This window comes from Tinamus guttatus, unplaced genomic scaffold (genome assembly GCF_059628265.1).
Source record: "Tinamus guttatus ecotype Peru unplaced genomic scaffold, ASM5962826v1 Tinamus_guttatus_pri_ptg000226l, whole genome shotgun sequence".
Classification (NCBI taxonomy): Eukaryota; Metazoa; Chordata; class Aves; order Tinamiformes; family Tinamidae; genus Tinamus; species Tinamus guttatus.
In genome coordinates this window covers 1,621,428-1,874,537 of record NW_028288760.1, presented here as the reverse complement: position 1 = coordinate 1,874,537, position 253,110 = coordinate 1,621,428, and the positions used below count along the sequence as shown (strand labels likewise).

The 253,110-nt window shown below is 47.8% G+C and overlaps 10 protein-coding genes across 20 annotated transcripts; 4 read left to right on the top strand and 6 right to left on the bottom strand.

Moving 5' to 3' along the window:
- The first annotated feature begins 4,572 nt into the window (after window positions 1–4,572).
- On the top strand, window positions 4,573–42,510 carry RALGDS (ral guanine nucleotide dissociation stimulator). Of its 4 annotated transcripts, none has more exons than XM_088525306.1 (18): window positions 4,573–4,612; window positions 34,273–34,383; window positions 35,457–35,650; window positions 36,126–36,200; window positions 36,654–36,847; window positions 37,225–37,346; window positions 37,531–37,746; window positions 38,005–38,108; window positions 38,466–38,550; window positions 39,763–39,840; window positions 39,940–40,026; window positions 40,334–40,366; window positions 40,605–40,726; window positions 40,853–40,948; window positions 41,081–41,282; window positions 41,506–41,832; window positions 42,036–42,150; window positions 42,305–42,510. In XM_088525306.1, exons 1-18 carry the CDS (start codon window positions 4,595–4,597, stop codon window positions 42,478–42,480), a joined length of 2,355 nt encoding a protein of 784 aa, XP_088381432.1. In that variant the 5' UTR covers window positions 4,573–4,594; the 3' UTR covers window positions 42,481–42,510. The 4 variants fall into 4 exon arrangements, with proteins under 4 accessions (XP_088381432.1, XP_088381430.1, XP_088381431.1 ...); XM_088525304.1 differs by lacking the exon at window positions 4,573–4,612 and adding an exon at window positions 10,541–10,655; XM_088525305.1 differs by lacking the exon at window positions 4,573–4,612 and adding an exon at window positions 21,358–21,544 and having other exon boundaries at window positions 41,587–41,832.
- Window positions 42,511–44,933: 2,423 nt separating this feature from the next.
- CEL (carboxyl ester lipase) lies at window positions 44,934–51,192 on the bottom strand. The gene is made up of 11 exons (XM_010212456.2): window positions 51,120–51,192; window positions 50,467–50,617; window positions 50,001–50,123; window positions 49,566–49,763; window positions 49,126–49,256; window positions 48,536–48,643; window positions 48,100–48,217; window positions 47,018–47,204; window positions 46,248–46,451; window positions 45,632–45,829; window positions 44,934–45,135 (listed from the first exon to the last, which is right to left on the bottom strand). Exons 1-11 carry the CDS (start codon window positions 51,183–51,185, stop codon window positions 44,943–44,945), a joined length of 1,677 nt encoding a protein of 558 aa, XP_010210758.2. The 5' UTR covers window positions 51,186–51,192; the 3' UTR covers window positions 44,934–44,942.
- A 625-nt stretch (window positions 51,193–51,817) lies between these two features.
- GTF3C5 (general transcription factor IIIC subunit 5) lies at window positions 51,818–59,487 on the bottom strand. The gene is made up of 11 exons (XM_088525181.1): window positions 59,317–59,487; window positions 58,701–58,929; window positions 58,400–58,598; window positions 57,215–57,410; window positions 56,223–56,327; window positions 55,960–56,074; window positions 55,239–55,319; window positions 54,443–54,540; window positions 53,745–53,827; window positions 53,316–53,458; window positions 51,818–52,630 (listed from the first exon to the last, which is right to left on the bottom strand). Exons 1-11 carry the CDS (start codon window positions 59,485–59,487, stop codon window positions 52,473–52,475), a joined length of 1,578 nt encoding a protein of 525 aa, XP_088381307.1. The 3' UTR covers window positions 51,818–52,472.
- A 10,005-nt stretch (window positions 59,488–69,492) lies between these two features.
- Window positions 69,493–77,785, bottom strand: GFI1B (growth factor independent 1B transcriptional repressor). Of its 2 annotated transcripts, XM_010212450.2 has the most exons (7): window positions 77,522–77,785; window positions 72,924–73,052; window positions 71,443–71,589; window positions 70,781–71,043; window positions 70,485–70,622; window positions 69,881–70,046; window positions 69,493–69,671 (listed from the first exon to the last, which is right to left on the bottom strand). In XM_010212450.2, the coding sequence occupies exons 2-7, from the start codon at window positions 73,036–73,038 to the stop codon at window positions 69,493–69,495; spliced, it is 1,008 nt and encodes a 335-aa protein (XP_010210752.2). In that variant the 5' UTR covers window positions 73,039–73,052; window positions 77,522–77,785. The 2 variants fall into 2 exon arrangements, with proteins under 2 accessions (XP_010210752.2, XP_088381427.1); XM_088525301.1 differs by lacking the exon at window positions 71,443–71,589.
- A 9,213-nt stretch (window positions 77,786–86,998) lies between these two features.
- On the top strand, window positions 86,999–104,961 carry TSC1 (TSC complex subunit 1). Of its 3 annotated transcripts, none has more exons than XM_088525300.1 (22): window positions 86,999–87,123; window positions 88,070–88,243; window positions 89,134–89,237; window positions 89,755–89,907; window positions 91,705–91,849; window positions 92,457–92,611; window positions 92,918–92,991; window positions 94,481–94,659; window positions 95,067–95,176; window positions 95,425–95,548; window positions 95,924–96,039; window positions 96,348–96,420; window positions 96,625–96,723; window positions 97,468–98,038; window positions 98,737–98,780; window positions 99,550–99,716; window positions 100,204–100,386; window positions 100,784–100,894; window positions 101,394–101,516; window positions 102,514–102,698; window positions 102,825–102,983; window positions 103,707–104,961. In XM_088525300.1, exons 2-22 carry the CDS (start codon window positions 88,138–88,140, stop codon window positions 104,200–104,202), a joined length of 3,477 nt encoding a protein of 1,158 aa, XP_088381426.1. In that variant the 5' UTR covers window positions 86,999–87,123; window positions 88,070–88,137; the 3' UTR covers window positions 104,203–104,961. The 3 variants fall into 3 exon arrangements, with proteins under 3 accessions (XP_088381426.1, XP_088381425.1, XP_088381424.1); XM_088525299.1 differs by having other exon boundaries at window positions 87,000–87,123; window positions 95,927–96,039; window positions 102,511–102,698; XM_088525298.1 differs by having other exon boundaries at window positions 87,000–87,123; window positions 102,511–102,698.
- Window positions 104,962–110,323: 5,362 nt separating this feature from the next.
- SPACA9 (sperm acrosome associated 9) lies at window positions 110,324–114,473 on the bottom strand. 2 transcript variants are annotated; one of them, XM_088525310.1, is made up of 4 exons: window positions 114,431–114,473; window positions 113,582–113,737; window positions 111,665–111,867; window positions 110,324–111,073 (listed from the first exon to the last, which is right to left on the bottom strand). In XM_088525310.1, the coding sequence occupies exons 2-4, from the start codon at window positions 113,723–113,725 to the stop codon at window positions 110,689–110,691; spliced, it is 732 nt and encodes a 243-aa protein (XP_088381436.1). In that variant the 5' UTR covers window positions 113,726–113,737; window positions 114,431–114,473; the 3' UTR covers window positions 110,324–110,688. The 2 variants fall into 2 exon arrangements, with proteins under 2 accessions (XP_088381436.1, XP_010225694.2); XM_010227392.2 differs by lacking the exon at window positions 114,431–114,473 and having other exon boundaries at window positions 113,582–113,829.
- Window positions 114,303–175,617, top strand: AK8 (adenylate kinase 8). 2 transcript variants are annotated; one of them, XM_088525308.1, is made up of 13 exons: window positions 114,303–114,463; window positions 116,717–116,801; window positions 120,909–120,958; window positions 121,624–121,737; window positions 126,770–126,838; window positions 132,146–132,227; window positions 133,744–133,815; window positions 134,149–134,349; window positions 135,887–136,018; window positions 138,879–138,968; window positions 151,494–151,635; window positions 173,206–173,286; window positions 174,941–175,617. In XM_088525308.1, exons 1-13 carry the CDS (start codon window positions 114,323–114,325, stop codon window positions 175,173–175,175), a joined length of 1,494 nt encoding a protein of 497 aa, XP_088381434.1. In that variant the 5' UTR covers window positions 114,303–114,322; the 3' UTR covers window positions 175,176–175,617. The 2 variants fall into 2 exon arrangements, with proteins under 2 accessions (XP_088381434.1, XP_088381435.1); XM_088525309.1 differs by lacking the exon at window positions 116,717–116,801.
- A 6,648-nt stretch (window positions 175,618–182,265) lies between these two features.
- On the bottom strand, window positions 182,266–191,055 carry GTF3C4 (general transcription factor IIIC subunit 4). The gene is made up of 6 exons (XM_088525438.1): window positions 190,741–191,055; window positions 187,925–189,745; window positions 185,917–186,047; window positions 184,922–185,010; window positions 184,374–184,814; window positions 182,266–182,369 (listed from the first exon to the last, which is right to left on the bottom strand). The coding sequence occupies exons 1-5, from the start codon at window positions 191,053–191,055 to the stop codon at window positions 184,750–184,752; spliced, it is 2,421 nt and encodes an 806-aa protein (XP_088381564.1). The 3' UTR covers window positions 182,266–182,369; window positions 184,374–184,749.
- Window positions 191,056–191,281: 226 nt separating this feature from the next.
- On the top strand, window positions 191,282–236,425 carry DDX31 (DEAD-box helicase 31). 3 transcript variants are annotated; one of them, XM_088525296.1, is made up of 20 exons: window positions 191,282–191,337; window positions 191,796–192,046; window positions 192,229–192,304; window positions 192,870–192,913; window positions 193,349–193,419; window positions 194,000–194,064; window positions 194,463–194,507; window positions 196,019–196,060; window positions 197,849–197,913; window positions 198,659–198,778; window positions 199,173–199,279; window positions 199,661–199,896; window positions 200,270–200,446; window positions 202,377–202,436; window positions 208,234–208,284; window positions 210,149–210,288; window positions 215,789–215,870; window positions 221,206–221,317; window positions 225,781–225,961; window positions 235,940–236,425. In XM_088525296.1, the coding sequence occupies exons 1-20, from the start codon at window positions 191,287–191,289 to the stop codon at window positions 236,097–236,099; spliced, it is 2,136 nt and encodes a 711-aa protein (XP_088381422.1). In that variant the 5' UTR covers window positions 191,282–191,286; the 3' UTR covers window positions 236,100–236,425. The 3 variants fall into 3 exon arrangements, with proteins under 3 accessions (XP_088381422.1, XP_088381421.1, XP_088381423.1); XM_088525295.1 differs by having other exon boundaries at window positions 191,793–192,046; XM_088525297.1 differs by lacking the exons at window positions 225,781–225,961; window positions 235,940–236,425 and adding an exon at window positions 221,867–222,058 and having other exon boundaries at window positions 191,793–192,046.
- Window positions 236,426–241,966: 5,541 nt separating this feature from the next.
- Window positions 241,967–247,501, bottom strand: BARHL1 (BarH like homeobox 1). Its single transcript, XM_088525461.1, has 3 exons — window positions 246,942–247,501; window positions 243,456–243,678; window positions 241,967–242,261 (listed from the first exon to the last, which is right to left on the bottom strand). Exons 1-3 carry the CDS (start codon window positions 247,390–247,392, stop codon window positions 241,967–241,969), a joined length of 969 nt encoding a protein of 322 aa, XP_088381587.1. The 5' UTR covers window positions 247,393–247,501.
- Between the last annotated feature and the right edge of the window lie 5,609 nt (window positions 247,502–253,110).

The window sequence follows — 253,110 nt, the reverse complement described above, 5'->3', positions numbered from 1 at the left end:
TGGTTCATGTGTCTCCAGGAATCATGAATTCTTTTCTAACACAGCAAGCGTGGTATTGAGAGGTCCGTTTGCTTATCTTTGTTAAGTCCTTTCCAGCTTTTCCAAGCTCTGTGAAATAAATGGGCAAGAGCTGTCAGGGAGAGCTGGTTTGCTTGGAGGCAACCAGTGTGACTTCCTGTTAGGAGGAAACGCTCCAGTGAGACTGTGCTTGCTCTGGAGCTGCCCGTGGGCCGCGGTCACCATCACGAGTGGAGTGGGAAGCTGCAGCAGGCGCTGGGCAGCCTTCAGAGCCTGCCAGCCCTTCCCGCCGCGGACCCAGCGGGCCCCGGCCGCGGCGGAACCGCTGCCCCTGCCGCCGGTGTCTCTACAACTGCCAGCTCCTCCACGGAGTTCGTGTGCTGCCTCCCTCGCTGCGTCTCCATCACCATCTCCACGACTTCCTTCCGTGCCTGCCACCAAGGAGCAGTGCGGATCTGGGCCGCGCTCGTGTGATGTGAGCGGGCAGGGAGACCCCCGGAGCAGCCGCACGCAGAGCAGCAGCGCTGTGAGGGCTGAGCTGCCTGTTTCTAAGGGAACCGTTTAAAAATAAACTCACTGGCAGAAAGAAAGTAAATGGAAAAGAGGTGCCTGGCTGTCCTGTCTCCTCCCTATGAGAGGAGGTTGCTGTATGGCAGCATGTTGAACATTCAGAGCTTTAAGGCCCCTGTGCTGAGGGCAGAGGATTTAACAGACCGTGCCAGTCCTGTGCAAGTCAGCCCGGAATGGTACTTGCTGGTGTCAGTGTGGATGTTGCATCTCCCAGAAAGCAAATTAGAAAAGCTTTAACAGTACCAGTTATAAAAATAAAATACACAAAATACCTTCAGCTGAAAGCCCCTCCTGTATTGGGTCTGTTGCTTCATGCTTTAGCTAGCAAAGGATTGAGCTGGTTATGTTTTCTGCAGCCTATTTTTAGTGCCGTGGTGCTGGAGGAAAGCGCCCCTCGGATATGTCAAACACAGAACTGAAATCCTTGGGAAGATGCCTGTATTTGGTAACCAGGCACCTCATTTAGGCCAAAAGGCTGAAGGAAGAAGGTGCTCATCTAAATATTTCCAAAATGCTACCTATTATTTCTTACTGGTAGCATCCACAGCCAATAAAAACATCAGGAGATATAGAAAATGCAAATCCGGTGGTTTATTTCCTTTATTTCCTTCTGCTCTAAGTTGGTTAGATTGCCAGACGTGTTGTTTCTCCGCAGGTAATTGTAGCATTCACTGAAGTCTCCGTGAGAGGAACTTTTCCACCACAAATGGTGCGAGATAAAGGGTGATTCTGGAGACCTGTTCTGAGAAACCTTTCCTGAAGGGTTTGGTCCCTGCTCGGCTTCCTGGCTGAGTTCAAGACCAAGCGATGGCCCCGGGACGGACGAGGCAGCGGCCTCGTTTGTGCCGTGACAAAACCCCTCTGTCTTCCAGGCAGGCCTGCAGCTTCTGCAGAGGGGCAGATCTTCTGTGGTGTGTTACGTGACACAGTTCTGCTCAGCGGGGCTGTGACGTGAGACTACCTAGAAAATCCCTGTGTTTCCACAGAGCAGGTGAATGTGACCACAGAAAAACACTCCCCAGGGCAACGTGGGAGACAATCCCCAAATCTGCTCGTGTTCTCCTCTAATTAATGAAAGCCAGGACTTCCTTCATCCATCCGACTCATCCTCTTCCCCCAACGCCAGGACAAGAATCTACCACGTGGATGCGGGAGCATCGCAAGGGTCTACTTTGAGCCAAATTCCCCCAATCTCCATTGCCCTGTGGGGAAACTGAGGCACCGAGCCGCGAGCAGCCGCCTGGTGCTCTTGCATGCCAGTCTGCCTCCGCTCTCTGCAGCGCTCTCTTCCACGTCATCCTGCCGAGGGAATTTAGACCTGGATTAGCAACCACTTTGTACTGCGGGAAACGTGAATCAGCGCATGTAAATAATTCCTCAGCTGCTTCGCACCGCCTGAGGAGCCAGTCATCCATTTGCAAGGTATTTCTGACACAGCCCTGTTTATCCTTAACCCAGCATCGGCTCGGGCGCTTGCTGCCTTCCCAAGGGCCCTTTGTTCTGTCCGTCCCCTTCCACTCGCCTGGAACAGGCTCATCATTCATCGTCCATCTAATTGAAGAGCCCCTCTGACAGGCTCTTTCTTTCCTCATCCCTGGTGACTTGCACGGTGCACTCAGCCACAAAGGAAAAACTGCTCTGGGGTGCAAAAAAACAGAACTTGCAGCCCTGAAGATGATGCTCTCAGACGACAGGCCATGATTCGATGGCTCTCCCTGCTGCTGGGACAAGATTTGTTTGCAGTGAGACGGACTAGCAGCTTTTTCACTCCTGTATGGGTTTCCCTTAACCGAGCTGCAGGTGCTGTTGCCTGACATTTATCAGACATGTTTCTGACCACTTAAATGAACAGTAATATCTGCAAAAGGACTGGCCTGGATAGACCTATCCCTGGTCAGACCTATCCCTGGTCAGAAGGCAGAGAAACGAGATGATATTTGAGCAGACGTGGATGAGAGAGATAACATCATGTATATTTATATATATATACACTGTACCCGCCCAACTCCCTCCCTAATCTGAGGGCTAGAGTCCTTCTGTGTCAGCTTAGCTTTTCATGGGCTATATTTAGATTAAACATAGATCCACCAAATGTCACCATTTCAAGCTAAACTAGTTTCAAGCCCCGTGAGCAGAAAGGCAGTTTTACACGGGGAATCCGCTGCTGTCTCCCCATCCAGCACTCCCCTTGCTGCTACAGCTTGAGCTCAATTTAAGAAGGTCAGGTGACTGCAAGCGACTTCTTTTAAAGGATTTCCTTCTGTTTTTTTGTCGTGAGCTTTCCCCGAAGCAAATGACATCGTTAGAAACCTTTGGAAGTGCGTGTTTTTCTCACTGTACAGCAGCGACACTGTTACTATAATTAGAGTAGGGCTGCTCTGTAGCAGCATCTAGTGCCAGCAGGAGCATCGCAGCCCTTCTTGGTGCTGGGCTGCCTTCCTCAGCCTGAGCTACTGGTTCTGCTGGCGCCACCACAGAGAAGCTAAACGTGATGGACCGCGATTTGTCACCAGTTCCCGCTGTGACTCTGACAGAATCAGTGCTTTGCTGCGGTTCCCCTGGCTGTGAGCCTGCAAACGGGGGTGTTGTGAGGATGAGCCGGCCTGCGGAGCTGCCTTGTGCACAGAGCTCCTGAAAGGTGGTAGGTCAGTGGGATCCCATCCTCTGGGAGCCATGCGGCCCCGGAGCGGGATGGAACCGAGTCCCAGGCAGGAGAAAACCTGATCTCTGACCAACCCAGGGACATATCCCGTGTGGAGCGGCTGCAGCGTGCCAGTCTGCGGCTGCGGCACTGCTGCATCCTCGGGATCCATGAGCTTCCGTGCAAAACTGAAGGCGGGATTTGCACGGAGAGGATGGGTGACAAGCACTGCCACCCCGTAGGGCTTCGCAAGGAGATGTGCGGGCCCATGCGCCGGCTTTGAAGCCTCTGGAAGACGTCGTCAGCACTCCAGGGATGTCCTAACCTCTTTGCTGGCGTCTCCTGCTGCCAGCCCAGAGCCCCGTGACACAAATATTGACAACGCGGCCGTGCAGCAGCGACCAGCGTCACCCTCGTGCTGCTCGGGGCAGTTCTGAACGACCAGCGCGCTCTGCACCCGGCTGCCTCTGCTGCTGGTGGCCTTGGGGACAAGGAGCTCTGGCTGTGGTGGCTCTCAGGTGCCCTGCGCTCATCCCCAGCAGCAGGGAGCCCACCCGGCCCCGCGTCCCGGCCTGTCTGCGTCTCCCGCCACCGCTCCGCACTGACGCTCGTCATCATCCTCGTAAATAAGAGCTCCGAGCCGCTCGCCTGGAAACGCAGCCCGGCCGTCTCCATGGCGACCCTGCTCGCGGCCCTCCTCCTCCTCCTCCTCACCAGATTGATGGTGCGTGGCGGCTTCCAGCCGCTTTCCCCTCCGCTCTCCCGCTCCGTTTGCGTTGGGATGAGCGGGCCTGGAGGCTGCGCGTGCAGGGAGGGCCGCGCCGTGAGCTCCGCTGGCAGCCGAGCCGCTTCTCCGGGCCCTGGGGCTCTCCCTTATTTACAGCTCCCAAACAGCGCGGTGCTGCCAGCGCCTGTGACAACCTGTGCCCCAAAGCGTCGGAGCACCCCAGTGTCCCCACGCCAGACCCACCTGCCCTAACGCACACGGAGCGACGTGCAACCGGGTGCCCAGTAGGCGTTAAATGTGCATGGGGGGCAGCTGCAGAAACGGGGGGCACCTGAGCAAGCCCCGTAGGGGAATAAAGGTGCCCCCAGGGCCGCACGAGCCCCCGGGCCGGTCCCCGTCGCCCCCGCGCCCGCTGCGCCGCCACCTGCGCGGCCGTTGGAGAGGGGGGCGGAGCCGGCGGCGGCCCCCGCCCCTCCCGGTAGCGGCGGAGGCGGCGCGTCCCGTCCCGCCGCCCCCGGCTCTCCCGGGCGCGCGGAGCCCCGGCCGCGCTGCGCGCTCCGCCGCGGCCGCCGACACCGGCTGCGCCCCATGGCCCGGGCGGCGCGGAGCGGCGCGGGGAGGACCATGCGCGGGGCGCCATGATGATCGACAGCCAGGTGAGCCCCGCGGCGGCCGCTCGGCGAGGGAAAGGGGCCGCCTCGGGGGGCGGCGGGAAGGGGCCGCCTCGGGGCCGCCTCAGGGGGCGGCGGCGGCGGGAAGGGGCCGCCTCGGGCCCCACTCTCTGCGCGGAGCCGGCGGGATCTTCCCGGGCGCCCCCGAGCCCCCCCTGCGCCTCCAGGCCCCAGCCCAGCTCCCCGCGCTCGGGGCCGCTGTCCCCCCCGCTCCCCCGGGGACGGGGCCCGCGTGGGGCGTCCCGAGGGGACACGCGCTGCTGGATCCCGCCAGCCCCCACCGGGAATAGGGGAAGCGCGGTCCTGTGATGGAGAAGTGAGTTGGGATCTGCTTTTGGACTGGAAAATGTGCGTGACGGGGCCTGCGTCCACCCCAAGGGGTTCACTCAGCCCGGGTCTCCTTCGTTGTGACCCGACCGTGTAAACAGGAGCAGACTGAGCTCTGCCGGGCAGGAGCTCCTCCGTGCCGGGCTGTGCCTTGTCCCGTTGGAAACCGAAACACCGGGATCTGGAGCCCTGCTGGGGTTCGGGGCGTCACCTTGAACAAGGTCGCCCTGTTGCCTCACGCGTGGCCAGGGGGGAATAACCCAGGAGAGCAGCTGCAGGTGCAAAGCTGCCTAGGAAAAAAGATACCCGGGAGCCGCATCTCCCGTCTGCAGCTCTGTGAAGGGCTGCACACACTACGCGTCAGGGTCTGGGCGCTCGCGTCCCCTTCCCTGCCCGTGGTTACGTTGTCCCTGCTCTATCCAGGGCAAACCGAGGCTTGCGGGGACGTTTGCTGGGACTCGCAGGCCGGAAGCCCTGGCCGCCTTCATGCTGCTCCGAGGTGCAGGACATGGGTCCGGGCGCTCCTCTAGCTATGAGGAATTTCCAGCTGCGCCCACAGCCGCACCCGGCCGGTCCTTGCGGCCGCGTCTCGGCTGCCTCGTAAATGTTTCCATCCCTGGTTGCCAGGGGAAAGACCCACACAAACAACCGGGAAAACCGGGTGCCGCCGAGTCAACACGCTGAGCAACCCCGGAGGGTTCCCCGCCGCTCTGCCTCGGCGCCGCGGGTGCCCCGCGACACGTGAACGCGGCGGCTCGTGCGAGTTTCGCACCGATGAGTTGCTTGTAGAGCCAAAACCTGCACGTGAGCCCCGCGGGCGCCGGTGTTAACCCTCGCTGGTGCAGCGAGTGCGCAGGGAGCTTGTGAGCGCCGGGCCTGCGGGAGCCGCTGGGAGGATGCGGCTCCCGGAGCCGCTGGGCTGCCCCATCGGAGCTCCCGAGCTCGCCGGACACAACCGGCTCCCGAGGAGCAGCGACTGCCACAGGCTCCGCAGGGAACCTTGGCCGTGCTGCGCGTGACGCCGATGGCTCATCCAGCAGCTCGGCGCAGGTTCTCCCCTTCGGGGCCGGTTTGCGAGGGCCCTTTGTAGGGAGGGAAAGGAGGAGGTGCTTTTCTGGACTCTGCTTTTTCCAGCATCTTTGGGAAAGTAGCGTTTTCCTGCTCCTTCACAGCATTCCCATCCCCTGTGCAGTGCGTGGCTGTGGGACCTAGACAAACAGGGCTCCTGCCACAGCATAAAAGCAGCCCGCGCTCTCCACCGGTGCCGGACGAAGCCTCAGAGCCCGTTCCCATCCCTATAGCGACGTGCGCTCGCCCAGGGTGCCGGGCGCTCGCCGGGCCACGTCCGCACGGGAGCTGCTTCCCCTGCCTGGACCGCAGCCGTTCGGAGAGCAGAGCTGCCAACGGGCAGCTGCCCCCGGCCGCGGGGCCAGCGGCGCCTGCAGGGACACGAGCCTGAAACTGGCTCCCCGGGGGTGACACTGACCTTTCAGCTGCCCCCTCTCCAGGAGCCTCCCTGGGATATCTGCGTGACAAAGGATTTCCTTCCAAAGGAGCCACTCGTGACCCTCTGAGGCCTGTTGGTAATCGGGGCCATTCTCTCTTCCCTTAGCGAGGCTGCAGGATGCGCCGTGCGCACGGGGGCACCCGGGCAAGGGGGATTCCTGCTCTCTTTCCAGGTGCGCCTGCTGCTTCCGCAAGCTCCCTGCTCCCCCGTGCTGCCGTCCCGTGTTTTTCCGCCGCCGCGGCGCCCGGCGGCCAGGCCGTGCGGCAGATGGCACTGTTGTTTGCTCCGTGAGTTGGCGGCTCCTTTCCCGGCTCCGTGAGGGCCGGCGGCAGCGAGCGGAGTGTGGCTGGAGCGGGGATCGGCGCTTGGAGCCACAGCCGGAATTAATACGGAGCGGCTCCATGGCAGGTTCAGTGCCAAAGCCACTGCGTCCCTCCTGCCCAAGGGAGCTGCCATTCAACGCTGCCTTTCCTGGGTGTTCCTGCTTTCCCTAGAGCTCCGTCGGTAACGGACAGTGCATGTCCCTGCTGCTGGAGCCCGGAGAGGCTCCTTTCCGTGGCGGAGCCGCCGCTGTAGCCGCGTTTCAATGCGTGGTTGACAACAGCGTGGCCCTGACCGCGTCTGGGGGCAGCCAGGTTCTCCGCTTGGGATCCCGGCATCTTTTCCCAAACGGTTTTCCCTGCTGTGGCTCAAAGACTACGTTTGTCTGCATCAAAGGCAGCATCACGGGCTCCCAGGATGGAGCTCCTGCTGCTGGGAGCCTGGTGGGAATCTTGTCCTCCCTGAGGATTTACAGAGCTGTGCCAAGCACGGAGCCAGCTCCGGCTGGTAGCATCTCCTGCCCTTGGAGCAGGGGTGCTGCAACACCCCATCCCTTACTGCCTTTTCGGAGGGAGATTCAGGAATGGAGAGCGTGAGGTGGAGCCAGCTCCTGGTCTATCCCCAAGCTTGGGATGGGACCTGGAGAAGCTAATGGAGGCGTTAGACAGGAGCCAGAGCTCTGGCATGTCAAGGCATCCTGGATAAGGCTCCGTGCTTCCCTCTCGCTCTTTTCTGGACTCCCTGGGCAGCAGGAGCCGGGCTGTGTGGGATCTGCCGGAGCCGGCGCTCCCTCGCGCATGGTGCCTCTTCCCGCAGGAGAGGCCGGATCCCTCGTGTTCAACAGGAGCACGAGGCTCCTCGGCTGGGCTCCCAGTTGCTGCAAAGGGCCCCGTTTTCCTTGGCAAGGGCCGAAAGCCCCAGCAGGCTCCAAAACCTCCAGTTTGGCATTTCCATGGAGACGAGGCCGGTGTTTCCGCTGGCTCCGCTGTCCTCGGCGGCTCCGCAGCAGCAAGAGGCTGCGCTGGGCACCGGGCACCATCCCTGTCCTCACGTGTCACTTAGCGGTGTCTCCTTCAGGGATCTTCCCCCTCTCACATGGAAACGCTGTTGGGTCCAGGGTCCTTGAAGCGGGTGGGAAAAAAAGGGCTTTTACATCCTGCACAAGCGAGAGGATTTTCACGTTGGCTGTCACCGTGAGCCAGACAGACGGATCCCATCTGCAAGGGGCTGGCGAGAGGAAACACCATGAGATGTGTCCCTTTTTCCCTGGGAAGTGGCAGAGTGGTCACACGCTCCCGTGAGGTGGGGAGGTGTTTGACAAAGCAGCATCTTTCAGTGGGACTCTGTAAGCGTGAGCAGGACAGCGTTCTGGGGGGGATTAGGTGATGTCCTCCAGGACTGCAAGAACCAGGTTCTGCAGGCTTGCACCTGGGGGCACCCGTGAGGCCTCCCCGATCCCGTGAGGACGGGCCAGGGATCTGCAACCAGAGCTGGTGTTTCCTGCTCGGATGCAGCACGTGGGAGTCGCGCCGGCTTTTGGGACCTCCCCAAATCCACAGAAGCCAGGCACTGCTGGGGGCTTTGCAAGCCGCGCTGCTCGAAAGGGTGTTTGGCTCCTGTGTTTCCCTGAGGAACAGGCACCCGCTTGCTCGTGTCCTTCCATGGTTGCCCTGGGCATCCCCGTGCCTCTTCAGACCTCTCCGTGCCGGTCTCGGCTTTCTGTGGGCACCACGTGTCCTCCTTGGGATGCCCTCGCACTGGCATCTCGGCGGTTCCTCGTGCAGGTTTCCTCTCCCCACCACTGACAAGTACCAAAGGGGAAGAGCCATGGGATTTTCCATTCGCCCTTCCCTCCCTGTGCTGCTCGGTTTCCTCCTCACCTTTCCAGCGGCTCCACGCAGGGAAAACAGCCCTGGCGGTTTTGGTGCTGTTCGTGTCGAGGGCGGCAGTCGCATGGGGCTCGTGTTTGGGCTTGCAGACGGTACCGAGGGCTGCAGCCTCCTCCGGAAAACAAACACACCGGGATCTCTTGCTGGGGGTTCTTTCATTTCGTGGGAGCTTTCCCAGAAGGATTCTCCTCCTCTTCGTGGTGGGAAGTCCCCGGGCTCTGGCAGAGCCTGGCCTCATGCCAGGAGCACTCAGCGACATCCACGGTCCCTCCCTCGCAGGACAGACCGGCAGGGACAGGGTGGGACTTCCGTGGAAGACTCCTGTTCCCATGGGAAGACCAGCACCTGGGCAGGGTAGTCGGTGGCTTTCTGAGCACCGCTCTCCTCCAGGTCTGGACTGCAGCTCCTCCTCTGGGTGTTGGTGCAATCGCTGACGCGGGCGCTTGCTCATCGGGAGGCGTGAGGCCGGCCTGGCTGAGCCCGGCTTGTTCCTGGGAAGCTTCTTGCGGAGGCGCCGGGGATGGCAGCCCAAAACGTGCGACCGTCATCCCTGGGAATGGGGATCGTTCTGAGTCACGGGTCATAACATGCGGCCCCACGCCCGGCTCCCGTTGGGCTCAGGACTGCAGGAACGTCCCGGGGACCAACCCTGCCAGCGCCGCTCGCGTCACGTTTTGGAAGCTCGTGAAGTGTGACTTCTACCCTCCACATCTTGTTTGCCTGCCCTTCTCCACCCGGGAGCCTTCTCTCCTCTGCTGGTTGCCACTTTTGCCCGGTTTCTAGTTAAAAAAAGTATTTGTGGTTGGTTTGTCCCTGCCTGGTCTTGCTCCAGGCTCGTCCCTTAGCTCCAGTGGCCGCATTCCCACATTTTCCCTGCAAAGGACTCAATGCCATGGCCTGGCTCTTGCTGCCATCCTGCGCCCAGACCCGAGCGCTTTGGGAAATCGGGATCCCTGCAGCATCGCCGACCCTCTCCCATTCCCCGGCTCTGCTGGGCCCAGCGAGAAGGGGCTGTTGCATGGCAGGAGCTCCTGGTTTTGAGGGTCATGGAAGCTTTTTATTGCCTGGGAGCTGGAGTTTAACATCCCACCTCTGTTTGGGGCTCAGCCTTGGTGTCCCCCACCACGATGCTCCTCTTCCGCCTCTTCCGCGGAGTGTCATTTGGGGCATTTTCCTCCTCTTACCTCAGCTGGGTCTGGTGAGGTGGGAAATGAGCAGATGAGGGGTAGACCCTGTCCTGCGGGGACATGGATGCAGGTGATGTCCCTGTGCCCCTCATATCAGCCCTCTCCCACCACCGCGGGTGCAAATCCTGCAGAATGATGCATCTTGCACCAAAATTCCCCTCCTTTTGCCCCCGGCTGCCCCCAGGTCACAGGAATTGACCTGTGAGCAAAACATCCCCCCGTGTCCGTGCCCGCAGCAGCACCGGGAGCCTCCTGGGCGCTCACAGCATGTGAATTATTCAAGCCCCGCTGCGGCGCGGGTTGCACAGGGGGGTGTTTGCCCTGGCGCTGCAAAGCCGGGCGGGAAGGCAGGAAACGGGGAGGCTCCGGCTGGGAACGTTCGTGCTCCGTCTTGCCCGCTCGTGCTTCCCGCTCCGCCGCGGCCCGGGGGCGAGCGGGGCCCGGCTGCGCAGGGAGGCAGCGCGCGGGGCGGCGAGGAGGGGAGCCGGGCGCCGCGCACGCGCCGGCTCGCGCGCAGCCTCGCGGTGCGGCTCCTCGCCGCGCTTTGATTTGCGAGGAAGGAAACAAGACGCCTCGGAGCAGCGGAGCGAGATGCGCCGAGAAACCTGAGCGGCGGGAGCCGCCTTCTCCGCGTGCCGCCGCGCGCGGAGCCGCCGCCTCGGAGCAGCGGCAGGATGAGCAGCCCCTCCGCGCCGGGGAAGATGGAGGCGAAACCTTTGTTCAACGTGCAGAAGGCGCTGGTGCAGCCCGTGCAGATGTGCATGCTGGACATCCCCCTGAGCGTGCAGGATGACGACGTGAGTGCCGGGCGCGCGGGCCGCGGCGCGACGGGCAGCGCGGGGGAAGTTGTGGCCAAGTGGAGGGCGCCACGGGCCGGCGCTGCCTCCTGGGCGCCGCGTCCCGCTGCCCAGCGGTGCTGGTGCCATAGGGAGCCTTGGCTGCCCCATGCGTGGGGAAGGGGAAGGGGCAGGGGTGGCCGCGAGGCTGAGCTCGCGCCCGTGCCCATCTCGGTCTCGCAGCTCCCGCCGCTTCGCCTGGGCTCTGCTGCAGCAACGTGGGGTTTGCTCCACCAGGCAAAAATCCCCGAATCTGGAGGCATGTTTGGGTGAGGGCAGCCCCAGTGGGGGCTCCTGCTGCCACCGCAGCTCTGCCCCTCGCAGAAATGCCCCGTGAATGGGGCCAAGCAATAACCCAGGAGAGGGGCGATGCCCCACGGGGCTTGCGGGTGGTGCCCGGGCTGGGTGCTGAGCACCCCAGTGCTGCCGGGGGCTTGGATATGATCCACGTTTGGTTGAAATCTGGGGCAAAACCCTCTTTCAGAGCAGGGAGAGCCCCTGTTCTTGCTGTGCATGTTCAGCGCTTGCGCCGTCACTGCAGGGGACTGAAATGTGCATTTTCTTGATGGTGGGCAGTCGATGTATCACACTGAATGCTGCCTTATTTTCTACCTTATCTGTGCATTTAACGAGCTGAAATGACAACCCGGAGCCGAGCTCACGTCCCTGGAGGAGCGGGATTCGCGCAGGGGGTGTGTCGGGTCCTGGCTCCGCAGGCGGCCGGGCGGCACCGCAGGGAACAGCGGCTTCCCGGGAGCCTCCCTGTGCTGAGCAGCCTGGCTGGGACCTCTCCCCGGCCCCGCGGCCGCAGTATCGGGTACCTGAGCCCTGCTTCCCTTTTCCTGCTGCCTCCTAGCACCTTTATAGGGGTGCTGGGAATTTCCTGGCTCCCGAGGACCTAGTCCAGGCATCAGTGGCTGCTTTATTCTCCTTTATTTTGATTTAAGGAGCAGATTTATTCTGCTGCAAGACACCCGTTCCTTGGCAGTGGAATCTGCTGCTGGGTTTCCCTGCAGCTCCAGGGGTGGCACCAAGGGGACCTCAGGCTTTGCCTGACGCAGACGGAGGTTTCCCGGCGAGCCAAGGCCCAGGTGGGTGTCCGTGCTCGCCTGGGAGCGGGTGGGAGCGCCCTGCGCTTGCTCCCTGTCCCGCTGCCTTTGTTGCAGGAGGGAGAACTGATTTTTCATGGTTGTGCTCTGTATTAGGGATTGGTTTGGGGGTGTTTTTGGATGCTCCTATGAACCTTTCAGGATCTGTTTGGTCCCAGCGGGCACCGATGCCGTTGGTTGGCAACCTGGCGCATTGGGACGTCCCATCAGCAGGACGTCCCCAACCCTCGCGTCACTGCTGGGGTGTTTGCTCCTTCGTGCAGGGTGCAGAGGGTCAGGGTGTCCTATGGAAAGTTGGAGCGCTGTGGGATTGCCCTGGGAATTCAGGCTTCCTCCAGCATCCCCGTGAGCATCCACTGGGAATGGCCAGTGTTGCGGTGCCGGGAAGCGCTCGCTCCCCTTGTCCCCCTGGAAAGCAGCGGAGCAGCTGCCCGGCCGCCCCGCAGAGCTGCCGCCTCCTCCTGGCCGTGGGCAGGGGAAAGTCCAGGGGGAAGCCCGGAGCGACGGGGAACTCCACGTTCCGCACTGGAAGCTTTCGCTGCCGGTGGGCGAGAGCTCTTCCCCTCGCCCACGCCAGCCCCTTCTGACCTCCGAGCCACCACTCTTGCCAGGACCTCACCTGGCTGCGGGTGGAAGGAACGTGCTGCCGTTTCCCCCTGCGGAAACCAGGAGGCTCCGGAGCTGCCTGTTCCCGCAGCATTGGGTTGGGAAGGGCGCAGGCACCCGATGCACGGAGCCCTGTGGGTGCTGGTGTCCCAAGGAAGCTCTACCAGGAGAGGAGGGTCTCCGTTTCCTAGAGCAGAAATGGGTCTAAGGAGGGAGAAGCCTCATAGGGGGTCAAGTTGTCCCACTGGAAGCGGGACACAGCGCTCGAGCCGCTCCGCAGGGATAACACGGACCGTCCATAGGGAAAGGGCTGGGGCCATGGCAAGGCGGGCAGGCTCCCAGGCTGAGTCACCCTCTTGGCTGCGGCTCCTCTCGCTCCTTCTTGAGAAACTTGGGACAAGTCGACGTGTCTGCAGCTCGGCCTGGCCGATCCCGCCTTTCCCTGGGCCCGGCGCCCTGAGCAGCGGCGTTGGGTGCTGCTTTGCTGCCCATCGGGACCGGCTGCGTCTCCGGAGCGGTCAGAAGCCTTTCCGTAATCCAGATCCTGTTTGTTTTTATGGGAAAGAAGCTAGGAGAGTGTGACCATCTCCCTTGGGAAGCTGCTGGGCAAACCCCAGCCGTGGTCAAAGGGCAGAGCTGCAGAGGGAGGACGTGGTGGGGAGAGAGCTGGAGGCGCCCGGAAGGAGCGGGAATGGCTGCAGGGTGGACGTGGGAGAATGTGGATGCCAGCTTGGATAGGGACATTGCCAAGGCATGGAGGGGATAATGAGGAAGCTGTGGGAGCTGAAGGGCAGCGTGGTGCACAAGTAGCCGCTCCCAAGCCCCTCCGGGGATCCCGTCCATCGCTCCTTGGTCATCCCTGTGGGAAGGTCTTGCTTTCCAAACAGGCTTTCCTTGCGCCCCGCTGCCCTCCCTCCATGGGGCCTTCCCGGGGACGTGGGCCTCCCAGGGAGAACCGGGAACGCAGATGCTCCCGGGATTGGGCTGCTCCTTCAGGTTTCCACGAGCATTTGCAAATGTCCAGGGCAGAGTGGGACCCCGTTAGGGAGCATCTTGCCAGCAGCTGGTGATGGGCTGAAGGTGACAGTCACCTGCCGTGTCCGTGCGCATGGGACACCGCGTGTGTCGCGCAAAGGGCTCCGTTGGTGCTGCCGTCGCTCCCTCCGTTTCTCAATCCACCCGAAGCAATTGCCACATTTCCCAGGGCACCGCTCTTGCTCTTGCGGGTTGGGATTTCCAGAGCTTTGCTAATAAGAGCGCAACAGTTTCCATATCTGGGAGATGGGGAAATCAATGTGGCAGGGGATGTAACGGCTCTTTGTGGCATCTCGGGCAGCTCCCTGATGTGATGGAGCTTTGTGGCGTCCGGCTTTGGCGGTTTAATTGGCAATATCTGCTCTGGGGAGCCGGAGCCGCAGGGAGGGCCGTGGCAGCGAGTCCTGCGGAGCCGCACGGGGGTCCCTGTCGTGTCCCTCCTGCCTGGCAGGACACCCTGGGGCTGTCGGGTGTCACCGGGTGTCCCCTGCGGGTGCCCACAGTGCCCCGCGCGCGAGCGTGGCCCCGGATGCGGCTCCGCACAAGAGCAGGAAGGGCGCAGGAATGGGCAGGTGGGGACAGAGGTGACAGAGCACGACAGATCCGAGCGGATCCGTGGGCACAGGCCGCCTTTCCGATGCTCCGGGCGGTCTCTCCCTGCGCCACCCCGCCGGTGCAGCAGCCCCACTTCAAAGCGCTTAGCAAATATTTTCCACTCCAGTGGGCTAATTAGTTAAATTACATTTCACATGCTAATTTATTCCTCTAATATTATTTTTTTCCCCCCGCGTGCTGGAATCTAGGAGAAGATAAAAGCTTGGTTTGACCTCAGCACTGGGCACGGAGGAGCAGGAGATGGGAAGGAGCGATTCGCTCCCAGGTTTGCCGCAGCATCCGGCTATTCCCTGCCGTGCTCCGGATCCTGGTGGAGCCCAGGGGCTTCAGCCGCCTGCGACCCGGCCACCTTGAGCGTGACTTGTCCTCTGGGCAGGAGGGAAGACTTTCCCCGTCAGCGGTTAATGAGCTGCTAATTTCCAGCTTAGCTCTTGCTGTCTGTCTTGCTGGTGTCATCTCGTGCAAATGTGGGCTAATGAATCCAGCCTGGGTGGGGATGCTCTTTCCCCTGCTGCCAGGAGGGGGAAGGAACCTGCTGGCAACGCTCTGTCGGCTGCATCTGGAGCTGGCACCGTCCCCAAGGAGGAACCTGATCCGCTGCTCCGTGAGGACCCGTCGCCCTATTTATAGGAGGCTGGGGGAGCCCCTGCCCCGTGCGGGAGGTGGCAGCGGGAAGTGACCTTTGGAAGCAGGCTGGGATGAGCCTTCCTGGCCACGCGTGCGGTGGGCAACGCGCGCGGCCGCAGCGGGCGTCTCCGGGCCGCGAGCAGGTGGGTTTTGCTCGCGAGCCCCTCGCTCTGCTCGTGGGACCTGCTGGGGTTCGGCCCTGCAGAGGGCTGAGCTCCGGCTTGAGGAACGTCCCGGTGCCTCAACCCGGGGCCGAGCCGGCAGGGAGCCGGAGCGGGCGCCCGCGTGAGCCGAGAGCTGCAGTGAGCCCCGCCGTGAAGCGAAGCCTCCTCGTGTTTGTGTCGAGGGCTGCTGCTTCTCCGCTCCGTAGATGTTATCGGGAGGGAGGAGCCGCGCAGCGGAGCCGGGGCTGCTTCCTGGCCGTGGCTGCAGTGGAGAACAGCCTCCATCCCAGCCCCTGGCACCATTCCCTGCCTCCCGCCCCCTGCGTGAATCATCGCTCTGTGTCTTCAGAGACAGCTAGAAACTAGGGGAATAGCTGCCCAGATTGGATTCCTCGCTCGTCTCCAAGGATATAAACGCAGGAGCGCTGTGAAGGCTTGGGATTCCCTGGCCTCGAGCAGTCGGAGGCTTCGTGTCCATGCGTGCGGCTGCCCGGCCCTTCCCAGCTCCGCTGGAGCCGGGATCTCGGTGCCAGCAGCCGGAGCGGGATGCGCCGGAGCAGCTCCTGGTGCTGCCAGAGAGCAGTGATGGGTGCAATTAAAGCTGTGCTAATTCTCCGTGTATCACAAATGGGGAAGGAGCTGACGTCTCTGGTAATCGTTTGGTCGATCTGCTGGTGATGTGTGTTTACAAATGGCCTGGCTGCAGCCGTGCTCAATAGCATGAGCTGCAGAGCAGAAATTAGGGGGGAAAAAAGAGAGGAAAATACCGTGTGTCAGGTTCTCCCCTGGTGTACATGAAGGCGAAGCTGTTGACCTTGGTGGTGTTATCCCCTAGCGCTGGCTAAGGACGTGACTTGATGCCCAGGGTTACATCCCAGCGCTTTCCCCATCATTTGCCTTCCTACCTTCCCATCCTGCGGCACGCGCTTCCCTGGCTCCGCCATCGGCGGTAACGTGAGAGCTGTGGGACCTGCCTGGCCCTCCGCTCCCGACCCGCTTCCGACCCAGTGGAGCAGTTTGTGCCGCTCGGAATGTGCAGGAGGAAGAGGAGGAGGAGGAGACGTGGGGCTGCAGCCAGCGCCGCGCTCCTGGGGAGAAACCGGCTCCCTCTCTGCACCCAGGGAGCCCATATGGACCCATCGGTGCCACTTCCAGCCGCGCATCTTCAGCACTAACGGTGCTCAGAGAAGTGACTGCAGCAGCCCTCGGGAGACGCTGCTGCGGCGCTGTCGGTGCTCCCGCCGTGAGCCCTGCTGTAACGCCTGGGATGGGCGTCCGCTGGCTCGGGGTTGGCTCCAACTTGTGGTATTTTGTGTTTTTAACTCCCGGCTCTGCAGTCACGAGCGTGGAGTCGCCCCAGCTCTGGGCTCCTCGGTGCCAACGTGGGGCCCTGGCGGCACCTCTGCGAGCCCAGGGTGAGACGTTTCCTCCGTCTTCGGTGTCTGATGTGGCTCAGGAGGTTTATGCCTTGTTCTCTGGAGTCACGTGGACTGTTGCAAACACCTCCCGGGTCGCTGCTTCTCGCCCGGCTTCTTCGGCCGGTGCTCGGGAGGCTGCAGCTGGGCCCCTGCGCCTCTCCAGGGCTCCTCTTGGCAGCCTGGGAGTCCCTGATCCCGCTTTGTTGACAGTCGCCATCTGCCCCAAACCCTCCACGCTCTCGGCCCGGGTGACAGCTGCAGGATGAGGCCCTGGAGCGGGAGCCGTCGGAGCTGGACGCGGTCTCGGCAGTGGGGAAGAGCCGCAGAGCGCTGGCCCTTTTCCCCCAAATTTGGCAGAGGCCTCGTGGATAATTAAGTCAATGCAGAAATGATGCAACTAGATGGTTGAGCAGAGAGGGAGGAAAAAAAAAATATGTAAAGGCCCCCAAACATCTGTTGGATGAGTTAATGTATTATTAGACACCAGAAAATCCACGTGGGAGCTGCTTCTTACAAACACGCTAACCACAAAAACATTTTCATTCTCAGTTCGTACGGTTTTAGGCACCGAGAGCGCCGCGAGATGCACCGCGTCAGAAGCGAGCGGCGCTGCTCGTGGGGTGACCTTTTTAATCTAAAGAAAACTGAAATTCTTCGGCACTCAATGTGATTCCTGGAGCCAAGGATTTAAGGAAAAAAACAGCATAAATCATGAAACTGGAGGTAAAAGCCAGGGAGGTCGGCGGCGCTGGCTCGCTTGCGGTGGTGTTTGGAGCAGCGCTGCTCCTCTGTGCCAAAACCAGCACGGAAAGGTTTGCTGGCCGTGCAGCGACGCGCCGGAACAGCTTCCCTTTCCCAAACAATGCCGAGCGGAAAGCTTTAAAGTGCCCAGGACCAAGAGGGAAATCATTTATTTTTTTTTCCAACATCCTTTGTTCGAGTGGCTAACAATACCTGGGAATGCTAAAAGACTTTGGCAATTCTTATTGACTCCTCGTCGCCGTCACTGTTGTCTTCGGCCTGGCCAAGGCGACTTTCCCTTTCCAGCTCCCGCCGGGCTCTTCCTGCCTTCCCTGCGGCAGACGTCACGAGGATGCACGTGCTCAGGCTACACAAGTGGAATGTTTTTGCAAACCTGGTGCAGGCAGAGGTGAGTTTGGCCCCAAATGACCTGCCTAGGGCCATGCCAATAAGTCGATGTGGAGGAAACCTGGCAGTGCTGGTGCTGCTCCGGTCCCTGCGGCCGCATCTCTTGGTGCTTCTCTCCAATCCCAGCTCTTTGCTTGGAATGATGTTGCTTTTCCCATCCCCAGAGCCTGGCACTGGGGTTTCACTCCTCACTCCAGCTCCCGGGGGCTTTCACCTGCCTTACTGCTGTGCCCGGGTTTTGCTCAGTCCTTGCCCTGATGCTTGTCCAGTTGAAGCAGATGTGGGGCCGTTGCTGGGACATCCCTTTCCGTATCCCGCATTAACATTGTTCCTGTGGGTTTCTTATTTTAAGCCGCCTCGGTTATTTTCTCATGGTATTGATGCTATACATGCTGTGCGCCGTCCTGCTGCTTCACTTACTGCCGGGAGCTGATCCTTAAAACTATTCCATGTTGCTTCCGCACTGAATAACCCCTGTATTAAACCCAGCTTGTGTGTTGCTCTGTTTTATCCAGCAGCATGGAGCTATCCGCATGGATCTGGCCTGGCAGCTTCGCAGCCTGCAGCCCCTCTTGGCTCCACGCTTAAACTGGGCTTTGGAATAAGCAGCGCTTGGCCACGGGTGACATCTGGTACCTGCCTTGGGGGCCAAGAGGGACAGCAGGAGCCTCACGGGTGACCCAGGGCCATTGCAGGGATGAACCATCCTCTGCCTTGAGTCGCATCCCGCCCTTCTTGGCCAGGAAGGACGGGAGCAGGGCTGGGAAGCGTGTCGGGGCCGGAGGTGGCCGCGTGCAGCGGCGCCCGGCTCCGCGGCCGTCTCCCACGGGGATTTCTCGCTCGATCGGGAGCTGGCGCCTCTTGTTTCCGAGATTCTCCTTTTACGCGATTCAGCTAAATGTGCCGTTCTGGCCGGTTGCTGTCGCTGGAAAAATGTACTCCCTGCCCTTGAATGTGCCTGGGAGAGGTGACCAGAGCCTCACCTCAGAGCAGAGATACTGTGTTATTGCTATACACTATTGTGCTATTGCTATACAATAATACAGCATCTTTAGGGGCTGCACCCATGCCCTTCTCCACTTGCCAACTTTTGCGGCCTCCACCTTCCTCCTTTTTTTTTTTTAATCCGCAATTTTTCTTTTTCCTCCGCTTGTGCAGAAGACCCTTACACGCAGGAGTAGCAACGTCTTACAGTAGCTTCCTGAGCACCTGGGAGAATCAAATGGCTCTACACCGATTGCTAAGCAACGGAGAGAAATGCTTTTCCTGTTTTTTTTCTTTTTGGTTACAGTCACCTTACGTGGTGCTTGCTGAAAGAGCCGACAAAAGGTGCTGGTTGTGACGGGAGCAGCAGGAACGGGCCTGGCCCTGGTGCGGCTGCAGCCTTTGGGCCTCAGCAGCCCTGCCAAACTGCTGCAGTTCTGCAGCACGTGGGGAGGAAAAACGGCACCGTCCAGAGCACACGGAGCTTCCTGGGAGGGGGGAGAAGCTGAGATCGGGACTGGCCTTTGCTGTGGAGCACCAAAACGAGCTGGGTCTTTCGTTGTCCCCCTGAAGCGGCACGCTGGGGACAAACACCAGGGCTGGTGGCCAAGTGGTGCACCACAAGCACCAAAGATGGTGGCATCCACCAGGCAAAGTGCATGGTGGAAGGAGGGGAAGGGAAGGACATTCCTGTGACCTTGTTATCCGCAAGGCTCGTGCCGTAACTGCCAGCAGGGCCGAACCTGGGCAGCCCACCACCAAACCTGGGGAAAACCTGCTCTGATCGAGAGTCTGGGCGCAGATTACGCTAACTGGAGCACGGATGTGATTTTCCCCTTGTAGGCAAAGAGGTTTTTTTCAAAGGTATTTTCCAAGGTTTTTTTCCTGGCCCTGGAATGGAAGAAGAGGTCGTGCTGGCTGATTGTTTTTGTTATTAGCTTTTCTGTAATCAAGTCTTTCAGCTGAGCAGAGCCTTGGCAGGGCAGGGGCAGTGGAAATGAAAATTCTTCGCATCAAAAGCTGGATGTCCAAGAAGTTTTGCTTTAGGTGTCGGTGTGAGCAACCCCCGGCAGCCTGAGCAGCAGCTAGTAATCCCCGCAGCTCCCGGTGCTTGTCCCCGGAGCGCCTTTCCAAGCAGCAGCGAGAAGGGCTTCCCCGGCCCCACAATGGGAGGAAACGCCGGCACCTCCCTCGCGGCGCTGCGGTGATTTCCGCAGCCCGGCGCAGAGCCCGCACGAGCTGTGACCCAAACAGCACCCAGGTTGGTGACTTGGATCTGCCTTCACTTGTGTCCCCCTGGAAGCTGGTCTGGCTGGATGAAGGGGCATTCCTCACGGCCCTGTCCCCTGGAGGTGGCAGTGACCGTGAAATGTCCCCATGTCCCAGAGGGGGGGACAGAGCAGCGGAGGGCGCAGAGCTCTGTGGTTCCGGGTGCTCTGGCCCTGTGGGGTTGTGTCTGTTCAGCCCGTGGTGACCCCAGAGCGAGGGCTCCCGCAGCACCCGCGCTTGCCTGCATTTCTGTGCCCTGTGGAGTCGATGGGACACTCGCAGCTGACGTCAATGCAAAACGCTCAGCATGTTGTGAAGAGCTTTTTCTGCATTGCCAAGCTGAATACGATGCTTCTTTTTTTTAATGAGTCCCACAGTCATTAGTTTTTCTCATAAAGCTGTTGCTCCTGCAGTTGTGTGTGCATAAAGTAATGGTGCTTTTTAGATATTTTCTACACCATCGTGGTTGTGCAAGAGAAACCTGAAAACGGGATCCTGTGTTCCCTTTTGGCTCTGTGCCGAAGAGCAAATAAGAAGCCCTGAGAAGTTATTTGCGTTAATGTCGCGATTTTGAGGAGGTTGCCGCGTGTTTGGGGTTGGCCGCGGGCAGCAAACATCCTGACCGCGGGTCCTGACCCCACTTGGAGTGTTTGGCTTTTTGGACCCAGGAGAGGGGAAAGGAAATGGGCTATTTTTAAACCCTTGCATACGGCTTCCTGCCTTATATGATTTATTATCCATTATCAGAAGCGTTTCTCCCCTGAGCTAGTCTTTAGTGGTCAACAAAGGGAGCAGGGAAAATCACCCGTTACGTTGGAGCTGCATCTTGCAGCAGAGGTCACACAAAACCTGGGTGTTTTGTTAGTTTGGCCACCTGCAAATGGTCAGGGCTTTTATATGTTATGTGCACGGGGGTAGAGCCAAGCCGGCCCCGTTGTGGGCTGCAATTTCCTTGCGCTGAACCTAGAGGGAAGGCGGCCTCTGTCCCAAAGGCCTCCGAGTCCAGGCAGGGAGCTGGTTTTGTGGGGAAATGGGGCGGTTTTTGCACTCCTGAATACACAAGGCGGGCTCGGTTCCTTGCGCATCCTGTCGTGGTGCCTGTGTCCCAGCGAGGCCGGGGGGACTGACCCTGCGGCTGGATCCGGGCTGAGCACGCGGGCCCCAGCGCCCGGGGTTGTTCCAGCTGGGCCGGAGCGGAGGCGTCGGGCCCGGTTTTGGTGCTGTCAGCAGCAGCTGCCGGCCCCGCGCGGGGGTTTCTCGTAACACGCGAGGAGGAGGAGGAGGAGGAGGAAGGCCGGGCGTCGCAGCGTGGGGGAGCGCGGGATGACGATGGCTCTGCCCGTTTCTGCCTCCAACAACGCGGCCGCGTCGCAGCGTTTGGGCATCTGCCGGCGGCTCCGGAGCCTCCGCCGAGCGGCACCCGCCACCCTCGCGCTCTGCCCCCGGGCATGTCCCTCCCGCTGCCCCTGCGACCCCCGAACCGCCCCGCGGGCAGCGGCGGCCGCTGGAGCCAGGGAAGCGGCGGGGGGGGACCCGAGGGGGCCGAGCTGGGCCGGGCCGGGCCGCTCCCCCGCGGGCGGAGGCGGAGGAAGAGGAGGAGGCGGAGGAAGAGGCGGAGGCGGCGCCGCTCCAGCAGCGCTCGGCGGCCCCCGCGCTGCCACCGCGGCCGGTGTCGCTGCCCGGCTGGGGGGCTGCCCATGGTGAGCCGCCCCCGCGCCGCCCCGCGCCATGTCCCGCCGCCCGCCGCGATGTTCGAGGGCGGCCGGCGGGCGCGGAGCCTCTGGGGCGGCGTGAGGCTGGAGGTGGGCGGCGAGCGCGGCCCCGTGGTGCTCAGCAGCTTCACGCAGCTCGACCCGGACCTGCCGCCGCTGGAGGTGAGCGCGGGGACCCCCCGCCCCGGGCCCGGCGCTCGGCCCCGAGCGCGCCCGGCGGTACCGGGGGCTGCGCGCGCCCTGGGGTTGTTTCGTTTGCCGGGTCGCGACGGGCCCGGCTGGGTCCCCTCCCCGCACGTTGCCCTGTCGGGAGCCGCGGGGGGGAAAGGGGGGCGCTCTGCATGGGGGAGGGCGGCAGGTTGCTAAAATCGGGGCTTTTTAATGTCTTATTTGAGGCTCCCGCTTGCAGCTGCAGGTCGGGGCTGAGATTGAGGCCGCTGGTAAAGCTGGTCCGAAGGAGCCACCCAAGCGTCCTCTGGGGAGCCTGTGGGCACCGAGAGGGCTCTGCCAGAGGATGCAAAGTGTCCGGGATCCTCTGGGTCCGGCGCTGGGTGCTTCAGTGCTGGACCGGCCTCCGGGCTCTTGTTCCAAGCAGTTTGTCGATTCCGAGTGGGAAATGGGACACGGGCACCCGGGATACTCTGACTCAGCGCCATGGGTTTTTTCCTGGCAATCCTCTGAGCGCCAGGAATGTCATCGGTGCTGAGCAAACCTGGTGTTGGGAGACGTGCAAGAAAGTTCTGGTGTCGGGAGCCGGTGCTTTGAGGAGCCCCGCGCGGCCACGCAGGGGTTAACGCAGCGCGGCCGGGCAGCAAGTCTGGTTTTGTTGGGATCTGGAGCCAGCTGCAGATGTGCTTCTCCGCTCCGGCTACTTCTCGCTGCGGCGCGGGGGGAATCACTGCTAAACCCTTCTGAGTTCCTGCACAGATATCCGGGCAGCAGAGCCAGCGTTTTAATGGGCGCTTTAATCTTTCCCCCGCTGCAAACTGCTCTGCCCGCTGCCCTGCAGTGGAAAGTCCTGGTCAGCCTCGGACGGGAAGGAATTATGTGAGGCCGCGGCCGCGCGGGCTCCCCCGCGGCTCTGCCGCGTTCATGGAAGCGCCATCGCGGCCGTCCCCCCTCTCCTGGGGGTGGGCGTGCGGATGTTGCTCGCGGCTCCTCATCTGGATCTTGTTATGTCTGGCAGGAAGTCCAGCCTCTCCATCCCGCGGCGCTCCGGGAGGCTGCCTGGGCCGCGCGCTTGGCAGCGAGCGGGAGGAGCGGGGGGGACGCGGCCCGTTGTGCTCCTCGGCCCCGGGGAAGGGGCTGCTCCGCACGGGCCCCTTCGCTCCCTGCACGGAGGAGGTCGGGGGGCTGGAGGCATCTTGAGAGGTGGGGGCTGCAAAAGGGCTTGGAGCTGGGAGAGAGCAGCTTTGGAGCCTCTGCTGATCCGAGGGACCGGTGGAGCAGGTCTGCAAAGGAGACCCCGTTGACAGCCCCGTTGGAGCTTGGAGATGCTCCGAAAGCTGCTGTCCCCGTCGCGCTCCCACCCGGGGCCGCGGCGACGCGCGCTGCCGTGCAGGGCGCGGGGGGAAGGCGCTCTGAAAGGGGCGCGTTGTTGTCACGGCCCCCTGGCACCGGCCTCGCGGGCTGTAATCCCGGGCTAAAGCTGCTCTGCAAGGTTTCCCTGGGAGAAGGAGGCAGGTTGGATAAGAAAACCCCCGTGGCCGGTCACGGTCAGCATTTTCCTGACCTCCATTCCCAGCCCAGGGTGCTGAACCCACATCCCAGGCGAGAGCCGGGGCTGAGGCTGCCTCATCCTCGCCAGGGCTCGGCTGTGTGGGAGCAGCGTCTCCACCAGCATCTGCTTCTGCAGGGAGCACCGGGCCAAGGCGGCTCTGCCTCCCGCCTGGAGCCCGTCCCTTGGGACGGAGCAGTTTCTGGTGGAGCCCTGCCAGCCTACGTGGTTGGCAGCCCGGTCCCGCCAGGACCAGGGAATCCCTGGAAAGCTGCCCGTCGGGTTATGGGGAATACGTGTCGCCTCGTCCTCGGTGTCCCAGCTGGGGCCTGCAGAGGGTCGGTCCCCGCGTCCCGCAGCGGTGCTGCCGGTGCCACCCCCGGCCTGGGCGCGCGGAGCCGCGTGCTGCTCTTGCACCCAGAGCCCTTCATGATCACGCGACGATTTTAACAGCGCTGAACAGACCGTTTCTACTCCAACGATTGTCTAACGCGAGCGCCTGAGCCGCTTTGCAAACCTTCTGCTTTGACCTTTCTGGTTCGAATCCAACTCAAACTGGTGACAAGTGGCAGCTGTTCTGGTCCAGCATCCACAGAGTGAGTTTGGGGGTTCTTGCTGGGCTATGAACACGACTGTGGATGACACAGGCAGAAACTGCCATGCAACTTGCTGAGCTCTGGACGAGTGGCCAGGGCTGACGCATAGCGGAGAAGTCCGTATTGTTGCTATTCTGGCCGGATTTGTTTTCTGAACAATTAAGAGACTCTCAGTTGCTAAACACATCCTTGAAAGCTTGAATTACTCAGCCCAGATGCTTTGGAGGTCAGTGCTTATTCTTCGTAGCTGGGAATGAGGCGAAGGAGGGACAAAGATACCTTTTAAAAGCCATTTTCTCGGCGCTTCCTACGGCGCGCCGGGAGGAAGAGCCTTTTCTCTCAGCACGCTCTCCTCGGCATGAGACACCCCTTGCCATTCGCGAGATGAGCATCATCTGTTGGTATTTCTGGGGTGGGGATCTACCTTGTGGCTCCCTTCCAGGAGCCCTGGAGCCGGCCGGGGGGCCGCAGCGGGCCCAGATGCTGATTGCTGGTGGCTGCTGCGGAGCGGGAACGGCAGCGGGGGGAGGGATGTTTTGTTATTACTTGATATCGTTTGAGAGAAGCCGGAGAGAGGTCTCTAAGTGTGTTTGTACAAGGATCGCGTTACTCAGCGCCTGCCGCGCCGCGTTTCTGGAGGGCCGGGAAACCTGCCGGGGCCGAGAACTCCCAGAGGTTTGAGAGGATTTAGCAGCAGGCCGGCAGCCCTGGAAAGTGAAATCTGTTTATCCGCGTGAAGAGGGACACCCCCAGCCAGGCCTTTCCCCCCGGGAATGCCACTGGGAGAGGAAGGAGGTCCCGTGTGGGCACACGGGTGCTCCGGGCTCCCCCTTTCAGCCATTTAACCTTCAGCCCCTGGGGGAGATTATGGGGCAGGGGGCAACGAAACGCAGCCTGGGGGTTGCCTCCCTCCTGGGCACCCGTCGTTGTGCCAAGTTGGGGTTTTCTGTTGGAAAACCAGAGTCAAATCGCATCTGCCTGGGGTTGTGTCTCGCTGTGGTGGTGCTGGGGCAGGTTCGGCTGTAGCCCCCGGCAATTGGAGGCGGGAGAGGAGCCCGTTCCTCGGAGCCGCCGTGGTGGGTTCGGATGCAGAAGGGGCTCTGCCACCAGCAGCTTCTCCGTCGCCCTTTGCAGCTCTCAGTGCAGCCGCCGTGTCCCCCCGGGGCCCTGTAATTGAAGGAGCAGGGAGCTTATTTAGGTCACCCGAGACCACATGTGAAGCCTGGGCATCCCCTGCTTGCGCTTCCTCTCGGCCCGTTACCTCCCGAGCGGCTGCTTATCGAGCGTCCGCCTTCCTCGTGTTTCCATATACATTTGCAGGGCTGTTTCGGTTCTCAAATATTTCTCCATCTCCCACGGACCCAGCAAGAGGGGGGAAAAAATGTCGTTGCTAAGGAACGGGATTTAGCTACAAAGCCAGCCGAACCGCGCAGAGGGGGGCAGTTTTACCAGCAGTTTTGGCCAGGGGGGCTGCGGGGGGCGGAATTCCAGCGCCCGCGTTGGGCATCCGGGACCTCGCTCCCACGGCGCGGCACCTGCAAGGCCCGGGAGCCGGGATTTGAGGTGCGAAGGGACGGAGGAGCCACGGCGCTCGCCCTCCCTTATTGATCACACTTGTTTATCGGCTGCTGTTAGCCCGCGCGGGGCTGGGTTAGGCCCAACGGGAGCGTCCGCGGCCTGGCCCAAGTCTCGTGGGACCCGAGAGCGTCGCCGCGTTGGGTGACGGTCCCTGCGCGAGGGCCGTGGTGCCAGCGCAGAGCCTGGGGACTGGCAGTGGGGACGAGTTCGGCTGTTCTGCTGCTTAAATTATGAGTACGGCCTGTAGCTGTCCCAATCTGCGGGGAGAAACGGGTCCTCCCTGTGTTTGCCTCGGGCCCAGGTCCAGGCACCGTCGGAGCCGCAGCCCGCGGAGTGCTCTGCAGGAACGAGAGCTTTGGGCTTCGCTCCCGAGCTCAGGGAAGAGAGAGCCCCGGAGGGCAGCCCGGCACCGAGCCCGACCCGCTCCCTCGTGCTCAACTGGTTCAGCCCAGGGGGGCATAGAAAAGAGGGGAAAGGAGGTCCAAGCCTGAGGTCTGGGTGGAGATTTCAGTGCCCTCGGTCCCCTCCTCCCCAGAGTGGGAGATGGGGGACAGAATGAGGGGACAGGGGGAGATGCATGAGGCACCGCAAGGCCCTTAGCACTGCTGGGCCGCCACGAGCGTGCGCTGGCCGTTAGCGTGGACATGAGCAAAGCTGCCTCTGCAGCTCCTTCGCAAAAGGACTCGGTGCCTCCCGTTCTCCCCGCGCTTGGAGCTGGTTCTCACGGAGCAGCCGGATGGTTCTCCCAGTGCAGCTGCAGGGCCGGGGGCCACCAACGCTGCCGCCTCCCCGCGACGGAGCCCGGTTCCTCTTTGTGCGATTTGGGTATTACTGATCGTGGTGCCATGCAAATACCCGCCGAGGACCGGAGCTGCCTCCTGGGGCTCTGCTTGTGCAGGTGTCACTCAGCACCGCAACAGCAGCACCCAGCGTCCCCGGGCTCGGTAGTTATGTGACCTCGGAGCGGCGGGACGGCGCACGCGGCGCCTGCTCGCCGTGCAGAGCTCGGCAGCAGCGCGTTCCTCTCGCGGCTCCTCGGTGTCCGCAGGAGACGCGTTCCCGGGAGCTCGCCGGCCGCGGTGGCTCTCGGCGCTCCGGGGCCGCCCGTGTCGGCAGCACGAGCTGAGCTGCCAGACACCCGGCTGCCTTCTCCGAGCTGACGGGAGAAAAAAAAATGTTTTGACTTGCGAACAGAGCAGATTGCACAGGAAAGGCGGCGGAGGCGACGTGCTCGGGAATGCGGAGGCCGTGTTTTTAGAGCCGCTCTTCTCGCTGCTCCCCGCGCGCTAACGCGGAGCGGCTGAGACCAGGGCCTGCCGCAAACGCGGCCTCGGCGCTCGCGCTACCCAGCTCAGCAGAGCTTCTCCCTGGGGCGAAACCGCGGGCGTTTCCCTGCTCCTTGGGGCTCCATGGGGATGCCAAAGCCCCGAGTCCGCCCCGGTTCCGGCCCAATGTTGGTGAGGTTTGGCTCCGTGTGCTAAGCAAAGCTGTTGTTGCTAGTTTACGCTCGATTTTTTAAAATATATGTTCTGGAATGGATGTTTGGGTCAAGCTTTATTTGTGCTGGAGAGATCCCTCCCGGCTGCGGCGTGGCGGCGTTGGGGCTCGTCTCCGCACGCCCATTCCGCAGACGCCGTGTTTTGCTGGGATAAGCCCTGCCGCAGCAGCGGGGCGGCCCGGTCCGTGCTGCCGCGTGACTCACAGCATCGCAATGGCTCAGCACGGCGCTCCTGCGGGGAATCCCATGGGATCATCCCTCGCAGCAGTGCTTCCTGCCGATTTTGCCGCGTCCCTCCACCGCGCTCGGCTGCAGGAGGACGGCGCCGTCCCGGGCCGGATCGCGTTACCCGCGCGGGCCGGGCGCCTCCGCCCGCTTCGGAGCGCGTCCGAACGGCAGCGTGTGGCACTCGGGTCCTGTGGGCACTGCAGAGCGGCTCGTGGGTGCAGGAGTGGGCGCACAGGGACGCAGCCGCTCACCCGTGCGTCGCTGCCCACGGAGCAGTGCCGGCAGCGGGAGGGAACAGCCACCTGCGAGGGCAGCCGCCCCGCACCAAGATCCTGATCTCTGGTGTCCCCAGGCCGAGACCGCCGCATCGCACCAGGTGTCAGTGCGTGATCAAGGACCTGTTTCTCAAGTGGCAGGGGAAAATCCCGCGCCCCCAAAATTCTGGGCTCCGTGGGGAGCCGGAGCAGCTCCGTGGGCAGCCGCCCGCTCTCTCCCCTGCCTCCCGCAGGGTTTTGGCTGCCCTCACTGAGGGGCTGTCTGGAAACACTTGGTGCAGGCTGGTGATGTCCCCGTGTCCCCGGGACACCCTGCCATTGCTCTCCAGCATCCGCACGTGCAGCCGCTTCACGGCAACTCGATGCTGTTGTTGATTCCTCCCAAAGGTGCCAAGCAAACGTCAGCTCTCCTGTAGCTTCAGCTGCAGAAATCTGGCAGCTCCGCTCCTCCAACCGCCCCTTGCAACCCCCAGGTGTTACCTGATGAATCCTGTCTCTACCCCCTAGTTTGGCACCTAGCACCTTGTTGGCACCTGTTTAAGTAATGCCATGAGGAGGAGATTTCCCTGATTGCAGGGGAGATTTCCCTAATTGCGAGATAGGAGCACTTGTTTCTCCAGCTCCACAGCCTGGAGGCACCTGGGGAAGGGAACAGACCGTGAGGAGCCTCTTGCCCGCGGACGTCCCCGGAGCCTTTCCTAGCGCGGAAGCCAAGGCGACGGCTGGGAAATCCGCAGCTGGGAGCGCGGGGCGGCCGTGTCAGGAGGCCCCTGGGACGAGCCGGGCCCGGGAAGCGGGAAAGGCACCAAACGGAGGCGCCCGCGTCACGGGGGCCCGGCCGGGACGAACAAAGGCCGCATTGATCCGTCCCCGCGCTGCCCTCCGCCTTTCCCGGCCTCAGCTCCTCCCGGGTCACCCCGCGGCCGTCGCGGAGGCTGGACCAGGGCTTTGCCGCGGGCCTGCAGCAAGAGCCCCCGCTCTGCCTGCGCTTAAACCTTCCGGGGCAAAGCCGGGTTTGCCCGGGATGCGCCCGGGTGCAGACAGTGCCTTGTGGTCACCGCGGTGGCAGCTCGTGGCCGGGGGACTTTTCCTCCCTTTCCCACTCCGACGGGCAGCGTGTGCCGGGGCTGCGCTCCTCGGAATGGCGCGAGTGCCGCGGGTGACGAGGAGCCGGCACGTTGTCGATGCTCTTTAATTTGCCAGAGTGACACGTGGGCTAAAAGCAGAGAGAGGAGCGTGGCAGGGGGATGTTTCCTCAGGGCTGGGTCTCTCTGAGGATATAAAGGCTGGATGTGGGGAGGGATGAGCTTACCCGCTGGCAAGTGCCAGGGACAGGCATCGCCCTGGTGCAGCAACAAGCACCTCTCTGGCCCATTTGTTCATGCAGATCGCCAGAAACGCATGGGTTACCCTGGGATAAGCAAGGCAGGAATTTCACGGGCGAGCATCCAAATTGGGTGTGGGGTCGGGCAGCTCCGAGCACTGACCCGTGCGCGTCCCTTTCCCAACACGTGGTCTGGTTCCCGCTGTGACGATGCGGGGTCCAGGCCTGCGATCAGCAGAGTAATGATAAATTGGCTGTGTTCGGACTGCGGGCTCCTGGGGAGCTGCCTTTGCACGTGAGCAGGGCGGCTGCGCTGCGTGTGGCTTCGGAGCTACTGCACCGGGAGGAACAAAAAGAAATTTTAATTTTTGCACTTGTGACATTTCTTATATATTTCTTCTTTCTCCTTCTTAGTGAAAACTGAGCTGACTTGCAACGAGCCACTCGATCTCGATTTACGGCGCAGCATGTATTAATTTTTTATGTGCCAGTTGTCACCAACCGTGTCCTCCTGGTTTCACTTCCAGTAATTACCCTCCGGGCTGCAGGGGAGTTTGTAGCAGAGCAAGTGCTGTTTAGCCGAGGGCCAGCTGCGGCCCTCGCAGCCCGGCGGGTGCTGCAGGCGCTGAGCGCGGGCGCCGCGGAAGCGCACGCTGGAGTTATCACGAACACGGAGCCAAGAAACGTGGAGCAAGAGCTAGAACTGCTGTGTCGGCTGGATCCTTTTTCCATGAACTTAGAGAGGAAGCAAAACCTGCTGCCCTCGAGCTTTCTGCTGCGCTTGGGGGGCCTGCGCAGGGAGCCTTTCCTGGCACGTCCCCTTCCAGGAAGCCTTGGGGACGTCCCGCTCTGCGGCAGCCCTTGGGCTGCTTTTTCACTTAGGATGCAAAACATGGGAAGTGCTGATGGGCTCCGTGTGCAGGAACACGGGATTGGGAGTAGATTGGTCATGTTTGGTGTCTTCGCTGTCACATGCAGGTGTCATTGTGTCTGCCCCAAGGAGCCGCCTGAGCGCTGCGGCTCCCTTCGGAGTTGGTGGGGTCCGAGTGGACACCAAGCACTTCGGAATATCTTTGACTCACAGTTTTCGGAGTGCAAAGTCAGTGGAAAAGCTTTCCTGCGTGGTGCAGCTCCCGCCTTTCCGTGGAAGCGAACCCAGCCCGAGCCGGGGGCGAGCTCAGGGACGTGCCCTGCCCGCTGGCTGCAGCTAAGAGCTTTAGTCCCTAATCCCCTGCACGGCCCCTGGCTCCGGAGCGCGGGCCAGGACTCTGGAACCGCTCCGTGCTCGCCTGGGCGAGGAGGCCGCGGCGCCTCCGACCTCCCCGCGCTGCGGGCGCAGGAATCGCGGAGCAGGATCAGCACGTTGGGAAGGGCAGCCCCGAGCACCAACACGGGGGTGCAGACCTCGCAAGGGGCAGCATGGGCTGATGCGTCGCATCCCGGCGTGCGGAGCGGCCCGTGGAGCTGGGATCCAGCTGGAGGCGGAGCGGAGCTGCGGAGCCAAGCAGCTGATGGGCGAGAATAGGCTCCCGGCTGTCGCTGCAGCCTGGCAAAAACACCCCTGTTTCACAGCGGATTTAAGTTTAGCTTCTGGCCCTTTTTCTCTTCTTTTCCTGCTTCTCCCTTTAGAGGTATTTTTTTAATGGGCCCTTGGAATCGGTCCTGCTCTGCAAGGGCTCTGGGGCAGGAAGGAAGGCAGAGGCTGTTGGGGGGGGGAAAAAAAAGAAAGAAGAGCCAATGTGTAAATGGGTCCGTGCGTGTGTGCGACGACCGGGCTCCGAGTCCTGCGCGCCCCAGAAGCAGGAGATGAGCCCGGGGTCGGGAGCGCGTGGGTCTGTCCCGCCGGCCCTGTGCTCAGCCCGGTGCCGACCTTGGGCAACCCCGGAGCCGAGCGCGGCCGCCCCGCGGGGCTCCTGCCTGGAAGTTCCTGCCAGGAAGAGGGTTGTGCTGCGTGTGCCGGGCTGGGGAGAGCAGGACACAGGGAACTTCTGCTTTTGTGGCCGTTATCTCGAGTTCACAGAACTGACGTTGTTTTCCTTTCGTGAGATAGGGGCAGCTTTGACTTTCTTTTCTTGTTTCCTCTTGAATGATGTGGCACGTTCTGGCTTACATAAGAAAACCCAAAATTGCTGCTGCATTGCCCGGGTTTGGGGTTTGCTCCTGCGAAACGAAAGTGAACGCTGGGCTGGGGCAGCCCTTGGAGGAAGCAGCATTTCGTGAGGGAGATCTCCATCATTTCTGCAAAAGCCCCTTTCAGACCATCGCTTGGAAAGCGTGTCTTGCAGAAGGGCCTCGACCACGTTAAGGACCAGAGCCCCACGTTCTGTTCCAGGCTTTCCCAGCCAGCTCTCAGCAAAACCCTTCAAGCTTGTGCAAACGCAGAGCTTAAATGAGAAGCTGCCGCCGATCTCGCTGAGTGCCGGCTCTGCCCGGTCTTGTTCCTTCTGCAGACGCCGATTCCCAGCAGACGCCGGTTCCCAGGCCGGGATGTGCCCCGGGCAGGGCCGGGCTCCGTGCGCTCTCCCGCCTGGCAGCGCTGCCGCCGAGAAGCAGCGCGGGCCTTGGGAGCCGCGGTCCCGAAGTACCCCGTGCTTGCTTACGTGCATTTGTAAAACAGGCAGTTTGCACTCCTAGAACGTAACAGTGCTACACACATCTTAATCTTGCAAGCAGCTGTTGTCCAGGGAGCATCGGGAAAAGCACTTAAGCAGCTCTGTCTCTTCCATGGATGCTGAAATTAATACCTTTCTGCTATGCCACTTTGTTATTTTGTGCCTTTGGAGACTGAAGTGCTGACCCAGGGACACGTGGGCCCCGAGCTCCAAAGACCTGGTGAGTGTTAGGTATTTGTGCACAGTGAAGGCGTCGCGCTCGCGTTAATCCTGCCAAACGTGGGGCTTTCTCATGTGCCTCCAGCTTCCCCTTCTGTGGGAGTTCTGAGGCTCATTTTCTAGGGTGCCCAGTGTCCCAGGGTGCCCTCCCGTATGGGTTGGGGGGAGGACTGAGTGCTCCGAGCTGCTGCTTTCATCCCAGCTCCGCTCTTGGCAGCGGTTAGCGGTTCACCCGCATCACCCGGCGCCGTCCTCAGGGTTTCAGGTTGAACCATGACGAAGGAGGGGTCGCGGGTAGGATCCTGCCCATGATTGTGCTGCCCGGGGCCTGGCCCCCGTTCCCTTTCATTTTGGGGCAGAAAACTCCAACAGAAAACCACAGTGGGCAGCCGGAACCAGGACCCGCTGCAGCCAAATTGACCAAATTACAGCTCTTCTAGGACCATTTTGACGACGTTTGCCTTGAGTTGCATGGCTGGGAGCCCTACTGGGGAGGGCTGGGAGTGCCAGACTGAGGATCTCAGAGTTCTTGGCTCTTGTCGTATGAATAAACCGTCGTTGGAGGCCCTGTCTCCCTCCTGGTCCTGCTTCCTGCACCCACTGGTGTGCGAGGAGGAAAACCCGCTGCCAGTGCAGGTGCCGACCTGGTGCTCGCGGCCTCTGCCCTGCTGCTTTTGGTTTCTTTGGTTCATAACCGACACGTGCAGAATGCACAATCAGCGTCTCGGAAAAACAGCAGCAGGAAAGAGGAAGCTCCTGCAGAATATAAATAACCAAATTTTAAAAAGTACCAGTGTAGCAGCTCGCTGCTCCTTGGCATGAGCTTAGCCAGGGCTGCCGGGAAGCCGCGTCCGCCTTGTGCGGTTTGCAAAGGGGGAACTTTGGGGGATATCACCCAAGTCAGCAGGAAAAAAATGAATGAATTTGACAGTCTTGAATATAGGAAGGAAATGAAATTTGCTTCTACGCGCATTAAAATGAGGTGTATCCTCCACACGTGACACAGAGCACGAGTGAAACCCGCTGCTCGGTTATGGCAATACTTTCCACTGTGGTCGCTCAGCAGCTGCCAGTGATTCATTGATCGATCCTGGGACATTCTGTACTCTCAGTGTGATTTATTTATTAATTTTAATTGCATCCCAGCAAACATCCGACTTGTTTTATTTGATGCTTTTTATCTAGAGTTGGAAGCTGCTTATCCAGATCTCTGCTCTGAGTGACGCTGTACCAGGCTGTGGTCCTGCTAAATCTAGAGCTTTCCTCCAGCCAAAAGCCAACGTAATGGGAAGCTCCAGAGGGGAATGATTTGGAGATTTTAGATTTAGATCTTAGATTTTCCTGGCAGACAGAGAGGCCAGGAGAGCTGGTGCAGAGCCCTGCTCATAGTGATCTCCTTTCTCTATCACGTACGGCCTTGGGCAGGGTGTCTGCAGCCCTGAGAAGCATCTCAGCAACATTGGCTGAAATGGGCTGCAGGTCGGTGGCACCTCTGTGTCGGGCTCTGCTGGCAGGCTGGTCGGCGGCAGGCTCAGCGTGTGGCAGAGCAGCCTCCGTGTTTGCTTTTGTGGGTGGCACAGGGTGGCTGAAGGTGCCAGGGGGAGAGAAGCCCCCTTGGTTTCGCCCCTTAGCACCCAGCTCGCCTTCCACGCTGCAGTGCTGGAGCCTGCCTGCGCCTGGGGTTGAGAGAGACGTCGGAGCCCGGCGCGCTGCTCCCTTGCCGAGGCAGGACGGAGACGTGTCTCCATATCCTGCTGTCTGGGAAGGCCCAGGGCCACGTGATGCTGGTGGGTGAACGAGTTTTCACACTCGAAGCCCAGGCCTGGAAGCAAATTGATGCCATAGCTCAATGCAAAGCGTGGTAGCTGTTCCGGGGGCTGCCGGTCGTCGCTGCTCCGTGGGGATTTCCATGCCCGGGCTGCAGGAAGCGCCGGGCTGCCCGGCTGGCACCGTGCGCGCGCGGGAGGGACTTGGCCTCCCGCTGCTGAACCCCCTCACTGCTTTTCCAGGCATTTTCCCATATGGCCAGCAGTGGGTTTAGCAGCCACCTCCCACCGCGCCGTGGGGTGGGGAGGGAGGGATCCCCGCAGGGTTTAAAGGGATCCGCTCAAATCCGCTTAGGGAGAGAGCCCTGACTCAGCAGCGCGGTGGGAGGGGGCCGGGCATGGCAGCGGGCAGGAAAACCGAATTATCCTCGCGGGGCTCCCGGCCAGCCGGAGGCAGGAGAGCAGCCGGCAAAGCCCGGCTCCTGCCTTGGGATCTGCCTGTGGAAGGATCCCCTCTTTCCTAACCACGTTTTAGGAAGTCTGGAAGCAGAAAGCTGGGCCCAGTGGCCAGGGCGGGCTGCGACCACCCGGCACCGCTCTTGGGTCTCTTCCCGGCGCTCCAGCTTCCCCAACTCGAGTCTGTTCCTCGTGGATGGGCCGCTCGCTGCTCACAGGCAGCTCGGGGCCTGGTTATTACCTGTTACATAAGGTGTGATTAGGCCATGAGCCTAAGCTGCCCCGGGGCAGATTCCGGAGGGGACCGTCCGCCCCGGCGCACGGCGTCGCCTCGGGAAGCGCGGGAGCAGCGTGTCCCTGGCCGGGCACAGCTCCGGGGTGCTTTGCAGAAGGGCTGGGACACCCCAAGGCGGGAATGAGGGAAGCCCGGAGCTTGCAAGGGGCCCGGAGCTGCAGTGTGGGGGCACCCGAAGGGCTGGTGCCTCCTGGTCCGTGTCGGAGCGGCCCCTCTGCCTCCCGCTGTCCCCTCTGCCCTGCCGGGGCGCCTCACCCCAGCCCGCAGCAGCATCTCCCGTGCGTTTTTCCTCCTCGTCTCACGGTGTGCTGTGTTGTCCCGTGCAGAGCTCCACACAGGAGATCGGAGAAGAGCTGGAGGATGGCGTGATCTACAGCATCTCGCTCCGGAAAGTGCAGCTCCATCACACGGCCAACAAAGGGCAGCGCTGGCTGGGGGTAAGCGGCGCCCAGACCCTTCCCTGCCGGAGACGCAGTGCAGGCTTTGCACGAGCCCACATCCTGCCCTTGCTGCAAGAAGGGTTAAAAATTGGTCCCTTGTCCTCTTTGTCCCTCTCGCTGCTGCTAAAGAGCCTGTTCTGGCTGCGACTCTTCACATGGCTCCTGTTTGCAGACAAAGCTGCTGCCTGCGGCCGCAGCGGAGCCAAGCAAGGGGCCCTGGGGCCGGGCCCTCTCGGAGCGCCGCGTTTCGGCCCGCTCGGCTGCCTCGCGGTGCCGCCGCTCCCGGCGCTCCCAGGCCTGGCTGTCTGCGGGCAGACACGGAGCAGAGGTGACACGAGACAAGGCCACGCGGTTCATGGAGAGTGCAGGGAGGAGCTGCCGTGTGGGCTGCGGATCTGCTCTGCCCTTCCACATGTGCATCAGCTTTTCTTTCCCTCCTGCATTTTTTCCCCCTTTTTTCCCCCCTTTCTGCATTTCCTGAACTGAAGGAATATTTGCACTGGGCAAGGCAGCAGCCAGGGCTAAAGAGGAGCTGATGTTCTCCCTCCCAGAGCACCCCATACATATACCGTGTGGTTTTGGCCCCTCTTTAGTGCCAAAATTGCCTTGTAAACAGAAGGGAGTCCGTGCACCGTGCAGCAGGTCAGGTCTTCTCCGCGTGGGCCCGTGGGAGCGTTGCTTATCCTCACGGGAGCTTCAGTTCCCCTTGGACGTGGGGATTGATGCAGCAGGGCCGTGCTGCAGTGGAGCGCGTCCCCCAGCCGCGGGGCCACCTGCGGTGCTGCCAGCGCCGCCTCCGCCTCGCTGCGGTCACCAAGCAGAAGTGCGGGGCTCGCAGCTGCTGGGAAGGGACTTTCAGCCACCCCGAGGCCTTTCCTGGGGCTTTCCGAGCGCTCGAGCCTTCTAGGCTGGTCGCTTGGTGTCCGAGGGGACCTGGCCTCCCTTTCAGAGCGACGGCTGCTCGTGCTGCCGCGGGGCAGAGCAGCACCGGGCACGTCACGAGAGCGCCGGCGTCGTGACGCTCGTCACAGCCGCGTCCAGCCCGCTGACTCCTGCTCCTGTCCCGGCAGTTTGAGAACGAGTCTGCCTTGAACCTCTACGAGACGTGCAAGGTGCGGACCATCAAAGCTGGCACCTTGGAGAAGCTGGTGGAGTACCTGGTCTCGGCCTTCAAGGGCAATGACTCTACCTACGTCACCATCTTCCTGTGCACTTACCGGGCCTTCGCCACCACCAAGCAAGTGCTGGACCTGCTGCTTAACAGGTGAGGCTGCTGCTCGCCCCCAAACGCGCTGCTGGGGGCTTGGCACCTTGGCAGGGGAGCTCCTGTGGCCTTGGCTGCTGACCAGCCATGGGTCGTTGCCCGTTTGGGATCTGGCCGTTCTCTTAGCCCCACCAAAATAAAGGTTTTCAGGAGAGAGCTCTGCCAGAGCCTGCCTTGCCATTGCTCATCCGGCCATCTGTGATCCAAGCTGTCTTGCTGCCCCCGTCCCCTGCACGTGCTCCGTCTCCTTGTATATTCCTGCCCAGCACATGTGCCCGTCCGGAGCAGCGGGACGGTGTTTGCAGGAGCATGGGGCTGGGGCACCCTGGTGGGATGGGGAGAGCAGGACGGCATCGGGGAGGTTCATCCTGAACAAAGCCCTGCCAGAGCCGCTGGGTGACAAGGAGGGACCGGACCCGGAGCTGAGAGGCAGCAGGCTCAAACACTCAGTGTCTCCTCATTGTGCTCCCACCAGGTATGGCAAACTGCACGTGCAGCCGAACGGGGACCACGCCAGGCATGCTGTGGATGAGAGGACGGAGCTCAAGAAGTGAGTAGGACCTTGCTGTGGGTAGGGGCTGCATCTCTTTCTCTTGGCTTGCAAAGGCTGGCGTGGAGCCTTCCTCAGGAGGCCAAAACCTCACGGACGCTGGAGATGGGCTCCTCGCTGCGAGGCCAGGGCCTGGGTGCTGGGAGCAGAGATGTCACTGAAACCAGTTGCTGAGACTTGATCCCCTTCCCAGCTGAGGCCCGTGGGCTGGCAGGGTTTCTGGAACAGCGGGGTCGAGTCTAGCTTCTTGTTGTGAGCGCTGTGCCACGTTCCCTCTCCTGTCTAGTCTTTTCCTGGGACTAGCCCTGTGGCAGCACGTGGCAGATAGGTGGCTGCACTGATGGTTCTTCAGCTGTACGGTGGCATGCGTGGTCCTGGTCCCCAGGTGCACACAGGTTCATGTGATGCCCACGTCTCACCCGAGTCTGCCCCTGCTCCCCCTTCTCCCTGCAGCACCATCTCCTCCATCCTGGGCGCCTGGCTGGACCAGTACTCCGAGGACTTCCGCAAGCCCCCGGACTTCGCCTGCCTCAAGCAGCTCATCTCCTACGTGCGCCACAACATCCCCGGCTCCGACCTGGAGCGCCGCGCTCGCATCCTGCTCCACCAGTTTCAGCAGCAGGAGCACAGCGAGGCCGAGGCGGAAGGTGGGGGCTGTTCCACTATGGGGAGCCTGGGGCTCTGGGGGAAGATGGTGCCATTTGCGCTGAGGGTCTCCAGACCCTCAGGTCTCACCGTGCGGCTAAAGTCCTAACTTCAGTTACATGGGGGAGTTCATCCAAGTGAACTGGAAGTGAGATTTCCAAAGGGATTAGCTAATCTGCATTTCATCCTCAGCAGACACTCACATCCAGAGTTAACGTGGCTGTGCTTTTATCCCAGCCTGGTTCCCCGAGATGGGGAAACAGCCTGGAGAAGCTCTTGAGCTGGGATGCGGGTGTGTGCAAGGGTCAGCGTGAGCCCCGGTGCAGGGACCTGGGCTCGCGGCGGCGCGTTGGTGCTCAGCCTGGTCCCCTTCCCTCAGCTGTGGACCACGGCAGCTGCCCCTTCCAGCTGGGCGAGGAGAACGGCCTCGGCGAGGGCAAGTCCGACTTCCTCTCCTTCTCCCCGGAGATGGTGGCGGAGCAGTTCACGCTGATGGACGCTGTGAGTATCTGCTCGGCAGCCAAGTCCCTGGCTGCTGTGTGCCGGGGCGCAGCGCTCTACCTACCTGCTGCTCTGGGCACAGACCGTCCGTTGTCTCTTCCCTCGCTCCCCGCTGTGCCCTTTGCTGCTTGGCTTCTCTCATTCCGCAATCCCGGAGACCCATCTCCATCCCTTTGTCTTCCAGGAGCTGTTTAAGAAAGTGGTGCCTTACCACTGCCTGGGCTGCATCTGGTCGCAGCGAGACAAGAAAGGCAAAGAGCACCTGGCACCCACCATCCGTGCCACCGTGTCGCAGTTCAACAGCGTAGCCAACTGCGTCATCGCCACGTGTCTCGGGGACCGCTCGCTGAAGCCGCAGCAGAGGGCCAAAGTGGTGGAGCGGTGGATCGAGGTGGCTCGGGTAGGACCGCGCTCCATCCCGCCGCAACACAGGGCTGGGGTTCGCAGCGCGCGAGTCTTGAGTCTGGGGCGAGTCTTGAGTCAAGGGCCTTGAGTCTGTGTCCTGAAAGGCAGCTCCGTGCAAGGGCACCGAGTGGGAACCCCTCTCCTTGAGCAAGCGGTTTGCAGGGTTGATCTGGAGTGTTGTGTGATGTGAACTGGTGCACGGCTGACTGTCCTGCGCTGACACTGGCTCCCACGTCCCCTTGTCTGTCCTCAGGAGTGCCGCATCCTGAAGAACTTCTCCTCGCTCCGAGCCATCCTCTCAGCTCTGCAGTGCAACGCCGTTCACCGGCTGAAGAAGACGTGGGACGAGGTCCTACGGTGAGCAGAACGCGCTGCGACGCTGTGAGGGGAAGGCTGCTGCCCCGTGTTGCTTTTTTGGAAGGAGGGGGCAGCAATGCCATGGGGTTGTGCTGTAGCCGTGTCCCTCGAATGCACAGATGGGGTCATTTCCTTGGCTTCAGCATCACCTCTTGGAGGGTGTCCTCAACCCAGGGACAAGCTTAACACGTTAGTGATCCAAGGAGAGTGCAAGCAGCATTGCTGCCTCCTCCCTTCCCTGCCTAACGCCCCGGGATATCCCCGAGGAGCCGGAGCAGTGAGTGCTGATGGGGCAGGCGTAGGGCACCCACCTGCCCAGCACTGTTGTTGCTCATGTCCCCATCTCTCCATGCGCAGGGAGAGCTTCCGCACCTTCCATGAGCTCTCAGAAATCTTCTCCGATGAGAACAACCACTCTCTGAGCCGGGAACTCCTCATTAAGGTACGGGCAAGTGGGTCCCCACCTCCCACCTTGCTGCATCTCTGCCGGGAATGGCAGAATTTCCTGCCTCGCAGCCCCTGACGGCGCCGCCGCGGTCGAGCCACCAGCGTGCGGGCAGAGAGCCCTGGGTGACATCCCAAGCCCACTCCGTGGGTCGCTGCGGCCGCTCTGCACCGTGTGGGGTGGCACAGGGGTGTCCAGAGGGGTGGCCAGCCAAAAGAGCAGCTTGCTCGGCTCTGCCTGTGCAAATCTCAGCCAGGGCTGGCTGTGCCTCTGTGTTCGTGTCAGCTCGGCGCTAGGAGGGACTCGCTGCTTGTCGGGAGTTCAAACCTCTGCCGGGCCCGCGGGGAGAGCCGGCTCTGGGGCACTGCTGAGTCACCAGGGCAGGGGTGGCTTGTGTGGCCGTTTCAGACAGGGTTTGGCTTCAGACGAGGCTTCCCACTTTTCCACCCGAAGTCGTCGCTGCTCCCAGAGCAGCTCAGCAGGTAGAGATAAGCTGTTGGATGCGATCCCACGCGCCAGATGCGGCCTTTCCCCAGAGGCGGCCGCCTGCTAACAGCCCCGTGCAAAGGGCAGCTCTGTGGGGCGGCCTCTCCGTTAAGGTGGGGCTGGCGGCTGCAAAACTGCCCTTTCCCCATGGGACCTTCCTTGGCTTTGCAGCCGAGCTGCAGCCTGGGGCTGAGATCACCCGGGATCCAAAAGGGAACAAAACCTCCCATTGAGGAGCTGTTTATGCGCAGAGCCCAGCGCGGGAGCAGCGCCTCTATTCACTGCCACTGTCCTCCCTGTTCGCCAGGAACAGGCTGGGCTTTGATTTCCTCCCCTTCCCCTTGTCTGCAAGGGAAGTTGTACCAATAAAAGTGGGTGTGAAATTCAGCCTATCAGTCAGTGCCACTTCCCCTGTGGACATTTGTTATCTTTTGTCAAATGGTCTCTTTTTCCTAGTTCAGTTCTGTGTTATCTCGTAAGGTGATTTTGCGGTCATCTGCGAAAGAGTGTTTTCTTTCCTGAGGTTTTGAGCTCTTCCAAAAGAGAAAAGCTCTTACAGAATGAAAGAAAAAGTTCTTGCAAAATGAGGCGGTGTCTTATCTCTGTTTTGCTGATTGGGAAATCTAGGCGCAGAGAGAAAGTGCAGCAGACCTTGCGGGGCTAGATGGGGAGCTGCTGGGTGGGTTCCCTCCCTTGCTGAGCCCTTCTCTCCCCTCCATCTAGGAGGGCACGTCCAAATTCGCCACCTTGGAGATCAACCCGAAGAGGGCTCAGAAGCGGCAGCAGCAGCAGCGGGAGATGGTGAGTGGGGCATCGCCAGCCCCCGCTCCCTCCTCAGCAGCTCCCAGTGCCGCTCCAGCTCTGTGCTGACGCCGCTGCTGTCCCTTGCTGTCCCCTCAGGGCGTGATGCAGGGCACCATTCCCTACCTCGGCACCTTCCTCACAGACCTGGTGATGCTCGACACCGCCATGAAGGACTTCGTGGACGTACGTACCACCTCCTCTACCCTCCTCTTCCTCACATCCGCGGGGAGGAGGGGTGACGGGTGACAGACAAAGGGCTGCGTCCCCGCGCATCCTCCGTCCGACGCCGCGCATCCTCCGTCCGACGCCGCGCCTCCCTGCGCGCGGGAGCCGTGGAACATCCTGCCTGTTGCCCACGGCCGTGGCCGCTCTCGCACTGCCCCGTGGTGGGCATGGCCCGCACTGCAGCGGCAGCACCCGGAGCGGGCACAGGGATATGGAGAATATCCCTGTTCCTGCCTCGCACCGATGCCTAATTCTTGCCTTTCAGGGTGGGCTGATCAACTTTGAGAAGAGAAGGAAGGTGAGAGCTTCTCGCTGCTGGCCACATGGCTGGATGGAGGGAGGAGGCTGATTTTGTGCATGCTCAGGCTGTGCCAGTTTTAGGGGATGATGATCCCTCTTTTTGCTTTGCTGTCATTTTTTTTGTTTTGCGAGGGGGAGATGCTGGTCCCTCACAGGCATTTCCACGCGTAGGGCTGGGCTCTTTGGGGCTGGCACCAGCTAAACAGAGCAGCTCTGACCACCTCCATTCCTGGCAGGAATTCGAAGTCATCGCCCAGATCAAGCTGCTTCAGTCGGCCTGCAACAACTACAGCTTCACACAGGAGGACCATTTTGTGGACTGGTTCCATAGCCTGGAGCGGCTGAGCGAGGCCGAGAGGTGAGCGGGAGAGCACAAGCTGAAGAGCAGCTTCCTCATCCTCAGCACCTCGCTCGGCTTCCCGAGCCCCGCCAGCGCGGTGCTGGGGAGCGCGACGAGCCCAAACCCTCTTCTCTCCCCTCTCAGCTACGGGCTCTCGTGTGAGATCGAGCCTCTGTCAGAGTCGGCCAGTAACACGCTGAAGGCGAAGAAAAACACGGGCATCATCAAGCGATGGAGCGAGTGAGTCCGCTTGTCGGTGCCGGCAAACGCAGGGTGGGAGCCTCCTGCCTCCTGCCGCTCTCCTGCTGGCTCTATCATGTCCTTCCTCCTCCCCTTCTCACCCTGGGCATGTTCTTCCCTCTCTCCTGGCAGCCGGCAGCCGCCGAGCAGCGAGCCCTGCACCAGCGGCAGCTCCCACTCGAAATCCTTTGACCAGCTCAAGTGCGGGCAGTACCTGTGCAGCGGGGACACCACCGACTCGGTGAGCGTCACGTCCGCCGGCTCCAGCAGCTCTGACGTGGAGGAGATCAACATCAGCTTCATCCCCGAGTCCCCCGACTGCCAGGAGAAGAAGGTACGGGGCAGCGCCCCGCGCGTCGGCAGGCAGGTGCGCCCAGCGCGCGGGGCGGCGGGACAGCGGGAGGGGGGTCCCTAGGGCTGTTTCGGACTCGCTGTAGCTCGGGAGGCTGCTGCTCTTTGCTGCTGGCGGGGGTTCGCCAGCCCCTCTCCGGTGGCTGGACGTGGTGTTGGTCCCCACTGTCGCAGCTCAGTGAGTTCCTCTGACCTCCCTTCCCCAGCGCTTGCACGCCCCGTCTCCGGCTGACGGAGGAGCTAAACCCACCGTGTCCTCTCCGTCCCCTCTCCTCCCTGCTCTCCAGTTCTGGGAATCCACCTCTCTCTCTTCCCTGGACACGTCGGGGATCGGCTCAGGCTCCAGCAGTGCCTCGTCCTCTTCCGTCTCCTCCACGCCGGTGACGGCCTCCCGTACCCACAAGCGCTCCGTCTCCGGCATCTCCAGCTATTCATCCCTCTCGCTGCCCCTCTACAACCAGCAGGTCGATGACTGCTGCATCATCCGTGTCAGCCTGGCCGTGGACAATGGCAACATGTACAAGAGCATCCTGGTTAGCACAGGGCACCGGCGGTGACTTTGGTGTGGGCTGGGAGTGGGATGCGTGTGGAGGAGGCACTGGTGGGGCTTCCTGCATGAGACCAGCCTGGGATGGAGCCACTATCGGGGTGCAGGGAGGTTTGGGACCATTGGGCACGGTTTCTGACCTGTCAGCACTTTGCCGCTCCAGGATTAAGGCAGGCTCTGCTCTCATAGGTGACGAGCCAAGATAAGACCCCCGTTGTTATTCGCAAGGCCATGGCCAAACACAACTTGGATGGGGACCGTCCTGAAGACTATGAACTTGTCCAGATCATCTCGGAGGAGAGAGGTGTGTGTTGGGGAGCACGGGGAGCACTGGGGCTTGAGCAGGGCTGGGAGGGGATGTCAGATGGGTCTCAGTGCCTGGGGGCAGCACCATAACAGCTCTGGGCCCTACTCAGGACAAGGACACTCACCTAATCCCCACCCCTGGTGTCTTCCAGAGCTCAAAATCCCCGACAACGCCAACGTCTTCTACGCCATGAACTCTGCTGCCAACTACGATTTCGTGCTCAAGAAGAGGGGCTTCTCAAAGGGCGTGAAGATCAAGCACGGCTCCAGCTCCACCCTGCCCCGCATGAAGCAGAAAGGCCTGAAGATCGCCAAGGGCATCTTCTAGCCCCAGCCCCACTGCCACCCCTCACCGACAGGGCCTTGGGGGCCAGCTGCACCGGGGCCACTTGGTGCCACCGGGCACAGCGAGAGGAGCCGCCTCGGCCCACGGGAGATGGCGACGCATCCCCCTCTTCCAGGGAGCCTCCCGGATCGCTGCGGCCGCCTGCCACAGCCTCTCCCTGCACGAGCTCCCGTTTCAATCAGGTCTTTTTTTCTACGCAGGAAAGGCAGCAGGGGGATATTTTTCTTTTTGCAGTTGTGGGGTTTTGGGTTTTTTCTTCCTTTTTTTTTTTAAAAAAAAAAAAATCTCTCCTTCCACGGTGCGACACCAGTCCAGCCGCCGGCCTGCCCCGAGCTGGATCCCGCCTCTCTGCCGTAGGTGCCTTGTGTCTGCGCGAGCCGGGGGGCCGGCGACTCGCGGATGGAGCCGTTTGCTGGGGACCTTTGCTGGTCCCGGGGTTGTTATATCTCCCGCTCCTTCCTCCCTCCTGCTGGCATCGCCGCCGCCTCCCGCCCCCGTCCCGGGAAGACTCCCGCAATGGAGGCCAAGCTGGGCAGGCTGCAGCCGGCGCGTCCTCGAGTCGCGCTCGGAGGGGCCCGCGTTCAAACCTCGCACCAAAGATCACAGGCCGGGGGTGGCCTGCCGCCCGCCACCACGCTGCCACCGAGCAAGGAGAGCCCCTTCCTGGCCGGGCTTGTGTAAACAGAGACCTGGCGGCTCCCACAGCCGCGGCAGAGCCGCCCCGGGGCTGCTCGGCCTCCTGGAAGTGCCACCTGCCTTGGGCTTTAACCAGACTTTTCCAAATGCTGACCATGGAAGAAGCAGCAATGAGATTCTTTTTTTTTTTTTGTATAAAAAACAAAAAAGACAAAGTTTACTTTTTTTTTTTTTTTTGACAATATTTATTGGTTGTAAATAGAAGAGACACTTGTACATTTTACTAACCTGGCCTTCCCCTGCCCTCCCTCGCCTTCCCCCTCCTTGTATTTAAAGCCGCGGGGAGGGACGTTTGTAGCAGCCATGGCCTCCCGCCACGCTCCCCTTCTCCCTCCCTCCTTCCTCCACCACCGTCGACTCGAGCCGTAGCGCGGAGGTGCTTCTGTTTTAACCACTGTCAAAAACACTAACCAAAGGGGGACTGTTTTTGTTCCTGGACCTGCTGATGACTCTGTCTCTTGTTTAAACGCTTCCTTACAGAACATCTTTGTTATTATTTTTTATTAATTTTTTTTAATTTCTCCTCCCCGTTTCTTGTGCGTGTGTCCGTGCTGGTGTAACGCGCTCCAGGAGAGCGGGCGGCGCGTGCGGAGGCGGCCGCGACATGGCCGCTGTCGCTGAGGCGGCCGCGCCGCGACATGGCCGCCCTCCCTCGGAGGAGCCCGGCCTGGCCGAAGGAGCGTGGCCGGGCCCAAGCCCTGGGAGCCGCACGTGCCCGGGGCCGCTGCTGCGCATGACGGGGGCCCTCGCCGCCCTGACGCCGCGGCCTCTCCTCCTCCACGGCCTCCGCGAGCGCCAACCTTCGCCTCCTCCTTGCCGCGGAGGCAGAAAGTGCCTGAGGTAAGATCCGCCGCCGCCCGCCACGGCCGCCCTCCGGCCCGCGCTACGGGGGATTTTGTAACACTGCGACAGAGGCGCGCACTGCCCGCTCCGAGACTTGTACACTGCAATGTAATTAGTCTTTGCAATAAAATGCCGATGCTGACGCGTCCCCGCCGCCCCGCGGGATGGTATTGTCCTTTCACGGAGGTGGCAGTAGCTGGAGAGTAACCAGGCCTTGTGGCATCATTTTTGTGCTTCAGAAAGAGGCTGTTTTGTTTGTGGAACTGGTGCGTGAATCGAGCAACCCTGCCCTCCTGAAGCTGTGAGGTACTGGAGGTTGTACCTCTCCTCGTAGCAGTTTGTCCGGTGTCTGATTTACTGATTTTACTTCGATACAAGTGGTGGTTTTAACAAGTGTAATGGTTCTGGATCTGACTCTTGCAAAGGCTCGGAGCGGGGCTAGAAAATTACTGGAAGAGTTCTAGATCCATCAATTATTTGAAAGCACTGGAAAATACCTAAGAAGGAGCAACATAGAGGAATCACTTGTTACAAAAACACCTGGTACCTCCTAAGGAACTGGGACAATACCTAGAGAGCCCCCTACATGATGCTAGAAATGTTTAAGAGCCAGTAATTCCTTGACAGCTCAGTGGCAAGACATGAAAGTTCCTGAAAATGCTGGAAATCCAGGAATTCTTAGAAAGCATTTGAAAAATGTTTAAGAAGGTGTTTGGACTAAAAATATCTGCATAGCAGAGGGAGAAAATCCTAGAAAGCATGGGTAAACTTCCAAGAAAGTGCTAACAACCCAGACAGTGACATGGAGAAGCCAGAACGACTCAGACACAAGCAAGCCTTTAATGACTTGGATATTTCCTTAAAAAGATGTTTTTCTGACAGCCCAGCAGTTCTTCCACTTGGATCTACTTAAGGGAGATATCAGTAACCTGGGGCAGTTCCTGGTAGACTGAATGCCAGAAGTTCACGTATGGGGATCTCAGATCCTGCTTCACGGAATCGTAGCTAATATCGCTGTTGATATCCAGGTAGTTGGTAGTGTCGAGGGTATAGGGCAGCCAGCCAATGGGCACCGTGGAATGCCCTGTGTTGGGATCACTGGAAAAAAAAGGAGGAAGAGCTAGAGGTTAAATATTGTGATAGCTTGTCAATGCAGCAAAACTTGGGGGTTTTGGTAAGCATCCAAGCTCAGTGAGGTTTTAAGTGAAATAGCAACAAGGAATTTGACACTGGGACACGTCAGAGCAGTTTTCCGTGCGGGGAATGACTTGCCTACCTGCATTCCCCTCCCTTGTTCCCCTCTAGCAGCATGCAGCAGCTTATCTCTTTTCTGAACTGCAGGGCTCAGAAACAAATTTCATCATTAAGGTTTAAGCAGGTATTATAAGATTTTAAAATGCTTCTCCTGTCCCCAGTTGTCCTCTCTGGAGCAAGAGCACCAGGACCTCTCTGCAGCAAACTCAGCTCCTGGCAGATACAGGATCCAGTTTACAACTGACATACGGAGGGAATTGGTCCCAAGAAATTAATAGGCAAAAGCAGCAGGTTGAAGTGTTGTGCACCAAGCCCTGAATGTGGAACCAGAGGCACTTACCCCGTTCTGGCAAAATTGGTCCAATAAGCAATCATGGCTTTGGAGACAGTCCTGTGCTTGGAAAGGTAGCCAAGGGGTGTGGCGAAGGGTTTCCCAAACAAATACTGCAGGTCATCAGCGTGGTCTGCCCCTACCCAGCTTGGGTAGCTAGGCATTCGGGACGGCTGGGAGAACACGTAGCTGTACGTCTTGCCGGTCCTGGATAAACCAAAAATAACTCCCTAAGCAGCTGCCAGTGGAATGCATGGAAAGGGATGCTGATTCACAGCATTGGCAGAGCCAGAGATGCTGCCTTGGAAGATGCCCATGTGCTTGGAATTGTCTAAGTGCTCTCAGGGGAAAACATCTTTCTATTGTGGTAATTTTAACTTCAATTTCTGATTCTCACCCTAATGCTTGTATCATCCAGCTGATAGCCTTGTGGAATCAGCCCATTGCTAAGGTAAAATTCAGGGTTTTTAAGAAGCAATGATTTCTTCTAGTGGGGGTTTAAAACAAGCTTGCAGCGTGATTCCTCTGCAGCAGTAGGGAAATGCTGTTTGTAAAGGCTGCATTTCAGTGTGTACTCAGCACCAGCCCCTGTGCTGGCTTTGGGCTCTTGGGCAGACCTGCTCACCCGGCGTGCAGCTGGTGGAGCTTCAGGGCCCACTGTGTGGGAACGAGGAACATGTAATCGGTAGTGACGTCCACCACCGTCCTCTTCATAACCTCCTGGTCAGGGTCGGTGTTCCACATCTGAGTGTAGAGAGCGTACGTTGCATTGGCTCCTCTCTCTCCCTTCTCCACAGTCAGGCCTTCGAACTGCTTATAGACCTCCTCCCTGAAAAGACAGACAGGATCAATTACAGACCAGCAGCCTGAAGTGGGTCAAGGTTTATGGGAACAGGCTGCAGCTCTATGAATTTCACCTTCATCCCTGCAGTTGTCAGCTCTTTTGTGGACTAAGCTGATTGTATCAGTCCAGGGTTTAGAAAGGCATGTGCTTCATGACTTTCTCAGCTGCACAGCTTGGAGGAACGAATAAGCCACATGTTCCTTTTGCCCTCAAAGAGAAGCCTTACAGGGCAGGCACCTTCTGCATTCAGGATGTAGCTGCTTTGCTCAGCTCTGCTCCCGTAGCTCCAGTCAGAGAGGCCAAGCCCAGTGCTGGGGTTGAGTTCAGGAGCAATTTAATGACATATGGAGACACCTCCCCCTAACTGGTTACTTCTCTTTAAGGCACCCAACTCAGCAACATAGACCCTAGGCACCCTGACTTGAAAGACTTGAAATGGATCCTTTACTGAAGTTGGTGCCTGGTCCACGCGGGTCTAAGTCCTCTGAATTTGGGGAATATATTCAAGCTAGTTTCTTCTGTTAAGGGTTTTGAGAACATCCGTCACTTACGCAGTCACTTTCACAAGTGGGCGGTTGACAGCAGGAAAGTCAATCCCAACAAAGAAGTGCCCGTCCATGTTGTTGACCCCCGCAATATAGTCAATATCAGCAGCGTTGTCAAAGAGGTTCTCCGGCATGTCTGGGAGGAAGTCTCCATCCACAACAGGGCCGAGGGCAAGGTGATGAACAACGGAAGCTGCAGCAGGAGAGAAAATGGAACATTTTACGAGCTGAGAGAAGACTGACCTGTGGGCTGGCCTACCCTATTGGTCAAAGAACTGTAAGAAGACTATGCTGAAGTCAATGACAGTTTCAACAGTGATGTCAGTGCACCCAGCAGCAGGGTGACCATCGGATCATATTCAATAATCTCATGCCTGTAAGTGGAAGAGAAGAGCAAGGAATCTACTGGCTATATATGGACAGGTAATACAAACAAGTCATCTCCTGTCCCCAAACCCTTCCCAAAAATCCTAGCCAAAGAGAGAACAGAGTAGAAGGCCTCCTCCCCACCCCATCTGTGAGTGCTAACTTGCTGCCAACACTGCAAACCTGGTACAGTGCATTTGCACAGCGCTGGCTTGCCCACTTTCTGTCCTCAGCAGGGTCAAATCCTGGAGCTATTTACTAGGAGCATGAGGAGAGCAGGTGGAAATGTGGGAAAGAGATTCTCCCAACCAAAAAAACCCAAGCCTTCCTTATTTGCTGTGATGGAGTCACGTCTGGTGAGTCCTACACTCCACCCAGTGACTTAAGTGAAAATAGCAGGGTTGTGGTAATTTGCTGCTGTTATAAACCATGCTCTTTGATTGCTCTTGCTGCTTTCAAACAAGGTGCACACAGTTGTTTCTGAGGTGAGCTTGGGCCATGCACGCCAAGGCCTGGCCATCAAGATAATTCATGCGTCGCTGTTGCCATGGAATAACAAACAGCGTTCACTCAGCACACTGTGCATCTGCCTGGGGACAGGGGACTGTAAAATCCCCCCCTCTTCCCCCTGAAGGGACACAGGTTGTCTTCAAGTGCTCCTGGTGACTTCCCCATCATCATCTCATGCACGTGCCCAGCGAGCCACAGTGCTGGCAACTTACAGGGCAAGTTGGTCAGTTCCTGGTGGTAGGCCATGGTCAGAGTTTTGGGGTCCGTGGCTCGTAAGCAGTTAGCCAGGACAGCTGTGTTGTCTGTAGAGCAGCCCACAGACTCTGCGATCTGCAGAAGGAAAGAAATTGCCTGGGATTATCCTCTGAAGCCAAGGTCATTCCTGGGTTCACATGGGGAGAGGAGAAGTTGGGTTTAATTTCAAAGAATTGTGTTTGCAAAGCTCTGGGCTTGGGAGCATAGCTCCTGTCTAGTTCCTTGTTAGGATTTCATAGACAAGAGCTTTACTTTGATGTCTTTAAGCAAGGCTTTGACTTCAGGATTGCTGCAGAATCCCAGCGTTCCTCGGGGAAGCAGAGCCCCCATCCCACCGCTCACCAGCACCCGCCCCAGCCCTCCTCTGCAGGCCCCAGTGCTGAGTCGTGTTACCTTCTGAGCCCAGGGAAGAGGGTCCTTCTGGATGGCCCAGCTGCAGAGACCAACTCCGCTCTGACTAATGGCTCTTTTGAAGAGCCCTTTGTTGTATGGGGACAGCATCTGTGGCACAAAAGAGAAACAGGAGAGTCGTCTTCTGGTACCAAGTCCTGGAGAGAATCTTGCTTGTCAGACTCAGCCAATCTCTGGCACCAGGGGAGGCCCAGGGAAGCCGCCAACTCTTTCATTATTTAGGAGTCTCAGTGACTGCCCCCCTGCCACAGCTCTCCCAGATCGTATAGTCAGAAGTTAAAAGGAATAAAGAAAAGGAGCAGAATAGAGGGAGCTGGTAAGTAAATGCTACTTCAGAGATCCTGGAAGAGAAAATATGCTTGTAGTTGCAGGCCTGATTAAACTGAAAGGGAAGGAGCAGCGATGAAGAAGAGAGGCCCAGGACTGTTTTCCCTGTGCAGGGGGCAGATGTTGGTAAGTGTGTATGGAGCTCCCAACGAGGAGAGGAACCATGCTCTGAGGTGATCACAGCTACCATTTAAAAAGCAGAAGAGCAGCTCGGGTGAGCTCCTACAACGAACTTGAGAACAAACCTGCAGGGAGGCACTGGCGCCACCAGCAGATTCCCCAAAGATGGTTATGTTTTCTGGGTCACCTCCAAAGGCCTTGATATTCCTCTTCACCCAGGCAATAGCCATGTGCTGGTCCTTCAGCCCGTAGTTCCCTGAGCAACACAGGACATGTCATTCAGCAAGGGGACAGTCAAAGCTGGGGTCAGGGCTCCTTCCACCATGCAGCATTCAACCCAGAGCCACCTCCTGGCGTCTCCTAGGTGTCTCCCATACTCGGGATGGGCCACAAGCCATCGTGCTGCGGCCAGAGCTGGAGCTCTGCACCTGCCCTGTTCATCTCTGGGCAGGGAGCCCCTGTCTCCAGGCAGGGAGGCAGCTGCAGGTCACGCTCTGCACTGACACAGTGCAGACAAACCAGGGACCTGCAACAGGGTCCCCTGCAGAGGGAGCAGCTCCTGTACCTGGCGCGTTCTCGTCACCCGTGCTCAGGAAGCCCAGGGGCCCCACGCGGTAGTTGAGCGTGACCACGATCACGTTGCCCCGCACAGCGATCTCCTCGCCGTCGTAGAGGTAGTTGTTGAAGAAGTTGGCTCCCTGGCTGCCTCCGAGGAGGAAGGCGCCACCGTAAAGCCAGACCATCACGGGCAGGTTAGTGGAGACTGGGAGACGAGAAAGAAACACAGTGTGAGAGAAACTCTCTGCTCGGTGATGAGACTGAAGCATTCAAGAGGTTGTAGCTGATGGACATTAACTGACATGCTTCCCCCCACCCCAAAAATACGAGTGCTTCTGCAGGTGCTCAATATGGGAACGTTACTATGAAGAGACGCTGCAGAGCAGTTTATCAACAAAAGGCAGCAAAGAATCTCCTCCCCAGGTCTCTGCTAAGCACATACCTTCCTTCCTCCCTTGAGGGATCCAGATGTTCAGATAGAGACAGTCCACGCTCCCACGCGTATCCGTTTGTGCAAGTGTCGTCTGCAGGCAGCGGGGTTTGAATTCTTTTGTTTTCAGTGTTCCTGATGGGAGAGAGGGAAAATGACAGGCCACCATTTAGAAGCACCAGCTCCATCCCTCAGCTGCAAGCTGTCCACCCATCCTCCCCTCCACGTATCCAGCACAGAGGGAGCAAGGTCCCTGCAGCCACCGGGCAAAGAGAATGGCAAAGCAGGGCCCTTTATTGCTGACAACTCTGGCGACTTCACGTGGCTACTTGAACTTCTTGGGATCAGACAGGGACTTTCAATGACTTTTTCCATTGTGCTGCTTAGTATACAAAAACAGGCAGCAACACCCCTGCTCTGGCAGTAACAGACAAAAGACAAATGACAAAAAAAAAGACCTTCAAAAGCTGGATCTTACCTTCCCAGCCAGGATGTGGTTGGGGGTCTTCCAGAATCTCTGGAGGGGCAGCAAAAGGGATTCCTCTGAAGATATCAACGTAGCTCCCGAAGAGCCCTCGCCTTTTGTTCTCACCTTCCACAAAACCTCCTTCCGTGTACACCACACCCAGCTAAATGTTGTCCCGTTGGGGAGAAGAGTAAATGCACAGCTCAGCACCTCCTGTCTCTGGCTTCCCCCATTGCCAGCACCCACCAGTCCCTGGTGAGTCCCGGACAGCCTGACTTGCAGCCCCCTTCCCTGCTGTCCCTTTTGACCCCTATGGAGAGCCCATGAGTAGCTGCCACTCAATATTTACTCCAGTGCAAATGTCCTGCAGACCCCTCTGCCGTAGGGAGATGGCAGCAATTTCCAAGAATCAGTGGCACTAACTAGGCACCTGCAGCCTTCAGCTATAGCCCAGGCCAGACACAAGACAGGGCTGGGAAGGGAGCGTTCAGAAAATGTTAGCGAGAGCCTTGGGCACGTTTAGCCTTTGCTGTCACATTTCCCAGGGCCTCTTTAATGGAGTCCAGACCTTTTATTTTTTATTTTTTTTTAATTTTTCTTTAACCCAGACACGAAGAGGTGAAAAAAAAACCCTGCAAAGCCGTAGGAAACTCCTCGCCACTTACCGTTGCTGCCCATGCTTCCCCGAGGCAGCAGCACAGGGCCAAGCCCAGGATGTGCCAGCGAGCCATGCTGCAGGCGCGCGCGAGGAGCCGGCCCACGAGCAGGGCTATATACCCGGCCGGCAGCGCAGCTACCTGCCCGTGCACCTCTGCACCCCTTCCAGGCTACGGGGCAGCTCCCCAACACTCGTCCTTCAGCTCCCTGAGGCCACAGAGATAGGCTGGCATCGCTGTGTGAGAGCCCTGCAGATGCTGCTTGTGCAGGCTACAGATCAAAAGAAAGGATCTGAGTCTAACTAAAGGGGGAAAAAAAAAAGGCAGGTTGGTTTCCTTGCATGAACATAGTTAAACCTAATTTAAAAGATTTTTTAAAAAATTAACTCTTCATTATGCCCCCAGAACTACTATGTTTCAATTATCCAAATGAGTTACATTACTTATAAAAGTTCCAGTGAAAGAAAACAAATCCAGGGGAAGGATGATATTATTGGGAAAAAAGCATTTATTAAAAAAAAAAATGTGTGTGGGGGGGTAGAACTGGCTTATTTGACTTGTTAGCAATACTATATATCCTCTGCCATGTGGGCAGGTGGTTTCTGAGCATCTGCTCTCCCAGGGCTCATAAGTCAAAAATAATAATTTCCCTCTCACATACGCATAACTCTGAACAGCTCTTTTTGCAGATTTAAGCCTGGCACTCCTCAGAGCCTCTTGATGAAGTGTCAGCAGTGAACTAATTCCTACAGTTCTCCTCATGGAGTTCATTTTATTCATAGTTTTACCAGTTGACCCAGATGAGAGATCCAAGAATTGTGTCGACTCCCAAGCTTAATCAGCTGAATGTTGTCTAATTACAGCTGAGGTAAAGGGTGGCTAAATCTCATATATTGGAACAAAGCAGCAAATGTGGCAGTGAGTCCTAGCTGAGACCAGCCACCACGGTTGCCCAAGAACAGCTCATCCTTCTTCTGAGTGCACATTGAAGCTGCAGTTTGTTATAGGAGGACAAAAAAACACAATTGCTTAACAGCCATGGGAAACAGAGTCAGTGAAGGACCACTGACCTCCCCTGAATTAGCAAGAGCTGCCACAGTAAATGCCAGTTGGAGCCTGGCAAGAAAACAGTATCTCCATGGTGTTGGTTTTATGAAGGCTTTTTGGCCAGCAATTACAAAAAATGTAGGCACCATCCAGAGTGATGGCCATCAACAGGCACCACATTCAGTGCCAGATGAGTAGCTGGCACCTTAGTGCAATTTTCACTTTTCCACATCCTGTGCATGGTTACTAATCCCTCAGCACTCAGGAAACAAAGCAGAAGTTCCAATCCCATTGCAGCCAGACTACTCCCTGAATTCATACGTAGTCCAGAATTTCTGTTTCCATTTCATTTTCACTCCCATCGGAAGGCTTGAAGTCCTCCTCTTCTTCCTCTTCATCTTCCTCATCCTCTCCAGATTCATAAGTCAGCTGCTCTTTGCCATCTTCACTGCTTGTTGTACTTGAGAAAAGGGCTTAATTGGAGAGAAAGAGGGGAAGATATTACAATTCCTTTCTCAGTGAAACCTGGGAGAATGTGCAGCAGGGTTCCTAAATCAAGTGAGAAGAAAGCAGAAGCCTGAAGGTCGCAGCTCATGTTTCACCTCTTAACAGAATGTGATCAGAACCAGAGCAGCTTGTTTTCCCACTCCAGAAATTGCTCGAACAGCAGATTTGCTCTATCATATGTCTTCACCTAGCTGATTCTAACGTAATTCACTGGGATACTGATTTTGCCCAGCATCATGAAAAAATAACTTCATTTCTCCTTGGTCAACTAGCTATCAGCAGTTGACAAAAGCTATCAACAAAATGTATCAAGTTAATTCTTGCATCAAGCAATATATCTATAAGCATAATATCACAGATAGCACTAGGCAAAGACATTTATAACCTGAACACTGTGATAGAGGGAAGATGAAACAGAAAACTTCCACTCCCAGCCATTTATAATCCCAACCCAGGACAACAGCTTCATCTCCCTTACTGTGATGAGCTGGAACAAAGACACCACCAGATCTAGCACCACCCTTTAACCTCCACACAGAAGGAGTGAGAATGGGAACACTGCAGTGTCTTGATTCAACCCACAAGCTCTCAACGCCACCAGGAAGGCAGGAAGATGCTGTTCAGCATTTTGAAGTTCAGAAGCATCTTTACCAGGTCTTGTGGATCTGATTATCTGCTTTATCATGAGAGACATGGAATCTCGCAGATCATCACTCGTCTTTGGAAGGCACCACCCATCCCGCTCTGTGCATTCCGACTCTGCACCATCATTCCGACGGATGATTTTCTGTAAGCTAAAAAGCAGCAAAAAGGGGGACGTATTAGCCTTCTAGTCAGACACAGGCTTCCAATGGGGCAAAGAATGTCTTATTTCCTTTATATTTCAATAAGCTGGAATAGTATCATATTTGGTTATTCACATTGCTGTCATGAGGGAAATAATTTTATTTTTATTCAGAAGCTAAAAATCTCCTAAGTTGCTGGTCGAGGAGAGAGAGAGAGAGAGGGATCGGAATTGACTGGATATAAATAGCAGGTTTTGAACTAGTTCTAATAGAAGACTCTGGCAGTGTGCAATACCTTTCCACATTCAAGTCACAGAGCTGGTAGAACATCTGCCGATAAGGTGGCAAGGCTCCTTCTCGGAAAATGTAGATAGATTCCTAAAAAGAGGAAAGAAAGATTTAATGCGTGTTTCATGATATAATAGGTCAACTTTGGAAAGTACTTCCCACGGGCTGATTTGAGAGCAAGGTATTTCCTATACAGCAGTTCCAAGGCAAGGAGGGATAGTCTGCATGTGGCAAAAGATAAAGCTGGAGGAGGAGTACAGCAGCATTTCACTGCAGTCATAGTCCCCACAGCACAGTTCTCCATAAGAGGGGATCACAGGTTTCATTCCAGCAAAAAGGAAAAGAATAAAAAACAGGACTCTGGTTTACCTATGTATTTTCCCCTGCTGGACTCTTCAGGACAACCAGATAAACACATGGGTGATATTTTCTATTTCACTGCCCATAAAGATCTCCAAATTTATCAGAATGAAACAAAATGCCTATTACATCTAAGACTAGGGCTGAGATTCCCCCTCCCAACTTGCAGCTTGTAAGATCTGCATTAAATGAACAGCAGGTCAAAGTTCTGCAGTGAAAGATACAACTAGCAACTTTCCAGTTCAAACAAAGGACACCAAATTACTCACATCTCAAAGAGATATCTGTACTGTTAAGTGCCACTAGAGTATTTCAAGATCTCAGTAGAAGAGGGTTAATACCAACCTTCAGTTTGTACCTGCTGGAGGCAGGCTTTTTTGAAGTGGATGCTGCAGAAGAGCCAAGTCCTTGTTTGAGATCATGTATACTGACTGTATGACTCACTGAAAGACAAGAGACAACAAATGACCTTCTTGCACACTGGGGCACTGTAACGTCACTTACTTCTCCCAGTCAACTTTGCTGTTTAGCAGAAACCAGACCAACCTAGCAACTGAGCTTGTGTTGCCCATTCTGGAAAGAAGTTACTACATCACAAATCAGTCACGGGAAACGTGATGAGTTTGGATGTGTCAACAGCACATTTTTGATGCCTTTTCTGCTCCCTCTGTGCTATGCTGTTCTGTTCCCAGACTGTGTGCTGACTTCCCAGGGCATTCCTTCAAGCGGTACAGTATGTGTTCCCTGCAACTCTGCTGCTCCCTCTCTACTTCACTGGGTGTTGTAGCTCCCTTCCCATTACCTCATTTAGAGAGCAGAGCAGGAAATAAGGAGAACACACGTTACTTTTCAACAGTTACGATAAAGCTTTTCTGATACAGCAGACACAGTGTGGTTCCCCAGACTCCCTTCTGTCTCTGTAGACACTCCAGCTCAGCCAGCCAGGCATCCAAACTTCCAACACTTCCCAACATGGGACTCTTCTACTGTTTCTAACAGCAGCACCATATTGCAAGCTGAGATAAAGTTCCAGTTTAGGCTGAGCTGGAACACAGGGAGACTTTTCACCACCAGTGTCAAGGAGGGGATAAACCAAAGAAACACAGAGCAGCCGGATGGCACTTCTGCTGGCTCAGCCTACCTGGCTTTTTGACAGTGATGGGTAGGCTGTAGTTATACGTGCTGCGTTTTGCTTTCACTGGCATATCATTAGGGGCATAACCTGGAGGTGGAAAAAGAAAACAGACACTGAGAAGGGAGGGCAAGCACCCTGCAGAATAACCCTAGCTCAATAAGAGAAGGACTAGTGTGTGAAAGGAAAGTTGATCTTTGGGAATCCCTGATTTTAGTGAGGTCGAGAGAGGAGATACCAGAAAAACAGACTAATGACTGGACACTGCTCTCTCACAGGCTCATCATATGATCTCAGAAAGTTCCCTTAATTTGTTACTACCAAATAAGAGCAGGAAAACTCTATATCCCAAGGTCCAAGTTAGTGTCCTGCACAAGCTGGAGAGAAAGCTACTATATAAGCAACTGAATGTATTGCTCAGTACCTCCCCACAGTGAGGGAGGATGCCTGCTGACATACACTTGGGCTTTGAAAACAAGGAAGAGCAAAATCAGTCAGCTGCTCTCTAGGTTTGGAATGTGCTAATAAGGAAAGCAATACTATGAAATCAATTATTAAATGTGTTTACAAAACAAATACTGGAAACAACCGAATTCTAGAGGGATGGCCTCTCCGAAAGAGCCGAAACTCAGGAAAAAGAAATGTCTTTGGAGCTTGAAAACAAATAAAAAGAACTACAAAGATTGGTCAGAAAGCACAAGGATGGTCTCTGTGAGTTGGGCCATTTTACCATATTTCATTCCACAGCGAATTCGGAAATCCAGGACTTGATAAATTTTTGCTTCAGGGTGTTTTCTGGGGTCATACCCAAACCTAACCCATAAGCTTCTCCAGGGACCTGTTAGCTGTGTAAACACACAGAGGGAAGATGGTTACTACAGACAGTTCAGAGATGCAGTTTCTCAGAAAATTCTAACATGTCCCCTCTTTGCCCAAAGTTGTATATATTTTTCCCTGAGGTAGGAACAAAAGCAGATATATCCAGAGACTTACCATGTAATAGGCCAAATATGGCAAGAGAAGTTTCAGCTTGTCAGGATGAACACTGATATTGGCCTTTACCGCATTCCGAGACCAGATAGGACGGACTTCAAAGAGCTAAAATAATGCAAACCAGCAGTGGGCATTTAAATTTTCCAATGGACTTTCTTACGTTTTAGCCTTTTAGCTCTCAGAATGGCAATTTCCATAGCCCAAAGTAGAATCAAGCCCTACAAAAGGGCTGGCAGCACAAAAAGCAACCGAGTGTGCTTTTGCTGCAAAGACAGATTCAAACCTTGACTTGCAAAGTGAACTGGACACAGATGTCTCAGTTCAGTCTACTGAGACTTATTGCATCAGTCAGACTTCTGATCTGCTCCGTTGCTATCCTTACAAAAACAGACCATATTCATTCAGCAGCCAGTCCACTCTCCAAAAAAAGCTGTAGAACTGGTCAGACGAAAGGCAAACTAACACTTTTAGGCCACAGTTAACTCTGGTGAACACAACTTCAGAGCCTAGGATGGCATTTCACATACATGCCATTCATTCACTTCAGTGATGTGACTTTGGCATGCCTTGATTATCTCACCCATTATTTACAAGGAGAGCTACAGCTGTTCAAGGCACCAAATATTCCTAGGCCTGGCAGATTATGCCACCACAGCCCCTCTCCTTTGACAGATTATGGAATGGAAAAAGCAAATGTTTATTTGACTAAGGTCACACAGGAATGTTGATATGGCACGGGAATTTAACGCAAAGTCCCAGATTAAACACCCTGGTCTAGTCAGGGCCCAAATTTTATCTGATAGAAAGGTTAACCAGGAAACTTTATCTGAAGACCTCTAAACCTTCAGAGAAGCCAGCAAGCAGTTACAGCTGCTGGTCTAGAAAAGATTATTGAAGCTTCCCAGAGGTCAAAGAAATGGGCTGAATGCAGCTTTTCACACACAGCATGCCCCAGTAAGGTACTCCATCCAGCTCAGGAATTTGACACGTACCTTTCGCAGCTCTTCCTCCACCTTCCTATCCACAGGATTAGTGCACACTTTCTTCCAGGTCTGTACAGCAGCGTCCAGTGGTTTAGCTGGGATTTCTTCATCATCAAAGTTCACAAAGATTGCGTTGTGCGGGCGCCGCGCTCTGCTGAGGCCAATCAGGTTCTCACCGGATACTGGAGGATTGTTGTATCCATCCCTAGGAAACAAAGTACTGGATTTGCTGTCTGTGTGCGGCATTCATTGGAACACACAAAAAAGAAGTTTGTTTTCCAAGTTTCCAAAGAGAAGAGATGCAGCTGTGTGAACAATGACCTGACCTCACTATGGATTTGGGAATTACCTACGGGTAACCATAAAAGATTCTTAAAAGGGTTTTACTGAAAACACTGAGCAAAGGACATACAAATTAAAAAAAAATAAAAGTAAAACTACATCCAGTTGCCTTATGACAGAGCTCCCCTAGGCTATCTGCCTGAAAACCCTCAGGGAGTTTATTGGTAATTTGTATGACATACATTTGTAAATCAAAAGGCTTCACTTCTATGACTCACACTATATTTGCTCTACTGAAATTGCTTAAGTTCAGGAACATACATGGAAATGGAGTTACTACTTCAATCCTGAAATTAGATAATATGTATTTGCATTTTTTTAGTTCCAGTGAAGGACTGCAGTGAGAAAGTGAAAGATGTTTCTTGTGGGAGATATCACAGATTGTTTTGCCAGAAAAACAAACAAGGGGTCAGGAAAGAACAGCTCCAGTGAACATGCTTGTGGCAACACGTGGCACTGACTGCTGCATACACTGCACTAAGCTCCAGCTTGCTGGAAACAAGCAGCAAGCAGGGCTCACTACATCTTCTACTACATTCCTGCCCTAGAGTGTTTTGTCAAGCAGGCCTGGCTATGCTGTACAAAATCAAATGATAAAACAGAAAAAGGGAGCTGCCTGAACACACAAAATGCATTAATGATCTATTTAATACTGCTCTAATGCTTCAAGAGCACAGATCTCATAATCCAAAACACTGAAGTCAAAATGGACTAGAGGCACCTACAGGTAATGAAATCTTAAATTGAAAATTTGGCTATTAGAAATACGTATCAAACCAGCACAAGGTTTTACTGCCTGTTCACTCAGGAACCAACACAGATATTTACGATGCTGTGAGAAAAGGCTCTAACCGGTGTTGTATATCTGGCCGATAAAAATAGTCAACAGGAGTGTCCAGGCGGGAGAAAATTGGTGGAGGAATGTAAAGAGGTAGCTCTCTATTGAAAAATTCTTCTTTCTCTGGTTTGAGCATCAGGACTTTGTCGTACATGGAGATTTGCTTGCCGTCAGGTCCAGAATGCATTGCCAGGTACTGGAAGTCTGACATTCCTGCAAGAAACAAAAATAAAGGGGAAAAAAAAAACATTAAAGGAATCACTTCCCTTACACATCAGCTGTACTAGTCTGTGAGGCCCCAAATCACGGTATTACCTTGAAATTTGTAAACAGTTGTGACAATCCCCAGAATTTCCATTTCAAACTTGACTTGTGGCTGTGCCTGTGTTTCAGCATCCAGCTGCTGCTGCTGCTGCTTCTTGGAGCTCCTCCTCACCCGGAGCAGCACGGAGGAGGTGGGGAAGCGGTTGGCGCAGACAGGATGGCAGTAGGGATCCCTGGGGCGGAAATAGAGCTCCAGCCTTTTCGTGGGGTCCGCGTAGATCTAGGGGACACAGTCACCCCCCGTGTCAGCACCGCCGCCTCGCACCCCCACCGCAGGGGCCTCCTGCCGACACGGGGGACACAATGGGGGGATCCTGGGGCTGCCCTGATCCCGCTCAGGATTCCCTGGATAGTCTTCCATGCAAGGAACCAGCCTGGAAGGGCAGCTTCACGCCAAGCCCCGAGCCCTAGAGCCCGTCACCAAGGCCCGTGGGGGGTCCAGGGACAGACAGCAGGAGCCGCCCCGCCAAAGCCGCCATCCCGAGGCCGCCATCCCGGCGTCCCATCCCCTTCCCAACAGCCCGACTCCCCTCTCCCTCCCCGCGCTTCGCCCTCGCCCCGGGCCCTCCCCGCCGCTCCCGAAGCGCCCTCCCGCGGGCGCCCTCACCCGCGACACCCCCTGCTCTCCTCCCAGCGTGCGGAGCGCGGCGCCGACGTCCCGCACCAGCCCCGGGTACTCCACGCACACGAGGCGCGGCGAGCGGGGCAGCCCCAGCACGGCCGAGCCCGCCTCGCCGCGCGACCCCGCGCCGCCGCCGCCGCCATCCCCCGCCGCCATCGCGCCTCCCGCCGCCTTCCCCTTCCCCACTACAGGCCGCGGCGCGAAGGTTCCGCCACAAAAAGGTTCCGCGGGCCGCGGCCTGCCCCGGCGGCGGCGGCAGAAAATGGCGGCAACGGGCGCAGAGAGGCCGCTCGGTGCGGCCGCGGGGCGGCAGCAGGTCGGTGCGGGACGACCTGGGGGCTCCCCCGAGCGCGTTAGTTCTCAGAGGCCGCACACAGGACAGCTAGAGGTCCCCACTGCTCCTCCCGCGCCTTAGTAGGGCTGGCTGGAAAACTGGGATTCACGCAAGGAAGAGCGGTTGTTTCGGGGCCGCTGGCCTGTAGGGTGCAGTGCTACCACGTTCTCTGCCTTTCCTCTGCGATCACCCGCCTGGGAAACCCTGCCCTGATACTGGAGCTTTGGGGATTGCACCTGGTTACCCTCAAACTAGAGCAGAAACTCCCCGAAAGTGTGAGGGGGGCAGTGCTGCCCAGGGAAACATGTGAAATGCACCCTGGAGCGGGCTAGTGTCTTTCCAGAGTAAAATACTTGGGTGGTGTTCCAGCAATTTGTCATTCCCATGTGTCTTGGTGCCTTGGAGAACCTGTTGGCCTAGGATTTGTTGCCTCCCCTCAGCCTGGCCTCCCCTCTTCCCCTTGTTTCCCCCAGCTTTGCTGCCATTGCCCTCTCTGGGCTTTGCACGGAGGAGCCACCGGCACCAGGAGGAAACAGGCCGGGCTGCCAAGCCCCGCTGTCCCCGGAGCCTGGGACACGGATTTGCTCTTCCATGGGAGGCTGGAGCCCAGCCGGCACCTCCAGGCCTGGGTAGGAGACGCTCATGTTGTGCAGTTGCTTCCCCTCCAGCCCTGCTCTGCGTCTGCCTGCCTGCTGCCCTGGCGAGCTGCAGCATAAGCCCCTCGGGCAGGACTTACCTGCTAGAAATGGTGTGTTTTGAAGGGTTTTTTGTGCTTTCTGGTTATGTGGTTTTGAGAGCCATTCTTAGCCAGTGAGGTAAATACATAAATCTTCATGAACAATTCACAAATCCAGAACAAGCTAGGTCAGTTCTGCTCAGTAGCAGTACTTCAGTGTCAAAACAAAACTTTATGTGCTGTTGTTAGTGGTGTCTTAAGGTGCAAAGACTCCAAATTATGAAGCTGTTTTTCATGTTTTTTTATTAACACCTTGCAAAAAAAAAAGTCTTCGCAAGGCCTGCCAGTCCTTGGATCATGTGACTTCACCAGCCTTTATCTCCCGCTTTTGTGCCACAGTTTTTCCCCACTCGTCTGTAATCTGACATTGTGATTTGTTCACTTACACGCTTGTTTTTCTCCTCAAAGAGGATTTGCTGAATCATCAGGGAGGAGGCAAGAGTTGTAGAGGCAGCTGGGGAGCAGCGATAAAACCACAGCCACATCCAGGCTTCAGGGTTTGCAGATGACAGCCCATCAGTGGAAGGCCTGAGTCACATTCCCTTCTGAGCTAAGATTGTCGGGGACATCGGGATTGAGGAAGCGGGAGGTAGAGCCCCGAAATGTAAATTATAGATTCTGACAGCTGCAAGGTTTTGTGTTGCCTCTCCAGCAAAATGATCCCAGGGGAAGGCTAATGTACGTTGCAGAGCAGGGGCTAAATCCCTCTGAGTGTCATTCGTTGGGCCTTCTGGCTTTGTGGAAACACACAGGTGAGGGGAATTTCACTTGAAATAAGTCAAGCTGTGAAGTGCCTGTTTCAGACACTCGGGAGCAAGGTGTGATATGGGCCATCATGAGCCAAGATGTCTCAGGGCTCCCAGACATTCCTGCTCCTGTTTATATCTTGTTGTATTTTGAGAGAATGCACCAAATTTCACTGATATAACTGGTGAGTTATGCAGTTATTTACATCACAACCAGTCTGAGTTTTTCTTGCTGCCTAACGATTGCAGTAAGACCTGAGAGCTAAAATGCCTTGGTTCAATTCCCAGGTCTTTCACTTTCTCTTCAGTATGACTTTGGATAAGGCACTTTCTCCCAAACCCTTAGTGTTTTTTCTTTTTTTCCATGAAATTGTCTCCACAAAAACTGAAAGCATCTCATCGCTATTGAAATGTTCAGAAGAATGTGCTCTGTAAATGTGAAGTATCATTAATAGCCCTGATTCCTCCAACACCACCGTCATGACATTACCCAGCACGCGTGGGTGACACTGTCTTTCTAGCTAATGGTAAGTTCCAATTACGATAGTGAATCTCGGTTGTCTCGTGTACATTCACCTTGAAACCAACCCCCATTCTCATGTTGTCAGCTATGTCCTTAATCTAAGATACTAGAAGATGTGTTACACATATTTCTGATGTCTGAAAGATACCTACAAAAAGTTGTCCTAATAGTACATGATACTTTTCCTAAGAACAGAGGTTTAACTCAAGATGTTCTGCTTAAAATCGTTCTTCAAGGAAGTAAGGTAGCTGCTTGCTTAAGAAACAAGGCTGCCTCAGACTTCCAGGTGGTCCAGGTGAGCAAAGTTCTCCTTAAAGTTCTGCAGCAAATGAAGGGAAAATGCAGGTCAGGATGGCAGATCCCAGTGCAGGGACCTTGCTGACTCTTAATGCAGTTAGTGTGTTTCTTTTCACAGTGCTGGGTGCCACTCCTGTGTAACAGTATTGCATGTTATATGTGCAGCAATTATATCTTGTTCATATCTGTAGATCTTGGAGCATGCCTGTGTTATTATCCTCACTTTTCAGATGGGATAGCTGGGACACAGAGTGGGACACAACTAGCTCAACTGACAAAGGCAGAGTTGGGGTTAAAACTGTTTTTGTGCGAGTCCCATCTACTTCTCTCCATGATGCCGGAATGTCAGAGTGAGCTGCAATTTCTGAACTCTTCCCTGGATGCTGTTGTATCTGGGTGACTGATTCACAGCTCGGCAAGCACAGGCTGGATCCAAATACAGAGCTGGGCAGGGTGACAGATCAGTCAGGGTGACATGTCCGCACTCTCAGGATGGGGCCCTTTCAGGAAAACTAATGTTCCATCATCTCTGACTTCCCCTTCCCCAACTGAGACAAGAGATAATTTCTTATTTTATAAAGAGGGGAAAACATCAGACTTAGCCACTGCCAAAAATCCCACCAAAGTTCCTAATATAGCAGGGCCTGGGGGGCAAGATAAAGTCCCATTGCTTTAAAATTATTCAAAAGGAAGGCAGAATCAATGGGGTAGGTTTTTTGTTTTTTTGTTTTTTTTTTTAAGAGGAATTGTTGAACCTCAGAATTGCATTGGCCAATGCTGAATGGGGATGTTGTGCTTAAAACTTGCAGGAACCTTTGATGCATGGAGGGATTAAATGACTCGGAGGTTGCTCATGGCCTGGAGAGCAGTAGGTGATGGGCTGGAGCAGGAAGCTGAAATCTGACTGAGGGTGGTGCAGGAACTGCAGGTGTGAATCATCTCAGGTAGCCTTGGGTGTCTTCATACCCACAGCTCATACGAGGCCCCCTTTTTAGTTGATGGGAGAAGTAGGTGCTTTAAAGGCGTGAGTTATCTGTCCTATTTTAGATATGTGCTTTAGGAGGGACTGGATCACTCCCTAGGTATTTTACATGTGAAAAAGGAGCCTTTGGATGATGGGCTCACATTGGAGATCGCTGATGCTGGAGGGTTCCCACCTCATAGAGCTTGGGGCGCTTGGGCAGCCCCCACAGCCAGCTGTGAACAGCTGGTCTCAGCTTAGGGTTGGGACAGGCACTTGGGTCAGATCTCAGCAAAATCCTTCAACAAATCACCCCTCTGAAAGCAGCCAAAGACCCAAGGATGGGCCTGAGCAGGGTGAGGGCTGCCTATATGCCCTGATGCTAAATGAGTCCAACACTAGGGTAATTTGAACTGCAGAAACACGGTGTGTCCGAGCTGACGGTGCCATTTCTATCCTGTTACACCACCATCCTCAGCAAAGGGCCGAGCGGAGGACGTGTTGGGCAGGAATTGCTCATCCTGCTCCCTGTGGCGTGTGGGGCACAGAGCTCATCCGAACACCAGAGAGCCTCTCTGATCTTCAGCTCTATTGATTTGTTTAAGGCTGCCCTATTGATTTGGTTAATGCTGTGAAGGGTGTTTGGTATTTCCTCTTCTATTTGCTTGTTTTATTGACTGTTCTTAAGAAAAAAAAAAGGGGGGGGGGGAGGAAAGCAGGCAATTATCTGCATGCAAAAGCCCAGTGATTAGTGTTATTCTGACGGGTTAAGTTTGTCCTCCCAAATCTAGATGAGACAGCCGGGGTGCCCAAGAGGGGCCGCTTGCTCAACACACATCTGAACTGTTTGCTGTCAATCTGCCTGTCCCCTCCGGGCAGTTTTCCTGGGAGAAGCTTGCCGTGCATTCCCCGGAGCTCCGCGCACGCATTTGCAACTTTCATGTTGCAATTACCACGCTTATTTGCATGGATCGGGGCTCGCTGCTCTTCCCGCTCCGAGCGGCGGGAGCGAAGGGCTGACAGGCCTTTCCTGCCAATCTGTCTGTCGTCAGCCGAAGTGGTTGGAAAGCGCCCGCTCTCCAGCTCCCTCTCTGGCCCAGGCGCTCCGATAAGGCCCGGGTTCTCCTATCTTGCCCTGGGAGCGGTTCCTCCTCCCTAACAGGCCGCTTTGCCGGCTGACAGTTAGCAGCCGGCAGCCCCGATAAACTTATCAGAGCAAAGCTGAGCCCGGGGCGCGCTCGGCTCCTCCCAGCCTCAGATTTCCCCATTCCTGGGGACTCTTTGCTCTCTGTCCGCTTCGCTCCCTCGCAGGGTGAACGAAGATCACGTTTGGGCCAGCGGGTCAAAATTAGCCTAAGATCCAGATTGAGGAAAAAAAAATGTATTTAAACAGCTTCTTTAAAATGAGAACTTAGGGGATGTTCTTAGCATCAGTGTCCTGCTCCTTCTGCTGGGAGTCCTATTCCCAAGTGGAAGTGCTGCTGGTGTCTGGCTTGTTCTGAATATCTGCTTGTCTCTTTTTTCCTCTTGTTTGAAAGTTTAATGGTTTTGGTGCTGGGGTCCAAGCGTGCAGGCTTGGCAGATTTCTTACTAGGCAGAAAATGCACAAAATTAGGTTGCTTTCCTGAATTACAGTTTTTTTCATTTATTACCAGTATGACAGTAGCACTTAACAGCTCCAGCTGAGATCAAGGCTCCATATATACAAGATAAGGAGGAGCAGCCCTGTTCCTGATTATCTTAATGTTGGAATAAACAAGTGGAAGGAAGGGGAGAGGAGGAATCACTATCCTCGGTTCACAGACGGTTCCTGGGTTTCTGTGAGCTCCATGGGGGGCTGAGCAGCTTCAGAAATCCAGAGCTAACGTTTGCCCAGGGTCACACAGGAAAAGGGGCTGAGTCGCAGGCCTTAACCTGTGTGTGCCCATGGTTAGCTGGAACGTGCTAGTTCCCAACCCCACCACACAGACCTGCTTCTTCTTAAGCCTCATCCACCACAGAGGGATCCGACTGATCAAACTACCCTGGAATTATTTTGGTGCAGCAGTCCTATTTTGTCTCCTCTATATGGACATACTCGTCCAGAGCAAGAGTAGAAACGCAGCCCCGCTTTGCAGGCGGGAGGATTGATCACAAACATGTGTTTTAGGTATTTATTTTTTCCCTGGAGCTTTGCAGGTCCCGTTCCCTGTCCTGTCTCGTGCCAGGCTCTTTCCCGGCAGGAAGGAGCGTTGCCCTGCGCGGGGCTGTGCTCATGCAGCCCATCCTGGAGAGCAGCTCCCAGGTTTGTGTTCATGGGCAGGACTAACCTGCCGGCGCAGGGGCACCCAGCCTGTCCCCTTCCACCTGCCTTCGTCCCTGCAGCACTGCAGGAATGGGCTGTGCAGGGTGGCAGCACTCCCTTTTGGCCATTTTCTTCCACTAAAAACACTTTATCAAAGCCTTAAGCAAGTAAGTTCTTCATCCTGAACCCATCATTTCTTTTCAGACCTTCTCTCGCTCTTGCCAGCACACACGGCAGCTCCGGGGAGCGCTGCCTTTCCCGGTATTTCCCCATGTGTAGGTTGATCTAATCCAAAGCTGAGCCCCGGCGTGAGGCCTTGCTAGCCAGGAGCAGCCTCTCTTCCTGCAGGTGTCCTGCGCCTCCGTCTCCATTAAGCAAACAAAGATGCATCTCGTGTCCCAGCTTAAACACACTCTTGATCATGGTATTTGTGGGCTGGTGCTCTCGGGGCCTTAAGGCTCTCTGGAAGACAGAGGCACCGCTCTCTTTCTGACAGCTGCCCAGAGGGATAACTTTGCATGTCCCTCATTTGCTAAACAAAACAGCCCAAAGACCAGGATTTTCTTTCCTCTACAATGAAGGAATGAAGGTGTGAAGAGGACTAGGGAAATACAAGGTTTAGGGAGGGCTCAGAGAGAGGCAAAAACAATCAGCTCTTTCTTCAGTCACAGAGATGAGTTGAGATTTTGCTTTTTGTTATCTGTTTCCTTGATTGGCCGGAATGTTTTCGATGCACGGGGAGATGGTGGGAAAGGGGTTGTCTTCAGAGCAGGCAGAACTGGGAGGATTTGCGTGTTTGGAGAGCAAGGGCAGGGCTGTGTGTTTGACCTAGGGACACCACTGAGGCCAGAGCCAAGGAAGATGCAAGTTGGGAGCCTCCCTCTGTGTCTGGAGGTCTCCTTGCAAAAAGAAAATAATAATAATAGTGATGTGGAGTGAAGGCCAAGCTGGGCTCTCTCCAGCCTCTTCCTCAGAAGACGGCTCTGCCCTATGGGTAATGCACAAACAAGGAGTGAGGGGCCATGGCGAGGTTTCCTCTAGGCTGCTGACATGCATGTACTGCAATCCCCTTGGCTGTTACACCCGAGAGGTGCCAGGAGAGGCCAGGAGCAAATGTTGTATCCGGATCCAGCTGAAAAAGGCATCAGGTTTTCTGGACAGAAGCAGCTTAGGAAGTGACGGGACTCGGGGAGAGAGGAGGCCGGCGGCGTTGCCGGTGCTCCGAGTGCGGCACCTTGTTCCGCTTAGGGGAAGAAACTGCAATGCCCAGTGCACAGCCGGGTGAATCCCCTCTCCTTTCTCCCTTCTCCATCACCCTGTAGCTTTTCTCTTCAGAGCTTTTCCTAACTGGCCTCCTTCCACGGTGCTGTGCCTGCAGATAGGACATGGAGCCGGCGGGAGCGGGGCAGCGCGGCCCCTGGTGCGGCCCGGGCCCATCCGTGTCCCCAGCACGGCTCAGCACCGCTCCTGTCATCACCCCGATGTCCTCCTTTACTCACTGCCTGTCCTGCTAAATCCTGGCACCGCCGGGGGATGCGCGCGGGGCTCCTCGCAAGGGTCGGGGTGAGTGGTGACAGCAGCCCCCTGTCCTGCTTGCCCGAGGGCCGGGGCAATAATGACCGGTCTGGGCTGCTCTGCGCCTGGTGGCGAGGGAGCAGGGCCTCAGGGAGGCCCCATTCCCGGCCGTGACTCCCCCATCTCCTGGAAATCAACAGATAGCAATGGAAATCTAGTGGATACAGTAGCCCTTGTTGAGCAGGCTCAGCTGTCTCATTTGTTTTTATGGGTGACTTTTACAAGCACCCGCGGTGCTGCTCAGCGTGTGCCAGCAGTTCCCTCAGGAACAACCGGAGTTGGGAGCCTCAAATGAGAGGCAGAAGCACCTGGAGTCCCCAGGACACGGATGGGAAGTGGCTGCCGGCGCCTCTATGTGTTTTGGGGCTGGAGGGCATTAGCTCCTGAGCAGTTCAGATGCTGACACGCTCTTTAAATATCTCCGTTTGCAGATTTTTGGAGGGCAAGGGAAATAATAAGCACAGTTTGAATTTTTGGCAGCAGTTTTAATAAGCTGAAATGCCTTTACCTTGATTAAGACCTTGTGTATGTGGGATCGTGTGTGCCCATGGTGGCATAGTCAGAACTCGGGACCAGTTTTTCAAGCCCAGCCCTTCCCAAGGTTTTGCACCTTCCTTGGAGTCCTTATCCTGACCAGGTTCTGGCATGACCCAGTGCAGGGCAGCACAGTTTTAACACGGGCATTTCAGTAGCACCATCCCCTGGGCACAGAGCCCCAGGGCTGTAGCTGCCCCGCGCTCTCCTGCCCTGCCTGAACGGGCTCTTCTGCCTGCTCAGGGCTCTGTCCCTGCAGATGTGTCCCCTGATCCCAGCCATTGAGCACAGGCTGTTTTGGAGCTGGCAGGCTCCTGTGTCCAACCTTTTCTTGTCACCCCACGTCCTTTTTTCACTTCCAAGCTCCTGACTGAACCCTGTTCTGCGTGTGACTTTCCAGCCTGATTTTCCCTTGAGCTCGTCCCAGCTGCACAGGAAGCCCCCGTGTGAGGCACTGCTGTCCCCTTCCCGTCTCCTTCTCCTCCTTCCCACTGCCAGCATCTCCAGAGCTCAGGACGAGCCTGTCTTCAAATGGGTGTTTGTAACGTGCAACGCTCTGTGTTAGCCCAGTTACTGAGAGGAAACAGATTTACCAGATAACTCCCAGCAGGCCTGTACATGTTTCCATTGCCTGGTATATTGCAATAAAAATATACATTAAAAATAAGTATAAATACATATTTACAGTGTACAAGGAAAAGCCAGGAGTACAGATGCTGTTTTGATTTTCCAGAATGCATATTAATGACTAACAGCTGAGGTACAGGATAAAACAGGGGCAAATCCATCTAGCTCTCAATCTGCAGGCAGGAGAATGGCTTTGGTGTAACTGAGGACAGGATCAGGCTTCTTTCCTCCTGGCAATAAGGGAATTCTCTACTTGTACCGCATCCTTGTCACCTTTGAGGACAGCCCTCCTTGAGTGTTCGGAGTGAAACCGCTGGTGCTGCCGCCTGTTCTCTGGGCCAGTTCCTGCTGCTGTCCCGGTCCGATGCCGAGTGTTCAGGCTGTAGATATGGAGCAGTCTGTGCAACGCTCTGCTCGCCTGAAAGCACCCGTGTTTTCATGCTGTAATAACCCTTTGCCCTTCCCCTGTAGGTTTTGAGGGACTCTACAGCCCTGAATGAATGACGCGGTGTCGCCAGGTGTGGAAGGAAATAAAAGCCCAGAGCAGCACAGTGACTTCCCAGAGGCCACGCAGTAAGAACACAGCAGAGCTGAGAGGGAAACAGCTCATTATCTGTTGCAGCCCCTTCCTTCGGCCTCCCGACGGGGGGAAGGCGGCAGCAGCGCCGCTCGGTTTGCCCGGTGCTCACAGGGTGCCCGGGCGGGCTGGGCAGAGCTGTGGCCCTAGACATCACTGTGCAAGGGCTGTCCCTGCCCGTGCGGGGACACGATTCCCTGCTGTGTCCAGAACGCGCTGGAATATCCTGGGACACCCCACGCTGCTTAAAGAGCAGCTCCCTCACTCAGTGGTGCTGAGACACAGGACTTACCAGCTAACACTGCTAACTCGGAGATTTCCACGATAGTTTGTGGGTGAGGAATGTGTTCAGAGACCTCTGTTAGCAGCTAGGGCAGCATCTAAGAGTGTGGCTTTTTGGTTTGTTTTTGTTCTTTCACTATTTTCCTCCTACTTCGAAGTACATTTACAACATAGTTAATTTGTCACCTGACCACAGCACATGATCTGTTGGAAAAACTATGAGTTTAGGTGTCTATTGCCAGAATTTGAGCTCTGGGCAAGTCTCTGCAGAAGCCTTCTCCAGGCTGAACCCGGCTCGCTGGACGCGGTCTGTTTGTGAGCTCTGGCCTTATCTGCCCTTCCATCAAAGCAAACAGGGCTAAGGCACCAGCTTGGCACGGACTGTCGGTGCCCTGAGTCCAGGAATTCCCACCTCATTCCTGGCCAGGCTGATGAACTGAACCCTGCACATGGTATAAATCCAGAGTAATAGTGACCTTGGAGCAATTCCCCTGGATTTGCCCTTGAGCAGGTGAGGTCAGCTCTAGCCCAGGACCTTCTGCCATTACAAAGAGCTGCCCCTAGTTCCTTGGTCACAGCCTGGGATGCGCAAGGCCTGGACACCAAAGCCAACAAAGTGGCTCTGTCAGTCCCCAGGGGCGTGTAGCAATGTGGCCTCAGCAGCCCCGTGCCAGCCTCGTGTCCTTCACTTGAGGTTGTGCTGGGTCTCGCGGTGCCGGCGCAGATCCACCTTGCGCTGGAAGCCCTTGGCGCAGAGCTCGCAGCTGAAGGGCTTGAAGCCGGTGTGTTTGCGGCTGTGCGTGATGAGGTTGGAGCTCTGGCTGAAGGCCTTGCCGCACACCTGGCATTTGTGGGGCTTCTCTCCTGCAGGGCAGAGCAAACAGCAAGATACATCTTAGCACACCAGAGAAGAGAGGCAGAAATGCCCTTCCACGGGCAGCTGCACTGGGCAGCACAGTTATACATGGGCACTAATGCCCAGCCCAGCATCTCCGCATGCAGGAATTGTGTGTGTGCGTCAACATGATGCACTGGGATTTGCTTTTGCTTATTGCGAACGCTTTGTCTCTCACCAGTGTGGATGTAGGTGTGTTTCTTCATGTCTGACTTCTGGTGGAAGCGCTTGCCACAGTACTGGCAGGGATAGGGCCGTGTGTCCGAATGGATCAGGAGGTGAGTAGACAGCGTAGAGGAGCGTTTGAATGTCTTCCCGCACATCTTGCACTCAAAGCTTCTCTCCTGTTCAGGAAAGAAAATTGTGGGATGTGTGACAGAGCCCCAGAAGTGTAAAAGCATTGAGAATAGCAGGCTTGGGAAGCAAATCTACTCTGCTCATGGGCTGGTGTGCTAAGGACAGTACAAAGAGGATGAAAGAAATGTTACTTGTGGCTTACACGTTGTGGTCCAGACTCCGGCACCTTGTAGAAGGTGAGGCACAGAAGAACCAGTAGGAAAAATCCTCCCCAACCCATCCAAGAAATTCTCAGGGACCGTCTGAGATTTTTGACCAGAGATCTATGGTCTTCAGAGTTCCTATCGCTCTCTTTGGGTGATGCAGGAAAGCCACCACGTTTGTCATTGCAGAGCTGCTGCTTCTCTTACAAAGCAGTGAGTAACAGGCAAGGTCTGAGCGCTGGGGAGCCCCGGAGAGCCAGTTCCCGGCGGGAGGCCGCGCACCTGGGAGTGGATGTTGGTGTGCTGCTCCAGGCTCACCGCGTGCCCAAAGGTCTTGCCGCAGACCTCGCAAGCGAAGGGCCGGCTCCCGCTGTGAGACCTTCGCACGTGGACCTCCAGTCCATGTGGAGTGGAGAATACCTGGAAAAAAGAGTAACTTGGCGGTGATTTTCCATGGGGCAGCTGTGTCTCCATCCTTGTTTCAGCAGGTACCCGTTTGCAGCCGTGTGCTTGGCGACCCAGCGATCCCCGTACGTACGTGACGGAGGTCAGCACGAGGGCTCCGCGCGGCGACGCACCTTGTTGCACTTGACGCAGTGGTAGGTCTCCGTGTCGGCCGCGTAGTGCACGCTGTAGTCCAGGGGCGGCTCCGCGCTCGGCACCACGTGGCCGCCGTACAGGCTCACGGGGCGCTCCAGGAGGGCCGACTGCATCGTGGAGGACATCTGGCGGAAGCCGTACGGGGAGTGGAAGGCATCCCAGGAAAAGCCGGCTTTATAGAAGGTGGGAGTGCTCGCGGGGTTAGCGCCGTCTGGGATCTGCAGCCCTGGGATGGCCATCTCTGAGCATGCGAAGGAGAGGGAGAAATGAGTGTCTTGGTGTTGCCTGCAGGTGGGCACAAGTGCAAAGGCTCCCCAGCCACCTTATCCCTGTCTAATGTCCCGTTTGACCTTGGGAAGGAGTCAGTTACTCGGTGTTCTTTGATTCAAATCCCAAAGTTCCTACCATGACTTTTGATTTCAACCCAAAGAAAATTTAGGGGAGAGGGGATGCTAAGGGAATATTAACCCCCTATTAGTTTTACTTCATGTGGACACCTGCTTTCACCTGTTCACCATAGAGTATTGTGACTGTCGGTGTTGAAATAAGAACTGTCATTCACCAAAAATCCAGACTGAGCCATCAGGGCTGCATAGGCCAGTCTGATCCTGGCCTCTTTAGTGATTCTGGTCCTGGGTACCTGCAGCTGAAGGGCCTGGCAGCATCCTGCTCAGATACTGGGCAGGGACACTCTCTTCCTTCGCTTCGGAAGGGTCCCTTTCTTCTTTGGGAACCAGGCATCCTAGGTCCTGTTTCTTGATGTCTTCCGGTGTCTTGTCTCCTATGGCTGTAATCACAGTAATGTCATAGTTAGTTCATTCCATCTGATAAGAGAAGAGTCTATTAAGGTGGCTTGTGTGCACATGCCTGAACTCGTGCCTGGGTATATGTGTCTGCACAATTCCCTGAGTCAAAACCTCAGTAGATTCCTTATTTAGTCAAAGCAAATCAATCCAAGAGGCCACATGCCTGTAAGAAGCATTTCCCCATTTAATACAATTTTCCTTTATTAAGGTAACTAACAATCATTAACTCATTAACCTCCCCACTCCTCCCATCAGATAGTTCAAAGTTATTAAGCTGAATTTATGGACAGCCAAGCAGGGAAGCAGAGAAGGGAGATAACTGCTCACACAGTTGCAAGGGTGACAGCAGAGCCTGGTTGCCTCCTGCCCACACGCATGTTTCTCCCCGCCTGTCCCAGCCCTTAAACAGCCCCACGAGCTCTCATTACGAGTCAGCTTTATAGTATATTGTCTACAGGTATATGGTATATAGTATATGGTCTATAGGTCCAATGCATGAGCCTTCCTTCTGCTTGTGCATGGAGACGGAGCGGGGCTGCTGGGGGCAGGAGCCATCTGTCCAAACCTCTCGTGTTCCAGAGGGACATTGCAAGCGGCCAACAGACGATGGCAGGAATCAAAATTAGAATGTCATCTCCTTTCTTCCTTAATCAAAGTTACCATAGGCCTGGACTCCAGTTCCATAGTAAGGGCCAGAACAAAGGGTCAGTTGATCCTACATTTGAATAAAGCAAATTTGAATGGGGCCCAAAGGCAGATAAGTGCCCCAGCCTTCTGCTGCATGGTCAACTGGATGCACACAAGTGGCCTTGGGCAGAAGGAGGCTGGGTTGTGTTAGCAGAGCACAAAGCAGAGGCCCCTCGTGTGCAAGGGGCTCCTTGCACGCTCAGTGTTAGGGTTGAAACCTTCCTTGCAGATCATCAGGGAGCAGCACATGGAGGCGGAGAGGAGGATGTCAGCCCGGGGTGCACACGGGCAGGGAGCAGAGCAAGTTAGACATGGGGGTGTCACAGCGAGGACACTGTAGGAGCCTGGCAGCCAAAGTGCAAGCGTTTTCCCACTGTTGTTTGCCTCAAGTTGGCCGTCTTTCCCAAATGTAGGTGAGCACAGAGACCTGTGTTAGAACCGAGAGGAGGTTGAGTGCTTGGCAGTCCTTCCCGGGAAGGAGGACACGCAGTGGGAGATCTGTTTGTCCTTAGATTGACATCCTGGTGTGGGAGCCCTTAGTTGCTCTCCAAGCCATTAATCCTGCTCTCTTAGCTTATCTATTGAATTATTTATTTGCTCGAGTGTATTCTTACAAGGAATGACTCACCAGTGAAGGGAGAGGTTCCCGCGTCCCGTGTGAAGATCGGCAGGTCGTCTTCCAGAGAGCGGTGCTGGTGGTAGGTGTGAGCCTTTTTGCTCTTCACCAGAAAAGAACGTGGCATTTTCCATGCACTGCCTGGGCAGAAACACAGAATAGCTGCGGGTAAATCTCTGTGATCCATGGGGTAATTTCTCACTCGTTCCCCCACAGCAGCAGCTTCGCATTCAGCAATGATGAGAAATAAAACCCTTCTGCTGAGAAGGTAATTCATGTGAAAGGTCCCTCCAGCCAGTCAAGTGGCTGCTTGTGGATCTCAGCCTGGGGAAAACACAGAGCTGTGCAGGGGGCTAACAGGAAAAAATATTGCGAGATAGTCTTTGTGCTGAATATAGAGACGGGACTGCAGATCACTGTGTAGTCCATAAGAAAATTAAGCCTCAGAGTCTACCCCTAGGTTGAGGCAAAGCATTGGTGATATCTTTATAATATAAGAGGAGAAATGGACATGTTTCAGTTCAGTGGGATGCTACAGCCCCAGGCTTCTGTGGCAGAGACACTAGAACCCATCGTGTGTCTCTTGCTGTTCTTCACTCTGGCTACAGGACATGGTGCAGATCCAACACTGTCATCCATGAGAGAACAACACAACGGGGAGATTGGGGAGATCACCCGATCCCTGCTTTTAGAGGAGCCTTTCGTAGGGTTTGTACCCTACCTAGAGGATTACAACCCCAAGCCATGATGTAGGCTCTTTTGTGAAGTTGCTGCACAAATTACTATTATGAAAACAACCTAAATATCAGGAGAGATGCAGTGAAAAATCCCAGCAGCCTGAATATGTGGCGGGTTTCCTCCTTGTTGGGGACAGCTTGACTATTTTGTGTTCTGGCTGACAACCAGCAGAGCAGAGGCAAAGCAGAAGTGCTGGGTGAGAGAGGTTACCTTTTGGATCCGACTCAAATATCACAGACCGTTGAAGTGACGGGTAAGGAACAAACATAAAATGCTGAAATTTAATCACACAAAATTCTCTTGCAATGCCTCTCGTTATCTGTAGTGCCCAGAAGGGCGCCCGCCCGTGCCCGCTCCCCACGGCCGGTAACTGTCCCGGTGCAGACAGCAGCACGGCAGTGCCAGACGGGCCTTATTTGCATGCCCATTTGCATTTCCCTCTGTAATTGTTTGGGATAATGGCACTAAAAGCAAATTGAGCTATATTTCACATGAAAAGTCAACAGCAAGTCCTGGTTCTCTGCAGATGGGCAAGTCTCTTTACTTAGGCTTGTTTTTTGTAATAACAAGTACCGTATACTTGAGCCATTCCCAAGAAGAGCATAATTTGCACCCGTTAAACAGGAGTGATCTGAAAGGACAGAATGGGAATCCCAAACAGGGAGAGATGGAAAAGAGGATCTCAGCTACCTTCTCTTTAGGGTTCCAAAGCACCTGCACTTACACCTATAAACGAGATCTAGTTTCATAGCACAGTTCTGGTTTGTTTTAAGGTCCCAGGGCCAGATTTGCAGTGGGGCTGAGGCTGCAGACACGTGTAGAACCTGCTCACCAAAGCCTGGAGCAGACTCCCAAGCCCCCCTGTTTCAGTGGGGTGAGGTGCTCACCCACCTCTGTGCTCTTAGAGACCCCATTAGACATTAGCTGCTGTTATTAACCCGGCCCAGGATTCCCACTGTTTAAGATACGACTTCAAGGATAAACCTTGGTGTCTCTAACTGTTTTTTCTCCTGAAATGCCTCACCTGTTTTCCTAAGTTATCTTCCAAGAAATTTGCCCAGGACTTGAGATGAATATGAGAAAACGGAGGCCAAGACCAGATTTGTTAAATTGCTGTTAGGACAGAGCAGTACTGGGCTGGGACCAGAAGTGTGAGCTTGCAAGAAGCAGCTCCGGATTACGCCGCTGGGTTTACCTTCCTGCAACTCTCCGATGAGGCTCCTTCTAAGCACTGCAAAGTGCATCTCTGCCTGGTGTAAATTAGAGGATAAATGAGAGGCCTGGGAGCCGCTGGCACGAGGCATCTTGCAGTGTTGATGGTAGTGCCCTAGCACTAAGAGCAGCCCCTATTTTCTAATGGCAGTTGCAAGTAGGTACACAAGAAGCAACGGGGTTTTTCTGGATGTCAGATTTGGTCCTGCCCGTCGATAAGGTCTGCGCTGGGCACAACGATCCCCAACGCGCTGCAGAGCGCTGCGAAAGGAAGTCACTTCCCCCACCCCATTTTATAGAGAAAACAGGAACTGGGAGCCCAGAGCGTAGTTAATTAACAACTGCATCGGGCTGCGTTTGTGATTCACACGACCAAGTTGGAGGAAAGCTAAAAGCACAGATTGTGCAAGAAAAATATTAACTCTCCATGAAACTCAGATTATCAGTAGCGAGCGATCAGCTGCTCCTAGCAGCTAACCAGAGGTCACAGAGAAAGCAGCGCTGCAGGAAAGAGACCTGCTACATCTGCACCAAAGCTCCCAAGATTTAGCTTCAAACTTTGCTACAGCTTTTTTTAATTACTATTTTTATTATTTATTATTATTTTTCTCCAGGGATCTCTCCTTTCCATGTGTGTTCATTGCTTGGGCAGACTGACTGCCCCAAATGAACCAGCTTGGCATTTTGTGGATGCAACACAGAATCAAAAATCAGCATCCAGCTAGAACTGACCCCTGGGATCAATTCCCGGGGGATAAGAATAGCAGGATAACCAGCAGGAAAACAATGTTGAAGTAGTCGCCTCGAGAAAGCGCAGACGGCGCCAGCATCTTCCCTTGGCATCTTCCAGGTTCCTACGTGGCCAGTGATGCTCTCTGGAGTGAAGAGCTGTTGGACCATGGAAGGCAGTGCAAAAACCCCAAGGAAACGGGGTTTGCAGGTGACTTCTGATTTCAGGATCCTGATTTCATTCAATTCTGTGTTCCTGACAGAGCCCTGACTCCTGCTCTAGTGCATGGGAATTTGTAGTACCCCAAAAATACAGGATGAGGCCCTTTTTCTTCAAAATGGTAACATCTTTTTAAATGTTCTTTAAATGATTCCTTCCGTTGTATTCCCCTGTATTCCCCTGCGTATGTGGGGACAGATATTTGCAGGATTGTGCCACGCTGTATTGGGAACCCAATTTGCAACATATGCTCCTTTCTAAAGCTGACCTTCGTTTTCCTCTAAGCCCTTCTAAGTTCAGATAACCCCATTTTCAAGTTTACAGGGTTAATTGTAAAGATAAAAACATTTTTTCCCCGCTACACTAACAGGAGATACTTAATCATTACAATTGATATATATGTTCATATGAGATCATCTATTAATAAAGTCTTAGGCTGATTTCCCTCAGCTTAATTTGTATTTTAATCTTAATATTTTATTTTTCTACTCTTTCTGGAAAAATAGCTACCAAAAATAAAGAATAGTTTGTCCTTCAGAGGACTATACTTTTGAAGAAAAGCAACATGAAACAAAACACAACCCATGCCTGGATTTTTCTTAAGAATCTGAGGAAAATAAGAGGTTTAATGGACTCCTGACTCTTTAAATATAAAGTCAAATTCAAAAAGAATTTACGTTCTTTCCAACAAAGTTGTCTTCACTAGTGCACACTTCCAGCACTCTGCCTACTCGGGGCAAGTGATTTGCACTTCTTTTAGTGGAAAAGTTAATATCTTTCATTCTTGTGGTAAAACTGGGCAAATGGATGTTATGCCAGGATTAACAAACTCTGGTGATAATTTTGTCCAAGAAGTGGAATAAAAATGCTTGTACATCTGTATTACATAGCAGGGGGGAAAAAAGGGTTAGAATACAATTATAGCCCTATTTAGGAAACTCATTTAACTCCTAGTGAGGGCAGGAATGCTGCTGGCTTTACCAAGCTTTGCTTTAGGCTACCAAGGATAAACAGACCTATATGGCACCTTTTAGCAAATCCTATAGCCCTTAATGTACACAGGCACTTGCCATGAGAGCTTGCCAATAATTTGTTTTCCTGCTTAATGCACTAAATCAACCTGGTGGTATATTATATGAGGGGTGTCTATATATAGCTAATTCCATATGCTAAGAATTATGTTACAGTAATCCGCATATTCTTAAGAAGGATGGGGAAAAAATGTACGTTTGAAGCAAAAATTCTAAACCCGAGAGAATAAATTCTCAGCTAGTAAAACTGGCATGCATTAACTGGTGTCAGCAGAGGAGTGCTGTTTTCTGAGTTTAAAATCCTAGCCCTTTAAAAGAGCAATTAAAAGAAAAAACATAGTATATCCTTAGTGCTTAAGAGCAAAGTCTACATCTGCTGCATAGCGCTCGCTGGGACCCTTGTACCTGACAGCATTGTCACATCTTTTCTGTTTTCTTCTACTCTTATCTTCTTTTCTATGTGCACGTGTGAGAGTGAGGTATACGCTATATAGTTTTAAAAGGTCTGACTAATTGAAGTTAACCATTATCATAAAACAGTCCTCAGGACAAGTGACTGACGCTGTGGAACCTGTTATATATTTGCAAACACAAGCAAAGAATAAAAAAGCTTATAAAATATATCAAAGGAATGAATTAAGCAATTAAATTAGAAGTGTTTAAAAGAATAAATAAATCACCTGTTTGGGGGACTTTGCTTTACAGGATTCGCCTTGAAATCTCCCCAGACAAGCCCCCAGCGAGGTGTCTTCTTCTCTCGGGGCTCCTTCTTCCACTTTTTCATTTAGTCGCTGTCTGGTGAAATAGATACTTCTCTTTTTTTCTCTCTGTTTTTTTTTGCCCCTGTTCCCCTCCCTGATTTTTCAATCTGATTATTTGTGTCAAAATCTGGCGGTGAAGAAACAGCCAATAGAAAAGCAGAGCCCAGAAAGTATTTGCTTATCAAAACTTTCCAGGACTTTGAAAACTTGAAGAGAATTCACGATGCCCAGCTCTGAACCCCGCCGTGGCACCCTTAACTCTCTGGGACAGCCTGGCTCTCTGCAGCAATATTCGTCTGTCATGTTGACAGAGCGCTTGACACAGGGAAATAATGTGCCGAGCAGCATTTGGTATCTGTTGTTTCTTTTTTTAAAAAAAAAAAGAGGGGAAAAAAGAAAAAGAATAGCTCTTAAGAAACCTGTATTTTTACACACATTCATCTGCGCATCGTATCTTTCACAAACAGGGGCACCATCTGTCCCACATGCACACACTCGCACACTTCGGTCTCATAAACAAAGCCATCTAGCACATATGCACAAAATTGTTTTATTCCAGAATGTATCTTTTATCTCTCCAATTTTCAGGGGGAAAAAAGGGAATAAATACTTGCATAATAATAACTGAAAAAGATGTAGTGTAAAAGCTGTTGATCAGCCTTCTTTTTCTTAGGCATATGTATGTGCAATCCATACATATTTTACATTTTGCTCCATCTATATTCAGCTGTATATAGGATATAAATAGATTTAAGAAAGCTCATTAAGCCAGCTCATTAACAAGCATCTTTCCAAAAAGCTCTTCTGCTGAAGAACAATAATAAGAATTTGCACTTCTATCACTTACTTGCAAAAAAAAGTTCAAAATGGATTTGAAAATGTGAAATAATGGACTGCTGAAACACCCTATGAAGACAGGGTGTAAAGAAGGAAGATAAAGCAGAGGTAAAAGGACTTTTCCCAGATCACCTAATAGGTTTCCAACTAGGAACAGGAGCTGGAAAGTCTGCAAAAAAAGCAGTGATTTTCTGAGAATCACTGACATAATTCCTATTTGGTGAAAAACAAGGAGGGCTGATTTTCCCTGATGCTTGCAAAAAAATAAAAAGCAATTATTTGTTTTCACCTATCTCCTATGCGTGATGGCATGTGCAGTGTGTGCCCTGGTCCTCCTCTCCTGCCCTGGCAGCGTCTGCTGTGCCAGGGAAGATGCGATGCAGCAAAAATGCCCTCCTGGAAGTTTATAATTTAAGGCAGCATAGGCGTACACCTGCAGCTGCCGAGTGCCAAGCATCGCACACGTCCCTGGAGAAATGCCTTTACATCGTGGAGTTTTGCTGCTCGCCGCGAGCCACCAAATGCGTTTTCCCAACCGTTTATCCAACCCGTTTCCTGCAGCCGGCTGCCCCGGAGCGGGACGGAGCGGGACCCCTTTCCTCCTGACAACCCAGCACGGGGCAGGCACCGGGAAGGCAGGACCGGCTTCGCCCCGTGCCCTGCGCGCGCTGCGGGCCGCTGCTCCCGGTGCTCCCGGTGTCCCACGGCCCTGCGGGGACGCGCGTGTCCCGCTGTCCCCAGCGCTCTCTGCCGGGACGGCCGCGACTCGCAGCGCCGGCGCTCGCCGCGTTGCCCAACGCCACCGGACAGCCTGTGCAATGGCCCTTGATGCAACTCGGCGATAGGAGCGGAGGTTTCACCCAAATTGAGAAAGATTCAGATTTTGATCTTAACCCCGCTGTCATTTGCTCAGCATAATTAATTCTTGTTGCTTATAGAAGCAAACAACCCCCTCTTCCTTTCCCCCCGCTTCCTCCCCCCCTCCTTATTTATCTAGCTGGATTTTGCATGAAAGAAACGTTCCCGGAGCTTTGTGCCAGCAAGCTGATTTGCATCCTCTTAAACCCAGGCATTTGAGGGATTACATTTCCCGCTACGAAAACAAGCGTTGTAACCGAAAACCAAAATGTACATTGCAGCTTCTGGGGTTCCTACGAAGAGAGTTACAAGAATTAAACAAAACAGGAAAACGACAAGCTGCTGAATGGACCGAGATGTGATTTCATGAAATATCAGAGCCAGCTTCTGTCAGCCCCCAGGAGCCATAAGGTGGAAATGGCTGCAGTATCTGGTGCTTGGACTAGAGATGGGAAAAGCAAATCGGCCACACGAGCCCTACAAAAACTGGCTGTGCAAAAAAGCTAATAATGGTCTGGGGCAAAGCTCTCCTGCTGCTTATTGCAGGATGTCCCAAAGAGCACAGTCCTTTGGAGAAGGACGGTGACTACATCTCCTAGTTTCAGTAAACTTGGCAACTACAAATAGAATATCTCTATTAATTGATCTGCTGCCCCAAGTAGCCACCACCTCTAAAAGCACAGATAAAAGGCAGAAACTGATCATTAGGATTGTGGGCACGGGTATAAAGAGGTCTTTATGGACTGCTGGTGTTTTCATGACAGCAGAATGAACCAAGACTTCTGGCCCCACAAGGGATGGGGCAACGGTGGGGCTATTTTACCATCCTTATCTGCATGAGCTGATGGAAGCCCAGGACAGGCACCTCCTGTGCTCGGCTCAGCTCTCGTTTCACCCTTTCTCCCTTTATTTCAGCAGGTCCTGAGGGACAAATAGCTGCAAAACAGGAGTGCAGTCGGAGAAGCCATCGCGTTGGCTTGTTATGTGCTCACTCTTCCCCAGATTTCTCTTTATGGCTCCTGTTAAACTTATCGCCTTGCCTCTCCACCGGAATCTAGAGCAAAAGGTGATTTATACAAGCTGAGGGAAAAAACACAGGGTATCGGATACAGGATATTGCGCTAGAAGGACCTTTGCACTGACCCCATATTGTCATTCTTACTTTATATTCATCTTACTGCTCTTTTTTCCTGCTCCCAGTTCTTGTTCCCAGGATCAGCAGGGAAAGGAGGGAACCACGGGGGCTCCTTTGGGCTCTTGGAGGCTCTTGCCAGCCCTGGCCCGCGAGGGCCGTGGTGGATGAAGGGCTAATTCTGCCTGCAATGGAGAACAGTTTAATTGTGCCTTGCTGCAAGGGCTTCGTGCACGTCACCTGCTCCAGGGCATCCTCATGGGTACACTGAATATAGTATTAATTGTATAATTGAATAAGCAGGGTGATTATAACACATCGCGTCCATCCTAGCTCAGCCCTCTTTCCTCTAAGCACTAGCAGCATCCAAGTTTTCCTTCATCATTTTTACCGTTACAGTATCACAGTAAAAAAAAACACTAATTGCTTCCAGGGCTTTTCCAAGGCTCTAATTCCGTTTTTTTTTTTTTTTTTCCTCTTCTCTGTGGCAGATTTAAATAAACACATTTCCACAGCGTGGGGTGGGGGGGAAGGACCAGGGCTCAGGCCAGGCTGTATTAATATTATGTTAATATTAATTGCAATGTGCCAGGCAGGATCGGATCAAAACGACACTCGTGACCACGAGAAGCACCGGGCGCCCAGCAGCCCGTGGACCGAGACACGGAGCCTGAGGAGCCTGCCTGCCAGAACGCCCCTTCTTGCCTAAACTGTGTGTTTTCCATCAGGAAAAAAAAATTAAAAAAAGGCAAACTCATGCTTTTTTGCAATGAATGGATGAGGGAACGTCCCAGAGTGGCCGCGGGAGGGCACGGACCGGGGGGACCAGCTAAAGCACCGGGACCAGCGCCCGCCCCGGTGCCGCCGCCGCGGGCCTTGTTTACCGGGCCCGCCCGCGCCGCCCCGCGCCACGTGACGCCGCCGGCGGCGCCGCCTCCAGGATCACGCGACCTGGGCGCGGGCCGCAGCGCTCCCGCGCGGAGACCCCTCCGCCCTGCCGCGGGAGGCCCCCGCCGTCCTCCCCCCGCACCGCTGCCTCTCCGCTCACCCTCCGCGGGGGCCACAAGGGCCCCTGAGAGGGCAGAGCCCGAGCGGGGCGGCGAGGGGCAGCGCGGCGGCGGCGGCCGCGTTGGGGGCGGGGGAAGGGGTGGTGGGGGGGTGTGGAACTACTTCCTCGGGCGGAGGGATCCGAGGGGAGCGGAGGCCGGTGAATGGCGGGGGGAGGGGGAGGCAGGGCCAAGATGGCGGCGCCCTGTGGGCCGGAGGAGCCGTGAGCGGTAAACAGCGGCGGGGAGGCGCGGGAGAGGTGAGTGCGCCGCGCCCGCAGCGCCCCCCGCGGCGCGGGGCCCGCGCGGAGCCGGGGGCAGGGCGAGGGGAGCGGGGAAAGCGCGAGGAGGCGGCGGGAGAGCGGGAAGGGGCCGGGGGCAACGGGGGGAGGGAGGTGGGCGGCAAACGGCCTCCCGTTCCCCTCCCGCCCGAACTTGGTCCTTGCCCCAGCGCCCCCTCCGCGGCCTTGGCGCCCAGAGGGGCCCTGGCGGCTCTGCCCTCCCGGGGAGACCCCTCCCACCTCCCCCTCTTCCATTATTATCCTCGTTCGCTCCCGTGGCTTCTTTACCCTCCTACTGATCACAGGAAGAGCCCTGAAGAGCAGCTTCCAGCCTTGCCCCCTTTCCGAGGGGGCTCCGTGCCCCGGCGGGGTTGGGCACCAGGGCGGTTCGGTGCTGCGGGGTGATGTTTATTCCTGCCCGAAAACGCCGGTTTCCTGGTGTCCCGGAGAAGTTGGGAGCCGAGCCGAGGAGACGGAGAGCGGCTCCGGCTCGCTCTTTGTCAGCACTGTCTGTAGTCTCCTTTACTGTTATAACTGCTCAGCCAGGGAATCTCTCCTTGCTTTTTCTTTTACAAGCTTTCTACAAAGCAACGTGTAAAAAAACACATGCCTTGAAGGAAAACATGGTTCAAGGCCCACAGAAACGCACACACAGACAGGGGTGAAGTTTTGTGCCCTTTTTTTTTTTTTTTTGTAACTGGGTTCAGAGAATATTCCAGTAGATGCTGATACAGGAGGTTTTGATTCTTTATCTGATCTGATCCTCTAGCTACTAATGCTAACTAATGAAGCAAAGTTGTTAGGAACTCATCACAATTAAAGCTCTGTTAAGGTAATGCTATTAGATGAGAAAGATTTCTACAGTTTACAGGTATGAACAGCAGAGAATTAGACAGCAAATCTTTGGAGACCTGGGCAGATTGGATAATATATGTAAGCACAGAGAGTACCTACCTCTCTGTCTGGTTTTACCTTGTTATGCAGCAATATGTTGCTTAATAAACACATCCTGGCCACGTTAAACTAAAATAATTTTAAAATCCTTTGCCTGGGTTTTTTTTGTTGTTAACAGCCTAGTCAGCCCTGGAACGAGTTGCCTTCATGTGGAGCAGCACCGACTTACTCAGAGGAAAATATAGTCAGAACATCTACTGTGTCACGTGATAAGCGTTAATTAAAATGATTTTATCTTTGGCTGTTTTTCAGTGCCAGGTACTTGATTCTTAATCACTCGAGTTAACTTTTACAGTGGCTAACAAAGGGCAGCATTATTAAAGGGCTTCCGTATGAGATGCACTGTCCAGCTGGAGGTGTTTTGAGCAAACTCTTGGCTTCGGTAACTCTTTCTAGTTGGCAGATGAACGCTGGCCAAGTTCAGGGTCGTGGTGCTGGGCGGCCCCAGCAGTCCTGCCACCATCGAACAGCGCCTGGTTAGCTCCCATACAGGCTGATAATGTTACCATCTCTTCATCTAGGTTGTAGCTGCTGTGTTTTTACGTAGTTTAACGTGATGGGGACACAGTAATCATGATATTTGGGCTGATAACATAAGAATTTCTTTTGGGGGCACATTAAGATGCAGAGCAGAATTCTAGAATCTCTAGCCTGCTGTAGTTTTTCTGGGTATTATTCAGTTTTGTTTTTAATTAAAAAGCTTGACAGCATTTAATATATTTCTGTGTTCTGCTTAATGCCTGCTTTCATTCTTGGAGTAGTTAAAATGCTTAGGGTGAGCATGATAAGTTGTTTGCAGTGATTTCAAGATGTACTGAATTGCAGCCTAAGTCTGTGAACATGTTTATGGAGTTCTGCTGGTGGAAAATAACTGATCCAGAGATTTAGGAGTCTCCCTGACTGCCTTATTGTGAAATCTTGGATTCTCTGCTTACCTCTTTGTAGTTCTAAAAAGATTCTGTTGTTAAACTTATTTTGCTCATGTACTCTTTAATTAGATTGGCGTAGAAAAATAGAGTGTTCTTATTTATTCATTATTAATATATTTAATTGTGTATTAAGAGCTGAAATAATTCTGTTTTGAATTAGCAAGTGGGTTGTTAGCCTGGCTTCTGCCAAAAGGCTTAGTGTCAGCTCTTTCCTCCTTTTCTGATACACATTGTGACTTTAAATTTTACCCTCTGTCAGAAATTTGAAGATACTAATTGGCATAGTCCCTTGGCACAGCAGTTGCAAATGCATCTTAAAAATTACTGAATATGACTTTTTTCTTTTTCTTCCTGCTTCAGTTAAGCACCTGCAACAAAGCAGGTGAGTGTCAATATACTGACAAACAAGAGTCGTAGCTCATGAGATCATTACAACGTTTAGGAATGGGGTCTTGTATCAGGTCTGAAAGAAGCAGAGGAGCAGGGACTGCTAGAAGAGGCCGGTTCATTTGAAAAGCAGACTCTTGCATTAGGAAGAAGCTGAGTTTTTTTTTTTTTTTTTTTTTTTTTTAAGTTGTCACCTCAGTTGTGTCCTCCTACTGTCATTTTTCATCCATTGCTTATTTTTATAGGTGCTGTCACTTCTGTTATGGAAGTGTTTAGTTTATTTGTGAAGAAAATGTAAAACCGAGTGTTGTTAGGAACTGTGCAGCAAGCTTGGAAACCCGGATGTCTGAGAGGATGGCCCAAGCCTGGTCCTCCTGTGGCTACGGAGCCTTCGAGTTTTGAGTGGGAGAGGCTGCTTTCTCATCGATCTGATCTTTTTCTCTTAAACTAGTGATGAGTACAAACCACTTCTGTCCTCATTCCAGGCTTCTGGCAAAGCCGTTGTCCCTACTATTCCAGCAGTAGAAATTGGGTGGAAAAGTGCAAGTCTGGAGGTTTGTTCTGGCTTTGTTCTTGGGCCTGGCTGCTTACCGGGAAGCTTCCAGGATGCCAGGAGTGACTTTGTGTTCTTGAGCCCCCCTTTTTTGGTGCCAAAGGGGAATAGCAATTCAGTGGCATGTCCCAAATTTAAGGTTAGGAAGTGGGATGAAATGCTGATGTTGTTACCCTCCCTTTGCAAAAAAAAGAGTGTTTCTGGTGTTTGGATTTTCACTTTTTTGGGGTAAATGGTGAGGAGGCTACGGGAGGAGAACGTGCGTGTGTTGAGTGTGTCCCCCTCCTCCCCGCCCCACGGGGAAGCATAACTGGCACTACCAGCTGCTTTTTTATTTGGCTTGGGATAAAAATACACTGAACAGAAGAACATCTTCCTTGACAAAAATACTAACAGAAGCCATAATCTTTGGAGAGACCCTGTTATTTCTTTCTCTGTTTAACCTTGTAGCTTAACTGTATTTTGTTGTGATTAACTTAGCTATCAAAAAGCTACCAAATTTGTTTTAAAACAAATTGCTTTCCAGCTTGTTGGCGGCTTCATTCTCTCCTGTAAGCTGGCTTTCCAATTGTCTCAATTCACACTAATACTTTTATCAAAGTTTGTGTTTGTGGAAACTTTTGAGTAGAATAAGAATTTTGGTAATGGTGTTTGTATCTTCAGAGGGGCCCAAAAATGGTTTAAAAGGTAGAGAAACAGAGTCTGCCACACTTTGCTATCTAGAGACTTGGATCTCTTGTATAGAACTTCACTGAAAATGCTGCTGAAGAATCAGTGTAGCAAATATTATCAAAAAGCTATTTTTTATTTTAGTCCTGTCAGATCCAAATATGGCTGCATGGATGTTGAAATTCCTCTAATATCAGAATGAGTTTTGAATATTATGTTGGAGAAAATAGGCTGGACAGGGTCTTGATGGGGTAAAAAAGCAGAGATTAGTGTTAATGCTGCTTTAATTCCCAAAACAGGTTTTGCTTGCAGCTGGGGTGGGGGTGTGGTCCCGCAGCTCCTGTTAATGAGCTTTAAACAAGGAATTCGTTTTCCTGAGAAGCTGGTGAATCTATTGCCTAACCAGAGCTGAGACCATATCCTGCTGGAAATGGAGAAACGTCTGCTTTAACAAACCCTTCGCAGGCCCAGAAGTGCTGTTCTCGGAAATGAAGGAATAGACGAAATTTGTAGTAAACCAGCTTTTCCTGCATGTAGTTCTGTCACCACGTGCCCTGTCTGAATAGTGGGTATCTCAATGTAATGTAACCGAGTAAACTATAGACACTCAACAGGACAGTTGTCTCCTGAAAATGGGCAATGAAGGGAAAGGTTGGCTCTCTAGGTCACACACAGGGATGGCTTCTAGTCTTTCTGAAAGGTTGATGTTGCTCTGAATCCTACTTGCCTTCTAAATTGTAAGCTCTTTGAGGAAGAATTTGAATTCAGAGTTTGAGGGGGGGAAAAAGCATCCTTTTCACCTCCCCTCCCAAAGTTTTCCTTTTTTGTCTTTAATTCAAAGTATGGCTCACAGTACCAGCCAGTTCTTATCTTCAGTTTTTAACATCTTTGCAATGTGATGTGAAAAGAAATGGCATTTATATCTGAAGCGCTTTGATTAGCAGTCTCTGCTAGCTGCTTGTAAATGCAGTAAATTTGTATTCAGACAAACTTAGAGGCCGTAGTTGTGTCCTGGAACTGTGATGAGGCTAAGGAAATGCCTCCTGCAAGTGTGGTACCACATTGTCACCTTTGAATTTGAAATCGGTGCCAAATTAAGTAAACTGATAGACGAGCGTGGCCCTAAGAGAGGTGGTTTTGGGCAGTCCTGTGGCTACTGAAATGATACGTTGTTTAAGACAAAGTTCACTAGTAGGCAGGTTAAGTTCCAGTCCAATAACAATTTTGAACTTAAATTTTCATGAAAATAATATGTATATAAGTAATTACAGCTTATGATCTAAAACAGAACACTAATGTTCTCAGCTAACGTGTAGTGCTTTGCTGAATAGAGTCAGAAGACACGTTCTTTTTGTAGCTGTTTCAGGATGCATGAGGCAGGTAAAGCTGGAGTTTACTGTTCTTTCCTCTTTAGAGATTGTCAACTTAAAAGTATTCAAAATGACTCCATAATTCTGCTAATGCTTCCAGCAACTAAAGCTGAATTTCAAAGCCTTTTCTCCAGGGTTATATGTAGTTTTTATTTTCTGCTCATTTGAGATAGCAAATGAGTCCAAGTATCCTTACCCTGTCTGGATTTTCCTTTCAGCAGAGTTAAACTAGGCTCAGGATTTAGTAGGAAAAAGGCAACCACGCAGCACTTGTAGGTGTAGTTCAAACTACAGGTTGACTTTACTTGTGCAGGAGGTACAAACCTCTGCTATCTTTAGTGAAGGACTTCACCCTGCTTAAAATTTTTAAGGTTTAATGAGGAGTAAAGAGATTGTAGCTTTTGTTAACCTGTTAATGCTTTTCTTTTTTTCTTTAATGTAGCGATCATGAACGGTGTGTGGTTGATAGCATTGGAGTCAGAAGCTCAGCTCATCCACGGAACAGGTGCTGTATACACAAATGCAGTAAAAAGATCCCTTGCGTGTAAACTTGCTAGGTGCAAATCCTGCCTTCCATAAGGGAAGCGAAAAATGTGCACTAGCTGGGAGGAAGAGGAAAGAAGAAACCCTCGCTAGTAAGAATAGACATGATGTGAAGCCAAATTCTTTCTGCCCCTGGGAAAGGCTCCACTGATGTTGCTTATTAACAGGGCAAGACTCGATTCATTTTGTGGTAGTTAGGGCTCATACCTCAGTCTTTCCCTGCTGCTGCATGTGAGGAAGCCATCTTAAAAGCCTGAAGGGATTTAAATTTAGTTTTGCGTAGTACTGTGAAGCTGTCTAGAGTTGTGTTTTCTTCACACTGTTGCTTTTAATAATCTGTACAATTTTTGCACTGTGGGTTTTTTAATATATAATGCAAAAATTGTGAAAACATGGCATATTGTGCTGCTAAGCTTGTGATTTTAGTTACTATGCACAGAGTGGCCAAGCAACAGCAGCTGTAGTTGCCCTAACTCAGTTTCTTAACGGTTGCAACTTAGCTCCAATGCAAGTATTTAAGCACAAACCTAATAGTATGTAATAATGTAAAATAGAGGGCAATTAATTCCTTATTGCTCATCTAGCCACAGGAGTGGTAAAGAATCTTGAGAAGGCAGATTGTTTCCTAAGTGTAGACCACTGTGCAAATTAAAGGAATGTGGCACCAAAATGCTCTGATAGTCACCACGTAGGTGTGTTGTTAGCCAGGATTTTCCATAAAACAGATCTTGGAATTAAAAAGAAAAGTTGAAAACTTTTCTCATGTAGCTTTTATTGCAGGTGTGTAAACTCTAGCAATCCTTTCAGTATGAAGCTATTAAGTGGATCATAGTGGAGAAAAGAAATAGGGAAGTGATGAGAGATTTAAGATGGAAAGGAAAACTCATTAATCTCTTCTTATCTTCTAGTCTGGTAGAGGCACCAATGAGGAACTTCCTGAAATTTTAACCTCCACATTCATGTTAGTACCTGCATCATGGCACAGCAAGCAAACGTTGGTGAGCTCCTCTCCATGCTGGATTCTCCTATTCTGGGTGTTCTGGAAGATATAACAGCTGCATTCAAAGATAATCTCATTTGTGGTATGTATCCTCATACACAACTGGAGGAAGGGTTTTGCTTCCAATAAAGACAGAATATCTCTTTTTCTATGAAATGTACTCTTTTGCAAATGCGACTTGAAAGAAACTCTTAACATTCGGGATTCAAATTGCTTTAAGGATTGAAGCTTCTCTTCTGTCACTTTCCTTAATAGCACACCTCTTGGAAGCTCTGTTATATAACTCTTAAAATGTTATTATAAAATCACTGGATTTTCCTGTGGCATAACCTTAGGTTATGAGATGATGAAACGTACTTCGTTAAATGTATTTAAAAAGAACTTGGTTTCCAGTTCATGGAAACCGGTAGTATTTTGCTCACTAAAAAAAAAAAAAAAAAAAAAAAAATTACCAGCCCCCCAAACAAAGCATCAGATATGAATTTTCTTGAAAAAAAAAAAAAAAAGCTTTCTGCTATTAAGTTGTCCCTTACGTTCCTGGAACTTTTTCAGAGGGTGAGCGCAGTGTTACTCTCCCTAAGGTCTGAAATAGTTCTCCTTTTTTTTCTGTTGAAGGGAGATAATGTCAAGTTTTTCCAGAACTCTGTGCCTGTCTTTGGTAAAATACTCATGCAGTTTGAACAACTCAAGGTATTTAAGATTAAACAGTGCCACAGTAATTGTAAGTCATTAAATAATATAATTACCTGCCTACAGTGAGCTGAATACAGTTGCTTGAATAGTTACTCTGGAGAGTGTAGTTGAGAAGTATCATTTTCTTAAAGGTCTGGTAACACTTAAGTACTAGTTCCTATTATAAATTACATATTAATGGTTAAAATATTGTGCAGCATCCCTATAATGAGGAATTAATTTTTAATGTATTGAAAATGTACTTTTTTTTTTCTTTTCTTGCTCTAAACAAACGGACAGACCGTGGGCCCATGCTTGTGAACAACCTGGTAGACTATTACTTGGAAACCAATTCTCAGCAGGCACTGCATATACTGTCCACGCTGCAGGAGCCTCATGACAAGGTAAAACAATCTTGATATCAAGTATGGCTGATTGGCAGTTGTTAGACTGGTATTAAAGAAGGCTTTAAATAGCATCAGTTAGAAGTCTGCTTTTCCATTCTCATATAGAATTACCCTGTTGTAGAGTTGGAGTATCTCTGTAGTGTGAATAGTTTTAAGGGGGAAACAGAACAGCTTCAGAAAAGAGACTTTGTTTTATGTGTTCTTTAAACTGGCCCAGTTAAATGAAAAAAATTCCAAAGTAGAACTTGGAGGATGAGGGTTTTACTTAAATATTTAATGCTGCCTATTTGCAGTGTAACTTCTGCTTGTTCCATCTAGCCTAAAAGAACTTAGGGGTTGGGTGAATTTGTTGTTGGGTTTTCTTTGTCCTGGATCCTGTATGTTTGTAAAATACTCATCATTTCCATAAATGACAATAGCAAACTGCAGAATATAGAGGCTGATGAAAAAACATACACCAGCTAAATACAAAATCATTTTTCCTTCTACTGCTCACCACAAAATCGGGTTTCAGCACCTACTGGACAAAATTAATGAATACATGGGCAAAGCTGCTACGCGGTTACCCACACTCTCTCTCCTGGGCCATGTGATAAGACGACAGCCGTCTTGGAAACATAAACTTTCTCAAGCACCTCTCCTTCTGTCATTACTTAAGTGTCTCAAGGTAAGAACTGTCAGTATTGTCTGTAAAATATTGTGCACGAGAGGTAAATAAACATACTTGCAGCCCAAGGCATTTGTGTTCTCTGTTGGTGTCATTTGGTTAAGTTCCAGGAAAAGAAATGTTCTCCCTTTCTACTGAGATGGTCTGGAGTCATGTCTACTAGTTGGTGTCAATCCTGTTGCTACTGACAGTCACGTCAGCTAAAGATCTCTGTCACTGTAAAACTTTGAGTTAGAGAAATTTAGTTAGGGAACTTTCTAAATTTCCCTTCTTTCTTGCCAGCTCACTAGAGTACAAGGAAGTGGTTTCTCCGCATGCTTCGGTTTTCCCCTTGCAGTTTTGTCCCCATGCTATACAAATGTGGGTATTACAAGAGTGATTAAACGTAGAAAGTGTTTCGAGACCTAGGGTGTATTGTCAGTCCTATCATTTGATGTGATAGTCAAGAATTAATATCAGTCATAGAAGTCACATTAAAATGCATGACCTAGTTGTGTGCCAATGTTCTTTAAAACAAAAACACAGGAATTCCCAACTGTCAAAGAAAAAACTACTAGTGCTGTCATGGGAAGTCTTGACTAGCGTGACAAGTTTCTGTTGCCCTCTTCAGTGGTTCCAAGTGTGAGAGGAGTGAAGTACGTGAGGAAGCTGGTAGGAGTGGAATAGAGATGTATTCAGGGGGACAGAGATGGACACAAATGTGTGGTGAAAGGAGGAGGTAGACTGCTTGGAGGAAGAAAAGTCATGACATGCAATGTGTCACAGCAGCCTGAGTGGCTCTTGAGAAGGACTAAGTGGCTTCTGGCCACAGGCTGCCTGTGCTCTGTACACCCCTCTCCTGGCAAAGCAGGGGAAGCCCTCGGTTGTCAGCAGTGCCTGAGGAAAGTGCTCCTTGAGCTGGTGAAATAACTTGGGTCCAGTCCAGGAAAAGATGGAAACACGTTCTGTGTCCGATCCAAAAACCTGAGTGTCCATTACTGTTTCATCTAGCTGAAGACTTTTACTACCACGTTCTTCCAGTGCAAGTCCCAGGGATGTGACTATTGTTTGAATGAGAGCTTTTTGCAGTATTTAGCAGCTGGAGTCATCACCCAGGCACTGTTTACGCTTGCATACCGTGCAGCAGGGCCTATGTCTGGTCTCAGGATTTCAACAGTACTAAGGTTTTTTTGTCCATGCCTCAATCTCTCACACAGATCTACTAGCCCTTACTTTAGTGAAGCATTAAATTATATAGCTTTTGTAATTATTATTTTAATCACAGCAAGTCGTTTATCCTGAAAATTACTGTGACAGGTAACACATTTGCAAGTTGTACAAAAATAAGTCTGCAGTCATTTAGATGTCCATGTTAAAAATCATGTTTAAAAGAAGATGTTTGATGCTTGTACTAATAATTAGCCAACATCCTTAAATACCTTGATGAGATCTGGTTTCCTGACCTCTGAGTGCGATGTGTTCTTAGCTCTGGGGAGAGGGGCAGCATATAAAATGCCATATATATACCAGTGACATATATATACATGCATGTATACTCTTTGTGGAGCCAGGGTAATGTTTCCTTTTTAAGTCACTTCTTTATACAGAAAAGCAGTAGTTAAATAACAGAATAGTAGCATCTTTCTTAGGTTTAGTCTAGGTGTAAGAGACAGGAATCATGGTTCATTAAAGTATGCCGGGCTTAGGAAGGGCTCTTTCGAAGCAGAGTTTTTCCTGAGGGTGATGCAGTGCTCACTTCACCCTTGGAAAGAATAATTCAACTATTTTAACTAATGCAGTTGTTTTCCCTTCTTGCAGACTGACACAGATGTAGTAGTACTCACCACAGGTGTCCTAGTGCTAATAACCATGTTGCCAATGATTCCTCAGTCTGGCAAACAATATCTTCATGATTTCTTTGGTATCTTTGGCCGCCTCTCAGCCTGGTGCTTGCAAAATTCAGGTGAGATTTCAGTATTTGAGCAGGTATTAGGGAAGTTGTGATTCCCAGGTATGAATGGGGAGGGGGCAGAAAGAACATGGAAGAGTTTCTTTTGATGTGTGATTATCAATAGTCATGAAAGTGCTGGTAAACACAGCACAGCTTAGCAGTCTTTTCAATTCTAACGGGTTCTGATGAGTTGGTTTCGCTAGACTTGTTCTCAGTGTCATATGGTTGCATGAAGCAACACTATGTTCAGCAAGGAAAGATGCTACTTCAAGGGCCATTTGCCACTGCGAAATAAGATTGTATCCAACAGGACAGAAAAACAGCTAACGAGAGTCTATTCAAATCTATTGTGATTGTTTTTGTGGAGATGAGCTTTTAGTTTTTATCTTTGAAGTGAAGCAACTTAATTTGGATTCTTACTGTTTTTAAATCATTCAGTCTTGCAAACTCTGTCTTGCTCCTTCTCAGAGAGCCCTGTATGGCTTTGTTAGCAACTATTCTTGTCTCTGGAGACTTGTTTCATTTAGTATTTCAAATGTAAAAGCTCTTTGCTTACATTCTTGAAAGTTTTCTTCTTTTCTCTGATGTAATAAAAAAAGATTCCAACTATTTTTTCCAGGTCATGTGGCAGAAATTTATCTTGTCCATCTTCATGCCAGTGTTTATGCTCTCTTTCATCGTCTTTATGGAATGTACCCGTGCAATTTTGTCTCCTTTCTGCGCTCTCACTATAGTATGAAGGAAAACTTGGAGACCTTTGAAGAGGTCGTCAAGGTAAGATGCTGTTTATCTCTGTCATGTGAGACAAGGATTTCATAGCTATAAAAAGGCAGTTTTCTACCAAATTAATACACTGCAATGATTTAACTGAGGGCTGCTCAATAAAAGAAAATCAAAACATGCTGTTGGAGAAGAGAAATCTCCCTTGGAAGCAAATGAGTTGTTAGTTTTATGTTAAATGTAAGATTCTGACGAATTTAGATTAATAGGATGCCATTCAGCTTTGTGTAGTTTACTGTAATCAGAAAATGTTGTATTGATAATGCATCTTTTTTTTTTTTTTTGGTCTTGCTTATCCAGCCAATGATGGAACATGTGCGAATTCATCCAGAATTAGTGACTGGATCTAAGGACCATGAACTGGACCCACGAAGGTATATATGTTCGCTCTGCTATTATGAGCAGCTTTTAGTTGTTTTTAGTTTATAAGCAGATTTAGCTGGGTTATTTCGGCAGGCTTCCAGCAAAAACTTGTTTGTCAACAACAGTGTGTGCCTGTGGTGTTTTGCCACCTATATTCATAGGTAACCAGGTAAACATATAGAATTTCATCATCCAGGCTTACAGCTGGCATGAATAAGCAAACACTGTTGTGATAGGTCATTAACAGCAGTGTTGGGGCTCTAAATTATTTTTTGTCTGGTATAGAATGTCTACTCCGTACAGTTTACTTTGTGTTTTTTTTATTATTATTATTACATAATGATCAAGCCTGAAAGTACCCCTCTCCCCCTGAAAAAATGCTTATAAATAAGTGTAAAGAAACTTCCCTTGATGTGCTTTTTTTGGCTTGAGACTTGGGTCGTGTTCTATTCTGTGGTTTGTTGAAGTACTTGGTGGGTTTTAAATGCATCAAATGGCTTCAGTGTGTTTGTTTTGGTACCTAGATATTGGTTCAGTTAACAGATCAATTCTTTTAACAGGTATGTCTTAACATTATCAACTGTATTAGTTTTCTTTAGAAATAGGCTCATTTGCCTGCAGCAGCACCACTTGCTGCTTTTCTCTTGTCTCCACAGGCCCAGCCACAGAAGAGGAGAATTTGACTCTTGTTCCTGCACACTAGTGCTCTTGCCCTGCTTTTCAGAGCCACTAGGAAAACACTACTAAATGGGAACCTATTGATTCTCACAATTATCAGTTTTGCAGGCTTCTTCAGACAGGGAGAAAGGGGAATGGGAGGAGGGCAGTACCACTGAGGAGTACAATTAGCACTAAACTATCAGTTGAAGCTTCTTGAGTTGGTGTCCTGCACAAAATACCTTACATTCCAAAGGGACTCTGCTCTTACTAGACAGCCTTCTGTACTTTCTTTTCTTTGCAGTGAACTTCCATCCACTCATATATCGGTCAGATTTGGATGCTAAATTTAGTGAGAAAAGGTTTTCAGAATGAAAGAAATGAGAATATGCAACCATTCCCCAAACTTGAGGGGCAAAAAAATACAGACCTGAAACTGGCATTGTAGATGGTGATTGCTTAAGTAATGTAAGATCCGTCACTGCTGGCCTGTCTAAATTTTGACAACCAACATCTCAGTCTGGTTGAGCTGCTTTCTACAGCCGTGGAAGCTCAGAATCTACCAAGTCTTCGTATGCTGTTCCTCCTTTCCAGACTGCTCCATGGCAGACCCTTACGGATCTCTGTGTCACAGCTGTTTGTCTCCAAGTCGGAGACCCCCCTCTTACAAGTCATCTGGTTGCAATTTCTGTGTGGTGCCTTGTTCCAGTTTTGGCTGGGAGCATGCAAAGCTGACTGGAACAAAAGAGCCATCCTACAAGCCAATTCCTGATATCTCCAGGAACCTTTGTTTGTGACCCTAATTGACTAACTTACTCTTTTGGATCCAAAAACTGTCTGCAGGTGGAAAAGACTAGAAACTCATGATGTTGTGATAGAATGTGCCAAAATATCCCTGGACCCTGCAGAAGCATCATATGAAGATGGCTACTACTCTGTGTCTCGGAAACTCTGCACAAGCTTAAAGCATCATCAAACTGACCCTGGTGCCAGCCATTACATTGACACACAGAGCAGCTATGGTAAGACCTGCCTGACACCTAATAAATACTGATTTCCTGGAAGAAAACGGGTTCGATTAGCAGTAGGCATCTTACTAGTTTATGTGACTGAAAATCCAGTTCTTATACACCAGCAAATAGATTTTGATTCTTAAAAAACCCACATGTGCTCTGGTCATGAAGAGGGCTGGCAAAATCTTTCCCTGTTGCTGCCTCAAGATTCTCTCTCTCTTCCCTCCCCCATCTCAAGCTGTAGTCTGTAATATGTTCAGTAGATACTTTCTTGGGTTACAAGAAAAGTCTTTTGTTGCTTGTTGTCTGTGAATGTGTACATTGGATGCATTTGAATTGACTTTATAAAACTTTAATGCTAGTCGGGAGGGTCATAGATATTTGTATTTGACATAGAACACTTTCTTAACTTGCAGGAACTTCTACCCCTTATTCCACTCCTCGGCTAACACTATCGCAAATGCCAGGGCAGCTACCTCAGATCCTGAGCCCACAGTCAATGCGGCTGTCAGCTGAGCCACAGCAGGTAACACAGAACACAGGGTGCAGCAGGCATGGAGGCATGTTTGCACCTTCCTCTTAGCTACTTGTGACAGTCTCAAAAATGTATCTTTCGTAAAAGTACTGTGAATCCATCAGGATTTAAAGTATATTTCAGCTTTAATACTCGTTTGGTTCCCTGTGTCAGAACCTGCATACAGATGTTTTACAGTATAGATGTCCCTTACATGAGCTTCACTGATCTGTGCTTGTTGGGTATTGCTTTTTACATAGGTCACCATCTGGAGCCCTTCTGCAGTTTGTGGTATGACCACTCCACCAACATCCCCTGGAATTACCCCATCGGAATCCTCCCAGTCTACATCACAACCTTACAGCAAAGCTTTCAATACATCTGGTACGTGCTGCATTTCAGGATTAGACCTTCAGGATTTTTCAAAAATTTGAATGGAATTTCTGGCTCTGCATTTCGCTGTTAGCTTCTTAAATGGCAATGCAAGATTCTGCTTTCTGAAGGACTGAAGTCATCACCTGATGGCACTGAGTGCCTAGTCACCCAGTGCAGTGCTTTTGCAAACACCAGGATAGAAAATAAGTTATAGTGAATTAAGGGCCAAATTTTGAAAATCGCTGTCTACTTCTATACTGATAAATATTTGAAAGAGATTTAAGACCAAAATGATTGAGATGGTGCTTAAACATAAAATTCTCCACGTGATATTCAGCTGAAACGAGGAACTAGGAGCCTGAGAACTTTGCTTTCCTTTTTCAGCAGGAGGGAAAGGAACACCTTTGGGAACCCCAGCCACATCTCCACCACCAGCCTGCATTTCAGATGACTTTGTGCACGTCTCACTCCCTTCAGCTGCTGCCACACCTCTTAAGAAGGTATGACACAATCTTCCTGCCAAGCAAATACGGTTTCATTTCTTCCACTGAATTGCCATATGTGCAGTGAACGCCGACCAGAGAATATCAAAGTAGCAAACTTAATATTGTATTACAAAAAGTAACTGTTGCAATTTAGACGACTTAGATTTTCAATTATCCAGACTTCAGTACTGTATATGGCTTTGTTGTATAAGAACTGTCTGTAGGAATTTTCTCTCTGTGAAAATGTCCAAGAAATTTGTTTCCACCAAGTCTCTCATGCAAAGAATCTGTTTTTATTTTTGATTTTTTTTTCTTTCTTCCAGGAGGATAAACCAGATTCTGGGAGGCCTTTACTGTACCGACAACAAAATGTCACAAATAGTGAGAAATCATTGGGTAAATGCAGTTTTTCTCTCCCCATTTTAAATAATTTTATTATAAACAAAACCTGGTTTTATTGATGGATGTTCCACTTGCCAAACACTTTTAAAATTATTCTAAAGCCCTTATGGCAGTAAGAGTCTCCAATTTTGTCCTGTGATAAAACTTGACAAAATAGCAACTTTACAACTAACGTTATTATTTTTTTTTTCTTTCCAGACACACCTGGTAGTAAAAGTTCAGTAACTTTAAGTGATCTTCCAGAATTTTTAGGAGGTTTATCTTTGGATGATAGTGCTGAAAAGGACAGAGAGGAAGGTAATTTCTGTCATCCTTCCATACACCCCAGCTGATGAAGTGTCTGTGATCTTGAAACACAAGATGAATAGATTGGGTTTGGTCAGTTAGCCTCATGTGATATCTCTAATGTTCTAAGTACATTCTGGGTTACCTTTCATATGTTCAGATCCCTTCTTTGTGAGCTGTGTCATTAATTTGTGTCATTTCCAGACCTACCATATGGAATTCTTGTTGCAACCTGTCTTGTTCCTTTGAAAGGTTGCCTAATGCTAAAGACTTATTCCCACATCTCAGGCTAATTCTCCTGAGTAAAAAAAATTCTCAAATCTATTTTATTAGGAAGCAGCTGACTGGAATGAGAAAGAGCTTTTTCTGCCAGAACTTATCGTAAGAGCAGACAAACAGAAAAGTTCATAAGAGTATGAGTGAATGAATTAATAATCATTAAGCAGTTCAACGATATCTGTGCTCATCATAAGGCAACTTCAGCTCTGTGCAGGGAATTGCTGCAAAACTCTCATCCTTTTGATGATATCTCTGTAGAAACTGTAGTGTAGACTGCAAACGTAGACACCTTGCAGGATCTTTCCTTAAAGATGTTAAGAAGCCTGAGCATGTATGAGGTAAATGGACACCTAAGTCTCCCATGGGAATTGGTTAGGGTCCAGCAGGGAGATAGTGAAAAGGATCTTGTCCAGTAACTGAATGTGTTTAAGCTCATTTGTTAACTGGTGTGTTTTCCCTCTTCATCACCCTTCTCAGATGCAATATCTAAAGAGATCTCCGAGATCACAACTGATGCTGAACACATGGTGCCTAGGGGAGGATTCGACTCTCCGTTTTACCGCTCAAATGAAAATCTATCCGGCTCTCAAAAGAAGACCCATTCAGCAGTCTCTAGTGTCCAGGGACACAGTCTGACCTCTGAGCCTTTAACGTCTTCTCTGGACAAGCCTGGGCCTGAGAGCGCGCGGGAAACACCCAAACAGACATTTACTCCCATAGACAAACCCTGTGGAGGCTCTGGTGAAAGCCCTGCTGGTACCAGGGAAGGAACCTCTGGAGAGACAAGTATCCTCACTCCCAGCCCTTGCAAAGTACCAGCACAAAGAAGAGTGGGGTTTGGGAGTGGGCAGCCTCCCCTGTATGAGCACCTTTTTGAGGTTGCATTACCAAAGACTGCCTACCTCTTTGTTGGCAAAAAGACTGAAGAGCTGCTAAAGAAAGCCAAGGGAAGCCAGGATGAAGACTGCATGTCCTCTACTTCTCCAGTGGAAGTACTGGATAGACTGATACAGCAAGGAGCAGATGCACACACTAAGGAGCTGAGCAAGTAGGTGACTAAAGTCTTGGTTTTCCATTTTTTTTTTTTTTTGGCTTTTTTTAATAGCTGTGACTGAAAAAAGAGCTGTTTGGAAACCCAGAATGAAACCATGTCCTGTTACCCACTCTAGGGGCTATGGAGTGGTATCTAGTTTGCCTGATATAAAAGAATCGGTGGCCTTAGGACTATTACTATCTTTACAAAGTGAACTTGGGATGAAGAGCAGGGCCGGTGGCTTTGTTACAAATGTGGGTTTGGTGCCTCTGTTGGAGAAATGTGTTTGTTTATTGGGTTAAGTTCCACGCTAGATTATCAAAAGCAGAATGAAATTGGAGGTGAAGAAGAGATTGATACTTTCTTTTTGTTGTAAGGGAAGCTAAGAAACAGCAACCAGATTTGAGGGTTGTGTGTTCATCTGCTGCTTTTCTTTTTATCTCATTATCCTGTATTCAGCTTTGCCTTACATTGTTTTCTATGCACAAGAGAATTTTTCCTCTGTGGCCTATAAGAAATCATGTCCTGCACCATCAGCCTTTGCAATCCACCTCCTTGCAAGATTCCTCCTTGTTGTTGCCTTCATACCAACTGGCCATAATTGCTCTTTTATTAGACTATAATCACTTTTGAGATGGGGTTTCCATTTTTAAGTGAAAACAGAGCACTTGCATGTTTAAACACACTGGCTAATACTGCATTTTCATTTTCAGACTGTCTCTGCCAAGCAAATCTGCTGACTGGACTCACTTTGGAGGTAAGGAAATTTCTCTTACATATTTTAGTTCCTCTCATTATTATACTTGCTTAAAAAATTACTGTCACTTTTTTACTAATGCTGCAGAGAGATGGTGCCCTGCATTGTCATGGTTTATTTGCTCAGTGGATAGGCACCTACATGCCAGTGCAACAAGCTTTTCTTTTTTTCTTTGTCTCTGAAAAATGAAAACTGAACTCCCTGAAATTCTAGAGGCTTCTGCTTTTTGACCACTTGAATATCTGTTAGCCTTGAGGAGGATGCTGATCCTGCAACAAACCTTTCTATTCTGAAATACTTAAAACTGATAGTTATTTTTCTTTCTGCGTGACATGGCTGTCATAACTCTGTGCTTTTAGACTTCTATGGTGATGGTGAACTTGGCCTCTCCTTTTTTAATAGCAGGACTAAGCAAGTCAACGTGTATACGTACAGGAGAAAGGAGTTACTTTAGTTTCAGTGACTGAAAGCATTTTTAACTTGTGGAGATTGTGTAACCTGTTGGAGTAAACATACGATTGAAACTTGAGTGTGAAGAATGTAGTCTTGTCTACACTACCACTTTGCAGCAGACTTCTGGCTAAGCAGATTTTTTGGGGGGTTCCTCTGGGGAAGAATGCTTAAAGCTTTGTGTTACAGATCAACTGGAACAAACAGATTTTTATGATTATAATTTAAAATAAATAGATTTATTTTAGAAAACCTTTTCTGTATGTGAAATGGGGATAGCACAATTCAGTCTGTGTTCTGTCTTCTCACCTCCATCTAGGTTCTCCCCCTTCGGATGAGATTCACACCCTGCGTAACCAACTGCTTTTGCTGCACAACCAGCTGTTGTACGAGCGCTTCAAGAGACAACAGCACGCGCTGCGGAACCGGCGCCTCCTGCGCAAAGTGATCAAAGCGACCGCCCTGGAGGAACACAACGCTGCCATGGTAAGCAGGGCTAGAAATCCAGCAGGAACTTGAGCACCTTGCTGTTGGAACAAGTGTTAATTGGTTTGACCAGTATATTTCAGTACCACTCAGTTAAAAAGAGAAGCCTTTACTCAAGTCAGTTTTGGTGGATTAGGTAGGCACACGTGATTACTAAAGCCAGGAGGCTCTACTTGATTATACACCACTGAATGGCTAGATGCCTGCATGCCTAACCACTGCTGGCACTTTCCTTTGGAGAATATTAACATTTCACAGTTAGGGAAGTTGTTGCTTAATACCTGTCTAGACCCCTTGTTGTGTTGCTTGAAGCACCCTCCCAACCCTTAAGCACGTTCTTTATATTGAATATTCTGTGTATGGAAAAATATCAAGCCTGTGTGCTATTAATTGATATTACTGCTTTACATAGCTAGTAGCTTAGGATACATATTCTCACTGATGCTGAATTTATCTTGGCTGATGCTTCATTTGGGATTCTTGACAGAAAGATCAGCTGAAACTACAGGAGAAAGAAATTCAGGCCTTGAAACTAAGTCTGCAGAAAGAACAGGCAAGATACCACCAATTTCAGGAGGAACATGAAAATATAGTGGCTCAGCTCCACAGCCAGATCAGACAGCTGCAACATGACCGGGAGGAATTCTACAACCAGAGCCAGGAATTGCAGGTATGAAGCAGAGCACTAAACAAAGTTATCTGTTTACTGAAGTTTTAAAAATAACTGTCCGAATGACGTGGTATGTTATATCTTAGAGAAAGCTATGCTAAACCTATCTCCATGATAAATGCATCTCCGTCAGATATTTTGTCCTAATTAAGAGTACGACAGTGCATTATTGGAAATACCTAATGAACCAACCATCATACTTTCATAGTTCTGTTCTATTTTGCACTGTCTTCAGTTTGGAAATATGAAAATGCAGTTTCTTAACTGGTTTGGGGACTTTGGCATGTGCTCAGTATAACTTGATTTACAGTCTGGGTGGATATGGCCTCCAGCCATATGCCAGTGCTGGTCCTTATTAAAGTTTCAGAACCTTGACTGGGCTCCTTTATTTGAACAGACTAAGCTGGAAGACTGCCGGAATATGATTGCAGACCTGAGGTTGGAATTAAAGAAGGCCAACAACAAGGTGTGTCACACAGAGCTGCTGCTTAGCCAAGTTTCTCAAAAGGTAAGAGAAATGAGTGTTCCCAGGGTCCCTTTGTGACTGTGTTTTGTGTTTCAGAAGAGAAAATGTTTAGAGAATTAAATTGTTTTATGAAGTAATTTTAAACTCAGCTCAAAAGTTTCTGAAACTGTTCTCCGTTTTTGGTTGTTTTGCACCAGTAGGAATGTGTAGATCGAGAAATACGGGCATGGATTAAAGCTCTGCTTGATTTTGGCCTTTTAGAGCTCTTGATAATGTCAGAAATTCCTTGCACTTCTTTCATTAGCGGAACATGGTTGTTTTGTTTGAGGCAAGCGAGGCTTGTATGGTGAAATTGTGCATGGACTGCCCCAGATTTTAAGGAAATTAACTTGTTTACCACCTACTGCCTTTGAGGCATTAGCTTCTCATCTCCATCTCCCTTCTCTATAAAAATACCCTGTGAACACAGTACGGGTCAACAGTGATTCTCCTGCTGGACTATTCATTCCAGTGTTTTGATTCCTTTTAATTTCTTTTAAAGCTTTCCAACAGTGAGTCAGTGCAGCAGCAGATGGAGTTCTTGAACAGGCAGCTCCTGGTCCTCGGCGAGGTCAATGAGCTCTACCTGGAGCAGCTGCAGCACAAGCACACGGACACTACAAAGGTACGGGCTGCGCGGCTGAGGCAAGACCCTTGGGAAGACTTCACTTGAGGTCATCATCAAGCTGTTCTTGGCCTTGTTTTCCAAGTGAAGAAAATCCTTCATAACTTAACAGATACTTTGTTTTGAAGTTGATTTTGCAGGCGGTTGAGTTCATTTTTGAACTTTGATTCAGTTGTTTTATGTACCATCATTTTAAAGAATCGTTCAGTACCCTTGGCTAAGAAGGGGATGCTGGGTTACATGTGAAGTCGCTCTTAGCCTCTTGACATAAATTCTTACCAATTTCTTCCACCCACTGGCTGTGAGGCCAAATCTTGCTGTAGTTGGCAGCAGACTGTTGCTGATGTAAAGTAGCGCTGAGCTCTTGCATTCCTGAAAATGTGTAGCCTCGGGTACCATTGCTAGACTTTGTAGGAAGATGTTAACCAGGAGTTTACCAGTGAGTATGTGTAAGGTGCCATTTTAAAACAAGTAGTCTTATTCTCTCGTATTTATTTCCCTATTAAGGAGTAGTATTAACTTTACTAAAACTTCTGTGGTTCACACTTTTTTTTATTTTCTGACTTATGTGATTCTACTTAAAAATTTTTTTAACTTTCACATGCATGTAACTTTCAACGTGAGAACAAGTCAGTGAAGAAGGAGAAAAAAAAAAAAGGCTTTTTAGTGGCATTTAATGAAGGTCTTGTTTCAAAAGACTGCTTTACAATGAAGTTTTCCTGTTTCCTGTTCCTATCTCCCACAGATGTAGCAAGCTTGCTTTGCTCAAGAGAGCTTACAAAGAACATTGATGTGCTAATGAAGTCCAAGTCCAAGGACATATAGTTAATATCCAATAACTCATAATATCCATTTTTCCATCTACTTTTAGAAATATTTGGTTGATTCTATCCTGTCTTAAAATATGTTTACTTACAGCATCAGAAACATGTCGAAATATTAATAAAAATAACACCATCAAAATATACTCTAACATTGTGCTCTCTCTTTCGAGGAGGTTGAAATGTTGCACTCTGCTTTTCGGAAAGAACTGGAGAAAGCAAAGTTCTGTGTTCAACAGCAAAGCCAAAGGCTTGATGCTTCCCAGAAACGGATAGCTGAACTGGAATCTCAGCTTGCTAAAAAGGACCACCTGTTCCTGGAACAAAAGAAGTACCTAGAAGATGTTAAAATTCAAGCAAGGTAGGAGTTTGCTAAAGAAAACTTCGGCAATGTGTTGACAAATGCATCAGCCTTAGTTGGGGCAGAACTGGGGGAAACAGGAACTGGTGGTAGTGTGTGAGGTTTTGTGTTTCTTTTTCTGTTCAGAGGTCAGCTGCAAGCAGTAGAAAGTAGATACAAGGCCCAGAAGAGAATCACACAGGCATTTGAGCTGGAGATCTTAGATCTGTTTGGCCGGCTAGAGAAGAGCAGCCTGCTGAAAAAACTTGAAGAAAAAGCAGAAGCAGCTGAAGCAGCAGAGGAAAGGTAAGGGGACGATGTAAACTATCTCCCAAGATGCTGCTAAGATAACCAGCTCCTTGGAAGATGATGCCCCATTGTAATTCTTAGCACCTGGGTTCATCATTTCAGAATATTTATATTACATCAACTTTTACAGAGTCTTCTTCAGTATTCTGCCCAGGTTTCTGAGAGTTATTGGTAAAACTGGAAACAGCTCAAAAATGGACAGTGTGGTACAAGAAAGCTCAGCTGAGCCTCCAATTCATGGATATAAACAACTGTTAAACTCTTCTTTTTTTTTTTTCCCCTGGATCCTAGCAAATTATGTTGCAACATCAGGATAGTTTCTTGCACTGCAAACATATTTGTAGGAAACACCTGTCCTTGACATAAGTTTAAAATGGAACAACCCCCTCAAAAACAAAACTCTGAAATCCAAGGAAGATCTGTAGGCTTCCTTAACAGGCCAGGATCTATTTTTTCCTGCTTGGGATTGTTGTCAGCCTTGGATTTAATCCATAACTGCATGTTGCAAGGATAAATATGTGACAGTTACCTTTCCAGTTACCATCTGTCATTTCTGCCTTGCTACAGGACTGTGAAAGCAAAAATGATGTAGAAATATGTATGCAGGAGCAAAAATGGAATCTGATCCGAGTAACCTGCCTTCTCTGGCATTTTGATCCTTTCGCTATACACTGTTGCTGCCGTTTCCCTGATGTTGTGTCCTCTCTCCTTCCAAAACAGGCTGGATTGTGGCAGTGACGGTTGTGCAGATGCCGTGGCAGGACACAGTGAAGAAACCATTGGTAGAAACGGAGAGACCAAACCTGCGAGCGCGCGGGGCGGCAGCAGCAGCAAGGGCGGCAGCAGCAGCGAGCTCTCCACCCCAGAAAAACCCCAGAACCAGAGATTGAGCAGTCGCTGGGAGACATCCGTGTTGCTGGAGCCCTCGACTACTGTTCCCCTGACTGTAGGTTCCCTCCCCAGCTCCAAGAGCTTCCTTGGAATGAAGGCACGAGAATTATTTCGCAACAAGAGCGAGAGCCAGTGTGATGAGGAGGGCGTAACCATCAACAGCCTTGCTGATACTCTAAGGAGCGAACTCTGTAAAGATCCAAGCCTGGAGAAGAAGGCCCATCCGAGCTCCGACAACCTTAGCCTTTCCCCCAAGATCCAGGAGAGCAGTGTTGGACAGCTTCATATCATGGACTACAACGAAACTCATCATGACCACAGTTAAAAAGGAGGATAGTCAATCAGTGTTATTTTCATATTCTTGGCATAGAACAGGAGGCGTGAATGCAAGTTTAACTAAAAGCTTTTATGTTTCTTTGGTCTGAGCAGCTAGCTCATGCAGTGGAATAGGATTGATGTCCGGGATTGGAAAATGGCTGCTGAATGAATGCAAAGTGATTTTTTTGGGGTCTGGAATTGTAATGCCCAGCCTAACTCTTGCTTCTTTCTCAAATTCAGTCTTTAGCAGCGTGTACTAATTTGAAGGGACATCTGTTAGCATTGCAGGTATTTTTTTTCCTTTCTCCCTGTCCCCAGTGAGCAGCTGCATTTATGAACTTGAGTGCAATATGAGGCCAAATTAACATTTGTGACTCTACTATGAATGCTTTGTATTTCCTTGCAAGCTTCCAGTTTAGAGCAGTTAATTATGCTGCCTGTCCAGGTGACTTCTTCGGTTATTTTTATCCTGGAAGGGAGCAAAACTAGAATTTCTAGTGCATTCATCTAAAGGTCTATATTTTACCTGTTCACTGTCCCACTTCCCTTGGAGTCCAGTTTTCATTAATTTGGACTCTGATCAAATAACTAAATGTTTAAAGAAGAATGTACATCTGCAAAGCGATTGACACCCTAATTCATAATCATTGTTCATACTGTCCTTAACATTTCTTGGAAATTGCATTGGAACGGACGATGAGGAACTGGAGCTTGTAATGCAGAGACCATAGATGCTGAAGACTTGTTAGAACACTAGCTTCTGGTATTTTTAGTATTTTTACCTGTTTGCCTGACACATTGGTACTGACCTCAGACTGGTTTGTGTGTGAAAGCGGGGTGGGTGGGAGAAGAGGGAAAAGGAGGGTTTGCTCAAGTAGTGAGAGCGTGCGGAGCAGGTGGGTGATGCAGCAAGCTCTGAACATCTGCAGAAGAGCCCATGTCTCTAGCCAGGGAAGTGCTCATGCTGCCTGGCCTCCCCAGAGTCCTGCTCTGAGCAATATCACAGTGGTTTCGAATGCGAAACGCTGGCCTCAGTCTTTCTGGGAATGTGTTTCCAGGCTTGGCTTAAAGGATTTGGTCTCCTTGGGCTGCTGCTCTGCTCCTGTTGCAGCACGTTTTCCAGCTCAGTGGCACCAGTTTGGCTCCAGGTGTTACCCCTTCGCCCTCATCCCCAGCCTCCCTACAAAGCTGGGCTGTTTGCACGGAAGAGGAAGCTTAAACTGGGAATTGGGATCCTGCCATGGAGCCTTCCAGTGTCAAACATCTCTAAGTGAAAGATGAGCCCTGTGTGAACTGTGGGCTCAGGGTTTGCCAGTGGTGGGAGTCAAATTGTGGCGAGGGAATGAAGCCCCCTCGGGAAGGCAGCGTTTGTGTTAGACCCTAGATACCTGTCTGGGTCCAAGCTTCCTTAGCCATAGCAGGCTCGGAATTGCCCTGCACCTCGTGTGGCCTCTTTCCTTAACCATTCTCCGGGTGGCAGCTGCTGTGGAAGAATCTTCTCAAATGTAAAGCAAGCCCGGGTGCACTTGCACTTGTAGTTTGATTCCCTTCTTACCCTAAAGGGGAAGGGAATCTGTTCAAGGCTGGCATTACGCTGCCTTGTGCCCGACAGTGCTCTTCTCCCATTTCCACTTCTTCCATAACACCTAGGGTCTAAATACATTTCTGCCTCTCTCAGTTATTCTCAGTGTCCTTTCAGTTCGTAACTCTGAGAGTCAAGGTGAACTTCAGTGGTTTTGTCAAAGCTTGAATCTGCATGGAATAGAAAATAGAGAGTTGGTTGTAAGTGGCAGAGCGGTTTTGTCGACATGTCTGTAGGCTTTCTAGGACGTAGCGGTAGCAAATGTGGTAGCGTGTGTTTCAGTAAGACTTGGAGCTCTCCTGCCCCGTGCCCCACAGGTCCCAGCCCTGGAAGTGAACGGTTTGGACGCTGCCCTCGTGTCCCGGGAGCTCCTCGGAGCCTCCTGCTTTGCCGAGCCCCACAGAGCATCCCGCCTGCGCGGGGGCTTCGCCGCTTTTGAGGAGCACTCGTTTCTGTCGGTGGTTACAAACCTGCCCTGGCGGGGAGATGCAAGCTCGTTGATGAGGTGGCCTTTTTCTTCTTTTAAAAAGGATTTTAGCACCGGGATAGTAACGGAAACCACTTTAGGTTTGTTCATGGACCACAAAGATTATGGAGGAACAAATTTTGCCTTTTTTTTTTGTTTGTTTGTACATCTAAAAATCATGGATCTGCTGTATGTAGTTAACTTGCAGTTTGTCTGAAGGGGTCCCATCAGTGAAGTGGAAACAGATTTTTTTAACTGACCGCTTTTAGTTAAATCTAAAAATGCTGTCTTTGTCAAGTTAATCTGTTCCCTGCCTCGCTCTTTGTAAGCATGTTAAACAATCCACATTAAATGCCATAAATATGAAATATGAGGAAATGGTACAATCCTAAGCTAAAGAGAACTTAAACCAAAAGGAGGTTTTTGCTGTCCTTATTAGAATGTTCTAAAATGTCAAGGCAGTTGCTTGTGTTTAACTGTGAACAAATAAAATGTATTGTTTTGCACTACTCTCTGTTCAATTCCCTGCGAGCTGGTCTCTCTGGGACAAAACAGGCAAATCCAGTGTTGGAGCATCTTCCAGGAGTGCTGCAATGGGAGTAGATGGTTCTGCCCCTTCTTGCGCAGGGTTCCTTGTCCCACACTTGCTTTTCTGTGTGGAGTCATTGGCTTTTCTGTTTGTGAAAAGCTTCAGTGACGACCTGACATTATAATCCATGAGCTAATTGCAAACAATTCCGCAGTGCAGATCTGTGTGTGAGCTCTGTATGCTCATTTGGTCTAGAGACTACGTAGTGATTAGACAAATTAATACGTGGAAATGTCTAAGAGTTGCTCGCAAAGCTGGGGCTGCCGTCAGGAAGGGGAAGGCTCCGTGTGTGTATGTGCTTGTTGGGGTAGGTAATCTGGAAAGTTGGGATGAGTTTTACAATGTGCAAATGAAAACAAAGCAGAAAGTGAATTCCACTCGTTCATGTTTTTAATAGATTTTGCATATGCCAGTAGGTTTGTGTTGAAAAGCTGTGCTCAACAGTATAAAAATAATTATATATAAATTTCCCACAGAGTAAGTCCACAAAGGTACAAAAGGAGAAGAGTAAAGGACTTTCATTACTCTCTAATGCTAAGTAGTTCATAAACACAGCACGTAGATGTGTAGTGACAGACATTAGGAAAAGAAACACATTAAATTTGGAAAGTAAAATTAATTATCTTTGATTAATCTTGATTACTTGCATTTACTTAGCTACCGGAATGGCTTGGATTTTAAAAGCATGATTACAAAATAGTTCAGAAAATTGACGAGCTGAACTGCCTCTTTCATACACTCCTACAAGCGAGGGATTTGCTGATAAAGTTTGGGTAAGATCCGGGTTTTACTTCTGAGACAAATTTTTACTCCACATAATTTTGACTGATAAATTTCATGTTATCTGCATATATGAGCTTTACTTTGCAATTATTTTTATCTCTTTATTTCTCCCTTCAGATTGAGGATTTGAGGCAGTAGCTGGGGGCCTTTGGCTGCTGCTTCGATTCACTCCACAGCCCATCTCAAACGTGGCCACTAGAGGCCCCAGCAAGGCTGCCAATTTGGGCTGCAAAAGCTTTAAATATTTTGGGGGAAATGCTGAGTTTCTGCTCTCCTTTGAATTGCCCCTCTCATCTTAAGTAGATCCTTGTATCCATTGCAATACCCGAGACTTAATCTTAACTTCTGACGTTATGAACATTATCCTACTGGTTATAGTGTCTCAAATGCTGAAAAAAAAATGTTTAACTTGCAGAATCTTCAGCCTGGTTTCAAGTTGACAAATGCCTGGTTTGACCTTAACCTGAATCAGGGGAACACAGAAGTCATTTATCGCCTGCAGGCGTCAGGATTCTGCTGAGATCACCCACAACCTGCCCGTGTTTCTATTCCAGTCTTTGAAACAAAACGTGTTTATTTCCTGGGCCACCTGATGTCTCCGGGTAAGTCACTTTGGCGCTCTGCCTGGTTTCTGAGTGTGTATCTAGCAGTTTTACTTTAACCTCTGTAAGCATAAAACTTTACTGCAGTTCTATGTTTGGCATTTACATCCTGTTTATGTAAATTCTTCAAACACCTTGATTTGTAGCAGAGAAAAACAATTCCTGCTGTATCTTTTTGTCTTTTGAAGTGTCCATCCACTCTGGAAGAGGAGAACTTGTATGGAAATTAAGTAATTTGTCTAGGTGTTTTTGCGAGACTTAACTTTGCAGTCTTCCAGCAGATTCTGGTCATGTCACTACCAATCTTCAAATTGCAAGTTTTATGCACTCATTTTTCTGCTTGTGCCTTAACATTTTGACTGCATTAGACTGAAAGTATAGGGCTAGGCTAGAAATTCCTATACAAGTTTGGCAAGAGTGTGTTTCTTGCATGCCAACCTCTGTCAGGTATTAATGAGCACCTGAATTCTGCAGAGCTGGGAAGGTCAGATGAGGTCTGAGGGGGCTCTCTGACAATTTATTCTGTGTCGCACTGGAAGCAGAAAGCAAATCACAAACAGGAGAATATTTTGTTCTGAGAGCCCGTGTATTCCAACTTGAGCTACGTGATAGTTAGGGTTAGGAAGCAAGACCTGAGAATAGTGTCCCTCTGTCTGAACACTGGCTCTCTGTTAGTCTACACAGGGTGCACTTGCTTGAAAAAGCTTTCCAGACAGCAACTGCTGCTGCACATTTGTCTTTGCAACATGAACCAAGAGTGCAGCAGCTGCAGGCAGTTTTATTTTTTCCATCCTAAAGCTGCCTTTGCAAGATGGATCTCAAAGTCTGAGATAAGGGCCACCTTGTGCTGGCTGTGGCCTGTTAGTGCCTAAGAGTGACCCCAGACAGACTCGTGATCGTTGTGAGGTCACCAAGTATCAGTTAATGGGATCGTGTCTCCTAAAAAGTAGTCCTGTTTCCAGAGCAGAGTATTAGGTATCAGCACGTGTGGATGGGGGAGAGAAAGTGGAAAAGGGGTTATGAGAGAACTAAAAATCTTGAAAATACTTGTTCCAACTGTCACCCTTTCCTACGCTCCCTCTTCTGTATTAATTCTCCCTTCTCTTTGGCTGTTTGTTGCCAAGGTCTGGTCATCTTAAGGCAAAAACATTTTCACAATTTTAGCAAACTGAGTCAGGTTTGCATGGGGAAATGGTTTATTCAGGAGTGTCTTCCAGCAGGAGGCAAAGAACAGGAGCTAACTTGCCTGTGGGAGGGGAAAAGAGCAATCAGATACAGGGAAGACCCTGCACTATTGAGATGTTAACTCTGTAGTTAAGGGTGCTTCAATAAAAAGCACCACAGAAGATGCCTATCAGCTTCTGGGGATGGGGGAGTGCCTGTGGCTCTGCTGAACCTCCCCATGCAGCTGGGGAGAAAGCCATTTTCAGAGACACTGTTATAAGTTCTCGCTAGAATTGTGCATTAGTGTTATAAAACCAGCATGAGACTATTTCAAATGCCTCGCAGTTTTAATGAACTAAGCCTCATAACATCCTTGAAGGCTAGGCAAGCTGTATATTTGTGTTGAGAAAGGGAAAGGATGGGCATTTTATTACGCAGTTTGAAGGGGAAACCAAATGAAAATGCCCCCAGCTTTTGTGATCCATCTGCTCTCACTAGAACACCCTGAGTCGTGTCTGATGGAAATGTCTTCCCACCCGTGGCCTCGCAGCGCCCTGCGAGCCGGGTGTTTTATTGAAGTTCAGATACTGTCAATGAGCCCAACCAAGTGCAACACTGAGCTTGTCCTTTACATCACTGTAGCTCTGCTTGGCAGCAAAGGAGCCAAAGAGGTGTAAGGGAGGATGCTGTTGGTGGGAGACCCTGCAGGAAGCGCCCAGCAGAGCCCAGTGAGTGTGGTTAAAGTACACGGACCTTCCTGCAGCCAGGGGCATGCAAGGGAGACAGCCTTAGTGCTCTGTCTTGTTTTTGTCCTGCTCTGTCCTGCTTTGACTCTTTGGTCCAGATGACCAGGCATTTTCAGTGGGATCAGCTGCAGTGAGGGAATTTGGGGATGCCTAGTGTAAATCTCAGATGTGCTTCTGAATCCTCACAGGAGGCCTTTGCTGCTCTGCCATCGCACCCCTCAAACATCCAGGCTGCTCTCACCTCCAGCTTGGGAAGCAAGCGGGTGTTCCCCGGAAAAGTCTGAGAGGAAGCCTGTAAAATTCCACTCCAGAGAACTTGTCCAAGATTTATTATCTGAGAGATTAGTCTGATTAGTCCTGACTATTCCCTGCCCTAAACACAAGGCTTGTCAAAGGGAGTATGTGAGAGGCAGCCAGTTCTGTTGAGATTACTTTTAGGACAAGACTGGAAATAAGGGCAAGGGAAAGGAGAATTTATCTGCCAAAGGATAGGTTATCTCTTCACAGTTTGGATTTAGATAGGGAAGATCACTCTACCAGAGATGCATGAACCTTGATTCTTTAAAAAGCATGTCTACCAGGTGGCTTCCAAGGACTCTTAAGTTTCCCACTGTAACTTTCTGTGTCAATCAGGCCCTTCTTTCTGACACGTTTACTTCCCTGAACTTGTACATCATCTTTGTTACTAACGGAGGTCTGAGCTGCAGGGTGGACAGAAGGTGCTTTGGGGGAAATGGCTGCCCTGGCGGGCGCATCCTGCGGGGCTGTTTTTGCAGAGGCAGCACTTCCAGCACTCACATTATACAGCATGTGCCGCGGCAGCTTCTCGGTGTGGGCGACCCACTCCTTCATGCAGTCCAGGACGATGGGGATGAGGCTCACCACCCCTCCGTAATGATTCTTAGCTTCGTCGCAGCTCAGGTGGTTGACAACATCATGGGGGTATCTGTGGATAGGAAAGGAAACCTTTAGCAGAGTAGTTCTAGCAATCAACCCGGCGAGCCCCCCAGAGCCGGGCTGAGACCCCTGGGAAGGGCAGAAATGCAGGACCAGCCTTTTCCTGCCTGTGTTGTCCCACTCAAAATAAAAGGCCCTGACAGAATAGGACATCTCATGAAAGGAGTCCTGCCAAACACAGGACATCCTGGCTGCTGGGCTAAATCAGGAGGGGTTCAAGAGCATGTACAGTCCCTTGCCCCACAGGCGAATTGTATTCAGAGCAGGCATGGGGGAAATGGAGGTAAACAACCTTTCCATTGAATGTGACTTCAGGGTCACTCAGGGTAGTGCCCTCCAGGCATACAAACCAACCAACAGAAAAACCCTTTTGTGAAAGGAATTTGGTGCTGTTTTTCCTGTCCCTATTCAAACAGGAGTGGAAGTAATAAACAGAGCAGAACCATCTCCTCTCAGTAAAACTAGAAAGGTAGTGTGACGAAAACCGATGGAGGAAACAAGTACATATATCTACATTCTTGTGACAGCCCCCCTGTGTTGTCAATTATCTCACAGAAACTGAGCTGATGGAGAGACCTACTTGGCTCGGATGGCACTGAAGTCGTTGCTGGGGCTCAGGAGCAGCTTGCACCTTTCCAGGATGTCATTGGTTACACTGTTCCCGGGATGCAGGGTCTCCAGGCTCTGGCAGAGCTTGCTGAGCTCGTTGCAGATGTTCAGGAACATGCTGAGGATACGCTGGTCAGTGGAATTGTTACAGTGATGGTCCATGTAGGATTGTACCTGTACAGCGCAATACGGGGAAAGAGGGTCATGCAGGCTCAGTTGCACTGAGAAAAGCTGGTGCTAGAGGAGTGGTTCTCAAAGTGTAGTTTCTGTTAATGGGAAAAGCAGCTTTTTGTCACTATGCCAATTTTCTTCATTTTGCCAGAGATGAAGTAACTTCTCCAAAGAAATTTACAGGTACTTCAGACACAAGTCATCAGAATACAAAAGAGAAGGGCTGTCCTTGACCATAGCTGGATTCTTACACCTCAGTACTTTTTCTAAGATTTCAAGATAAGCATGAACTCACTGTTCCAAAATCAATTCCATTTGTACACACAAATAGAGCCACAGTCTGTACTTGGGCAAACTCTCTGCAGATTTGTAAGAAAAGTTAAATGGCTCTCCAGGGTCCACTTCCACTGCAGCTTCCTCATTCCACACTATTCTCTCAATATATGTCCCTGTGAGTGGCAGGAATTTTTTTTTTTTTTTTATTGCTGCTATGGGCAGACACAGTCCTAAAGAGAAGAGCATTTTTAGCCTGGGTGTTCATTAATGGGGCTACAGGACTACTTCTTGTCTGTATCAACCAGCAGAGACTTAATGCAGCTGCATCATCAGCGTGAGGAACCAAGGCCCTGGGCCCACAGCTGAAGTATCTTGGCATGTTATGTGATCAACTGTTTGCAAGGACTGCTCAGCGCTGTTATTTCTGCTGCTTCTCTAAGAAGTTTCATCATTCAAAACTAAAATGACTCTTGCAGACAGCTTTTAAGGGACAAAGCAGCCTTTTTTCTCCATCTAGGTATTATATATTTGTATTATATTTATATTTATATAAATATGCATTTATTAGAATATTTTCTGTTTAAATTCTAAAGGAGTGGCTGCATTTGAGCAGCTGGCATTACAATGGCTTTAGACTGAGAGCACAGGTATTTCTCTCTCTATTGCTTCTTTTACTCATGTGCTTCTCCACGCAGGAGTCAGTCTTCACCAGCCCTCCAGCTCCCTTCTGTGTCCTGAGGCTAAGGACAACGTGGCTTTCCCTCTGGTCTCGGCTTGCACTGGATGCTGTGCCTGGGTTCTGCTTTCCCACATCCACAATTTATATATATATATTATATTAGAACACTGAAAGAGATCGAAGAAAAATCAAAGTTCTTCACACTACTTAAAACATTCTATGTTATAAAAATTCCAAGACAATTCACTTACAACCCAGAAAAGTCCTAGTCCACTTGAGACTTTCAGCCCTCAATCCATCATCCTATCTCAGTAACACAGCCATTATTTTTAATAAGCGCTATAGAAAGAGCGAACGGCCCCACTACCAGGGGAAGAGGCAGCCAAGCTAGTTACAAGTTAAGGATTATGGATTCCATGTGTGGCTGGGGAAGGAGGGCTGCTTTGTTGCTTTTTTGTACCCTGTATTTCCAGCTACGCAGAGGCAGCAAAATGGCAGCATTTAACTCGATGAGGAAGTGATGCTGCGCTATAATTTCTTCTTTGTAAATGGGGAAGTTTAATGTAGGTGTTTCTTTCCCCTGCTTAATCTTTTGCCACTGTTTTGCAGTTACCCGCACTGCTACTGGAGGGGTTTGTGCGTCTTCCCCTCGTGAAAGCACTTGCTCAGCACTGAACTGGATCCAAGCGCAGCACAACAGTGAGTTATTCCCTGCTCCCGTGAGCAGCTCCCTTGGTGCTGGATCTGCTGGGTCCCGGGTACCTGTCTGATGGTGGCCACGGGTCTGATCAGGTCGTGCGCGTTCTCCCGGGTGCGCTGCAGTGCGGTGATGAACGTGAACTGCTGCTGCTGGAAGAGCCTGTAGTTCTGCTTTATGTTCCGTAGGGTCTCCTTTATCTCATTCATGTTTCCCCCTTCCTGGATGGGGGGAGAGGAGGAGAGAATGGCGGAATTCTGCATTATGTAACTCTGCCCTTTGCCTGGAATTATGCGGGTCTAGTTGAAAGCTGGGTGGGAGGGGGGAATTAAGAAAGTGAGGAGATTTATTGTGTCAAAGCTCTCCAGACTTGGACCAAGGCCCTAGTAACGATGCTGCAGAGGAGGTGGAGAGCCCAGGGGGACCCTGGCACTCGGATGCCACCAACCCGCGTGGGGCTGCTGTGACCATCACGCATCGAGCGTGGTGTGGGGAGACGCCCCCGGGAGCCGAGCTCTGCCCCGCGCGCTGTGAAGCCTCTCCCGTTACAGCCGGGCTGGGGGCAGCCCTTGGGCCTCTGCCCCTTCCCGCGGAGGCGCCGGGGCTCCCGCGCCCTCCTCGGCTCTGCCCCGAGTGGGGGCGGGCGGCAGCGGCCCCGCGCAGAGGCCTCGCGGCCGCCGGGCCCGTTGCGGCTCCCCGGAGGGTGGCGGAGGCGCCCGGGGGGCCCTCACCGGAGCCCCGCGCGCCCTCCCGGCGGGCCCGCCGCCGTCTCCCTGGTAACGGCGGCGGCGCCTCGTCGCTGCCCGATGACGCAAGTCCCTAGCAACGCAGCGCGGCCGAGGGCTGCGTTGCTAGGGGCGGCCATGGAGCCCCCCGCCTGGTCGCTGCCGCTGTGGCCGCCGCTGGGCGCCTACGCGGAGCAGCGCGGGCTCTTCCCGCTCCTGCAGGTGACGGCGGAGGCCGGCGGGGGAAGGCGCGCGGGGCGGGTGTCCTGAGAGGAAAGCGAGCAGGAAAGGGAGCGGCGAGTCCCGCTGCGCGAGAAGGTCGCGGTGCCGCTTCCGAGAGGGAGAGCGGCGGCTTGAGCCGGGCAGGAGCTCAGCCCGCGTGGAAAGGCTGCTCGGAGCACAGGGAGGAGGAGGAGGTAGTAACAAAAAGTTATAAATCATTAAAAAGAAAAGAAATTTTTAAAAAGAGCTGTAAGAAATCGCCCTCCTTTCCTGAGGCCAAGACCTGTGAGGTAGCACGTGTCCGCTGGCTGCTCCGAGCCTTCCCCTGGGTGCTCCGGCTTTTCTGTGCGTCCAAAATAAATAAAACAGCAACATACTTCTAACACCGTGTGATTTCAGCACATAAAGACCATTTTCCTGCGGTAGCAACCGTCTGCTCTATTCTTCAAGGCTTAACAGAAGTCCCTTTGCCAAGCATGGGACGCTTGGTCAAGAGACTAAATATTCCAGTGCTGTCCTGATAGCAAAGCTGGTTGCTCTCCATATTTGTAAGCATTAGCACTTCCTAAATCTCTAATTTAAGGGAGTTATGAGGTCTTTGTGCTGCTTCAAATCTCTCTGGGAAGCAAGAAAACTTCATTTTCTTTCCTTTTTCTCCTCATCTTTCTCTTCCTTTTCTTACCTTATTTCCTTGCAAATTCAATGTAGCTTAGTGTTACTCTTATTAAGGTTCTAAATATATATATATATGTGTGTGTGTGTGTATATATATTTATTTATTCTAAGAAGCTTTGGAGACAGTTGCAGGACCTCACATGAGATTAAATGCATATGGGATTTGGGAAGAGTGTTATGTTCCCCTCTATAGCAGTCTAGGTGTACAAACAAAGCTTGAAATTACTGTCCTAAACGTAGACATTTGCCCAAAACGTGATTCTTCCCTAGACAGTAACAGAACTGTTGTGTAAAAAATAAATTTAGATTAGCAGGAGATAATAAAACTAAGCGTATGTATAAATGCCGGTAGGTCTTGGGCGGGAAGGAATAAAACTGTCAATCAGTGTCAGCCTGAGCAATTCTAAATCATAAGATTAAATTTTCTAGGCTTGTTATTTTTAAAGCTGCTGATAATTATAGTGCCAGATGCAGATTTTTTTGTTGTTGTTGTTTAAATGCTACTGGAAAGTGCTTTTTTAAAACGAACTTCCAGTAACAATGTCAATTTAATATTTTATGCTGTTTGCTCTCTGGACCTTGATGCATCAGAACTTGCATGCGAAATAGTTTATAAACAAAAGTGGTTTATAATTAAGTGGATAAAGCAGAAAAGGAAAAATAAAGGACAAGCTGTCTGTTTCTGTTATGCTCTAACATTTTACAAAATATACAGACTTCCAAATATAAAAGTGTTATAAGTGATTTTTAGAAGAAAAGGGCCCTATTCCAACATTTGCCTTTCAGGTCAAAATCCAAGTCAGAATATCAGTGTCATATGTTTAATTTTAATTACAGAATTCTTGGCTGTGCTGAAATATTTTGTAAGAAAAACTATGGAGTTGGTATTCCTTGTTATTTCTTTTTATCCAGCGTTGCTCCTTTCTCTGTCTCTACCAGTCAAATCATTGCTGAAATCAGTGGAAAGATCCCCAGTGATTCCGGTGGGAGCTGAAGCAAGACCCGGTGCAAATGGGCTGAAAAGTACAAAATGAGGGAAAGAGTTTAAACCTTGATATATTTTTTTCCTTAATTCTTAGGTAGGAAGAAAACCAGCAAGGTTAAAAGAGAACGTGAGATGTGGTGCTTCTGCTTGGATTTGTGTGGTTTTTTACACATCTTTTCCCTTCTGGAAGCATCGAGGCCTGAGAAGGAGGTTTAACTTGGTCTGAAGAGACACTAATTTGACCCTGTTCTTGAGGCATCTTCTTTAGTTTTTGTGTTAACGCTGACTTAACTGTTACATGCACCAAACCACTTAAGCCAAATGTTTCTGGGGATTGTATATATCCTATATAAGCTAAAGCAGTAGGTTATTTTTTCATTCTGGCAAATTTTTCACTATGTTTTGTGTCAATGTTTCAGCCTCTGAAATAGGTTCTGTATTCTCTATTTCACTTAGGCAAAGGGACATAAGAAAATGAATTAGCCTGTATAAGCTCTTTTACAACCTCATTTTAATATTGCTGTAAAAATGAATGTATTGTGATTATGTAGCTATACTGAGTTCTCTTCTGATTCAATCCTATGTATTTTCAGAGCATGCTTGAAGATTTATTAATTCATAAGCCAGAGGAGCCCATTCAGTATATGATAAACTATTTAAAGCAAAACAATGATGATGGTAAGTGAAAACTGAGAGACCATAAGTAGATCAACTCGTTATTTGTAAACAGCTGTTGTGAGGCTGCAGCTCAATTGGCAAATGATAGATAAAACTTTCAGACCACGTCTTGAGGAAAAAAAAAAAGAGCATTTTGGAATAGTTATAGGTAAGATGCTTTTTAATTTCTTTTTTAGTGGATAATCTAATAAAAAATGCACTTTAACAGTTACAACAATGAAACCCTCTAAGGGAATAACAAAGAGTTCTAGTGTATCAATTATTAATGCATTCTGTGCCCCATCTGATATTTCCTGTTGTCTTTAAGCTCGCTAATTACTCCTTTTGTCAGGTGTAAATTTGGTTTCCCATTCTACCTGGGCTGGCAGCTTTTCTGTTTTTTTGATTAGTTAGTTAGTAGCTGCTGTTAATGAGTTCCACAGCTCAGTGGCATCTCAGATGAGGAACAGTGAGCGTGCCTCACTGTATGTGTAACAAAACCTGGTAAATTGAATAGGAAGTCAGTATTCTGCACAATAAAAGCATGTACACTCAATCAAATTATTTGATTTACAAACTGTTCACCCTTAGGCAGATTATATTTGGATATGCACAACTGAACTATAATTTTTGTTCTGCATGAGCTGTCAGGAATAGCTGGTGTCATGTTGCTTTGATGTTTCTTTAAAACCATAGTAAACCATTATGGAAGTTCTGCTGCAGCATCAATGAAATCACTATCACTAGAGGTGCTGTGAGCTCTTCATACTTAGTGGTCGTGATCAGATGATCATCGACTGAAATGCTGCTAAATATCCAAAAAAAAAAAAAAAAATCAAATCCTGCAAATTGCGTCCAGCCTGTTTTGCTGTGGGCAGCATGAGTAATCAGTCTGTTTTATAAACCCATGGAAAACACGCCGAAGAATTTTGTGCAGTTTGATAGAGGGCTGGTAAAATTTCTTCCCATCACGCTGAGCTTTGTCCTTTAGCTCCACAGTGTTATTTGAGCAGAATTAGGCAGGTTTCTGTTTTGTGACTTCAGCACTTAGAGGCTAACGCTAGAACTACAGCAACTGTTTGTCAACGGAAAACGCTGTCTCTTTTTTGGTCTGGAAAACCCTAGTAAGAGAAGGAAGGAAGTCCAATTAAAATTAAAGTCTAAATGTTGTTTTAAAGATAAATTATATGGAAAATAATGTAACAGAAATCTGTAGCAGAGTCGATTTTACTTTTTGATCATGACAGAAGGTGTTGACTATTTAGAAGAAAAAACCTTATTAGAGCCATCAGTAAAGCAATGAATTTTCATGATCTTGCCTTGCTAGACAGTTTTAGCCCCAGAGAAAATTTCAAGCAGAGAGAAGCATTGCATCTATCCCAGGTGTGAAGTTAGAAAATGTTTTAAATTAATAATAGAACCTAAAACATGCTTAAAAATATAAACAGGATAATGATGATTATAGCTTACAACTGTCTCAAAAAGCTCCTAGGTCAAATAGGTGGTAAAGTGTTCGTACTCAAGCCTCTGTGCTGTTGTTCTTTCATGTGATTCTCCTTTTTTTTTAAAAAAAAAAAAAAAAAAAAGCAAGCTTGTGGGGGGGGGGGGGGGGGCGGAAAAAAACAACCTCCTGAACGCTGGTAGTTCTTTAGTACAAAAATGTCAGTTTTGTGTATTTTATCCTGGTTTGTGCTACTAAATAAGCTCTCGGGATCCAAGTGACATTTTTGTGAATTCTTCTTTTACAATCATACTCTGAAGAAATATAGCAAAGTTCTGCAGGAATGTTCATTGTGCACTTTGCACTTTTCCTGTTTGGCAAAGGATTTCCCTTATAACTTAAGTAAATTTTGTTGCATTGATATTAATCATAGACCCTTCTGGACTTAGAGAGCTCTAAGTCCAGCTGGTCTTTTGCATTATTCCAGGATTAATTTTGTTATTACCAAAATCACTTTTGGATGTTAAATCTTAAAACGGCTTGGAAGAGTAAACCCTGCAACATTTCATCAAGACTAAACATGAAATGAAATATAATTTTACACTGAATAAAAGGTTATTTTCTTCAGATTTCTCAAGCTTCAATTACCCGTTCGCACAGACCTCGAGTATTTAATAGTGATTATTTGCTGAGTTGAAGAGGTTAAACATTACATACAGTGGTGTCCTGGTTGTGCCCTTATGTCATATGTTTAGGGAAAATGCTTTAGAAGAGTCTTACAAGAGTGCAAATGAGTAAATCAGTGAATTACACTGCCCCATCTGCTGCCAGCCACTAAGCAGAGAGAAAACCAGATTTAGTACAAAGTGAGCATTTACAGTAGCCCTGGGCAATATTAAAGCATGATATGGTGTATATAATGGTATGTTTCGTTTTTTATCAAACGTTTGTCCAAGAAAGCTGTGTATTAAAGCTTCAATACCTAAGGGTTTTCTTGTGAATTTTAAATCATGCTCCTAGTTAAACCTCAAAAGGATCTGTGGATGGAAAGGTTTTTTGATTTTCTTTGAAGTGGTTTGAAGAAGTTGATTAGTGTTGGCACCCGAGCACTCTTTTATGACGCTGTTTATAAATAATTCCTAAGTACCGGGCTGGAGTTTCAAGGTGTTAGATTAATAAAAAAAAAAAAAAAACTAGGATTTAATCACATTACATTTGAAGGAAATTAGGTGATAAAAAACAGCTGATGTATCCTTTTAAAGTATTTTTCTACATTGTGTACTAGTTCTGTTGCACTTGCAAGAACCAATGAGGGGGGAGTTTTTCTTAAACCTTCCAAGTCGAATAACTTTGTAAAGATGAATCTGTAATTTGGGTTTCATGCATGTTTAAAAATTGCACCTGCCCAATAACAGCTTAAGCACATGGAAGGCCTCATAAAAATACATTTCACATCCTTCCCTGTCTGCTGCCATCAGGTACCACCTCCCTTGGCTATCATGAGCTAAAGAGGTTTTTGGGTGAGTAGATCCCTCATCTGTGTTGACCTGCATTGCTCTCAGTAAATACCTCTTGGCCCTTTCTGTATATGGTCTGTTCTGGTCTGAGTGTAGGGGAAAAACATCAAAGATGTTAATATAACATGACAGCTCAAGGGATTGCAGTCCAAAGTGTGTGTTCATGGAAAAGGTCCCAAACTATCCCCAAAGTCACCGCTTCCCTTGTTTTGTTAGGCCTCTACTCCCTTCCCAGTGCAGCTTAGGATTGTAGCACTCATAGCATTGTCTGTAAGCATTAGAGCAAGAATTCCTCAAAACAGGGATCTTGTACATATCTTTTTCTCTTCTATTTCTTTTATATAGAAACTACTAAAGTCCACAGAAGTGACAGAGGCACCTGGGTGCCAGCAGAACATGCTACTTTTCCCCACCTTGCTCTTGCATGCTCCCCTTAGAGCAGAGGGACACAAGGAATAATACACAGAGGAAAAAGTGAATTTTAATGCTCAATAGAGAAACCGAAGGTAGCCATTAAAAGGGTAGAGAGAAAAGTGTCTAATTGCTTAATATCCAAATCTTCTCTGAACCCTGGCTCAGCATATTTAGATGAAAACCATAAGGTGAAATTGTACTTTCTGTGACAAAAACCAAAAGATTTGTCAAAGAATTATTTTACTACCCTACTGAGTCAGGGGAATGACAGAAGGAACAGAAGAGCTCCAGAGGTCCCTTCCAGTCTCAACTGTTCTATGACTGTATGAAAATGGTCACTTTTTAAGTAGTCTTATCCTACAGGTATAAACTTTTTTTTTTTTGGTCAGAAAATGTCCAATCAAAGTAAGTGTTTTTGGAATAAAAGTCAAACTTGTATGAAGACATGTTCATATCTTACACTGTTGTTCAGCAAGTAAACTATCCATGTGCTTAAATTGATATATATGCCTAAGTAACATGTTTAGAGTATTAATCTTATTAACTATGGAGATTAAAGAAAGACACAGCTGACGCTGTCTTATTGTTCACCCTTTTCCCCAGTGGAGCTCAATCCTGAAGTGTCCATTCAGCAGACTTCCAGCCAAAATAATTGTTTCATTGTAATTACATTTATATTATGCAGTGTAATAGCACCAAAGCAGTTGGGATTTCTGCTTTTCTACATCCTCACATTCATGTTTTTTTTGTCCATAGCTCCAAAAATTTGTATACTTGGTCCACCTGCTTCTGGGAAAACTACAGTTGTGAGTATGCTACCTTCAGTGTTGCAATACTGACCACTTAACATTTCGTTTTCTACTGAGCTCAGTGCTTTTGGCAATCTTATCCTAAGAAAATGATTTTTGGGATTGTCCAAGTGCTATAAGAGCACAAGACTTGTTGAAGGCAGCATTCCTAAGGATACTGAGCTCTGCAAGAACCTGCTTAGGTAGTGCTCGTGGGACAGGTGTTCTGCTACAGAACTCTTCTTGGGCTTGCTTATACCGTGTTTTAGCAGGGCTAATTGGCCTGGGAGGCTAATGGGTTCATTCTTGTGGTATTTCCAAATTGTTACTTGTTCATTTGCCTGGCCAGTTCTTGCCTACATCTGCTGGTACCATTTGATTGAAAATGTTAAAGTTCCATTTGTGCCTCTGCAAGTTGACCCACAGAAAGTTTGTGGCCGATGGTAGTGGATACGTGCTAGGAAGAATGATTTCTTCTTTAAAATCCATGTTATAGTCTAGTAGATAAAAAGGCCTTCTTCAAAGTTGTACATTCTTGAATACCTTTAAAAGAAGCCGCTTGAAGTCACACACACACAAATTGGAGGCTAGTAAAATGCTCTCTGACTTTCTGTAGCATTCTGAAAATGTTTCATTTTCTTTCCAAATATTTCAACTTGTATTTTTTCTTCTTCTTCCCTTAGGCAATGAGGCTTTGTAAACACTTGGATGCCATACGTGTGTCTCAGGAGACTTTGTTATTCAAGGAAGCATTACCACTGACAAAAGAAGCAAAGGCATATAAAAAAAGAAAGCAGGTATGTAAGAGGGAGTAATAATAGTAGTTCTGCATGCCACAGAAGAGGAATTATGTGGCACTCCCATGATTTCCACCGTTAGGAGTTTAGCAGATCAGAATAAATATTCTTGTATCTGGTGGTTTGTACATTTGTTAATACATGTATACGTGCAGAGTTTTTCAGGAGCAAATGTGGAAGACAAAGGGTTTTGAAGGTCTTGGAAACTTTAATCTTAGACTGGAGTGACAGATTTAAGAGAAGTCCAGATACACATGATATAATTTAAAAAATGTGTCATTATTCCATTAAACAAAGTTTATTCTATTTCAGCATGTTTGATAATCTCAGTAAAATAAGCATTAATTTCAGATGTCTGCTTCAGTACAAAATGCTCTGGAAAATACATACACAAACATTTTTTTTTTTAAGGCAATAGAAGTACTTAATAGTGAATGTTTGATTTTTCTGTAGTATGATATAAATAACTTGGTGCACTAACTTGTTGAAGGCATATCCCGAGTATATGGGAGCACCTCTGTCCTGATGCCTGCCCTTTTAGCTGATTCCCTTCTCCAAAAGTCAAGGAGTTCCAAGGATAATGTGATAGAGGCAGCCTAGTCTTCGGTGACTCTTTCTGGCAAAACTACTAGTATGAATTTCTTCCCTTTCCCTGGTCCCCTATTTTCATAATGTTGGAGGAGCTTTGCATCTGTGAGACTTTTTGGTTGAAAAATTGGTTGAAGTCGGCCAACAGGTTACGAAGTTGCTGAAAGAGCAAATAATACGATTGCATACATTTAGTTTCAATAGAAAACTAGGCTGAAAATAGAATAGTGTTTATTACATTGAATTAAAGAGTGAAGATTGGTGAAACCTCAAATAATTTATTAAAGATCTGAGAGAAGAGAGTTCATTGAGCTCACTGAACTTACTACCAGAAAGGTTTGCTTTTGACTGGCATAATATGAAATGTTTCTTTACTGAGAATATGTGCTTTGAAATCTTTGTTCTAATTATTAAAGATTGTTTTACTAGATTCATAAATTTCAACCTAGGGTAGGAGAATTTAAAACAAAAATTCCCTTTGGTTTAATTACGCTAATTATTAACATATTTCAGACTATGCGGACACACTTTCAAGGGTGTCCTTTTGGGCTTATTTGATTTAAAAAGACGAGTGGTGTGGAAGATGAAAGTCAAAAATGTCAAGGCTAATCAGGTAGTAAGGAGTGCCTGAAGAGGAGAGTCTGGTGGTGTTTAAGGACTGTGCAGCGCACCTTTGTTTCTGAGGTGTTAGGTGCTAGGAGTCTTCATTAACTCACTTTCTTTTATTCTTTTACATGAATGTGAGTCTTCATATGTAACTCCTTAAAACTAGGAGGGAACTCCTGCCTTCCTCTACGCCAGTGGAAGCTCTACTGTAAATTAAAATGCAGCCAAAATATAATCTTAATGAGCTATGTTTTCCTTTAGTGATTTCTGTTGTTGGCTAAACCTCTTTTTTTTAAGTGACCCCTGGCTCGGCCGAAGTGAGTGGTAAATGTGACTCCTCTAATGCACATAGCATCCATTAGGATTTGAATCCCAATAGGATCCTAAATCCTAGTAGGATTTAAATATCTGTTCAGGAAGAGAACAACAGCTGTTTTTGCAATCTTTGATACAACCATGGCATTAGAAAGTTGTGGGCCTAGCCAAAGCAATTTAATAAATGGAAAGAGAAAAACCCTGAACTAAGTCTGTGTTTGTGAAAGTCTGGTCGTGAAGGTCATGTAACAGAATTTAATATAGTTAGAGGCCCATTTCATGAGTATAAGGTTACTCTGACTAAATTAACCCCAGGGCCAAAGTTTGTTCATTTTCTAGGTCAGTAGGGCAGTGTTACTAGATCTGGGCAAACACTGGAAAAAGGTCCACTAATATTTGCTCACATAGTTGCTTTTTGTGCTTTCATCTCTTTTGGGTTCACTTCCAGTGAACGCTATAGCATTTTAGTTTTACTAGGACAGGAATTCATGAAAGGGTTATTTAAAGTACCTGATTATTCTCCAAAGCTCACTTTTTAAATTTGGATATGTAATCATTCGCTATCACACACCTGGCCACTTACTAATGAGCACAGTTCAAGTAGTGAATTTTAAATATCAAATGTTCAAAGCAAAGTGTGATCATTCCACATGTAAAAATACTTCCAAAAAGTCTTTTTTTTTTGAATATTCAGTAAATTTGAGGCATCGTGAGCTACCAATAAATATTCCATGAGCAGAAAAAGAGGCTACATTTTTGGATAAATCATTGCAAATTATTCCCTCATCTCTAGTTATTATAATGCTAATAGAAAATACCTCCAAGTTTTTTTCCTGTAGAGAAGTATAATGATGAGCTATTGCATGTTTCACTTTTCCTGCTAGCTGGATAAAATAAGAAGTTGAAAGAACCATGGTAATCGTGGGTTTGCAGGATGGGTATACTCCTAAAGCGATATGAAATTGCAGTTAAGGTGATTGCATCTTGCTTATTGACTTAAAACTACTGTACAGTTGCATCATATCCCTGTGCTTTTGAGGAGACATGTAACAGAAGAGAGGAAAACCCAAGGCATCCCCATCTATGCGTGTTCAGCATCCTGTCTGTTCCAGAACAAGTCACCATAAAAGGAAAATATAGGAACTGTTCCAGCCTTGTGCATACATGAAAAGGGCAGTGTTTTGGTGTGTATTTATCTAGACAAGCTAAACTTAAACATTCATGATTTTTCAAACTACTAACCAAATTTCTGGAAGCTTGACTGCCTTTCTCTCCAAGGGGCCAAGCTATAAAGCAAACCAACTTGGATGATTTGGGCCAGAGCAAACATGTCTGAAACTCGCAGTAGGAGCATCTGCGGAAAGTCCTTCCCCCTCTCAGTCTAAGCAAAAAGTGTAGCAGTTTTGTGAAAGGGTTACTAAAAACATCACTTTGAGGAGAGCAGGCACATAAGATGAAATATGGTATCTCTGGGATAATGTGGAACATTTAAAATCATGAATGAGTATGTTTTTTCCGTCAGCATGGGAATAGGGATTAGAACAGTGCGTATAGCCTAAAGCAAAATATACATGTGTCTGAATATAAGAAAATGCCACAGCTTTTAGAAAGTTTGCTGTTTCAAAAAGCATTTTTTTCCATTAACTAAACCCAAGTATTAGGTCAAGCTCAGAGGGCTTTTGATAAGCTCTGCTGTTATCAGTGCCTGTCTCATTGTCCATTACTACAAATTACTGGGAGGTAATGTCCTATCCATTGGGCTTGTGAAATACTTGTGTATTTGAGAGGGGAAGGTATGAATGTGCTGTATGGTGATGGATGTGTCAGAGGTAATGATTGCTAGGTGATTAATAGGGCATAGTTTGTCTAGTCTATTGAAAGTGATTTTTTAGGCCACTGTTCAATAGAAGGAAAACTGAGCATAAAAGAGTTGGAATTGAACCACAGAGAGCAGAGGGAACTAACACACCAAAATATCTGCTTGTGTCCCTTGATTGTTTTTGTGCAATAAACCCCGCTCAAAAGAGAGGACTTAGAATATCACTGCACTAAAAGAAGTTAGTGTAATTTTGGTTTAAATTGGTTTGGCACAGCTTAGCAGAGTGGACCCCCGGCAGTCGCTCGCCTCTCCTGACATGACACATCAAAGAGGCGAGGAAGACACGCGCTGTTCCTGGGAGCAGCGGGATGCACCTTTGGAAGGTGACAGCCTCAAAGCCTCCAGCCAGGCTCCAGCGGCGAGGGGCTGCGGGAGGCTTTGACACACCTCCCGAGGAGACCTGCAGACTTTCCAGAAACAGCCTTTTTTCTCCTTTTTCTGTGTTACTTTCTTGAATGTCGCCTTATGAATGGCTGAGAGGAAGAAAGGCACCGAGAACGGGGGACAGTAGGGAGAAAGAAAACAAAACCACCCCCTGACCCTGACCGCCTTCTCCGTCCCGCAGCCAGCGGAGGACTCTTCTCTGCTGCATGTTCTCACGTCCTTTTTCCAGTCTACTTCAAGGTGACTTGTGCAATAGTTTCTGCCACTCCTAGTGAAATTTTCATGAGCTGATGAGGATGGTGATTATGAAGTTTTCCACACAGCCACATTTTGATTATGTCGAATTACATCTTTTAGTGTAATGCAAATCTAAAGAAACACTCTCTTAGGATTGTATCCCTCAGAGTGGCTAGAATAAGAGGTGAACGCAAACCCGTGATGCGTGTAGCTGTTTGCGTCGTCTGAAGTTCTTTGTATGAGTTGAAAGACAACTTTGCAACACAGAATGCAGAGAATCCATCTGCGCAGGACTTTCTGAGTCCCCATTTTGACAATAGTGGCAAAACAAATGAGACGAGGCGGTTTGATATAGACAAGTGATTAATGGCTTCTCTGACCGGCATGGGCAAGGTTTGGACTTCAGCCAGGCAAACTGGCTAACACGGAGCTCATCTAACCAAGTTCTGCCTTGCTTAGAAAAATAAAATAACCTTAATGTTAACTTTAATTTTAAATTAACTTTCTGGCTGAAGGAAGAGATAAACTATAAAGCAAACCTGAATATCAGACTTTTGGTGTTTATGTGTTTGGGATTCTGCTCATCTCATATGGTATCTTTTAATATTACTAATGCTGTATGTGTTGGCATAGGAATAGGATCCATAGGATTGGATACTTGCTCTGGTGAAAGGGATTGCTGGAGGATGGGATGTTCTTATGGATCCCTTTGCAAGTCTGAGTTCCAGGGTGGTAGCTGGTATGCAAAGTCTGGCACTGTTTCCATGTTAGTGTGCAGTAAGGTCGGATGTGGGCTTTAGCAAGTAGAAATTTGTTTAGCTTATCCTTAACATTGATTTTTGTGCCCTTACTAACTCTCAGATACATTGTGCTCATGACTTAAGGCCTTGTACGGTTCAATTTATTTATTTATTTTAAGGAGACATCTCAGTTCACCTTTAACCGGAATATGCCTGCCTAATAAAATTCCTTTTGAACTTTACTGTGAATATTCAGCCTTATTTTTTTTTGTTCTTTCTTTAGAAAATCCCCAACGCGCTTTGGGCCAATCTGATCCAGGAACGTCTGTCAAACGTGGACTGCATCAAACAAGTAAGAATTGCTCCTCCGAGGGCCTCTGGATAAGCACTTACACAACTCGTGCATCGTAGTTAGCATTCCGAGTCCTGAGCAGAGGAGGGAATGGGGGCAAATCTTTGGGGGCTCTGGAGCGAATTGCTTTCTTGAACATCAGCAGAGGGACTTTGGAGCTTTATTAACAGGATAAAGGGGAGGCTGAGAGTATGCATATGCTAATCTTATAGCACTGAGATGATCAAAGGCTGAACAAGCATAGCTTTGTTGATTGCCTGGGGCAACTGGCAGAGTTATAGTGGACAAAGCAGATAAACAGAAAATATCTAAAAATCAATAGCTTGAGTTAAGTTTTTAATTCTTCCTGATGAAAGGAGAAAAAGTCTAACGTTATTCATTTCAATTTTCTCTCTTTCTCATTGTGTCTTTTTTTTTTCCTGTGTTGGGCATTTAAATATATTCTCTTCTAGGTAATAATTAATATCCTCACTGCTAGCTTACAAAAATAGACAGCTGAGAATAGTTTTGACTGCTGCATCCATGGATCCATGTTGTTATTTTTTTCATTGTACTTAGACTTAATGTAAGTAGAGACTTTTCAAATAGAACTAAAAGAGAACTTAAATAGATTAATGTTGCTTGAATATCTGGACTCATGGAAAGCAAAATCTTTTATGTGTTTTCTTTAAACCTCAAATGTTGTTATGGTTTATTGAGTCCCTAATCAGCCCATAATAATGGATTATTTGCAAGAGACTTAATCTAGTGGATAAAAATGTTTGCCTAAACAGTGCCAAGATATAGATTGTACATTAGTTGAAGGACTTTGTGGGAGGGAAAAAATGCATAGTCTAAATAAGACGTTACATTCATGAAGAACTGAAGAACCTTTTCAGTTAAATAATGCCTGTTTTTAGATCCACCTGCTCAGCTAAACATGTTCACTTGCCGGGTCATAAAAGGCTGCGTTGCAATATGGTCATGTAAGCAGTAAACTTCTCCAGTCAGAGCGTTCAAAATATATTTAAATGCATAGAAATGAAAATAAGCAAGAAAGATGGTGACCCAAGAGTGGAACTGCTAACTCCTGGACTTTTGACTGGTGTTGTTAATAGTTTTGATTAAATATTTTCTCAAGTGAGCTCTTTCAAGTGGTAGTTTTGGGGGGGATTTTGTCCTGTGGGGCTATCAGGAGGAGAGTTGTTTTGGTGGTAGCGCTTGCAATGATCTAGAAAGTGGCTGAATAACTCTTCATTTTAGGGCTTTTATAATAGTAGCTATAAGATCTTTCTAAGGTGCTCATGTAAGTCGCTTCCTGTGCTTAAAAGCAGATGTGTTTTCAGCAGCTATTTATTTTCTCCAGTGTTCTTTGTGATACTGTTAAAGTTTTAGTAACCACCAGTGGGCAAAATCTGCCAGTCTCCAAAGGCTACATCCCCCAATGCTTTTTTTTTTTTTTTTGCCCTATTTATTCTATTGCTGGCATTGTTCTTGCTCTCCTTATAGCAGTGAGTGAAGGATCTCTCAGTGTCTGTGTTTTTAAGTCCTATAAACTCCAAATAAAGTGACAAGATAGTTTAAATGACAACAGCTGCCTGCATTTTATGTTCCTACCATTACCACCGGCAGCACTGAACCAGTGCATGTTACAGAACAGCAGGGGAAATAAAAGCTTCCTTTAGAAAACTGCCCCGATACTGAGCAGGATTGGAGTGTGCATTATTAGTGTAGAAAGGATTGCAGCTTCTTTTTAGGAAAGATGCATTATTGGCTTGCCCAAAGTTGTGATAGTTGATTGAAAGTCCTTTTATTAGTAGACAGGAATTCAGGGCCACTCAAATGACCCCAAATTGTGCATCGTCTCCACTTGAAGAGGATCTATGCATTTTAATTGCAGCATTCTACTATGAGTGTTAATGAATTCAGTCCTGCAGATTTTGTACTTCAGTGCCCAAATTTATGCCATCTCACTCAAATCATGAGTCAGCATTTTTAACTGAAAATGTAAAGAGATTAGGAACAGTCTGTTGGACCATAGGACCACAAGCTGTTTGTTTTATTTCTCCTTGTGGTGTCATTGGCTTGGCATTAATTGCACAGCTTTCATCCCACTGACAGTAGGAATGCAGAATTTTTGTGCCATTGTTTTGACAGTCACAGGTTTATGGATGTCACTGGCATCCTCCAAGGAGAGCATTTTTATTGATCAACAGCTCTTCTGAGACAGTGCTGTGTGTTCCTCCAATACAAATGTGGTTAGGCCGGCAGGATCACACGGGTAGGGCTTCCAGCATCCGCAGGGAACGTCGTGCGAGCGTTGTGTTAGAACCTGGGACTTGGGCAGCTCATAGGAAGACTCTTGATTTGCCTGTTGGTGCTGCTGCAGTTGTGGAGGGAATTTGTAGAACTAGGGAAAGCCAGTGGGGAGTTTGCTAGATGAGGGGGACAGCTACAGCTGAGCAACCTTATTCACATTTTGGAGAGATTTGGAAATTAAGCCTAGGCCAGTGAGTCATATGAACTCAAGGGCAGATTTACTTCTGACTGATACTAAACAATTCAGAGGCAGGCTGCCATTCAACAGGAGGGACAAGAATGCAGTGGCTATTGGTTGCTTTGAGGTTTGTACAGAGATCATCATGTTGTCTCCGTGCCTCTTACAAGGACAGCAGTTTCATCAATATAGCTGCATTAGTCTAAGGCAGAGTCAATTTTGGATTTTGTAACAAATCCTGCAGCTGTGCAGGTCAAATAACAAGAGAGAACTGAATATCCAAGTCATTATTATTGAGGTGGAAAGTTGACAGAACACAGATTTGGTGTTACAGCTGAGAGCACGCCTGCAAAGGAAAGAGATTTATGTTTGGGAACGACCTGGAGGTTTTCCTTTCCTCCAGGTTCCTTAAATTTGGAGAGGAAAGTGATGGCTTTGAAAGTACTTCCCCGTTGCTGATTTTCAGTGTGCCGTGGGTCTCCAAGGAGCACTTCACCTGGCATTAAGGCAAGAGCAGAGTACTGTATTTATAGCAGTTGTGATGTGGGAAAGGACTGAGGTTCCAGCTCAAGGAGAGGGAATAGTGACCACAGAATAAGGTGCCGTAGAATTTCAGACTTTTTGCCTTCATTCTAGCCTTGATGTGATAAGATGCCATCCATGCGTGGTTGTAAGGTTACTGCTATCAAGAACAAAAAAATGGATAGCTTCTAAAAGAAACAAATTCTCACCATGTGAAGTTACTAATTACACTTTAATGACAGGCAGGAGGGCAGAAAAGAGCAGTGTTTGCATAAAGCATGATAGGCATATTTTAAGTCAGGTCTTGCTCTGCTGTGTCTTGCTTCCTCTTGCTTAGTTCCCAAGCTGCTCTCCCTTTTTACTCTTTTTTTTTCCCTTCCATTTTTTTTTATATCAGTGACATCTGCTTGGAGCTTGTCCCTCCTGTGATACCACACTACTTGCAGCTGTTCAGACCTCCAGCTCTGAGCTGTGCATGGGGTGCCCTGAGCATACGGCCTTTTTGATGTGTGATAAAACAGAACCAAGCCACTGGGGGTATGGAGAGGGAATGCATCAGAATATCAATAAACCTGTTCTGAACAAAGCTGCAGCTCTGTGCTGGAATAGACATTTCACTGAACTGTCAAGTAGATGGATAATGTATTCTAATTAGGGATTGACTGATACCTTGGAACTCGGAGTCCGTTGGATATAAGATCCAAAATGCTAGCTATTTTTGTAGTGTTTACTTATTATGTATTTGTTTAAAAATTATCTGTTGCAAGAAGCTATTTATTGAGCTGTGATTTCCTACATTGCAAAAACTTTTAGCTTTAAAATTGCATATGGCCTCTAAGGACCTTTGAAATTTGTGCATAAGCATCATGAATTTTGCTATGTGTTGTTTAAAGAGCATCTTCTGTGTTTGCTGCCTGTTGCTTAGTATTTGCTTCTGAGCTGTAAGTATATTTACACCAGAAGGAAAAGGCTGTATTTTTAGTTTCCAAAAGTATTGCATTGGAGTAGAGAAAATGAGCCAGATTTGTAGTCTGTGTAAATTGGCATAGATCTGTTGGCTTCAGGGCTCTCCAGCCATTTCTCTCTAGAAGAGGATCTATGTATATGTTGTACAAATACAAGATATTCACAACCAGTTCGAAATTCCTAGCACACTGCTAAAAATATTGTGCAGCCTTGCCTCTCTCCTGCAAGTCCCAATGGATAAATTGATTTCTTAGCACCTGTGTGACCTTAGACAGTGGTTCATCCTAATTTGATAAAGCAAACACCAGGAGTGGCAAAAATGTCTTGCAGTTACTTGAGTCTCTTATTTTCTACAGATACCAGCCAAGATGACATGTTCCTGAAACCAGGCTAATTAAGGAATTTTAAGTAGTCTACTCTATTTTCTTGTATAATTGGAATGTCCCAATTTCCTCTTACAGAAGTCATGGGGATATGTTTCCCTGAAATACTTCTAAAACCTTTGGACCCCATACTGACAGAGCTTCTAATTTATATGGGAGATGATAATGATTGCTAGCTAATGCAATATTAAAATATCTTCTTTTTTTTTAATACAAAGATGACCTTTCAGATTTATTATAGTATCACAAAGCTATTTTGGGGTATAGGATATGGTGACAAGGGCCTGTGTAGTTAAGCAACTAAGAGAAAAATTTGGCAAAGTTCAGAAAATTCAGACTCAGGAGTGGTAAGCAGATTAGATTTCAAATACTGCATCACACAGACACTGAGTGAGGCTGCAGCACTCCTACGGTATTTCACAGCTCTGTAAATGTTTTTTTAAAGATGCTCAATCCAACACTTAGCTGGCTATAACAAGGACTTAAGGGAGCAAAAGGCTCTTTTTTCTTTTTTCTTTCTTTTGCTCTGTTGCTTCATTAGCTTTGGGAATGCTGGTTCCATTACTGTGAGTTTTCCTGTATAATTTAAGAAAATAATGAAAGCATGCATATTTTCCTTACTGTTCTTGGCATTAAATCTGTCTTTAGATTTGTTTAGCCTCTATTTTTTTTTCTTTTTTTTATACACAGTGTAGGCTGGTATCCTTTTAAATATTTCAAAACCACAGAAATTGTTTTGGGTTGTTTTTATTTAAGAGAGAAGTTTAAGGTTGAAAATATGGGAAAAAAATCACTGCTACAATACATAAATGTTCTTTACATTGTGGTAATGTTATTAGTGCCAGTTCACAGATATATCACTCTTCTGTTTGCTTTTTTCTGTCATAAACATCCTTTTTTTTCCCCCCTGTGTATTTCCTGTTCCAGAATTAACAACTGGTTCATGGTTTTATTCAATAGGGTTGGATTTTGGAAGGCTTCCCTGAAAACCAGGAACAGGCATGGATGCTGCAGTCATCTGGCGTCATTCCTACGCACGTTGGTAAGCAGTGCAAGGCTAATGTGTGATTGCGTCCAGGAGCTGAAAGCCTAGAAGCATTTTTACCCAAACATCCTAAATAATAATTTCAGGACATATCTCTAAGACACCAGAATCAGTAGACAGTAAAATGGTGTTTCAGAATGGTTCAGATTCACTGAAGGACTTGTGTTAACCTGGGAGACTTTAAATCGTGTCTTTTTTCATGTAAACCCTTGTCTTCTTACACAGAGTTCTGTAAATTCAAGACCACACCAGCAAGTGTCTCAGAGCAGTTAGACACAGTTTTGCCTCTATCCACAGTTTTGCTTCTATTTTGCTTCTATTTCTCCACCAAGTGAAATAGAAACATCTTGTTTTTTAAGCTTGAGTCTCCTGAATATGGACGGAGTGTGGCTTAATTTGAGGAACATTTCTTCAGTGGCAAAGTGCTGATAGACAGGACCTTGACAGCTGCCTTCACCAATTAGAACAGCCAGTTGTCCCAAATTAATAGTTAGAAAACCTACGTGCAACATAAGAAACAATTACAGTTGGGTGGAAAATGCAGCATAGAATGATAAAGGTAGAGCTTGCAAGTGGATCATGAACTTGCCAAAGTGTTAGTGAACTTGATGAATTGTCACTTTGGATTTGATTTGGATGATATTCCACTATTAATGAGGAATTCAGAATCACTGCAATAGAGTTAGGAAAAAATGTTTAATGTCTAGTACTTGCATGTATTTTTCATATAGCTAATAACATCTGAAGTCAAGTTTTGTTCACAATTTTATCTCTGCGACCAAGACCTGAATGAGAATCTTAACGTGCAGTCTGTCTAGTTAATCAAAAAGAAGATTGAGAAGAGATATAATTTACAGTATATGAGTACCTTAATAGGGAGAAAAGTGCCTGAAAGAGCTGTTTGATATGGTGGAGAAAGTCATAAAAAGAACCTGTGTCTGAAGCCTGTAATCAAATACATTGAAAAGAGAAATTAAATTACTGAATTAACTGTGAGGATGATTAGAGTAAAAACAATCCAGGGAAGTGATAGATTCTCCATCTTTTGATGCTTTTCAGTCCAGCACGGACACTTATCTGTGAAGTTAACCAAAAATGTTCACTGGTCTCACTACAGAAGTATCTGGGTGAGAAGTAATTGCTTGTGGGGTAGAGGAGAATAAGACCGAGTGACCTGCAGATGCTTCTAACCTAGACTTCTGGCTTGGACTCCATCCAGTCAGAGTGTAACTATGGCTTGTTAGTTCCTATGGATGACTGGGTCAGTACTTCGGAGTTCTGAACTGTTTATTATTGATGAATACTTTCTTTCAATATACTTTCTGATTAAAAGTAAAATCCAGCATTTGCAGGTAAAATAATGGGAAATTAATACAACGAGACAAATGGAGATGAATGTGGTCGAAATACTTTCATCCGTCCTTACTACTAGCATTCATCTAAACAGTTACAGGAAATAAAGCAAGTAACTAACAAAAGCTACGCTCTTTCTGTTCCCTTTTTTGGTGCCTAGTTGTGCTTTATGCTCCGGACACTGTACTCATCGAGCGGAACAGTGGGAAAAGGCTCGACCCCATCACAGAAGGTGCAGTATACTTTTGTTTGTGAGCTCTGCCAGAGACTGGAGTGCTCCTTGATTCCAGAAACACCACAATATCAATGGGATTAACATTTAAATGGTACCTCTCCAAGGAACAGTAGGAGTTTATAAACTGTTTGGAGAAGGTGTATGTCAGCAGTATTTTATTTTATGTGACTGTAAAGTACACGGAAATGTAAAGCTTGGCATCGGGCCTGCACAGATTATCACTTGTGCCACAACGTAAGGCTTAAACAGGATATTCGTTAGAAAGGCTTTGAAATTGGACAAGACCTGTTAAATCACTCTCTTGGTCCCTAATCCGTGGCTGCCTTCTAGAGGTGTTCCACACCACCTTCGACTGGCCGCGCGACCCTCGAGTGCAGCAGCGCCTGGTGAAACCAGAGGATGCGTCTGAACAAGAGATATCCAGGAAGCTGCTGCAGTATCATAGAAGCTTTCCTGGAGTCTTCCAAGCCTACCAAAAAGTTCTGAAATCAATCAATGCAGACCAGCCTTGTGTGGATGTTGTATCACAGGGTAAATATACAGCTTTATGGCAAATTGGATAGTTGATAAACTCTTATCTGAAAGGCAGTTCCTAGGCTTTGGAAATGGTTCATAAGAATAGGCTTAGTCAAGACTCAGGGCTCCCAGCTGAGCTGTGAGCTTTCTAATGCAGTGTCTGGGCTGTTCCTGGTAATTCTTTTACAGGACTAGACTAAATGCGATAAGTCTTAGTCTGACAGTCCTAACAAGGGATAGTTGAGTCAGTAGAGTAAATGTCACCATTACTTCTGTGAGAGATGCTCCTAAAAAGCTACACTGTGGCTCTAGTCTTAATCCCCCCACATGGCTAGTACCTTCCACAAGTCTGATGACAAGATGTAGGAGTAGTTCAAAGCAGGTAACATTTCATTTAAAAACTCTCTGTGGTGGTAGCTTTCCTTTTCAACAGTTCCTGTTTGCCTTTGCTTGACTTTAATGCAGTCTGACTTTTAATGTCGGTTCTTCAAGAATAAAATAAGTAAACTGCCAGAAAGACCAATTGATAATATGCTTTGTAGCTGTCAGTCTGTGGATGATCTATCTCAGTAATTTTGCATCTCAAAAAGGTCTTTTTTTAATGACGAGTGCTGCACTTTTAAGATAAACAAGTAGGAAGTTTATAATCTGAATTTACACATTAATTACCTCTAAATTACTTAATTAAATTTAAAAGTTCATATCATCATTCATAAAGAATTCATGCCTTGAATTGTAAATAAAAATGTGAGTGCCTGAATATTAATTATTATTAATTAATAATGTAGTGAGATAAATTGAAAATTGGAATGAAAAAATCCTCTCTAGATCTTTTTTCTGCAGTGCATCAAGCAGCCAGCTTTTTCTTTTTTTTTTTTTTTTTTTTTTTTAAGAATAATTAGATGTGGAGACTGTCTAGGGGATCATTACTCCTAATTAACTTGGTTATTTACTGCAAATTAAGCATCATTTGTAAGCAGGGTGCTTTGCCTGTAATGTTTGTGCTTTTCAATACACTGGGTTATGGAAAATATTCAGAATAACTAGAGCACTCCTTGGTTAGCTGATACTTGTTTTTGGAGAAGTTATGCAGCCAGCAGACTATACTGTTGTGATTTCCATTTTTTAACGCGTTTTTGCTGCTATAGATAAGAGATTAAAAACAATTAAGAGAGAGCATCTATATTAACATGGTAATGGATTGTTTGATACAGATATAATGTTTGAAATCTCTCAGATTTTAATGGGATTACTGATTGGTGCTAGGATAAGGGACCTGAGAGTCCATTGTATGTGTAGTATCCCAGCACAGCTTGTGGGGCTGGACTGAGCTGTGCAGGATCCCAGAGCGTGTTAGGTTCTCCAAGCTCCTCAGGCAGCGTTCAGAGTCCTGATTTTGGTTGGAGTCTCAAGATACTTCAGTGGTAAAATAAATTATAATCTTAAGAACAACCTTTAAAGAAAGAGAAGTTAATCAATGTGTATCTTTTTTCCCCTTAAAAAAGGGCAATCTGTTATAAACTGCATTTCCTGTCTTCCTGCCACATTCTAGCTCTCACCTATGTCCAAACCCGGCACCGATCGGCTGCCCCCTTCACACCACGGATTCTCTTTTGTGGACCCCCAGGCAGTGGGAAGCGCCTGCAGGCAGCTCTAATAGCTCAGAAATACAGCATTGTCAACAGTAAGTTCTCAGTAAATATGCACTTTGCTCAATTCCCCCTTTTCTTTCTTTTTGATCATTTATCTTTTGCTGTCTTTCTTTCTTGCACGTAAAATTTCTCTGTTAGGCCATCACTGTGGATGTCAAATTTTTGAGGGGTCTGAAAAGTATTTCAATGAAGAAATATAAACCAATAAAACATATATTCGGTGACAAACCAGCTTTAACATTTTTTTAGTCCTCATCTTTTATACTCTGTAGATCAGTAGTTTTTCATGTGTTACATTCTTGTTGTGCTCTGAATTCTTCATTGTATCAGTGGATCACAAATAATGTCTTCGGAGCTTCATCTGTCTTGCCAAAATTGAGGCACTTTTAAGAGAGAATTTGCTGTGAACTATGAGGAAGCCTCTTGGATTCCATGCTTCAAAGGCAACACACTGGAAAAGGACACAATTATCAAAATGTACATTCTAATTTTTTTCATAAGGGAGGCCCAGAAAATGCTGGATGAGGCTTGATCATGTTGGTACGTGCTGATGTTAAAGTGCTATAATATTAACACCCAGGAGGCTGCTAGGATCAGTGCAGTTTGTGTTTGTGTTCTGTAATTCCTTCTAATATTGGAGTAGCCATGAATTATTTTAAGTAAATGTCTGGTTTCTGTAAAATTTGATGATTAGCAATGTCCTCTTTGTTAAGTAAATCAGCATTCCTCCACTGCATATCAAATGAGAAAAATAAGAATTAAATAGATAGTACTCTTTATGTGATGGGAGACTTGTTTAATTAATGGAACTAATTCTGTCCATAGTGTGTAGCCCGTCCTTCTGTGTTCTCCCTGAGCTCCCGGGGAAGTCAAGCCAAAGAATTCACTGAACTTGGATTTGGCTTTCCAAGTGAATAGTAACTTAAAGTTGCAAGCTGTATTGTTTCCAGTCACCTCTTTAGTAGAGGTGCTCAGAAAAGAAATAATTTTTAATTTCAAACTTCAAACCTTCAAAAAGGGGTATATACTTTCCATACAATCATTGCTGCTTAATGGTTACGTATTTAGTTTTGGTAGTGCCACTAAAGGCATGGAAACAATTCTGAAACTGGTTGTCTATCTATCATTCAGGAGTCTAGGTTTCGTATTTTTGTGTTCTTAAGTGTTTATCATTATTCATATGCTTCAAAAATACTGAATGACTAAAATATTCAGTATACTTGAAAAGGATAAATTTATATGATTTTAATCTATATTAAAATACTGAAAACTACAAATAAAACTGATAGAACTTTTATGATATCAGATGTTTTAATATTGCAGTATTTTATCATCACATTAAAAATTAAAGATTTTTAGAGATTTTTTTCAAAGCTGTATTTTTAAGTATTATATAATTGGCATAATTAAAAATGAAATGTGTCTGCTTTAACGTGTTAAAGAAAACTGTTAGCCGTGTTAAAGATTACTTTTCTCTTGTGTTTCTGAATACCTTTCCTGAACTATTTTTCTAAAGCTAAGTTTGATGTAGTGTTTTCATCTAGGTCAAAATTTGCATTTTATTTTCTTTAAGCAACTATTATATAAAACAGCTGCTGCTCTCCTTACTAAATTCCGTTACCACTACTTCATCCATACGGTGAATTTCATTGTAAATATTACTCTAAACCAATTATTACAGGAATTAATATTTAAAACAGAGCTGGAAGGCCATCCTTTTTAGAAGAGTACTTCAGCATATGCTTAATTTCTGGTTAGGCCTTTGGGAGTGAAACAGCTTAAAAGTTTAATCCTACATTTAAATATTTTCACAAATTGGATTGAATTTAAGCCATATACATGTTTGTTGTCCTAAGTTGGGGTCTATACACAATTTCTGCTACATATTTAGACTGTTTTCTGGGAAGGTGAATTTGCCTCTGTGGGGCAAATAGTGACCATTAATATTTGTGTTCATTCCCTGTCACTTCAGTACTAAACTTGGTCAGCTTTGTCAAGAAATGTTCCAGTAGTTTATTCTTAGTCTGCGTGCTGGACAATGTGATAAAACAGATTATTTCAGAAAGGGTGAAATGAATTTATGATTATTAATTGAAATGCCATGCAATAATATACAGTGTTATAGTTACCAAAAATTAAGCAAAATCGAGTTGGAATTAGGACTTTGTGATGTTGTGCAAACTCTTGGTGCCTCTTGTGATGCTACGTGACCCCTTCACACCTTAATTCGTTATTTGTAAAATGAGGATGAATACTATTGTATCTAACTCATATGGCCAGTAAGATTTAATAAGTTCGTGTATTCAAACAGTGCTATACAGTACCAAAATAGCATTAGTTGATGCATAATTGTCCTGTCTGGAACTTTAAATCTAGATATCCTGATGTTCTATGTATTTGAAGTCAATGATAATATTGCATTAGCACAGTTTTTTAAATATAATTCTTACATGATCATTAAATGATCCAGGGAGTCACTTCCTTGAACCACGTATTATCCTGCACCTCCAACAGTGCAGTTCAGCTGCTGTTCAGCAGGTGTAACTGTATTCAGTAATTAAAAGTTTATAAAAAGTGAAAACCACTAGCAGTCCCTTGAGTTATTATTTCAGTAACATATTTGATTAGCCTCTTTCTCTCTCTGTTTTTAATATGTTCTTTGCCAAATGTATTCTTTTTTATTCAGTATTCTCCCCTGCTCAGTCTCTCTGCTTTTTGCTCTGCTTGGCCAAAAAAAAATCGCATCAACAAACCCAAAAACCTACAACTTTTATTTTATTCAGTGACCTTATTTCAGTATGCAGCTTCTGTTGTGTGGGGTTTTTTTTCTTTTCTTTCTTGCTGCCTTTTTAAAATTTAACCTTGTATCTTTTTGTTCTTCCTTCCTCTTAGTTTGCTGTGGGCAACTGCTAAAGGAAGCTGTTGCAGAGAAGACAAAACTTGGAGAACTCGTTAAGACTTATTTTGACAATGACCGCCCAGGTAGGGCATGTTGGTGTTTCATTGCACTGGATTTTTAGAGTTGTGGGAGAAAAATACATTGTGAGTGAAATTTTCTTGGTCAGAGTCTAATCAAGTTACAGTAGTCAGAAAGCTGATTAATTCCATTTCATTAGATGTAAGTTAGATGTTTTTAGCTCTCTGATTTCTTCATAACGAAGAGCTCACTGTTAAATGAAATAGTTTTTTTTTTTTCCACACATCCCAAAGTCTGAATTCCAAGCTTTTTCATCTCTATATCAAAAATCAGAATTCTAATATATATATATGTGCACTTAAAAAATGTTTAAACTGTTTTTAAAGCATAATACCATCCTTCATTTTGATTTTAGTTTCAAGTAGACTATAATAAAGACTGACTGCCTTTATATGTACATTTTATCTTATAAAATGTACCAGAGATTAATCAATTTTCACATAAGCTTTTTGACTTACAAACAAACTTTCTGAATATTTTGTTTCCATCAGCATTTTTGGTGGTTGGAGGGGACTACCACAGAGAATACCTAAGCACACGTTGCTTTTGGAAGCCTCTCCAGTGATTTCAGATGAATCATAAATACTGTAAGCTCCTCAGGGCAACAATTTAAACTTACGTGTTTGTTATTTGTCTTGAACAAGGATGACTCTCTATATGTGGTACATATTAAATAGAAATATATATATATATATATGTAGTTCTGCAGGATAGGTTGCCTTTCAGCAGGGTGGAGTAATGTTTATTTTGTGGCTCTGTCCAGCCTGGACGAGAGCACAGAGAACAACGAGGGGCTGGACCTGAGCACCTATAGGTTCCATTCGCTCATGGGTTCCTAGCTTCTGGCTGCTGTTTTTAGGAGAGGCCTCCAGGAAGATTTAATTTAGAGATTCTGGCAGCAACAGTGCCTACGTAGGTAAAGGCAAGAGATCTGAGCGTATATTAGTCACAATATATGCCAGGCTTTTATATATGGGAATAACTTTGGAATATGCGTAGTCTGCTTGACCTGAATGTAGCAGAGAACAGACACTGTAAACACCTCCCTCTCTTGACTGCAGTTATGGCTGAGATGGGGGTTTGGATGATCTACATTTTCAAAGATATGTCCTTTAAGAGCTCATGTGCTCTGTGTGTATTTTACAAATTTCACTTTAGCTATTAAGGTTCCTTACAGGAGGTACTGGAAGTGTTCCCAGTAGGGTGAAATAATTTCACAGACTGTAATGTTTATCCAGTCCTAAAAATATACTTATCCCCAGTCCAAAGGAGCTATTTTCACTTCAGGAAAATGGAATTGGAGAAGTAATGCCTTCCCCAAATTAGAAATTATTTCAAATTTAGATGGCTTTTTTTTAATGTAACATGCAAGAATAAAGCTGTACAGTGCATCTGAACATTAATGGGAGTCATAACTATATTTCTGTGTATTGTGCTAAAAAATTTTGCTTGGTTTTTGTTTATATGCACATATATTTTATTTGGTGGGACATGCTACAAAATTAAGGGCTGAATAAAAATAAATATTATATAGCAATACTAGAAATAATAAGTTCTGTCATTTTGCTAATCCCCCTCTCCCAGGGATAACAAAGAATGAATTTACATTAGTAAACACTAACAAGAATTCATTACTGCCCTCGCAAAAAGCCTTGGAGAAAATGAAAGAATGTAGTGTAGTGAGGAGGAAAGATGGGCAAAGAGTTTTGTTGTCTTGGTACAATCACAATAAGATTAAAGCAGAGATTGCATTATTACAGATTATATTAAGAGATTCTTGCATTATTATTGACTGCATCCAGTCTCAAGAAAATCATATTTGAATGGAGCTAATTTAGCCGGTTACAATGTTTATAACTGGAAAAGCAGTTACGACTTGATGAAAGTTTCATCATTTCTAGTTTCATGCATTTCTAGTTATGTACCAAGCAGGCTCAGTCCTTCCTCTGGGCAAGGAGTCGTGCGGGTGGTATCATCACAGTGCAGTATGCCAGGACCAAGGACAGACCATGAGAAACATTAATCAAATTATCAGCAGTCAAAATCAACCTAGTGTCACAAAAGCTTGAGGGATGCCTCATATATTCTTAAAAGGATTGCCCTGGGGACTGATCTCAGTATGGTTTCCCTTCCTGTTGGCACAGCTGATTGCATATAGTTAGAGTCACTTAGGATATGCCAACATGATATGTTGTGGTGTCATAAAAAGGCAGAAAAACGAGCTTAGTCAGAGATAATTTTTTATTGAGTTATTGCAGCTGTCCCCTATCTGTTTTAGTTCTGGTTGACTTACTCGGATTTCTAGATTTTAGGATTCACAAACAATCTTTGGGGTTTTTCTTTTTTTTTTTTTTTATTGTTGTTTTTTCCTGTATGGCTTCTTTATATAGACTACATCTCAAGAAGAGCCCAGCCAGTTCTGTTATTCACCACAGAAGGAAACTCAGAGCATTCCCATTTTCTAGTGATCCCCGTCTCCTGAAGATCCTGGCACTTGCTCTATCAAACTCCTCCATTTTGAGTAAGGGTGATTCATTTTGCTTAATGAAAGCAATGTAGATGGCCTTGAGCCCATTAATTTTTAAATTCCGAGGCCATCCTATTCTACAGTTGGTATATTTAAATATATATACATATATTTAAAATATATTTTCAGTGAAAAATTCAACCTCCTGACTGCTTTCTGTGAGCACTGAGAATGCAGAGGTCGTCTTTGGGCAATGAAATGGCTTTTCCTTGAGGATGCTGTGTGGTTTCCACTAAATTCAGGGCAGTTTTTGCTGAGCTTACTTTGAGCAAAAAAAAATGAAGTTTGGTGGTGGTTTACCATGTTAAATTCTGCTGATTTCTATTCTCATTCTGCCTCTTGCTCAGTAGTGTCCATGCCATGGACAGATTTATCATGTTCTGTTTGCAAGGGCAGCCTAAAAGGACCCTTATTTCAAGCAAGAAGCTGGTTCAGTGGCCAAAAACCCTCCAGGCCCCGAGAGACCTGATGCAAATCGATCCATTCAATTGGATTCCTTCTGAAATGCTGTTAAGAGGCTGTTCTCCAGACTGGTCCTCCCTTCCCAGTATTTCAGGGTGTGGATAAGTGATGCAGCTGTGGGCAGCCCAGCCTCAGACCCATCGGCTTGACGAGAACCTTTCTGTCAAGTTTGTGTCCCTGGATCCAGGGGATTCTGAGGAGCACTGGGCTGCATCCCGGGCCCTGCCACTGAGATCACGGGCCATGTTAATTTAATGCTGCATCTGCAGTATCTATCATCGCCGGTTGTAAGATGTCCATTAGAATTTGATACCACAGGAGAATACAAACTGCAAGAAGCATTTTTTCTTTGTTTATTTGTTTTTAAGTCCCTGCCATTTGCCCCATGAGATGTTTCCATTTTATTAATGAAAATACAAGTGGCAGCATTTTGGCCCTGGGGTCGTTTTAGCCCTAGGGTCATCATAAGAATAGGACACATTATCAGCCACGTGAAATCTGCAGGTCATTGCGTTGAACTCCACAGGTCTTCATGGTGAAGTAGCATGAAGCGATTAATACTAATTAATACACCTTTTTGCAAAGCTGGAGTAAATGGAGCCAGGAAAAATGAAAGGACAGAAAACCACCATGGAAGTGTCTGTGTGTGTGTGTGTGTGTGTTGTGTTACCCAAACAGGAAGATTCCGCTTTTCAGTGGGGAGAGGTGCTATTAGTTTGGGTAATGGTTTTCTTCACCAAAATGAAGATTCAGGTGGTAGAGAGAGCTGATTCACAGAAGAGAGGTAACATCCCACTGTTCGCAGCCGGTTAGAGCTGAGCACACACAATCCATGTTGTTTTTTCCCCCTTCCTTTTTCTGTTTTTATTTTTTTATTTTTATTTTTTTTTAAAGTAGTAATGTCTGAAGCTGTCCCCAGTGGCATTCTGCATGTGGGCGGTAAAATCTGGAATTCCCTAATTTTTTCTATTTTCTCCTAAAAACTATTACCAAACAAATGTAGATATCCCCCTTATTTTAAATGGAAACAGTTTTAAAGGGGTGCTTGTTGGTGCAGCCTCTGAAAGTTAGGCTCCCTTGGCGATTGTGATCACAGCCTCACTGCAGCACTTGTGTGTTTTTTATTTTATTTTATTTTTGACATCAAATTAATATTCTCATCACTAAGTGTGAAGTAAAGGTTTGACAATAGAGTAGCTTCCTCTTTGTTAAAAACTTGCCGAGAGTTTCAGAGTTGAAAGGCTGGGTAAATCTTTCCATCTGAGGAGGTAAGCTTAGTGTTATTTCTTGTTTTTAAGAGCGCTGTACTGGCGAGCTGCAAGCTGTCTGAACATTGCAGAGAGACCCTTTGGGAGCTCCGTTGGTTTTCAGCAAGTCTTTGCATGCAGTGTGTTTGTACTAGCTGAAGACAGCGCATGGCTCTCTAAATAATTTACAAGTTGATTAATAGACTCACATGGGTATAATTAGAAGAGGGAGAGACAGCAGCTACAGTAACGGGTACAGTGCTTGGGGGAACTAGAGACTTTATTTTTTTAAAGAAACTTTCTAGGGTGCTGGGCGTTTGAAGATAAGTTGGGAAGAGCTCAGTGCCTCTTCTCTTTTGAAGTGGAAATAGGACAGTTTGAATCCGTCGAGTTTAATTTTTCACAAGCTTTAGGGGCCCTGCAGTGCAACTCCCTTTTTATTATTGAAAAAAACTCTCCATTTTTCTTTCATTTTTTCCACACGCATGCACACATACACGGAGTCCAAACTGTAACTAATAAACAAATTGATTTTCTATTTTATTTGTTAGTTTTCTAACGACGCTGTCTGTTCACCTCTATATGTGAACCCACATCACAAATATACTGTGTAAAGTTACAGGGATATTTATGAATACACTATTCTTTAATTTATGCATTTTTAAGAAACCTTCACCTCTGTTTGACAATGCTTTTGAAGTAGCTCTGTTTTTCAAGTCAAACTTTTGACTTTTCCACTGGGACTGCTACAAAGGTTTTTTATGGAAAATAGGTAGCAGTCTTTTTTCCTACCAGGAGAAAATTGGTGGTCAAGAGAACAAAATAAAATTTAAATATACTTATTTAATTATTTATTATTTTTAAGGTGTCCATACTTCAATAAAAATACAGGACCGGAGAGTATAAAGTTTTACATGAAGGCAGTAAGTTGTCATCATCTTTCCTGAATTTTACTTGTGTGTCTCTGTGCATTGAATTGCTACAATATATTAAGCCAAAGGCTCCCTTTTTTTAATTTGAATGTTGAGGAGTATATTCTCTTTAAGGTGCACCATATGCAGGAACCAAAATTGGCAAATTTAGTTACCAGGCATGCAGGTCTGAAGTAACACTGGAGAGAATCAGTTTACGAAGATTTTTTTTAAAGGTCATCCTATTTAAGATAAAAATGCTGGAAGGCAGTCCAGAAGTATGGAGCGTATATGATTTTATTAGAAAGATTCTAGTGAGGTTGTTTTCTGGAGTTTTGTGGCCATCAGTCAGTTAGTGGATATGGGTATACAGATTTTACCTGTCTCCTGTTGTTTTTGTCAGTATTCCTCATTCCTGATGCTCCAGCATGTAGGTATCCTGCCTCCCAGGGCTGCTGGAGCAGTGGGTTTGCACGGGGCGGCACTAGGACAGGACACGAGGTGCCCGGGATCGTGTTCCGCAGCACCAAGGTCCGCAGCGCCCGCGGGCGCTCACGCCAAGTTTGGGTCCTCAGCCTTGGCAATCCTGGAACTCCTCAGCAGCAAAGTGTAGTATACATGCAAAGTGTTCATCTCTTATTTTGGGGGGGTTCCTTATTGTTGACAGTCGTTCTTGGCGAGGGGGGGGAAAAAGCTTAGAGGTGGGTTTATTTCTTTTTGCTGCTCTTTTTGCAGCCTAGCTGAATAAATCCCAAGCTCATGAGCTTGCTGATTTGGAACATATTTGCTTTTCTTTTTGCAGTTTAGAGTGGAGAAATCACGTGAGGTTTTATAAGACAGCAGGAAATGAAAACACGTTGCCTATTTGCAGCCTCCCTTTTTAAGGTCTTTGGAGTTTCAATTCAAAGTCACTGATGCCATTGATACAGGATCAGCCCCCTGTATGAAATAGACTTTAAAAAAAAAAAAAAAAGACAAGCAGAGCATGTAATTACTCTTGTGCATGCTTTACGTTTTTGAAACATTGCATTCATTCACTGCTCTCTACGTGAGCACAAAACGAGCCTGGCTGGTACCGCATTGATTGCCCCTTGCTAATTTGTTCAGTTTACAGGGCTGGATGCCCCTTCCATGTGGTGGGGGGGCAGCTGGGACCCCCTTACAGAGCTGGAGCTCACGCTGGTGCCAGGCAGCACTAGCAAGGCACAACAAACCCTTTATCATCCTCCTTTCTATCCCAGTGTTTGGTTCTAAACCAGTGTTCGGTTTAGAAAGCAAAGGGTTTTTTTCCCCTGGTAGCAGACTAAATCTATTCTTTTTGAATATTATTATTGTAAGAAAAAAAAAATTACAGGGAATATTGTGTCCTGCCACAAGCCCTGTACTCTTCAGCGGAGCTAAACCAGTTTAAAAATAAGGAGGAAACAAGAACCTTTGTTGCTAAGTCTGGCAGTGATGGATTAGCTGAGTTAGAATTGAGCTGCTGTTTTGTGTGTCGCTGCATTAGTGCTGCAGAAGCAAAAGGAGTAAAAACAAATAGCACAAATCTCCATTTTCTTCCTCATCTTAGGAACGTGCACGTTACAAATATCCGTGTGGGGAAATTCAGGGTAAACCTTGTCTAGCAGGTGGGCAAAGTGAGGCAGGGGGCTCCTTGGAGCCAGCTCGCAGGTGGGATGCGAGCGGGGCCACGAGCCCAGGGGTGCAGAGCCTGCCACCAGTGTCACCTCCCAGATCATCCTGCGGGGCTCTGATAGCCCCTGTCATTGCACAAATGCACAGAGACACCGAAAACATCGCAGAAGGTATTTTAAGGAGGGGGGAAAAGGCTTTTTTATGTCTCTGTGTTGGGTTTCCCAGTTTGGACTCAATTTCTATTCCTAGATCTGAAGTTGCCACTGACAGGTAAAGCAGTGCAGGGAGGCTGGAAGCTAAACAGGTCCCTCAAGGTGCTCAAGACAAAGATTTCTGAAACTCCAGCTTGGTGGTGAGGGAAGGCACGATGCACTGCTTCCGCTCTAACGTGCGTTTCTGAGCGTCCTCATTAATCTTGTGTATTTGATGATTTGGAGATCACACAATGATATACAAATGTTGTGACTTCCTCTTTCATATGGATAATTTCTATTTTAAATGACAACAAACCTCAAAAAAAAAAAAAAGCCCTCTAATAATTACAAGACAAAAAATTAGCTAAAAATGTAGAAATTAAATATTTTATTGATATTTATTTTATTGTGTTAAGAGTAATTGTTTTAAAATATGTCGTTCAACAGCAGTGTTTATGCAAAAAAAAAGTGTGCAAGTGGAGACCGTAGGAGCAATTCTGCATAAATACTTAATTGGGTGAAATTACTAAATAAGCGGCACGGTGCTTGGCCAGCGCCACATCAATACGGTCATTTTTGCCTCTTTCTTCGCCGCCTGCCCTCGGGAAGCAGCAAACGGCGCAGCCCGTGCCTGTTCCGCGACCCCGCGGGCATCAGCGGCGGCTCCCGCGCAGGGTCCGCGGGGCGGGCGCGGAGGCGGCTGCGGCGCCCGGCGCGCCCGGCAGGTGGCGCTAGAGAACAAGCAACGCGCGCGGCGCCCCGCGCCCGCCTGAGGCCCCCGGCGGCGCCTGGGCCAAACCTGCTCTTTTTCTCCCCGTTTCTTTGCGTGGGAGGTCCGTGGAATTCTGTTTGCTACGGACAAAACCGGCTCTGGAAATAAGAATCCGCTTGTCACAAATCTGCTCTTTCGGCAGGATTAAACCGAGCTATTGGTCAAACGCTATCACAAACCATCACTTTTAGCTCCCTCTCACACATGAGAAGCAAATTGAGGCGATCTCTGAGGGCCATAAGGTGAACAAGGAATCAGTCTTTATCCAAAAGCCTCAGCTGAAGTGACCCGTTGTGAATAATCCGGAGCTTATAGTGCAATGAGATATCCAAATCTCACACTTGGCTAAATTTAGAGTTGACAGGACGAAGTAGCCCTTGGCAGTAGCTTATACTTAGGGCAAGATGTTAACTGTCAAGTACTGGGATCAAGCCTCAGGCATCTGAATTAGCAGCGAAAATCTTCATGCCTAACTTAAAAAAAAAAAAAAAAAAAAAAAAAAAAACTCCAAGAGAAAGATAAAGAGTAAATGGACAATGTTGTCAAAAGGACCTTAAACTTTTTGCAGCACAAAGCTGACAGATTTTATGTCTGCCAGCACATTAGTGCTGTACTTAGAATCAAGGATTTATGGGTTTGGAGGAGTGAGTCAATACCCTTAAAAAGTCTGTTTTAAAGGGAGATATATGGAGGAGGAATCAATTTAAATATGATAATTGTATAGCTTGGAGCAGTGACTGCATTGGAGCATTGGAGAGTAGTGCCTTGTAATCTCAGTGTTTTTGCTGTTCAGATTCTGCCTTTAACGTGCTGTTGCCTTTGTCTTGAGCACTCGGTATGATTTTGTCAGTTGATTGCCTGTTACTGTCCTCTATTAGCCCTGCAAATCTGTGGGTTGGGTAAGAGCTAATGGCTTGCATTCCTGTGAGATTCATGAGAAGAACCTCTTAGTTGTGAAAAACTTTGAAGCTCTGGGAAGTAAAATTATTTTTTAAGTGGACCTCCTAGAGGCACTGCCTGGTAGTCCTGGCGGCCAAAGATCTCTAGGTGTCCACACAGCACACGAATACCTACACTTTTGAGCTTCTGTTCCCTGTTTGATCTTATCCTTGAAAGGACTAGATCGCTTCTTAGGTCCACATCTACTAATTCAGCTGTATAATCTAGACATGTAAAATAGTCCGAACAGTCTGTGGGATAAAGGGGATATAGGCTGCGGGGTTGACATCAAGCAAGAACGTATGCATGAATGGATGCCACTCCTGTATGGAGCTAGTTGTGGCTCAATTCTGCCATCTCTGAGGTTCCCCGTCACCTCAGTCCACAGCCACGTACAGTCTCGCAGCATCAGGTACCACTGTAGCTCAGCTGCTCTGCAGAATTGCTTCTGTGGGGTGAATTTTACTCCTCTACCTTCATTTCTCTCCCTAATAGAGATGTGCTTCCACATTACCTAATAGGATATCTCTCTCTGCTAGCAAAATTGTAATTTTTACAAGAAACTTATCTTTGGACTTCTCTAACGATAGAGTAAAATCTCTCTAGAGCCTCGTTCGCCCAACTTCTAGAGACAGAGTTGGAAACTCACACAAGCTTATGTTGAAAAGGAATTGATTATTCAAAGCTCTTGTGCTTCATAATCTACTTAAAACATGTAGATTGACTGTCTCGTCAGAAAAGCTCTGAATTTTACTTTGCTAGATAGCCCTCTGGGTCATGTACTTGAGGCTGGGAGACCCATGGCTAGTTACTTCCAGGCTGTGTGCCACTCCAATTACAGGTTATTAATTTCCCTTGCATTCAAGAGGCAGTTCCACATGACTGAAAAGGAATACCACACTGCACAGTGCTTCATTACTTTGTACATCAGCAAAATAAGAAAAATACTGATTTCTTTTTTCCTTTTTCCCCTCCTTTTTTTTTCTGCTGGTCTGTGGAAGATGTTTTACAGCTTTAATGCAGCAGTTTTAAGCGTGACTGTTCCTGTTCAAGGGCAGCTGATGTACTTTGTAATGCCACCGAACAGCCAACAAGCTCTGTTCCCCTATTGTGTTGAAGTGATAGGTATGTTTGCTAATCAAGAGCAGAGCAGAGCTTGCTGTCTGACTTGTTTATGTTTTATTTCTCCCCATCAAGCTTTACAGGGAGACACAGAAAATATGTAAGCATCTATATTATTCAGTGATGTATATGCGTACAAGAGTACAATCTAAAGTGCACTGCTGATATTTTCTCATCGGTTGTCATTGAAATTACAAATATTTCAGGGTTGCCACATCTACCTAGGATTATTCAAGAAATACCTGGCATTCTATTAGCTGGACCATTAGTTAATTTCTACTTCATCCCATTTCAGTGTTTGTCCTTTTGTGGTTGCTTCAGCCTTGTTCAGAAAGAGCCACAAATGTGTAGGAATTTGATACCAGTCTTCACAGAAGACCTATGGGCTGTGAAGAGAGAGAGATGGGACCTGGTTCTCATCAAAATCACTTCTGAGTATTCTTCTAGGCTGTAGAGTTTCTCGTTCCCCTGTGTAGGATGGAAGCAATTTGAGACCCGAAACTGGAGAGACTTCTAAGATCTGCTGGAGGGCCAACAAGAGCATCCCACGTATGGGTGTACCCAACATCATCCCCCATTCCTGGGGTTTTCAGCCTCTGCCCTGATTCCCTGCTCATCTTGCAGGAGTGAGAATTGCCTCCTGGCAGCAGCAACCTACTTTAATAGGGTTCTGGTCAAGGGTTTGTGTGTCTCATTCAACTCGCTTGCCAAGTTGGGTTTACACATTCTGAAAATACTTTTAAAATCACATCAGTTAGGCTTCTTAGTAAATCCATGTTAATGATTCCAGTAGGAATCGTGTTAAAATGATATGCATTGAGACTGGAAGTTTGCTGCAGACAGAAATTCAGAATTACTAGGAAAATTCCATCAACTGTTATATGTAATACATTTTAGGGAAGGAGAAAGTTAGATATTGTTTTTCCTTTTTTTTTAATTTTTTTCCCTGGAACTTCTTGGTTTTATATCAGTTCCTGTAACTTGGAGAGTAGAGAGAAGAATTTACTTGCAAAGAGCACTGATATCATCCTGCTCTCCCCTGTATGCCTGCCAGGAGCCAGGGTCTTAGATAGATAGGTATCATCTGCCTAATAACATTTTTACTTTCTGCTCCAATATTGTGTAGTTAATTTTATGAATCTCATTTTAAAAGGAATACCTAGTTTTGCACTGTCATTTTGCACTGTCAAGTAACTGGTACTGATTGTATTATATTCCATTCTCCTTTTATTTTAGCAGCTGGAGAGAGTAGTCTGCCTAACCTTTTATTTTTTTTTCTTTTATATAATATGAAGTGGATATCCTCAATTAATACACTAATCTGTTTTCTAATTAATTCCCTGTGGTTTTCCTCCCTTTTTGCTGGTACACTGAATCCTGAGTGCAATTCTGTGAACTCAGTGCTTATTTAAAGGAGAAGTAATGAATGTTGTGATAGAAGTACAAGTTTTTAGGAAATGTAAAATTTCAGGAAGCAAAAGGATTCTAAGGATTCTATTATAGCTGTTTAAAACCTACTTCTATCCCAGGCTTTAACTGTGTGCTGACAGTAATATACTCTACTAAAATACAGGCACATACCTGTCAGCTATTCCTAAAGCAAATTGCATTGTTAGGAATCTGTCGCATACACTTCTCTGCAAAGAATTCTTGTTGTATTTCTGTATGCAGATGCAATGGCAGGATGAGTATCAAAACATCAACGCTGCATGATGTGGATTTATGTAGTGAATTTTATTGCTTGTTTCCAGTAGAGGCAACGGTGTATTAGACATACTGTACAAATAAAGAGAAGGGACTGTCACTGCTGCTTGAAAATTGTTTTGGCTGCTTGTTTTTGCTGACTTTTTTGTGGTTATTTGATACGAAACACAGAGCACTGCAAGGGTCCTTTGAAAAATTAATAGACACCCTTGTTGAACCTGAACATTTAATTCTTCTGTTGGGGGGAGGAAAAAAAAGAGGAAAAGAAAAAAATATAGTTAAGCATCTTGATTGAAATATTTTACTTTATGAAAACTATAGTGAAAACATGCTGGATACCTCTTTACCAGGGTGTTCCATCAAGTAAAGTGCAAAAACTGCATGGTAATTCTAAACCCTATCGTGTTGCTGTTACTTTATTCACTAAAGATAAATAGTAATAAAGGAAATAGAACTTTTATGTCTAAAATTAGGGAGTCATCAGTGCAGTAATTACAGTAAATTTTCAAAATTTATTTTCAGTTGTAAGAGCTTCAAGGTTTGGGCAAATCAGAGAGGCCCATCTCTGATTTGGAATCCCATCTAGCTTGCTGCAGCAGAACCAACATCCTCTCCTAAGTTAAATACAGTTTGCTATGCAGTCTTTTTTCCTTCTTTTTTAGGGTTGCTTTTATACAACTCCAGTCATTATTTTTGCATTTTTATAAGATTGTGTCATGCAGTTCATTGTTATATCAGCCTAGTGTTGCTGAGAGAAAAAGTACATTGTGAAATTACGTAGGCATCAGTTTTTACCACCACTTTCCTCTAGTCCTATGACTTCTGATGAGCTTTCCATGATACTGCAGTCAACAAAGTCAACATTAATTCTTATCTCTAAAGGTGTATCAGACATAAAGAGAAATATCTCTTTGTATTTTCCTCCATGTAGCAGGCTGGCCAGAAAGAGTACTGTGTTTCTTGTTTAATTCCAGGTCCTGCAAACAAAATAAGTGTCGTCTTTTTAATCCTTTACAGTCCCAGACAACCTTGTTGTAAAGATCGTGGCCAAGCGGCTGAACACGCTGGACTGCGTGACCAATGGTTGGGTGCTCTGCGGTTTCCCAAGAGACGTAGAGCAGGGAGAACAGCTGCAAAGAGCAGGAATTATTCCAAACAGGTGAGAGAGACATTAGCAATTATGACATTAATTATGTGACAAACGAGACTGCGGCAAGATACAAAGCTTTACTAACATCGTATAGATGGTTCCTTCCCAGGCTAGAAAAGGGGTCTCATTCCCAAGGACTAGGAAGTAGAACATTGGCCTCCAGATGGCCAAACTATGAGAAAGATTAAAGGTTTGTTTTTCTGGTTATTTGTTTGAGCTGCCTCTAAAGGCAAACTATAAGAAGTGGATTAAAGGTTGGATTATATCAGAAGGTGTGTTTTATTTACTACAGGAGGGGATCTGCATCTTCTTAGTTCAGGATTGGCATAGCATCATGGAATTTATTAGTATTGCGAGGAGCTCATTATGAGACTTTTGGGTTTTGTGAAATAATTAAAAACAGCATACGAATTATATTTTATTTGAGCTATAGTGAAGTGTTCAGAAATGTAATATAAGAGAAATGAGCATCAGAAGAGAACTGTTGTGGCTGCCAGGTAAATAAATGGGATTATTTTTCTCAGCTGGTCCAGGAGTGCTGGGGGTTTGAAATGCTATTTTGGCTCGTCAGAGCGGAGAGGCTTTTTCCCTTCCTCCCCAGCAGCTCCTGGTTCAGTCCATGCTGTTGGCTGACACAGCAGCTGCTCCAAAGGGACACATTGGGAACCTGTAACCTTTATGCTTTCTAGAGGCTTGTCTTTACCTAAGAACCAGTACTGGGAAAGGTGTAATAACCACATATATGTTTAAACTGGCAAAGTTGCTCTTCCTGTGTCTTCCTTGTGGCTGCCTTCAACCTTCTTCCCATCCCACATCCCCCATGTGGAAAGGACTGAGAGGGCCAGACTGTGCTGGGGAGAGATAAAAGGAGCAGGGGAACTTGCAGTCATCAAGGCTTGGGAAGGAAGGATGTGAACACAGAAGTGGTTTTATTTTTTAAAAATAATACAAAATACATCTTAAACAGAAATCCATTGCATGAAAAGGGAGAAAGATTCTGGATCTTATGCTAGATTCATTTAAATATCACTTCCTTTGGACTATTCTTCGTATGCATTTTTAAAGTAGGTCCTGGGTCCCTAAACACATACGTGAATGCACGCAATCAGTGTGAATACTCATTTGTCTGCAGCATGTTCCTTTACAGAACTGAGACCTTAGCAAGCAAGGAGGAACAGCTGGTTATAAAATCCTGTTTTAAAAAAATTTGCACTCATCCATTTGCTCAGCTTCCCTGAGCACATTTAAAGGGTTCTGCACATTCACATTTGCATTAAGAATTTGGCCCTTACTATTTCATATAGGGGTTGAAGTGAGGGACAAAAATAGGACATCATGCTACCTGATTGATTTTGGAGCTGATATTTTCCTTGCAACTAAAGTAGTAGGTATATGAGGTAGAGAGGGTGATTATAAACAACAGGACATATTGCAGCATAGGACAGCAGGGCAGTAATTCAGTTTCAATTGTGATGCTAGTTATAAAACACTATCTGCAGAGGTAGTGTTTCTGACATCAGGAGAAAACCCTGATAGAATTATAGCCTTGAAATCAATCTGGGAATAGGATGCAGAAATCTATAAATCAGACACAGAACAATCTACAAAGTCTCAATTTTAGGAGGGCTCTGTTGATGAAATTAGATTAAAATAAATTTACATATATATCAAGTTTATTATTAAAATCTAGTCACATCAGTAAACAAAATTATTTGTGAAAGAGTATGTTACTCTGTGTTTTGAACTCAAAGTAGGCCTCTTTGGCTGATCAGAACCTGGAGTTATTGTCTGGTTGTCAAGTCATAAATCTATTCCTTAGAGCTAATAAATGGTTAGTGTTCAAATACTATGTTTTATCTGACTCCCACCTCATAAAGCTGGTATACATAATACTAAATTATACAGCATTGAGCAGGATCAGTCTCCTGGCTCCTCCATCTTATGGAAAGAAAAAACAAACCGAGTAATTGATGATCGGAAAGAAGGAAAATAAAGTTATTTGAAAACAAACAAAATGGGCTATAAAGTTTGTTAAAATGTAATAATAAAAAAACTCATACAGCATCAGCCACTGCATCCAAAGAACTGCCCTGGTGCAAAAAGGAAAATAATTCATTCCCACTGAAAATCTAAGCTGCAAGGTTTCCTTAAATTGGAATTTGCAGTAGAACAAACACTTGCAGAACAGTGCAGGAAAACTTGGCTGGTGTCAGACAAAACCCATCTTCCTGGAGCACTTCCCTCCCTGCGCTCCGAGAATTCGGGTGTTCTGTGTTCCTGCCTGCGAAGCAGTTAGGGCTTAAGCGGACAGGATCCTGATCCTATTGAACTGTGGCACCTTTAGGGCAAATAAGAAGCTGAATGTATTAGTGGTCTCTCAGCTCTCTAGCAAAAAAAGCACCATTAACTACTTAGTGTCTAAAGAAATTGGGAGTCAAAATGCAATTACAGGTTGACATCTGAAGCTCAGGACTACTGCTGCTACAGACTGAATTCAATTCCTCATACAAACAGGTATAAATAGCTATTTTTTGCTTTTTTTAGTTGTGAATACTTGAGCAATAAGAGTAAATATCTAGCCCCAGACATTTCTAATATAGATAAAACTATTGGTTGCTTGTAAAATCCTGCTTATACCCTTTTCCATCCTTATATATGTTTAAATTAAAGCTGGGACAAATTGTACTTCAAGACATGTCTTTAAAAAAAAAGGCAAAAATCTCAAGGTTGGGTTTTCTTAACAGTGCAAATTGATTAAGGCAGAACAACTGCTCTCTTCCAAACTCACAGTTAAAATAAGATTCACCAGCAATGCTGTCATCTGTTATATATCTCTCCTGTAATTAACTTCAGCCGGTTCGTGACCAGCTGTCTGCTGGTCCCAGGCCAGTTTCTGGCAATCAGCAGTTTCAGGATTTCCTGAGCCAGAGGGTCATCTGGGCCACTGAGTCTACTAGCCCATTTTCATTGACTTCATAATCCGCTTTTCAACACATTATATTTTGGGCCTTCACCAAATCATCTGGAAAGGAGTTTATCTTTTTGACTGGGTCTCACAGGAACATACTTCAGAGTGTTTGTTTTAAACCTCCTGCCCAGGGATTTCTCTGAGGTTCTTTAATTTTTCCAGTACGAAAAATAGTTATAAATGTTCCATGATGAACCTCTCCTAATACTCCTGATTTTATAGACCTTTCATATGTTTCCACGCAGTCGTCTCGTATCAGAACCGTTCATCTCATCAGAGCCTTGGTCTGTTTTTCCTTTCCTTACCCGGAGGTCATTTCACTCTTCCGATCATCCCTTCCCCCTGTTCTCTGCCTTTTCTGGTTATTCTAACTGCTTTTTTTCTGAGATGGGATAACCACAATGCATTCAGTTTTCCTTATAATTGCTGATATTCTAGTAGATATTACTGTGATAGATTTCGGAAGAATGCTTTGTGTGTATGTAGAATATAGTAACTATTTTTAGAGTGCCTTTTTTCGTTGAAAATATGCTGAAAAAGTGTCATGCATCTCAATTTAGTGTATATAAACTTGGCAAGAAGAAGCCTTTGGGCCCCTTAACTCAAAATCGCTAAAGTTGAAATGGTGACCAAATCTGTGTAGAAGTTCTCCTCAGTCTGATAAAACAACTCCTTCCCGTTGTTCCCATTGCACCAGTTCATCCAATCCTGCCTTCTTTCCCAGTACAGCAAACAAATAGCACAAACATCTGTTGCCTTCAAAAGGATATGCTTGTATCCCCTTTTAATGTGATATTTTTAAAACTTGTTTTTCATCACACTACTAGGAACCCATAATCAAGGAGTTTAGGGTAATGTAGTTTCTAATTTCTAAGACAGAATCTGTGAATATGTGGAGAACAAAAGTTAAAAAACAGAATGGAAACAAAGATTTATTTTTTTAACTATTTGGTCTTTACATGGGGCTTTCATATTTCTGCAGCTGATCCCAATGTGGATTAGGGATAATAAACAGCCTATTAATGGAGGCCTGAACTAGGAAATGGAGTTTGAATCAGCAGCAAAATTCAATGGCTGGTGAAGGTTAATAACTCCATTACTACCAGCTCTCTTCTTTAGCCATTTGAAGAGCTCGGTGTTAGCCTTATCTTACTCCTCATTAATTGAGCTAATAGAACCCCAGTGACCCTACCATGCTGCCATTATCTGAGAGTTTACCAGACATGGACTGGAATACTTATCACTGAATATGTATTCCTCAGATGCACTTTTTTCCACTTTTTTTTTTTGTTAAAGATTGTCTGCCTTCAGATTCTTTTCTTCTTTTCCGTGCCGCTATCTGTCACAGCTACGTATTTGAAAAATACTGTAAATGACTTAATTACAACCCTATCAAGGAACAAACTAAGTCCCAAAATAGTTGCATCAATGAAATAAAACAGTGATTGAATTATTCTGACATGGAAAACCTTATAGGATGTTTTTAAAACTTTGGTCTAATCTAAATGATGGATACTGTACATTTATAATAGATATGTTTTAATTCATGGCATAGAAAATCTGATGAGTGACAAAGAAGTAAGGTTATAATAATCTCTTATTTTCCCCTCCATCAATAGGGAAAGGAGTAAAATAATAGGCAGGTTGGTTCCGTTTCACTTTTTCTCCTCTGATTAGAAAGCTGTTTCCTCTTCTCAGGCCCCTTAGCCTGTTTGCTGATGGTTGTTTTCACTAACGATAATTGGTTTCCATTTATTATCACTTTGCAGGTCTCTACTCCCACCCCAGCTGCCCTCTTCCTCCTCCTCCTCGTGCTGAAGGCCCGGCAGCCAAATGTGCACAGTCTAAGGAGCAAGTGATGGGCAGCCAAAGGGGGCAGGACAGCTCTTTCTTGAGGCCAATCATGTCCTTGCAAAATAGAAACATATTTTAGAAGATGTGTTTTAGGTGACGAATTCTCACTCACTTCCCCCTCCCCAGCAGTGGTATTTGTCAGCTATGCTGACTGTACCCATGGGTTGCTTTACAGTGACAACTGATTTTCCACATGCAATCTGAGAGCCTTTTTCCTACCCAAATCTAGTAGAAGTAGCTTCTTGCGCAGATTTCTGAGGTTTGGTGGCCAATTTTTACTCTCTCTCCTCCCTCTCTTCTTTGCTAGATTGTCCTGTGTCTTCTCTCATAAAACAACACTGATCCTAATAGAAGCTGTGGCTGTTAAGGAATCCAGTAGATACCAAATCGGATCACTACAATAAAAATATTCTAATGTCACTTTTGCAGCCTTTACTGCACGTTCTACCTGACTTCTAGCTTTTCTAGCCTGGGGAAAGCCATTAATATGCATCTTGAGTCAACAGTAGCAAAACATCAAGCACCATATTAAAATCATTCTACAGATTTTCTATAGGATGCTGTGTTTGCTGTCACAAGAATCATTTCTTGTTTCTTGCTGTGGCTCAGCAAGAGTAGGTGGTATATTTGGCTTCAGTTGTGGGAGGCAGGTATTATTTTTAGACGTCACCTCATGCAAGTGCCTTTTGATGGCTGGAGGTTGTTTGGTGAAATTCTGGCTACAGAAATTAAGGAGATCTCTGATTTCAGCAAGCTTCCTAAGACTCCAGGAAGAGGAAAGAAGAAATGCTCTTTCTAAGTCAAGACTTTTTTTTAAAGACACAAAACCACATGCACGATCATTCCTTTTGCTGCTGAAAGGAGGGATATTTTTCCACAGCAACTACCTCTCACAGATAAAGAGAGATTCAGAAACCTGAAGATTTCCTCTCCTGATTTCCTGTATGGTTAAACTGTTTTTCCTCTAAAGATGTCACCTGTACGAGGGTTACCTTTCCGAACTCAACACCTGACTGGAAAGAGAAGGAAAACTCAGCAAAAGCAGAAGAGTCTGGGCTACTTCTCATCTCTTTGGCAATGGTAGCAAGTTATAACAAGATGGAGCAAACCACCCAAATCTCTGTGCTGTCTTTGCACGGGAGCAGGTACAGTCAGACTGTGAAAGCCCTGAGCTTATTATCAATGCTTTCTGTGCCTCACAAAATGTCATGAAGTATCCACACCTTCAAGGCAGTGCCAGTGTTCCCAGCTCCCCTTTTGGCTCCCACAGTTGGGTGCCTGCAGAGCAGCAGTGGTCTGATCAAGGTAACTTCGGGTGGGTGACACTGGTGCTATTTGAATCTTGAGGAGCCAAAGAACTTTGAATTATGTCAAATTTGCAGGAAGCTTTCTGTTTGAATACTTGGCGCTCTGGTTTGTGAAAAAGCTAGCTAAATTTGGAGTTAGCTAACATTTCAGAAAGAGTCATGATTCAGGATTCCCTGACATGATCTGCTCCACAAGAGTTCCTGTGCCCTTCCATGCTTAAAGGACGGGCTTGTGCTCCTGCAGATGAGAAGGATTTATCCTGGAATACTTATTTGAGATTGTCTCAAATTCCAGAAAGGAACTGAAGATTTTTACTAAATCCAGAAGCTAAGTTCCTTATATGAAAACCTTTCCTATATTATTCAGGAGGCTGAAGTGACGGGCTTCCTGTGTTCAGTACCTTGGGAAATTTGCATTTCTATTCTTGCTAAGGGCAAGTATATTGTTCTCAGGAGGAGATCTGAGAAGTGAATGAAGAACCAGGCTTTCAAAACGGTGAAATGAAGAAGTCACGGGGAAGGAAAGCGCTAGTCAGACCGTCTAACCCTGCTTTTCCTCGCTGAGCGGCCCTTTGGTGGCCTCACTGAACCCCCAGCCTTGGGTTCCCTCAGGTCCCTGGTTGTTCCTCACCTTTTCTGGGTGGGATCCAGCAGCATCTGAGAAGCTGTTGGGATGTTGCGGTGTTCAAACAGAAAGCCCATCCTGCAGCTCTCATCGGAGACCGTTTTTGTGATCTAAGTAACAATTCAGCTAAGTTTGGTATGAAGGAAACAAGTTAGCTATATGCTGCCATGTACCATCAGTTGCATTTCATGGAATATAATGCAGGTAAATCTCACCAAGGTAAAGCATGATGTATTTTGCCATTCTGAGTATTTCTTCATAGACTACAGCAGTCATTTTAAAGAAAATGTACCTTAATTTCCACAGTAGTTTTTGGGACAAGCTTGTGCCAGCTGCGCTCTGGTTTGATAAATCAATTTGGTTCTGCCAGAACCAGGCTTTACTATGAGCTGGCAAAACTGGCCCACACTGAAAACCAGAGCAGAGCAGGAATTATGCTCCTTTTGCTTAGATTTTCCAAGCTGAAGATCTGGGAAGACAAGTGCATCAGTCTGTAGCAAATATAATATGGCTTGGGTGATTAAAACTGTCAAGTAATATTGCATATTGAATGGAAACTGGTTTGTCATTACCATGAGGATTAGAAGGCGTAATCTTCATGAAAACATCACTGGATTTACTGCTGTTTGCCTTGGAACAAGATATTTGCTCAGAATTTTCTAGTAAGTAAATTTAGCAAGTGCAGGGCAATTTAGGAGAGCAGAGCTGAATCCTGTCATGGCTTATACTGCGGAGAGACACTGCAGTGATCCCTGGTGTCTGACAGATGCACTCGATCTAATTCTATTCGTTTGGATCACCAGCAGTCACATAAATGTATTAATCACTATCACTTAAAGTGGCTTCTTTGGCTCAGGTGCAAGTAGTGACCCAATGTTTCTGTGCTGTGTAAAATCATATTATTTGTCCTGAGATGTGTAACGTTCCAAAAAGTTGGCATTACAGAACTCTGTCCTTCATAAGGCTTCAAGTGCTTTTAAATAAGACTTTCTTCTGTCCCAGAGAAGCTTTTATCTTGTACTATTCTCAGATGTACTGTGCTTCTGTAAGACTAGTATCGTGGCTTGCACATGATCTGGTCTGAATGCTGATTAATATCCCACTGATATGCACCAAGGGAATGATCCAGAGAATGGTATGTCCTTCCAGTATAGTCCTTGGTTATAGCAGACCAAAGATCACAGTACAGCCAATTAAAAAATAATTATTTCATTTTACTATTAGTTGCTGCCACTTTTCCGAACATGAGACTGGGACAGTTAATTTCAACAGATTTCCTGGCAAAAAAAATAAGAATTTGCCCTCATGTACTTGCAGTGAAATCAGTGGATTTTTACTGGACAAAGATATGTCCAAAGATTTTAAAAACAACAACAACAAAAGTGATTTCTCAACCCTTTGAGTCTTTTGGACTGCTCAGACTGACATATTTTTCTTAACAGTATTTCCAATAAAACACTGACCTGTCAAAGCTAAGTTGCAAATATTTGAAAACTTGCCATATTTTTTTAAAGTTTACCTTCTTTTTTCAAAAGTGGAGTTTTCTCACAGAATTCTGTCTCCAGAGGTACATTCGTAACCTCCACGGATGAGACTGCACAGATATAACTAAAACCTTAGTTTTCTTGTCACCATGCCAAATATAATTGCAGCTTGGAAACTTGCTGCTATTTTTTTGGTTGAAAATGTTACTACCAGCCCGTTGTAGTGAATCCAGGATTTTATTAATGTTCAGTCTCATCTTCTGACCTCTCCCCTCAATTGTGAATAAGTTACTGAAACGCGTTTTGCTTGGTGGTTATTAAAGAACAGGTTGCTTTCCGATTCCGTAGTTCTTGCTCAGACCACGTGTCTGCTACTCAGGAAAAAATCATCCCATAGAACCCTGGAAAACTTTCATACCCTGTGGGGGCAGGACGGGAGCTTGGGCAAAAGAGATCCGGAACCAGCTCCGGTTCTTCAGGTCTTCCCTATGCCCTTTTCTATTGCTGTACATTTGCGTTATAAACATAGCAAGTTCAGCCTTCAGGTTGTCCCTTCTACAAAACCTTGAGCCGAGTTTCCCCTGATTTTTGAAACCTCTTCTTGCTTTACTGCTCAGCGCAGGAGAGCCTTGTGTTAGGACTGAATCTTTCGTTTTAGTTCCTGCCTTCTAGAGAATTGCTCTGTGGTTCCTAAGTTTCTAATCATGTTGTCTTCCTTTCCCCCACCCCTACCTGACCCTGCTATAGAGCTCAACTGCTGTTTTACCTTGTTGATGGTTTGTCTATATTTGCTTTAACCAGATGCCCCTCTTTGCATGCAGCACTGGGACTCATCCCTTCTCTCCTATCAACAATAATTAGCCTTGTAAGACTAATGGAAGAAATCGTGTCTAATTACCCTGTTGAAGGCCCAATTATGTTATTAACATTTGTGGGCTATAAGCTAATGATGAGGAGAGCCTCTCATTTGCATAGCATTAAGTTAATTGAGCTGGAAGCTATGGGGTGGATAGCGGTGATGATAGCAGGATTCTGTTACAGAATGGATAATGATGACCGGAGCAGGACGATTCACCTGACAGGTTTATTAATTAACGGCTATCTGATTACCTAAAAGAAATGGCAAGTGGCAGTCCTTCTGAAAGAAGCGGTGGTGTTTTTTTAATGAAAGATGTTATATCGTTGCTAATATTCTGGGGTGATTTATGGTAATGGCAGCACAAGCCTTTTACTGAGAACCTGTTTTGGGCCCCCCCTGCCCTTGCAAAAATGCCTTATGGGTGTCTGATATTTCTAAATACTCTAATGCTTATAGTGGCACATGAACCAGTGCTGCACTGGTGGATTTGTTTGGCTGTATGAACAGAAAAAAAAATCCAGAATTGTGATATAATCTGGAGGTCTTGCCCTAGGAGGAACTGGAGGCTTTGATTCTGTATTTTGTTATTAGTGTTTTGCAAAGGATTCTATATTGTATTAGGGAGAAAAACAACTATAAATCTTTAGCTTTCGGGTATTCCTAATATGTACGAACTGGGAGCGAAGGTGAGTGTGCTTTATCTAGATACAAAAAACTGTGCAAAGATATCAGTTCTTTCAAAGAGCAGGAAACTTTTAGTTTAAAACAGTTTTAAGAGTAAAATTCAGCCTTTATCCATTTTGATTAGACATCAGGTTCTGTCTGGTGCATTGCAAACCAACAGTAACTCGCAACAAATTTGGACAAATCCTCATGCAAGGTATGCCATTTACACACACAGAAAGTGACCCTCTGTTTAGAAATTGCCCATGCTAATCAATGTAGCATAACTCTGAGTAACTTGGTGCACACTTGCTGCTTGTCAGAAATGCACACCTTGCCTCCAAACACCTCCCAATGTCAAATACAGCTCCCAGTCACTAGGTCTCGTTACATTATTTTTGTTTTCTGCTCTACTGAAGAGCCCATTATTAAATCATGTGAACTCCAGACCTTACCTCCTGACTAGGATACCCGCTTCATCCTGGAGCAACCTTTCACCAGACTTGTCCCAGGAAAAAAAAAAGATAGAAAAAAAGACCAACACAACAAGTTTTAACCTTTCAGAGAATGACCTTTTATCTGCCAAGATGGTCTGTTAATTATTACTTCAATAGAAATAGATTTGTGAAGAGTAGGGGTCTGTAGATTGAAATCCAATCACTGTTATTTTGCTGTTAGAGATGATATTTTTCAGTTTATTTCCTGTATTTCGCAGTCAGCATTTGCTGGGTATAACGGAGCTAAGGAAATGACCTTAGTCTGATATGGCAAATGCATGTAGAGGCCAAAAACTTTGTTTACTAGGCACATCCATGCATTTCCAAATCAGCACTTTTGATAAAAGGAGAAGAGAGGAAAATTGGCGAATGAAGGATCCAGCTGTTAGCACTGGTTGAGGGAGAGTGACTCTGTGCAGCTGCAGACACCTGGGAGGTGCAGAGCAAGCGACAGCCTGAGCAGTGTTTGAATGGAGCATCTTCTACCTGCCTCCAGCAGGTGATGGTACAGATCCTGCTGTCCATATTTGTGTAGAAATTGCCTAAAAATCTTGTGCAAGAAACACAGCACAATGCCCGAGTTACCTGTGCTGAAATTTAAACCCGACAATCTCCCAGTCCTCATTAGCTTTCTGCAATCGCTAACCCGCCTAGCCAGTGTTGGATAGAAATATCATTACTATATAAATTAGCTTTTTCTGCAAGGCAGTCAGTGCTTCACTACAATGCCTTGTGTATAAAATAGACAAACACAGCATCAAGCTGAGATCTGATAGATCAGGAATTATGTATTTAATTCAGAGTCCTCCATAGAGTGCTCATAAAAGCTTGATCGTGATAGAGAGGCCCATAAACATTTGGGAACATAAATATTTCTGTAGGAAATGGCTTTGTGAAACATTTAGTTGTTGAGTAATAAGAAGAACAGAGAAAATCAGATGAGCAGAAATCTCTAGGTACTAATCTGATGGGTTATATATGTTGCAATGATAATTATGTTGAGAAAGAATTTTTATGGGACCAGTGCCAACAAAAACATTGAGTCCTGCACTTTTCCTAATATTTTCATCTTCTTGTGCTAGCCCCACTTGTTATCTTTGCTGCTCGAGAAATCAGCTGCAGAGCCCAGAAAAGCAGCGGTTCCGACGCAGAGCTGCCGCGGCGCTTTGTGCCCACAGAAACGCTGAGAACTGTGAGCGCCGACTGCTCTGAGCAGGCAGGGGAAGAGCCTGCTCGGAGGCTCCCTGGAGCCGTGGATTTGGCAGCGTGAGATGCACCTGCCTCTCCAGGAGAACCGGTGGGTTTAATGATGCAGAGGCCCTCAGTCACATCAGCCACGGGAGCTGAAGCTATTGGTGACATTGGTACAGTGCCCAACTGGCCATTGCATCAGTGAGGGGACACTCACATGGTCCCACCAACCAGCTCTGCTGCTGGGACAAAACTTCTGCCACTGATGTACAGGGAGCTGCTCCTGTGCTGGCGGCCAAGGGGCAGCTTCAGCCTGGGAAAACTCCGTGTGGATTGGAGGCAGCAGCCTCTGCAGCCAACACCAGGGCACTAGAGGGAACACAGGAGTCCTCAGGCACTGAGTTGCTGGTTTAACAAGTGCTTGAGATCCTCGTTGTGAAGGGAGTCCACAGGCTAGAAAATCAGAAGAGATCCAGTAAGGAAAACAAAACACAGCAAAACAAAACTCTGGGAGTAGCTGATCAGGTTAGAAGTGATGTTTTGGCTGTAAGGATTTTTGAAGGCTATAGAGAAAAATGGAATAAGATTAGAAAATATTTGTCCATCCTGCATGACAGATGTGGGAGACGAAGTTATCATTTGTTACTTCTCTTCTTTCCTCTGGAAACAGCCACAGCAATGAGCTGGCAGGCACAGCGAAACGCAGTTAGCAAAAGTAATGGGAGTTGAAAGTCTGACCTTTCGTGATAGAAATTTGATATGAAAAAAGGGTCTTTTGATAATTTCTCTATCCAATCGGGTATGGGAGATGTCTTGATCCTGTTTCCTCATTTGCATGCTGACTGATCTCATTTGAAAACCCAATCATTCAGAAATATTGGGACGTCAACAGAAACGTTACAAGCGAGGAGCTGTTTTATCTGAAAGGTCTGCAGGGTGTCATCTCGTGTTTTTCACTCCAGTGGCCTGATCTCTTCTTCATGATTCCTTGTTTGTTATTGGCAGGATAAGCTGAACATATTGAAATGCAAATAGCCCTTTCCACACTGAACCAAAGTACCGGAGTTTTTCTCTGTGTGATTGATTGTATCCAGGGCACTTCAAAAGCGACCAAGAAAATACTTTCTGCATTGCTTCTGATTTCTCGGCACTGCCGGGTTCTGATGTTTCCTGTTAGCAATCCTTGGCAGAAGGTGATTTCTGTCCCCGCATCCTCCTCCTGCGCCCTGCCCACGCCAAAAGAGCCGCGTGTTGGTGCGGTTTCTCGTTTCTGCCCCGGTGTGTAGGTCACTTAGCTTGGATATGCATGCACACACATGCACGGGTGCTTACAAGTGGTTATCCCGGGTGCCAACATAGTGTCAGGAAGGTCTTTAATGGATTTAACCAACCTGTGGGTGTGTTTAATGCAGCAGTGGTGTCATTCAAAGCCTTTGCAGCTTGGCTTTCAGCTCCCTGCAGTCGCCGTCCGGGTGATTATCTGCCTGCTCAGGTTTCACATCCTAGGCACTGCCCACTTAGGTGAGTTTAGCATCAACTTTATCTCCCAAACAAACAATTTAACCTTTCTTTCTTTTTAGAACAGACAATCCAATTTCCATTTTACTCAACCATGCAGTGGGTTAATGGCAAGCTTTCCCGCTGCGTAACTGGTGTTATTATCCCTTATTTCAGAGACCGCCTATTAAACTGATGTCTTAAGCCAAAGTTTTGCATTGCTTAAGCCAGAAACTAGGAACAAACTGACAATATGCAATAGTTCTGAATAAAAGAAGCAATTTAAGATAGTTTTTTTTTGGCATAATACCTTCTTAACATCAGAATCAGGCTGTGTAAGATTTTCTTTTTTAATGTCCAAAGAATTTTTTTTTGATTAAAAATATCTGTGTGATTTCGCAGATGCAGCTGAGACTCTTAAAAGCTACTGACAAAAAAATAATAATGAAAGTGAACAAGGGGAGCCTTGTTTCTCCACCAGGGCAGCCCCTGCCTGTCTTGGGATGTGGGACGTCTTGTTCAGGCCATAATTTCTGGGGGTTCTTGGGCTCATTTTCATGCTCTGGGCTGTGAAGTCGTGAGCCGTGGGGCATGAGAAGAAGAGATGCTTGTACATGTGTGACAGGCTGGGAGAGGAGGTGCCACAGGGCCACTCCAACGGGACCATTCCCAAAGCTGCCTCCTGAAGGGAAGGGGTGCAGGGAAAGGGATGAACATAAGTTTTACATAATAGAGTATTTTTACATAATAGGGTATTTTGAAAGTCATTTGGCCAGTGTTTATCCATCACTTCGAGATGTAAGGCTTTGTGTTAGACAGCAGGTCAAGAACCACGGCGGTGCTTCCCAGGTGGGGGACAATATACCTGGTTAGGGCTCCACAAAAATCAGTGGTCTTCATCATCAGGCTGCAGAAGTAACGTTCTAACCTGGCTTGCTCTTGTCTCAGATCAGGAGATGTCAAAGTGTGACACTGGTTTGTCTGTGTGTGTAACACTTAGCTCGTTGTTCCTAATTTCTTCTGCCACAAAGATGCTCGTGCACGTGGGTTAGGGATTTTCCCTGTTTCTGATGGAAGCTGTAGGTCTCCTCAGTTCATCTCTTCAACTCATCCTGTGTCCTGTCGGCCAGGGGGACACACTTGGTAAAACACCAGAAACAGCAAATTTCCCCCGTGCTTGTGCAACACCCTGGAGTTGATGGTCTGATAGTTAGTCTGACTGTGCAGCCCTGAGCGAGGCGTTGAGCATCCTCCCCAGTGGGAAATCAGCCTCCTTCATCTCCTGTATTTTGGAATATAGAGCCATGTAAGTTAAAACACGACGTATTATTCTTGATAACCCCCGTAATCCAGCTCCTCCCAGGTGGATTTTTTTTTAACGATACTTCTCTTCCCTGCTTCCTCTCTTGCTCTCCGCTATTAAAAAATAATAAACGCAGTTTAGCTTACCAATATTTTCTCTGCTGTGAAGTCAGCCTAGAATATTAGTGTCCAAAAAGTTGTAAAACAAAAGACTATCATATGTTGCACCTTTTAATCATGTAATTGCTGAGCGACATTTAACTCGGAGGCTTCAAGTTACTCCTTTGTCAGGGAGCCTCCTCCTCCTGCCCCTCTCCTGCCTCCCTCCTCCAGAGCAACCTGCCTTTGCAGAGGAGGCTTTAACTACACTGAAGTTTGGCTGGGCTTCTACATATTACAGCAGCAACACGAAAGCAAACAATTGAAGTATTTGAGAACAATGAAATATGTATGGCTATCTGTGACAGCCTTATAAAGCAGCGCAATTAGCCACGTAATCCGAGAAAGCCAAAGCGACCGGCAGCCCACGGTTCCCTATTAGTTAAATGCTTTTTGTACGTCCTCATCCCATCAAATCAACTAACACTTCCTTTAATTGGTTCATGAATTATACAGCTCGGCTGCATTATAATTTAATCACCAGTAAACATTCCTGGGGCCCGCTGTAAAGTGTATAGCGCTCATTAATTCCTTAATTTCAGCAGATGGAAGGGGAGATCGGATGAACGGTGGCAGTACAGAGCGCCTTGGGCAATGGAAGAAGGAAAAAAAGGTGGGGGGCCGTTTAGGTTTTTTAGGGGCTGTCAGAAACTCAATCTGGGAGCTGTCAGCAGCCCGGAGCTGCTCCCGCCTCCCCTGCCTGCACCCTCCTACCCGGCAAGTGACTGACGGATTCATACGGAGCCTTGTCAAGCCGTCTTTAAACATCAAGCCAGCGGGTAAACCAAGCCCAATGTAAATTAATTCTTGTCTTACGGGCCCCCCTTTCTCTGTCCCCATGAATATTTCATGGCGGGCAGCATAAATATTAATTCTAATAGCTCTGCACAGTGGTTATTATTTCTGTTTTATGACAAATATTCATAAAATATTCAGGACCCTTTTTTAGAACATTTACACACTTGATTTTGAAATTTTCCAGCTTCCTGGGGACACAGTAAACATATTGGGGTTCTCTTGATGGACTTTTTTCTCTCTTAATTAATACTATGCCACATTAATATTTAATAAGATTTAGTTTTCTTTTCCCCAGAAGTGAACCCTATTACATTTGAGAATTTATTTGACAGTATTTAAACAGGGAATTTTTATTCCCTATTATGAAATCGGTTTCCTTTGACACATATATAAAATGGCACATTGTAATCCATTCTTTTATTCCCTCCCCTTGGCCCTAAATCATTCACTTTTAGGTGTTGGTTCTTTTATTTTATATAACAAATATCCTACCTCCAACAAAAGTTAGCATTTAAATGATTGGGGGGGAGGGGGGCTGAATGTAATAGCGGTTAAGATTAAACATCATTTACTATAAATTTGGTTCCATTTATTCCAAAGGAAGTCTAGCTTTCCTGGTTAGGAGCAGCAAATAGCAGAGAGAAGCTGCAGCTGGGTAGCAAAGACATCAGAGCTGATGTGAGTTTGCTAGTGCTTAACCCTGGAGTTCTTGCTGCACTCGCAATTTGCTTTGCAGGATCGAAGCGCTGCAGGGGAGCTTGCACACCTGGAAGGAAACACGGCTGCAGTTGGGGGCAGTGGATTTGGGTTCCTTGGGCCTCTGGGGCTGCAGGGGCTTTTGGTGCCTGGGACTGAGTTTGATTAACCTTAGAGACAGCAGAAATTGTGCCAGCCACGTTACTCCGAAGCAGCGGCTGCTGCCATCTCACTGTGTGATTCATGCAGCCCCGCTGGAATGAACTCCAGGGGGAATGCAGAGCTGCTGGAATAACAGCTGAGAGGAGGAAGGAGGCAAAGAATAAAAAATGACGGGAGCAACACAAAGCGGTTCTGAATGGAGGTACCAAGGCATCCAGGCGGCTGATTAGGTATGGAAGGAGTTAACGTTGTCTTCTCAAAAGAAGGTTTAAAAATGCATTGAAGCCCCCGCAGCGGTTCCTGTGCAGGTGTTTGCCTTTCACTGGGCTTCAGTAGCCTCTACGCGGCAGCTACGGAGGCTGCTGTTCATCCTGCGCCCCTGGCCAGGAGCCGCGTCCTGGGAATAGTGCCCCACTTAGCTGCCTTTTGTAGTTATTTAACAGAAATGCAGCCATTTGAAAGGAAGGATCCAGCGTCTGGAAGCAGCTTGTTATCAAATGAGTTATTAGGGGAGCGCAATGAGCGAAACGCTTATGCCAATTAACCTGTGTTTTGGAGTTTATGCAATGTTTTTTCCCTTATGGTCAAAACCTTGTGGGTGAAATTACTTCCCAAAATAGAACCGAGCATCTTTCATCAAAAGATGTCCCAGAACTTCAAAGACATTAATGAATTAGGCCTCCCAACAACTCCTTCTATAGATAAAAAATAGGGATCATTTCATCCATTGCAGTGACTTGCAGAGACAGTATTTAGGGTAGGAAGGAAGCAAAGGGCATGTTCAGGTAGTGCAGCCTCCAAAGAACCTTTCTAGCCTGCATTCCTCTGGGCAAAATACCTGGTTTGTATTCTGCACTGTGAGAAAAAAAGAAAAGATAGATGGGATTTGTTTATTCCATTTGATTATTAAGAGGGAATTTGGGATACTGAGTGTCATGATGGAGGTATAAAGTGACCAGGATCCTGTGGCTGGGCTGCTGCTTCTCGAGCCAAGGTTTCAGGCCTGAGGTGTGGCTGTACTACAAGAAAGGGAACGTTCCTTAGAGCACCTGATCAATGCAAATCCTTGAAATACCTTGAAATAGAAAAACCAACATGATAAAATGGTCTGGTTTTATCTGGGAGTAGTCACGTGGGTTCAGATGTGAACTTCCTTGCGCCTTTCTGCTTGACCCAGTAACCTGCTTTGCCTTGGTTTCCGTACTGCTTTTGGTACCTCAAGCGTGCCAGACACATCCTGGGAGAGCCGAGTTACTCGCTCCTCTGTCTGCTTTGGCCCTGGTTTAGGAGCCAAAGGAGCAGTTTGTGTTTGTGCCGACGAGCACATAAGGATTTTACCTGTGGAAGCTTTTCAGAGAGTTGCAGCATCCATGCACTTTAGCAGCCTCATCTCTTTTTCAGCTTTATATCTCAATTACAAAAGGGTAGCCATTGCATTGCCAGAATCAAGTCCTCTGGGAGAGTTATTTTCCTGGGGGAATTGTGCCATAGCATCAGATAATGTGTTGATATCTCCATACTGTGTAAAATGTCCTGTGCCTTATCTAAAGCTCTGTTTTCCAGCCTTGATTTGACGTTTTCTACTTGTCTGCCTGGAAGAGAGGATAAGTTTGGGTTCCTTCCTCCCCTTCCTCCACTTTTCCATCTTCTCTCTCATTCTTTTTTCTTTTCTCTTCGGCTGTGATTTAGCTGGGTTCTGTCAAAGTTCTGACAGTAAAGTTTGTGGCAACTTCGAGATCAGACAGGAATCTGATCTTCACGTTCTCTTTTTGAAGCAGACTCATGTGGTACGTTGTAAACTGCCAGGAGCACTTGCTAATTTAGTAGTTAATGACAGTCACAGAGACTGTTTTTCTTGCCCCTGGAGAGGTTTTAGACACAGCTGGGGTAGATTTGCCACTATCAATTATGCACAATTTTAAACAAGAATTGGCCAGCAGGGGCCTCTTTTTTTATGGAGTGCAGAGCGTGAAGAATGGGAAGATGGCAGCTGGTACCTGCCTATGGGGGAGAAGATATATAGGACTCAAGAAAATATGGAAAAGATTAATAGCCTACTATTTTTAAAGTTGCAGTTTCAACTTAAAAGTTTAAATGCTGCAATAAAAGTGGTCCAGTATTTTTCTTAAATCAAGCATATTAACTTTATTGCAAACCTTGCCCTGTGCAGCCACAAGCACATCTGTAGCATCTGTTCCTGGCCCTTGCCTGTCTTTAAAAGCCACCCAGGGGGTCAGGATTTTGCCTTGGATGTAATACTGTGTTCTGATTTCATCCTTAAATGAAGACAAGGTGGGAATGCAATTGGATTTAATGGTGCAGGTCAGCTTCCATGGGCAATATTTACACAAAATCCACTCCACTAGTGGCAATCCAGAGCAACTCCTGGTAATGAGTGATGAGGACAGGAGTCCACCTAAGTAAGTGGCTCACATCTAGAATGGTCAACATGCAAATCATTCATGCTGGCCAGCCTTGTAAAATAGCTGTGTTCAAGTTACAGGACCAAAAGGTCAGTACCTGTCTGGGGAGGAGCAGTGTCCCTTTATCCTTAGCGCAGTCATATCAGAATTCAAGCACCCAACATGTAGTTTGTTATAGTGCCTTCCTATTTTTTCCATTATAGTTGCATTGACTCAGTGACATCAAATCTAAAATATCTATAGCTGGAATACTAGCTGGCTGGTAGCAAAGCAGCACTGTATTCCTGCTGGCAGGTCCCTGTATGTCCCATTGGCACCCAAAGGTGGGCTCTGAGTGTCCTCACAACAGGACATTTGAGCAGGGGCACAATGAAGGTGTCACCAGCAGTGTTACTTTGCTGGAATGTAATCTCACTAGTGTGTCTGAAGGCTGGAATAGGTGAGTTCAATGATTAAAAGCAAGAGCACAGCAGAGGGAGCAGAGCTCTGTCATGAATCACTTCAGCCCTACACCCAGCGGCCGTGTTGCTTCTCCATGGGAGTTACAGGGATGTGTCCTCAGAGACCTCAGCTGAGAAAGCAGGCTATACCCACAGCACACCAAGCTGGGCCTGCATGCTAACGATTTTGGGTTGTCCACAGGGAGGAATCGAGCCTGGGATGCAGGAACTCAAGTTGTCCATACGGCTCCAGCCAGTCCTCCCTGGTTGTGCTCCTGCTGGTTGATGTTATTCACCTGTTGCAGAGCTGAACTAACAGCTTGCCAGCCTGGGACGAGGAGCTGTGCTGGATGCTCATCTCGCAGCCTCATATAGTATCCTTTGATATGAGGCTGTGTTTTCTTGCCTCCTTGTCTACCCGTTCTGATGACATCTGTTTCATATTTTCCCTTGATAGAAGTTGTGACACATTACAACATACAAAGCCGGGCTGATTCCTAAAGCAGCTTTGTGGAGGGTGCATTAATATGAAAACTATTACGCTCTGCGTGCGAAAGGGGCCAAGCGCTGCCTGAATCCAGTTCTCACTGGGAGCTGGTCCAGTTGTTGCTCCAAAACTGGACCGAGGCTGAGGATACAGCCCTGGATCTTCGGAGGATTTCAAGGGGAAAACTGACAGAGATGTCACCTGGACGATTCGAGGTTTGTTACTTGATCATTGTTATAGTAGCTGGAGAAAGGGACAAGATGCTCCTTGAGGAGCTGGAGAAGATGTATTGTATACCCAAGGCTGCAGAGTGTGGGCACATAAACAGCCTTTACTCCCGTGAGTAAGAGCCCTGGGGTCACTTAACAGTCTTTGCCTTATACGTGTCTGCGTCAAAATGATACTGAAGCTTCCTAATTGGGAGTATTTTAAGTCTAGCTGGTAGTTCCATGTGTGCCTTCTCCCTTTATCTTTTCTTCCTGCTTCTGAATGAGTTTAAATTGACAGCCCTGGGGAGTGAGGTTTCCTCTTATCCAGAGGAGATGCTCGGGATGGCAGGGGAAGCATCACCCCTTCTGCGGGAAGGACCCTGAGACTAGGAGCTTGTTGCGCTGTATATTCTGTCTGCACCGTTATACAATACATAGGTGGGAAAAAATCCATATTAACAGAAATGTCTATACTCTCCCACATCTTCCCCCTACACTTTTCTTTAATGATGACACCAGCCTGGCTAATAAGAAGCATCTTGTGTAAAAAAGAAGGCAATCTCAGACAAGGCTTTCAGAGTTCATTTTGTTGGCAGCTTTTAAAGTGGAGTTTTTTTAGGCTCCTCTGTTTCAAACACCGTAATACTTTTTGAGCTAGTAACGATGAATTACGACAAGCTTTCTTGATATGCCAGGTTATAATCCTTTAGTGTTTTTGTTTATTTCAGAATATAATGGGAATCCATATCAATTATCATGACTGTAAATGTTGTTCCTCTCTACTAGAATATTCATCCTGAGATACATCATCAGATGTTACCTGTTCTGACAATCACATTTTTGTGCCATTGTTGGGCAAGAGAAACAAAGAAAAAACAAAATGTTAAGAGTGTAAGGGATAAAAGAGCGTTGAAACTGTTATTCTTTTCCTGTCTTTGGAACCTCCGAGATCTTGAATGTTTTATTCCCGGCTGTTATTTTGTTACCACAATGCGAATGGAAGTCATTATCCGTATGCATTTGAAGAGAGAAATGATTTTCATAACTTTAAATCCTACAAAGGATTCTAGTAATCTGTTGTGTGCATGCCAAGGTAGAGCTCAGCCTTTCATCTGGTCTGATCCCACCCAGTCAGTATAAAATGTTCCTTTGGTGAATGTCTAACGCACGCGGTATCTTCTGAGAGCAGCAGACAAAAGTGGAAAGAGGAAACCTGGCCTTTAAGGCAGCAGCAGAGGAGTGTGCATGATAAAAAAAGTGCATTTGCAGCCCTGTCTGGTTGGTAAAAGTTTATTTCCATGAGGTTTCAAAGGAAACTTTATTCCTTGTTTTGCTTTGGAAGAACTGTAAGAGGTGACCCCTGTGCAGCCCTGCTTTGCTCTGACATTGCAGCCATCTCGCCAACCACCGCGCGACCCTGCCCAGCCCAGGGACTCATGTCACTGCCATGGCACCTGGTGAGAATTTGCACCTTCAAAAAGTCTTGAACTAGAATGTAAAATTAACAGAGTGATTGTAATGAGCTGAGAAGGAAGGGCCACTTTGGGACAGGCACGATAGTTTATACAACAGTAAAACGTGACTGGATAGTGACAGGTATTTTCTGGTTCAGCATCCTCGATTCAAATCAGACTCTTGCATAAACTGTAGGAAATAAGTTGGCAAGTCCGACTCCATTTTCAGTAGCAGACCCACACTTTCATGGAAGGGTCTGTATCCCATATGGAAGAGCTCCTGCCTCGGTGAGCTTGGGGGCTAAGTAAGACATAAGGAGAAGCAGCAGGGAACAGAGGTGCCGTGAACGTGCTCATCTTGCCTGGTTCACAGTCTTGAGCAGTACTGTCATTTCCACATCTGTGTGTGCGCCCTTCCTTTAGGGTAAGGATTAACTCATCCTCAAAAGGTCACAAGTGCCATTCTCAGGATGTTAATGATGTTAATTAATACTTTCTCCATAGGGTGTTCTTCTTCAGTCTCCCCTACGAGTCCATCATGGAACGTCTGTCTCAGCGGAGGATTGATCCAGTCACCGGGGAAAGGTTAGCACCGATGTCTCATGTTTGACAATTTTTAAGACTGTCAGTGAGATGAAAGGGGCAGATAGACTTTGCAGAAATCTAAGGAAACTCAGGAATATTGTACTCTTGCTTAGGGATTCCTTAAAAGAAAGGTTAAAAATTTCATAGCTACTCAAGTACCAACCTAGCTGCCTGCTGCAGCAAGGTCCTGGGCTCAGAATAATGCATTTTAAAATCCCCGAGACTGAAACCTATAGAAGCAGTAGCTCAGTTCTTAACATATTAATGGTGACTAAATTGGTCGGTAAAATAATGCTGAGCGAGTATGTCTGAAACCTAGCCTAAATACAGATGGTTCTCACCCATTCCCATAGGAATTTTGAAGGCTTTCTGGCTGAAGAAGTGGGAATTTTGCTGTATTTTATTTCCGCCAGCTCCTGTGGTGGTTCCATGTGCTGAGAGACGTTAGCAGGTTTCCTGCTCAGCAGAGCAAACCTGTTTGTGTCCCTGCAAGGTTTGGCTCTCAGATGTGGCATTTCTCTCAGTGGCAGCCACAGCACCTTGTTTCATCAGTGACCTTCGGGTTTATTATCTCCTCCCTTGTTCTCAGGGGAAAAGTTAACAGTGAAATATCTTCCTAAATACCTGGTGGATTTGGTGCTGGGTTTGCAACTTGTGCTTATGGTCTGTTTTTATGATTAATGTAGCAAATAGACACTCTTAAATGTAAAACACTGTTTTAGTATTTCTGGTATTTCAGTGCATCCTATTGAATCAAAGACAAATCAGAGAATCAAAGACAAAACCCTTAAAAATAAAGTCCATAAATATTGGACTCGTGTCAAAGTGGCGCATGATTATTCAGACATTGCGCTCGAGGTGTGATGTTAATTTACAACAAGAGTGATTTGCCCTGTTTTCTTCGTTTTGGTAATAAACGATGTGGTTGTTCAGAAGAAATTACCAGGCCGAGGGAAATCATTCACACATCTTTGCATTTCTTATCATTAGGATTAGCCTGTTCAGTATCTGCTCCAGTTAGCACGCTTTCTTCTTCCAAAATCTGGGGTTTATTCTTTCCAAAGTCTTTGTGAATTGAATTGTTTTAAATGCTGTATCTAATCCTCAGCATTATGTTAAAGCTGTACCGCTGGCCACGGCGTGGTGCAGAGGGTGCCCTTCAGCTGTGCTCTAAATAATCCTAATGTGCAGTGAGCACGGAGTGCACGGCGTCGTGTCAGCGGGGTCCGTAATGCAGCTCTCTGCAGAGACACCAAAACTTGGTTCCTCTCCTTGGGGCTTTTTTTGTTCTGTTGTTGTTTTTTAATATGTCCCAGCACTCATTCCAACAATTTGGCTTTAGAGGGGGGTAAATTGTTTTTGTGCTAAGGCCCAGGAGATGTTTCAGCAGAAATAGTGTAACTGTGGAAGCAAATTTAAATACTGTTTGCTAAGGAGCTTTCAGCATTTGGAAGCCTTTGACAGTAGAGAAACACTGTCCAAGTACTCCTTGGTGTGAAATTCCCCTGAAATCTCCGATTATTGTTTTGAAACCCACACCTAGAAAGAGGCACTTCCCAGGACCTGGAATAAGCAAAAACATAGGAGTTTCTTAGGCAGTAGCTGCGGTGTCCCAGCTCCCGCTGAAGTGGTGGTGTTTGGATCTCATCTCTAGGTATCACACTACATTCAGACCAGCTCCAGCTCTGAAGATCCAGGCCCGTCTCATGCAGAACCCTAAAGACAAGGAAGAAAATATCGAGAGGCGCCTGGAAGCCTATTACAGAAATGCCAAGGAACTGGAGGAGTTTTATGAAGATGCTTTTTACATCAACGCTGACCAAGACCCTCGAGTTGTCTTTGAGTTTATAGAGAGCTGTATCATTAAACCCCTTCCACGTAAGTCCTGACCTGGGAAAAAAATAATTGTTTGGCCTTGTTTGGCATATGCCATGAAATCACGATTTCAATCGTGAATTGCAGTATGAACAAAAAATGTAAAAGGCTTCCTAAAAACAAGGGTGAATTCTTGAAATCTCTTATGTGAGCAGTTGGTTTTAAACTTTCTTTTGCAGTGTTTGAAGTCCTATCCCTGGCAGGTTTTCAAAAGAGTATAAAATTCAACCAGGCTCTGTCTGGGCTGGGTGAAGTAATAAAAGTTAGAGACCATCCTTCACAGGGGAAATCTGAGTTGGCTTGAGAGCCGAGGTATGAAACCCTGTGGCCACAAAATTCATATGTTCAATTTACTTATCTTTTTTTCTGATTTTGTGATTCAGCAATTGGCAGATTTGTCTTGAACATGTAAAACACACATGCAGCTGAGTTGGAATATTAAAATTGTTAGGTGAGTTTGTGTCTCAGTTCACTCCGTACTTTCCATCAAAACCACCCTGGTGCCGCCTGTGCACTTCCCTGGGTGCCTGCTGTACCCCAACACACATGTGAGGGCAGTGATGGAGCTCGCGGCCCAGCGCTGCTCTTCCCCAGACCAAGAGCAGTGTTTTGTAGCCACCAGAGGGACATTTTCACTTCGCCTTAGCCCAGCTTGCTCAACGGTCTCACAAAACAGCCAGGCGGGCACTTTGCACCAGCCATTGCTTCTAGTCTAACCCTGCAGCGGGGACAGGCTCACAAAAAGACTTAGCACAACTTCAGGTAACACCTCAAACCCCAGAAAACAGCTTGATCGCGTTCAGAACCCAATTAAGGGTGAGCTGCAGGAGCAGCGGGGTCACTAAATTGGCTTTTCCTGGGGTGGGAGGTTCTTGGCTTGCGCGGAGCCCCCTGCTCATCTCCTGCTGCCCAGCGGGGCCGGTGCTCCGGGTCGGGCTCCGCGGCAGCCGCGCTGTGCCGGGAGCGCCTCGCCGCAGGGTGCTGACAGCCCGTGCCCTGGCTCAGGCTCTGGCTGGGGAAAGCCACATCCTGAGTTGCTTCTGGCAAAGGGAGTGATTTGTTCTTGTGATCAGAGAACCACTGAGTTTGATGCCTCTATTAGATACTTCCCTTTTGTTTTTCCACTCTCCCCTGTGTATGTAAGGTGATACTGAAAACACTGAGCAGGGACCTGTCCAGGGAACTGGGAGGCGCCTAAACTCTCTCCTCGAAGTCCCTGTGCCTGCTCCTTCCGAAGACTCCAGCAGCCTTTTTGCTTTCAGAGGACTCCTCTGTTCCTTAATGTGAAGTTTGGTTAAGTTTGTGTCTCTGGCTGTTGCTGATTGTGTGTTTAGGTCCCTACGAAGTGCTGCAGGGATGTGCATGCAACATCCCCTTCTCATTCCTGTAAATGCAGGTGAGAAGAGCCTGGCTATACAAACGGCTCCAATGCTGTTATGTTACTTTGGATGTCAGAGTTCAACATCAGACTCCCCCAAACCTTGGAGGGACTCGGGTGGATGGGAATCTGCCTTTCCAGCCTCGAGGATGGCTTTAAAAGCCTTGGAATCCGCAGAGTCCCGTGCGCCTGGTGCGCTGAGGGGCCTGGCCCTGGCACATTTATAACAGTTCTGCTGTTACAAATGTTGGTAACCTACTTGAGCAGCTGGTTTTTGTGCCATTGCTATAAAGATATGGTGTAACACTGGTGCATAATTGGGAGGCCTTCTATTAATAATACATGGGAAGCTCGTCTTGCTAATATCACCTTCATCTGAGTGCTGCTACTAAATATTTTGATAGATGAAATGGGTAGAGAACGTATTTAAATACTGTTTGTACTGCAGCGAGGGTACAAAAGGGACAGCGCATCTTTAATTAGACAGGTACATCTGCTTAATTAATTTAGCTGTAAAGCCCTTTTTTCCTCTTCATTCTTCCATGGATCTGCGGCCGCTCTATTAGTTCTGCTCTGCTGGCTCCATAGGAACTGCGGAGAGGAGGGCGGCTCATTGAGATGCGCCCGGCACGTCCGGGTGCCGCGTCCGGGGTCAGTGGTCAACCCCCCAGGGCCCGGAGCGGGGCTGGAGCCGGAGCGGGAGGGTTAGCAGAACATGCTAATACCCGTGTAGAACGCTCCCTCGGAAACGGCTAAAACAATTGACATTCATTTAATTACTGTAAACGAAACAGCCCCTGCATCACTTTGCATAGCAAAGCCTGTTAATACCAGAAAGGTTCAGTGGATAGAAGAAGGAATTAGGCTTTTATAATTGGAATACAACATTTGAAAAGCAATTTGGTAACTGCGCTGGATTTTATTAGCATCTTATTCTGGCAAAACAAATGTTAAGCAATAAGAAAAACAAGGTAAAGAGGAGGTGGTAACAACACAGCAGGGAACAGGCTTTACTTATTTTATAGTGTGCCCAGTTCTGAACTAGACATCTTTTATCACTCTGTTTTCCAAAGACACTTTGCAGAGAGGGCTGCTTGGAGGTTGTGTTATACCCTATATATTCTGCTGTTAATTATGTTGTTCAGCAACAAGATTAGCCTGTCCAGTTGCTCCACAAGATTTCGTGTCCGCCTGCTCCAAACAACAGATCCTTTGAGGCCGTTCGATGACCGCCAGGCAACTCCCCCATCCTCTAGCACCATCTCTGTGGTTCCTGGGCGAATGCCCTTCCTTCCAGTTTGGTTTCTTGCCTCTCCTTGCAGAATTGGGCGCTTCCTGTGTGATGACATCAGCACAAAAGCCTTGAGCGTGGCTGGTTCTACAGCTGCCCATTCCTGAGCCGCTGTGGGGACTGCGGGGCCGCAGGGAACGGAGGGATGTTTTGGGGCAGGATCCTGAGCGTCAGGGCCCCTTCCCGTGTGGGCAGCGGGAGCTGGATCCATCTGAAGTAGGAACAAACTGGGGTCATCACCCTGTAACTCCTCAGCAGGAGCATTCTCAAAAATAGAATCAGAAAGGTAATTTTTGCCCTGTTTGCATGTTCTTACTTGATACAGAAAAGTTGTGATTTTTTTTTCCCGCTTTATAAGCAGGTTCTCCTTGATACTCTCCTCTTTTCTGGAACAAGAACAGTTCAATTCTACGGAAGAGAAGAAGGTGAATCCAGAAGCTGCTAGTCCAGGTTTGCTGGAGCTGGAGTGCGGCCACTCAGGGCCTTGGGAGGCCGGGGCAGAGGATGAAACTGCGCTGGGGAGGAGAGGGGCAGGTTGTTAGGAGCCCACGTCCTCCCATGTTGTGTGACAGTGGCCTGTGAACTACAGACACTCTGATACTGTGGTGTAGAGATATTTACTGATAGCAACCAACATTGTAGAGACAGGAAAGACCTGGTACAAGTGACTTAACATGACCAGAGTGTTGCTTCCCTCACCAGATGCACAGGATCCAAATGTCCGGGCAGGTGGGACACGACAGCTGTGAGCAGAGTCTGATGTCTGCTCAGACAAGGAGTCACCTGGCTCAGGGAGACCAGGCCCGTGTTTCTGCTCAGAGGGTCTCTCTCCCTTGAAAGTCACTTCCTCAGATCTGTAGAACGACTAAGACTTTCTTTCTTCCTCTCTCATATAACGAAAGATTGAAAGGAAGGGTTCCATTTTTATCTGCGTTGGTCAGCTTAGGCTAAAAGTCATTTATCCTTTTACAGATGAGCTGCAGGGTTATTACCATAGGAAGAGATCTAGTAAGTGGAACAGAAGAGCTGCCTCTCTGCAGTCACTGCGCAGTGTCCATCTCTTCACCTTTACCATATCCTCATAAGTCAAGTTTTTCAAATGTCACAAATGTCATTGAAAAATGTGACTTTTTAGAAGGCATTTAGTCACGTTTGTGGCTCTTCGTCATCCTTGTTAGATCTCTTTGCATTATTGAGGTGAGTGTGGAGTGTTTGTGAAGAGGGAAGCTTGCTTTATGCCAAAGAACCAAGTGCTTTAACTACATCACTCTCCTGCCAGGCTTGGATGCAGGCACCCCCGTGCCTCCCAGGAATTCAGCCCCTTAAAATACACACATTACAAATGAGCATTTTATTTATTTATTTAGAATAAAAAAGGAGCAGGATTACAATGCTACTGTCGCAGTATACAAAACATTCATCCAAGTTTGCTTCACATTTACAAAAGGTGCTATATACACAGCATCAGTATTCACAGCAGCTTTGTCAGCCCCTCCCATGAACCAGGCCTCCAAGGAGTCCAGAAACCAAAGTCTAAAACCCAAATTTGCTTCCTGGAGGCCTGGGGACCATGAGGCCTGCCAGCTACAGCACTTGCACTCCATGATGGAATAAAAATGCATGAAGAGATCAATTAGATTAGCAGAGCAATTAAACAAAACTCTTCTCTGGGCAGGTCCAGTTGGGCGGCTCTCAGGTTTCCCCGTTCAGGGCTGGGCTCCAGGTTAGTGTTCAGAAGGCTGCAGGGCTGCCGTGCCGGGGCCTCCTGCGCAGGCTTCACCAGTGCGTGAATCCTCCCGGGATGAAGAAGCTCCTCCTGGAACATTCCTGTTCTGCTGGAGTCACTGTGGAACATTCCTGTTCTGCTGGAGTCACTGAAGCCCAGGACAGCACAGGGAATCACTCTGCCTTGTCCTGAACCGGAGTGCAGTTAACGTGACTGTGAACACAGTCCTGTCCAGTCACTCGTGTTCAGCTGTGACACTCGTGAGGCCACTCGACTGCCAGGGCTTACGGATGGCAAAACATGAGGAGTTCCAGGTCTTGAGTGAAGACTGCTTAAAAACAGAGTTAGCACTAATAAAAAAGGTGATGGAATGAAAATATTCCAGATGACACCAAGTGCCTGAGAACATCTCCAGTGTAAGATATTAGTATATATGTTGCATTGTTTGAAGCTGAGTATAGCTAAGGATTAATATAGATTGTAATTCAAGGAAAATGTACCTCCTCCATTAGACATGAAGACAGCTGCTCTGCAGGCTTTGCTATACATACATGCTAATTTCTATGAATTGTGGAAAAACTATCCTGGATTGTGACCCCCATCATCCACCTTGCTCAGCTAGGGCTCCTGCATCTTCAGACAGGTCGGGCAGAGTCTGCGTTTACAAAAGCCAACTCGAGTGGTTCTTGTTCACTTGCATGGAGGGGAAAAGCAGCTGCACCAACCTGGTATTTAACAGTGAAGCTGTGAACGAGCAGGCATCTCCACGTGGAGGTTTGTACCAGGGCTTGTTAAAAGAGGGAGGAAATTAAAAATATGTCTTGAATTCAATCAGGGTAACTTGTGTATTTACCAGCTTGATATAGAAACTTCCCAAAGATGCTTTAAAAGGTAAAACTAGAGGGGAACTGGGATAGAGAAGTAATATTTAAGTATTTCCTTTTCTTCTGGTTCATTTACATGGTTAAAATTGGGTTCTAACTGTGACTTCTGCCATGACTAACAACGCTTTTGAGCCTGAGACTTTTACTGCTTTTATTTCCAGCTGCAAAAATAACACAAACTAGGTTAGAGCTCTGTGGTAACAAGTTTTGAAGTTTACTATATTCTGATAATCACGGGACTAGTTCTAAGTACACACTTACCAGGTGAGTGCCAGAAAGAAAGGGCAATTGAAACTCGATGGCAAGGACCAGGGACTGATACAAAATACTATTGAGTTCTTTATTGTGATCCATGGTAGGAAGAGGCATGGAGTTGTCTCTGATGCACCCAGCTCTGTTCAAGCCAAGTGGCAGACTTGGAAACCGAGGGATATTCTCCTCTTACTACAGTGCTGCTGTTCAGTGAGCCCCCTGAAGATCAGCTATTGGTGGTAGCATCTGACTGACCTTGCTATCTGTCACACACACAATGCTTAGATGTTGTCAAAGACCCAACCTGAACGATGAGCTCAAACCCTGCTCCCTTGGGAGGGCTCTGGGGAGCAGGAATTGCTTCCTCTGCTGATTCTAAGGCCATTCCCACAGATGGCAAATGAGACTCTCATGTGGTGCTTCCGAGACTGTCCACTGCTCCACAAACTGGATCGGTGACAAAGAAAGGGCTTTGTAGTTGGAAAGTTAAATTGTACAAAGAAGTCTCCTTAAGTGTTACGGCATAACTACTCCAGCATGATTTGTTACTCTTTAACAAGAGCTATAAATATCTGCCTTCAGTAAGGTTATTCAGTATTTTCTTTGACTTTTAGGGTATTTTATTCGTAATTACTCACTGTACCTTTTATAGTCTATTAAGTATAGTCTCAAACTAAAGGGGAGTCTCAACAGGGTGAATGAAGAGTAAAAACTGTTATCTCCAAACATGTCTAGTAAAAACACCCTTGATATTTTGATATATAGAGAAGCCAATGGTAGTTCCATGAGGTACAAGCAGCAAATCTTAAAGGACAATGACAAATGGCTTTAGACACTGAACATATAATGTCTGTGGCTTATGAATCCTCAGGTGCAACAGCAAATACTATAATCCCTTAAAAATTTATAAGCAGTGCATCAAAAAGAGGTTAGTCTCTGGAGTACTACTCTTAAACTGCCCCCTTTGAGATATGTGGCCTCGGTATTTACAGGGTAAAAACTTAGTGGGATAAACTCTGACTTAATGGGATTTGTTCTTTGCATATGTAACATTGTGTCTCAAAACAGGCTGCGTCTTAATACTGGATAGTTCTAGTGTGTATTAATTTGGGAGGAAACTTGCTTAAATAGCAACACAGAGCAAGGATCTGGCTGGTGATGCTCATGTCTTCCTCCTCCACTGAGGATTAAGATGGGATTTTGACTAGGAAAGCATTAGGGATGACATGAGAGAATTTATCGGGGTGTCGCTGTGGCTCTGTGAATTATAACAGGCATGGGACTAAACCCCGCGTTCCTAGAGCTGCAAGCAGTTGAGTCCAGAACAGATACAGTTTCTTGAGAAGGAAATCTCACCTGGTAATGGAGCAGAAAGATCCAATGGGATCAACACTGGAGGTTAAATTTTACTCGTCTGAGATGTGCTACACTATTCAAGTCCAGAGTAGCTAAAATACACTTGGAGACCAGGGATGGTTTAAAAAGCAAAGCAAAACAAAAAGCACAATACCTCTTTACCCGCTGTGAATGGGTCAGGGTGAGAAGTGAAAGCTTTGTGCTAAAGGATCTCCACTGGCATGCAGACAAAGCCGACATCGTTGGCTTTAAAATTCCATTCTCCCAGCAGTCATAAATCAGGTTAAATAAACTGGCAATGGTTTACTGAGTATCTACTACCTTGAAAGACAGGAAAATAAACATTAATGCTGAAAGCAGATGTACTTGCTTCTAAATGTCTAGAGCATTCAACTCAGTCCAGGGGAGCTGGAGAACTGCTAGGAGGAGCTGTGAGGCCTTAATCCAATCATAACATATTGAATGTTCTGATCTGCTAGATTTAAACACTACAGATTCTTACTAGGTCTTTAAACCAAGATCAGGGAAATGATCTTTGACAGCTTTTTTAAGCATTTGCATGTAGTTCTGGAAAGCTCTTGCCTCTTCCATCATCAGCTGGATTTTGGAACCAGAACCCCTGCTGAGCAATGGGGCAGGGCTGCTTGGGCAAGGACTTGCAGCCTCTAGTGAAAACGGTACCGCTACTGCCATGGACAAACCTGATGAGTTCAGGGTGATGTAAACTGCCATGGACAAACCTCCTGATGAGTTCAGGGTGATGTAAACTACCATGGACAAACCTCCTGATGAGCTCAGGGTGATGTAAACGGCCCCCCGCCACCCTCCAGTCAAGACCAGGAAGGGAGGAGAACGTCAGTGCGGCCCTGGGCACAGGACTGGCTCAGACAGCACCCAAGGGGCTACTCTGACCTTGTCTTACTGGATGCCATCAAGAACTACACGTTCCCTCTTTGCAGACACACCAAAATCACGTCAATTTTCAAGTCACAGCAATAGAAAACTAAACATTTCTTTAATACAGTCATTGTATCACTTCCAGGGATATTTACAAATAAGACTATTTTACAGATAAATGTGCTTATGCTGTTCTAATCTACTATATTAGTAATTAGTCAAAGCACTATCATGCTTAACGCATGAAACACTGAACAGAAAGGACACCTGACTTGTTTAAATGTTAGCTGAAGAAAACTGCTTCTACTGAAGGTGAAGATCAGGAAGATATGCATAGTCATTAAATCAAGGAAACTTGAGCACCAATCCACACATGCATTGTTGGAGACTGACACTGTCAGGACAATTCCTTGATTTTTCTCAAATACTAATAAGGGACTTCACACACAAACAGAAATGTCATGAATCACAGACAGGGCCACACACTTGAGTGTCCAGCTTGGTACTTCCAAGAATGCAAATACATAAACTTTGGATTATTAGAGGACATGATTTTAAGTTAACACGACAAACAGTAGCAAACAACCATACACACTTTGGAGGAATTACTCCTCTAATGCTGCATAGCAAGTTGATTCTCCTGTTCCCCAGATGAGTTGGGTGCTAAAGACAAAAGGACTTTTATTTTTCCTATAGCGTGGTTAGAAAGCAGAGTAAGTTTTGGGGCTCAGCCATGCAATATTGCGGGCATACTTAGGAATCCCTTGATGATTAAGGCAGGTTTTTGTAAGAATAGCTTCACCAGGCTCTGTAACCAACCATGGAAACTTTAGAGGAGACATCTTTTGTACAGATTACTGTTGTTTTTACTGTTGTTATTAAAAGACTGTCAGCTGGGAGAGATTACTTGTGTATTAAATTTCTGTAAAATACCAAAAAGTCTCAATTCAATTGAAAATTGGAAGAGATGATACCTGTTGGCAGAGGCTTAAGTGAAACAAGAGGTACATATGTTGGCAAAAGCTAGGAAGTGGTTAGAAGTTATTCAGAAAAGAAAAGCAGGGTAAGAGACTTGAGCACTGAAAATTATACATATATATATATATATTAGTATTCAATCTAATTGCTAATAGTTTAATAGTTGTTATTTAAAAATTCTTCTTACTCATCCACATTTGACCCAGGCAGCTAGTGTCAGCCTTCTGGCTGAGACACAGTTATAACTGTCAGGAAAAGTAGAGTTATTCTTTTAAACTTTAAATGAAACCAATATAATGGCCAATTTCTTTCATGTGGCTAGAACTGCCATATGCTTTACTCTGCAAGAAATCAGAACCACAAATTATTTTGAGTTTAATATTCTGCAGCAAGGGCCTGTGCTTGCTAACAAGCAAACAAACAGCACGAGTTGAAGCCTTCTCTACCCACCGCAGTATCTGAGAGGCAGCTCCTCTGTTCTCATCCTGGCCTTGAGGAAATCATGCAGGTGCCAGGCAGAAAGGCCAGCTCAGACTGAACGCTCGAGACTTCTGCTCCTTTCGGTAAAAGGAAGCGTGTCCAATCAACTGCTGATGCCCCAATGGGGTGCGTTTCCAAACGGCTTTAGGAACTTGCTTTTCTGGATGTGCTCCTGTTTCTGGACCAGGCTCTGGATGAAGGATTTTCTAAATCCTCCACTGTTCTATTTACACAGTTGTGGACAGTGTCTTTCCCTTCAGTAAAGCGCGTACTTCCACACTCAATACCCGTCGAGACGGAAGGGAGCCTTTGCAGTAGAGAAAAAACATCTTTACACAGCTCTTCTCTAGAACACAGGAGAATCACAGAACGTACATGGTCCTTGCAATAACCTCTTGATCCATTCAGGATCTGGAAAACACAAAACCAAACCAAACCAAAAACCACTTAAGCTGCAGATAAAAACAGAAAAGACATTAAGTTAGGTAAGAATGATGAAGCGGGTCGGAGCAGTTTACCTTCTGGGGTTGGATGCCGTGCGATGCTGTCATGAAGCAAACACCTCCTGTACACCAGGCTTTGGCAGGATTGGTAGGTTAAAAAGCACCTGTGAAAGAATAACTTTTATTGTTGGATGTTTGTCTCCTGCTCCTGCGCTCTGACTGAAGCTGGATTCTATTCCCAGGAACCCTAGTTTCCCAAGAGTAAGGGCAGTAGGGAGCCATAAGAATACCAGAATTTAAATAACTCAAGTATATGGAACTCCCAAGTATACCCAATTATGCAGGACTTTGTAAAGAGAAAAGGCCAAAAATCAACAGACTACAGAAAAAGACAAGTGTCTCCACTGGCAACATGCAATGAAAAGGGGGAAATGTTTGAAGGTTATTGTGCAGGGAAGCACTGGTGCATCTTTAACGGAACGTAGCAACTACCTGGTCAAAATAGCATGTGAGATCTGCTAGGTAAAATTTAGAAGGTAAATCCTTTTCTTTTATGTGTAGGACTACTGACTTACTGAGTCTTCAGGGACAATTGCCCACATCAATATACTGGTGTTGAATGATTTCCTTTTCCAGATGTTCCAAAATGTGTCTGACTTCTCAGCATAGTTCTTACCAATTGCTTTTTGTTAAATTGATTTGTGTGCTGGCTACTTGAGCGTTTGAAAACGCTCTCTCTCATCTGCTATTCCAAAGGATTGCTTGTGCTTGATGTTTTTCCCTCTATTTTCTCCTGCCCCGCCCTCCCACTTGAAGAAAGATGTTGATGATCAAAAGCATTTTATCTTGAAAACAGCATACTGAGAAGCTAACCAAATTCAGTCTAGGGTGCCGCCTCTCTCAGGGGAAGATCTGGCCAGCAAAAAAGTGCAATTAACTGCAGCATGGATTACATGCTCTGTGCCTTTTTACTCCCACACTAGGAAAATGTTTTAGGTTAGCTACTTAAGTGCAAGTAATCTATCCAGGGGAAAGAGGAGAAAGGCAAAAGCTCTTAAAGAACAGATTACCTGAGCCAGATATGTCCATTGGAGCAAACTGCCTGTTTGCGATCAGTGAATGGCAGGATCTCTTTACACAAGCTGCAGTGCTCTGGAAAAGTCTGTTTGTTCATTTTCTTTAAGATGTGCCCAATCAGCACCTAGGAATACACAGCAGTCAGCGCTGTTTATTGCAAGAGAGCTGCCTCCTGAAAGGTGAAGTCTCTCAGGTTACTGTGATTTCGGAATATGATACAGGATGCAAAGATCTATCCACTTCACTGCATTAAAACACAAAAATCTAAGCCCAAGGTGGTCAGAGTTGGATTACTTCAATTTTTCATGTATTCCTTATGATTTGTTCTGCATTAAAGGGATACAGAACTTAAGAGCACCCTTAGGTTAGGCTAATTGCAAATTTAAAAGCATGGGAGAACCAAATATCCCACCTTGGAGGATGCCAGTGACTGTTGCAGCAATGCTTTCAAACTCTCCTGCCTATTACAGTGGATATACCCAAAAAATTCTGTTTGGAAACTAGATGGGTGAATATCTTTAGTTGTTATCTTATAAACTTTTTATATATATACACACTAGTAGAACACATTTATGCAATCAAATTTATTACTTAAGTGTCTTTGATATTTCAGTAGATACAAACCACATCTCAAGGACCTTTAAACTCTGGCAGCAAGCTGAGTAGATGAAAGAATTTTTAAGTCAGCTTTCAAATGGGCATACACAGAAATATCTTGCCTACAAGATAAGAAAAGCAATCTCAAGCCTTCATAATTCATAATAATAATTCATAATAGTTGGAGGATGCTAGAAAACACAGCAGTTCTGCCAGGATCCTTGCATTACCGAGGAGCACGTAGCTGTGGCCTGCTTGCCTATCAGCTCAGCAGAGACAACCACATCACATCAGTAATGGACCCTGTGCTCGTTCCCTCTGTTCCTTTCTGGTTGCAATACAAAGGTTGATTTTTATTTTTAGATTTCAAGTGACTCAAGGATTCAGGTACTAGAAAGAACTGTTCTCTATTCATACAAAGAGGTACAAATAGAGACATCTGACACATTCCTGTCCTTGAATCTTAAGAGCTGGGAGGCTGGTAGCAGAATTTTCTCAGTGAAGGTACCTTTGTCTGACATCTATATTCAGAAAGCTTCATTGCTCCATGTAGGATTCTCTGATCACTCATTTCCTGCTACACTTTTGCTCTATGTATTGCAGCAGTTAAGGTGCTGTGCTTGGAGTGGTGCTTTTTATTTTGGTAGTGGTGTTGCAAATACGGGAAGCATTTGTGTCCCCCGCCAAGCGTTCAGTTATGCCTGTTTTTGGTAATTTTTGTAATTTTTCAGTTAATGCCTGCAGGTTCCGGCTACAGATCTGCGTTTCATAAAACAAAGACATTGAGTCAACCACTTATTTCAGTCCTGCATAAAGTCACTGGATGTAACTCGTACAACATGATCACTTTCTGACTTTCTACAACTCATCTTCTCTCTGAAGGTTAATGGAGCACTGACAGGCCCAAATGTACCAGTTGTCACAGCATTTTCAATTAAACAACTTTAAAATTGATATTGTAACTCAGAAAAATTGCAACAACAGGTATACCTAAAGGAACTATCTCCCAAACTCAGTTCTGCACAATGATATATTAAGCAAACTTAGCCAGAGAAACTGATATTCTTTTTAACCACTTCTTTTCAACTAAGCTCATTAACAGCAGTAAATAAACTGCAATCCTCTCCCTCACTCTGAAAAAAAAAGCTTGGGCACGTTTACTTTTTATTACTCTTCACCTGATCAAAACTTCCACAGCTCTATTTACATCCCCTCCACCCCAGCTCCCTAATGGCAAGGAAGGAGAACCCAAGCTGGGTCCTGTGCGGAAGCTGATCTGAAAGCATTAACGATCACGGTGCTGCCTCCCGCCACCCCCAAAGTTACGTTTCCATGAAGGATGCAGAGCAGGGAAACAGCAGCAGCTCGTGACACGGGGTCCCCAGAACATAGAGGTGCACTTACGCGCGCCGTTCTGTCCTCATATCCTTCATCGGACATTAAGAAGTCACAGACTCCTCTGGTGGGAATACTGGTGTTTTCTGTAATCCATGTGTGCAGATAAACTTCTCCCAACACTCGTTTCATGTGTTCTCGTGTCAAGTGCATTTCTACTGCCTCAATTTGTGCCTGTATTTCAAGGAGTTTTTCTTCCATTGGTTCACGGCCTCCCACGTCACCCGACTGAGGAAGAGAATCATCTGCAGTGTCATCTACGTCCATAGCTTTGCCTGTGTCGCACAGATTCTGCTTGTTGGCTTGTTTAGAAGTTCCTTCATCCTGATCATCTTCAGTGCTGCCCATCCCCGGGGAGTCTGATATCAAGATTTTTGCATCCTCGTGTGAAGGTCTCCAGAGGACCTCTGAGGGAGCCTTCTGCATTGACTGGTACAGAATTCTGAGCAGAAATAGCTTAAACCGCCAGAAGTAAGTAGAACCACAGCTCTCAATCTTTTTATCCAGTGCTTCCTGCAAGAACTGAGGAATATGTTTATCCTTCAAAATTTTCCAGCGCACAAGATCTGTCAGGTCCACCTGCCGGAAAAGATTCTGAACGGATGATTCCAAGAGCTGGGCAGCTGCCTCCTCAAAAGTTTTAAGGGTTACAAACTGTACTTGATAGTTTTTGTTCACAGGGTGAAGACCGTTAGTCATGCCCTCTGTTGTGATAACTGCTAAGTATGCCCCACATGGGCTAACAGCTATTCCATGAGTCCTTACAGAGCCAAACACTTCAGAGAGCTTAATCAGCTGGTGCTCAAACTTTAAAGCAACGTCTGTGAATATAGGAATCAGCTGCCTTACCTTTCCATCGCTGGAGCAGGTATACACCGTGCCGTTCTGTTTGTCTGCAGTCATAGACACAATTGGCAGAGAATGAAGTCCTGTAACATGGGAATTGTGGACATTCAAACCTGCTTTGGATATCAACAGGAGACACCAAAACACGTAAGGTCCTCTTGCAGCCACCACTAAGCTACAGCTACATTTCTGGTACGGGTGGTAAAGAGGAATACATTTGATACTCTGCACTGGCAACTGGTCCATTTCTTGCCACAAAACTACAGGCTGCCTCAGCGTGAAGTAGCCTTTAACTGCCTTTAGATTGACAGGAAGGATTTTAACAGGTCCAAAAGCACTCCCTACAATGAGTCCACTCATTTTTCGGTTGTTATGTTCATATTCCCACCAAGACAAGACACTTGGAGAACTGATTCCAGACTCTATGGTATTGCAAGAAGTAATTGATTCCTTACCCAAAAACGGCAGCTGAAACTGCCAAACTGCAATGTTACCATTTTCAAAGAGCACTGCTAAGAGCACGCTGCCAACATCCCGGCATTCGTTGTTGTGTTTAACCTGCTGAGTGGTGCAGATGCCAGACCACTCCATGCGCACTGGCGTCTGCATGCTGTGTCGTCGCTGAAATTCCGCAAAGTCACCTAGTTCTGCCCGGGGAGTCTCCACCTTGGAAAGTCTGTAACTGGCTTCATACAAACGCTCCCCGTAAACTTCTGTCAGGTCAACCAAGTGCACCCACTGCAGTCTGTTGAGGTTGGCGTGGATGGTTAATCGATTGTCCATGGTTAAAGCTGCAAGCAGGCATCTTCCGTTAGCGTCGCAGCCCAAGGGCGACCAGCTGGAATACTTGAATCCTCGCATGGGTGGCAGGGACTTTCCTTCAGGATTAAATACTCTGTCTAACATAAAAGCTTGACTAACTGTTGGATCCACAGAATTTGCAAACTTCTCCTTACATTCTGCTACTTCCTTTTTTGGACCAACCTGAAAGACAACAAAAAAAGGAGAACTCTTAAATAAGCTGCAGCATGTTATCTGAGGAAGACTCTCCTAGTTGATTCCTATTTGCAATAGAGCATCCTCCACTACAACTTATACTAAGGTGTTCCATTGGTTAAATTAACCCCAATGTTAAAGGCTCAGGTCTCATTGTTGGCCTGAAATTGTAGTTTTGACTTTCAGCTGTCAAATCTTTGTCTACTGGACTGAAAGACTGTTTTTCTACTCGCCTTTTCTCAACTATGTTCCTCAAGGAATCTATAATAACATTCAAATTGTAAAGCGACAATATTTTAACTCAACTAAAGTTATTCCGTGTTCTCGCGGTTGTTTTGGGAAAGCAGCTTCAGATCCACAACAGCATCTTGTTTTCCCATGCTTTTGAAGTGAGTAACTACAGCGCACCTAACAGTTGAGGCAACTGCCTTAGCGAACACCTTAACATCACCATTAGACCTCCTGCTGTCCAACGTATTCGTGTTTTCTATGTTTAGTTAAAACAAGCAAAAAAGGCATTCGGCTCTTGTGCATGAGATCATAGCTTAAAAGATTAGCACAGATCGTGAGTAAAAGCTTTTAACTTCACAGACCATTTTCTCAATAAAGTTGCCCAGGATGCAGTGGCTGAAGATTTGCAGCCCTTGATGAGGCTGTCACTGCCTTTAAGGACGTGTGTGTGTGTCAAGGAGGGTCCCCAGCCTCCCAGGGGAGCGCACGGGGCTCACGCGTCACCTCATGCTGAGGCGACAGGGAGGATGGGAGCTGTCCATGGCTACGGAGCGTTACAGAAACTCATTTATTGTGTCCGGGAGAGGGTGTCACGCTACGGGGATGAGCCGGGAGGGCGACAGGAGCCTCGCAGCAAGCGGCCTCGCGTCGCTGTCACCCAAGGCAGCTCCGCTCGCTCCTCAGCGGGAACCCAGGCCCCGGAGGCAGCGGCCGGCTGGGCCCCGCGGTCCCGGTCCCGGTGCCGGCCTCACCTTGAGGCGGCAGGCGGCGGCGGGCGCGGGCACGGCCGTGCGGTGGATCACCATGTCCTGCGCGCCGCTGTGCACGTCGCTGAGCTGCTCGAGGACGGCGATGCTGCGGGCGGTGCTCACCGACACCCGGTGATCCTCCGACCAGGCGAGCGGCTCGAGGCCGCTGGCGCCGTGCTGCAGCCGCACGGCCGGCTCCCGCCGCAGCGCCGTCAGGCGGAACCCGGCGCTCGGCCCCGCCGCCTCCTCGGCCAGCGCGTCCAGGGGCAGGAGCGGCGGCCGCTCCGCCGCGCCGCTGCCCCCGCGCGCCGCCGCCATCTTCCCGCTGCCTCCCGGCCGCGCACGCGCCGCCCGCGAGGCCCCCGCGGCCGCCCGCGCCGCTGCCCGCCACGAGGCAGCGCGGGGAAGCGGCGCCGCTGCCTCCTCCGGGGCCGCCCGCGGGGACGGAGCGGCGGCGGCGGCGGCGGCGGCTGCGCTCGCCCCGGGGACGGCCCGGCCTCGGCTGCGCTCAGGCGGCGGCGCGGGCGGCGGGTCCTGCGCGCGGGCAAGATGGCGGCGGGCGGGGAGCTGCTGCTCAACGTGTGCGCGGCGCCGAGCGGGGTAGGGGCGGCGGCGCGGGGGCTGCTTTGGAACCGGGGCAGGTCGGGAGGCAGCGTGCCTCTCTCGAGCACCGTTTGGGGGAGAAAAGTGCAAAATGACGGATTTGGGCCAACAGGATCCATAGGGGCGGCGGGAGCGGAGTGTGCGCAGAGAGAGGTCGGATGGGAGCAGCGTTTGGGAGCGAAGTGGTGCGGGATGGGTGAGGAAAGCGGGAGCGGGGCAGAAACGGAGGAGAGCAGGACAAGGCGTGCGCAAGATGACTTATTTAAGGAGTTTTGCAAATGACTTAGGAGAAAATCCCTCAGAAAATAGGGTGGGGGGATAGAAGAGGGGCTTGGGAGTAGAACAAAGTTGCATTGACTTTGTCGCTGTTCCTGGTGGGATATGGGGGCAGCAGCCATGTATAAAATATGATATTAATGCATTCCCTGCTATCTGTTTTGTTAATACTAAAGCAGCCTAAGGCTCCTAAAAGAAAGCTTCAGTCACCACATGGAAACCCACCTTTAAAGCGGAGATGTAAACCTTCAATAAGCTCCTTCAAGAAGTGCGCTGCAGAGGCCGACACCAGGGGAAAGGGAAACTCTTCAAAAAAACCTCTTCCAAAGAAGAAGTTGTCTGATGGCCCCAAGGAGAGCCTGCAAAGCAGACCTTTCATTAAGACCTCTAGCTTGTTTAAAAACAACCCTGATGTCCCAGAAATTCACAGGTAATTTAGACAAGCATGTGGGGGGAACCTTTCTTTGCAACAGTCTTGAGTTCTTGCCCTTGCTTGGGCTAAGACATTACTTGGTACGTGTATTTTCCCCGTATTTACACAGGCTCTTGTCATATACTTTGTAATAACATCATGTGTTTTGTTTTGATTGGTTTGTTTCTCCTCACCCCCAGAAAAGCCGTGCAGCAGGTGCAAGAAGATGTTTTCACTTCAGATTCTTTTGGCGAGCTGGACCTCCATCCGCACCTGGTGAGTGGCAGGAAGGCTGTGTGCTGTGGAGAATGCTGTTTAAGGGGGAAATTTATTCCTGTATTCATGGGAACTTCTGCTGACGCAGTAGCGCTCTACGTGATTTTATTGTCATCTCTCAGATAGGCTGTGCACAATGTGGTGGCCGGTGTCCTCTGAGCCTGTGTCTTGACCCATCTCCAAAGACAGTGTCCCAGCACCCCCCACTGCTCCTGTTTGTAATACCAAAAGCATGGAAAACACATTTGGGAGGCCCATAATATATGTATATATATGTGTGTGCGTGTATGTATGTGTGTATATATATACATATATATATGTGTGTATACACACACACATATATACATATACACACACATAGTGTTTTATGATGAACTAGCAGTGATACAGAAGTGTTTTGAGGACCTGGGAACTTTTCCATCTAGCTGCTCTAGGGTAGTGATCCAGAAGATAAGAATCATTCTTCTCCCCTTTGCCTCTATCTGGTACTTTAAATAAATAAATAAATAAAACCAGTGAGAATTTGATAATGAAACTTGTTTATTACTGTTAACTGTCTCTGCAGATATCCACATTAACCACTGTCTTGAAGATATGTAGCATGACCAGGTAAGCAAATCCGTATTAAACTTTAATCTCTGCTACCCCTTACTAACAATTATTTATTATTGTTCCATTATGTGTAATTGGTTCTTGTAGCAATATAGTTGCAGTGTAGGTTGCTCCTTTCAAATTTTGGAACAAGTCATTGTTGTAGCTAGAGTTGAACTCTAGAAGCACTGGCTCCTAATTTGGTTCTTTGAACGTATATATATATATATATATATGTATATATATATATGTATAAATCTTTTTTTTTCTTTATTATCTTCCAATCTACCACACCTGATATGTATCTGTGGACTTTCCTTAGAAATCTAGCAGGGATGGATGGCATGGAATTTGGGGTAAACAGTTTTGAAACAGTCTTGGTTTGCTAAAACCGTGGGCTTTTATGTGGTTTGTTGGACCTGTGCTTCCTAACCTGTTTTATTTGTTATGCAGTGTTCAGAAGCAAACGATTCCTGTGCTGATGCAAGGCAAAGATGCTTTAGTGAGATCTCAGACCGGTTCAGGTGAGGATGCAACTGCAGTCTCCCTTCCTGGGTCATGTTAAGTTGGATTCCTTAAACAGAACCAAAGCAGCACGTTCTCAGTACAGCTTATGAAAATGACAGTCAGGAGCCTGGCTTGGGACTGCTGTGACACAGACAGGTGCTCAAACGTCTGCAATGATGCAGTGATGGGACCTGATGTACAGCCCCCAGTCATTGCACATGGACCTATTCTAAGGGGTCACTCTGGGGATGCAGATCTAGGGATCCAGTGTCGCTGAGCAGCTCACACCGTTACGATAAAATCTTATTTATTTGCTCTACAATAAACCATGTCTCATTTCCCTGGGTCAGTAGAGCTGTTTGTGTGGGTGTCAATGGGATACCACCGTCCCTTTTCTTCATCCCTTGGTGTTACAGCCTATCACATGTCCCTTCTGGAAGAATTCTACTTAATTAGAAAACGTTTCCAAACTCTGACCTCAGTTTAAGTATGATAGGTTGAATGTTACTTTTTAATGCCACTTAATTTGCAGGAGTATTGCACTTTCCATATTTTTTTAATGATGGAAACTTCTCCAATTTTCTCCCTTTTATAAAGGTAAAACTCTTGCCTATGGGATTCCACTTGTACAGTCTTTGCAAGGGGTGAAACCCAAAATACAGGTAGGTGCAACAGAGCTGGATAGATTGGCCTTTGATGGTATGATTAATAAAAACAGGTTAAATTACAGCGTTCTCTTCAGTTACGAGTGTTTCTTGTTACAGGGGTCAAACAGTCTCCTTCCCTTTCTTTGTGCATGTTGCTAATATGATTCTTCCATACTTTTGAGATACAGATGATAAAACAACAAAGTGTTACACATTCCTTTTCATGTAGCAGATAAATGCCAACCTGGACTAGGTGGATCTCTACCAGATGATTCTCTGGGTCTGAAGAGCACAAACTTGTACTGAAACTCCACAGAATTCTCTTTGTCAGCTACTAGAAATTAGAAGTGGAAATGCTGTGTATATCAGTGCTACCTGCTTCTTACTGGTCCTCTTGTCTTCTCTGTTTGCAGCGCAGCGATGGGCCTTATGCACTTGTCTTAGTCCCAACAAGAGAGGTAAGTGGCCCTGTTTCTTTTCGGTGTGCTCTGAAGCTGAATTTTTGATCATTGGCCTTTTGTGGAGCAGCTTTGGGTCCATTGGGGGTGAGGACCATCTTGGGAAATGGTGTCTACCCTTCTGCTCAGATCTTGCCTTACAGAAAGAATATTTGCTTTCTGGGTGAGCGTTGTCATTTTAATTCAGTGCCATCAAGAAGTAAGGAGAAATCTCTGCATTTTCTCATGCAGTTAGAAATCAATTGGGAAGACTGGGGAAATGCCCTAGCTCAAAATAGGGAAGGGAGAAACTTGCCCAGCTCACATAGAGAAAGTAAAACTAATGAAATCAACTCAACAAATGTGTGTGTTTATACAAGTGTTTTGTATTTAAAGCCCCTTTTCAAATCTGTGAGTAGATGCTGAAGATGAGGCTACCAAGCATAGCTGGTTTCGTCACTGAACTCTCTTCTGTTTGATTTATACTATTTGCAAATGCAAGGCAATTTCAGAGGAGGATATCAACCTTTTTTCTTTATATATCAGATGATAATAATTTCCATGTGGAGAATTGATTGTAGATACCTAGTTTGCAGCGCAATATTTTAAGGGACCTGCAATGCAATATCTCAGCTCAGTTGCAGGAAAGGAGAAAGCTCTGAGGCTATTTAAATTTTTACAGCAGTAAACTCACTGTTTCACTAGGATGCTGCATGAATATTAAGCATGGGGGAAACAGTACATAAGCTTTAAAAGGCTGCCATTTAGTACACTTAGGGAGATAATTTGTAATTACAGTTTGTATTACTTTGACTCTAAGTGAAAAGCAGTGGTCTCTTCTATGACAAGCAATGGTATTATGTGTAGTCAGAGCATTTAAAATAGGTTTACTGCCTTAAGTGAGCCATGTTCATATCTTCATGCTCTATGAACGGGTCAAGGTGGTATCATTGTATTTCCCAGTCCCTTTGCCACAGCAGAAATGTTTTTTTGGGGCAGCACATGAAACCTAAGAGCTGTGTTTCCTCTTGACCAGGTTTTTAGTGCTGCAAGTTGTATACCTGCCATCTCTGTTTTGCAGCCTGGGAAAATAAGAGGTAGAAGGATTCAGGGATGTGATTACACCATGGAGCAAGTGAGGGAATAGTGCAGCCTGCCTGGACTGTCAAGTGATTGCTTTAACCTCTGGGCTGCATTTCCTATTCAAGGTGCCTCTATTTCAGCAAAATCTATGGCTTCAGCTTGTTTCCCCCCTTGGGCATTCACAAAAGCTGGGAGAAGTCTGTGTCATCAGCAAAATGGGCTTGTTGGGCCAAACCAATGAAGAGATTTTTGAACAGAAGAGAATAAGATAGGAGGCAGCTTCTAAAATAAAAAAATAAGGATGTATTGAAAATGCCAATAATAAACATAAGTAAATTATGTTAGAGTTTTGAGATGGGAAATGTTATAATTACATTTTGGAACCAAAGGGATTTATATTCCATTAGCAGGCTTTTTTTGAACTCATTTTTCATGTTGATCTTCCATAGCTAGCACTCCAGAGCTTTGAAACCATGCAGAAGCTACTCAAGGTAAGAATTTCATTCTCTGTTTCCTTCTTGTTTAGTCTTTGAGCTTGTTGGATGCTAAGATAGTTCGTTTAAAGTCAACTGAGAGTTTAAGGGAATGCAGCATCTGGCAAGATATATGGTCCTTAAAGATGAATCTGTCTGTCTTTAAGTGCGTTTAAGCTTAATTCCCCTGTGGCATATTTTCAACTATTAAATGAACAGTGAAGTAATTAATTATGCTACCTTAGACAGTTGCGTGTGTTTTCATAAACATAGTGGATTTTACAGTGTTTTGTTTTCAGTGGTAACTGTTATTTTGCTCTACGTTGTGAATAGAAACGCTCAATAGGACAGTATCATTTTACTGAAACTCTAACGCTAGACAGATGGTTTTCAGATGGGGAACAAAACTTGGAAAATTGCTTTGCCAGTTGACTGAGTTGAGGAGGTTTTGCCAGTTGCCAGTTGAAGTTAGGAGGTTTTTTAAAGTGATTCTGTTGTTGCTTTCATTCTGAGTGCAGAGTATCTTACCCACAGCCTGAAGGGATCTAAATAGTTTATCTGGTCCTTATTCCCACCCATCCTCTATTCTTTGAAATAGTAAGGCACTTTCAAGTTGTTTTTGTTTCTGTCCTGGACTTATCAAGTACCATTTTTTTTTGAGTCGTGCTGGGATTTAAAACACTTCAGTCCTTTTTTTCCATAGCAATTTGAAGTCATGATGAGTGGACTTTTGATGTGGAATTTGAATCTTTTAGTACTGGACAATGTTTTTCCATAAGGACCTCAAGCAGCTGAACGTAATCTTCAAAGAACGATGTCTGGATTGGTGCTCTTAGATTTTTCTTTGTTATGTATAGCTTAGAGCAGCCACAGGTCCAGTTTAAAAGATCGTAATAATCCAAACCAGAAGATTTAGATCACGGTCTGACTGACCTTGGAAGGGCTGTGGGAGACCAGGGGGTGTGTAATTTTCTTTTGTAATTAGTGAGGGAAAAGGAGGCTATTTGAGCTATTCTTGAGACAGTTACACGAATTCCAGCTGCAGAGATTTTATTGTACTGGTCTTGCTTGGACATCTTGCTCCCTATGAGGAGCTCTTTTGTAGACAATTTACATCAGAGCATTTCTGGAAGCAATGACCTGTGCAGACTTGAGCCTGTTTGCCTGTCATGTGTTTGTACAGCCCTTATAATTTGTGCTCTGCTTCTGTCCCACGTTGTTACCCCTTGAGTAAGGCAGTGGCAATCCTGTGTTTTGATCATCTCCAGTGTAAAAATTAGGGAACACTGGATTCAGTGAAGACTTGGGCCTCATTAAAGTAAATAGCAAGAACTGCCAGTATCAGTGAGACTGACGTTTAATGGGCACAGACATGGTGTGTGTTTGTGGTTGTGTGTTCATATCTATAAACTTTAAAGCTGTTGTTTTTCATGAATCTTGCTTGGCCACAGGAGGATGTTGCTTAAAGGCAAGATGAAGAAATAGTGTTGTAGCTTGTCTTTGAACGTTTAGGCTACATGGGAAGAAGAAAAAGAATTATTGTTATCTTACTGGAAGTGGTGCAAAAAGGATTGCATTTCAATCTTCCCAGGGTGGGAAGCAAGTTACAAGGCTAGAATTAAGAGTACCATTGATATTTAGCTGTGGGTGAGATGGTGCATGTAGACTTTATCTGATAGATCAGATAAAACACACACTGCTCACAGCCCTGTCTGCTCTGTTTTTGTCAAGAAAAATCAGTTTTGGATTAGAGAGTGTCTCTTTATTAAGAAGATTACATCTTGGTCTTGGTTTTCTTTTCTATAGCCATTTACCTGGATTGTGCCTGGAGTGCTAATGGGGGGAGAAAAAAGAAAATCAGAAAAAGCCAGGTAGGAAGACAACGTCTAAAATTGTATTTTGGGTTCCTCTTCTGCTGTACAGCCTTTCCTTTGGAGTGCTTCTTACTGGGTGAGAGGATTGTGACTTTGGCTCAAGCTGTGATCCCCCTGGAACTTACACAGACACAGCCAGCAGGAAGTCTTCCCTTCCCTCAGTTGGGTCTAGTTCTATAATGTTGATGAACCTTCTGAGGAGATGATCCCTTGTGTCAGTAATTTTTTTTTTCTCTTCTGACAAGCATCTGTATTTGCTTACTATGAAGTGCTGTCTATGGTATTTGTTGTGGGGGAAATTGCTTTTCTGGAGAAAGGATTTAATGGAGTTAAGTCTTGTTCTTTTTCCCCTTTCATAAATCAATTTGTAAGCTAACAATCCAAAGTGTTTTTTTTTCATTTTTCAATCCATTAGCATAAACAAAATGAACTTACTTTTGAGAGTAAAAAATATTCAATTAAAAAACCTCCCTTGACTGTTTTTGGTCTTTTTTTTTTTATGTATTATTGCTTCTTTTCACCTTGTCCTTAGTGTTGAGTGTGCCTCTGTGAATATTGGTGATGATGCAGGATAATATTTAGCTATGCAAGAAATTTCAGTTTTGATTAAACAGAAAGTATTGACTCTGCTACTTTCACTATGGCCACGATTTCTCCTTTGTATATTGAAGTTCCTTACTCTGAGGGGTTGCTGTTATTGATTATCTGTGTATTTTCTTTATTGATTTTGCACCCCCAACAGGTTACGTAAAGGGATAAATATCCTTATTTCAACTCCCGGTCGCCTGGTTGATCATATCAAGTCTACAGAATGTATTCATTTTCGTCGCACTCAGTGGCTGATTATTGATGAAGCAGACAGGTAACTTCCAAGTTTAAAAATGAACAAGAATAACAAGACCCTCCACATGTACACTGGATAATGTATTAAATATTAAATAAAAAGAGAGAGAGGAAGAAAGATCTTAAACCCTTCATCCTCCAGGGCATCAGCCTAGCATCCAATACATAGAGTTAGAAAGAAAAGTTCCTTTTGGACAGGTTATTCTACAGCTTTTTATTGCAGAGATTTTCACACTGTCTTCTGAAGTATCTGACCATGGCCAAAGTAGAAAATTGAATATGAAGCTAGACAGACCCAAAGGTCTCATCTGCTCTGGTGCTTTTTGTGTTTCTAATTAGCTCGTGCAGCCTTAAGACTTTCTTCTCTTTATTCCTTCCTATGCCATTTTTTACCACGTTTTCCATTTTTGCAGGATCCTGGACCTGGGCTTTGAGAAGGATATTGCTGTGATACTCAATGCTCTAAATGCCGCGAGAGAAACACGCCAGAACGTCCTGCTCTCAGCCACTCTCACAGAAGGTGACTTAACGACAGATAGTGTCTCCTTTAGCTTAATAATTCACAGGCAATTGCAAAATGTTTGGTTGAGTCTAGTTATGTTTTGGCTCAGGCTGAAGAACTTTGCAGTAAGTGGGATATTGCTCATTAATTTAATTGGCCTTACAACACTTGTCTTTCGCTACTGGGATTTCTGTCAGCATATGTTTACATGGTTCTTACAGGTCACATAAATTCCAGTGCAAAGTCACCAAGGTCCTGAGGCACATGGTCTTTTTGTCTTCCAGATAAAGTGATTCACCACTTCTCACAGGAGTTACTGTAGTTGTTATTTATGTGATTGTATCATTACCAATTGTACCCAAGATGGGGCTCATGAATATTATATTTTCTGTGGTTTAGGAGTAACACGGCTGGCTGATATCAGTTTGAATGATCCCGTCAGCATTTCCATAGCAGATAAAATCCAGGACAGGCTCAAATCTGCATCACAAGAAGCTAAAGAAGCCATTAGTTCATCAGCCTTCATGGACCAGGAAAACTTTGCTGTTCCAGAGAAGCTGAAGCAGTATTTCCTAATGGTCCCCAGCAAACTGAGGCTTGTCACTCTGGCAGCTTTTATCCTTGAGAAGTGCAAGGTGAGACTCTGTTTGCATTTATATCACTAAATGGCTCTTTGTCCTTTCCAACTCCTCTACCTCTTTCTTTATCAAGGATCGCGTGTATTAGATCTAGGACTTTGAACTGCATGTACTATACAGTTAGCCACGAGAGAGCTGAGCTGTTCTGAGGTCTTTCATGCTGAAAAGCGGGATACCTTTGCCACATACACTCGTGCTTCTTTTGTGGGCTTAGCATTTGCTGTCAAACTTCATCGCGTATCTCCCTAAAAAGTTGCATCTCTAGAAGTGAATCAGATATCATAAGATCAAGGAAGTGGCAGAGGATTGTGAAATCAGTGTTGTGTGATTTTCTTTTTTCTTTTATTCTTTTTTTTTTCCTTTCTTGCAGTTTGAAAAACGCAATAAGATGATTATCTTTTTCTCCAGCTGTGAACAAGTGGAATTCCACTATAAGCTTCTCCTAACAGTCCTTTCAGGAGGTCCAGAATCTGAACAACATGAACATTCATCTGTCTGCTCTACACACCTCCAGTTTCTACGACTGCACGGCAGCATGGAACAGGAAGTAAGCGTTACTGAAAACTGGAGATACCCTGTTTTGTTCCTCAGTCCCTATAATTTATTGTGTGGTTATTCAGGGAGGAGGGCAGAAGAGAGGACAGAGAGTCATTTCACCTCTAGAGGCCTCACTCTTCCATCTGCTTAGGAGAATAAGGATATTGGCCCACTTCTGGAAAGAATTTTAGTAGCTGTATCAGAAAAACACAGCTGAAGAAGCAAAAGGTGTTATTTCAGCAGGCTGAGGCAGCCGCTCAGTATTCCCAGGGGGCACACTTAAAACATTTATGTATCCATGCCTCTCTCTCATGCAGTCAAAAAGTGCTTTTAATACCAGAAAGAACCTCATACAAGCCCCAAAACACTGTCACCTAATAAATTGTAGCTCATTGCTAACTGGTTTTTTTTTTTTTTTTGAAGTGTATCAGTAGGCAGCTCTCTTCCCTGGAATGGGACAGTAACTCCGGGTTTTAGCAGGGTGGTTTTGGATGATTAACATGGGGTTTGCCACAGTAGAGTATCACATAAGCTGTTACTGCAGTGGCTCCTTCAGTAGCTGAAGGAGCTCCCTTGAAAGTTCATCCCTTGGTCCTGCTCTTGGTCTGTACTGGGGAGTTACTGTTCTACTCGGAGCTGCACAGCAGAGATGCCAAATGAATAGAGCTCTTCTGATGAAGCCAGAGGTGAAGAGCCATTGTTTTTCTCACTCATTCCCATCCTGTGGAGACCAGAAACATGTGCTTCGTTGTCCCTGCGTTCTGGCCTTTCCTCAACCCGCCTGCCTGAGCGAGTGAGCAGGCCTGGGCTGGCCCAACTCTACCCTGACCAGCTGTTAAGGCAACAGAACACCACTAAGTAGCTGGCACCAGGGGAAGGGTTTTGCCTTTTTAGTACCCAGTGTGTAATTAGTGCTTGATGTCTTCAAATTAAGAGCATTAATGGAGCTAAATTGTGGATCCCATATGGTACTGCTGAGCACGGCTGCTGTCATTGTCAACAAGATACAGCGTGCTCTCTTCTTGAATTTTTGTCAGCAGAGGGTTCAGTGTGTCAGCAAGGCCCAAGTTTCCCTTTTCTCTTGAAGATTACATCTAGCTGGTAGTGGAGTATGTAAGATTTCTCCTATACCATCAGTATAGCAGGCCTAGCCAGAGCTCGAGGAAGAAGGCTGGGAATATGGAGACAAGGATATTGTGGAAGGAGGTGGAGGAGGGATAAGCAGAAAACAGGTATTTTTTGAAGCCTCAGGTCATTTGAGCTATGGAAATGGAGAGAGTAAATGGAATAGGCAATGCGTATGTGGTCAATTCCCTTAGCTCGAGAGCAGAAACGTGTGAATGGGTGGTACTGGCAAGCATAGAGATCAGCTGCTACTCAGGCCTCTGGTTACTGGTGTGCAGAGTTTACCCTGTTTGACAGCAAATGTCATAAGAGCTGGATAATCATTTTCTATTGCTTTTCTGAGGAAAAAAATATCCTGCCCAAGAATTCTGTGGCTGTTGCTGCCTCCTTACGCACCCACAAGTGGGGATCTCTGACCAGGCCCTTCTCCCTTCTGTTGTCTCTGTTCGGAGGTTCTTATCCCAAAGTAGTTCCCAGGGGTGACTGGGTCACCTCTGAGCATCCACAGTATCTGGTGGGTGCATGGGAGTCTCATGGCTGTTTGAGTACCCCATGGGCACCTGATGGGACCGGTGTCCTGAGAGGCAGCTGTACCCCCATGTGACCAAAATGGGTTTATCCCCCAGACTGGACAGATGCAAGTCCAGGGACACTGTAGACCCAAGGTCAACTGCAGATCTTGGAGTGAATTCCTTTGCTTTGGAATCTAAACATGATACAATGAACAAAGTGCAGTAATTAAATTATTACATTAGCTAATATGTTTTATGGCTGGTTGTAATGTGCACATTTTTTTGCTTTTCTTAATCGTCTAGGAAAGAACTGAAGTATTCCAGGAGTTTCTAAAATCCAAGACTGGCATCTTGCTTTGCACTGTAAGTAACATACATTCCTTCTGCAGCTCCACACTAATGGGCCTGCCTGATACCTAATGGTAGAACAGAGAAGTTGGCACTGAGCTCTAATTCTAGCTCACCATCTGACCTTGAGAGAAGTCATCTCCTTTTGCTCATGTGAAGTAAAAACTGGTGCCCTCTATAGAAACAATTCTATAACCTTTTGTTGTAAGGCACCATATTAAAAAAAAAAAAAAAAAAAAGTGTATATCCTCTTATATGAGGTCTTCCTAGTATTTTGCATGGCCTTATGTCTGCAAAAATCTGTTCATTTGAAGCTGGAACTTTGCCCTCTGCATGCAGTCAATAAAAAGCAATCCTAATTTGTAGCCTGGCCCATAACTACCAGGTAAGTTGCATGTAATGTGATGTTTCCCATCTTAATGACTACCCCAAGGTTAAAAACAAAAGCCTGCAGGGATGGAAGGGGAGCCCAAGCAGAGGACTCTGTCATTAGAAATACACATGCTTTGCTGCTCTCCATGTTTTGCCCTTCAAGCCTCCTTCAAGGGTGCTGAGGGAGAAATTGTCCTCTACTGAAGTTTGCTGGCACCCTTGTGTTGTGGTGGCACCTTCCGCGTCTCGTTTCTGACCTGCGGGTGCCACAGCTAGCCTGCTGCAGTGGTGCAGAAGGCTGCACGATTTGCTCTCTAATAGTGGCAGCTGTTGATCTGAAAATGTGTGAATCTTGGCGATTTCTACCCACCGCAAACTTGTAAATTACAGCGATCGGGAGTAATTAGAGCTGAGAAACCCTCTCCAGCTCTGAAATGACTCCTGTTTTTACAGTACATACTCTTAAAGGAAACTAGTTGCCTTTTTTTTTTTCTTTTTTCCTTCTCTCTGAGTGGGCATTTTCATTTTATTTTTATTGCCTACAGATCAAAATAGGATTGGCATGTGTGTAGAAGTGTTTGACTTAAAATTACCAGGTGATGTATTGTAGCACCTGTAAAAATGGACTTGTTCCATATTAGTCTTGGCCCTGTGTGTGTACAGCCTTTGCATTTTGACCTTGATCAGACCACTGCATCTTTGCAGTGCATAACTAAGTTAATTTCCTGCTGTATGGAGGTAAAACTTCAGGCTCTCAGCCGAGGAGGACAGCAAGGGTTATTAATTCAGTGGTGTAGATGAAGTGTTGTGAAGGTAAAATGTTTTGTAAATGCTAGACTTTGTTACTCTTCATGCACACGCTAACAAGAATGGGAAATTTCAAGGATGTGTCTTGTTACTGAAATTTCAGTTTACTGATTTTAGAAAGACTGAGAAGACTCAATTTTAGACAAAGACAAAGCAGAATCATTATAATGACTATCTTGTGTTTCACTGCCATGTTGGTTCCTGGATGAAACAGCTTGAAGGGAAATGCAGCTTCTTCAGGAAAAATCTGCCAGGAAATGTGCAGCTATTGACAGGATATAAAGAAGAATAAACTGAATAAAGCAATGTCAGTGAATGGAAACCCGTTTGAGGCGTTGAGGATATGGTTTGGTTTATTGCCATGCCACTGACTCCATCAAAGTGGATGTGGAGTTGCGATGGCTATGCAGGTAGCCACATGTCAGCTGAGCACTGACATTTTGCTCCCGACCTGTCATAAATGGAAGGTAATGTGAATTATTTTGGATTGCAGTGAAGAAAGTGATGTAAGATGGTGCATTTATCATAACCTGCCTTTCTTGTAATCTAAGCTACTTCGCATTTACTGCAAGGCAGGAGTGCAAGTGTACACAGTTACTGTGGCTCAGCTGGCATGTGGTTAGTGTGTTAAGCACATTAAGTTGAACGCTTGGGTCCAAAATCTCTCTGTGCTTCAGCTCCCCTGCAAAATGGGGAAAGTAGCACTGTTTTACCTTACAGAGATGTTGGGAGGACAAATGCATTGAAACCAGGAGGTGGCCTGTTACCACAGTAATGGGGACCATATGGACACCTTAATATAGAGATACACTTTGCACTAGTCCCACATTACAGGTGCCTCCCCAACGCAGATGTCCAAAGGGCAGCCAGGCACTGTGACCACCTCCTGCCTCGGAGGGCAGGGTTTTTTCTGACATTGTTCTTTGTATCAGCAAAAAAAAAAATGTTTTTGCAGGAAGATGGTTCTGTCCTTTTCACCGTGGAATCGTGTATGTGAATTTGTGCCCACAAAATTTTGAAACGTGGCTCACAAAAGACCAATGCAAATAATGTTACTGTCCTCTCCTTGTCCCTTATGCCATGTTCTCCACCCATCTTTCCGCTCTAGTAAGCAATGGGACCTGCTGTTCCTTTTATTAATTTGCTCTATGTCATATGTATATTAATATATTCCATAAAATATTTTTGCCAAACAAAGTAGGCTGGCAGACATGAAAATAAAGAAGGGCCACATATCTCAGAGGGTCTCATCCAGATTTATTTCTCTCTCCTTCAGTGAAGTTCTTTGCAGCTTCCTTTGGGATGTGCCTTTTAAACAAGTTCATCTCTTCCAGGGAGAGAGGAAAGATCATTTGGAGATTGTTTGCTGTTTACTCGGTCACGCTAACTCATCTTGCCAGTTTTCTGGCGGCCCCAGCCAAGAGCTTTCGCCTCTGACAGCTTCTGTGCTCTCTCCTTCCTCCTCTGATTACGCAGCCCAATCTGTCACCCTGCCGACGGGGGTCTCTACCCTGCTGATGGCTTTCCACACTCAGCAGTAATGACTTTTGGCAGGCCGGGAAGGCGCGAGAGCTTCTTCCCCAGCTTGGAGAGCCGTTAGGCCCTCTCTGCCTGTTAGCTAAAGCACTTTGTGAGGTTCTTTGGTAAATAAATGAGTCATTTTAATCCAACTGACAGCCTGGCACCTGAGCAAGCTGCCTTCCATCTGTACTTCTAGGCCACATGTAGGCAGCCAATTGTCAAGCGCAGGGCCTTCAAGACCTCACCATTGAGTGTCTTTCAAAAGCAACTTTAGCAATTTCCTTTGCCCTAATTAGGTTGCACGTGGGAGACTGAGCAAACCAAGGCCCTCGTGAAAGTTTTGTGGCCCTGCTGGTTCTGATGTTCTGCAGCAATGGGCCTGGCGTTCTGCGTAGCCTTTTTACCCTCCATTCCCTTGCTTTGGTTCCTCACCACTCCTGTCCCAGGCAATGAGTACGTTTGGAAATAAGAATTGTTAAGAGCAGAAATGTCAACAACTGTGAGGGTTCTCGTGTGGGTTTTGCCTTGATATTGGGCCTTTCTGTGTCTCCCAGTTGGGATCAGGCCAGGAACGTGGTTAAGGCTCCTGGTTATTGTGTTGATTAGTGTCTGGGTTTTCTTTAGAATTGCACGGATGTAGTTTCTTTCTCTTTACTCCTGTGAGATAGTGCCTTAATGCTCCTTTCCATTACCCACTGAAAGGAATTGGCAGGGAGTTGTTGAGGGTGGTGTTTTTGGAAATGGTTGTGCAAGGTCATATGTTGAAAGGGGAATGCCATCTACATTGCATTTACAATGCAATGTAAATGCAGCAAGGATGATAAATGGAAAATCCATTGGGCTTCTTGGGGATCATTGGCAGCAGCCACATGCTTTTGTGTATAGAATAAACGTAGCACTAGAAAACTGAATAATTGTTGCTTGAGCTATTTCCTTGTTAGATGACCCAAAAGCATCTTCTGAAGATTTGAGAAGCAAGAAGCTTATGAGTTTTTACCAGCAGAGGAAGGCAAATCAACTGTGACTCTTCATCCTCATTTGGCTTTGCTGTTGTGTCTAGCAGGAACTTTGAGGAAAAGGATATGCAGGAGATACAGGCAGACTGATACTGAGGAGTCTTTAAGAGACTGCAAAACACTCCAATTGCCAGTAAATCCCAAGATACTTCTGAAAGAAGGCCAAAGTAAAACCCAAGAGAATAACTATTGATATATGTCAGTAGCAGCAAGTGGAGCTCACAGCTTTGTGGAAGCAGCAGTGAACACAAGGCTGATGATGGGATCATGCTGCCTCCTAAAAATGTCGTTCCTGGCTGTTCGTTAGGCTGTCAGTTAACCTTTCAGCTCTTGTATTTGCTTTGGCAAATGTATACCTGAGAAATCCTGTGTTGGGCAGTGTTTTATAGCCAGAGGTGTTGAGAAAAGGTGTTTTGGAAGTGGGGCAGGGGAAGAACCCTTGATGGCTGAAGAGGTTTGCCCGCCTTGGGGTGACAGAGAGGCTCCTGCACTCTGGTCTGCTCTGACCCTGTCCCAAGGTCAGAGCCATCTCATCAGCCACAGCCTTTCTAGACCACTAGGTACGAGAAGGCACAACATGAAGAAAGAGTGAAAGCCCCCGACTCTTCAGCACGGAAACGCACGACAGAGCCAAACCAGAGTCAGCATTCAGCACTCCTGTTTGATCGTGCTGTAGAGTTTATAAGCTTGTTATCCTGGTAACTGCCGCACTTGTTTCCTGAATTCTCTTGATTTATTTTCTCCAACCTCCTTTAAATGGCTTTTTGTGCATCTGTTCATCTGACTCTGGGAACAAGTCGTTTCTTAATGAGTGTGCTGGAGCCAGAGCGTGCATTGTTTCAGAGTGGGCGCTGCGCAACGTGTCTCCTCTTCTGCACTTGGAGCCACAAAGCAACCTGGCTAGTGCTTATGGAAAGGCCTTTGCTGCCAAAACATCAGCTTCTCCTAGTCTTTTAACGTGTGTGGGAGTTGCATGAAAACACTTCAGTGGGTGGCTGACACATTTTTAGTACATTAGACTCCTGCTTACGTTCTTAATATATTCTATTTTGCAACTAGCTAAAAGATACACGTGTTCCAAAACATTTCCTAACAGAGTTAAATCTGCACACCTGCTCTGTATTGTGTGTGGTGAATGTAAAATCCAAAGAGTATGTGAGGACATTACTAATGAACAGAAAATCAAGAAGGAGTTTGGAACACCTTTGCATGCTTCCTCTCTTCGTTGAGCAGTATTTAAGCTCTCCGTTCTCCTTGAAAGGATGTATTTTATGAACTGTACTGGCTGTGGGTAACTAGCAGGTCTCACTCACGACCTTCTCCACATTGATAGGTTTTCTCACCTGCTGGCACATCAAATAACACTCCTGACAGCACCTTCAGAGTCTTTTTCTTCAGGGTTGAGTTTTGTTTCTCCAAATCAAAGGCAGCTTGGTGCAAATCTAAGGGGTAGCTGAAGTCCCATCTTTTTGAGTTGTTCTCCAGCTTCCTGCAGTTTCTGCTAAGTTGTTTATTGGCCCTTTCATCATAGGGCTACCTGACATGCAAGTCATCTGCTCCTCAACTTCAGGTCTATCACCTGGGAAACAACTAATTAGTTACAGGTGGAGATCAGTGCACATTTGGATATGCTGCTCAAGGCCTGGGATTCTTCATCATTTGCTTCATAGCTTTTTTTTTTTTTTTTTTTTTTTTTTTTTTTACCCTTTTTACCTCTAGCAGCTCATTTTTAGTTCTTGGGCCTGCTCTGGAGAAAGTTGTCCTTAGAACTAATGTTGCTTTCCCAAGGCTGAACTCAGCCTCTCGATGATTAGTAGGTGTCTACAAGCAGGTCTCTTTTCCTTAGTGAAACAAACTGAGGAAGCATTGCCATTAAGATAGCAGGTTGTATGCTGTAATGTAAAGGAACTGTAGCAGAGTGCTCTAATTCAAAAACACTCTCCTGAAATGGGTATTTTTATATCCTTCAGCCTTTGGTCCATAGTAATAGAACTTACTATTATTATGTTAGACTGTTAAAAATCCAAGAAGAGGTATAACTTTGCCAATATTTTCAAAACATTATTGCCTCAATAATTTCCTTATTAATTTTAAAGGATGTTGCAGCACGTGGACTAGACCTGCCTCAAGTTACGTGGATCGTACAGGTGAGTTTTGTGTGTGTCTATGAGTAAATCCATGTTAAGTGTAGGATTGCTCACACTAAATCCCTTCCCAGTCCACATCCTCTTTCTGCAGTTGAATTGTCTTTGCTGATGCCTACAGATATGGCAGACCCATGGGTTCCTAACAGCAGAACTTGAACTCAAGTTTTTGCTGAGACATGTTGTGTCTATCATGTTTTTGATTTTGACAGTGTTTTCCATAATTCAGGTACTATGAGTTGTGTATACCTTTTGCTGGCTGGGAGGAAACACCAAATTCTTTCAAGTTAGATTTTTGTTGGGCTGGAGCTGGGGTTAGGGTGGGCTGTGAGCACTCAGGAGGACTGAATGGTTCAGATCTCCCTGGGAAGAAAAAAAAAATGACTACTTTGGTATTGACAGAATTGTTCTTTTTTGTTTAAAAAAAAAAAAAAAAAAGGAAGGGGGAAAGAAAGAGAGAAGGATCGAACCTTAAAAACAGCAATCTATAACTTCAAAGAAGAAGTTGCAGGCATGAAGTAGATTTCATTTTTATTTAAAAAAACTGAAAAATAAATTTTAAAAGATCAGGTGAATTGGAAAATTTAGAGGAAAAACTGACTCAGAGATTCTCACATATCAAGTGATATCAGGCTAAAAAAGAGCGGGGCACAGAACCTGAACAAAGCAGCCTTTTAATTTCTATCTCATCCTTTCAGGTGACAAACTTGATTTTAATTTTGTGCTTAAAAAAAAAATGTAGGAACTAGTTAGAGAAGGCTGGGCAAGTGAAGTCTTTAATTCCCAGATCTGTATATTAATATAATTTAACCAAAGATATGGTTGCCAGTGTTAGAACGTAGTGCAAATTACCTAAAGCCCTGGGAGACTTCTGTGTGTCCAGAAGGCGAAATCTCAGCTGTCCTGAGAGCTGTGTCCAAGAGCAAGGACCTGCAGGGAGCAATTAGATTGCTCACAGCATCTTACTCACACCTCTAGCCAGTAGAAACTTTGCCAGAGGGCACAGGTATAAACACTAGAGTGGGCTTTGGTTGTTGGGTTTTTTCCAGTTAAACTGCTGAGGGCTCATTTCTAAGCAGTAGCTCTGTGCTATGTTCATTTCTCCAGGAAAGGGAGAAGGGGGGAAGAGTAGGGGGAAGGTTAAAGGGAAGGAAATGTCATTGGATCTTGCAAATGGCTGGACATTTTTGATTCCCGGTGAATTAAATGAGGCACCGTTATATTAGTGGGGACTTTAAACATTTCCATAGTGCCTGGTAGTCGTAGGTGGGAAGACAACTGCTGCCTGTATCATATGCTGCTTAAAGGACTTATTCGCCCATCTACCCTACATTTCCCTTTCCATCCAGTAACCAGTCTGGTTGACTTTAATCAAAACAATTTAGTCGACCTCTGGATTTGAATCTGTTGTCTTTTATTTTCTGTCTTTCCTCCCCAAAACGGAGCAGACAGCTTCGCGCTCTGTGCGGCCATTCCTGGGGGTGCTTTGGGCTGAGGTTTTTGGGGGGTTGTTTTTTTATTTTTTCTTTTTAAGGGAAGCAAACAGGTTCCTGACGTGCATGCATAGAAATAAAACGTAAAGGCAAAGAGAGACACTGAGATGGGGAAACTGTCCTATTATCTGAAAGTCGGCCAATGTGTCACATTCAAATGTCAAAAAACTGCTGTGGCTGAGGGGGTTGAGTGATGGTTACAGGGATGAGTCCAACGGGTTCCTGATAAACAGCCCGCTTCTGCGGGAGGTATGGCATATGGGTTCTGCTAAGATCCCTTTTGTTTCAGATGAGCAGACCAAGTGTCTCGTTTATAATTAACACGCTGCGTTCTGTTAATTCCTCCTTTCCCTTCTCATGTTCCCTTTTTGAAGTATAACGCTCCGGCTTCACCTGCGGAATACATCCACCGGATTGGGAGGACGGCTCGCATTGGCTGTCACGGGAACAGCCTGCTTGTCCTGGCGCCTTCGGAGGCAGAATATGTCAGCTTGCTGGCTTCTCACAAGATTAAGTGAGTCAGAAACGCGAACAAAAGTTTCAGCTCATCCTCGCTAATTAACCTTCCATGGCACTTGCAGCGGGACTGTAGCTCGTGCAGGTTTTAATAAGAATTTATTAATTTTTGTGATCCAGGACCAGCCCCAGAATAGCAAAAGGAGAGAAGGGAAGCGTGTGAAAATCATCAGCCTGACAGATTGTGAGCGCGTGTGCGGCGAGGGGCAGAGAGGAGACGGTAGCCGGAGATCCTTTGCACTCCGTTGTTATCTCTGTGGCCCTGGGTTCAAATCATGGCTACGTGGAGATCACAAGTCAAATGAGCCTGTCAAATGCTAACTGGCCATCTGCCTGCAAAGCACCATATTGTTGGAGATTGTGCTCTCTCTTCAGGAGAGATCCGGCAGCGAAATAGCTAGGGAGCTGTGGGTCATATCTGGCAGGTAATTGGCCAAGATTTGCTGTGTAAGTGGCTTGTGACAGGAATAGTAGAAGTTCTTGAACATGGTCAGTGCTCGATATGGCCCTGGAAGGCCCATAGGGAGGGGGACTGCAGATCAGAAGTGAGATGTGCTCCCAAACTAGCTGAAAAAGCTGCTCTGATAGCAGCTCTGGCTAGGATGGGAGTAGAGAGTAAGGAGAGCAAGCCAAGCCAGTAAGCAGCAGCCCAATATGCAGACTACCTATTTGGTAGCCAACACATGAGGCAGTTTTAGGCCAGCTCTGCTAGCGCCATGGCCTGTCCTTTTTTAAAAAAAAAAAAAAAACCCACACACACACAAAGCCCAGCATTCTCTAGTCAGAAACGCTCTCAGGTCTCAAGGCTCTTCAGCAGCCGCTTGGATTTATGTGCTGCCTCTTGCTCCCTGCATTGCTGCCTCTTGGTTTTTCAGAACAACAGCCTAGTAAAGTCCCTTTAGTGTTGTGCTAGTGCTGATGGAGCCCTGTAAACTCGTGCACAAATTAGTTCCTTTTTATTTCTTGTGTTTGTCGGGTGGAGCTGCTTGGAGTGGAATTTGGTTTTGCATCCTTGAAATAAACAAATGTTGGCAGTAAATACGGGCTTATTCTAGGCTGTGAGCCATTTAGTGGTCTAACAAAGAGCCATCCATCATCCCAGGTAACTATCTATTAAGCAGACACCAGCAAGGCATGGAGGGCTAAGCTGACAGGGCTTTTTTCATGTAACAAACAGCACTGACATTTAAAGGTGAAATCCCACATAATTGTGAATTTTTAACTCTGAGTGGAAAGTTCTATTTTTTTGTTTGTTTGTTTTATAATATTTGGGAAGGGTTGTAGGAAGGAAATGTAAATTCCCCTCTTTTTTTTTTTTTCTTTCTGCCTTCCCCTTTGCTTTAAATGTTAATGCTTTGATCTGATTTTTGTTATTTTTAACAAATTTAAGGAGCGGTGTCATCTACTCCTGTTTGTAATTATGGCTGCTAAGGAGACCTGTTGTTAAGCTACCTGCCATTCTTGGAGTCTTTGGGAGACTGTGGGAATATCTTCCTCCGCTTCTCCAAGCAGACCGCTCTGGGGATTTGTCTTTTCCCATTTGTTTGTTTTATGTTCCTCATAAAAAGTGCTGCCCTGGCAATAAGGGACTTGCCCCCAAACAGTACAATATCCCTCCTTTGAGCCCAGACTTCAGATCAGAGGAAGGAGAGGAACTAATTGGCAGGGACGGGTGGTTGGGCCCGTTTGCAGCCGGGCGCCCCGTGCTCTTCCCGCATAGCGCGAGAAGGGGCGGCGGAACAGGGAAGAGCGCTGATGAATTACCGAGGAGATGCGGGAAGGCAGCTTGGAGCTAAAGGCAGCAAGTGCCATCAGCACAAATTGCCGTTACCCTTCATAAACAGAGCATTATGGTGATAATCCTGACAATTTAATTCAGCGCGAGGGCGAAAGGCAGCATGTGTTGGGCTGTCACCAATCCTCTTAAGCACTGATAATTTCTGTTTCTTCATCCTAAACCTTTGTCGCTTTTGACTTGGACTGCACAAGTTGCTGGAGTTTGCTTTTTAAAATTAAGCAAATACATAAATTTTTTTAAATCCGTTGTTTTATGTGAGGGGCTGTGTGTTTTATGTGTGTGTGTTGTGATTTTTTTTAATTTGTTTTTTTCTTTTTTAAATGCAAGTCCCGCTGGGTTTATTGAAATGTAAATACTTCATAAAATATGTATTTCTTAGAAGACAAAGCATGAGACAGGTCCCTGCAGTCTTCAGCTGGTGTAAATGAATAGTGCCACGCTGATGAGCACTAGATGAGGATCTGACCCGGAGTTTTTCTTAGACCCCTCCACCCACCCCAGTGTGCATGGGAGTAAGTCCAGAAACGTTGAGAGTTGGAAGTAATGAGAGCAGACGTGGCTTTGTTTCTGGATGAAAATCCACTTCGGAATTAGGGATGACTGCCTTTGAAATTGGAAATCGCTGGCAATTAATTTTCACCAGTACCTGAAGCCTCTCCTTGGCTTCCACTGCGGCAAAGCAGCGTTAGCCCTTGCCAAAGCGATCTCACTTTGGCTCTGCTGAGAACTGCAATTCCCGGTGAGGCTTCGCTGCAACTTTCCCATCTTCGGGTAGCTTGAAGTTGTGGCTCCTCCACCTCCCTGTAAACGGGTGCACGCATGTAAATGCACGCTGATGTTTTACGTGAATTTCGTCTCTTTTTTTTTAAGGTTAGATCTCAAATGTTCTATCTCAGCGCTGTGTGTAACTAACAGGTTTTGCTTCAAAAGAAGGAGGCAACAAGGCAGAGGAAGTCAGTGAGGTTGACTGTTCCCCCACCTTTTTTGCTTACGTCTCTCTGAGCTCCTTCAAGCGCAATCTCGCAGCGCCCGCCTCGACAGCTACCAGATAATTTCTTCATCTCCCACCGGCGGCCTCACAAGTTCCTGAAGGGGAGCGGGGCGGCGTGAAGGCTCGAGCGGCTCCCAGGCCGGCGCCCCGCGCGCTGCTCCGGCCGGGAGCGCCGAGGGGGTGACGCGGCTCATACAAACCTGTGCCAAAGGGCTGATGTTCTCATTCGCGACGGCGGAGCTGCCTTGAGGGTGTGGGGAGGAAGACTCTTCCCTTGCTGAAGTGGTTGCCCACGTATGTTTTAATTTGCTGTTACACTTTTCAAAAACGGAGGAACCCTCAGTCGTTGTGCTGCGCTTCGTTTCCCACTCTTCCTGCATTGTTTCCCTCCACCTTTCTTTCTCTTTTTACCCTCTGTGCAGGAATCTGCTCTATGGAAGGTCCCAGCTATGCAAGGATGGGGCTGGCCTCCCATATAGGCCGCAGTGTGGCCGTGCTTCGAGGCTGCCTGGCTATTCCTCTGAACCAGCTCTTTTCGTTTCCCTGCATTGAGATGGTGAGGTGGCTGGAGTTGAAAAAGCAGATTGCAAAAGGAAAGGTGTTGATCCCAGCATGTTTCACGGGGCCGGACTGGGGAGCAGGTCGGGATCGTGGTGTCCTGTTATGCAGAATATGGGAAAGATTCATCCGTTCCCCCTAGTCAGGAGTTCTGAGATCTTTGGGTGAAACGAAAGGGGAGGTCCTTGTTGTTTTCATTTTGTTCTGTACTTAGCAAGTTGATGATCAGCAGTACTGCCTTTCTGAAACCTGTGCATACTTCTGGCCATCTGTGAATCAGGAGGAGTCTGAGAATCCTTTGGCCTCTAGTTTTACCTCTTCCTTAAATTGATGTAGACTCAAATGAACTCTCTGCCTTCCGTACAGTATTTATGATTTATGCTGGTGTAAAAATCAATCTATTTCTTAGAGAGGTCCTTTGTCATTGTTGAAATGCAGCAACTTGGAAATTTGGGGGGGCAAACTTCTGTCTTTATCTTATGAGCAATTTGTGGGAAATGGGACCTAGTTTGGATGCAGCTGTAACACCAGTGTCCTGAAGCTGCACAGCTGTCGCTCCATGTGTGACCTGGTGTATGTGCTTCAAAGATGGTGCTCAAGAGGATGAGGAATTTCTAGTCTCCTAAATGTCCATTTAAGTGGGACCACTTGCATGCTTTAAGATGAAAAGGTTCCTAAGAATTTGCAGAACCTAGGCTGTAGAAGTACCTGGTAGTGTCTGCAAATAGGGTTGCAGAATAAATCATCTGGCTGAATATACAGGGGGAGTGCGAGTTGACAGAATGAAAATAAATGCCCAGTGTGAAACCTGGCTATGGCAGCTGACTGATTCCCTGTATTAAAAGAAAAGAAAAGAGAAAGTATGGGATCCCTAATGGGCAGGACTTTGGTTTTATGCCTCAAATGAGAGAGAAGGTGAGTTCTCAAAATGGGGAGGGAAACCAAACCATGCATTTGACATGGCGAATGGCTTTTGAACGTAGGAGTGGATGGGAGAGTGAGTGTGTCCGTGAGGAAGCGTGTCTCTGAACCCTAATCAAAGTGACTTTGCCAGGATGTTGGAATGATGCAAGATCTTGTAGGAAAGAGGTTTGAGGTGACCAGGGAGAAGGAAACTGTGATAGAGCTGGCTTGATGGGAGAAGTTCCTTGGGATTCTGCTGTTTCCCTCTAAGCTTGAGCCTCTCCAAGGGGAAGCATCTAACTGTGTAAAACTCTTTAGTTTGGGGATCATGGTTGCTTAACATGGGTGGAGAAAAATAGGGAGTAAATATCAAAACATTTTATTCTTTTGAATGAGGGTTGAGTGATGGCTGTGATCTGCCAGAGGATCAGGTAAAACTAGTGGAGACAAGAAGTAAGAGAAATGTAAAGGCAAATTTCTTGCTGCTCTCAGTAGGGTGAAAGGAGTGCATCTTTCCAGCTTGTGTTTATGTATCTCAGTCTGCCTCCTTCTCACACTTGCAGAAGCAAAACGGTGCAGACACATCTTTTTCTCTCTGCCCGTGGCATCTCATGTACAGTAACATTTGGGACATCCTTTGGGTTCAAAATGGATGTTACAGATGGTATTCATAGTTACAAAGTGCCACAAAAAGCATCAGTTAGAGCAACTTGAACGTTATATTGTGATTCTTTTAATGGAAAATGTAGCCAAACGGTTCTGATTACCCTGGGGCTTTTAACTATTATATATTTTGTATATATACACATATATACATATATATATGTAAGTAAAGGCCTAAATTTGACTTAGGTCACTGAGGATGTTAAGCTGGTTGAGTACCAAGAAGACTTTCATTGGACTACAATATTCTTATTTGTTATTTTATATTTTACCCTGAGTTATTTTGATGCTGTATTAAACCTGCACCGTTCATCAGTGATTTGGGAACAAGATTGTTGATAAAATGGTGTCCCTGCCCCAGTCCAAGCCAGATTCAGCTGGGGATGCAGTTTCACATTAGTTACACCTCTGGGGTTGCTGGATGAGGAGCTGATGTATTTCAGGGATAAATTCTCAAGTCGAATATGTAAATCTCGATCTTTTTGTTTTGAACTCAGTTATCAACTTGTAGCTCACTCCATGTTATGACTGAAAAGGAGGAGTAATCATAGTTTTTTTGTTTTTTTTTTGTCTTTGCTGTTTTAGTGTCTCAGAGATAAAGATGGAGAAGGTGCTATCCAGCCTGATGAAAGATAATCGCTTCAGATTACCCAGATCAGGAAACAAGGTGAGCTGTTTTTCTGATTTGTAATTACTTCAGTTTTTGTTTACCAGTCAAATATGATAAATATCCCTCTTTAAGTTTCCTCCTTTACAATCCAGTGTTAGTAAATTCATCATGCCAGGCAATGCAAATAGTTATAGATTTGCCTTGTTTTACAATTTTCTAATCTTTAAGCTGTCCCCCCAGATCAGCCTCCTCTAAGTCTCCAGCATAAATTTTGTAACAGTCAGTAAGCATTTCCTGGCTGCAGAAATTATTTTTATTTTTCTCCCAGAGTTTCCATTCATGCCTGACATCTTTTTACTGACTTCCACAAGCTTTGGGTTTGCCTTTGAGCTGCTAATTCATAAAATTCAGGCCTTTGCAGTTGATGTTTTGGGCAGTCCTGCATTCTGGCAAACTTAATCCCCTAAGAGCCCTCATTGTGAATGGAAGTCAAAAATGGATTGAGTGTGATGCAGCTTCTTTTTTTTTTTTTTTTTTCCTTTTTCTTTCTTCTTGTTACTGTTTTGTCATCACATTCTTTGTGTTATGCTATGTATGAGCCTCTGACCTGCCCACCCACTTCCCGTTTCCTGCAGATGACTCTTACAAACTGCAGTGTTTTGGTAAACATGCTTTTGAAAGATGCTAAGTTTCCCTGAATTTCACAAAAAGCCGTATCTAGGATTTGGCTTTCAAAAAGTGGCAGGAGGTCTTGCCTGCTGAATAATGTTGAACATCAGAGCCTGCTACTTGAGAAAGTTCAAAATCATTGATCCATTTGGAAATTTCTGGCCTGAACATCTCTGCGCCTTTGTATCCTTGCCTGTGGCACAGCAAGAATAAGTTAACAAGGCTGTTTGTTATCAAGACTGATCAGATGGATATTTCTACAGTACTTTCAAATTGTAAAATAATTAGCACATTAAACCTAGAATATTCTTGCCTCAAATATTTTTCTCCAGTCTTTCTTCATTTCAAAAATGAAAAGTAGAGCAACCAGTATTTGAAAAGTGGATATTGCTTTCCTTTTTGCTCTGTAGTAAGGCCTGGTCAAGCCAGGTGGTATCCACAGATAAGGAGCCAGGTCCTTTCCCTTGCAGTCAAAGGTGAGGTTGAATCCCTCTCTTCCCTCTGCTTTCAGAGTGAATGGAATTTTGGTGTTGACTTCTCTGGAGCTGGGATATAACTACTCTTGTTTTAGGATGATGGTCTGAATCTGCTGCAGGAATTTATAAATACATAATGAACCTATTTTTGAGTGACTCGGAGTCTTAAAGGTTTGGGGCTGAAATCAAATTTCTCTTTATGGAGAGAAAACAAATCTGTACGATTTATTGAGGATAGAAATTAAGGCAACTTGTCCCTATCACATAGAGTTTTTCAGGATTTACTCTAAACCATATATTAAAAGCAGTCAAGGATTTGTTCCTTTTGTTAGAGTTCCATTTTATTGCCATCAGAAGTTCTGCTAATGGTCTGCAGTGCTTCTCAGCTGCCACAGAGGCCTGTTCCTAAGGTTCAGGAGGATTAATCTCTCCTAACGTCTGGAAATTCATCACGAAGACGATCCAGTGAGCGGGGAAGGCGATGGGCAGTGCGCAGGGCTGAGGTGATTGGGTCCTTGCTGTGAAGAAGTGCAGGGCTCAGATCCATGTGTGACGTTGCCATCTGAGAGAGCTGGCTCTGCTCATCGGCTCTGCATGCATCGAATCATGTATATATTATAGCTGTGCACACAGAAATCTCATTATAATGCTCTTCGGTTCTCGTTGCCTCGACTGAAGTCCATTATAAGTACCCCGTTGGAACACACATTTTTTGGGTTTCTCTGTGCAGCCAGGGAGCAAGCTGCAGTGCCTGTAAAATGTATATTTTATATTTAGGTGTATAAAATATATATGTGGCTATGTCTGGGTGTGTGAATGTTCACCTGCCTACAAAGAGAATAAATTTGATCTTTCAACTTTTATGGAGGGGGGGGCAAGGGGACTTGGTGAGTTCTAGAGAAGATATGTGGAGGTTAGTAAGAAGATGTTATTAAAACAAAATCCTTCATTTTGTTTTTAAGTATCATGGAAGCTGGAGATGTTACAGTCTATTTTTTCGACTTTTTTTTTTCTTTTCCTTCCCCCTCCCTATCTCCCTCCAGTTTTAAGAGAGACCATCTCTCCCTCAATGTAGTCTTTATGGGATCAATCTCTTATCCCATTAACCTACTCTCTTAACAAATCAGAGACTTTCAGTAGCTATTCCATCCTCTTAGACCTAGAAACTACAGTCTTTATAACCAGAAGTTTGTTTCTTCTGAGGGAGGATAACTTTTTCCCCAAAATCTTTTTTAATAGGCTTTTGAGTGTATGATGTGTGGGGTTTTTTTTTGTTCTTTTTTTCTTTTTTCTCCTGATATCTTGAACTGGCTAAATAGCATTGCAACAACATCCATTTCTTTTTTTTTTTTTTTTTTTAACCTTCTAGGTACTGCTGTTAGCTATATTCATTATGGTAGCATTTAGGGATCTTCCAGAATAGGTTCTTACTGCAAGCATACACAAGGTGGGAAAAGCTCTTCTACCCAACTATTTTTCCGTAATGGAAGTAACGTGTGTTGCTTAACAGGTGTAACAAATTCATCCAGATAGAGAGAAGATCAAGCAAGTCTCTGGGGTAGGCTTTTATCTTTTGGGCCTTGAAAAATGTGCAAGGGTCTCAAATTAATTGTCCCATTCATCCAAACCAGGATACCGGGAGGATTAAAGCTTGCTTGTGTGAGTAAAGCAGACGGGATGGCTTCCAGTAGACTTCCAGGAGCATCACTGTATTTGATGTGTCCAGACACTCACATGGTGTGCTGGTTTTATTTTCACAGTTTGCCTCTGAGTCAGTTTTAAATTTAGATTTTTTTTTAATATATATGTTTTTTATTTTTAGGTAAACCTCCGTAGAAGGCAGGAATCAAACACAGGCTTTTTCATGCCCATTAGGGGGCAATTTTAAAATGAGATCTGTCTCAAGGGGCAGAAGGGGATAAAAGACAAGGTGGAGATGGGAGGAGGGGAGAAGCTGTTTCCTGAGTACATTATGTTTCCTGCCGTTTGCTTTTTTCATTTATTTCTCTTGCACTGACCTCACACTTTGGAAATTATGCACCTAGTTTTTTATCCCTCATTTTTGTCTTACTTTTTTTTCCCTCCCCCCGCACCCGGCACCAGGAAGAAGAGATGCCTCATTTTGAAACCTAAAGGGGGGAATAAGAAAAGTCCTTTGTAATATATTGCCATATTATCACTAAATCCCCTGACAGTTGTGACACAGAAGCAAGTCACCTGTCACTTAAGCTTGAGGTCTCTTTAATTTTCTCCTGGAATTCGCACCAGGCTGTCTTTAATTTGAGGCCTTTATTGGAATTCTGAAACCTTTCTGCCTCCCCGGTGCTCAGATCTATTCTGAGTGCTGTTACAGAATGTATACAATAACCAACAGAGGGATTCAGAGGGGGCTGAAGCACTGTTTATTTAACACTCTGGAGGGATTTTCGTGCTTATTCGGTCCTGGCTACCCGGCTTTCAATATCGCTTTGACAACCGTTATGCCCTTCTCATTAATTTTAAACAGTTAAAACACAGGAAAAAGAGAAAAAGTTTTCATTATTAAAGTGCTTTACTTTTTAATAACAGAGGATTCTGTCCGCCAGGGGAAAGGGCAAACCTCACTAATTTCACATTCATATTAAAAAACGCCGGGAAGGTGACACTATGAGCTGCCAGGAGGCTTAACAAAAGAAAAGGGATGGGGGTAGGAGGAGCGGGAAGCGGGGGGAGAAAGTTTTATGTTTCACGTCAATGGAAACTTGTTAGTCACAACAACGAGTGTCCACTTTGGGGAGGCAGCACCACTTGTAGTTTATTAAATCTTTACAGGGGCCCCTTGCCTGGGGACCGGCTCAACTGATTAATAGGTGCCTGTTAAGTCAAGCTGAAACACGGCTGTGGGGCAGCCTGTGTTGTCAGTGTCTCTTGGATGCTTTGGGAGGTGGGTAGCAGAGACCACGAATTTGGGAGACTGTTTATGTAGCCTCGAAATATCCAGTGTTGTTTTTGCTGGAGACGTAGATGGGTAGTGGGCCAGGTGGTGAGCGAGCAGGAGGTCCAGGCCCTAAATGTGCTTTGTTGAAGAGTGACCCAGAGACTGGAAATTGGATCCTGAGCTCCAGAGAGAGCCCTGTGCAGGGAACTTGGACTGTGCTTGGGGCCAGTGCCTGGGCAGGCAAATCTATCTGGGAAGCAAAACTTGGGAGGACTGGGCACGTTTGTTGCCTTGGCACAGGCCTAGTCAGAGCAGTGGAGGTTTGCTGTCAGCAAGCCCTGGTTGGGAGTTGACCCAGTAGCAAAGTACAGACTTGGACCTGGCACTCCTAGACTTGGATGCTAGTTCCTCTCTGAGCAGCTTTTAAGATGTGGCCTGTGTCTGGGAGAGATTTGCACCCATGGATGGCTTTGTCCTTTGTCAGCTTTCCATCAAAAAATTTCCTGTTCTCTTGTCTGCATTTCCCCCCCTCTGCCCAAGTGCTTCAAGCCCAAAAGGAGCAAGCTCCTTTTCTTCTCCCATTAATAGTTGATCCCCAATAATGTTTGCTTTCTGTTCCCTGAACTAAGTCTTTTGACATGATCATAGATAGGCTTGAACACCAACAAAGCTGCCCTTCTGGTCTAAGGAAGTTTCTTCTGTCGTGTCTTTGGTGCAAGGGGCTTATCTTATTCCAGAGGAACCACCTTGTTGACAGTGAACTTTATGCAGGCATCAAGCGTGAGAAGAGCATTTTGGTTGGATTTGTTCACTGGGATTCATTGTGGTCTGTTCTTTGGAGCTTGAAGATGCAAGTAGATCTCCTGCCCCATTGGTGCCAAGAACAGGCCAGATGTTCAGTGCAGCTGTTCAGCACAGTTAGGGGAACTTACAACATTAGTTTAATACAGTGGTAAGAGTGGGCTCTGTGGGGTCAGTGTAGATTCTGGGGGAATTACCCACTTATTTCCAGTGGGTTTATCTGGCCTGTTGAGTCTGTGGAGAAGAAAAAAAAAGAGAGGGGAAAATAGGAAAAATATACATAATAGATGTTAGAAGACATAAAATTAAAACTGATTTGCTCTCCTCAGCAGGCATTGCTCACTGCATGCTTTGACTTTAACATCTTTATCTATAGTTTTTTTTTCGTCTAGTAATATTGAGAGGATTACCTTTGTTGGCCCCTGGGTGGTTACTTTGTGATTTTACTGTTATTAAATCTATTGTAAACTGCTTCATTATTCCTGACTCAAATTCTCTCTTTCCTCTAATCCTCCCACCGCCCTTGCAGAAACCCTGTGGCGCAGACCCTCAGCAAGTCCGGGAGCGGGCCACGGTCCTGCAGACGAAATTTGAGAATTATGTCCACTCCAGCGAGGGGACTGTCCGGTGGGCAAAGAAAGGTTAGTGCCTTTCCATTCAGCTAATTCCAGAAGGGCTCATACACACTGCTAAGGTTTTCCTCCAGGGGAAGGCTTCAGGGAAAAGGCCTGGAAGAAACATTTTGGGGCCATTCGGCTCTGCAGGGGGTTGGGAAAGGCCCAGAAGGCTTTGTGATGATATTAAATGTTAATTTCTTGCATTCCCATATTACGTGCAAATGAGGTTTAATCTTGCCTTAAATCAGTAGGATTTGCATCCGAGGGCTCTGACCCAATCACATCAGCAAGTAGATGTGTGTGTTAACACTGGGAAGGTTGGAGGTGGCTGCTTAACCCCATCCTGGTGCAACGCCACTAGATGCGTTCGGTTTACACCAGGGACAAATTTGAAGGCTGTAAGACAGGATACCTTGGGAGCAACTCATAATAGTCGAGGCTCTCACAGTGGAGGCTGTTGGGTGGGAGAAGGGCAAGAGAGAGCAACCACACATAGCAAAATGGCAAGAAGAGGGAAAACTGAGAGGGATTCAATAATTGCAGCTAGGTGCAAGTTTTAGATTTGCTCTTGAGTCTTTGCCCAACAGGACACTCAGCAAATGTCACTGAGCAGTTCAAGGAGCTCTTTCCTTCTGCTTCTCAGTTTCGAAAATCCAGAGCCTCCTGGATATGGAGGAAAAAAAAAAAATCTTGCCATGGAAATGGTAGGAGAATAAACCCTAAGCGATCTCCCGAGAGGAGCCAAGAAGATGGTGCAGTGTAGGAACCCCTCTTCTGCCTGCTGTTCTGCTACCCTGCCAGGCTGGGCTGGGCTGCACCCAAAAACTGAATAACTGCTGTGAAGGCAGTGTTGGAGATCTGGCCCCAGAGGTCCTTGACAATTAATTGGATTTTGGTCATTAAATATTGAGAGAAGGTCACAAAATGTAAGCCCTCTGCGCTCCATTTTTTTTTTTTTTTTTGGAGTGTCTCCTTATGTTTCTCTCTGCCTGGTCATTTCCTTTTGTACCTCATTTGTCACTTCTGTGAGATGGATTTGAATACTCTACATCATTTCTATTTATGAAGAAGTACACCTGCTCTGTGTATAAGTATGCATTCCAAGTGTACTAAAGTACATAAATCACGTACTGAGCAGTCCAAAAACAAGTCTTCATTAACACTGTAATCAAGAGAAGTGTTTGAGTATGTTCCCAAGAAATTAAAGATGTTGTTTTGTTTTGTTTTCTGAATGATGTACTGACTTGCTAGCTGATAACACAGCGGAAGGACCAGAGCTGGTAGTATAACTGCCTGCCTACCTACCCCAAGTTTTTTTGTGTGCTTTTAATGATACAGGCCCATACTGATGGGAGAGGTATTTGGAATCCAACTGTTTCGTTCTTTGCTTTATCCCAGTCTGCTGCGTGTCACTGCTGTTTTTCTCATCCCCTTCAAGGGTTGCAGTGCTGATTTTTTCCTCAGGCTTTTGAAATGCCTTGCCCTGCAAGGGAGGTGTTGGAGGCTTGCTGCGTAAGCTGCTTGCTTGTCCCGATTTTCAGGTGACTTGTGCTACATGATTGGTACTCTCTGACTGCAGTTTTAAGCCCCGGATCTCCAAGCACGTGATGAATGCAATCAAATCCTTGATTCTACATGTATGAACTTCTTGTTGCTCCCATGGGACAGCTCCTACCCCGCACCAGCCTTTAATATGAAGTGGCTGTGACAGAGAGAACAACTGTTGGCTTTAGTCACACTCAAAACCATTCTGATCTCTCTGTGTACCACGTATGTCACTGTGCACACACACACACACAGATACATGCATACACATGTACACACACTTGTTGCTGACCTGAGTGCTGATAACTTCTTCAGCCACAGCCAAGAAACACAGAAAATCTGTGAGGAAATGCTGAAGCGTGATGCATCCCATTTCTCTTCCACGAGGACCACTCCACCGTTTTCTTTTTCCTCCTCTGCCATCTACATATGCAAATTTTCCACTGCTGACTGGCTTCCATGAGCCCCCTCTTCCTCCCCTCTGCGCCAGGCATCATGAATAATTAACATGGCAGCTGGCTTTTGCTTTCATGGCAGACAATCAATTGGAAACTGTGCCAGAGATGCATTTGTTTCCCCCGTCTCTCCCTTTTTTTTCTTCTTTTTCCCCATTTTCTGACCTAGTCAGTGTTAATAAGCAGTGTTTTGATTGCCGCCGCTTTTCAAAAGGCGAGTGGCTCCCTGCCCGCTCGCCCCTCCTGCCTCCCAGGCCCCTGTTTTCCACTCTGAGATCGAAGAGGCCGGTGAAGGTGCTGCCCTTCCAACTTGATTGACTGTGAGGTGGGGTGGGAGGCAGAACATGGCTGCGCTCTGCTGCCTGAAGGACAAATCTCCTGGAGCCCCTTCGGAGAAGCAGAGGCCTCTCAGATGGCGGGACGAGTACTCCGTTTGGGGACTGTGATGGCAGGTGGAGCTGGGGAGGTTGCATTTTAATCCTTGGCATCACTGTTGTTGTGGAGAGGTTGTGGAAGTGAACGTTGCGTTTCTCTTCCATCTTATCCTATTTTGTAGCCAGAAACTGAACATTTTGCCTCACTCTTTCTGTGCTGGGCACACATGCATGGAGGGAGGCGGCACAGCTCTCCTAGGAGGCCACTGCTGCCCCACGGCACTTCTGGCAGTGACTTTTCTGGTGTCTTCGTCCTTCCCATTCCCAGGTGTCCCGTGAGCTGGCAAAGCGTCTCCTCCCGTACCCAGGCCTGGGGCTGAGGCTGCGCTCTGGGGCCAGCGCCGAGAGCGCGGTGACGGGTTCTGTCACCTGTCTTGCTTTCATATCTCATTGCCCTCTTGACAGACCTAGCTAGCATCCATCATATGGAACTCTGCTGTTTGCTGTTGTCTGCGAGCACTTTGGGGTTGGCGGTAGACCCTTGTGAGACTTGGATTCGCTAACTCTGATCCATGGAGCTGCTACCAGTAGCCTTGGTGTGTGAGGTGAGCTTGGCCTTTGTGTCAGAGTCCTTCATATCCAGCCATTTCACCTGCTCTGAGAGCGGCTCTGTTAGCTCTGGCCAGACCAGGTTCAGAGCAGGAGCAAGTTCGAATCATTCCTTTTGAAGAGTTATGTCTTCTGTTGAGGGTCTGAATTTGACCAGCAACTTTATGAAGAAAAACAAAAAGCCAGCAGAACTGGATTTTTGAGAGCGTTTGAGCTGGTTTACAGTTCCTCTGAGGGATAGGCTTCAGATGAGACAGCCAGGCTGGGTATATGGAGGTTAGTATTCTGTTTTGGAGAAACACAGGTCTCCTCAGGTTCAGATGCCTCTGAAAGAATGGCATTGTGAAATTGGGAAAAAGGTGCAAAAAACCTCAATCTTTTCTTCTTATCGATTGGGAAAAGGAGTTCGCTTTACTCAGTAAACAGAGCTTTGATGGATTCCCAAGGTCCTTCCAGGAGCTGATCTGCTAAAATGACATTTTTATTACTGTTCATAAACTCCAATCTCCTGCTGCTGCCAAGAGATTAGACTTAAGCTGTGGGCAAACTTGCTGGTCCGGTGGCTCAACAGGCAAGGGCAGGAGAGGTTAGAGTTTAGAGCTTGCTGCTATCAGGGGCTGAGAGAGAGATGTAGGTGATGGTTGGAGCGAGGGTTAGGGGGGCACAGGAGGGTTAGCAAGCAGCAGGGCAGCAGGGGATCGAAGGGAGGCGTTTTCAGGGCTGAAGAGTTTCCTTACTAAAAGTCCCTCTATTTCTCGTAGCAGAGAGGACAACTCGAGTGTAGTTAGTGCTCTGGGTACGTGGAGGAGCAGTGGCAGCGCTCGTATTAGTGGATGATTGTCTTTAGAGCAATGAGCCCTGAGGGAAGGGCATTACAGGAATATAAAGACATGAAGGAAAATTTGCGCTCTTTTTTTTTTTTTTCCTTCCTTTTGAGTAGGTGAGCTCTGTTCTCGGTGTGATGATGAGTCAGGAAATCCATCTAGCGCTCAGATATTTATAAGGGACTAGCTGGTAACTGGTGAAAAATGCATGGACTACTGGGACTGTAATATCAGAGGAATCTGCCTATCCTACCTCCATGCTTCTCATTCTTTATCTTCATCCCTTGCATCTCTCCTTCCTCTCTCCCCTATCTGCTACCATTAGATCTCAACAACTTCTTCCTGTGAGATGTGCTATAAACATCACTCTTTGCAGCAGAAGGGGCAGCCTTGCAAGAGGCAAACCTAGTGCAATTTAACATACCTCTGTTTCAGCACCTAACCCTTCTTCACTGCCTTTCTTCTCCTTATGGGATTGTACTAGTAGTGCACAACAACCTTCACGGATTTTCAACCTGCCAACCTTTTCCACCAGCTGCTGACCAGAAGGTGTCCCAAAGGATAAGACCAATGTCCTTTCAGATGGAACAGCTGAATCTTAAAGTATGTGTGTGTAAATATATATATATAAAAGTGCAATGGCAAACAAAATTCATTCTTTTTTCTTTTTTTTTTTCCAGCACTGCAGTCTTTCCTTCGTGCCTATACCACCTACCCCAGAAACCTCAAGCACATCTTCCACATCAAGTCTCTCCACCTGGGTCACATAGCCAAGAGCTTTGGCCTGAGGGATGCCCCTCAGAACCTGAGTGCTCTTCCAAATGCTGGCTCCAAGAAGAAGATCAAAGCAAGACAAAAAAGGTGGGTGAGCTCAACGTTCTGGAGCTGAGGAATGCCATGTTACGAGCCACAGTGTGCTTGTCTCCGTGAGGTTCATGTGCTTGCTAAAAGAGATCACAAGCAATTACTCCTGAAGTGCTAAACCACGCTGAACCATTGCCTTGGGTTGTATTGCTCCCTGAGCTGTAGTTGCATTCTCCATTTTCTTTCCAAAGGCTTTAGAGAGTCTAAAAATTGCATTTATTATTAAACCAACTGGGTTGAACATTTGAGTGAGAGCACTGTTTTAAAAACAAACAGCTCACTTTGTAGTTTGACTTCTAATAAAGATGCTCCTTCTTTGAAGGAGGTGCAGAGAGGCACCTATATAGATTAGCCTGGGTTTTGCTGCAGCTTTTCCATTTTATGAGTACTTGAAAAACAATAACTCTTATGAGTCTTATAAGCAGAAGCAGCCTAATTTTTATTTATTTATACTTCTCTCCAGAGCTATCTTGAGGGATAAGGAAGGATATAGGCAATGTTCCAGAGAAAAATGCAAGACTATTGCCATATATTGGAGTGGTTCTTTTTCTTGCACAGGGCTTGGTTCCTAGAGGTCCAGCAACAGTCTTGCTGTTGTGGCCAGAATAGGTGCTGATTTATCTCACAGGATAATCTGCTTGGTTTTGTCAAATACTGACTGTTCTTCCTTCTTTTATCTGTTCCAATCCACTGCACGGAAATGATCTTCCTGCCTATCTAGTTTGACTACATGACACACTTTTTCTCTCATAGCAAAGTATGTGTCTTACTCTATTTTAAAGGTCTTCTGTGGCCACCTCTAGCCCCTTTTTTCACTTTCTCTACACCATACAATCTCTTGTGGGCTACTCCTGCAGTTTCAAAAGCAATTTCTTGGCTGTCAGATTGACCATGGGACAAATTCTCGCCATCCTTTTAGAAAGGTCAGATGCAGCTTGGTCTACCTATTCTGTATGGCAACATTAGCTCTGACCAGGAGAAAAGGGGAGGACTGTACTGTATTTTTTTTCGTTATTTCTTAAAAGATCAATTGCATTTATGTACATACAAGCCCAAGTCAAAATGCAGATCTGTTGGTATGAATGAACCATCTACAAGCTTGTGCTCTACTGCCTTTAGATTTCAGTGGTTCTGGCAACAGCATTTCTGCAAAATCCTATGTCATCTCTCCCAGGGAGATTCTGCAGCAGATTTAGAGTTACAGCTCTATCCCTTTGAGTGCATAGAAAAAGTCTAGTCCTGGGCATGTTTAAGGAACTTGAGATACTCTGGTGATTCTGAGGAGTTGTCTTGAATAGCCTCATCTGCTTCCAGTGGGGCTGGCAGTGCTTAGTATGTCCAATTCTAGCTGCTTTGAGTTGCTTCCACAAAATAGATGGTCCTTTCTTTTGAGATACAAAGCAAGGACTCTGCTCTGCTCCCCAGCATCACAGCAGAATAGAAACTCCTAGCTTGCCTGTAAAATCGCTAATAGCGTTCAGAAGAGGAAAAATCTTTTCTTTATTGGTTTCACTTGTGACTCTTCCTGTGTAATTGTTGCTGCACACTCCCTTACTAAATGTTACCCGTGCAATTAAAACATTAATCCGCATAATGATTCCTAGGCTGGTGACATCTCTTGCAAATGTACAGATCTTGGGGAGGGAAAGAAAAAAAAAAAGAAAGAAAGCTAAGGGAAGGGATTTTGAAATAAAAAGTTGGAGGCAGCATTGTCCTGCTTTGAGAAGCCACCAGGGACAGGCCACTGATCTGCCTCCTGCTTCAGCTGACCCTCACCAGCAGATGGGCACCAGGATGGGAATGCCCCTGTGAGCAAGGGATTTAACGGAGCTTTATTTCAGGAAGAATAGCCTGATTAGCTGATAAAGAGCATGTAAGATGGTATGGGGTGGGCTTTGATGTGTTGCTGGCCCAGCAGGGTGTCAAGCTATGACTGACAGTAGCGTGTCACAGGATTACTTGGCCTGAACAATGCCTCTCTCTGTTCCTGTGATGTTGCTACTCTGTTAGAGCTACTTTTTCCCTTGTCACACACCTCTTTTAGATGGCATTCCTCCTCCCCAAGTCTTCATCCCATTATAGTACAGACAAGCTTAGGATACAGTAGTCGTTTACGCACAGGATGCGTGGGGTTGGGGGGACATGGAGGTCCCCCCATAGAACAAATGCTGTGAGAGTGATTTGAAAGCTCATTTGCACGTGGGGTGGATAATTGCAGCTCGGGGAAAGTGGGCAGACTTTGCACAGCTTCGTCACGGCTCGTGCTCCAGATTTCAAATCTGGGAGCATCTGGAAAGTTAAGGCCCTGCAAAATAGCCAAAGTTGTGTCATGCAACAATTGTTCTTGCCTATGAAACTTGTTTCTAATTAACTTTCTCTGCATGTGCTTGGAGAAGAGGGAAAAAAAAGAGGGGGAGGGTCAGAGAAAGAGGATGTATTAGTATTTATAGGATAGTTTAGAAAAAAAAAAAGTGAGTGTAGAATCAGATTTGGTATCTGCCAGCATAAATTCAAGATAGTGCTATTAATTTACAGAGAATTACTTTTGATTTCGCACTGACAAAGCAGGGAGCAAAATTTAGCTTGCTATTTAGAAGACAAATAGTTTTCAATTGTAAAGTGCAAGGCTTGAAATGATAGCAGCATAGTCACAGAGCAATCTTTTTAATTATATTTCTCACGTGATACCGTGGGTGTTGGTTGTCGTATTACGCGTTGTGGCCAAACATTTGATACTTGTTTTTAATCAGCCTGCACACTAAAGCCTCATCTGTCAGCACCTGCCCTGAGAATAAAGAGCAGGCGGCCCAGGTAGAGAACAGGGTAAAGGGGATCATTAAATGTTTCCTTAAGAGAACAAAGAAAACTTTTCATTTCTTTTCACGTCTCCTTTTGTGCTTGCTGCCTCCTTCCAGAGCCTGCTTGGGGAAGGTGAGATGGGAAGCCCTGGCAGCCAGGTGTGTGATGGTTCTCAGTGCTAAAATGTGGAAGCAGCCCCTTCCTGCTGAATTCACGTGTAAAACTGCTTCTTTTCATGTATTTTTTTTTAAAAACTTCTTTGTGCAACCGAACTGTCCCCTTAGCTGTTTTCTCCTTGCGGAACTTGATCTGAAGACAGCAAAATAATCACTCGGGATCTTTTTGAAAGGTGAAATGCTGTATTTATTTAAGAGATGAGCACATGAACAGGATACTGTATATTAAGTTACAGTAGATCAGCTTAGTAAGTGTCTGTGCTCATGCTTTTACTGAAGGGTAGGGGCAAGGAAGCTGATCCCACTTCCACTGAGGGATTAACTGTCTTTCACTTCAGCGAAGCAGCAGGCCCAGGAAGTAGCTGCTGGAGAAATGTGTCTTGTTGACTCTTCACAATGTAGAAGCCAAAGAGCTCCTGCCATTTCACCCAGCATCCCTGTACTGTGCAGTGTTTAGCACTATGGATCACTAGGGCTTTACGGGACTCCGTGGGGGACTGAGGGTATCTTCTCCCCCATTGATGTCCCTGGAAGACTGGTGTTTGTTCCCAAAGGATTTCACCATAATGGGGAGTCACAGCTTAATTTGCCAGGTTTGTGAGACCATGCAAGTACAAAGAAAGGCAGAAGTCTTTAAGTTCAATAGATTCTATGGATTCTCATTGCTACAGGATGTCTCTAAAACCAGGAATGCTCAGAAGGATTGAAGGGCATAAGGAATACTCATAGTTGTGAGTAGAAGAGGTATAAGAAATGGGTATAGTTAATGTGAAATTTCCTGATACTTCGGAGTTTAACCTGAACTCTTAGCTCATGTGGGATCCAGGTAATGTGTTCCAGGATGCTTCTGTTTAAGGGAGTCAATTTACATCATCCTTGCATTGCCTTTCAAATTGTGTCCGGAGGATTGTGCAGATTTATCTTCTGAATTCTTCAGCATTAGTGCTCCAGTAAGATCTTGCTGGGAGATTTACCCTGTAAACCCAGCATATCCTCCTCTGCATGGCTAGGGCAGCACTCCTTTGGGCAAAAGCTTTTCACCTTCATCCCTCACCATCTTTGAACTTCTTGGCATTGGTAATCTTGAAGAGAGTCATGCTTCTAACAGCAGTGCTTGCAGACCAAGGCTGCAGCTGGGTCCCTCCGTGCAGCAATTGTCTAATCATTAGGAGCTGCTTGCCTGCCAGGTTTTTCTGTGGTATTTACAGCTTTTCTAATATCACTTAATTAGTCAAAATGCAAGTTTGGAATTGTGCCCATCAGAATTTTTACTTGTTGGGGGCATTTTGCTTTAGAAAGCTAAGATGGACCCCAAGTAAGGGCATGAACTTGTGCTCTGGAGTGCAATGGGACCCAAAAATTGGAGGGCAATAAATGCCTGCTGGGAAACGTTGCCTAAACTGTTTTTAAGAAGGCAGTTTGAGGACACAAATGAGTCCTGCTTACAACATTGTGATGTTACGAAGTGTCCTTTTAGGAGATTAAAGATTTCTAATTTTAAAGGATTTTAAAATGTGATTGCTATGAACACACAATGCCCCTTATTGGTGTCCTGTTCCCGCATAGAGCCTTCGCTCTGTCCTTCAGGGAAATAATGAGGCTTGCACACTGAGTTGGGAAACTTCTGTGCTCTTTGGTGCCCACCCAGAACAAGCAGCCCTTTCTAACTGAAATATATTCTGTTCTTTTGCCTAGGGAAGAGCTTGACAGAAACAAGAATCTTGGGAGGTCACCAGCCTCCCTGTTGCACTTTCATCCTCTCTGCACAGGGTGCAGACAGACCAGGGGATGGTAGTGAAAATGAACTTGTGTTCTTTCTGTATAGCTGAAATACAACTTTCTTGTGCTTGTAAAGTGGGTTTCGCTGCTAAGGATGTCTTGGTATGAAGATTTCTGTGTTCTGACTGGACTGGAAGAGCACTTAATGCTTGATATGATTGGGTTGTAATTTTCCCTTCATCTTCCCAAGCTAGTATTTGTATCAGCTGATAACAGAGTATCTAGCCCATCTGTTGACTTGTCGAGAGCAGTGCAGGATTGCTGATAAATTTCTTGCTCCCACCCTCCACAAAAACGACAAAAACCAACCTGAACAGGGTTGCGTTGGCTGCAGATGGCTCATCCAGCACCGTAAGTAGAAAAAGCAGGTGTTGCAGCAGCCTTGGCCCAGAGGTAACCCAGCTCTGTTGCTGGCACAACTTCAAAGAGCTGTTGGAGGTGCTGTCAGGCAGATTGATAGTGCGATCTGTGTTGAAATGTTTTCTGATAAATGAAACAGCCTACTCCATTCTCCTCCAAAGACACACCATGAGTTCTAGGTCTGTGCATCAGGACTTTACACTCCCTCTTCTTCAGCTGGGGCCATCTAGGAGTGCCTTTGGTTGCAGATGTTGTGAGTTGGTGAAAGGTTAACCAACAGTTGCTGCACTGCATTGCACCAGCATTGCCCATAGCTGGAGACAAAGGAACAACCAGCAGTGTCAACCAAGTTGAAGGAGAAGTTCCTGAGATCAACCTTGCTCACCGTTCAGGTAAAAAGACCATCAGAGACCTCCTCCGAGCTATCAAATGATGTCCAAGAAACCATGTGTGTATGTGTACGTTAATCTGGTGTGCAGGAATTTTTGGCTCAGAGATCAGCTTGTGATACAGATCTCATGAAGCAAACATGTCCATGAAACAAAATCATACAGTTATAGCATTGAGCTGAAGATGAAAAATGGCATCAGATACTCATTCCTTTTCTTTCCATTGCCACTTAGTCTTTTCACACCTGAAGCTTTGATAATCTTTATATTCAGAAACATAATTCATATTTTATAACAAATCTAATCTTGATTAAAAAATAGCTGGGCAAACTTAAATCATTCTTACGATCTTACCTGTAATGAGAGACAAATGGAAAGTTATATAGAAACAGAATAGCTTGGAGATGTTCTTCTACCTCTTCCGTTTGTGCCTTGGAGCTGTCTGCAGGATCTCAACTGTATTGAACACACTCAAATCTTATTTTAATATACATATCCTGGGCTTTTTTGGCAGTAGTATAGTTCCTCATGTCTGAGGTTTCCCTGGTTCTGTGTTACTCCGGCATTTTGTTAGTGATTATGGAATGTAAATGATGATGTTTTCAGCACTCACAAAACCATCTGTTGCCCAAGATGCATGGAAGTCACAAGTTGAGTGTGTTGAAGATGTGCTGGATCAAGGACGTCAACAAAGAGGGACTCGGTGGTGAGTTAGTATCATGTGGCAGAGCAGAAGACAGAGCTGAAGACAATAGAGGATTTCAGGCTAATCACCCGCGATGCATTTGCCTATGTTTTTTTAATAAGGTGAATGAAGATTTGCCCAGAATTTGTAATGATGCTGTGAGCAGAGCAAAGAGGTGAGAGCAGAGGGACCAGAAGAGGAGACCAGTTCATAGCATTAGATTTCCTTAGAGGTGGAGGGCTGGGCAATGCCAGAACCCCTGCTGATTGCTGTGGCTCCTGCATGGGATGTGGGAGCTCTGCAAGGGGCTCTGCAGGTGGAGGTGAAAGGAAACTGAAGCTGATGAAAGCAGCAGAGGAAGAAAAGAACTGTATTCTCTTTCCTTCCCTGGTTATATTTTCCCTCTTGTTTCTCCCAGATGCTCCTCGCCCACCTCTTCATCATTCAGTGATGTGTTTAGCAAGATTCATGAGTTTCTCCTTGCGCTTAAAGAGTGAATAAATTATTCCAGGATGCCAGTTTTCTGGGGGAGGGCAAAGCTTTTTTGTCTTTAGAAATCTGGCTCTGGCCTGGTGTTTCCTGGCCTTTCAGCATAAACCAAAGTCATATGGGGACTGCTCCTCTGTTTCCTTGTTGCCTGTCTGCAGAGGCCCTTGCTACAAGCTTTTGTGAGGTTGAAATTTAATTACAGGTGTACACAGGCAGCTGTAAGCTTGAGTCTTTTATTCCTTGCTCTGTTGTCCATGAGGAGAGGAGGTTTCTCAGACCATACCAAGCAATTACTAGTTTTTCTGTCTTCCCTCCCTCCCTATCCAATGCATCTTGGCCTTCTTTTGATAATGAGGTGGTTACATGGACCCTGGGGTGACCCATTTGTTTAGCCTGCGCCTGGGATACCTGGCAATGCTGGTAGCCCTGGTCTGCCAGCTCTGTGCTGTTATCTTTCGAGGCCTGGTGGGGCTGAGCATGTACCTCAAAGCAGTGCTTGGGTCTAGGGTTAAGCAGAGGCCTTGCAAGTGCAGGCACGGTGTGTCCCCAGCTGAAGACAAGGTGATGCAGACTCTTCTCTGCCAGTTCCTCCTATCAGTTCCTATGAGCATTTTATGGGAGTCCTGGTACCCCAGAGCTAGTGTAAGAGGGGGATAGAAAAGGAGCAGCCCAGTGGTGGGCTATTTTCTCAGTCATTCCCTTCTCATTTAAACCCTGCTGAAATCTTGACACTGCTGTATATCAGGATGGGTCAGTCATCAGTGAAGCTTTTTTTCCTGCAGGTTCCTTTTCATGGCATTCTTTCATTCTAGTTCTCCACCTAAACCCTGATGGTTGTTTTAGGAAGGAGGAATTTCAAGGGCTGTGGATTTCTCTGCCCGTTATCACCGTGGTGTGTCCTCATTAGGGCTCGCTGTTCTGTGGTACCTAGACAGGAGATCACAGAAGGAGACGTTGACAGTCCATGTGTTTACCCAGTGATGGGAACATGGGTTCTGTCGGCGTTACAGAAGCATCTTATATTTACAAGCCCTTTTTTGAAGCTCTTTGCCACAGTATCCAGTGTCACCACATTTCTTATTAGCATTGCACTTGTTTTTAGCATCGCACATGTTTTAGCAACGTGGAGAATACTGTCCTCCTGGGTTATGAGGCAGGAGAACAGACACGAAGCACCAAGAGGTTAACCACCTTCCCCAGGAATGCTCAGAGTATCAAGGTCTTGATCCAGCTCCTTCCCTCCTGTCGTTGCCTGCTCTAGCAGAGCCCTGGAGACTTTCTGCAGTTGAGCAGAGAGGAGTCAACACAGTAAGACTCCGAATCCGACCAGGGTCCCTGACCTAGTGAATTTGCCCAACGTGCCCTTGCTGGAGGTTGTCCCTGTTGCCTGTGGCTCCTGCATGCTGTGGGTGACAGCTGCAGCAATATTCATCTTTTTTTCCTTTCAGTGATTAACACGGGTGTCCCAGGTCCATTGATTTCCGCAGCTCTGGTCTGGGGAGAAACCTCCCCTTTTCCTGCCTCCCTGCTTTTCTGTGTGCAGCTGATCACCGTAGCAGGGGGTATTGATTTACTAATTGGGCAATGATTTCTCCTGATTGATAATAAAGTGTTGGACAACCTTCCCGCTGAGCTGAAACTCAGCCCGGCAGCTACCAGTGGATTACTTGTCCTCGGCAGCAAATAGTTCCCTGTTGTTAAGTAAACTGATCTGTTGCCTGGTAACCCTCGAATTACGGTAGTAAAGGCTTGGAGTGTCAAAGAGAAACTTCATCGGGTGGTGGAGGAGACTGAGCAAAGAGGCTGCAGCGAGGCCAGCTGAGGGTCCCCCTTGAGCTGGCGCTGTGCGGGCACCTGTAGCTTGTGCCGTGCGGGAAGGCAGTGGAATGTGGCACGTTTTCTCCTGGAGGTGTTGCAGGTATGGCTTTGTGGGTGCACATCCACTTCGTTAGCCTTGAGGCTGTCTTGGGGTTGATGGTTATCTCTTTGGCTTGGTTCCTGTGGGTTCAAGCAGGGCAGAGACTTTGCATCTTATTCCTCCAACCCCAACCAGAGCTTGGGCCTGGCAAGTTAGAGTGAAATCGGGGATTACACTAAGGTGTCAGAGTCTTCTCCCTGCACCTTCTGGGCTCCTTCTCCTAGGGCAACACTCTTTTCCAAGGTAGTTCATCACAGTGTCCTCTAATCATTCTGGTGCTTCCTTCCAAACCCACACCTGCCACAAGACCTACCCAGGGATGGGGAAGCAACCTCTGGAAAAGGAGGCGAGAAAATATGCCAAAGGTTTGCTGTCCTTTCTTCATGTGTTTGGCCTGTTGAATGAATTAGTCCCTTGCTTCAAGGGACTAGCCATCCTAGCCTGGAATGCTTTATCCTCTTGTAATCCCCAGCACGTTCCTGGATTCCTGTAAAGCTTCAAGATCCCTTACTTTGTATTGCAATAAAGACAAGTCTTGGATGTGCAGACCCCAGTAGATGAGACCCCGTTGTGCTCGGGGCTGTAAGGAACACCAGGTTCTGCCGTGGAGAGCTGCAGTCTAAGTAGGTAAGAGAGGGTGATAACAGCAGGAACGAGGACAGGATTTGCCCAAGGTCACAGAGCAGACGGTGGCAGAACTTGTGGGGGGAAAAAAAAATGCTGAGTGGGTTTATGTATTTATAGCCAGCAATTTAGGGCTGCAGGGAGATCCATGTTGGAGCGTGGTGCTGGGCAAAATGCAGCTACCTTTGCAAAAGGCAGTCTCTGGAGAGGACGGCTGCAAGGTGCATGTGATACCTGCAGGACACTGCAAGAGGAGAGCCCAGTAGTTTTACACTCTTGAAATATTTCCTTTTCCTTTCTCTATTTTTTTTCTTTCTTCCTTTGCTTGTTTGTTTGCATTTTGTTTTCAAGCCCTGGATATAAGCTCTGTTTATAAAATGTTTCCATTGTTCAGTGTCTTAAGGCTGTTAAGGTTTTTTTTTATATTATTATAATTTTCAAAGTGCTGTGTCACCTAATTCATCAGCCTTCAGCGCAGAAGCTTCCCTCCTTCTCCCCGCCACCCCTGCACGAGCATTTGTACAGAACAAAGGCTTGCTTTTAAAAACGGCATGATATTTTGCCACCTTTGTGAAAACCTGTCACAACAATATCTAATTTTGCATGAGACAGAATTTCAAATCAAGCCTCAAGAAAAGGAAGCTGCTCTTCTGCTAATGCGCAAATGTCACTTTCCGCAGCTGTAAAATCCGTAACCCACCTAGCAGCGTCTGGGAGGGAAGGAAATCTAATTCCTGTTCCCTTCCCTCTGCCCAGGTCTGACCTTCCCAAAGGCAAACGTGGCAAGACCCATGGCAAGAGTCGCCTCGCTGAGATCTTGCGCTCCGAATATTCCAGTGGGATGGACACTGGGGTATCCAAGGTCAAGAAGAAGAAAAAACAGAGAAAACCTGGCAACCAGGAGAATCCAACATAAGCCGGGACCTTCCAGTCATTTGCTGTGAAACCTGCTGGAGGGCCTCAGCCGGGGGCCGGGGTGACCTGCCAAATAACTGAGGACGGCTTCAATTTATCAGGCAAATATGGGAGGGATCTTGGGGGAGCTCAGCCTCCTCCCCCTTGCTCCATAGCTCCAAGTGGAATTGAATCCACACACGTCCTGTTGCACTGCTGCGTTTAAGTGCAGCTTCCTGAAGATGTATCGTGTTTCTAAGATTTCTTTGTAAGGAAAATAAAAGAGATTAAGTATGGGTTTTGGACCAACATCTATTTGTTATTAAAATGAGACAAATCTATTAGCAATGTTAAGAAATACCTTCTTATTTAAAAGAAAAAAAAAAGTCCTATTTAATAGTGTTCCTATTCCTGTAGGAACACTCTGGGCTGTGTTTGGTTGTTTAATTTAAACTACAGAAAAAAAGTATTAAAATGTTTCCAGGTGCAGGTTTAAGAGGAGAGGAAGCTGCTCTCCCCGCGACATCAGCCAGTGGGATGTTTCTGCTCCTGTCTCAGGTAACGTAACCATGTTGCTGTCGCCATCTCTCCTGTCCTTTGTACATTGGTGCAAGGTCTGTCCTGGGTATTGGCCATTAATGTTTCCAGATGTTTCCAGGTCCTCTAAGGCGTCTCCTTGATTTTAGTGGGACCGGTAGGACTGCGGAGAACTCGGAGCAATGATTCAGGGTCCCTTAGGGACAGAACTTAATGCCAAAACGCTTATATGTTTAGGAATGAGCCTTGTTGCTGTCGGAAGGAGCCAGAGGTAGAATCCAGCAATCTCCAAACTTTTCTTTTGCCTGCAGCGTATTGTCATCCCTAATTATGTAACGCAGGCTACGAGTGAATCGTCTCCCCTCTCTGAACGTTAAAGCCCTTGCAGAGTCTAGCTAACACTTGCCAGCAGTAACCCCGGCTTTGTAACGTCAGGAGCCCTTGTGATAGGGCTAAACCTTGAGCTTTGCTTCTGGAGTATGGCCCAAGCTCATGGATTTCACTTCTTGCTTCTCCCTGTTTTCTTTTTTTTTTTTCTTTTCAACAAAAAAGTGCAGAGTAGTGAGAGTAGAACCTGCTGGGAGCTCTTTTTGAGGATGGGCCCTAGACATGCTGAGATAAACTCATGGCCCAGTGCATTAAAGGTGATCGGAGCTGTAGCACAGTCATGGCAAAACTCCCCTTGGGTTGGACAACTCGGAGAGTAGGTGCAGGAGAGGAGGGAGACCAACACATACCCTGAGGTCGGTGCCACCCTCGTGCTTCCCCAGCGCCTCCCGGAACAGCACACACTGGAAAACAGCACAAAGCAGCCCACGTACAACTTGCTGTTGCCTGCAGGTATCTTGAGAGAAGCCCGTGGGTGCCAAGTCCAGCACGTTGCTCAATCCAGGACCAGAAGGTGCTGCAATACAGGGGCCGCTTCAGGCAGCCAAAGAAACGGCCAAGAGCACCGAGGGGAGCGTGACCAGGTAAAAGTGATACCGTGGGTGAGGACAGGGTTGACAGCACCTAGTACTGGGCTGTAGTGAGTCAGTCTAGGGAGCGAGAAGAGCGAGCAGCCCAAAAGTATTTAATTTCTCCACTGAATGTAACTTTTGAGAACCAAAATGGCTTTTGTTCCTGGCAGGCAATTAAAAGAGTTTTGCAGGTTTAAATGCAGGAGGGTTTTGAACATCTGGGCATGAAGGATGATTAGAATGTTGCAATATGAAGTTAGCCTTACTTTTACAGAGACAGAGTTGTTTGCATTTATTAGATTAAAATAAAAAAAACAAGCCCACATGATTTTATTATGATTACTGTTTGGAAGGGTAATCAGGTTTAAGGCAAATGTCAACTTAAACAGAGAAGAAACCCCTGAGGATGAAAATGACTCAGAGAGTGATGCAGAGAGTTTAAGTTGGGAAGAACTGATCTTGTGCATAAGGAGAAAAAATATGACCTTCTCCTTGCTAACTGTCACATATGAATTAATAGGACTATTGGCAAATTCATAATAATAGGAATAAAGCCCAGCAGCACATCAGTCTGACTTTAGGAAGTTTTATTGCTGTCTATGTTAACTGAGCACGTAATGGTACAAATGATTATGATGAATAGCGAATGATTAATCTTAGAAAACCAGAATGCCTTTTTATTTCAGCTTCACCATCTTTAGCAGGTAGATCTGGATTGCTAAATTACTATGAAAGTGAAGGGGAGAAGATGGTTAAAACAGGAAAAATAAAGTAATAAATGCATGCACACCTGAAGCTAAGCCTGATTTGCTCGTAATGAACTTGAAGTCCTTTCTGCAAATGTGTTTGAATTGCAGCTAGGAGAGCAGGAAGCAAATTCTGCCTTTACTTACACTTCTCCTGCTGCAGATTTGCTCTATTCCAAGCTGGTTTCATCCTTGTGCCTCTACCTCACTGGGGATGAACTTAGCAGCCTTGGAGGTGGTTTGAACTCCACGCAGACCATCTCCTCAATTAACCACAGGTCAATTAACCAGGTTGGGGCTCCTGGCGGGTGGGAGCCGTGCGAACAGGATGGGCGCAGGAGGAGCTGGGGCCCTGGCTCGTCCAGCACCCACGTGTGCAGGAGCTGCTGCAGGTTGTGGGTGCTGACGGCCCCGTCCCAGCACGGAGCACAGGGAGGTTCCCGCTCACATGGAGGTACGTGGGGCTGGAGGGACGTGGGGATGGTTCTCTGCAGAGTTGGGGTCGGCTGGGTGAACCCACAGCGTTGTTTACCCACGCAGAGGGTGGGTTTTTTGGGTTGCTTTTGTGTCTTCATCGTGGCTAACGCCGTGGGCCTTGCGGCCCTGCAGCTTGGAAGCTTCCAAGTTTGGCTTGGGAACAGCAGGACTAGGGAGCTCTCAGCTAACACTCCCCGTGTGTCAGACCCAGTGCCCCTTCGAGGTCGCCCTCTCACGGCTCCTCCGAGCCCTGCTCTGTGAGTCCTGCCTCTCCGGGACGGCTCGGGGCCTTTCTCCTGCCCAGCTCCAGGCCTGCTAGCTGGGAGCTGCGTTGGTGTCTCCAGCACCAGCCCTTGGTGCTGCCGACCAAGGGCTCCGGCTCCTCGCGTGAGTGTCTCGACAGTCCTAAGGGCTCTCTGCCCCTTTTGGGAAAGGCCCCTGGATGCTCCAGCTGCCGGGCTCGGATCGGTGCTGGTGGAGGAGGCTTCCCCGGCACGGCAGGGAGCCAGCAGCCGTGCGGAGCAGTTGTGCTGGTTTCTTGGGCTTGGGCACATTGGTGGGTGGATTACAGAAGCAGAGTTCAGGGCCCTGTTTGTCCTCGGGGTTGTGGTCCTGCTCGAAACTACACCAGAGGCAGAGGATGGTCCTCGAGGACACGTGCTGGGCTCCCCATCTTGCTCTGAAACGTTCCCCCTGTGCCGGGTGGCTGTAGCTGTAGGACCCTGGTGGGTCCTGTGGTCTCTCCAGCTGGACACGGGGTTTCAGTCTGTCCCCGCGCACAAGCTGGGGCTGGGGCTGGTCCTTGAGCAGGTTCTGAGCCAGGCGAGATGCGGAGAAGTCGCTGTTCATGTGGCCGGTTCTGTGACAAGAGCCTGCAGTGTGCGGACTCTTCCCTGGAGTGATTTATTGTGAAGCTGGCGTTGCTCTGCGCTGCCAGGAGAGCATCCCGGAGGAGGCAGCTCCAGCCTCAGCCTCCCCTCCGCTCTCCCCTTTCCCGAGAGCCCCGGCAGGGCTGTTCCCCCTTCCCTGAGCTGCAGGTTCCTTGGGATTCTGGCCCCTTGGCCCAGGCTCCAGACCTTGTTGCTGCTTCCCAGCGCTGGTCCAGGCCCACTTTCACCAGGGGAGTTTACGGCGTCTTCCAGATGTGAAGTGGCAAATTTAAATATTGCAATTACAGCCGTGTAGCAGAGCCTTGTACTTCATTAATGTAAGAGAAGGAATCTGCTAAGGCTACAAGGACAATTAAATATTAGAGAATGTCTTTGATTCACATTCCTGCTGTGTAAATGGAAGGAAGGTTGCTCGATGTGCCTTGCCTTCGCGCTCACAAAATGAAAAGCACACCCACTGCAAGTTGTCCTTTGATAGATTTTTAATATGATTTTAAAGAGTTTTGTTTGGCCTCATTCTTATTCAATGAGATTAATTTAAAGCACTTATCCCCTGGGTTTAAGTCAATCCATGTAGGATTTGGGACGGGGTTTGTTGCCCGGGGAGGGGGTTTGTTTGCAGGCCTCGCTGAAAGACTCCTTTCCCACTTCATTAACCCAGAGCTGGGAGCAACCCGCCCCCCTCCTTCCTCCTCCTCCTCCTCCTCCTCGTCGCCGCAGCCCGGGCCAGCGGATTTACCAAACTCCCCCATTCACATGCAAAGGCCCGGCCCGCTGCACAAAGGCCGGCGCTGCCCCCCCGAGCTCCGCTCTGCGTTTCGCGGAGGCCCCCGAGGACCCTCCGCACGGGGCCGAGCTCCCGCCGCCGCCGGTACCGGGCCGGGCGCGGAGCCCCCGGCGCGCGGGGGGTTTGCGGGGCCGGCGCTGGGTGCCGGGGGGCTCCGCGGCCGCCCGCGCGGGGCGGAGGGCAGGGGGCTCAGCCCGCAGCCCATCTGTCGCCTCCCCGAGACGGCGGCCGCTCCCAGGCTGGCCCGGGCAGCAGCTGCCGGGCTCGCTGGCCGCGGCCGCCTGAGCGACGCTTTGAAAGGGTGGAAACAATCCATTTTGCGAAGCGATCATTTAAAGCACTTAGGCAATTATACACTTAAGAGGAGCGTTAATAATTCAGCAGCGGCGCGGCCCGGGCTGCGCCCGCCCGGCCCCCCCCGGCCCCGCGTGCCGGCACTGCGGCCGCGGGACCCCCGGCGCCTCGGGGGGACTTGAGAAAACTTCGCTTTGCTCTGCCCTGTCCTGGGCCGCCAGAGCAAACAAGCGCGGGGGAAGGAAGGCCGGGGGAGACGAGACCCGTTTGTTTGTAAAGAAGTTTATTTCCACATTAAAAAAAAAAAGAAAAGAAAAGAAAGAAAAAAAAAGAGCGCGAGAGAGAGCGGGAGCCCGAGCTCTGCGCTCCCCCCGCACCCTCTGCCCCGGCCGGGCCGGGGCTCCGCGTACAGACTGACAAGAATCACTTACACAAATACGCCCTTAGGGTTCACAAATAAATAATTCATATACATTTTGCGCACGGTATTTACATTTCGCAACTTCTTTTTTTTTTCCTTTTTAAATTATTTTCTTTATTTTTTTTTCTTTTTCTTTTTCGAGTTTCGGAAGTCCCAAAGTCTCGCCTCGCAGGCGACTACCGGACCGGGCAGACCGGGACCCCTCGGCCCTGCCCGGCGGCGGGGCCGGTGCCCGCGGAGCCGCCCCGGGACGGGGGGTTCCAGGCGCCGGGGAAGGGGGGCCGGGCAGCGCCCTCGGGGCCTCCCCGTGGTCCCCGCCACCCCCGGGGCCAGGCGGCCTCTGTCCCCCCGCACTTGCCCGGGTGGGGGCAGAGGGGCAAATCTGTCCCCCCTGCGGCAGCGCCGGAGCCCCCTCGGCGGGGCCGGGGCCGGACGGGCCCTGCTCGTGCTGCAGCCCCAGGAGGGGGGCGGCGGGGGCAGCATCCCGTGCCCCCCGCGGGAGCAAAACGGGCCCCAGGAGGCGACTGTCCCGCCAAGGGGTGGCGGGGGCGGGGGCGGGGAGCTGCCCTCCTCGGCACTGCCAGACCTTGTCCTTCACTTCTTGCATTCGTTATATATTAAAAAAGTGGGGCTGTCTCATATAGATATATATATATTTGGAGGGGGGGCGGGAGCGGGAGTCTGTCGCTTGCTCGTGGCCCCCGCAGGTGGGGGTCGCCCCCGTCCCGCCCCCCCCCCCGGCCCGGGGGTGCCCGGGGGCGGCCGGGGAGCGCGGGGCTCACCGGGGCTGCGCGGCCCGGGGCAGCACCCCGGGCAGCGGCGGCAGGGGCGGGGGGGGGTCGCTGCCGCCCTGCAGTCCGTGGATGAGGATGCGGGGCACCAAGGGTCTCTGTAGGGCCGGGGGGGGCGCGCTGGGGCCCCGGTACAGGTAGAGGGCGGCGCCGGGGTCCAGGTTGGAGACCAGGCTCTGCGGGTAGAAGTAGGGCGAGGGGAACATGCGCTGCAGGGCGGAGTAGTTGCCAGCCTCAGCCAGCAGCTCCAGGCCCACCGCCGTCTGCCTTTTCCACTTGGTCCTGCACGGGGGGGACAAGCCGAGACACGCGGTTAAGGAGAGAGGGATGGGGATACTCCCAAAGCAGCTGCTCGCCCCGTCTGCCCGCTTCGTGCACCCACCCCTGCCCCGCTAACCCCCTGCATCCCCAGACGGAGTGCGGCGGGTGTGGAGGGGGCTCAGCCCCCGTTTTGGGGGCGAGGAAACGCTCACGAGCCCCTGAGCGCCCTGTGCCGCCCGCGACCCTCCCAGCCCCAAATTAAATCGCCGAGTGTGAACGATGCTGCGTAAAATGTGAGCAACATTTTAGTTCTCTCCTTGCACGCAGGTTATAGATTACAAATGATACATATTACAAATACATATGTATCCTCTGTATTATATATGCGACCCCGTGCTCGGCGGCTCCCGCGAGCGGACCGGGCCCGGGCCGCCCAGGAGGTCCCATTTTTGCGTGTATATATATACATATGTATAAATATATATTTAGCTAATCTCCCCAAGCCCCAACGTCCTGGCGGGTCCCTGATCTCTGCAGCTCGCCAAGCGGGACTGGATTTTTTTTTTTTTTTGGCAAGGGGTCGGTGAGGGCGGCTAAGGGTCGGGTAGGGAGGGGACGAGGTGGGGGCCGCAGTCGCGGGGGGGCTCGTTCCGTCGCGGTGGCGACGGTCGGGGCTGGGGACGGCGCCGACGGGGCCGTCCGGGTAACTCAGCTGAAGCCACCCAACATCCACAGCCCTTTTAGAGTTTTGTCGCCGAAGCGCTAAACCTATTTCCACCAGTAAATTATTCATCATAATAATAATTGTGTAATTACTGTAAGGGGCGTTAATTATTGATGCCCAACGCAGTAATTGGTATCTATTATTAATGGGCCGATGTGTTATGCTGTTGTGTTTAGCTGGAAGCCTCGGTCCTGCCTTCCCTGCCGGGGCCGGGGAGAGGGGCCCGCGTGGCTCCCCCCGGCCCAAATCCGCCCTCTCTCGGCGCCGGTTCGGGACAGGGGTGAAAGAACTTGGGGCTCTGGGGCCCACCCGGGACCAGAGCCGGGGCCGAGCGCTTCCCCTCGGGGGGCGCTTTTTAAACGCGTGTGGGGTGCGGAGCCCCTGGGTGCTATAGCGAGGTCGGGAGAGGCAGGATGGCCCCCCCGAGGCGCGGAGAGCCCGGGGCCGTGGCCCAGGCCGTACCCGGGCGGGAGGGAACGGTGCGTTTTTACCTTCTGTTCTGGTACCACGTTTTCACCTGCGTGTCGGTGAGGTTGAGCGAGGCGGCCAGTTCCATCCTGTCCTGCACGCTCAGGTATTTCTGCCGCTCGAAGCTGCGCTCCAGCTGGGCCAGCTGATGGTCCGTGAAGGCGGTGCGGGCTTTGCGGGGCTTTTTGAGCCGCACCGGGGGGCTGTCCCGGGAGCTGGAGATTTCTCGGTCTCCTTCTTCTTTCACTGGGTCGAGGGGGAGAAAGAGAGGTCAGATTAGGGCAGGAAGGGAAGGGAAGGACGCTGCGAGGGGGGAGGGTGATTCCCTGCTACAATAAACTACAGAAGAGCTCAGGTACCAAGACGGATTCCAAGAGCGTTTGCGCTGCAGACCCGTAAATTTTAACAGGGCCAAAGAGCCCATTCCGCGCCCAAGGGGGACTTGCAGGTGTCCCCAAGGCTGGTCCCGACCTGTGCCAGTCCCCAAGACCTGGCAGTAGGGCTAGAAAACCAGGAGGGAGACCGATTTTTTGGCGGGTGGCCGGAGCTGAAAGCGCTGCCTCCCTCCCCGCCGGTTCCTGCTCCTGCTCCGGGAGCTGCACAGCGGTTTGGTCCACAGATTCGCGCCCTCATTTCACCCTGGGTAGGATCCTACCCGAGTTTTATGGCTGAGAACCCAAACAGTATTCTTGCGGGGTTTTTGGTTTAGGTTTTGTTTTTCTTTTTTCTTATTTTTTTTTAATCCAAAACAAAACCAAGCCAAACGGATCGGGTGAGGCCGTGTTTCTGAAGCGGAAAATAGTGGAGGAGACGCCTCAGACTTTGCTGCCCTCCGCGCAGAGCCCCCCTCCTCCCCGCGATGCCCCAGTCCTCTCAGGGCGTGAAAGGGGCCCCCCCTTCCAGGCTTACAACGAAATGTTGAGGAAGCGGCGCCGCCAGCCCGGGCCTCTGCCGTGACTTCCCTTAAAAAAGGCGCTTGGAGGCGGATTGGGAAGCGAGGGGGTCGGTGGGTGCTCGCGGAATACGCGCTTGGCGGATCAATAAGTTACAGCAACGCGGGGAAGGGGACGGCGGGGATTTGCGCAGCAAAACATTTGTACGGTACCGGGAAAATAACCGAGCAGGGGAGAAAAAAAAAGAAAAGAGAAGAAAAAAAAAGACTCCCAAATTTAAACAAAAATATATAAACAAGGCAAAGAATAAAAAAGCAAAAAGCTCTGTCCTCGCCTTTCCCACCCTCCTAGATTATGCAGGAAAAAAAAAAGAAAAAAAAAAGAAAAAAGAAGAAGCTCCGTTTACATAAATCGGCGGCATTAGATTTTTACGAGGGTTTATGTTAAATTTCCTCGTGGAAGGTGTTAGAAGTGACAGGGCTGGAGCTGAACGCGAGTTGATTTCTCTCTGTAGGAAGACAATAATCCGGTTAATTGAGCCACCGGGGAGCGAAACCTTTCAACCAGAAATCCCGGCTCTTCCGCACAGGCAAAGCCCGGGCCGGGGAATATCCCGGTTTCGCTGCCCGGACCGGCGGTCGGGAGCGGGGGGGCACCGGCCCCGCTGCCTCCCGCGAAGGTACCGAAGTTTGCGCAGAGTTTTGCCTTGCCCGGGGGGAAACGGGCGGAGGGAGCCGAGCTTCGCCTCCCGCATCCCGGGAAAAGCGCATTCCTCGAGCCCCTCGGCCGGCCCGGTTAGGTCCCGCCGTCGGGATAAACCTCCTGTCCCGCAAAGCTCATTTTCGTTAGCGGGGGAGAGTTCCCCGTTCCGGATATCTCCCCCTGGTTATCTCTAGGTTACAAAACAGTAGTTAAATAATACTATATATATATATATATACACACACACATATATACATACACATATATATATATAACGAGTGTTTCGTCACTTTTGCATGGGTCAAATCCTGTTGGCCTCACTGCGGGGAGGCCCCAGCTTTGTAGCCCATTTCCCAGCGTAAAGTCGGGTGCATTTTGCCTGAGGAAAGGCTATTTCCAAAGCTGGAAAAAGAATTGTATTGGAACTGCGGCCATTCGTCTACTACTCTATTTAAACAGTGTTTTTTACTCCATTGACGAGAATGTTTCAAACTCCATTTAAGCAGTGTTTTTTCTCCCTTTAAACGATATTTTTAACGGGGGCTGAGGATGCCGGGGAGAAGGCGACGAGCCGGCGCTCGGGAGGAGATTTCCCTCCGAGCCGGTCTAGCAGCGCGGCCCGGGTTTCCACCACCGTCGTCGTTGCGATGATCTTCATCGCATTTGCCTAATGCGGAGTGAGGTGCTGCCGTCCCCGCCTCGGGCTCGGCTCCGGGCAGCCTTTTCTCTCCTCGTCTTAGGCTAAGGGCAACAACCGAAATGTGCCCCTGGCAGCAGAGAGCTCGGCCCGGCTCGGTGCAAAGCGGCGAAGCCGCATTTCTTTTCCTCTCCCGCTTCTCGCCTGTCTCGGCACGCCGGGAATGGGGACAAAGAGTGTAAGAATTCAGGGGAAAAATGCAGGAGACGAAAATAAAGCCCAAAGCGGGGAATCGCTGCTGCTTTCGATTCCAGACTTTCAAAACCGCGGAGCCGATTCCAGCTTTTCTCCCGCTCGCTCGCAGACCTGGCGCCAGCCCCGGGCTCTTCTCCCCGAGCAGAGGGCAGATGCACCGGGAGCGCCCGGACCGCTCCAGCTCCTGCTCTCGGCGATGATTTTTTTCCTCCCCGAAACCTCCCGGGCTTCAGCGCGGCGGCCTCGGGCGGCCTCGGGTCCCGGGGAGCAGGGCCGGGGCTCGGCCCGTCCCCATCTTCCATCCCGGTACCCCAAGTGCAGCGGCCCCTCACCGTGCCAGGACCCCCCGGCCGCTTGGACCCCCTCGCAAACACCCGTCGAACAATTTCCCGAGGTGAAAGTTTAGAGGAGGAGGATGCGGGCGGGATGCGCGAAGGCGACCGGAATAGCGAGGACCAGCAGTGCCCACCGGAGACCCCAGGCCTCCTTTGCTCCCCCTCGGCTCCGGCTGAAGGGAGGGAAAGGCCGAGCAGGGGCTGAGGGGGAAGAGAGGAGAGAACCCCGGCCCGGGGCGGGCGGCAGCCGCCTGCTGCCTCCCTCCGAAAGAATAACAGAATAACCGACACAAAAACGGCGACACAAATCCGATCTAAACACGGCGACTTTCGTATTCGTTTGTCGCTCGCAGCAGGGGAAACCCCCAGCAAAACCTCGCCGTTGTTATTTGGTGGTTGTTGTTGTTCAGGCAAAATACTCCCCCACGCCTCTCTCTCCCCTCTCCTCGCGGCCGGGAAGGGGAAAACGGCCGCATCTCCTCGCGGAAAGAACCGGCGGATCCTCCTCGGCGCCTTTGGCGAGGCCCCCCCATCCCTCTCGCCCCCGAATTTGCCCAAGTTGGCGCCGACCCCGCGCTCTTTTGGGGCGGCCGCTCCGGGCTCCGCGGAGGCTCCGCGCTCCGGGAGGCTGCGGGCCAGGCCGCCTTCGCTCTCTGCTCAAAGCCCCACGGGCCGAGCGCCTCTTACCTTTGTACTCCGAGTCCGAAGAGGAGCTGCTGGTGTTTTTGTCCATTTTCTCCCTAAAGTCCTCGCCGGGCTTGGTGGGGATCCTGCTCGCCGGCTCCTGCCCGCCGTGAGGTCCATTGGTGCTGGAGTAAGGTGCGCAGGCGGCCAGGGGCTTGCAGTCGGCCAGGATGTCTCTGATGAGGAAGGAGGAGGTGACGGTCCGGGACTGGGAGGGAGCCGAGACCTGTCCCGGCTGCAGATGCGCGTCCAGGCCCGGCCGCGGTGCCGCCGCCTCCAGACACTCGCGGCCCGGCGAGCGGGGCGAGGGGCACCCGCTGCTGCCCTCCGAGCGGGGACTCAGCTCCAGCGGGGAGCGGCCGTCGCCCACCAGCGGGTCCCCCTTGGGCACGGCCGGGCTCCCGGCCCGGTGCGAGAGGATGGAGTCGATGCCAAAGCCGGTGGAGCCCTCCATGGCCCCCGCGACGTGCCGGCCTCACACGGGCATTGGCGGCGAGGGCGCGGCGGAAGCGGTTTAATAACGAGAATTAATAACAAGCAAACAAAAACAAGGAAAAAAAAAAAGAAAAAAAAACCCGAAAGATTTTTTTTTAAGGAAAAAATAGAGCAAAGTTCAGCCTCGGGTCCAGGCAACAATTGCTGCAAGGCTCTCCGAGGCGCCGCGCGTTACATCCAGGGCTGCTCCGTCTTCAGCATCGCGCCCAGCTGCACTCACAGACAGACAGAAGGGGGGGAGAGAGGGAGGCAGAGTCAAACTTTGGAGCGGAGGGGGAGCGGAAAGGGGGGGACGGAGTCCCCCAGCCTCTCCCCGGCCCCGAGCCCTACCCGGCCGCCCCACGATAGCCCGGGCCGGTGGCGGGGCTGGGGGCAGCGCGGGGGCCGCCAGCCGGAGGCGCGATCGATAGTGAGACTTCGCAGCGCCTTAACCGCGTAATGATCCCGAAATCGACGGGGAGGGCGAGGGGAGGGCGGGGGCGGGGGCCAGCCCTGCCCCCCCCCCGCCGCGGCTCTCCCCGTCCCCGCCAGCACCGCGGACAGCGCCGGGAGGGGGGGGGACCGGAGTCAATGCGGAGTCACCCCCACCCCGGTCAACACCGCGGACAGCGCCCGGCACCGGAGTCACTCCGGAGTCACCCCCCCTCCCAACACACACACACCCCCGCTCAGCACCTCGGACAGCAGCTCCGCTCGGCGCCTTCCCCCGCGGAAATTAAAAAAAAAAAAAAAAGAAAAGAAAAAGAAAAAGGGAGAAAATGAACTTGTGTCACTCCGCTTCGGGGGCCCCGGCGCCCCCCCCACCCAGCCCGTGTGAACGCGCCCATTGGCCGGGAGGCGTTTTGGGGGCTGTCACTCCCCGGCGGCGACACCTTGCAGCTTCATTAACGGGAATTAATTGCTGCGCGGATCCCCGCGCTTTCCGGGCGGTTTCCGCCCTCTTCGCTGTCATTACCCCGCTGATGGAGCTCGTAATGGGGTGATTAGGCGCGGAACGTTACGGGGAGCGGGGGGGGTGCAACTTTCTGCTCGCCTTCCTCCCTCGCACCAGCCGATCTGCCGGGTCCTCCCGAGCTGGGAAAGTTTTCCTTAGCGTTTAAAAAAAAAAAAAAAAAAAGAAACGAAAAAAAAGAAAGGAAATAACCCCCAACCAAACCCCTCCCCAAAGCCCCGGCGCCGAGGCGGCTGCTTTGAGCCCGAGGTGAAGCTCGGAGCCAGCAATTTCGTTGAATCCCCTCGAAATCGGTTGTGAACGAGCAGCGAGGTCCTTTGGCGAGAGCAGCCCCGGGGCCAGCGCGGAAACATCGGCCCGGCGAAACGTAGCGCCCGTAGAGCGGCGCGGAGCCGCCGAGCCGGGGCCGCCGCGGGCTCCGCCGCGGTACGTACCGGAGCAGCGGGACGGGCCGAACCGCGGGCAGCGACAGGGGCACGGAGGTGGCAGCAGCCGCCGCTGAGGACGGACAGGCTGTGGCTGCCATCAGCAGTCGGGGTCGGCAACGGGCAAAGAGCATTTTCCCTCCTCCTCGGACCAAGGTATTGCCTTGGCCGAGGCTTTTTTGGGGGGGGTTTTGTCCTTTATTTCTATTTTTATTTTTATTCTGGTCGCCGATCCCTTTCTAAAAGTAACTCCGATAGCGCAGGGGGCTCCAGGCCGAACTGCCCGCCCTGATGGTGAAACAGGCTCGGGCTACTCGGGACCAGCCCGCTCCCCTTTTCCCCCTGCCCGTTTTTCCCGTCGATCCAACTGGTCCCCTCCACCCCGCCGGCAGATTTTGCTTCTGTTAATCCTTCAGGCTCCCCCAGCGCTCTCACCTTTCCCTCCGCTCTCCACGAGGGTTTATTTATTTATTTTCCCGGGGGAAAAAGCTCAGCCACCGACACGGGGGAAATGCCCAGAGCCGTGTGCGCAGCCCGGTGCCACTTTCAAGTGATGGGGGTGATTATTTCTCAAATAGTCGATTTCCTCTCCTTCCCCCCTTCCCGGCCAGGCAGCTGCATCTTGCCCCCCTTCCAAAGGCGCCCTTGGCTGGCAGCTTGGAGGCGGTCAGCGCGGGGAGCCCCCCCGGGGCAGCCCGGCTACCAGCTGTCGGGCAGCGGGGCGGGCAGGACCCGGCGGGCTCGGGGCAACCGAACAAAAGAGCTTCGGAGCGGGATAAATCCAGAGGCAAAAGCAGCACCGGCCCCGGTGCCCGCCAGCCTGGGGAATCCGCTGCACCCAACGCGGGGGGCTGCTCGTCCCTCCCCGTCCTGGCTGGGTGAAGGTCCCTGCGGCTGCTCGGCCTCCATCCCAGCACAGGGAGGCTGCACCAGTGCCAGAGACTGGGGACAACACTGGAGGGGCCCGATCTGCTGGGGGCCGGGGTTGGTTTTGCAGCGTCCCGCTGCCCAGGCACCGCATCCGGGGGGACCAGAGTGACAGATGGGCAGGAGCTGGTCCTGGGTGAGAAATGGGGCAGGGATCGCAGTGGAGCATCCCAGCTCTCTACTGAGGCTGCGTTGGCTGCTGGGCTCTGGCAGCCTCCCCATCTACCCAGCAGACTTCATTTGGAGGGAGATTTACACTGGGATCAGGACTAGGATTTGGATTATGTCTGGAACCAGAATTGCGACTAGAACTGCATTTGGAATCAGGATTTGGACTGCGACCAGCACTTGGTTTGAGATGCTTATGGGAAGGGCAGAATATCCTTACAGGACCTATTCTCTTGCTTTATTTCTGTTTACAAATAAATGCAAGGAAATTCCTCAGCTCAGACTCACACTGTTCTTCCCAAGACCCCATTGCCAGCAGACACCTTGGTCCTGGGAGTGTCCTCTGCTGCGGATAACATACGTGTGTGTGAGGGGGATCCTGCTGATTCAGAGCTGCTCCTGAGCTTTGAGACGGGCCCCTAGGGCTGCTCCCTGCCCACAGCCTCAGTGCTGCAGAGAGAAACCCTGTGTGAGGCTTTGGGGTGCAGAGGGGGCCTCTGATCCTCATTGCTAAGCAGGCACTGTATTGTGGCACCCCCAGCCCTTGGGGACAGAGACTGCCCCTCCTAGGCCATAGCTGGAGCTCTCAGCAGCTACAGGTGCACTTGTTACTAGCGCACTTGACATTAATTAACATGAAATATTAATATTATTATTAAGTTGTTTCAGAACTAGATTGCCAGCGGCAGAAACCTGCCCCGTTTGCCCACACGAGGCGTCCCGCGCACATCAGAGCAAAGCTCGTTAGCTCGAGGTCTGACTCTGGCAAAGCTGCTCCCCTGCAGGCACAAGCTTCAGCCGAGACAAACGTGGGGACACGTCAGAGCCCAGAGGAGGTGACGGGCACGGGCAGCCCAGGAGAGCTCCGGGGCTCCTGGACGTTCCAGCTGGACTGATGGCGGGGTGGAAATCCCAAACTGGGATTCCTGGGCAGGCTGCTGCATGTCCTGTTGGACAAGTGGGTGCAGAATAACTTGTTGTGGCTCTCGGCATCAGCGGAGCGGAGGGAGGCACCCTGTCCCATACCCCCATGCTGAACTTCCTGGGCACAATGAGGCTTGTTGGCTATTGCAGCACCGTTGATGCCAAGCAAGACTCAGAGGGTTTTACCAGGAGCACCGGGCAGGGTCCCAGTTATGCTGAGCTCCACTAGCATCTTCAGGATTGGCTCTTTCAGCTCTCAGCAGCTGGTCATTTTGCATACAAACCCATTTCTTGCACTGCTTCCGTGTTGCCACATTGCAGGAAGAGATCCCTGGCTGTGTCCGCATTCCCAGCCATCTCCCCATAAGCCTGTGTCGCATCCCAGGGCTGGCTCTAGGACTCGGGTGCCTTTTGGAGCTGTGAGACACGTCCCACTGCACTGCCAGGTGCTGTCGGCTCCTCTCGAGGGGAGCACTGGCCCCCGTGGCCACGTGGTGGGTTTGTCCCCATGGCCATTGCACCAAGACTGGTCCTGGTATTCCCAGGGCTGGAGGAAGAGAGGAGATCCCAACTGGGGCAGGAGCCAGGGCAAGGTGCCCACATTGCAGTGGGTGCTACGGGGCGGCTGCAGCAAGAGCCACACTGAAATGCTCACTGGTGTCATGCACCGGCGTCCCACTCGCTGGGCGTCCAGCCTTGGAAATCCCCAGAGGCTCCGCTGGGCTCGGTCCGGACCTGAAGCGACTGCTGTGCAGGGCCGTGTCCTGGTGGAAGGGGATGCTCTGCCCTGCCGGGAGCAGGCGGGATGCTCAGGGAGCTGAATGAAGGTCTCGGTGAGCGAGGGAAGAGCCCGGGGCGGGAGGGACGGTAGAAAGGGGAGGGAAAGCCCAGCTGGGGGTGCAGCGAGGGGACCGGGGACAAGCACAGGGCCCCGTGATGGGCAACCTGCGGCAGCGTGAAAATCCCGTTTACCAGTGGGTGTCACTGCAGGACAAGGAGCGTCCGGCGCTGGAGGGTGGCAGGGCTGTGGGGGACAGGGGGCAGCGGCTGCCGGCTGGCCCTGCGCGGTGGCAGGGGCCAGGGACACTCAGTCCTGCTCCCGGGGCCACGGGGATGCTCCTGCTCCTGCCTCCCCAGCAGCTCAGCACGGCCCGGTGCTGGCACAGCCGAGGCAGGAGGGCAATGTCTGCGTTTGGGCTCGTTTCCCACCTTGGTGACTTTGGCTGTGGGCTCAGAGCAGTGGGGAGCAGAGACCGTGCTGGGAAAGGGGTGGCAGGAGCCTGAGGTGGCACTGGGTCCTGCTGGGGAATGAGGCCTCAGGACCCGCTCCCACTGGCACCCCAAGGCGAGTGGTGGGCCCTGAGCTGGGCAGGGAGCAGGTGCTGGTATGTGGTGTGGGCAGCCAAGAGCTGCTCGATTTGGGCCATTCGGAGCTTGGCTGTGCCCAGGATTTCCCAGTCCCGATGGGCAAATCTGACTGCTACAAACCCCACGGACCGGGGCCTCCTCCTGAGCACGTGTTGCCTGACCAGCACGTGTTGCTTTCCAGCTTTCTGGAGGTTGTTCTCCAGCTTTTTGCTGTCACCTCGGAGCATGATGGGCATGTCATTAATCCCCCTGCCCATGGAGGCCAGGGTTTGCAGGGTGCCAAGTGCCCATTCGTCTCCTGGGTTCAGGTAAACAGGAGGGATCGACCACAGTAACGTAACTCCCCATCAGTGCTTGACACTGAATCGGTGCCTCTGAATGAGCACAGTTCAGAGCTGGGTTTTTGTTGGCCCTTTTCTAATGCTGCAGGACCCTCTTGGAAATGTCTCTCTATTCCCACGCATCCCTGAGACACAAGAAGTTGCTGCAGGCAGGGACGGATGTCGTCGCAGGATGGGAAACCTCTTGCCTGGGTTTCTCACACTGCAGCTTGGCTACAGGAGGTTTACAAATCACGTCATTTTTAGAAAGACAAGATGTTTAAGGCCCAGCTTTCTCCCTCCCCAGGGAAGTGGGAAAGGTCTCCTGCTATATTCCACCTCTAGCAGCCTGGCAAACCCTACTGTTACCCTCCTAGTTATTTTAGATTGGCTTTATTTAGAGACCTGTACTAAAAGAGAGAACCCCATAACAGGGCTTCTCCTCTGTGGAGCAGCTGGTCTCCAGCCTCTCCAGCCTCAGGTGGAGGCAGGTTTGGGCAGGGTGGGATTTGCTGCAGCTGCTGCCCCATATAAAGGGGAGGGTAACCCACAAGCTGCCCCTAAGGAGAGGCTGCTGGAAGTGTCAGGGTGGT

Bases quoted from the DNA above. Each gene is read 5' to 3' on its own strand.
- RALGDS (XM_088525303.1), top strand. From the start codon at position 21,368: ATGGTGAGCCGCCCCCGCGCCGCCCCGCGCCATGTCCCGCCGCCCGCC. The intron at 35,651-36,125 runs GTGAGGCTGCTG...TGCTCCCACCAG, and splicing joins CTGGACCTGCTGCTTAACAG to GTATGGCAAACTGCACGTGC. The intron at 37,747-38,004 runs GTAGGACCGCGC...GTCTGTCCTCAG, and splicing joins GGTGGATCGAGGTGGCTCGG to GAGTGCCGCATCCTGAAGAA.
- CEL (XM_010212456.2), bottom strand. From the start codon at position 51,185: ATGGCTCGCTGGCACATCCTGGGCTTGGCCCTGTGCTGCTGCCTCGGG. The intron at 48,644-49,125 runs GTTTGTTCTCAA...TTTGTGCCACAG, and splicing joins GCGCCAGTGCCTCCCTGCAG to ATGCTGTCCCCATACAACAA. The intron at 47,205-48,099 runs GTAAGTTGCCAG...CTCCTGCTGCAG, and splicing joins GGAACTGACCAACTTGCCCT to CTTCCGTTGTTCATCACCTT.
- GTF3C5 (XM_088525181.1), bottom strand. From the start codon at position 59,487: ATGGCGGCGGGGGATGGCGGCGGCGGCGGCGCGGGGTCGCGCGGCGAG. The intron at 57,411-58,399 runs GTTAGAGCCTTT...TTTGTTTCCTAG, and splicing joins CGGCCAGATATACAACACCG to GGATGGATACAACAATCCTC. The intron at 53,828-54,442 runs GTTGGTATTAAC...TCCTCTTTTTAG, and splicing joins CCAGCAGGTACAAACTGAAG to GAATCTATCTACATTTTCCG.
- GFI1B (XM_010212450.2), bottom strand. From the start codon at position 73,038: ATGCCACGTTCTTTTCTGGTGAAGAGCAAAAAGGCTCACACCTACCAC. The intron at 71,044-71,442 runs GTACCCAGGACC...TCGCATGCTCAG, and splicing joins GCCAGGCCCTTCAGCTGCAG to AGATGGCCATCCCAGGGCTG. The intron at 70,047-70,484 runs GTGCGCGGCCTC...TTTCCTGAACAG, and splicing joins ACACCAACATCCACTCCCAG to GAGAGAAGCTTTGAGTGCAA.
- TSC1 (XM_088525298.1), top strand. From the start codon at position 88,138: ATGGCACAGCAAGCAAACGTTGGTGAGCTCCTCTCCATGCTGGATTCT. The intron at 100,387-100,783 runs GTATGAAGCAGA...TTATTTGAACAG, and splicing joins ACCAGAGCCAGGAATTGCAG to ACTAAGCTGGAAGACTGCCG. The intron at 102,984-103,706 runs GTAAGGGGACGA...CTTCCAAAACAG, and splicing joins GCTGAAGCAGCAGAGGAAAG to GCTGGATTGTGGCAGTGACG.
- SPACA9 (XM_010227392.2), bottom strand. From the start codon at position 113,779: ATGCAGAATTCCGCCATTCTCTCCTCCTCTCCCCCCATCCAGGAAGGG. The intron at 111,868-113,581 runs GTACCCGGGACC...TGCGCTGTACAG, and splicing joins CCGTGGCCACCATCAGACAG to GTACAATCCTACATGGACCA. The intron at 111,074-111,664 runs GTAGGTCTCTCC...TCCTATCCACAG, and splicing joins TTCAGTGCCATCCGAGCCAA to ATACCCCCATGATGTTGTCA.
- AK8 (XM_088525308.1), top strand. From the start codon at position 114,323: ATGACGCAAGTCCCTAGCAACGCAGCGCGGCCGAGGGCTGCGTTGCTA. The intron at 114,464-116,716 runs GTGACGGCGGAG...ATGTATTTTCAG, and splicing joins GGCTCTTCCCGCTCCTGCAG to AGCATGCTTGAAGATTTATT. The intron at 136,019-138,878 runs GTAAGTTCTCAG...CCTTCCTCTTAG, and splicing joins GAAATACAGCATTGTCAACA to TTTGCTGTGGGCAACTGCTA.
- GTF3C4 (XM_088525438.1), bottom strand. From the start codon at position 191,055: ATGGCGGCGGCGCGCGGGGGCAGCGGCGCGGCGGAGCGGCCGCCGCTC. The intron at 189,746-190,740 runs GTGAGGCCGGCA...GTTGTCTTTCAG, and splicing joins CCGCCGCCTGCCGCCTCAAG to GTTGGTCCAAAAAAGGAAGT. The intron at 186,048-187,924 runs GTAAGTGCACCT...GTGTATTCCTAG, and splicing joins ATGAGGACAGAACGGCGCGC to GTGCTGATTGGGCACATCTT.
- DDX31 (XM_088525295.1), top strand. From the start codon at position 191,287: ATGGCGGCGGGCGGGGAGCTGCTGCTCAACGTGTGCGCGGCGCCGAGC. The intron at 192,305-192,869 runs GTGAGTGGCAGG...CTGTCTCTGCAG, and splicing joins TGGACCTCCATCCGCACCTG to ATATCCACATTAACCACTGT. The intron at 221,318-225,780 runs GTTAGTGCCTTT...TTTTTTTTCCAG, and splicing joins TGTCCGGTGGGCAAAGAAAG to CACTGCAGTCTTTCCTTCGT.
- BARHL1 (XM_088525461.1), bottom strand. From the start codon at position 247,392: ATGGAGGGCTCCACCGGCTTTGGCATCGACTCCATCCTCTCGCACCGG. The intron at 243,679-246,941 runs GTAAGAGGCGCT...CCCTCGACCCAG, and splicing joins TTCGGACTCGGAGTACAAAG to TGAAAGAAGAAGGAGACCGA. The intron at 242,262-243,455 runs GTAAAAACGCAC...CCCCCCGTGCAG, and splicing joins ACGTGGTACCAGAACAGAAG to GACCAAGTGGAAAAGGCAGA.